Genomic DNA, 255,362 nt, shown 5'->3' with positions numbered 1-255,362 from the left:
CACTGGGCTGCCTGTCTTTGGTTTTACTTCCTTGTTGTTTTTTCTTAAAACAGGTACTGAGTATAAAACAATATGAGAGGGTCTGTCTCTTCCCTCAGGATTACAAGCATGAGCCACTGCACCCGGCCTGTTTGTTTGTTTGTTTTTAAGAGATGAGGTCTCACTATATTGCCCAGGCTGATCTCGAACTCTTGGGCTCAAAAGATCCTCCTGCCTCGGCTTCCCAAAGTGCTGGGATTATAGGTGTGAACCATCACACCTGGCTTTTTTTTTTTTTTTTTTGAGATGGAGTCTCGCTGTGTCGCCCAGGCTGGAGTGCAGTGGTGAGATCTCGGCTCACTGCAAGCTCCACTCCCAGGTTCATGCCATTCTCCTGCCTCAGCCTCCCAAGTAGCTGGGACTACAGGCGCCCGCCACCACACCTGGCTAATTTTTTGTATTTTTAGTAGAGATGGGGTTTCACCATGTTAACCAGGATGGTCTGGATCTCCTGACCTTGTGATCCACCCATCTCGGCCTCCCAAAGTGCTGGGATTACAGGAGTGAGCCACCGCGCCCAGCCATTTTTTTTTTTTTTTTTTTTAAGAGATGGGGTCTCACACTGTTCCCAGGCCGGAGTACAGTGGTATAATCATAGCTCTCTGTAACCCCAAACTCCTGGTCTCAAGCAATCCTCCGGGCTCATCCGGTCCAGTTGCTGGGATTATAGGCATGCACCACCAAACTCAGCTAATTTTTAAAAAAATTTTTGTAGCCGGGCGTGGTGGCTCACACCTGTAATCCCAGCACTTTGGGAGGCCAAGGTGGGTGGATCATGAGGTCAGGAGATCAAGACCATCCTGGCTAACATGATGAAAGCCCGTCTCTACTAAAAATACAAAAAAATGAAAATAAATACCTGGGCATGGTGGCAGGCGCCTATAGTCCCAGCTACTCGGGAGGCTGAGGCAGGAGAATGGCGTGAACCCAGGAGGCGGAGCTTGCAGTGAGGCGAGATCGCGCCCCTGCACTCCAGCCTGGGCGACACAGCAAGACTCTGTCTCAAAAAAAAAAAAAATTTTTTTTTGTAGAGATGGGGTCATGCTCTGTCACCCAGGCTGGAGTGCAGTGGTATGATCATGGCTTACTGTATCCTCAAACTCCTAAGCTCAAATGATCCTCCCATGTTAGCTTCCTGAGTAGCTAAGACTACAGGCATGTGCCACCAGGCCCAGCTACTATGATAAAGTTTAATTTATAAATTAGAAGCAGCAAGAGATTGACAACAATAACATAAAATAGAACAATTATAACAATACACGGTAATAAAAGTTATGTAAATGTGGTCTGTCTCTCTCCTCTGTCTGTCAAAATATCTTACTGCGTGTAATATTTTCAGGCCCCAGTTGACCTCAGGTAACTGAAACCACAGCAAATGAAACTGCAGATAAGACAGGACTACTGTATTTCTATTTCCCACATTGTTCCAAAATCGTTTTGAGATAGTCCAATAGAGTGCACCGTTTCATTACATTAAGACTTGTGATGTGACTTGGGGCTAATGAATTAGCTTAGGTCTTGCCCAGATGTCAAATTCCAGCCCTAGGCATTCTGTCCCCAGAGCAGCCCCTGTACTCTGAAATTCAAACTTTTTCAAAAGGCACCTGTTTTTCACCTGAAGGTCTTGAACACCATATCCAGGTAAAATTACCTTTGGATCAGATGGGATCTAGGAAAAGGCAGAAACCCCAAATACCAAATTCTTTCCGCAGAGGCTATCGTGCCCAGGGGATGCTGTGCCTACATTTCCTCAAGTTCATGTACAGACAGCATCAAATTTTTATTTTTATTTTTTATTTTTTATTGAGATGGAGTCTTGCTCTGTCACCCAGGCTGGAGTGCAGTGGTGCGATCTTGGCTCACTGCAACCTCTGCCACCAGGTTCAAGTGATTCTCATGCCTCAGCCTCCCAAGTAGCTGGGACTACAAGCATGCACCACCACACCAAGCTAATTTTTTTTGTATTTTTTTTTCTTTTTTTTTTTTTTTTAAGTATTTATTGATCATTCTTGGGTGTTTCTCGGAGAGGGGGATGTGGCAGGGTCATAGGATAATAGTGGAGAGAAGGTCAGTAGATAAACACATGAACAAAGGTCTCTGGTTTTCCTAGGCAGACGTCCCTGGGGCCTTCCGCAGTGTTTGTGTCCCTGGGTACTTGAGATTAGGGAGTGGTGATGAGTCTTAACGAGCATGCTGCCTTCAAGCATCTGTTTAACAAAGCACATCTTGCACCGCCCTTAATCCATTTAACCCTGAGTTGACACAGCACATGTTTCAGAGAGCACGGGGCTGGGGGCAAGGCCATAGATCAACAGCATCCCAAGGCAGGAGAATTTCTCCTCACAGACGGGGTGGCCGGGAAGAGACGCTCCTCACCTCCCAGACGGGGGCGGTCGGGCAGAGGCGCTCATTTCCTAGACGGGGCGGCTGGGCAGAGGCACTCCTCACCTCCCAGGCGAAGGGCGGCCGGGCAGAGGCGCTCCTCACATCCCAGACGGGGCAGCCGGGCAGAGGCGCTCCTCACTTCCCAGACAGGGCGGCCGGGCAGAGGCGCTCCTCACTTCCCAGATGGGGCGGCCGGGCAGAGGCGCTCCTCACTTCCCAGACGGGGCAGCCAAGTAGAGGCGCTCCTCACTTCCCAGACGGGGAAGCCGGGTAGAGGCGCTCCTCAATTCCTCCCAGACGGGGTGGCGGCCAGGCAGAGGCGCTCCTCACCTCCCAGATGGGGCGGCCGGGCAGAGGCACTCTTCACTTCCCAGATGATGGGCGGCCGGGCAGAGGCGCTCCTCACCTCCCAGACGGGGCGGCCGGGCAGAGGCGCTCCTCACTTCCCAGATGGGGCGGCCAGGTAGAGGCGCTCCTCACTTCCCAGACGGGGCAGCCGGGCAGAAGTGCTCCTCACTTCCTCCCAGACGGGGTGGCGGCTGGGCAGAGGTGCTCCTCACTTCCCAGACAGGGCGGCCGGGCAGAGGTGCTCCTCACTTCCCAGACGATGGGCGGCCGGGCAGAGGCGCTCCTCACATCCCAGATGGGGCGGCCGGGCAGAGGCGCTCCTCACTTCCCAGACGGGACGGCCTGGTAGAGGCGCTCCTCACATCCCAGACGGGGCGGCCGGGCAGAGGCGCTCCTCACCTCCCAGAAGATGGGTGGTGGGGCAGAGGCGCTCCTCATCTCCCAGACGGGGCGGACGGGCAGAGGCGCTCCTCACTTCCTCCCAGACGGGGTGGCGGCTGGGCAGAGGTGTTCCTCACCTCCCAGACAGGGCGGCCAGGCAGAGGCGCTCCTCACTTCCCAGATGGGGCGGCCGGGCAGAGGCGCTCCTCACTTCCCAGATGGGGCGGCCGGGCAGAGGCCCTCCTCAATTCCTCCCAGACGGGGTGGCGGCCGGGCAGAGGCGCTCCCCACCTCCCAGAAGATGGGTGGTGGGACAGAGGCGCTCCTCATCTCCCAGACGGGGCGGACGGGCAGAGGCGCTCCTCACTTCCTCCCAGACGGGGTGGCGGCTGGGCAGATGTGTTCCTCACCTCCCAGACAGGGCGGCCAGGCAGAGGCGCTCCTCACTTCCCAGATGGGGCGGCCGGGCAGAGGCCCTCCTCAATTCCTCCCAGACGGGGTGGCGGCCGGGCAGAGGTGCTCCTCACTTCCCAGAGGGGGCGGCTGGGCAGAGGCGCTCCTCACTTCCCAGACGGGGTGGCGGCCGGGCAGAGGCTGTAATCTTAGCACTTTGGGAGGCCAAGGCAGGCGGCTGAGAGGTGGAGGTTGTAGCGAGCCAAGAACACGCCACTGCACTCCAGCCTGAGCAACATTGAGCATTGAGTTAGCGAGACTCCGTCTGCAATCCCAGCACCTCGGGAGGCCGAGGCGGGCAGATCACTGGAGGCCAGGAGCTGGAGACCAGCCCGGTCAACACGGCGAAACCCCGTCTCCACCAAAAATACAAAAACCAGTCAGGCGTGGCGGCGCGTGCCTGCAATCCCAGGCACTCGGCAGGCCGAGGCAGGAGAGTCACAGGAGCCTGAGGCAGGGAGGTTGCAGCGAGCTGAGATCACGGCAGTACAGTCCAGCCTCGGCAACAGAGGGAGACCGAAGAAAGAAGTAGAGGGAGACCGAAGAAAGGGGAGAGGGAGAGGGAGAGGGAGAGGGCTTTTTTTTTGTATTTTTAGTAGAGACAGTGTTTTGCCATGTTGGCCAGGCTGGTCTCGAACTCCTGACCTCAAGTGATCCGCCTGCCTCAGCCTCCCAAAGTGCTGGGATTAGAGGCGTAAACCACTGTGCCCGGCCAATTAATTAATTTATTTGAGAGGGAGTCTGGCTCTATCGCCAGGTTGGAGTGCCGTGGCACGATCTTGGCTCACTGCAACCTCTGCCTCCTGGGTTCAAGTGATGCTCCTGCCTCAGCCTCCCAAGTAGTTGGGACTATAGGTGCGCGCTACCACGCCCAGCTAATTTGTGTTGTAGTTTTAGTAGAGACGAGGTTTCACCATGTTGGCCAGGATGGTCTCCATCTCTTGACCTCATGATCTGCCCACCTTGGCCTCCCAGAGTGCTGGCATTACAGGCGTGAGCCACCGCACCTGGCCCAATTTTTAATTTTTTTAGAGACAGGGTCTCCCTGTCATCCAGGCTAGAGTGCAGTGGTGTGATCATCGCTCACTGCAGCTTTAAACTCCTGGGCTCAAGTGATCCTCCTGCCTCAGCCTCCCAAAGTGCTGGGATTAGAGGGGCATGCCACCACCTGCTTTAAAGGAAGAAACAGACTGTTTTAAAAGAAGAAACATCCAAGAGTCCTTCCGTTGAATTACTGTTTCAGAATATTACTGAAATATGTATAGGAAAACAAAATGTAACTTTTTTTTTTTTTTGAGACAGTCTTGCTCTGTCTCAGTCTCGGCTCACTGCAACCCCCACCTCCCGGGTTCAAACGATTCTCCTGCCTCTGCCTCCCAAGTAGCTGGGATTACAGGCGCGTGCCACCACACCTAGCTAATTTTTTGTATTTTTAGTAAAGATGGGGTTTCACCGTATTAGCCAGGATGGTCTCAATCTCCTGACCTCGTGATCTGCCTGCTTCGGCCTCCCAAAGTGTTGGGATTATAAGCATGAGCCACTGTGCCCGGCCAACATATCTTTTTCTATGGGGGTCAAGGGATGACTTCTCTCATCACCTCCTTCCTATACTTGAGGATCTGCCCACTGTATTCATTTCCCAGGGCTGCTGTCACAAAGCACCCCGAACTGGGTGGCGTGAAGCAATAGAATTCGGCTCTCTCACAGTTCTGGAGGCTAAAAGTCTCAACTCCAGGTGTCAGCAGGGCCATGCGCTCGCTGAAGGCTGTAGGAAGGATCTGTCCCATGCTTCTCCCCGCTTCTGGTGGGTGCCAGCAATCCTCGTCATCCCTTGGCTGGGAGACATCACTCCAGTCTCTGCCTCTGTCATCACATGGCCTTCTCCCTGTGTATCTCTCTGTGTCTCTGTTTTCTCTTCTTATAAGGACATCAGTTATTGGATTAGGGCCTACCCTAATTCAGCATGACCTCATTTTAACTTAACTAATTACATCTGCAAAGGCCCTGCTTCCAAATAAGGTCACATTCTGAGGTTCTGGGCAGACATGAATTCCTGGAGGACACCATTCAGCCCCGTCCACCCACCCCATGAGTCTCACTGAACCAGGGAGGGATGCAGCCCACCCCCTTCTACAGAAAATGAAAACACCCAATACACACTTTCTCAGTCTCCCTGGCAGGTGCTGCACAGATGCATGACCTGGGCTTGGCCAATGGGGTACAGCCACATAGGATTTTGCATCTGGAGCCAGGGATGCAAAGCAGCAGGAGTAGGAGAGATTCTTTTTTCTTTTTTTTCTTCAAGATGGAGTCTTGCTCTGTCACCTATGCTGGAGTGCAGTGGAGTGATCTCAGCTTACTGCAACCTCCACCTCCCAGGTTCAAGCGATTCTCCTGCCTTGGCCTCCCATGTAGCTGGGATTACAGGCGTGCACCACCACACCTGGCTAATTTTTGTATTTATTTTTTATTTTTATTTTTGGAGACGGAGTCTCGCACTATCCCCTAGGCTGGAGTGCAGTGACGCGATCTTGGCACGCTGCAACCTCCATCTGGGTTCAAGTGATTCTCCTGCCCCAGTCTTCTGAGTAGTTGGGATTACAGGTGTGTGCCACCATGCCTGGCTAATTTTGGTATTTTTATAGAGATGGGGTTTCACCATGTTGGCCAGGCTGGTCTTGAACTCCTGGGCTCAAGTGATCCACCCGTCTTGGCCTCCCAAAGTGCTGGGATTACAGGCACGAGACACCACACCTGGCCTGGAGAGATTCTTAAAGCTGGTCACATGTATTTTTTGCATTTTCTGTCAGCTGTGTTGTGATAACAAACACCCCCAAATCTCAGGGGCTTCCAACAACAAGCATGCATTTCTCCCAGTTCTGGGCATCAGTTGTGGGTGGTCGGCTGATTGGTGGCTTCTGCTGGAATCTGATGGGCAGGGCTCCAGACTGTAGATTGGGTTCAGGTGTAGATTGGGTTCAGGTGTGATCCACGTGTCTTATTGCAGATCCCAGGCTGAAGGAGCAGCCAGCTACCTGGGGTATGCCCTTCTCATCCAAGACGGCAGGAGTGCAAGAGCAGGAGCAGGAACCCAGGATGTCTCCCGAGCTCTCTGCTCAGAACAGGTACAAGGTCACTTTGCCCATCCCCCATCAGTATGTGCAAGTCACACAGCCAACCCAAAGTCAGTGGGGGCAGGGCAATATACCCTGCCCACAGGAAACACAAAGTGGGGCGAGAGAAGGAATCCTTTCTGGAAAATAATAGAATCTACCACACCATGGCAGCAACAGCTAGATGGCAGTGGTGTCCTTACTGGTCTGGATCTGGGCTGTGGTTCCCGCCCAATTTATCTTATTTTTGTAGAAATAGGCGGTGCTGGGGCCGTGGGCGGCGGAGGGTGGCGGGGGGTGGGGGGTGGGGAGGTTCTTGTTATGTTGCCCAGGCTGGCCTTGAACTCCTAGCCTCAAGCAATCCTCCCATCTTGGCCTCCCATAGTGTTGGGATTACAGGCAAGAGCCAGTGTGCCCAGCCATCTAATTTCTGATCTGGTTTCTTTCCTTTTTCTTTTTTCTTTTTCTTTTCTTTCTTTTTTTTTTTTTTTGATACCTAGTCTTGCTCTGTCTGTCTCCCAGGCTACCAGGCTGGAGTGGAGTGGTGTGATCTCGGCTCACTGCAACCTCTACCTCCCAGGTTCAAGTGATTCTCCTGCCTCGGCCTCCCAAGTAGCTGGGACTACAGGCACGTGCCACCAGTCCAGGCTAATTTTTTATTTAATTCTATCTATTTATTTATTTATTTTAGATGGAGTCTGGCTCTGTCGCCCAGGCTGGAGTGCAGTGGCGTTATCTTAGCTCACTGCAACCTCTACCTCCTGGATTCAAGCAATTCTCCTGCCTCAGCATCCCGAGTAGCTGGGATTACAGGCACCTGCCACCACACCCAGCTAAATATATATATATACATATATTTTCAAGACAGAGTCTCACTCTGTTGCCCAGGCTGGAGTGCAGTGGCACGATCTCGGCTCACTGCAACGTCTACCCCCTGGGTTCAAGCAATTCTCCTGCCTCAGCCTCCTGAGTAGCTGGGATTACAGGCGACTGCCACCACACCCGGCTAATTTTTGTATTTTTAGTAGAGACAGGGTTTCACCATCTTGGCCAGGCTGTTCTTGAACTTCTGACCTCATGATCCACCCGCCTTGACCTCCCAAAGTGCTGGGATTACAGGTGTGAGCCACCATGCCTGGTCTTTTTTTTTTTTTTTTTTTTTGAGATGGAGTTTCGCTCTTGTTGCCCAGGCTGGAGTGCAATGGCTTGATCTCGGCTCACCACAACCTCCGCCTCCCGGGTTCAAGTGATTCTTCTGCCTCAGCCTCCGAAGTAGCTGGGATTACAGGCAAGGGCCACCATGCCCAGCTAATTTTGTATTTTTAGTAGAGATGGTGTTTCTCTGTGTTGGTCAGGCTGATCTTGAACTCCTGACCTCAAATGATCCGCCTGCCTCGGCCTCCCAAAGTGCTGGGATTACAGGCATGAACCACCATGCCCAGCATCCAGTCAATTTTTTATATTTTTGGTAGAGATGGGGTTTCATCATGTTGGCCAGGCTGGTCTCCAACTCCTGACCTCAAGTGATCTGCTCACCTTGGTCTCCCAAAGTGCTGGGAATGCAAGCATGAGCCACTACACCCAGCAATTTTTATATTTTTAGTAGAGATGTGGTTTCACCATGTTGGCCAGGCTGGTCTTGAGCTCCTGACCTCAGGTGATCCACCTGCCTCGGCCTCCCAAAGTGCTGGGATTACAGGCATGAGCCACTGCGCCCAGACTCTGATCTGGGTTCTTAAACTAGTTCTGTGAGATGCCCAGTAGCCTTTGGTACATTGCTTTTCAGCTTCAATCAGCCAGAATTGGAGTAGCCAGGTGGTCACTGACCTGCTGTCTGTCATCCCCAAGTCCATCTGTCCACTTGCTCTGGGGCTGGGACTCTGAAAACCGCATTCGAGACTACTTGGCCTGCTGGCTTTCTGGCGGGGTCAGCCCATCTAGAGAAAGAGACTAGCAGGAGGAAGAGAGAAGGGGCAGCCTCCCTGACACTCGCACCCCTGTCCTGGCTTTCTTAGCAACAGCAGAACCGGCCTCCAGATTCCCTTAGCACCTCACACCCTGCTCCATCACACACTACTCATGGTTTTCCTGACGGGGTCCTCCCCAGTCACTGTGCCAGACTGGGGCCTCCAGATTGAGCATATCATCCCAACTTGCAGGAGTGCAAGGGGCCTTCTCCTGTCCCCACCACTGGGTAGCCAGACATACCCTCGGGGCTCTCAGGGGTCCTGGAGTATTTCAAGCAATCGTCCACACTTTGGAGCCAGATGGGACAGGACAGTCTTGTGGCGTCGCTGGCTGTTACCCCAGCTAGGCAGTCTCTGGTGAGAACCTGACTCCATCCTGTATGCAGACCAACAGGTGCTGCTCCCAGGGTCTCCGGAAGCTGATGTGGCTCTCAACAGTGCCTCTCAAAGTCCCTCCCTCTTCCCTTCTTCCTCGCTTCACACAAAGGCCTGACTCTCTTTTCTTTCCTGGGAGATCCTGATGGCCCAATAAAACTGACCGCTAAGTCATTGCCCATTGGAAACTGGTTTCCCTTCCCCTGGGGCTGGAGGGACTAATTCTTCACATGCTACGGGAAAGGGAAGGGAACTATTTACACCAGTGTGTGATTGGGATGGGAGGCGTGTGGGGGAGTCCCTTCCCGATCAGGTTGAATCCTACACCAAGGCAGTGAAGAGAAGGAAGAAAAATAAAACTTAAACTTCCATATTTTAAAAGTTCATATTCTGGCCAGGTGCAATGACTCACACCTGTAATCCCAGCACTTTGGAAGGCTGAAGTAGGCGGATCACTTGAGCTCAGGAGTTCGAGACCAACCTGGCCAACATGGTGAAACACCATCTCTACTAAAAATACAAAAAGTTAGCCAGACGTGGTAGTGCGCACATGTAGCCCCAGCTACTTGGAAGACTGAGGCACCTGGGAGACAGATGTTGCAGTGAACTGAGATCACGTCACTGCACTCCAGCCTGGGCAACAGAGTGAGACTCTGTCTCAAAAAAAAAAAAAAAAAAGTTCCCATTCTGCCTCAGCTTTTTAAACTAGAATAAACTTAAAAATACAAACAAAAACTCATGAACTAAAGTTAACAACATTAAATCAACCTGATGGATGGATGATGTTTTACTGAAACGGAATCGAAGCGAATCACTAATGTGTGGTTTAATGGAAGAAAGATGTATTTTCAACTTGATTTTTCTCAGTTTTTTTTTTTTTTTTTTTGGTTAATGGATCATTATTTGAGTCACTGACATAATCACTATTTTTTTTTTCTGGATGTGAACAATAAACTCTTTTTCAACCACCTATCCGTTATTTTACTGAGCCAATCAATTTAATCATATACTCCCAAAATATAATACAGAAAATATTAAATGAAATTTCTTTACTGTTTATTTACTAACACACTGACTGCTAATGCAGATTGTAATTCAGATGGGAAGAAGGTGGAAGTTGCAAAATTCATCTCACAGGACCACACAACTCTCTTGCCATTTTTTTGCATTTGAACTCTGGTGAAATGTTTGCCTTTAGTGATACTGCACACTGACTCATCTGCCGCGAACAGGATTTTAGCCCAAATGGAAAAGCAGGTTTTAAAATCCTAAGCACTCATGGGAAGGATAAAATAAAATAAAATAAAATCCTGCAGGCTGGGTGCAGTGGCTCACGCCTGTAATCCCAGCACTTTGGGAGGCTGAGGCACTTTGGGAGGCTCGAACTTGAAGTGAGGAGTTCGAGACCAGCCTGGCTAACATGGTGAAACCCCGTCTCTACTAAAAATACCAAAATTAGCTGGGAGTGGTGGCGCGTGCCTGTAATCCCAGCTACTTAGGAGGCTGAGGCAGAAGAATTGCTTGAACCCAGGAGGCAAAGGTGGCAGTGAGCCAAGATCATGCCACTGCAATCCAGCCTGGGCAACAAAGGAAGAATAGGTCTCAAAAAAAAAAAAAAAAAACCAAAACCGTGCAAGGCACAAGAGTTCTGGGGTAGTAACCCAGATAACCCCAAAATGAAAACACAACATTCAAAACTTCTGGCAGAGCTTATAGATCCCCAGGAATATGGCTGCTGATCCCAGTTGGAAAAGCACCACCCTGAGTTACTTGGGGAGGGGTATTAGGATGAAAAGAGAGACTGCTCAGGGGCCATGTGCACGGGCCTTGGAAGTACCCACTGCTGAGCTGCAGAAGCAGCTTGGGAAGACCCTAGTTGATGAAAGAAATTGGGGGTGAGTTTCCAAGGATAAGTGTAGGCCCCTCATTTACATGTGAGGAAGTGGGCCTCCTCTAGGAAGCCTGGGGTAAACCTGGCCAGATGGGGCTCCTTCTGAAAGCAAACCCCATAAGATGTACAATTGCCTTTCTTTTTTAAAAAAGTTTTTATTTATTTTTGAGATGGATTCTTGCTCTGTTGCCTAGGCTGGTGCGCAGGGGCACAATCTTGGCTTACTGCAGCCTTGAACTCCTGGGCTCAAGTGTTCCTCCCATCTTAGTGTCCTGAGTAGCTGGAACTACAGGTGTGCACCACCACACCTGGCTCCTTTTTAAAAAAAATTTTTAAATTTATAATTTATTTATTTTATTATTATTTTTGAGAGGGAGTCTCACTCTGTCACCCAGGCTAGAGTGCAGTGGCACGATCTCAGCTCACTGCAACCTCCACCTCCTGGGTTCAAGTGATTCTCTTGCCTCAGCCTCCCAAGTAGCTGGGATTCCAGGCATGTGCCACCACACCTGGTTAATTGTATGTATTTAGGAAAGACAAGGTTCCACCATGTTGGTCAGACTGGTCTCGAATTCCCGACCTCAGGTGATCCACCTGCACCGGCCTCCCAAAGTCCTGGGACTACAGGCGTGCACCACCACACCCAGCATTCCTTTTTTTTTTTTTTTTTTTTTTTTTTAAAGTAAAGAGTGGATCCTGGTATGTTGCTCAGGCTGGTCTGGAACTCACGGGCTCAAACGATCCTCCGCCTCAGCCTCCCAAAGTGTTGGGATTACAGGAGTGAGCCACCGCACCCGGCCTGTATGATTGCCTTTCCACTGCTCCTTCTTGAAGCATGAGCTGCAGACTTCTTTAAAAAGGCTAAAATGAGGCCGGGCATGATGGCTCACACCTGTAATCCCAGCAAATTGTGCAGTAGCACAATCTCAACTCACTGCCACCTCTGCCTTCTGGGTTCAAGCGATTCTTCTGCCTCAGCCTCCCAAGTAGCTGGGACTAGAGGTGTGCGCCACCACGCCCAGCTAATTTTTGTATTTTTAGTAGAGATGGGGTTTCACCATGTTGGCCAGGATGGTCTTGACATTGTGATCTGCCTGCCTCGGCCTCCCAAAGTTCTGGGATTACAGGTGTGAGCCACTGCAAACGGCCTTCACTTTTTTTTTTTTCTAGAAAGCATAACTCAGTGGCACTCCACTTCTTTGTTGAGGTATAAATTTCCTTTCCTTGGCTAGGCACAGTGACTCATGCTTGTAATCCCAGCACTTTGGGAGGCCTAGGTGGGCGGATCACTTGAGGTCAGGAGTTCGAGACCAGCCTGGCCAACATGGTGAAACCCTGTCTCTACTAAAAATACAAATATTAGCCAGGCATGGTGGCACACACCTGTAGTCCCAGCTACTTGAGAGGCTGAGGCAGGAGAATCGCTTGAACCTGTGAAGCAGAGGTCGCAGTGAGCCACGATGGCACCATTGCACTCCAGCCTGGGTGACAAGAGCGAGACTCCATCTCAAAAAAAAAAAAAAGAAGAAGAAGAAGAAAAATAAAGAATCCCTTCATTTCAAAACTGGTGGAACTCTGAATTGTACACTGTTTATAATGGTCCCACGGGGTAGCACCACTCTAGCAGGTAAACAGAAATATACATCCTATCCCAAGTCAGCCACTAGGAACAGCAGCGTCCAGGTGTGCTGGGACTCAGGCAGGCTGGAGCTTCATTGAGTGGTCCTGGACATGCTCCAGCTAACAAGCGCATCATCAGTGCTGTAATCACTTATGCAGAAAGGTTAGCTGAGATAAAGTGCTGCGAGGAAGTGCTCCGATCCCTGTGAGAGCACTTGTAATTTATGTGTGAGCATTGTGCAAAATACTAGCAGTGATGCAGAGAGCAAAGTCTCAATGAAAGCATAACAATACTGCAATGGCTGTAGAATTTGTGTTCTGAGGATCATGCCCCCAACTTTAGAGTTATTCTTATGAGAAATTATTCCTGAGTTTTTGAGTTGTAAATGATAAAGTCTTCAGAAACCTGCCATTCTCATGAAATGTAATTGACTCTATCAGATTCTGATCCCTAGGAGATGACCTCGGCCGGAAAGGAAGTACTGCCCTCCCAGACTTTCCCATATAATCTGGGACTCCAGGATACAGGAGAAGAAACTAACAATTTTTTTTATGCTTACTCACCTTCTCAATTTTTTTTTTGAGACAGAGTCTTGCTCTGTTGCCCAGGCTGGAGTAGCGTGGCAAGATCTTGGCTCACTGCAACCTTTGCCTCCCGGGTTTAAGCGATTCTCCTGCTTCAGCCTCCTGAGTAGCTGGGATCACCAGCGTGCACCACCATGCCCCGCTAAGTTTTGTATTTTCAGTAGAGGCGGGGTTTCACCATGTTGGCCAGGCTGGTCTTGAACTCCTGACCTCAGGTGATCCGCCCACCTTGGCCTCCCAAAGTGCTGGGATTGCAGGCGTGAGCCACCACGCCCAGCCTCACCTTCTCCCATCTAACCCTTGGAGCACTACCTGATTCCATCATCTTCTCCACCTACCACTCATCCTTTGTCAAGTGTTTTTTTTTTTCTTCAACAGATGAGGAAACTGAAGCTCTGGTAGGTTAAGTTGCCCAAGACCACACAGCTGGCCATCAATACAACCGGGATTTGAACCTAGGTCATCTTGACACCAAAACACACCCTGTGTTGTCATTTCCACCATCAAAAACTTGGTAGGAGGCTCAAGCACTGTGGCTCATGCCTGTAATTCCAGCACTTTGAGAGGCTGGGGTGGGAAGATCACTCAAAGCCAGGAGTTGGAGACCAGTCTGGGCAACATAGCGAGACCCCATCTCTACAAGAAAAAAGGAGCTGGGAGTGGTGGTGCATGCCTGTAGTCCCAGCTACTTGGGAGGCTGAGATGGGAGGATCACTTGGGTCCAGGAGGTTGAGGTTGCAGTGAGGTGTGATTATACCACTACACTCCAGCCTGTGTAACAGAACAAGACCCTCTCTAAATCTAAAAAACAAAAACAAAAACAAAAAACCAACAGGAATAAACAGGTGTCTGCCTGTGATGAGGGTAAAGGGAAGGTATTTCTCAATAAGATATCATTATTCTTTCATAAATTATTCGAACATTATGAAGCACCCTTGAATGGGATGATTTTGAAGATTGTATAGGTGGAAACGGTCACACCTTCTCTCCAGACATAATGTCACTATCATGTGGTTAACATGGCAATGGTATGTATGTCAATCAGCAAACTCAATCAGTGATTCACTTGCAAGATTTTATTTTAGTGCGTCAGCAGACTTTTCATTTCATGGAGTCAAGGAGAGGTTGATGCAGGCAGGGCAGGAAATTGCAACACAGGGGCCAGGTGCGGTGGCTCACGCCTGTAATCCCACCACTTTGAAAGGCTGAGGCAGGCAGATCACTTGAGGACAGGAGTTCGAGACCAGCCTGGCCAACATGGCGAAACCCCGTCTCTACTAAAAATACAAAAATTACCCAGGCATGGTGGTGCACGCCTGTAATCCCAGCTATTTGGGAGGCTGAGACATGAGAATCACTTGAACCCAGGAGGCGGTTGTAGTGAGCCAACATTGCGCCACTGCACCCCAGCCTGGGCGACAGCATGAGACTCTGTCTCAGGGAAAAAAAAAAAGAAAACGAAAATTGCAACACAGGCTGCAAGGGCAAACTGTCAAATGCTTCCTGATTCTCTGGGAAACCGCAAGGTTATTTATCTATCCACTCGCCAAACACAAATGACGAAATAAAAGCATGAGACCCTGGATAATTTACCCATTGCCAGATTACAGGCCAGCACTACCTTATAAAACAGCGTCATTCTGAAAGTGAAGTGGCTGTGTTCTCGATTAAATTGAAAGTAGAAATCAATTGAATTACATAAGCATAATTCTAGGGGACTTACATAACACATTTTTCTTTTCGAAATCCTTTTACATTTGTTATCTTAATTTATCTCTGCACAACCTCCCTGCTTTGGACAAACTTTTATTATAGCACTTATCACCCTGTAGTTAATGATTAGTGTACATGTCTGTCTCTCCCATTGGTTTATAACCTTCTTCAGGGCAGAGACCCTGCCGTATTTATGCATCTATAAAGCCCTAGCACTTGCTAAGGTATGAGTTAGGACTTGTTTTGTTAGGAAACTGACAGAAACCCACTGGATGCAGTTTAAGCAACAAGCGAGCTTTGTTTCACGCAGCTCCAGGGCAGGGATGCAGCCAAGTCTAGGATGACCGGGTACCAGGCTCTCTCACATTTCCTCATCTCCCTGCCTGCCTCATTAACACCTCTGCAGAAATGTCTTTCATCGCTTCCTGGTCCACTGAAAACCTGGCTGCCAACATCTCCTGAGTTAACGTGCAACTTGCCCAGCCCTGCATTGACAGCCTCAATCACCCTCTGGGCCCCGACCTCCCTAGTCTCCTCAGGCCTAGGCTCTGATTGTCCCGCCTCGGTGAGGTGTTCACCTCTAGTCCAATCAACGGCCAGAGGGCTGTTCCTATGGTAACCATGTGCCCGGGCAGGAAGTAAGAAGGCACAGTTCCCAGAAAAAAAGGGAGAAGGGTCAGGGCAGCTCAAACAATAGGTGGCTACGTCCGTGTGTATATAGTTGGTGCTCTATAAATGCTCACTGTGATCTGCCTTGCTCTGAATGCTGCTGCAATGCCGGCCTTCTTTTAGTTCCGCAAACACACCGTGCTCTTTCTGGCCCCAAGGGTCCCCATGTGTGGTTTTCACTTCCCGATGGCCCTTCCCTGTCTGCACGCCTTGGCCTGGCTGACGCCTACTCTTCCTTTGGATCAGCATCTGGACTCGCCACCTCTTTAGAAGGCCTTTCCTGACCCGCGCCCAGAATACCCTGTACTCGATTTCTCTCTCTCTCTCTCCCTCCCTCCCGCCTTCCTTCCTTCCTTCTTTCTTTTTTGTTTTTCAGTCTCACTTTGGCTTACTGTGATCTGCCTTGCTGAGTGCAGTGGCACCATCTCAGCTCACTGCAACCTCCGTCTCCCGGGTTCAAGCGATTCTCCTGCCTCAGCTTCCCAAGTAGCTGGGACTACAGGCATGCACCACCACGCCAGGCTAATTTTTTATATTTTTTAGTAGTATCACGCCCGGTTAATTTTTGTATTTTTAGTAGAGACAGGGTTTTACCTTGTTGGCCAGGGCAGGTCTTGAACTTCTGACCTTAAATGATCTGCCACCCTTGGCCTCCCAAAGTGCTGGGATTACAGGCATGAGCCAATGCTTCTGGCCACCCTGTGCTATTTCTTCAAAACCCTCACCACCTTGCAGTTACTTGTTTAATTCCTGCCTGTCAGTTCCAGGGCTGCCAGCAGTCCCTGCAAAGGAATTAGCTGGCAACCTGCAGGGGTGAGGGTGGCGGGGAGTTAATGCCCCATGAAGCAAACCTTTGACTGATGGGAGATGGGGAAAGTGGATACATTCTGGCATTCTGGCCCTTTTCATCCTCAATGGACTTTCAAGAGGAGGAGCCTCATAGCCACTGTGGTTCCTTCTCTCCTGTCTCCCATGGTCTGTCCTCGGTGCTCTCTGCGATGGCCCTCACTTATAAAGTAGGAGCAAACAGGCCTTTACCTCAAGCTTTCTGGGAACCCAAGCCAAGTTACCAACTCTGGCTGGCATTAAGTAGAAACTTCCGTGTACGAAGCACAGTGCTGAAGCGATGCGTGAGGAGGCCCCTCTGCCCACCTCTAGGCTTTGCTTTCCTCCACATTACGCAGCCTCTCCCTCCAGGGAGGCAGTTTGCCACCAGCAGCTCCGGCTTGTTCCTAAGTGCAAAGAATGTTCCTTTCCCATAGTTTCAGCCTAAGTCCTGGGCTCTGCCTCGCAGACTCTGATTGGTCCATAGAAGGACATGTGTTCTCCTTGGACCCAATCGCTGTGGGGGGTGGACACCGACCTTGATCTCCAGGTGTGCATTTTTCAAGCGTCAGGAGCAGTGGCACCAGGAATAGGGAGCGGATGAGGCCCAGGAATTGCAAACAGGGTGTGGTATGGGAGAAAGGACCAACACAGAAGATAAGGATCCCTGGGGCCATCTTGGAGGCTGCCTCCCACAGCTCCCCGTTGAGTCCTCTGGGGATCAGCCCTATCTACATACTTCCGGCAAAACTTTTTCCATGTTGTATTATGGATGCTTTGCCTTATTTCCAGATTGCAAACTCTTTGAGGGCAGCGACTAAATCTTGTTCATCTTTCCCTTCGTTTTTAACCCCAAGAGTTTCTTTCTTTTTCTTTCTTTTTTTCTTTTTTTCTGTTTTTTAGATGGAGTCTCACTCTGGCTGGAGGGCAATGGCGCGATCTCGGCTCACCGCAACCTCCTCCTCCCGGGTTCAAGCGATTCTCCTGCCTCAGCCACCCGAGTAGCTGGGATTACAGGCATGCGCCACCACACCCGGATAATTTTTTATTTTTAGTAGAGACAGGATTTCTCCATGTTGGTCAGTCTGGTCTCGAACTCCTGACCTCAGGTGATCCGCCCACCTCGGTCTCCCAGAGTGCTGGAATTACAGGCGTAAGCCACCACGCCTGGGCCAAAATTTCTAATATAGAATATATATTTAATAAATGTCAAAATAGGCTGGGTGCAGTGGCTCACACCTGTAATCCCAGCACTTTGGGAGGCCGAGGTGGGAGGATCGCTTGAGTTGAGGAGTTTGAGACCAGCCTGGGCAACAAAGTGAGACCTTATCTCCACAAAAGATTAAAAAATTAGCAGAGCATACTAGTGTGTGTCTGTGGTCCCAGCTACACAGGAGGCTGAGGCAGGAGGATCACTTGAGCCCAGGAGGTTGAGATTGAGGCTGCCCTGAGCTATGCTCATGCCACTGCACTCCAGCCTGAGTGACAAAGTGAGACCCTGTCTCAAAAAAAAAAGTTTTAAAAAAATGTCACATTAAGTCTGAATGCATTCTTGAATGAATATAAATGAATGAATTAGTGACTACCTGGAAGGATTGTTCAAAAGACTAGAGGAGATACTGTGAAATATTATATTATTAATTTCCCCCATTTTCTGCAGGCCAGATCCCTAATGAGTTGGTTACTCAGATCTCACTTCTTTTTTCTCTGATTACTTTTTCCCACTTCCCCACCCCCACACCCTATGGTTATAGAACCCAAGGTCTTGGTCGCCATATTGGAATAACATCCAGCCCTCTAGTCACAGCTGGTTGGACACTTACACCAGGAGGCACCAATGGGCTCCTTCTTAGGGAGTTTGAAGTTGGGACTAAAAGAGGCCAAGCTTTGGTCTGGCTTCTTTTTTCTCAGGAGGGACATGAAAACCTGGGTAGTGTTAGCAATAGCAATTCTTTGTTCTATGGACTGGGGAGCAGAGAAAGTCAATCTGCCAGAACAGGAGACAGAATATGACTACAGAGGAATGTGAATAAAGAGAGAGAGAAGGATGGCCTAGAGCTACTGAAACACACCAGTTCCTGCTTCCAGTCCAATCCTGAGATCCCAGCGGCATCTCCAGTCTTGGTCCCTATGAGACCAAGATTCTTCGTTTTTGTTTTTTGGTTTTTTTTTCGAGATAGGGTCTCACTCTGTCACCTGGGCTAGAGTACAGTGGCATGATCATACCTCATTGCAATCTCCACCTCCTAGGCTCAAGTGATCCTCCCACCTCAGCCTCCTGAGTAGCTGGGACTACGGGCACATGCTGCCACACCTGGCTAATTTTTAAAAAAAATTTTGTAGAGACAGTGATTTCACTATGTTGCCCAGGCTGGTCTCGAACTCCTGGGCTCAGGCAATCCTTCCGCCTCGACCTCCCAAAGTTTTGGGATTACAGGTGTGAGCCACCATGCCTGGCTGAGACCAAGATTCTTACAGTCAATGGGACTGAAGTGGTGGTATGCTAGAGCCACTCACCATGCCCATGAGAGCCAATTGGGCATACTTATTCAGTGACATCACATTGGTAGCTTGAAATTGGCCATGGTGGGGACTGGGCACGGTGGCTCACACCTGTAATCCCAGCACTTCGGGAGGTGGGTGGATCACCTGAGGTCAGGAGTTAGAGACCAGCCTGGCCAACATGGCGAAACCCCGTCTCTACTAAAAATACAAAAATTAGCCAGGCATGGTGGTGTGCGCCTGTAATCCCAGCTACTCGGGAGGCTGAGGCAGGAGAATCACTTGAACTCAGAAGGCAGAGGTTGCAGTGAGCCGAGCTTGCACCACTGCACTTCAGCCTGGGTGACACAGCGAGACTCTGTCTCAATAGAAAAAAAGAAAAAAAAAAAGAAAGAAAGAAAGAAAGAAAGAAATTGGCCATGGGGGCAGTATTTACACCACAGAAATTGGTAATTACTACCAATCAGGTATCCCTCCCTAAGAGCTGGTTATTAAACATTTACAGGCATGCACTGGATTTAAGGCCATTCTGGGGAATTTCTGTAACTTACAGCTTAGAGTCTGTCTGATTAAAACATTTGCCGGGCAAATTCCTCTTCATGCTTTGAGATCCAGTAGATTGCCTGTGAGAAGCCTCCCCTGATGTTTGTAGGAAGCTTGTTCTTGGCTATTCATTGTGTCCCTTTGACATGATGAGACTTACCAGAACTCTGAGGGTTACATGACACAGGCCATGAGTAAAACCGAGACGAGACCCACCTAGGCAATAACTGTCTATTGCCCTAAGAGTGACGTCCGTGCTCCTCCGAGTGGTGGCCCTTGTCCTTCTTGTACGTCCAGACTCTTTCATGTTACCCCGTCCTCATGCCCTGGCCCCTTAGCCTTCTCAATCTCTGGCCCAGACTCTCTGCTTAATGAGCTGTCGATCGTTTGGAGAATCTGATAAAGATCATGGACTTTCTCCCGCAAGAAACACACAGACACAAAAACATATGCATGTTGTTTCAAGATATTCATGGACCAAATATCTTCTTTACTCAGAAGTCTTTCCTGCATCCTGTGTGTCCCACTCTACTCCAAGCATGCTTCTATCTCAGGATTTAGCATTTTCAAATTTATGTTGATTTTCAAGTCCTTTACTACACTGGAGCTTCTCAGGGGAAGCACCTATTATTGTGTTATTTATGAGTACAAGGATGACTGAGGTGTGACTGAGGTGTGTCCCAACATCTTATTTCTAATCATGAGCTCATGGTGGCCGGGCACAGTGGTTCACACCTGTAATCCCAGCACTTTCGGAGGCTGAGGCGGGCAGATCACTTGAGGTCAGGAGTTCGAGACCAGGCTGGCCAACACGGTGAAACCCCATCATCTCTACTAAAAATACAAAAATTAGCCGAGCATGGTGGTGCGCGCCTGTAATCCCAGCTACTCAGGAGGCTGAGGCAGGAGAATTGCTTGAACCCAGGAGGTGGAGGTTGCAGTGAGCCAAGATCACACCATTGCACTCCAGCCTGGGTGACACAGCGAGACTCCGTCTCAAAAAAAAAAAAAAAAAAAAAAAAAAGAGAGATCACAGTGTAGCTACAGCCACAGCCCAGCTGTCTAAGCACAAAGGTGCCACTGAGGATGGCATTGGCATTGGTAAGGGACGAAGATTCCAACCAAAGATAGGCCTGGCACACGCAGAAGTGGGGGAGGAGGAGTCACCATGGCCAGTATATTCCCAGCACCCGTGTGATGAGGGGGCTTAGGGTGTGGGGAAGTGCCTTGAGCAAAGGAAAAGGAGCACCTCAAATGTGGTACCAGGGGAAGAACCTGTACTTTGGGGTCTCAGAGATCTAGGCTCCCATTCTTGCTCCATCCCTTATGGCTTATAACTGTGAGCAAGTCACTTTGTCTTTCTGAGATTTAGTTTTCTCACCTGTCAAAACATACTTTATTGCCAGGCGTGGTGGAACGTGCCTGTAGTACCAGCTACTTGGGAGGCTGAGGTGGGAGGATCTCTTGAGCCCAGGAGTTTGAGGCTGCAGAGGAATTTGAGGACCATGTTTGCTCAGTCCCCTGTATGGACCCATCCTCTGCCCACACAGGTCTCTTCCTCCTGCCTGACTCCCCAGATAAGCTGGCCGAGTCCTCAGACATGACCAGGGGAAAGGGGAAGAGACCAGAGTTGCAAGTTAAAATAGTATCAATCTGGCCGGGCGCCATTCACGCCTATAATCCCAGCACTGTGGAAGGCCTAGGCAGAAGGATCGCTTGAGCCCAGGAATTTGAGACCAGCCTGGGCAACAAAGTGAGACCCATTTCTACAAAAAATAAAAAAATTAGCTGGGCCTGATAGCATGTACCTGTGGTCCCAGCTACTCAGGAGGCTGAGGTGGGAGGATCACTTGAGACTGGGAGGTCAAGGCTGCATGAGCCATAATCGCGCCACTGCACTCCAGTCTGGGTCACAGAGCGAGACGCTGTCTCAAAAAATTTTTAAATGAAATAGTCTCAACCCCTCTGCTCCCCCTGCCCATCAAATAGCCTCCTCCTTAAAATATGGCTTCCCATTTAGCCTGCTTATAGGTGCAACATGAACTGACCTCTTGGAGAAACACAGGGCCTCAGGGAAGATGGAATACTGAATTTGTGTCCTGCCTGTAGAAAGAAGGTAATGGAAGGGGCTGAACTGCCGTACACCTTCAAAGAAGGCTGAAGGTACGAAACCTGAAGCTTTTCCAACACCCCGAGGGTGGAGGTCCAACAGCTTCTAGGGTGCCTGATGCTAAGGTAGCTGCTCTTCAAGAGCATCCAACCAACCCCCTTCTTTTTGTTTTGTTTTGTTTGAGACAGAGTCTTGCTCTTGTCACCCAGGCTGGAGTGCAATGGCATGATCTCAGCTCACTGCAACCTCTGCCTCCTGGGTTCAAGTAATTCTCCTGCCTCAGCCTCCAGAGTAGCTGGGACTACAGGCACCCCCACCACACCTGGCTAATTTTTGTATTTTTAATAGAGACGGGGTTTCACCATGTTGGCCAGGCAGGTCTTGAACTCCTGACCTCAGGTGATCCACCCGCCTCGGCCTCCCAAAGTGTTGGGATTACAGGTTTGAGCCACCATGCCTGGCAACCCCCTTCTTTTAACTCTATCCTCAAGTACCACTGCAATGACTAAAGCAACATCTACCACCTTGTGTTAGCATGACTCGATGTGCCAGGCATTGTGTGAGAGGTTTTGTGTATATGATCTCTCTTTTTTTTTTTTTTTTTTTTGAGACAGGGTCTCACTCTGTCACCCAGGCTGGAGTGCAGTGGCATGATCATGGTTCATTGCAGCCTCAGCCACCCAGGCTCAAGTGATTCCCCCACCCCAGCCTCCCAAGTGGCTGGGACCACAGGTGTGTGCCACCACACCTGGTTAATTTTTGTATTTTTTTGTAGAGACGGAGTTTCACCATGTTACTCAGGCTAGTCTTGACTTCCTGGGCTCAAGTGATCCTCCCCCTTTAGCCCCTCTAGTAGTTGAGACCACAGGTGTGCACCACCATGCCTGGCTAATTTTGTTTATTTAACATAGAGACAAGGTCTCACTATGTTGCTCAGGCTGGAGTGCAATGGTGTAATCCCACAGCCTTGAACTCCTGGGTTCAAGGGACTCTCCTGCCTCAGCCTCCCCAGTAGCTGGGACTACAGGCACGTACCACCATGCCCAGCTAATTTTAATATTTTTAGAAGAGATAGGGTTTTGCCATGTTGTACAGGCTGGTCTCGAACTCCTGGGCTCAACCAATCCTCCTGCCTCTGCCTCCCAAATTGCTGGGATTCCAGGTGTAAGCCACTGTGCCCAGCCTGTTACCTCTTCTGAGTCCTCATAGCACTAGTAGGAGGAGGCACTATTATTGTCCCTGTTTTCTAGGTGAGGATACTGAGTCTAGAGAATTGGAGGAACCTGCCCGAGGTCACACGGCAAACATTAATTCGGGAATTCTCCAAGTCCAGCGCCACCGCCCTGTTCCCCACTGCGGTGCTGCTTTGACCTCCACCTGCCTGTCTGAGGCTGCCCGTGCTCTGGCTAGTTCTGGCTTTGTCCAGGAAATAAAGCCCCAGGTTCACAAATGATGTCAGTGCCAAGCTTTTTCAAAAGGTATTATTATGTAATATTTAACACATACAAGAGAAAATATGTCACACATATGTAATTCAAAAAACATAACAATAAAACAATTCCCCTGCCCTCAAACCTACCTCCCAACTTAAAAATATACTAGTAAGTTTTCAAAAAACCTTTCATCTTTTGTATTTTTAGAGATCTGTTGCGTTTTCAAAATGTGAAACCTTTCTCAATATAACCTTCTAACTGGAAACCTGAATGTCCCCTGTGGGTTAGCCAGCTGTCTCCCTCTACCATCTTTTCCTGGAGGGGCACGGGCTTGACTACAGTATTTTTTTTAACTTTAAAATTTAATTTTTTTTAAAGAGATGAGGGTCTTACTAAATTTAATTATTTTTTAAAGAGATGGGGGTCTTACTAAATTTATTTTTTAAAGAGATGGGGTCTTATTAAATTTAATTATTTTTTAAAGAGATGGGGGTCTTACTAAATTTAATTTTTTTTTAAAGAGATGGGGGTCTTACTAAATTTAATTTTTTTTTAAAGAGATGGGGGTCTTACTGTGTTGTCCAAGCTAGTCTCAAGGTCCTGGGCTCAGGCCATCCTCCTGCCTCAGTCTTTCAAGTATTTGGGACTATAGGCATGTGCCACCATGCATTTTTTTTTTTTTTAATCACACTTCTGTCAGCAAATTCTGTGGGTCTGACCTTGAAAATATATCACAAATCTAACCGTCTCTTCTGCCCTGATCTAAGTCACAATATGGCCGGACTCCTGCAGTAATCTCCCAGGCATTCTCCATCAGGCAGCTGTGGTGAAGTTTTTTTGTTTTGTTTTGTTTTGTTTTTTAAAAAAAAAAAAAAAAAAAAGGAAATTGGTCCAGGCTCAGTGGCTCACATCTGTAATCCCAGGACTTTGGGAGGCTGAGGTGGGTGGATCACCAGGTCAGGAGTTCAAGACCAGCCTGGCCAACATAGTGAAACCCTGTCTCTACTAAAAATATAAAAATTAGCCGCGTATGGTGGTGCACACCTGTAGTCCCAGCTACACAGGAGGCTGAGGCAGGAGAGTCACTTGAACCCGGGAGGCGGAGGTTGTGGTGAGCTGAGATTGCGCCACTGCACTCCAGCCTGAGCAACACAGCGAGACTGTCACAAAAAAGAAAAAAAAAAAAAAAGAAATGGGCCAGGCGCAGTGGCTCACACCTGTAATCCCAGCACTTTGGGAGGCCAAGGTGGGTGGATCACCCAAGGTCAGGAGTTCGAGACCAGCCTGGCCAACATGGTGAAACCCCGTCTCTACTAAAGATACAAAAAGGTATCCAGGCGTCATCCCAGCTCCTCCGGAGGCTGAGGCAGAAGAATCGCGTGAACCCAGGAGGTGGAGGTTGCGGTGAGCCCATGGCGCCATTGTACTCCAGCCTGGGCAAGAGCAAAACTCTGTCTCAAAAAATAAAAAAAAAACAAAAAAGGAAATCAAGGGCCGGGTGTGGTGGCTCACACCTGTAATTCCAGCACTTTGGGAGGCCAAGGTGGGAGGATTGCTTGAGCCTGGGAGTTTGAGACCTACTTGGGCAGCACAGCAAGACTTCATCTTTGCCAAAAAAATAAAATTAGCCAGGCATGGTGACAACTGCCTGTGGTTCCAGCTACTCAGGAGGCTGAGGTTGGAGAATTGCTTGAACCCAGGAGATCGAGGCTGCAGTGAGCTGTGATTGCGCCACGGCACTCCAGCCAGGGCGACAGAGAGACTCTGTTTCAAAAAAAAGGAAATCAGATGATGTTTCTCCCTGCTTGGTCCTGACCCTGGGACACACCTGTCCTGCTAGTTCAATCCTGAATCCTCAGCACTGACCAAGGAGATGGGAAGAGAGTTCCTGGTCTTGCCACAGTGGACAAGGCCTTATGGAGCTTCCCTCTTTCCCTGCAGGAGATGAGCTGACACTCACTGTTCCCTTTTTCTAGAAGCCTTTCCCAGACATGCTCATGGCTCATGCCTTCCTCCATTTGCCTCTGCTCATTGGCACATCTGCCCTGACCTCTGACCTGCTCGACCCCTTTCCACTCCCCTGGTTCTCAGCCCACCACTTGTGAGATCAAATACGCCCTTTTTATAACACATTGTAATGTGCCCTCCCTTTTACAAGCGTGAAATAAATTCACAGGCAATAAAACCTACCTAAGCATACACTTTAAAAAATCAATAGGATGTAGTGTAATTTATGGAAGAAAGAAAAGGAAATTAACTTTTTAAATTTTATTTATTTATTTATTTATTTGAGACAGAGTCTTGCTCTGTTGTACAGGCTGGAGTGCAGTGGCATGATCTCAGCTCACTGCAACTTCCGCCTGTCCGGTTCAAGCAATTCTCCTGTCTCAACCTCCCGAATAGCTGGGACTACAGACACGCGCCCCCACGCCCAGCTAATTTTTGTATTTTTAGTAGAGACAGGGTTTCACCATATTGGTCAGGCTGGTCTCCAACTCCTGACCTCAGGTGATCCACCTGCCTTGACCTCCCAAAATGCTGGGATTACAGGCATGAGCCACCAAGCCCAGTCAGGAAATTAACTTTTTTTTTTTTTTTTTTTTTGAGATGGAATCTCACTCTGTTGTCCAGGCTGGAGTGCAGTGGCACGATCTCAGCTCACTGCAACCTCTGCCTCCCAAGTTCAAGCAATTCTGCCTCAGCCTCCTGAGTAGCTGGAATTACAGGCATGCGCCACTACACCCGGCTAATTTTTGTATTTTTAGTAGAGACAGGGTTTTGCTATGTTGGCCAGGCTGTTCTCAAACTCCTGACCTCAGGCAATCTGCCCGCCTTGGCCTCCCGAAGTGCTGGGATTACAGACGTGAGCCACTGCGCCTGGCGGAAATTAACTTTTAACAATTGAATACATAACTTCAGTAAGTGAATGCCCTGGTGGCTATCTGCAAATACACGTAGACAGATGGAGGTTGTGAGATGTTGACTTGAAATCGGCAGAGACGTGATTTCCTAAAACAATAAAAAACTCTCGGTGGAGTCCCAAACAAAGCGAAGTACAACCTTCCCTCCATATACAAAGTTCTTGAATTCCTGGAAATTCACTGAGTGATAAATCTGTGTACAAAATACTTCGTGCTTGATTATAAGACCAAGTGAGGGGTAGGGCGCGGTGGCTCACGCCTGTAATCCCAGCACTTTGGGAGGCCGGGGCGGGTGGATCATGAGGTCAGGAGATCGAGACCATCCTGGCTAGCACGGTGAAACCCCGTCTCTACTAAAAACACAAAAAAGTAGCCGGGCGTGGTGGCGGGCGCCCAGCTACTCGGGAGGCTGAGGCAGGAGAATGGCGTGAACCAGGGAGGCGGAGCTTGCAGTGAGCCGAGATCGCGCCACTGCACTCCAGTCTGGGAGACAGCGAGACTCTGTCTCAAAACAAAAACAAAAACAAAACAAAACAAAACAAAAAACACCAAGTGAGGTTCTAGGCTCATATACTTACAAACAGAATTTTCACATGCATGGATGTCTGCTGCGACATTCTAAAGTCACGTGAGGAGATCAGTTTTCATCCCCTCACCTCTCCAACTATCTTGTGCATCGCAGCATGTCTGGCTCGTCTGACTCCAGCCAGCTGAGCGCCTGCTGTGCCCCCAGCCAGTGGGACAACTAGAAAAAAACCTATAGCAATTTCAAAAATGTACACTAGGCGGCGCTGCCACCCTGGGCGAGAACCATATCTAGGCTCTCGTTTTATTCTGTTTCTCCTCACCCACCATTGACCACGTGAGATTGCAGTCTGCATTTTTTGTTTGTGTATGGCTTCTTTCCACGACTAGAGTGTGGGCTGCAGGAGGGCAAGGCTTTGTTTCTTTCTGTTTAAAAATGATGTGTGTATGTGTGTTTGTATATATATATATACACATATACTTTTTTTTTTTTTTTCGGTGAGACGGAGTCTCGCTTGTTGCCCAGGCTGGAGTGCAGTGGCGCCATCTCGGCTCATTGCAACCTCTGACTCCCGGGTTCAAGCGACCCTTCTGCCTCAGCCTCCGGAGTAGCTGGGATTACAAGCATGTGTCACCACGCCAGGCTAATTTTTTTTGTATTTTTAGTGGACACGGGGTTTCACCATATTGGCCAGGTTGGTTTCGAACTCCTGACCTTGTGATCCGCCCGCCTCGGCCTCCCAAAGTGCTGGGATTATAGGCGTGAGCCACGGCGCCCAGCCTATATTTTTGTATTTTAAAAGCCAGATATATTTTTAAAAGATCACGCTTACAGTAAGTAAATTATGTAGTAAAGAAACATCAAAATAAAGTAGATGAATAAAAGGCACACTCGAAAAATCCGACAGCAGAAAAGACAGTTCTTTTTGTTTTATTTCTAATGTAGGCAGAAAGAAAAAGAGATATATTAAAATTATTTTTTTCAAGAGAAGGTTTCTATCAGTTGAAGTAATTAGCGTTGGCTTCTTTTCGCCTGTGTCTAAAGCATGATTTTCCTGCACTGGCTTCTGAGGAGGTTCAGCCTTCTGCCATGTACGCCTTGATAGGCAACGGCCACTGCTGACATGGCAGGGATTACCCAGTTGGTCCACCAACTGGAGCTAGAATCAACAGCAGTGATAAGAGTTTCCGAAGCTTTTTTAACTTTGGTCTGTCGTCTGGATGGGGCTCCTCAATGATATATGTTTTGGACAATTCCCCGGCATCTCAAAGATGCCTGACATCCTCAAAGTTCTCAGTAGCGTCACCTCCAGCTTGTTCCCTTAAGACTTCCTCCCCAACAGGATGCTCTTCCAGAAATTTGGTCAAATCGTACACTTGTGGTTCTAGCTGTCGTTGTGCTTCTGAATCTCCTCTAGGGTGTAGTACTTCACGGCCTCGTCCAACTGCTCGGCCATCTCGGTTGGCCGCGAGCCAGGCCCAGAACACACAGCCGTGTCGGGTGGAGTAGAGCTTGCGACTCCGCCAGTTCCACCCGGGACATTCCCCGCGCCAGGCACCGCACCAGGGGCTGGGCAGTCGGCTCAGGGGCGGGGCGCCAGGCTCAGGGGCGGGGCGCCGTAGAAGCACATATGTATATGTATATATTTTAGAAACAGGGTCTTACTATGTTCCCAGGTTGGTCTTGAACTCCCGGGCTCCAGTGACCCTCCTGCCTCGGCCTCCCAAAGTCCTGGGATTACAGGCGTGAGCCACTGTGCCTGGCCAAGGTTTTGTTTCTTCCGCTGGTGTACCCCCAAAGCCTACAACAGCGCCTGGCAATGACTGGGCTCGCCAAGGGGGAGTAGATAAATGAGTGGTATCCAAGCCCTCCCTAATTTCCATCCTTAGAACTCTACGTTAAAAAGAGTGTTTGGAATCATTTCTTTTTCTTTTTCTTTTTTCTTTTTTTTTTTTTTTTTTTTGAGACGGAGTCTTGCTCTGTCGCCCAGGCTGGAGTGCAGTGGCACGATCTGGGCTCACTGCAACCTCTGCCTCCTGGGTTCAAGTGATTCTCCTGCCTCAGCCTCCTGAGTAGCTGAGATTACTCAAAGTGACCTACCTTCAGTCGCTTTTAAATCCAACTCCCGATTTTGGACAACATAGAGATTTTTGAATCCCTTTCTTTGCTCACATTGTGTTTTTGTTTTGTTTTGTTTTGTTGAGATGGAGTCTCACTCTGTTGTCCCACCATGATCTTGGCTCACTGCAACCTCCACCTCCCAGGTTCAAGCAATTCTCCTTCCTCAGCCTCTCAAGTAGCTGGGATTACAGGTGTGCACCACCATGCCTGGCTAATTTTTGTATTTTTAGTAGAGACAGGGTGTTCACCATGTTGGCGAGGTTGGTCTCAAACTCCTGACCTCAAGTGATCTGCCCACCTCAGCCTCCCAAAGTGCTGAGAGTACAGGTGTGAGCCACCGTGCCTGGGCTCACATTGGTTTGATTTTACACTGACAATCGTTCCTGCCAGCCAGGCACTGCACCAGTACTGCATAAGCGTCCTCTCATTCGATCCTCCAGGAACTCCGTTTGGTTAAGCGCTGTCATTATCCTCACTTGACAAATAAGGAAACTGAGGCTCAATAGAGAGGCTGGACGACTTTATCAATGTCACACCCACTGAGCGCAAGGCCTGGGTTTTGAATATCAGGCCCTTGCTGTCCATGCGCAGAACCACCGGGCTATATACCCCTCTGGACGCACTTCGGGCAGATCAGTGTGTTACAGTCAAGAGAAGTCTAGTCTAGGAGCCAGAAGACCTGGGTTCAAGGTATTAAGTCGGCCACTGGCTGGCTGTGTGACTTTGGGCGTCCCCTTAACCTCAGCTTCCTAGCTTCCTCATCGACCAAGTGAGTAAGGAAGAACCAGCCAAGGCTGGGCGCGGTGGCTCACGCCTGTAATTCCAGCACTTTGGGAGGCTGAGGCGGGCGGATCACCTGAGGTTAGGAGTTTGAGACCAGCCTGGCCAACATGGTGAAACCCCATCTCTACTAAAAATACAAAAGTTACCGGGGTGTGACGGTGCGTGCCTGTAATCCCAGCTACTCGGGAGGCCGAGGTGGGAGGATGTCTTGAATCCAGGAGGCGAAGCTTGCAGTGAGCTGAGATCATGCCACTGCACTCTAGCCTGGGTGATAGAGCAAGACTCTGTCTCAAAAAAAAGAAAAAAAAAAGGAAGAACCAGCCAAAAAGACAAACTGGACCCAAGGCTGCATGGACTGCTGTCTACCACCTCAGGAGGGAATTCAGCTCTGCTCTGAGCCAGCCAGGGGGCCAGGCGTGCCCAGGATAGCCTGGAGAAGGCCCCGAGGACAACCTCCACATGGGGGAGGGGCTTCCACTGGAGGGACAGGGGGCTGTTCCAGCCTGGAGAGAGAGGACCAGTGGGTGGGTGGGTGAGAAGGACCTTCCGAGGGAGGAGAATTTGCCGGTTTTCCACATGTCCTGACATGAACGGGCACTCCTGAACAACAGCCAGAGACAGGGATGGAGGTCAATGTTCACACTCCTCAGGGCGGCCTCTGTCTTAGGTTAGGAGATAAAAAGATCTGATGCCACCCTGATGGAATCGAAGGCTAGGCACAAAGGGAGGAAGAACCTTCTGTAAGCCAGGGGTATGGATACAGAATGGGGGGTCATGGTGGAGGAGAGAGTGCTGGGGTGAGTAGAGGCATGTCGGGAAAGTTGTCCAGAAGCTTCAAGCCAGGCTTTCCAACATGAAGATGCTATTTGCATATAACCTATGCCCCTTCCACATATGCACACACAAAAGACCAAGATGCCTTTCCCTCCTCTTCCCACTAGACCTTAAAAATCCTTCGCGGGCTTTCCTAGGCACGACATGGAGGAAGCTGCTGTGATCTATTCCACCAACCCTGCTGGGGCCAGGCCTGCCTGGATATTTCTGGCTCTCTCAAAAGAAAACAAACCTTTACCCACTAATGTAAGCAGGCAAAATCTTTACCCAACAAAACAAACAAACCAGCTCCTGGAGGCCATGCCCAGCTTTCCTAATATGGCATCGGGTTGGTACCCTTGGCACCCAATCAACATGAATAGTCCCGCTCCCAGGAGAACAGAAGGAGAAACAGACTACAGGTGCAGATAAAAGTCACATTCACATTGAGGTGGCTTCAAATTTGGACAGTGCTCTTCATGGGTAATGTCGCCAGATAAAATACAGAAGGCCCAGTTAAACTGTAATCTCCCATAAAAAGTGACTATTTTTAAAAAATAGGCTAGGCATGGTGGTGCACACCTGTAATCCCAGTACTTTGGGAGGCTGAGGTGGGAGGAACGTTTGAGCCCAAGAGTTTGAGACCAGTCTGGGCAACAGGGCAAGACTTTGTCTCTACAAAAAATATAAAAAGTTAGCCGAGCATGGTAGCGCCTGCCTGTGGTCTCAGCCACTCAGGAGGCTGAGGTGGCAGAATCACTTGAGCCTGGATGGCTGGGGTGGCAGTTATGACCATACCACTGCACTCCAGCCTGAGTGACATTGCTAAAAAAAAATAATAAAAATAATAATTTAAAAAAGTATATCCCACAGCCCATTTGGGACATACTATAAAAATTATTCTTTGTTGGCTGGGCACGGTGGATCATACCTCTAATCCCAGCACTTTGGGAGACTGAGGCAGAGGGGATCTCTTGAGGTCAGGAGTTCCAGACTAGTCTGAGCAGCAAAATAAGACCCTGTCTCTACAAAAAAATACAAAAATTAGTCAGATGAGGCTGAGGTGAGCTATGATGGCATCACTGCCATCTCAAGTAGCTGAGACTTCAGGTATGAACCCACACACCTAGCTGCCGCTTTCCTCTCTGACTCTGCAGAGTGTGTAATTGGCCTTAACAGATGTTTGCTAAATAAATGCTTAATCTATGCTATAAACACATGGAATAACTTGGGGGAGGTGCTACCTCACTGTCTTCAGTTTGTCATTTTGATTTTCTTAGTTTGCCTTTTTCAGGCCTGGCCCAGACTCCAGGAAGGAAAACTAGCAGTGGCTACACGTGTGAGAAAACTAAGCCTCTAAGACCTCCTTCTGTTGTAAATGTCTTTATGGCTTCACACACCCGAATGCTCAATAGGTTTGCATCCATAGATTTGAATCCATCTACCGGTACAAGAAATCTTGGACAAGCTTAACCAGGCGTGGTGGTGCACGCCTGTAATTGTAATCCCAGCTACTCAGGAGACTGAGGCAGGAGAATCACTTGAACCCAGGAGGTGGAGGTTGCAGTGAGTTGAGATTGTGCCACTGCACTGCAGCCTGGACAACAGAGTGAGACTTTGTATCAAACAAAACAAAACAAAACTATAGTTTAAAAAAAAAAAAAGTCGGCCGGGTGCAGTGGCTCAAGCCTGTAATCCCAGCACTTTGGGAGGCCGAGGCGGGCGGATCACGAGGTCAGGAGTTCGAGACAATCCTGGCCAACCTGGTGAAAGCCCGTCTCTACTAAAAATACAAAAACATTAGCCAGGCTTGGTGGCGGGTGCCTGTAGTCCCAGCTACTCGGGAGGCTGAGGCTGGAGAATGGCGTGAACCCGGGAGGCGGAGCTTGCAGTGAGCCGAGATTGCGCCACTGCACTCCAGCCTGGGGGACAGAGCTAGACTCCTTCTCATAAAAAAAAAAAAAAAAAAGTCTTAGCGAAGCAATCAATTGGTTTATGTTAACCAACCCTATAAAAGCAACTACATACATGTTCAAATTTAGCAGAGCGTTGGGGTAAGAAGAATAATCATTTGAGTGTAAAAAAAAGAAAAGCGGAGAATTTATAAACAGTGAAACCATTTCGAGCAGGGTTCAGCAAACCTTTTCTGGCAAGGGCCAGATATAAGTATTTTAGGCTTTACAGGCTGTATGGTCTCTGTCGCAACTATTCAGCTCTGCCTTTGCTGCAGGAAAGGAGCCACGGGCAAGATTTAAAGGAATGGGTGTGGCTGTGTTCCAACACAACTTGATTCATGGATGTTGAAATCTGAATTTCCTATCATTTTTACTTGTCATGAACTATTATCTTCTTTCGGGACATTGTCTTGCTCTGTCCCCTGGGCTGGAGTGCAGTGGCACGATCTTGGCTCACTGCAACCTCTGCCTCCCAGGTTCAAGCGATTCTCCTGCCTTAGCTTCCTGAGTAGCTGGGATTACAGGTGCACGCCACCACGCACAGCTAATTTTTGTATTTTATTTTATTTTATTTTTTTGAGACAGAGTCTCACTCTGTGGCCCAGGCTGGAGTGCAGTGGCGCGATCTCAGCTCACTGCAAGCTCCGTCCGCCGGGTTCAAGCGATTCTCCTGCCTCAGCCTCCTGGGTAGCTGAGATTACAGGTGCCTGCCACCGCGCCTGGCTAATTTTTGTAGTTTTAGTAGAGACGGGGTTTCACCATCTTGGCCAGGCTTGTCCTGAACTCCTAACATCATGATCTACGCACGCCGGCCTCCCAAAGTGCAGGGATTACAGGCGTGAGCCACTGCGCCTGGCCTAATTTTTGAATTTTCAGTAGAGATGAGGTTTTGCCATGTTGGCCAGGCCCCTGAGCTCAAGTGATCCACCTGCCTCGAACTCCCGAAGTGCTGGGATTATAGGTGTGAGCCACAGCGCCAGGCCCTTTTGATTTTTTTTCCCCTAACTACTTAAAGATATTAAAACCATTCTTAGCTCAAGGGCTGTGTAAAAATGGGTGGTTGCTTCTCTCTCCTCTTCCCCACCCAAGCCCCCGTATCAAAAAAACAAACAAAGACACACCAAAAAAACAAAAGCGTGATGAGTAGGGTTTGGTCTGACTGTAGGTTGCTGAACCCATGGGCTGTGGTTTCAGCTGGCCCTGCGTTCAGCTCTGGCCTCAACATTCACTGACTGTGACCTTGGAAGAGTGCCTTACCCTCTCAGCCCTTCAGTTTTCTCAGCTGGGAAGTGGTAGGAAATAACTGGCAGACAGATGGCGCTGTTATGAGGACTGTATGTGATGCTGTCTGCACCATGTCGAAACCTTATAAGTGCACGCACGGTAGCTATTATTATTATTATTATTTTGAGACAGGTCTTGCTATGTTGCTCAGACTGGTCTTGAGCTTGGCCTCAAGTGATCCTCCTGCCTAGGCCTCTCAAAGTTCAATATTCTTCACAGTTAAAAAAAATAATAGCTACCTGGCCGGGCGCGGTGGCTCATGCCTGTAATCCCAGCACTTTGGGAGGCCGAGGCAGGCAGATCACCTGAGGTCAGGAGTTCAAGACCAGCCTGGCCAACATGGTGAAACCCCGCCTCTACAAAAATACAAACATTAGCCTGGTGAGATGGTGCATGCCTGTAATCCCAGCTACTCAGGAGGCTGAGGCAGGAGAATTGCTTGAACCGGGGAGGCAGAGGTTGTAGTGAGTCGAGATCACACCACTGCATTCCAGCCTGGGCGGCAGAGACTCCATCTCAAAATAAATAAGTAAATAAATAATAGCTACCTGTAATCTCAACTACTTGGGAAGCTGAGGCAGGAGGATCACTAGAGGCCAGGAGTTCAAGGAGTTGCCCTAACCAACCTGGGCAACATAGTGAGATCCTGTCTCTACAAAAATATTAAAAAATTAGCCGTGTGGTGGTACACACCTGTAGTCCCAGCTACTTAGGAGGCTGAGTCGGGAGGATGGCTTGAGCCCAGGAGTTGAAAGCTGCAGTGAGCTATGATTGTGCCACTGCACTCTAGCCTTGACAATAGAGAGACATTGTCTCAAAACAAAACAAAACAAAAAAACAGACCGGGAGTGGTGGCTCATACCTGTAATCTCAGTGCTGTGGGAGGCCGAGATGGAAGGATTGCTTGAGCCCAGGAGTTTGAGATCAGCCTGGGCAACATGGTAAGACCCCATCTCTACAAAAAATAAAAAAAAAACAGCTGGGCGAGGTGGCTCATGCCTGTAATCCCAGCAATTTGGGAAGCTGAGGTGGGTGGGCCACCTGAGGTCAGGAGTTCAAGACTAGCCTGATCAACATGGTGAAACCATGTCTCTACTAAAAATACAAACAAAAAATTAGCTGGGCGTGGTGGCAAGTGCCTGTAATCCCAGCTACTCTGGAGGCTGAGGCAGGAGAATTGCTTGAACCCGGGAGGCGGAGGTTGCAGTGAGTCGAGATTGTGTCATTGTTCTCCAGCATGGGTGACAGAGCAAGACTCCATCTCAAAAAAAAAAAAAATTAGGCAGGCATGGTGGTGCAAACTTGTGGTCTCAGCTACTCCAGAAGCTGAGGTGGGAGGTGGGAGGCTCATGTAAGTCTGGGAGGTTGAGGCTGCAGTGATTGCACCACTGCACTTTAGCCTGGGCAACAGAAAAAGACTCTGTCCCAGAAAAAAAAAAAAAAAAAAAAAAAAAAAAATATATATATATATATATATGGCTGGGTGCCAAGGCTTACACCTGTAATCCCAGCACTTTGGGAGGCTGAGGCAGGCGGATCACTTGAGGTCAGGAGTTTGAGACCAGCCCGACCAACATGGTGAAACCCCATCTCTACTAAAAATACAAAAATTAGTCAGGTGTGTTGGCAGGCGCCTGTAATCTCAGCTGCTTGGGTAGCTGAGGCAGGAGAATTGCTTGAATCCAGGCCACAGGGCAAGACTCTGTCTCAAAAAAAAGAAAAAACATATATATATAGAGAGAGAGAGAGAGAGAGAGAGAGAAAGAGAAAGAGAGAGAGAGAGAATATTGAGAACCTGATTATAAATGATGATGAAAATTTTATGCTTTATTTCTCCCATATTTTGGTGTAGTGCAATAGTTCTCAATCTCCATGGGCACCTAAACACTTCGGGGCAGACTTGTCTTTTGCATTTCCTAATGCTAATCTTGGATGCAGAGGGTTTGCGTCATTTCACTGCATATCATTATCACTGGCACATGTGAGGTGCAGCTCATGTTTATTTTGGGGGTCCAACTTTCCCTCCAAGCCCCTTCTTCCCTAATAATTCCTTTTTTTTTTTCTTTTTTTGAGACCAAGTCTCGCTCTGTCACCCAGGCTGGAATGCAGTGGTACAATCTCAGCTCACTGCAACCTCTGCCTCTAGGGCTCAAGCAATTCTCCTGTTTCAGCCTCCTGCGTAGCTGGGACTACACTACCACGCCCAGCTAATTTTTGTATTTTTAGCAGAGACAGGGTTTCACCATATTGGTCAGGCTGGTCTCGAACTCCTGACCTCAGGCAATTCGCACCTCAGCCTCCCAAAGTCTTGGGATTACAGGCGTGAGCCCCTGTGCCCGGCCCTCCCCCAATAATTCTGATTCAGTTGGTCTGAGGTGGGATCCAGACAGGGGTGTCTGTTTTTAAAGCTCCTCAGTGATTCTAATACGCAGCCAGGGAACTCTGGAACTTGTGTTTTGTTCTCATTTTTAGTATCTTCTGCTCAGAGTGACCAGTGAACCCAAGGCATCAGCATCACCTGCTAGACATGCAGAGTCTCAGGCCCCGCCCCAGACCCACTGAATCAGAATATGCATGTTAACAAGATTCCCTGGCCGGGTACCGTGGCTCACACCTGTAATCTCAGCACTTTGGGAGGCAGAGGCAGGAGGATTGCTTGAGCCCACAAGTTCAAGGCCAGCCTGAGCAACATAGTGGACCCCATCTGTACAAAAAAATAATGAAAAAAAAATAGCCGGGTATGGTCCTAGCTGCTTGGGAGGCTGAGGCAGGAGGATCACTTGAAGCCGGGAGGTTGGGGCTGCAGTGAACCATGATCATGCCACTGCACTCCAGCCTGGGTGACAGAGCAAGACCTTATCTCAAAAATAAATAAATAAATAAATAAATAAAATTCCCAGGCGATTCTCGTGTTCACTGAAGTTGGAGAAGTGCAATTCTTGGTGGTGGGTGTGATGCTTCCCTTTCTACAATTGACAGGAGTTTGAAAGCAGTGTTTAAGACACAGGACTGTAGATGGAATCCTGTTTTAGACCCAGGAGGGGGCTGGTGAAGCATTGACTGCTGAGACACGTGTGCTGTGAACTTTTGGTGTGTGTGTGTGGTTTTTTTTTTTTAATCTAGGGTTCTTGTAAAATGAGGTGCCATTGCAGTAGTCTGTCTAGCAGAGCCCAGAGGGTGGGACTGTGCCAGGAAAAGCAATTTAGGACCCTAGAGGCCACCAGGGGCCTCCTTCCCCATGACCCTGGAGGGTGGACGTCACTGGGGCTTGTGGGGCTGGCCAAGGATGGGCTGTAGATGGCATTTCTTAATATAGTTACTCAATAGCTATGTTTTCTAAGTGCCACAGAGGACTAAAGGAATGTCGCTAAATGTTTGGCGTGGAAGGAGCTAATGGCTTTGAGAGGAACATTTCCCAGGCTTTGGTAGGAGAACAGCTGTCATAGAAGGGGAGTGTCATGGAGACAAACCCCACACTTGGGCCTGGCCACTGCTTTTTCACCACTTTGGTTTTGGGCATGAAACAATGGTGTGAGCAGAGAGCCAGCATTGCCCAAGGAGGCTGTGATCTTGGGGCTTGGCCTTGCCCAGGCAGCAGGCAGGGCTGGCTGCTGCTGGCTTTCTCTGTCTGACTCCATTTATCAGTCTGTACAAAGGGCATGTTGCTACAGCCAGCAAGATTTCAAAACTCCAGGGTACTGCCTTGCTCTCTGAGTATTTCCTTCCTTCTTTCCTCTGGAGGTCTTGAGAAGACTCCTCTCCTTGACCTCACAGTAAGAAGGATGGTGGGGAAAGCCCAATATGAGGGGGAAAGCCCCGCCCTGCCATTGCTCTGTGACTTCCAGGGGGCACTTCACCCATCAGGACCCTCATTCCAGCAGATGGGGAGAGCATGCCCCTCTCTGCAGGGTGGCTATAGAAAGCCATGAAGCCAGGTATTTAAGAGTTCTTTAGAAACCAGATTCAGGGTAGCTGTGTATACACTAAATGAGCACCTCTTGAATAGAATCACTTCCCTCCCACCAGACCTGCAAAGTCAGTTTAAATCTCTCCTATCCCACTTTTTCAGGAATAACAGCTGACTTTAGTGTCTGGTCAGTTTTGTCACCTCCAAGGAAATCATGATTTATTTATTTATTTATTTATTATTATTTTTGAGATGGAGTCTCTCTTTGTCGCCAGGCTGGGCTGCAGTGGCGCGATCTCGGCTCACTGCAACCTCTGGACTACAGGCGTGTGCCACCATGCCCAGCTAATTTTTGTACTTTTAGTAGAGATGGGGTTTCAGCATGTTGGCCAGGCTGGCCTCGATCTCTTGACCTCGTGATCCGCCTGCCTCAGCCTGCCAAAGTGATGGGATTACAGGCGTGAGCCACCGCACCCGGCCGGAAATCATGGATTTAGTTAAGAGTATCAATTGGCGTTAAAACCATTAGGAGGTCTATCAGCAAGGGAACGAACAATAAAACCGTGGCAGATTCATTCAAAGAAATCAGTCAATAATGGGGGCTAAATGTGATACACACAACAATGTGAATGTATCTCATAGATAATGCTGACTGAAAGAGTTCATATTATAAGATTCTGTGTGTATGAATTACGGAAACAGGCAAAACTCATCTGTGTGATAAAAGTCAGAATAGAAGTGACGTAGTTTGGATATTTGTCTCCGCCCAAATCTCATGTTGAAATGTAATCCCCAGTGTTGGAGGTGGGGGCCGGTGGAAGGTGTCTGGATCATGGGGACGGATCCCTCATGAATGGCTGGGGCTATCCACTTTTAAAGGACCAGATAAGTGAGTTCTCATTTCGATTTCATGAGAGATCTGGTCCTTTAAAAGTGCATGGCGGCCGAGTGCGGTGGCTCAAGCCTGTAATCCCAGCACTCTGGGAGGCCGAGGCAGGTGGATCACTTGAAGTCAGGAGTTCGAGACCAGCCTGGCCAACATGGTGAAACTCCGTCTTTGCTAAAAATACAAAAATTAGCTGGGCATGGTGGCACATGCCTGTAGTCCCAGCTACTCGGGAGGCTGAGGCAGGAGAATTGCTTGAACCTGGGAGGTGGAGGTTGCAGTGAGCCGAGATTGCACCACTGCACTCCAGTATGCGTAATAGGGTAAGACTGTGTCTCAAAAAAAAAAAAAAGAAGAAGTGCATGGCACCTCCACTCTACTCTCTACCTCTCTTGCTCCTGCTTTTGCCACGTGATGCCCAAGTTCCTGCTTTGCCTTTTGCCATGAGTATGAGCTCTCTGAGGCCTCCCCAGAAGGCCAGTGATGCCAGCACTATGCTTACTGTGGAGCCTGAATAACACTGAGCCAATTAAACCTTTTTTTTTTTTTTTTGAGACGGAGTCTTGCTCTGTCACCCAGGCTAGAGTGCGGTGGTGCCGACTCGGCTCACCACAACCTCCGACTCCCGGGTTCAAGAAACTCTCCTGCCTCAGCCTCCAGAGTAGTTGAGATTACAGGCTCCTGCCACCAAGCCCAGCTAAGTTTTGTATTTTTAGTAGAGACTGGGTTTCACCATGTTGGCCAGGCTGGTCTCTAACTCCTGACTTCAGGTAATTTGCCCGCCTTGGCCCCCCAAAGTGCTGGGATTACAAGCCTGAGCCATTGCGCCTGGCCCTCTTTTCTTTATAAATTACTCAGGGCCAGCTGGGCGCAGTGACTCACGCCTGTAATCCCAGCACTTTGGGAGGCCGAGGTGGGTGGATCATCTGAGATTGGGAGTTCAAGACCAGCCTGATCAACATGGAGAAACCCTGTCTCTACTAAAAAATACAAAATTAGCCAAGTGTGGTGGCACATAACTATAATCCCAGCTACTCGGGAGGCTGAGGCAGGAGAATCGCTTGAACCCGGGAGGCGGAGGTTGCGGTGAGCTGACATCATGCCATTGCACTCCAGCCTGGGAAACAAGAGCAAAACTCCATCTAAACAAACAAACAAACAAACAAAAACAGTCCCTGGTATTTCTCTTTTCTTTCTTTCTTTTCTTTTCTTTTTTTTGACATAGTCTCGTTCTGTCACCCAAGTTGGAGTTCAGTGTCATGATCTCTGCTTACCACAACCTCCGCCTCCTGGGTTCAAGCAATTCTCCTGCCTCAGCCTCCCAAGTAGCTGGGACTACAGGCATCCGCCACCGCACCTGGCTAATTTTTGTATTTTTAGTTGAGACAGGGTTTCACTATGTTGGCCAGGCTGGTCTTGAACTCCTGACCTCGTGATCCACCTGCGTCAGACTCCCAAAGTGCTGGGATTACAGGCATGAGCCGCCGCACCTGGCCTTCTGGTATTTCTTTATAGCAATGCAAGAACTGCCTAATATAAGAAGTTTGTTTTGTATGCCCCCACGCAAGGGAGATGACAAATCAAAGGACACATACAGAGGAAACGTCTTGTATTAGGCAATTCTTGCATTGCTATAGTCATTGCATTGCATTGATATTATCAAGGAGAGGGCACCAGAGGTAGCTGGGGAGCTAGGAATGTTCTCTATATTGATTTGGGCTTTGGTTCCACGGGTGCGGACATATGTAAAAATCTTAGAAGAACCAGACCTTCTGTATTTTCTGACATACATAACACCATCTATAACGTATTTCAGCCCAAAGCTTTTAACTTGACTCTAATCAAGACTTTAGATCTAATTTCTAGGCCAGGTGCAGTGGCTCACACCTGTTATCCTAGCACTTTGGGAGGCTGAGGCAGGTGGATCACTTGAGGTCAGGTGTTTGAGACCAGCCTAGCTGATATGGTGAAACCTCATCTCTACTAAAAATACAAAAATTAGCCAGTCGTGGTGGCACATTCCTATAATCTCAGCTACTTGGGAGGCTGAGGCAGGAGAATCGCTTGAATCCAGGAGGCCGAGGTTGTGGTGAGTCGAGATCACACCATTGCACTCCAGCCTGGGCAACAAGAGCAAAACTCTGTCCCAAACAAAACAAAACAAACGTTATTTTTAAAAGATGAATGGTTTCTTGTGCATCTTTTCAGATTGAGACGTTCTCCATTCACACAAACGCATCTATGTGCGCGTGGTCCCTTACTTTCTTTACTTAGCAGCAGCCTACCATACACATTGTATTATACTTGGGGCTTTTTTTTTTGTTTTTTTTTTGTTTTTGAGACAGAGTTTTGCTCTTGTTGCCCAGGCTGGAATGTAATGGTGCGATCTTGGCTCACCGCAACCTCCGCCTCAGGGGTTCAAGCAATTCTTCTGCCTCCACCTCCCGAGTAACTGAGATTACAGACATGCACCACCATGCCTGGCTAATTTTTAGTAGAGATGGGGTTTCTCCATGTTGGTCAGGCTGGTCTCAAACTCCCGCCCTCAGATGATCTGCCTGCCTCAGCCTCCCAAAGTGCTGGGTGTGAGCCACCAAGCCCAGTCCCCTACACTTGGGTTAAAAACCCAAGTGATATGGTTTGGTGGTGTCCCCACCCAAATCTCAACTTGAATTGTATCTCCCAGAATTCCCACGTGTTGTGGGAGGGACCCAGGCGGAGATAATCGAATCACGGGGGCAATTCTTTCCTGTGATATTCTCGTGAGAGTGAATAAGTCTCACAACATTTGATGGGTTTATCGCGGTTTCCACTTTTGCTTCTTCCTCATTTTTCTCTTGCTGCCACCACGTAAGAAGTGCCTTTGCCCTCCTGCCATGATTCTGAGGACTCCCCAGCCATGTGGAACTGTAAGTCCAATTAAACCTCTTTTTGTTCCCAGTTTTGGTTATGTCTTTATCAGCAGTGTGAAAATGAACTAATATAGCAAGTTAAAAACACACCGCATATACACACTGCATTATACTACGCAGTTACCAGTTACCATACACACCACATTACATCACCTGGCCAGGCATGATGGTGTATACTTGTGGTCCCAGCTACTTGGGACACTGAGGTGAAAGGATTGCTTGAGCCCAGGAGTTTTAGACCAGCCTGGGCAAAATAGCAGACCCCATCTCTAATAATAATAATAATAATAATAGTAATAATAATACTAAATAAATAAAAATAAAAATGTAGGCTGGGTGTGGTGGTTCATGCCTATAATCCGAGCATTTTCGAAAGCTGAGGTGGGAGAGTCACTTGAGCCCAGAGGTTCAAGACCAACCTGGGCAACATGATGAGACCTATCTGTATTACTTAAAGTAAAATTAATTTTAAAAAAATTACAATGTGGCCAGGCGCAGCGGCTCACGCCTGTAATCCCAGCACTTTGGGAGGCTGAGGCGGCAGATCACCTGAGGTCAGGGATTCGAGATCAGCCTGATCAACATGGAGAAACCCTGTCTCTACTAAAAATACAACAATTAGCCAGGCGTGGTGGTGAGCACCTGTAATCCCAGCTACTTGGGGGGCTGAGGAAGGGGAATCACTTGAATCTGGGAGGTGGAGGTTGCAGTGAGCCAAGATCATGCCACTGCACTCCAGTCTGGGCAGCAGAGTGCAACTCAGTTTCAAATAAAAATAAAAATAAAAATAATAATAAAATAGTCTGGGCATGGTGGCTCATGCCTGTAATCCCAGCACTTTGGGAGGTTGAGGAAGATGGATCACCTGAGGTCAGGAGTTCGAGACCAGCCTGGGCAACCCCATCTCTACTAAAATATGAAAATTAGCTGGGCATGATGGCGTGCACCTGTAATCCCAGCTACTCCAGAGTCTGAGGCAGGAGAATCGCTTGAGCCTGGGAGGTGGAAGTTGCAGTGAGCTGAGATTGTGCCACTGCACTCCAGCATGGGTGACAGAGCGAGACTCTGTCTCCAAAATAAATAAACAAATAAATAAATAATAAAAATAAAATAAAAATGTATATATAAAAAAAAGATGCAGGGCCAGGCATGGTGGCTTATATCTGTAATCTCAGCACTTTGGGCATCTGAGACAGGAGGATCACTTGAAGTCACAAGTTTGAGACCAAACTGGGCAACAAAGTAAGGCCTTGTCAGCCGGGCATGGTGGCTCATGCCTGTAATCCCAGCACTTTAAGAGGCTGAAGTGGATGGATCTCTTGAGGTCAGGAGTTCAAGACCAGCCTGGCCCACATGGTGAAACCCTGTCTCTACTAAACACACAAAATTAGCTGGGCATGGTGGCGCACGCCTGTAATTCCAGTTACACAGGAGGCTGATGTAGGTTCCCTCCCCACGTCCCTCTCCCTTTCTCTCTCTCTTTCTTTCTTGACAGGGTTTCACTCTGTTGCCTAGCCTGGTCTTGAACTCCTGGCCTCAAGCAATCCTTCCGCCTCAGACTCTCAAATTGTTGGGATTACAGGTGTGAATCACTGCACCCAGCCTTTTCTTTTTAAACATTTTATTAAAATTTGTTTTTCATTTAAACTTTTTAACAATCTTATGAACTAGGTCTGATGATCACTGCTATTTAATGAATGATAAGACTAAGGTTTGGACAGATTTACTAGCCTGCCACAGTCACACAGTTAATCAATCACAGATAATACATGGTCATGGCCAGGTGCAGTGGCTCATGCCTATAATCCCAGCATTTTGGGAGGCCGAGGCCTCCTGACCTCAGGTGATCTGCCCTCCTCCGCCTTCCAAAGTGCTGGGATTACAAGTGAGCCACCGTGCCCAGCCAAGTTTTTGTATTATTAGTAGAGACAGTTTTCGCCATGTTGGCCCGGCTGGTCTTGAACTCCTGGCCTCAATTGATCTGCCCACGTTGGCCTCCCAAAGTGCTGGGATTACAGGCATGAGCCACCACGCCCAGCCACTGTGTCTTGCACTACCAAATTTAACTTCCATGTCAATCATTGTCCCTCTCCCCTGAGAGGTCTGAGACCACCTAGAGAAACTTACCTGGCCTGCATTCACTTGATATTTCCTGAGCATCCTTGCATGCAGAGGGCTCTTAGAGGCAGCTTGGCTTCATTTAGAATCCAGAGAGAACCCAGATTCTTAGCATCATCTAGTTTATTTTTATTTTTATTTTTATTTTTTTTAAGACAGGGCCTTGCTCTGTAACCCAGGCTTGGAGTGCAGTATTGCGATCATGGCTCACTGCAGCCTCAACCCCCTGGGCTCAAGTGATCCTCTCACCTCTGCCTACTGAGTTGCAGGGGCTACAGTCATGTGCTACCACACCTGGCTAATTAAAAAAAAAAATTGGCAGGGCGCGGTGGCTCATGCCTGTAATCCCCCAGAACTTTGGGAGGCAGAGGTAGGCGGATCACTTGAGGCCAGGAGTTCCAGACCAGCCTAGCCAACATGGCGAAAACTCGGGTGGGTAGCGCACACCTATAGTCCCATGCAACTTGGAAGGCTGAGGCAGGAGAATTGCTTGAACCCGGGAGGCAGAGGTTGCAGTGAGCCAAGTTTGCACCACTGCACTCCAGCCTGGGTGACAGAATGAGACTTCATCTTAAATAAATAAATAAATAAATTTTAATAGAAATGGGTCTTGCTATACTGCCAGTGCTGGTCTTGAGTTCCTGGGCTCAAGTGATCCTCCCACCTCAGCCTCTCAAAGTGCTGAGATTACAGGTGTGAGCCTACTTGTATGCTATGGGATACAGGGCTGAGCAGAAAATTACTCAGTCCCTGCCCTCAAGGGGCTTACAGTCTAGTGGTAGGGACAAATATTAATCAAGCACTCAAGCAGTGTGAAAAGCCAAATGTAATCATCACCACCCCTGGAGTTACAGAGAGCTAGATGGCTGAAACAGCAGGGAAGGGACCCCTGAGCTGAGAACTGGTGAATGGGCTAACAAGCAAAGAGAGGGAAGAACATTCCAGAAAAAGGAATCACATGTCTAAAGGCCCTAGGGAGCACAGGGACTAAAAGAGGCCAGCACAGCAGGCAGAGAGGGATGGGAATAGAGAGGGAGATGAAGCTAGGAGGCCTTGTCCTTGTCAAGGAGTTTTGGCTTTATTCCAAGTACAGTGGGAAGCCATTTAAGCTGGGAGCCTAGAGGGAGAGGGTTAACTATAGACTGATCAGATCCAATTTAGATAGTTCTGGCTCAGAACAGTCAAGTGGGGAAGAGTTGATGGGTTTCCTGGAAATGAAAGAAACTGACAAGTAGTGAATCAGATAAATACTTGGCTCAAGGTCATGTCCATTCCTGGAATCAGCCCATATCCAAACACTGTTTGATTGGGCAGGGGTGGGATAGGCAAAAAGGCCCACTCCCTTAGTCAAGGCTGGATGTCTCTGAATGATGATCCCAGTCCTTGAGTGCCCTGTGGGATGACCAAGACCTTAAAACAAAGATAAACATGTAGAATGATCGGCCCAGGATTTCAGAGAAAAGTGGGGAGGACCCTGGTTCCACTTGAGCAGCAGGAAGATCCTGTTCCACCCAAGGCAGGGGTCCCAGTCCTAGAACCCGCCCCTTCCTTCCTCCTCCTGATCCCCAGAAGAACGGTGAGGTGTGTGTGTGTGTGTGTGTGTGTGTGTGTGATCCCCAGAAGAACGGTGAGGTGTGTGTGTGTGTGTGTGTGTGTGTGTGTGTGTGTGTGTACACCTTTGGCTCTAGGATCCTGGTTCTTACTTTCTCACCTACTTGCTCTGTGACTTTGAATAAATCCCCTTCTCTCTCTGGGCCCGTTTCTTTATTGGAAAAGGAAGTTGAAGTAATCAGTGACTCAACTTTTGGGGTGGTTCACAGACCTTTTGAGAGTTTGTTGAAAGCTATGACCATTATGCACATCATTTCTGGCAGTTGCAGGGGTTCCTGTAGCCCTGGGGTGGGTAGTAGCCTTTACCTGGGGCTCAAGTGAAAAATCCTTGGATGAGACATTAACAGGCACCTTTTCTGATGGCCTGCTAAGAACCAAGTCTCATACTGTGTTCTGGTCCTCACCTCAATCCTTTAACTTTTTTTTTTTTTTTTTTTTTTTTTTTGAGATGAAGTCTCGCTCTTGTCCGCCAGGCTGGGGTGCAATGGCACAACCTTGACTCACTGCAACCTCCGCCTCCCAGGTTCAAGCAATTCTCCTGCCTCAGCCTCCTGAGTAGCTGGGAGTACAGATGCCTGCCACCACACCTGGCTAATTTTTGTAGTTTTGGTAGAGACGGGGTTTCACCATGTTGGCCAGGCTGGTCTCGAACTCCTGATCTCAGGTGATCCGCCTGCCTTGGCCTCCCAAAGTGCTGGGATTATAGGTGTGAGCCACTGCGCCCGGCCACCACAGTCCTTTAAGCTTTAGTTTTCCCACTTGGAGCTCGGAGACAGCACTTAAGTGACTTGCCCAAGCTGAGAAGAGCTGAAGTAGGACCCCCAAGCCAGGTCTTTGTGAAGCTAAAGACTGTTCTCCCCGTTCCAAAGGGAGACATCACTACTCTTACCCTTTCCCCATTCCGCCACTGCCCCCATAATACCACGCATTTTAGACCTCATAGCCCCCTCTTTTTTGTATTTTTTTAACCCCAAAGAAGGCAAACGAGGGTTGCAGGTTTATTTATTTATTTATTTATTTGAGATGTAGTCTCATAGTATTGCCCAGGATGGCCTGAAACTCCCGGGCTCAAGAAATCCTCCTGTTGCAGCCTCCTGAGTAGCTGGGACTACAGGTGTGCCGCCATTCCCAGTCTTTTAAATTTTTATTTATTAGACATGAGGTCTCGCTATGTTGCCCAGGCTGGAGTGTGGAGGCTATTCATAGGTATGATAATTGTGCACTACAGCCTCGAACTCCTGGGCTCAAGCGATCGTCCCATCTCAGCCTCCCAAGTAGTTGGTATTACAGGTGTGCACCACCTCATCTGGCTGTATTTTCAACTCCTTTCATGGAGCAAGGTTTACCTTATGAGGTAGGATAGAGGATCTGAGGACTCGATAGGCTAAGTGGCCTACAACGTCACATAGCAAATGAGTGGTCGAGTTGAGAACTAGAGACAGAGGACATTTGTGGTCACCTTGGAAGTCCCAGTGAGGACGAGCCTTACCTAGCTCCAACTCAGAAGGCCAGAAGGAAGAAGGGTTTGGGGGAGGCTGTAATCAGGGGAAGGATGCAGGGCCCTGGGGTGGGCCTTAAATAAGGGGCTTCCTGTGAGCCTGAGGAAGGCCATGCCCTTGTATATACTTTGTCCTCCAGGCAAGTTCTCTGCTGGCCCTTTAAATCTTCTCAACAGCTCTGGGTGGGGCATTTATCCCCACTTTACAGATGAAGATACCAAAAGAACTTCATCCAGACCAGGCATGGTGGCTCGCGCCTGTAATCCCAGCAATTTGGGAGGTCAAGGCAGGCAGATCACTCGAGGTGAGGAGTTTGAGACCAGCCTGGCTAACACGGTGAAACCCCGTCTCTACTAAAAATACAAAAAATTAGCTGGGCATGGTGGCGGGTGCCTGTAGTCCCAGCTACTCAGGAGGCTGAGGCAGGAGAATGGCATGAACCCGGGAGGTGGAGCTTGCAGTGAGCTGAGATTGCGCCACTGCACTCCAGCCTGGGCAACAGAGCAAGACTCCATCTCAAAAAACAAAAAACAAGACAAAAAAAAACCCACAAAAATTAGCCGGGTGTGGTGACACGTGCCTATAGTCCCAGCTACTACTCCGGAGGTCAAGGCAGGAGAATCGCTTGAACCTGGGAGGCGCACTGGACTCCAGCCTGGATGACACAGCCAGACTCCATCTCAAAAAATAAAATAAAATAAAATAAAATAAAATGAAAAAATAAAATAAGATAAAATAAAATAATATTAAGAAAAAAAAAAAGAACTTCATCCACCTCCTGTTCGGAAGTGACCACACACACACTGTCTTCAGTGTCCCTCCCAAGTTCCCCTGGTCCATTGCTCAGGCCTCATCTTCCTGCCCATCTCCATCTTACCGTGCCCTTATTTACGGTGTTCTTGCCTTTTCACCCTCTGAAACTTCGCACCTGTTTTCCCCTTTGCCTGGAATGTTGCCTCCTTCCCCCACTGAACTCCTTCCTACTCATCCTTCAAGATCCAATGCCACAGTGTACCCAATGCAGCAAAATGGGACAGATTGCCATCTTCCTTCCCATTTCCCTCTCAGCTCTCACCCCGCGTTTCTGTTTTTCTTTCTTTTTTTGTTTTTGAGATGGAGTTTTGCCCTTGCTGCCCAGGCTGGAGTGCAATGGTGCCACCTCAGCTGACTGCAACCTCTGCCTCCCTGGTTCAAGCGATTCTCCTGTCTCAGCCTCCCAAGTAGCTGGGATTACAGGCATGCGCCACCATGCCCACCTAGTTTTGTATTTTTAGTAGAGACGGGGTTTCTTCATGTTGGTCAGGCTGGCCTCGAACTCCCGATCTCAGGTGATCCGCCTGCCTCGGCCTCCCAGCGACCAGCCTCACCCCGCGTTTCTAATCAATGGCTTGTGTCCATTTTCCTCTGCCACACACCGGGCTCTCATGTGTTTGCCAAAGGAGTGAGGGAATTCCAGGAACCCTCGTGAACCACCCAGCCTCAACTGGTCTTTCAGTTCCTAAGAACAGCAGGACTTTTAAAGTCGATGCCTGTAATCCCTACTGCTGACTTCAAGTATCAAGTTTATTGTTGCTGCCCCCATCCCCTTTGTTTTTACTCCCTTAGCCGCCGCCTTCTTTTTTTTTTTTTTTTTTTTTTGAGACGGAGTCTTGCTCTGTTGCCCAGGCTAGAGTGCAGCGGCGCAATCTTGGTTCACTGCCAGCACTGCCTCCCGGGTTCACGCCATTCTCCTGCCTCAACCTCCCGAGTAGCTGGGACTACAGGCGCCCGCCACCACGCCCGGCTATTTTTTTGTATTTTTAGTAGAGACGGGGTTTCATCTTGTTAGCCAGGATGATCTCAATCTCCTGACCTCGTGATCCGCCCGCCTCCGCCTCCCAAAGTGCTGGGATTACAGGCATGAGCCACCGTGCGCAGCCTCCCTTAGCCTTCTTTTATCCGTCTTGTGCCTTGGCCTTGGGGTCCTTGCCATGATCTTCCCTTTATCCAGCTTTCCGTGTCCCCCCAGGAGCCAGGCATTCTAAGCCACAGAGCTGACCCTGGAACCTGTCACCACTTACCTTCTAGGCTCCCATGGCCTAAGAAAATCGCAGTACCCTTGCCTAAGGCATGCAGTGCCCATCCCTAGCTGGCTCCCTGGAGGAGTCCTGTTTCCCACCCATCGCCTTTTCCACTCTCCACCCATCCTTTTTCTCTACCTTGTTAAAGAAAAAAATTAACCAGATTCTCGTTAAAGATGGCAAGGGAGCCAGGCGGGGTGGCTCACGCCTGCAATCCCAGTACTTTGGGAGGCCCAGGTGGGAGGACAGCTTGAGCCCAGGAGTTCGAGACCTGCCTGGGCAACACAGTGTAGTCCCAGCTGCTCAGGAGGCTGAGGTGGGAGGATCAGTTTAGCAGGGGAGTTCGAGGCTGCAGTGAGCTATGACTGCACCATTACACTCCAGCCTGGGCAGCATAGAGAGATCCTTGTCTCTTTTTTTTTTTTTTTGAGATGGAGTTTCTTAATGTAGGCCGGCCAGGGTGATCACATACCAAGCGTGGAGATATTCTTGACAGCAGGATTCTGGCTAAAACTGGACTAAGAAGGCCAAGGACAGAGCCCAGGGTCGGGGCCTGGTCAGAAAGAGGTCTCGGAGGAGCCTGACTCAAGTGTGGTCAAGGGGAGTCTTTGTCACCTGCTGGCAACTTGGCCAGCTTCAATTCAAGCTCTTCCCCCTTCCCTGCTCCATCAAAATCTCCTTGATTTCCAAGGCCAGCTTCAGTGTCTCCTCTCAAACTTTCCTGAGCCTTCCCTCCACGGGAATCCATTTTTCCTGCCTGGGCCTGGGGAGAGAAGTCCGTTTCTCCTTCCCAAACCCAGAGACCATTGAGGCAGGAAAGCTCCTTGGCTGCCCCATAGGGCAGGGCAGGGTAGGCGGGGTTTAGTGACTCCCCGGCGCCGACGCTGACCCGCACCCCTGAGGAAGGGGTCTCCGGGGACGGCCGCTGTTGTCGCTGTCGCCTCCAGTCCCCGCCCCTTCCCCCCTCCGTGAAGGGGACCTAGAGTGAGAGCTGGTGGTCACGTCCTACGCCTAGGAGGGCCCCTGGGTGTTCACCCCCCCCCCGGGGGCCCCATCCTGGGCCGGGGTCCGCTTCCTCGAGGGAAGGGGCGAATTCCTGGAAGGTCTCCGTCCGGGCGCAGTTGCAATGGATTGCCTTGGGGGTGCTGAACCCTGCTGGGGGTACAGAGACGTTTCCGAAACTCAGCGGCTCGGTCGCCCCCAAAGGGCAGGCGGAACACGCCCACACCGCAGCTCCCTTCCCGAAGTAAGACCGCCGGGCCACGGCCGCCCCCAGGCAGCCCCGTGCCCCGCGCCCCGCACCCCGCACCCGGGGACACAAACAGGCGCCCGGTAGCCGCTAGGGCCGGCGCGGCTCCTTTAAGAGGCTGCGGGCGGCGCTGCCCCCTGGCGGCCGCCCCGCCGCTTCCTCGCCGCCGCGGGCTCAAGCGGTGCGGCCGGGCCAGCGCAGGGCGGCGGCGGGCAGGGGCGGCGAGTGCGCGGGCGCTCGCCGCCGCCCTTCTCGGCGGGCAGCGCGCGGGGACCAGGCCGAGGAGGAAGTGGTGGCGGAGGGGGCGGCTGGTGAGGACCTCGGGCCGGGTCGGGTGGCCGCGTGCGCCCCGCCGGGATCCGAGCGCGCCCGGGGGTTACGGCCCGGCTCGGAACATCAGAGGGCGAGGACCCGGGCGGGAGGAGGAGGGAGGAAGGGCTCGGAGGCCGCGCTTCTGCCGCCGCCTGAGGGCGTGTGGCTCGGGCCCGCGCGGCGGGAGGGCGGGCAGGGCGGGGGCGGTGTCTGCGGAGGCCCGGCTTCCCCTCCTGCGGGCCCTGGCCCCAGCTCCGACTCAGACTCAGGCTCAGCCGTGCACCAACCCCGGCCGGCAGGCCGGGCGGCGCGGCGCTCGCGAGCCGGTGGGCGGGCGGGCGAGCCCGCGGGCGGCGGGGGCGTGGGCGGTGGCAGCTTGGCCCAGCCAGTGGCCTTCCGCGCTGAGCGCCGCTCCCTCCTCCCGGCCGCCCGCCGCGCCCCGCCCCGCCCCGCGCGGCAGGACTGCGCGCCCCAGCTCCGATCCCCGTTCCGCGTCCCCGCCGCCGGGAGGAGGTGCCCACTCGCTCGCGGCGCGCGCCGGCCGCCAGACTCGGCCTGTGGGCGATTTCCTCCGGACCCAGGCTCCCCGCCCGAGGAGGAAGATGCAGACCTTTCTGAAAGGGAAGAGAGTTGGCTACTGGCTGAGCGAGAAGAAAATCAAGAAGCTGAATTTCCAGGCCTTCGCCGAGCTGTGCAGGTAAGGAGGGACGCGGCGCCGGCGCCCGGGGACCCCCGGCCCGAGCCCAGTGAACCCCGGCCCGAGCCCGGTGCAGCCTCATTGGTTGTTTTGGGAGATCCGAGCCAAATGGGAAGAAGCGGCGCGCGGGGAGACTGAGTCCGAGCAGCCAGGTGGCGGTGGCGGCCGCCGGCCGCGTTCCAGGGAAGCGGTGGCCAGTGCGGACGAGGTGGCACGGACCGGGGCGTTCAGGTGCACTGTGACCCGGCTGGGGAGGCCCCCAGGAGCCCAGGGCGCGGTGGGAGTGCTGCTGAAGGTTGCGGAGGGACCTGGGAAATCGGGGCATCCACGCTGTGGGGTAAGGACTTGAGGGTACTTTTGGACCGGAGTGTTTTTCTTCCTTCGTCCCCTTCCCTTTCGTGAAGAAAGGGCACCCACGTTTGTGGACCGTCTACTATGTGCCCCGCGTGTGCTCGGCTCTTGAGGCTGTCATTGCATATCATGAGGTTAAGCCCAGTTGAAGCGAGTAGCAATTCTTGGCATGTATGTGGTGATTTGCTGTCTCATTAGAGCCCCGCAGCAGCCCTGCAAATTGGCCAGGGTGGTCATTCTGGGCCACCTGTCTGAGAAGGGGGACCGATCGGCAGAGGAGCGGGGTACCTCACTTGGGGTCCCGCAGCTAGGGAGTGGCTGATGCGTAGAAAGTGCTGGGTAAATGCCCGTGGTGTGGAGTGGCCTTCTGCCATCTGGGCTGTGTGCCCCTGCTCCCACCATGCTGGTGCTCCTTGGCGGAGTCTCCGGTGTTTAACAGATCACGTTCTTAATAAATTACAGAACTACTGAGTCTTGGGTCAGGTAGGCCTTCCCTTGCTCCACAACTGTAGCTTTGCCTCTAAGAAGCAGTTAAGCCCTTTTCTCAATGCAAGCGTAAGAGAATCTAGCTCTGAAAGCCTTTTGCAAACTCCAGGTGGAAACCTTTTGTGATGCAGCTTGTTAGATTGATTTTTGAAAATGGGCTCTACTTGCATTTTTGTCCCTGTGGGGGCCCCACACATCTTGGAGAATTGAACAGTTGGGTTTCCGTATCCCCTGGTGCTCCTGGGGGCCCGTGGCTGGTCTGAGCTGGCATGCGCAGGTGAGCCTGGCAGCACCTCTGTGTGCCTGATGCCTGTCCCAAGGGCCTGCTGCTCCTTTGCCCCGTGCAAGCCCCTCAGGCGCTCTTCCTGCAGCCAGAGGGGCACAGCTTGTACAGGATAGTGCCTGGTTCTTTATCCCTTGGTCTGGGGATGGGGTTGCCTTCCTTCTCCCAGGCCGGTTTCCCTAGAAGACAGGCTCTTCATGATCATTAGGGCATGCAGAGTGGCCCCAGCAATTCATGAAGAAATCAGGAGGAGCTCGAAGCCAGAGCTTTGAAAATGAGTCTTAGAACCCTTGGAACATTACAAAACGGTACTTGAACATTGTACCGCGGATACACTCACTTGTGGGAAGGGCATTCTAAGACACTGAAGAAATTTGGAGCAGCCCCTTTGGCATGTTCTCGAAGTCCAGTTCTGATGTAAGGCACCGGAGCTCCCCCTGCAGTCATATAAGACTTGGGAAATCCCAGCGAATACCTCGCACCCTTTGTACTGCTGTCTGTATTTATGTCATCTTGTGTCTGCAACTCAAGCTTGAGGCTTGTCATTGGGTTGGCTTGTTTTGCTTGGTAATTAGGAGGCTCTAGCAAAATATTCTTCGCCAAGACTCACAACTAGGTCCTCGTGCTGGACCTGCAGATTGGCTTGACCTTGTAGACATTCTTCCTTTAAAGGGGTGGGAGGTTCAGGGCAAGCTATGCTATCAACGTTCTGGGGAGTAGAGCATTAATTTCTCTGAAAGGGTTGTTGTCTTCAAAGTCTAGTTGCCTTCCTTTGGCCAAAATATTGGCTTCAAAGAAGGCAGAAGGCATCAGGGCCATTCTAGAACCCGAGGAAGCCCACTTTGTGTTTTCACTAGGGAAGCTTTAGATATTTTATCGCTTAAGCCTAAGAAGGAAAAGAAAACACCAAAAAGAGTTTTTCCGTTTCTTCTTTATTACTTTCAGGGCAGTGCCCCCTGGTGGCCACATTTCTATACTGGCTGCAAAATGCTGCAACTGTTGAGCCAGTGACCAGGGAGCCCCGTGAGGTTGTTTTGGTTGGTGTGAGGGCCAATGAGACTTCAGTGGCTGAGAGACAGTGCAAAGGACATTATCATGTTTTCCACATTCAGAATCTGGGGGTGCAGGGCTTCTGTATTGACGACGGGTGATGAATTGTCTATGAATTCCCTAATGACAAAGTCTAAAGGTATTTGAAAATGGCCCTGCTCTGGGCTGGGTGCCGTGTCTCCTGTCTGTAATCCCAGCACTTTGGGAGTCCAAGGTGGGTGGGTCACGAGGTCAGGAGATCGAGACCATCCTGGCTAAAATGGTGAAACCCCATCTCTACTAAAAATACAAAAATTAGCCGGGCATGATGGCAGGCGCCTGTAGTCCCAGCTACTCAGGAGGCTGAGGCGGGAGAATCACTTGAACCCGGGAGGCGGAGGTTGCAGTAAGTTGAGATCGTGCCACTGCACTCTAGCCTGGGTGACAGAGCGAGACTCCATCTCAAAAAAAAAAAAAAAAAAAAAATGGCCCTGCTCTTAATGTTTGGGCAAAGAATGACCCGAATGGTCCGACCCGAGGTGGGTTGTTTAGCTGACTGTCCGGCCTTGTAAAAATCTGATCTCAGAGCAGGAAGAGATGTTGGCCATCATCTCATCTAGCCCCTTTGTCTTACAGATGGGGAAACCCATCAAGAGAGGGGGCAGGTTCCGGACTCTTGGTCTTTTCCTTTAACTTCTAGAATGGGTCCAACCTGGCTACCTTGAGACTTGCCTTTCTGATTGGGCATCTCCGACAATAAGGCAGTCCCCCTCATTATCTTTTCAGAGGTCTGGTGGCTGCTATTTAGCCCCCAGGACACATTCCTTGCAAAGCTGAGCCCCTCTGCAAGTGTAACCTTTGTCTTGGGGGGAGGGTTTGGGGGGTAGTGCACGTTGGTGGCAACAGTGGGTGGTGGTTAGAGCCACTTCATGGGAAGTGCCCCACCTGCCGTAGGTAGGGACAGGCGCCAGCCTTTTCAGGTGTGCACTCTGATAGGATGGGGCTCTGCTAGCCAGCAGATGGGCCTTTGAATCCGCTTGTTTGTCAGTGGTACTGTTTGTTCCTGTTGCCATCCTGCTTCTTCCCCTTTCTCTGGGGACACGGCTCTGGTTGTGTTCTCTTGTACCCCTCCCACCTGCCTTCCTTAGCCCAGGAGCAACCTTGTAAGTCTCCCACACCACCCCCTCTTTGTGGCTTTTTTTTTTTTTTTTTGAGGTGGAGTCTCGCTTTGTCGCCCAGCCTGGAGTGCAGTGGCGCAATCTCGGCTCACTGCAACCTCCGCCTCCTAGGTTTAAGCTATTCTCCTGCCTCAGCCTCCTGAGGAGCTGGGATTACAGGCATGCGCCGCCACGCCTGGCTAATTTTTGTATTTTTAGTGGAGATGGAGTTTTACCATGTTGTCCAGGCTGGTCTCGAACTCCTGACCTCAGGTGATCCGCCTGCCTTGCCCTCCCAGAGTGCTGGGATTACAGCCTTTGTGGCTTTTTCTAGATGCTCAGAAGGGGCTTCAGAGGGGGAGTGAAGAAATTAAAGCTGTTAGTTGGAAATACTGGGTGATATTAATTTAATTTTTAATTTTGTAGTTCTGTACAGTGCCTCACTGGGGAATGCTGGCTGGCCCCAGTTTCCTCAGCTCATGTTTTCTGTGCCTCCTCCTCTCCTCCAGCTTCTCCTCTCTGTTCCATTCTTTCTGTGGCTGAACCTACGTTGCAGGAGGTGGGGGCGGAAGAGGCACATGACTTGGTGAAGCTTTCCATATAAAATTTGGGTGAACCTCATCTGTCTTTACTGTAATAATTGCTGACTTTTAATGAAGTGCTTCCAGGGACCTCATCTCATTTAATCCTTCCAGCAGCCCAGGGATGGAGGGATGAGGGATGGAGGGATGAGGGATGGAGGGATGAGGGATGGAGGGATGAGGGATGGAGGGATGAGGAATGAGGGATGAGGACATCCCTCGTTGGGATGGAGGGATGAGGAAACAGAGGCTCTGGGAGTCTACAGGACCTGCACAGCCAGTTAGAGGGCTTTCTTGAGTCCACTCCTGAGGCCTTTGCGCTGAGAATGTGGCTTCCCTTGTTTATTTGCCCAGGTTAGGCTGGGGCTTCCAGGAGGCTACAGAAGCACAAGAATGTCCATGAGTTTCTCATCCTCCAGAGACTTGGAGGCCAGCTGGGCTGACTCGGCTTGCAAGAAACGTGTTTCTGGAGCAATCTCAGACCTTGGTATCCCACCAGGGACCCTTTTGTCCCAATACCTTAGAAGGGACTGAGGAGTTCATTAATGTTCACGTTTATGAGCACCCTTGGTAGGTAGCCCAGGCCTGCGTCTGCTCTCACGGGTCTGGGAGTTTGGTGTCAACAATAAACTGGCTTGGGAGGCGTGCCAGTGAGAGTGTAGCATGCCACCGGGCCTGTCCCTTCCCCTTGGGCCCTACATTTGTTCCTTTAAAATAGGGCCATCTCCAAGGTCCTTTTCTGCAGGGATGGCTTAGCATTCTGGTCTGGAATTCTTTCGGGAGATACTCTGGGGGGAGGAAGGAGGATCTTTTCCAGGATTAAGTGATGCTGGTCTGTGGGTGGGTATTTTTTATTTGTTTTAATGTCTGGATTTGCCACCATTTCGGGGGTGCAGAGGTGGGAGGAGGTGCTGACTTAGGTTTCCTTTGCAGCAGTGCACAGGGAGTATTCATAACCCAGCCTTGCAAATGAACACTTTCTACCAGCCTCCTGGGGAGCAAACAGAACTTCACATGGGAGGAAGCGTCCGTGTGCACATGGATTGTCTATTGAAGGGATTGCCTTGGTTTCAGGCCTGGCTCCACGACTGACTGCCCATGTGCCTTGTGACCCTCGACACATTCTCTACCCCTCTGTGCCTCACTTTCCTCATCTGTGAGGGTAATAATTTAGCTTAGGGTTGCGAGCATCAAATGAGGGAATTTGCTAAAGGGTCCAGGATAGTGCCTGGAGTTCTGTCAGTGGCGGCGGCCGCTGCTGTCGTCGTCCCTGTGGAGTGAGTGTGTGGGTCTCTGCCCACGGATGCCTCTCTATTCAGGGACCTTTGGCCTTTGTAGATTTAGTGTTCTTGGTTCTGGCAGTTTGCAAGTCACCCTGAAGGCCATGATGGCTGAACTGATCATCTTGCAGGGATGTGGGTTTGCGGATTTGAAACCGTTCAGTGGGCATAGCTAAGGAGGGGGCCCAGGCTTGCCTGGTGGCCTTTCAGCACACAGTGGGGTTCTGTTCTCCTTCAGCACATGGCCCATCTGAATATTACAGTCCTCCAGGAGGCGGAGGTGCTGTCCCCACCTATTTTATGGATGGGGAAGCTGAGAAATTTATGTTAAGATGCTACTTGTATTTTTTTAAGTTTGGAGATTGAGAAGAGTTTGTTCTGGATTTCCTGAAAATGCCAAGTCTCCACTAGTAATCTTGTTACTATTACTAGCTAACATTTATTGTTTTCTGTATCTTTTTGAATATTTAAGACATGCACATATTAAAAAAAATTCAGAGGACTTAAAGTATACAATGAAACATCAGCCCCGTTCGCTTCTCATTGCTGAGTTCCAGTTCCCTGGGGCAGTCTGTCTCTATAGGTGTTTATGCACACACAGGGGCGCGTGCACGTGTGTGTCTCTCCATATGTGTTACTGTTGTGCTCTTGCACATTGCATGGGACTGTGTGTCTTGGAGAAACTCCACATCGCTGCTTCATTTGGAGAAAGTTTTGTATCATTGCCTCTTTTTTTTTAAAACAGCTGTGTGGTCCAGTTCTTAAAAGGATGGAACATGTTTCTTCCCCTGGTGTTGGTTTCTGCTGGTATGGGCAGCATGACAATACCCCGTCTCCTTGCCTGGGTATACCTTGCTAGATGAGGAGGGCTGGGTCAGAGGGCACAGGCATTTTACTTTTTCATACTTTTTGTGTGTATGTGTGAGACAGAGTGTCCCTCTGTCGCCCAGACTGGAGTGCAGTGGCACGATCTTGGCTCACTGCAACCTCTGCCTCCTGGGTTCAAGTGATTCTCCTGTCTTAGCCTCCCGAGTAGCTGGAACTACAGTCGTGCACCACCACGCCCGGCTAATTTTTGTATTTTTAGTAGAGACTGGGTTTCGCCATCTTGGCCAGGTTGGTTTCGAACTCCTGGCCTCAATTGATCTGCCCACCTCGGCCTCCCAAAGTGCTGGGATTACAGGTGTGAGCCACTATGCCCAGCTTTTTCATACATGTTCTGAAACTGCTCACAAAGAAATTTCACTATGTCAGTCCCGATGACAGTGAATGGGAGAGCCTGTGCTGCACACCCTTCTGTGCTCAGGGCCGGGACAAATCTGTGGGTGAGATGGTCCTCTGGATTCGTATTTTGCTTAGTGAGATAGTGAGATTGAGGAGTTTAGGTTGTTGGGGGCTGACTGCAGGCGCCCAGAAGAGCTGGGTGCACCTGCATGGCAGGGTGGGCGCCAATGTTTCTAACCACCGGGCCATCCTGCCTTTACCGGTTATTTCTCCCATATGGTTTAGCAGGTTTGGGACATTCAGTAAATACCTAGTCAAGTGCCCCATGAGCACAGTTCCTCAACAGTTGGATGTAAATAGGGTTTCAGTTCCCACTCATTTTGAATTCAGCTGGAAAGCTACATTTGAGAGAATACCATGGCACTTCCCTTTTAAAAAGTAACATTCATTTTAGGAAGCAAAGCATTCAGGAGCTGTGCACCTCCTTCTTTCCCTCGCAAAGTCACTGTCTGAAACACCTTCCCCATCCTGCATGAATTGGGCCCAGCCCAGCCTCTCCCATTCTGGTGGCCCTTGGGGAGCCAGTCCAGGTGTGTGTGGCCTTGCTCTGGAGAGGGTGTGGGACTCCCGAGAGCTGGCCCATGGTCACACAGTGGAAATATGGGAGGGGAACTTGCCTCACTCCAAGCCGAGTGCTCCCCGCTCACCACTGGCCAAAGCCTCCTTGTGAACAGGCCCTTCCTCCCAGCTGCGGCCCATGGTGTGTATTAGAGTGGCCAGGCCATACCTGTGGGGGCCGTTTGAGTCTTTCTGGGGCTTCGTCTTGCTGCTCCAAGCCTGCTCAGAAAGCAGCTGCCCTTGTGGCCTGCATCTCCCCAGCAGAGCCTCATGGGCTGGTTTCTGTAGGCCCATCCTCCGGATGGCCCCTGGGAGTGCTCCCACAAACATTTTTAGGGTTCGGTGGGGTGGATCTGAGAGTCATGTCAGAGATCCTGTGGAGCCGTGGAGCGTCGAGAATCACTCTCACAAGGGAGTCCTGGACTCCGGACCCCCCTCCGCATACCCCCACCTCTCCAGGCCCTTGAGTGCTGAGTACCCCACCCTGTTAATTGCTCATAGTGTTCCAGGGCACACCTGTGGCAGAGGCCACCTGCAGACTCAGCTGCCCCAGAGGGTGAATCGGGACCCACAGGCCAAAGGCCCTCCCAGACAGCTTCAGGGAGATGTCTTCGTTCCGAACCTCTCATGCCATCAGAATCTTCACTGATACTTAGGCCCCCACCACTGGGCCTGTTCTTTCTCTCTGACTTGCTCATTGTCCTGCTTATTTTAAGTCTGTCTTGTTTTTAAGTAGTTGGTTCCATGAAGGTAGAGATTTTGGCAGCTTTATATACTGCTGAAACCCCATTGCCTATTCCAGTGCACATAGGAGCTCAAAAAAGAATCTGTTAGTGGCTGGGTGTGATGGCTTACACCTGTAATCCCAGCACTTTGGGAGGCCGAGGCGGGCAGATTGCTTGAGGTCAGGAGTTCAAGACCAGTCTGGGCAACATGGTGAATACCCATCTCTACTAAAAATACAAAAATTAGCAGGGCATGGTGGCAGGTGCTTGTTATCCCAGCTACTTGGGAGGCTGAGGCAGGTGAATTGCTTAAGCTCAGGAGGTGGAGATTGCAGTGAGCTGAGATTGTACCATTGCACTCCAGCCTGGGTGACAGAGCTGGACTCTGTGTCAAAAAAAAAAAAAAAAAGTATGTTAGTGGATCAATAACTGCCTGGTGGTTTTTGGAAGCCTTTTTCATGTCCCTATGGCTCAGCCAAAGCCACTTGTGACTCTGGAATGCTCTGGGCCAGGAAGGAAACCCCAGGGGTGGGGGAGATGGGGAGGGAGTTAGGTGGTAAGTCCCAGGTTCTGGAGGGGCTTGTGGGCAAGTCCTGAGCACCTGCCCTGGCCAGGCCTGTGCTGGGTGCTGGTCCTTGCCGGCATATACACCTGCGGGAGGTGAAGGCAAACCAGCTCTCAGATGCACTGGAAATGCTGCAAAGTGTGACTAGAACCAGGAAACCTGCAAACAGGAGAGAACTATGGCGCAGTGGCTGCAGCCACTTTAGCACTCTGTGGTCAGAGAAGGCCTCTCTGAGGAGGCGACATTCAGCAAGAGGGGCCTAGAGCTCTCTCCAGGAGCTAAAGGACCCACAGGGTGGACGATGTCCACTGTGTAGAGGCCACACACCCTGGCCTCTACCATAAGCCTTATAAGCCTCTGCCATAAGCCCTGGGTTCCATGTGGATTGGAGGGCAGGCAGCTCTGGGCAGAACTGAGGCCGGTTTCCACCTTAGACAGAGTGGTTCAAGGAGGCGTCGGGGTGTCCTTCTAGAGCCTTGTTTCCTGACAGTGTGACCTTCCTCCCATCCAAGGGAGGCTGCAATTATGCCCTCGGATCCAGGGATAGGAAGACAAAATGCTCCTCACAGGTCTGGTTCAGTTCAGCCTTTGTGTTCAGGAAATGAGCTGCTCTGGGCTGTGGGGTGGTGGTGGATGGGGTGGTGGTGGGTGGGGTGGTAGTGGGTGGGTCAGCTGACCTTTCTCAAGGATCAAGTTAGGCCTCAGGTGCCCAAGGGAGCAGAGGGAAGCCGCGCCTGACCTGTGTGCTCTTTGGCAGTCATTGATCTTCCTCCAAGTTACTTGTTTGCCAAACTTGCCCAACAAAAGAGGCACCAGGGGATGGGCGCAGTGGCTCACGCCTATAATCCCAGCACTTTGGGAGGCTGAGGCGGGCGGATCACCTGAGGTCAGGAGTTCAAGACCAGCTTGGCCAACGTGGCGAAACCCAGTCTCTACTAAAAATACACAAAATCAGCTGGGTGTGGTGACTGGCATCTGTAATCCCAGCTGCTCGGGAGGCTGAGGCAGGAGAAACACTTGAACCCGGGAGGTGGATGTTGCAGTGAGCCGAGATTTCGTCACTGCACTCCAGCCTGGTGAGAGAGCAAGACTCCCTCTCCAAAAAAAAAAAAAAAAAAAAAAAGCTCCAGGGGCACTGGCAAGAAGAGAGAAGTACACATCCTGAAGTCTCCCTTCCTTGTAAGATGAAGATTCTCCTGGGAAAGGGGCTGGGGAGCTCCTTGTGAAGTACCCTGATGATTTTTATGGGAAACTACTCACTGTCATTTCATGAAGTGTCTCACAAGACCTTACCCCAAAATTGTCTGGTGTGGGGAAGCACCGTGTTAGCCAAGGCTGAAGCAGTGTGTTTCAGACTTCTCCGGGGCAGGGCCCCTCCAGGAGGTGTGCTGGAGCCGGAGGTTCCCAGGCTGGCTCCTGGGTCTCTGTACCCTGAGCTCACTGTGGGAATCTCCAGTCTAGCACCGTTCACCTGAGGCCTCACTGGAGCCCCCTCATGCAGGAGGGAGACATGGCAGGGGCACCAGGTCGTCAGCCCAGCCCAGTTCTACCTGCTGTTGCTACCTTTTGTGAAATTCCTTCTCAAAAGAAGCCTTTTCAGATTTCTTGCCTCTAGCTGCTGGTTTGCCCAGAGTGTATAGAAAGGAGCTAGTTTTGCACAAGAGACTCATTCCTGGGACCGACCTGGCCAGATAGACACTTGTGGCGTTTTCCTCAGCAGTTTACGCTGCAAACCCATGGACTCCTCAGCAACCATTCTTATTGGCCCAGGGTCACTCTGGGCGCTCTTGGAGCCCAAGCCAGAAACTGGGACTCTGGGCTTGTTCATGTGGCCTGCTGTGCTTTGGCAGGGCTGTGTTGCTTCCTCTCTGCCCCCTTGTACATTCATGGCTCATGCCAGATCTCAGAGGATCCTGAGAACCTACCATGCGGGTCAGGCACTATTGCAGATGGGATAACTACCCTCCAGGATGGGTGAGGGGTCTCCATTTGCTAGATGATAACCCTGAGACTCAGGGAGAGGCCAGGTGCTGTGAGCGGCACAGCTTGGATTCACCCTCAGGGATGGGTGACTCCTGAAACCATGCTGTTTCCACTCCGCCAGGTTCCCTTTGTCTTCAACACAGCATCCAGCTGCCGTTGATTGGTGTGGTATCCAGTGTCAGGAAAATCAAGGAGTTCTGTTCTTTTTTTTTTTTTTGAGATGGAGTTTCGCTATTGTCACCCAGGCCGGAGTGCAAGGTGTGATCTTAGTTCACTGCAGCCTCCACCTTAGCCTCCCCAGTAGCTAGGATTACAGGCACCCGCCATCACACCCAGCGAATTTTTGTAGTTTTAGTGGAGACGGGGTTTCACCGTGTTGGCCAGGCTAGTCTTGAACTCCTTACCTCAGGTGATCTGCTCAACTTGGCCTCACAAAATGCTGGGATTACAAGTGTGAGCCACCGCGCCCAGCCTCAAGGGTTTCTTTTCTGAGCATCCTTTGTGTGCAGTTGTTGGGCCCAGGAGGATAGTGCATGGTGGAGATGGCAGTGAAATTGGAGCATGAGACTTGTCCTGAGCCTCCGCCCTCCCAACTGTAAGGTGGGTGTAGTGCTCCCGCCCTAGGGCCAAATGATAGGATTCCCCCTCCACCCAAGAGGCCACCTCACGTGCCCTCCTACCCGCCCAAGGCAGGGCCTGGGGCCTCTGACACATCTCTGCTGGGAGCTGCCACCCATCTTTTTCTGGGGGATCCTCCAGTGGTCAGCTTGCTGCTTCCTGGGCAGGGCGGGGCATAGTAGATGGGTGCAGAGAGAACACTCCTGTGGCAGTTTCACTTTCATTTCTGCCTCACACCGTGTTTCCATCCAACAGTCAAGGGCTGGGCTGCGGAGGTGAGGAAACATCCGGTCTCCACCCTGGGGTACTTGTCCTAGTGCAGGTTCCCAGGCCTCCCCCTGCCCTGGAATGAATCTGGGGTGGGCCGTGTCATCTTCTTTTTAAAAAACATCCCATTCATTCCTTTATGCACTTACATGCCACATACTTACTGAGTGCCTGCTGCATGCTGGGCACTCCTGGGTTCTGGGGATTGAACCCAGTGAGCAGTGAGCACCACAGTCTCCTGGAGCCCCAGGGTCAGTCTTAGAGAGAGCTTCAGGGCAGTTGTCTCGCCACTGAGAGCTCTTGCCCACAGTGTGCTGAGTCACGTACCTCTCAGAGTTCTGGGCTCGTGAGTTTCTTCTTCTTATTATTTTTTTTGGGACGGAGACGGAGTCTTGCTCTGTTGCCCAGGCTGGAGTGCAGTGGCGTGATCTCACTGCAACCTCCACCTCCCGGGTTCAAGCAATTCTCCTGCCTCAGCCTCCTGAGTAGCTGGGATTACAAGCTTGCGCCACCACGCCCGGCTAATTTTTGTATTTTTAGTAGAGACAGGGTTTCACTATGTTGGTCAGGCTGGTCTTGAACTCGTGATCTGCCCGCCTCAGCCTCCCAAAGTGCTGGGATTACAGGCGTGAGCCACCATGCCCGGCCCTATTTTTCTTTTTTCTTTTTTTTAAGAGACAGGGTCTTACTATATTGCCCAGGCTGGTCTCCAACTCCTGTGTTCAAGCGATCCTCTCCGCCTTGGCCTCTTGAGTAGCTGGGACTACAAGTGTGCTACTGCACGCAGCTCATGGGTTTCTTTCTCTGTGAGGAATAGAGTGATGTGGAACTGTTGGCTTCTGTCTGGGTGAAATTTCCTCTTCACTCTGCACCCCCACCCGTCTTACAGATATGGAAATGAAGGCTCAGAAAGAACATGCAGGTCAGGCGCGGTGGCTCATGCCTGTAATCCGAGCACTTTGGGAGGCCGAGGCAGGTGGATCACCTGAGGTCAGGAGTTCAAGATCAGCTTGGCCAACATGGTGAAACTCTATTTTTACTAAAAATACAAAAAATTAGCTGGGCATGGTGGCACACACCTGTAATCCCAGCTACCCAGGAGGCTGAGGCAGGAGAATTGCTTGAACCCAGGAGGCGGAGATTGCAGTGAGCTGAGATCACACCACTGCACTCCAGCCTGGGTGACAGAACAAGAGTCTGTCTCAAAAAAAAAAAAAAAAAAAAACAAAACAAAGAACATGCAGAGTTAGCCCCAAGTAGTTATAGAGCTAGCAGGTGGGGCAGCTTAGATTGGAACCTGGCCTGTCTGATACTAAAGCTTTTTTTTTCTGTCTTTTTTTGTTGTTGAGACAGAGTCTTTCTCTGTTGCCAGGCTGGAGTACAGTGGCATGATTTTGGCTCACTGCAACCTCTACTTCCCAGGTTCAAGCGATTCTTCTGCCTCAGCCTCCCGAGTAGCTGGGACTACAGGCGTGTGCCACCACACCCAGCTAATTTTTGTATTTTTAGTAGAGATGGGGTTTCACCATATTGGCCAGGATGGTCTCGATCTCTTGACCTTATGATCCGCCCTCCTCGGCCTCCCAAAGTGCTGGGATGACAGGCGTGAGCCACCACTCCCGGACTTCTTTCTGTCTTTTTTGCCGTTGTTGTAGAGACAGGGTTTCACAGTGTTGGCCAGGCTGGTCTGTAACTCCTGAGCTTGATCGATCGCCCGTCTCAGCCTCCCAAAGTGTTGGGATTATAGGCTTGAGCCACTGTGCCTAGCCAGCCTATTTTCTTTTTCTTTTTTGTTAGTCTCGCTCTGTCATCCAGGTTGGAGTGCAGTGGTGTGATCTTGGCTCACTGCAACCTCCACCTCCCAGGTTTAAGTGATTCTCGGACCTCAGCCTCCCAAGTAGCTCGGATTACAGGTGTGTGCCAACACGCCCGGCTAATTTTTGTAGTTTTAGCAGAGACAGGGTTTCGCCATGTTGGCCAGGCTGTTTTTGAACTCCTGACCTCAGGTGATCCATCCACCTCAGCCTCCCGAAGAGTTGGGATTACAGGTATGAGCCACTGTGCCCAGCCCAGCCTATTTTCTTTAAGATTTTAAAGTCCTAACATTCGTCATGGGATCCTTGAAAAGAAAAGGAATTATGGCCTTGCCACCAGAGGCCTTTGCCGCCTCCCTGCAGGAAGGTGTGTCCAGTGGCATTGGGATCGTGTAGGAAGGTGTGTCCAGTGGCATTGGGATCGTGTAGGAAGGTGTGTCCAGTGGCATTGGGATCGTGTAGGAAGGTGTGTCCAGTGGCATTGGGATCGTGTAGGAAGGTGTGTCCAGTGGCATTGGGATCGTGTTGGAGAAAGGTTTTGCTTCCTGCACAGTCAGCTCCCAAGCACCCTTTTTATCACCTTGACCTGGGCGCAGCCAAGCTGTGGCCTTTGCTTGCGGAGATTCGGGTGCCCCATCTTCTCGCTGCTCTGGGGATACCTGAAGCTGTGGAGAGGCCAGTCCAGGCCCCAGCTTCTGACCTTTGTCTACATATCAGGAGGAGCCCTCCTGGTGAGGAATGTGCCTCGTTCTTTTGGGGGAGCTGACAGAGGTGCCTGTAGTGTGGAGGGTTGGGGGCAGGGGAATCTTCCTCCGGAAATGCACGTAAGCCTGCAGAGTCACCCTGCCCTGCATTGTTAAGTGGTATAAGGACAGTTAGCTCCAGAAACAGCAGTGGCTCCTGTCTCTGGAGCTCTAGCTTCATGCCTGACATGGTGCTGAGCGCTAACATGTGGCTCTTTGAAGCTGTCAGTCCATATGTGGAGACCGAGGCTCAGAGAGGGTAAGTGACCTTCCCAGGATTTCATAGCTGATCACCCTGGGGGTGGGGTTTAAACATCAGTTTGCGCAGTGGCGTGATCTCAGGTCACTGCAACTTCCGCCTCCTGGATTCAAGCGATTCTCCTGCCTCAGCCTTCCAAGTAGCTGGAGTCACAAGCGCACGCCTCCACACACAGCTAATTTTTTGTATTTTTAGTAGAGATGGGGTTTCGCCACATTGGCCAGGCTGGTCTTGAACTCCTGACCTCAAATGATCCACCTGGCTTGGCTTCCCAAAGTGCTGGCATTACAGGCATGAACCACCGTGCCCGGCCTCGGCTTCTTACTTAGGTGGATGACTGTGGGTGTGTTTCAGCTCCTCTCTGGGCCTTAATCTCCTTGTCAGTAAGAGGTGACTTTGTGCTCATGCATAGGAGGGCGTCAGCACATGCAAACTTCCCTTCTGTGCAGGGCAGACGCCATCTCTGGAAGGCAGAAGGGGGAAAGTGGCCCCTTACTCATCTGTGTCAGAGTAAACCTCCACAGAATCCAGAGGTACAGAGATTCACGATCTTAGAGGAGTAACTTTTGAAAACCTTTGAGCCAGAAGAGGCCTTTGCATATAAGGGTTTGCAGCTCAGAGTGGCTGGCTTTGCAGGGTCACACATGTAGAGCTTTGGGCTGACAGCTTCGCAGCCCAGAAGTACACCTGTGGCCTCCAGGGAACCTCTAGGAGTGTGAAGAGGCGAGGGTGTGTTCTGTTCTGGGCCATCATTGGTCGACCCCATCCTTGGCCAGGATGAGTTATTTTTGTTGTTAGGCCCTGTGGTCTCTCCTAACCTTTCTGGGAATGTGACAGGAACCAATTCTTTGGATTTGGGATGCTCTCCTGGGAAGGATGGGAGAGTGAGTGGGTGCCCCTTCCCTGACGCAGCCATCTGGGACGTGGGCAGTTCTGTGAGTGCTTCTGCATGTGCTTCAGGCTGGGACCCCCTGGACAGTGAGACCTGTGCAGTGGGCCACATGGCTGCAAATCTGTTTCCATGGCTGTGTGCTCCAGTCCTCTCACTCTCAATTAACCAACAGATGTGGCGAGTCATTGGGGTCTCGTCAGCTAATGATCTGAGCAGTAAGTCGATTGTATGGCTGATTCCTAGAGTCACAGGGGTGGGTGGGTTCTGACAGGAGCCTCAGTGCTGAGCGGGTTCGGTAACAAAGGGGATATATTGGTTCCTGAGTCAAATCCTTGGGGCATTCTGGCATTCAGGTGTAGGTAGACTCAGGCGACAGTCCAATAGGGCCTGGTCTGTCTGTCTGTCTGTCTCTCTCTCTCTTTGTCTCTCTCCCTCTCTCTCCCTCCTTTTTCCCCCCGGCCCCCTCCCTGCTTCCCTGGTCTCTTTTACGTTGGCTTCATTCTCAGGCCCATGTGGTGCAAGGCGAGTCCTCACCCTCAATCCTTATTCTCAGCCAGGCACTGTGGCGTTCCTTAGGTGTGTGATCTCATTCGATCTGCATTACAGCCCTGGGAGGATGGTGGTTTTAGCATTCCTGTTTCTCACAGAAGGGCTAAGTAACTTGCCTGGGGTCACACAGCTGGTAGGGGCAGAGCTGAGATTCAGAGCTGGTTGGGTTGGCTCCAGGGTCCCCCATCCCTCACGCTCCAGGTCCACAGGGACGGGGATTCCTTCTGGTGTCCTCTGATTTGTCAGCCTGGGCCACACGCCTGTCTCTGAACCAGTCTCTGGGGCTGGGGAATGCAGCGCCTCATTCCCTTCTACAAGGCCTGAGTGTGGGCAGGGTGGATCCCCAAAAGGATGCTGCGGGGGGACTGTTCCCCAGAGGCAGGGGAGGGATGTTTGGCAGCTGAGGTGGGGGTGGATGTGCTCCCTGGGTCTGGGCTTCAGTGGCTGGCCAGAGTGAGGCTGGGGGCTGCTCTCCCTCAGCTTCCAGCTCTGGACCCGGCTTGCAAAGACCTGGATGGGGCCTGAGGGTTCCCACACGGAGTCCTGGCCTAGGACGTTGTTCCCAAGAAGGGAGTGGAGAGTACCTACCCCCACAAGGTAGGCCCCAGGCTGGCCTACCCCCTGCTGGGCACCTCTGCTTGGGGTTCCAGAATTCTCGGAGGCGGCTGGGTGGGAGTGCTGATGGGAAGCTCCGGAAGGGAGGCTGCTTGGGGCCTCCCTGTGGCTGTGGCTCAATGGGCAGCCCCGAAGCGGCTTCCTGGATCCCACCGTGTGCCTCAGTTAAACCTGAATCTGGCTTATGCCCACGGCCAGCCCGACACGGGCAGATTCTGAGAGTCCTGGCTGCGCCCAGCAGCCAGCTGGGTGGGTGGACATACTGGAGGGCTGATGTCCTGTTTGTGGGCTGGGGTTTTTCGGGGCCTTGGGAAATGCTGCCTGAGTTCCTGGAGAAGGACATCTTCCCTGCTCCACTGTCGCTGTTGCTGTGCAGAACCTTGGTGTTTTGACACTGAAGTAAGTTTTCTGGAGCTAAACAATCTTGTGTTATGTAAACACAATTAGCCTGTTGCTGTTTGACCCTGTCCTGCTTGGGGAGGGTTGAGAAGGTGTCTTTCTGCTGGATCCTGGGAATTCTGAGAGCCTGGAGCAGCTGTGAACTAGTGGCTGGGGGTTGTCGGAGCTGGAGGGGAGTGTTGGTCTGGGGAGGGCCACTCCTGTCCAGGACACTCCGCTCCGAATGTACTAAGCCAGACCCTGGCCCCCCCACAGCTGAGCAGGCCTGGTGGAACTGCGGGGAGGACATGCTGGACTATTTCCACCCGGAAGGGGAGAGGAAATGAACGGTGAGTGGCTGGTGGCCACAAACCCAGGATGTTCCATACATCAGGGCCCCAGTTCTGACGGCCCCGGGCAAAGGGGCTGGGCTGGAGGTTGGGAGAAGTGCAGGGTGACAGGCCCTGGTTAGAGTATGCGTCGCTTATGGTTCCTTTCTGAAACAAATGGGGCAGGTGAGGGCAAGGCCTGCTCAGAGCCCCTTGCCCCGGGCCTGCTTACCTGCTGTGGGCGCTTCTGCTTGGTGTTCCAGAATTCTCAGAGGCGGCTGCATGGGAGTGCTGGAGGGAAGCTCGGGAAGGGAAGCCGCTCTGCCCTGCCTTGGTTGTGGCCGTGTGGACAGCCCTGAAGTAGCTTCATGGGCCTTTCAGTGCTGCACAAGGTTGCAGAAGCTGGGACCAGCGCTCAGACCCCTGCTCTGCCGCTGAGCTGTGCGGCCCTGCACCATGGTCTCTATTTGAGGGCCCTCAGCTCAAAGGCTCTAGAAATGAGTCTGGGACCCATTGCTTCTGGTTTAGCTGGTGGGGCTGGTGGACCTGTCAGGTTGGACAATGAAAACCTCAGGGAAGCACTTCAGTTAGGTCTGTTAGGTTACACTGTGAGGAGGGGTCGCTGCCGTTTATTCGCTGGTGGAAACAGAAACCAAGTTCAAGAAGTTGATGAGTTGACCCATGAAATGCCATGCAGTCTCTTGGGGAAGGTCATAACTGACTTGTGAATAGCACTAAAAAAAATTTTGTTTAAAAGTACTACTGGCTGGGTATGGTGGCTCACGCCTGTAATCCCAAAATTTGCGGAGGCCAAGGCAATAAGATCGCTTGCGCCCAGGAATTCAAGACCAGTGTGGGCAACATGGTGAGATGCAGGTCTCTTTTTCTTTTTTTTTTTGTTTTGAGATCTAGATCTCTTAAAAAAAAAAAAATTAGTAGGGTATGGTGATGCGTGCCTCTGGTCCCAGCTACATGGGAGGCTGAGGTAGGAGGATCAGTGGGAGGCTGCAGTGAGCAGTGATTGTGCCACTGTAATCCAGCCTGGACAGCAGAGTGAGGCCCTATTCCCCCCCCCCAAAAAAAGTACTACTGTACATGATCAAAAATCATATTAAGTGTGGCATGCCTGTAGTCTCAGCTGCTTGGAAGGCTGAGACGGGAGGATTGCTTGAGCTCAGGAGTTTGAGGCCAGCCTAGGCAACATGGCGAAACCCTATGTTTAAAACAAAAAAAATCCCCAAAACCAAATTATATCAAGGGCATATAGTGCAAAGTGAGTCTCCATCACACTGAACTCCTAGTCCCCAGAGGCAGCCGTGTTGCCACCTTCTTGTGTGTTTTCTCGGACATGTGCTGTTTACAAGCAGACAGGTATGAAGACAGATGTGTGCAGGCACACACATGACGGCCCCCCCCCCACACTTCACTTATTTTCATTTAATAAAGTTTGTAGATGATTCTATACCTACATTGACTTTGAACCGTCAGTGTTCGGAAAATAATATGTGCATATAACTTGACTTTTCTGTTCTAGTACAACCCGTGGCTCGAAAAAGAGCCCTTGTCAGTCATTTCTTGGAGTTCTTGGCCTGCCCAGGGCTTGTGCTTTCTTTCTCCTTCTCTGGGTCAGCTTGGGCTGCTGTAACAAATATCACACACTGCAGACATTTATTTCTCACAGGTCCGGAGCCTGGAAGTCCAAGATCAACGTGCCAGTAGATTTGGCTTCTGGTGAGGGCTCTCTACTTGGCTTGCAAACAGCTGCCCTCTCACTGTGCTCACATAACGGGAGGAGAGACAGCATGCTCTGATCTCTTCCTAGGAGAGCACTAAATGCACCTTGGGTACCCCACCCTTGTGACTTACCTAACCCTAATTACCTCCCAGAGGCCCCAACTCCTAGTATCATCACACTGGGGATTAGGGTTTCAACCTCTGAATATTGTGAGGACACAAACGTTTAGTCCATGGCATCCCTCCTGGCAGTGCAGAGGTTGTGTGGCACAAGTCACTGTCCCCCCAGGGCTAGGCTGGGAGGGGCTTCATTCAGCATGTGCTGGTCCCCTACCTCCTGCCCCCCGGGCATGTGGCCCCAGGATGGTTGCTGTCCAGGAAGGAGGCCATCAGGCATGCTGGCCTGAGTCATCTTCCAGGCTTCTGAGCCCAGCCTGGCACCCAGGGCAGGTGGCTGAGCTTGGGCAGGTGGGGACCTCCCTTTCCTCAGCTGAAAATGGGGGTATCTGTGCCCAGTTTTGGGGTGGGTTGGGGGATCAGAAGGGATGCAGACTGAATTGATAGAGGTGGTTTCTAGCAGATAATGGCTAGTCTGATTACAATTTATGCTCTTTTCAAAACTTTTTTTTTTTTTTTTCTGGCTAAAGATGCATTTTAGAGGTGGTCCTCATCTCTTATTTCAAAACTGGTCTAAGAGAGGGGCTGCTGGTGTGGACTCTTATGCTAGGGAGGACTGATCTTGGTTGATACCCTCTCACCTGGTACTCTTCCCTGCCTTGAGGCCAGCTGGGGCAGGGAACTGGGGCCTGCTGCGGGCTGGTGAGGGTCCTCTCCACAGCCCAGTCAAGTCTGGATTTCCTTAGCTACCTCCTGTGGCTTCTAGCAAAATCTACCCTCCCCAAGTCCCACATGCTTTTGGGAGGGGACCCCCACCAGCCAGCCCTTGACTCACGTTGAGCCCCAGCTGAAGGAAATGAAAGGGTGTCATCCTTTTCCCGAATTTTTGTTCTCTTTTTTTTTTTTTGAGATGGACTTTCGCTCTGTCACCCAGGCTGGAGTGCAGTGGTGTGATCTCGGCTCACTGCAACCTCTGCCTTCTGGGTTCAAGCAATTCTCCTGCCTCAGCCTCCTGAGTAGCTGGGAGTACAGGTGCATGCCACCACGCCTGGCTAATTTTTGTATTTTTATTAGAGACAGGGTTTTACCATATTGGCCAGGCTGGTCTTGAACTCCTGACCTTGTGATCCGCCCTCCTAGGCGTCCCTAAGTTCTGGGATTACAGGTGTGAGCCACCGCGCCCAGCCTGGTCCTCTCTTAAGACAATTTAACATCATGAAATAAAAATTTCAAGAGACAAATCATCCCTCTACCCTCCATCCATTTCCTTTTTGTATATTCTCTTCCCTTTTTGTATCTAACACTCACAGAGTTGAAATCCTTGTATATGGAGCATTTTGATTTCTTTCTGCACCCATTGTAGTGTAAACAAATTCCATGTTTATACAGTCTTTAGACTTCCTTTTTCAATTTAATGCTTTATTATGAAAATAATACATATACATAAACATGCTTATAATAAAATAAGCATCTCCCTCCCCCTTAATACCAAGTGTTAACCATTATTAACTTATGGCTGCTCTTGTTTTATTTATTTCCCTATTATTATTATTATTATTATTTGAGACAGGGTCTTGCTCTGTCATCCAGGCTGGAGTGCAGTGGTGCAGTCATGGCTTACTCCTGGGCTTACCTCCTGGGCTTACTCCAGCCTCAGCCTCTTGGGCTTTTGATTGATCCTCCCACCTTAGCCTCCTGAGTAGCTGGGACTACAGGTGCACACCATGAGGCTGGCTAATTTTTATATTTTTTGTAAAGATGAGGTCTCACTATGTTATCTAGGCTGGTCTGGAACTCCTGGGCTCAAGTGATCCTCCCACTTCAGCCTCCCAAAATGCTGGGATTATAGGGATGAGCCACCTTGCCAGGCCTGCCCCATTTTATTACTATTGTTTTTCAAGACAGGGTCTCACTCTGTTGCCCAAGCTGGAGTGCAGTGGAGTGATCATGGCTAACTGCAGCCTCGATCTTCTGGACTCAGACGATCCTCCTGCCTCAGCATCCCAAATAGCTGGGACTACAGGCACGCGCTACCATGCCCAGCTAATATTTGTAGATTTTATAGAGACTGGGTTTTGCCGTGTTGCCCAGGCTGGTCTTGAACTCCTGGGCTCAAGCTGTCTGCCCGCCTTGGCCTCCCAAAGTGCTGGGATTAACAATTAAGCATGAGCCACCATGTCTGGACCCCATATTGTTTTAAAGCAAGTCTCAAACAAATCTCAAACATATAATTTCATATAAAACAACTTTAGTGTGGGGGGCCAGGCATGGTGACTCACGCCTTTAATCCCAGCACTTTGGGAGGCTGAGGTGGGTAGATCACCCGAGGTCAGGAGTTCAAGACCAGCCTGGCCAATATGGTGAAACCCTGTCTCTACTAAAAATACAAAAATTGGCTGGGCACGGTGGTGCGCAACTGTAATCCCAGCTATTTGGGAGGCTGAGGCACGAGACTCGGTTAAACGCGGGAGGCAGAGGTTGCAGTGGGCTAAGATCACGCCATTGCACTCCAGCTTAGGCGACAGAGCAAAACTCTGTCTCAAAAAAAAAAAAAAAAAAAAAGAAATAACTTTATGTGATCTTTAAAAGCTAAGGACTTAAAAAAAAAGTACAATAGACAGTGATCATTTTAAATTACTACAGAATAGATCTACTGAATGTCTGTGCTTGTGATTTATTGCGCTGTAATCTTTTTTTTTTTTTTTGAGACACGGTCTTGCTCTGTTACCCAGGCAGGAGTGCAGTGGTGCAGTCATAGCTTACTGCCCCCTTGAACTCCTGGGCTCAAGCAAGCCTCCTGTTTCAGCCTCCTGAGTAACTGGGACCTTAGGCATGTGCTACCACACTTGGCTAATTTTTTTTTTTTTTTTTTTGAGACGGAGTCTTGCTCTGTCTCCCAGGCTGGAGTACAGTGGCGTAATCTTGGCTCACTGCAACCTCCGCCTGCTGGGTTCAAGCAATTCTCCTGCCTCAGCCTCCTGAGTAGCTGGAACTACGGGCATGTGCCACCATGCCCGGCTAAATTTTTGTATTTTTAGTAGGGACCGGGTTTCACCATATTGGCCAGGTTGGTCTTGAGCCCGACCTTGTGATCTGCCTGCCTCGGCCTCCCAAAGTGCTGGGATTACAAGCGTGAGCCACTGCACCTGGCCTTTTTTTTTTTTTTTTTTGAGATAGAATCTCGCTCTGTCATCCATGCTGGAGTGCAGTGGCGTGATCTCAGCTCACTGCAACCACTGCCTCCTGAGAATTGGGTTCAAGCAATTCTCATGCCTTAGCCTCTCAGGTAGCTGGGGTTACAGGCGCCCACCACCACGCCCAGCTAATTTTCGTGTGTTTTTTTTTTGAGACGGAATCTCGCTCTGTCTCCCAGGTTGGAGTGCGGCAGCGTGATCTCGGCTCACTGCAAGCTCCGCCTCCCGGGTTCACGCCATTTTCCTGCCTCAACCTTCCTTAGCTGGGACTACAGGCACCCGCCACCACACCTGGCTACTTTTTTTGTAGTTTTAGTAGAGACGGGGTTTCATTGTGTTAGGCAGGATGGTCTCGATCTCTTGACCTTGTGATCTGCATATCTCGGCCTCCCAAAGTGCTGGGATTACAGGCGTGAGCCACCGCACTCGGCCATTAATTTTTGCATTTTTAGTAGAGACGGGGTTTCACCATGTTGGCCAGGCTGGTCTCAAACTCCTGACCTCAAGTGATCTGCCTGCCTTGGCCTCTCAAAGTGGTGGGATTATATGCATGAGCCACCTGGCCCAGCCCACACTTGGCTAATTTTCTTTTTTTGAGATGGAGTTTTGCTCTTGTCACCCAGGCTGGAGTGCATTGGCGGCAATCTTGGCTCACTGCAACCTCTGCCTCCCAGGTTCAAGTGATTCTCCTGCCTCAGCCTCCTGAGTAGTTGGGATTACAGGCACATGCCACCATGCCCGGCTAATTTTTGTACTTTTAGTAGAGACAGGGTTTCACCATGTTGGCCAGGCTGTTCTCTAACCTCTGACCCAAGTGATCCCCCACCTTGGCCTTCCAAAATGCTGGGATTACAGGCGTGAGTCACCGCGCCTGGCCGTTTTTTCCCATTTTCTTGCTGTTGTAGGTACAGCTGCATTGGACATCTTTGTGAATATAAATGTCTTCCTTTCCTTTCTGATTCCATTACGTGTAGGTAAAAGTTTTTATCAGTTATTGTTGCATAACAACCCATCCTAAAAACTACCGGCTTTAAGCAATAAGCATTTTTTCATCCCACAGTTCTGTGGCCTTTGCTGCGTAGCTCTGGTCTTGCCGGGAATCCCTTGCGTGTGTGCAGTCAGCTTGCAGTCTGGTAAGGGGTCTCTGCCCTGGGGCTTGGCCTTTGGCTAACCGAAGGCGCTGGGCATGACCTGGCCTCCTTCTTGGCTTTCCTCAGGCTGCTGGGCTTGTTCCTGACACTAACAGTGGATGTTTCCAAGGCCTCTGGAGGCCGGTTTGTGTCTCTATAGTTTGTTGGCCAAAACAAGACCCAAGGCCAGCTAACATTCAAGGGGTAAGAAAATCAACTTTACCCCTTGGCGGAGGTGGCAAAGTGATTGCAAAGGGCCTGGATACAGGGAGGGTCAAGCCCTGGGAACATGTCTGCACACAGAGTGTGTGATGCGGGCCTGCGCACTGGCCAGCAGCCCATAGACCTTTCCTGAATTAGTACCTGGCAGGTGCCCAGCTGGTGCTGGGCTGGGCATGGGGAGGGGTGGAGAAGTCGGGTTCATAAGAAACAACTGCCGTCACTCAGAAAGCTTTTCTAAGTGTCCGCTGTGTGCCCAGCTCTACTGACCCAGGTATTGTCAGTCCTGGTTCTCCAGGAACTCGGCCTTTGCTTACAGAGAGAAGGCTCTGTGGGTAACTGACCAAGGGACTCTGTGGCGTCAGTGTCCTGTGTGGTGGTGGGAAGTTTTGTTCCTGGATTGGGGCCTGGTGTTATCTGTGTGGCAATCCCCCACCTCCATGATGAAGTTCATTTTTCTCAGCTGGAAGAGGAGGAGGTTAGAACATTGGAGCCCCTACATTCTAGAACATTCGAGCCCCTACATTCTTGAACATTCCAACTGGGAGAGCCCTTGGGATTCTCAGTGGGGAAACCAGTGGTGAATCTGCAGCCAGGACTAGCTCCTGCGCTCTCTCCTCCTCCTTGTGCTGCTGGGTGCCTGTGTCATTTCCAGATTGCATCCAGACCCAGGATTTCCTGTTGTTGTTGTTCTTGTGTGTTTCTTCACTAGAACAACTCCTGCATCCCCCGCAGAGCTGTTTACAGACATCTGTTGGCCTCCCTCCGTGCCAGGCCTCGTGGTGCATATGGCCGAGTGATGGCCAAGATGGACAGGGTCTCGTCATTTGGAGCTTTAGTCTGTGAGGGCTATGGGGAGGGTACAGACATGTCAACCAGTGAGTTACAGGGATGATTTTATCTGGGATCAGAAAATGAAGTGATAACAGTGATATGAAGGGGTCTGGGGACTGTCCTCACATAGTCAGAGAAGGCCTTTCCCAAGGAGAGAGCTGTGGCTGCTGCTGACAGGTCAGAAAGGAGTCAGCTGCAGAAAGCTGGGGCTGCGGCATCTCAGGCAGGGGAAGCAGGAATAGCAAGTGCACAGCCCCAGGGGCTCAAGAGGGAGCCAGAGCTTGGTGTGTTGGTGAGCTGTGGCTGGAGGACGTGGCCGGGGCAAGGCCTGAGGGCCGTGAAGAAGCAGGCAGGGCCAGGTTTCTCAGCGCTTTCCAGGCCCCGGCATGCAGTTTGAGATTATTTTACAGGAGGTGGAAGGCAAAGGCTCTCATCAAATTACCCTACAACATAGTCCGTGAAATACTACTCAGCCATGAAAAAGAACACAACCACTTCCTTTGCAGCAACATGGATGCAGCTGGAGGCCATTATCCTAAGCAAATTAATGCAGGAACAGAAAACCAAATGTTGCATGTTCTTACTTATAGATGGGAACTGAACCTTGGGTATATATGGACACAAAGATGGGAACAGTAAACACTGGGGACTACTAGAGGGGGAAATGGGAGAGGGGGGCAAGGGCTGAAAAACTACCCATTGGGTACTATGCTCAGTACCTGGGTGATGAGATCATTCATACTCCAAACCTCAGTGTCACACATTATACTTGTAACAAACCTACACATGTATCCCTGAATCTAAGATAAAAATTGAATTTATTAAAAAAAAAAACAAAAAAAACCTAGTCCGTGACACTAGGTGACCCTTTTAAAAGCTTTGGGTGGTGCTGATAAGGCGCCCAGGCCTATCTGTGCCTGTTATCCTTTGATAATATTAAATGAACAGCATTGCTCCCAGTGTCCCTGGGGCCGTGCTCAGCCTTGCGGATGCGTGTGACTGTGTCCTGGAGCGGCTTCAGTACTTCCCATCCCTCCAGCTGCCTGCCACAGGGCCCAGAAGCTGGCTTTGGAATCGGAGGGAGCGGGTCAAACTTGCTTCTGCTCCTGTCTAGCAAGTTAGCAAGCTTCTCTGAGCCTGTTTGTAGGATAAACAAAGCACTTCTTAACTTCTGTGGTTGGTGTGTCAGTTGAAATAATTATTAACGGTATAAAGTTCCATAGTTCATTCCCTGCTAGATTTATTTACAAATACTACAAATAACCCATCGCAGGCCCCAATCAGCGGTAGATGGTATTACTGTGGAGGTGGTGGTATGTAGGTGGTGCTGTGGTCTCGGTTTCAGACACCATGCGGGGTGCTGGAGCACTGAGTTCCTCCCGCACCCCAGGAGCCCAGCTGGTGGGGAGACAGAGACAGGAGGTGAAGGGTTGGATGAACCCCGCTCGAGGAACAGAGCAAGTTTCTCTATCTGGGAAGATGGAAGAAAGCTTTCCACAGGTGGTGACCCTTGAGAGGTATGTTTGAGGGTGCAGGGAGCTCGTTCGCAGGCAGGTATGGATGGAAGGTAGTGGAGAAAGCGGGCAAGCCTGTGCCAAGGCATGACGCTGTGGAGCCAGGAGTCCTCCAAACGTGGACTCTGGGCATGTAGGGCCGGTGCAGGTGGGTGGCTGTGGGGAGCCCCTGGAAGCCTGGGCTGAGAGCCTCTAGGAATCAGTGGGCTGGCTGTGGGAGGACTACCCCCTGCCTCTCCCTGTGCCTGCAGTGGGTCCTGTACCCACACTCTGACTGGCAGGTGTGGATACACACTCGTCAAGTGGTGAAGAACGTGGAACAGGTGGGCTCACCGGCTCGGGTCCTGGCTGCCTCACTGGGAAGCTTGGTGGCCCTGGGAGGTCATTGAGTGTCCCTAAGCTTCCGCCAGGGAGATGATCGTAGGGCTGGTGTGAGGGGAGATGAGGAGTCTGTGTCTAGCACCCAGCACAGGGCATGCACTGATAACAGGATGGCTTCACCTGGCTCCCAGGGGCCATGTCCAGCTGACAGCCCCTTGGTGACTTAGCTGTATGGGTGGCGTGCGGCCTGGCACTGCTTGCTGGTCTGGGGGAGATGTCCTAGGCTGGCCTGGGGAGGACGTTCCCTCTCAGACTCCTCTGAGCCATGGGCATAGGTGAGTTTTTGGAGAAGCCCATACCGACAGTGATTCAGCTCTGCTTCTTGCTTCCTTCTGTCTTATTCTTAAGTCACCCACAGGGCAGCCACCTGCCAGTGTCTGTCCTCCAATCCCCTGCCCCAAGGGACTGCTCTAGGCAGGGAAGAGAGAGGAGGAGGAGGCCCCGCATATCCTCGGGTAGAACGGAGGAGGAAACTGAGGCTCCTCACAGAGGTTAACTAACCTCTGCTGGACCACCCAGGTGTAAGAGCTGGGATGCCCCCAGACCCTCCCTTCTCCCGGGAGGGGTGGAGCCAAGGCGGTGGGGGCCTGGCTGGAGCCCCCCAGGAGCTGAGAGAAGTTTAGTGCACCTGGAGCTTGGCAATCGGGGTGAGGATCCTTTTGAGGCCGGGTTGCACAGGATCCTATAAGCCATCATTGTACATGCTTGGGCTTTGCCCTGAAGGCTGGGGGAGCCATAGCAGTTGTGTGAGGTTGGCTGCTGGGTGGAGGCCGGGGGCTTGTGGGATTAGAGGGGGAGGCTGCTGTGATTGTCCAGGCAGTGGTGGTCTAGCTAGTGCAGTGGTGGTGGATATCAACTCTTCAGAGTCCATCCAGGTCTGAGGACTCATTAGCAACCTCGGCTATTCCTTGACTACTCAGGATGTTGTCTGTTTGGGGCCTGGCCTCAGCACTCCTGGTTCCTCAGCATCGCCACACATCCTGTATCCATGGACTCAGAATCTGTGTTTTAACAAGACCCCCAAGAGGTGCCAGTACACACGGCACATTCATGTTTGCAAACACTGGTTTATGGAACCTGTTGACCTGAGCGCAGGGCTGAGAGGGGGAAGAAAGGACTGAGGTCAAGGCCTGACTTCATGAGGAAGGGGAGGTTGGGGAGCAGGGGAAGAGGAGATGATGTCGGAGCACTCAGACTTCTGACTGGGAGGAGGGCTACATCACCCCACTCCAGGGGCGGCTTGAGGACTAGCGCAGTTATAACACAAAGGGCCAAAACAGCCTGGCCGCCGGGGCAGGGCAGAGAGCTGGGCTCCACAGGGCAGCCCGCACACCCCAGCTCTGCCCTTGGAGGCCCTAGAACCCTGTGGACCCTGTCCTTTGTCCTTTCTGCCGTGTCCATGTAGGTGTGGGTTGTGTCTGCCCCACAGGTTGGGTATTTGCCGTTGTGCTGTCAGCAGATGGGTGCTGAGCCCGTGCAGGACTGGACGTGGTCACAGAACGGCATCCTGCTTGTTGAGCAGCCATCCTGGTCATGAGGGGTCATGTGGCAATGAGTGTATGGAGAGCTGGGGGCGTCATTTGTGAAGACCAAGCGAAGCGGCAGTCGGATCTGGGACAGAGGTTCCTCTAGGGAAGGACCATTATGGTCTGGGGCACCCTGGAGGCACGCGCCCTGGCTGGAGGGTGGGTGAGTCTGTGGCTAGTGGGTTCGGCTGAGGGAGGGGAGTGCGCTCTTCAGCCCAGCCCCTGGCCTGGGCCCTGCCATGCTGGAGTCTCCTGGTGCCTGTAGGCTGAGTCGAATGCAGTGGGGCTGGGCAGAGGGTGCCCTGGCTGTCGTGGGGTGGAAGCTTGGCTGACCCAGTGGGCATCAGCCAGGACCACATTAGGCCCAGCTTTGGCTGGGTTCCCCACAGCTGTGCCCAACGGCATCCCTGGCCTCCACCCGCTGGATGCCAGTACTACTCTCGTCTTCCAAGAATGTCTGCAGGTACTTCCAGATGTCCTCTGGGTGGGAGGTAAAATTGCTCTGTTGAGGACCAGTGCTGGCTGAGGGTTCTTCATCATTCCCTTCTGGTGCCAGCCTGGCTGCACTGCCACCTGGTGAGCTCTGTTTCCAGGCAGTGGGTCAGGCCTGCTTTGGGGGCTGGCATGCTGTCCTCCCTCACCCATGTCAAGGCCTATGTGGCCGTGTGCTGACACGTGCTTGATGTGACCTGGGAGTCAGAGCGCCTGGGTTCCTGCTCCAGGCTTCTGTGGTGCCGTAAGGACCTCAGGTCTGGGGGTCAGGAGGCCTGGATGGAAAATCCTGGCACTCTGGTCCTTGTAGGGGACCCTGAGCCTCGATTTTGCATCTTTGGAATGGGGCTGTGGTAGCCTTTCCATGGGTGCTGGTGGAGGCTGGGAATGCCAGTGTGCAGTGTGCCTACCCTCCCCATGCTGGGCTTAGCGTGGGTGCCTGGTGACAGTGTGTTAATTTCCCCCTGACTTCTCTGTGACCTCAGATAAGTCCCTCTCAGTTCTGGGCCTTGCTTATAAAAGGGTTCTTGTGCTCTCTTCTGTGTAAAAAGCAGGGACCCTGTGAGGTGGAGAGTCTGGGAGACAGGGGAGTCATGGGGTTGGACACCGTGCCAGAGCCTGTGGTGCTTTAAAATCAAGGCTCAAACCCAGGGTCCTGAAGAGGGCCGAGCAGCAGCTGAGGTCCGAGTGCATCCAGCCTGCCAGTGCTGCCCAGGAGTGGCGCCTCCTGTCATCCCTCAAGCCCAGCAAGGACCCAGTGTGACAAGAGCATGGAGTCTGGACCTGGCAGAGCTGGGTTTGCCTCCTTGCTCTTCTATGTAGCTGCATGGCTCCTGGAGCCTTTCTGAGCTTCAGCAGCCACATCTGAAGACTGAGGTTAAATGGGAGGCGGGGAGGAGCTGGTGACACTGACTGGATGCCACTATGTGCCAGCCTCATTCATTCCACCCTCCGGCAGTGTCCTGAGTTACACGCCCGGCCACTGCACTATTTTCCAGGCCAGAAAACCGAGGTGTAGAGCCCAGCACTCGGTGTAGGAGGCACACAGCAAGTGAAGCCATCCTTGTTGACATGAGCTGGTTGCTCTTGGCATTTGAGTCTGAACATCAAAGGCCCTGAAGATTAAAAAGAGAGAATGAAGAATAATGTGCCTGGTGCCTTCTTGGGAAGAGCCCGAGGCCAGCTGTGGAGGGGAGCAAGACTGGTTCTGGGCTGGGCTTCCTGGCCTGGTGCTTTCCTGGGCAGCTGGAAGTGCTTCTCTGGGAGCTGTCTGGCCCTGGCGCCGTTGCTGGCTTCGTTATTTTTTGCCTGCAGGGGCCTGAGCATTCGGTACTGACGGGAAAACATTTGTTGGGCTGACGTTGTAATCACACCGCAAGGGACACTTGAAATTATATGTGTATTTGGGAAGCTAATTTTAAAGAACTTTTTCTCTTCATCATTATATGCAATCAGCCAGCTAGTGTTATTGGGGATTCTCTTTTTCCCTCCTCAGCTGAGAGGCCATCTGCCTTCCTCTTCCTGTCTTTCCTTCCAGCACACGGCGAGCCATCTCCCTGGGAGAGGGACCACTGGCCCTTGGCTGCCTGCAAGCCCCAGGGAAACCTTTCCATGGTGATTGCGGAGGAAGGGATGAGGAAGAAAAGCAGGGGAGGATGATGGGGGCCTCTGGCTTGGCTACAGGATGGGTCCATTTTCAAGATTTGGAGGCGCAGGTTGGTGATGGAAATGATGGAATGTAACGTTTCGATTTGGACATTGAAGCAGCCAGGGCTCTTGTGAATGCAAGTGGCAGAAAATCCAGTTCAGATGAGTTTAAGCAAAAAGAAAAAAAAAATGCCTTTCTTGGCCCAGGTAACCAAACTGGCACAGGAATAGTCTTATCCCTCAGGTCCCCGGACATTCCTCCTGTCCCTGGAGTTTTATTCCTCATCAGGAGGAATTTAGTTCCAGAAAATGCTGGCCAAAAAAAGAAAAGCCCCCGTTGCCCACCCCCTGCAAATGGGGCTCATTCCTCTCTATCTTGAGCTCTGCTCCTGACAAGTAGGGTTTCTCCAGGATGGCTGCTAGCACACCAGTCAGGGATACGGGCTGGACGTTTAGGGTTGGCACAAAGTGGACTCTGTGGATTGTCCTTCACCGGGGAGGCATTCAGGTCGGGAGGATACACCATGTGCTGGCCCTTCAGGTCTCGGTCTGACCACCCTTTCCAACACCCTGGGTTCCTCTGTGTCCTTCCTCTTGGACCACCCTCTGAGAGGATGGTGCGAGGAAGAGGCTTCCGATGTTGTGTATCGTAGGCAGGGATGGGGGCATTCCAGGGGCGGACAGCATGGGCAGACGGTCAGAAGTGTGAAAGAACCGACCTATGGGGCAGGGCAGGAATCCCAGTGTGCTAGGAACAGATGGGGCGAGACTTGCTGGGCGAGGAGGTGTGCACCTGCTGCAGAGGCCCAAGTGGTGGGGGTGAGGGAAGCCCAGGGGGTGAGTCTGGGCAGGGGCTAGGAGGTGATGAGCCGTGTTTCAGATGCAGAAGGTGCAGAGTGTGTGTGCAGGGACAGCAGGGAGGCCTCCCGGTGGCCTGCACTGCAGAGCTGTGTGTCTCAGGGAGTGGGAAGCTGCCTGTGCTGGCCTCAGTTCTTCTGCTCTTCTGGAATTCTGCATCCTTCTTTTGATATTTCTCTCTAATGCCCAGGGTCCTGGCTCTTGGCTTTGGCTTGGTGGCAGCTGTGACCCCCTGCATGGGGCTCTGAGGGATTATTCCAGCTGTTTGGGGACTGTAGCCATGGCTCCCAGCAGCGGAGCCTGACAGGCCTGGAGGCCGGCAGGAAGAAGATGGGGGGTGTGCCCACCTGTCGAGAGCTGGCTCTGAGGCTGACTCTTGGCACTGGGGTCCTCTGAGGCCCCAGGCTCATTCTCACCTACTCCAGAGGCCCAGCTGACCTACCATTCTCATGAGCTGCAGTCCTGTGACCCAGCTGATTTCTGTCTCATTGGTAGAACCCTTTAGAGGTGGGGTAGGGCTCCTAAAACATTAGCCCTACTGCCTTCCCCACAGATTGGCCTCTCTTCCCTGCCTGTGGGCATCTGGCATCTGCTTGAATCCTTCTTATCACAGGGTGCTCATCACCTCTCGACTGCCTTCCTTTGGAAGCCAGCAACCTCTTCCTATGGTTGAGCTGAAATCTACTTCATAGGAAGGATTCCTTCTGCCTAGAAGGTTTGATATTGGACAGAAGGACTGTCAACCCTGTGGAGAGGGGAGGAACAGGTTGCTGGCTCCCCCGGCTTCTGGGCTGGATTGACCCAGGGTGTGTCTGTTCCACAGCGTCCTGACATGCCAGAGGTGGACCTTAGGAAGTGCCTTCCGGGCCCTTCACTGCAGGCCTGCTCAGGGGCTGCTCCTCAGGTCTTGGGGCCCCTGGGGTAATGACACCCATCCTTTTGGCCTCCTGGGGTTAAGGTTCTGAGGGAGGATTGGGGCAGCAGGTGGTTGGGTGGAGAGGCAGCTCTGTCCAGAACAACCCTTTTCCAGAAATCCCAGAAGCCTCATCCCCGACAGACCCTGTGGGCCCCCCACCATCACACAGGTCCCCTTTCTCCCCAGGAAGTCACACAGTGCTGTGGGATGAGGAGAGTTTCCTGACAGATTTGGGGAGAGCGGGCCTGGGTGGGGAGTGAGGGAGCCTGGGAATTACCGGTATTTGGATGGGTTTAAATTGTGGTTCAGCTTCTTACCTGCTGTGAATCTTTGGTCAGGATACTGAACTGCTCTGAATTTCCCCACTTGAAAAGAGGTGACAGGCCAGGTGCAGTGGCTCACATCTGTAATCCCAGCACTCTGGGAGGCCAAGGCGGGAGGATTGCTTGAGCCTGGGAGTTTGAGACCAGCAACCTACTGGGCAACATAGTGAGACCCTGTCTCTACAAAAAATAAAAAAAGAGGCCTGGTGCAGAGGCTCATGCCTGTAATCCTAGCACTTTGGGGGGGCCAAGGCAGGCAGATCACTTGATGTCAGGAGTTCGAGACCAGCCTGGTCACCATGGCAAAACCCCGTCTCTCCTAAAAACACAAAAATTAACCGAGTATGGTGGCGCACACCTGTAGTCCCAGCTACTTGGGTGGCCGAGGTGGGAAAATTGCTTGAACGCGGGAGGTCGAGGCTGCAATGAGCCGAAATCGTGCCACTGCACTCTAGCCTGGGTGACAGAGGGATACCCTGTCTCAAAAACAAAAAACAAAAAACAAAAAAGAAAAGATGCAACCGTTGTACCCACCCAGTGGCTGCTGAGATCTAGTGTGAGGGGGACGAAGTGCCTGGCACTTACAAGTCCTGCCCCGCCACCGCCTCATCCGTCCCTGTTTCTGCCTGGGACAGGGAGAGCAGGCCTGTGTGGGGAACGAGAGAGCCCGGGGATTACTGGTGTTAGCCTCTCGTTTATTTGGGTTGTGCTCAGGCCCCTGGAATCCTCTCTGAAACTGGAGGGTCTCGGGTAGCCAATGAAGCGCTGCCTGTTTTAGGGTCAGGTGCCCAGGTATTTCTGATGGACCTCAGGATGAGCCCAAGTGTCAGTAGTTATCACCCAGCTCCCCAGTTTGCAGCCAAGGCTTCCAGGCCTGGAGCCTTTGGTCTCCAGCACCCAGTTCCCCCACGTCCCTTCCCTGGGCTTCTTTCCCGCCATTCCCATCAGGGACCCCTGTGGCCATGCTGGGCTGTACCCAGTGCCCCTTGGGAATCTGCGGGCACCATGCGAAGCTGTGCTGTGCTCCTCCCCATCAACTCCTCATTGACTGTTGAAGGCCCCTACGAACTTCTGACAGGTCCTTATTCATTCCTGCCTGACACGTGAATGCTTCCAGGCGGTGTCTGAGAATCCTGGGATGGCAGAGCTGTGGGAGCCTTGGGGTTGTGGTGGGCAAAGTAAGGCCCTTGCCACTCGCCACCAAAGACAGCAGGTTCTAATCCTCAGAGCCTGTGAATGTGCTACCTTACATGGTAAAAGGGTATGACATGACTACAGATGGGATTTTTAAATTTTTATTTTTTAGAGATGGGGGTCTCACTGTGTCGCCCAGGCTGGAGTGCAGTGGCTATTCACAGGTGTGATCATAACACACTGCAGCATCAAACTCACAGCCTCAAGTGATCCTCTCGCCTTAGCCTCCCAAGTAGCTGGGATTATAGGCATGTGCCACTGCTCTCTGCTTACAGATGTGAAGGAGTGAGGCATCTTGAGACAGAAAATGTTCCTGCATTACCTGGGTGGGCCTGGTGTAATCACAAGGAGGCAGGAGGGTCAGAGGAGATGTGACAATGGAAGCAGGGGTTGGGGTGTTGCAGCCACAAGCCAAGGAATGTGGACAGCCTGTAGAACTAGAGAAAGCGGAGGAATCGATTTCTTCCTGGAGCCTCCAAAAGGAAGCCTGCCTCTGACCTCAGAACCCTAAGAGAATAATACATTTGTGTTGTTTTTAGCCACTACTCTTGTGATTTGTTACAGCAGCAATGGGAAGTGAATACAGTTTTCTCCTACCCTGCTCTTCTCAGGGCTTGCGGGTGAATCTGTGACTGAGAAGGGAGGGACTGGGTCAGGGTCAAGGTTAAGGCCAGAGCCCATGTGACCCGACATCTTGGGACTTTCCTTTGACCTGCCATCCTGAAAATATCTGAGGGGCCAGGGAGATATTCGAGTAAGGTGCCTTGTGGTTTAAGTTTTCTGAGATGGGGTCAGGGCTGACTCATGCTTGTGGCCAGGGGGGCCCAGGAAACCCCAGTGCCCATGACCTGGTCTTTGCCTTTGCTTCTCCTGGTGCTTAGCAGGCCTTCTCCAGCGTGCCCTGGCAGCGTCCCTCTCCCTCCCCTCCAGGGCCTGGCTCACACAGCAGCTCTACTGAAACTTCCCTGTGCCTCCTGCTATCCCCCAGGTGTTTGTCCTATTTAAGGGCCTGTGGCAAACCCGCCAGAGGGCATGGCATGTAGCCCACTGGTCTGCCATGTGGCAGCTAGCATCTCAGGGCAGGGTTTGCGGTTTGGGGTCCCCCTCTGGTCACAGGCCAGTCCAGTGCATGACAGAGAAGCCCAGCAAATGTTTGACCAAAATCAGACCAGGAAACTCTCCCTGCCTGTGGTTGGAGGTGCAGCAGCAGGGCAAAGACAACTAAACCTTAAGGGCTTGGGATCCAGGGACCAGGAGCTGCCCCCAGCCGTCAGGCCAGGGAGGAGTGTTGGCAGCAGAATTTGGGTGAAGTCTTTCAGTCTCCTCTGGAACACAGCCTTACAAAGGGTGTCAGCATCCAGAACACAGGCTGGGGACACACACACTTACGCTGCTATTTTAGGAGTGTGGGGTACCTTGAGGATAGGTGCTAGAACAATTCAGGCTTTCCTGAGCAGGCTTCTCCCTCCCCCAGTGAGTCCAAGGGAGGGAAATGTCACGGGAATTTCTGCCTCCCTTCCTGCAGTAGCCTACCTTGCTCATTAGGCTGATACTAAATGACTTTGCATTCTTGGGATTAAGAAGCTGCTGTGAAGAGAACCAACTGAATCATTAGCCCTGAGGCTGGCTGACTGATGAGGGAGGGGGAGTAGGGGTGGCGGGGAGGGGAGGAGGTGCTAGAACCCAGCCTGCCAGCACCCCCCACCACCTCCCTCTCCCAGCAGCCCACTCCCCTGCTTCCCACAATTTAGGTCCCATCCCTAATTAGGGGAAAGAAATTACTGCACCTGCAAGGGGATAGTAAAAGACTCAAAAACAATTTCAAGTCAAGAATTTCCACACTAAAAAGCGGGGATGTCGAGAGCCATTAAGGGAATAGACTTAACGTTTGTGATCAGCCAGAAGTCAGGATGATTCCTGATCTGAAGTGGTGGCTCCTTGGATGTGGCAGAACACTGCCTTGCGTGATCTCCTGCCCTCGCCTCACTTCCTCCTTCCTGAAAATTGATTTGAGGAGGGGAGTCTCAAAGGCACCTCAGTCCCTGTGCTGCTTTCAGCCCCTGCAGCTCTGATGACCTTTCCAGGAGGTACCAAAGGTGGGTCACCCACTCTGTCTCTCTCTCGTGTCCTGTTCACTGGGAAAAGCTGCTTCCAGGCACCCCTGGAAGCTATTCTGGGTCTGAGGGAGTGCACTGACTCAGGCTGCTGTGCCTGCACTGAGGGGCTCCTGGACTTTGGGGCTGGCCTGCCTCCCCCGGGTGGGGCACCCAGTCGGGGGGAGTGTCTTCAGGTAAAGTGGTTGGTGACTTCCCAGTCAAAGGAAAGATGCCCCCACTCAATAAAAAAGACACATGGCAGCTTCCAGTTTATCTGGTTCTTCCCTAGAGCTGTCCAGACAATTCAAATGTTTGTACTGGCTTTAAAATTCTGTTCATATGTTGTCTTTATATCGGGCCCTTTCAGTTTCTGGCACTGTTAATAGGAGGAAAATCCAAATTACCAAACAATCAGCAAGTGAACCAAGATGCCGTGGGGCAGGTGGGCAGGGGCGACACGGGGCTGGAGCCTGGCCCAGGAACCCGGCAGCACTCGGGGAGTGTTTGCAGAGAGCCTGCCAGGCCCAGGGTCTGCAGGGGGCACAGGGATGCTGAAATAAAGAGCCATCTTTGGCCTCGAGGGGCTCATTGTCTGATGCTGAGCATGGAGCAGACTTCAATGGAAGCCATGATTCCTGCTTCTTGATGAGGAGGGCGTTTGAGCTGCTCTTGGTGTGTGGGCAGGAGTTTGCCAGCTGAGGAAGGACGCCTGGCAGGGGGATCAGTTTGTGCAAAGGCAGACTTAGGTCAAGCCTTGGTGTTTGGAGATTGGGGTCCCTCCTGGGGAGGTTTGAGAGGCTGCTGCTGCCTCCCCCTAGTATATTCCGAGCTGCACCTCCAAATGCCCACGTGGCGGGTGTTTTGCTAAGAATTTGGGGCTGTAGACACAGGGCACAAGCTGTGTCCCTGAAAGAGTGCTTGTTAGTCAGGATAGGCCAGGTTAGGCTGCAGTGGCAAATAGTGTCGAGAGGCCGGCAGAAACAGGTTTACTCACTACTCGTTCAGCACGCACTCTGGATCCAGAGACTCTCGGGGGCTGTGATCTGCCCTGCAGTGGCTCAGTGTGTATCCCACTTCTTAAGTTCAGCACTGTGGACCTTTTGTGCAGGATAATTCTTTGTTTTAGGGGGCTGTCCTGTGCATTACAGGGGCCCTTTCCTCACTGGATTCTAGTAGCACTTTCCTCAGTGTGACAATCAAAAAGCTCTTCAGGTGTTGCTAAATCTCCTTGTGGGGGACACACAGTTGCCCATAGTTGGGAGCCAGCGCTGGCTGGAGGTCCTCTTCATCAGTTGTTTCTTTCTGGTTCCCAGCCTGGCTTCGTCGCCACTCAGCCTGCGTTGTTTCCAGGTGGCAGGTCTGGCTGGCTCTGCTGGTGGGTGGCAGCCTCATGTGCTTTCTTGTTTCTGAGGTCAGGGAGGCCTCGGTGCTGGCAGTGGAATGCTTCTTCCAGGAGGGGACATGGTCACCTCTGTTCACATCTCATTGCCCAAGGCAAGTCATGTGGCCTTGCCTAACTGGGGGCAGGGACAACACAGTGGCACTGAGTGTCCAGGAGGGAAATTGTCAGCTTTGGTGGCCACCATCGATGTTCACCACCGAGCATTAGCCTGGTGGGGTGAGTGCAATGGAGTCCAGCAGCCTTTCTCTCTGCCCAGTGCTGGGTGTGGGCAGCTTGGGGTGGTGGGGCCTGAGGAGGGTGGGAGCCAAGGCAGGTTTCTCCAGAGGATCTGACCTGGGAGGTCAGGTGGTGATGTGGGGATGGCATTTGAGGAAGGGAACAGTGTGGCCATCAACACACATGGGTGACGGGGCCCAGTCATCTGTTTAGGAGCCCCAAGTCCTGGGGAGACATCCTGGGCTTCTGTGGGGTACGGTGTGGGCCCTGCCCTCTGCAGGCAGGGAAAGGGGGACCATAACTCGGGGCTTTTTCCCCAGCGCCTGGTACCTGGAGGTGCCAAAGGGTCTTGTTATTTGGAGTGCCTGAAATCAGTAGTTACTGAACTGTGCCACATGTTGCTTGGGTGAGGATGTGCCTGGCTTCCCACTTCTCCGAGTGGTTCTCCGTAGAACCCTCCTCCTTTGCTTCTTCACCATTTCATATACTTCACTTGCTGCAGCCCTCAGGTCCCCGTGCCTGCCCTGGGGAGGGCCTCTTGGCTGGGAAAGGTCATATCCTTTTAACAGACATGAAAGCTGAGACCCTGGGCGGCTCAGCGGCACATCCCATGCCTGCTGCTGGTCATGGTCCCTGAGCCTTTTGTGCCCTGCTGTGCTGTGTGGCAGGCCTGCTGCTGGATGGAGTCTGTCATCCTAGAGTGTCTTCTGTTAACCTCTGACGCCACACCTGGTACTGTGCTGCAGTGGCCTGGTGGTGGCGTGGATGCCGTGGACGTGTCTCTGCTCCGCATCACTCTTTTCTACTTCTGCCCTGATCTTCTTTATTGTTTTCCCTTATCATCCCCTCTCCCTCAGTGCTGGGTCATCCAGAGTAATTTTCATCATCTTCAGAAGTGGTAACCACTGTCACTCACAGGGCCCCTGCTGCTCAGCGGCCAGTGACAGAAAGCTTTAGCTGGCTCGAGCAGAAATCTGCAGCTGAAGGTCCAGAGAGGACGAGCCCCACTGCGGCCGGGTCTGGCCAGGGAATTTGCCCTCCTAGAGCCCTCTTGGCCCTTTCTCCTGGTTGGCCTCTGGCTTATTTGGATTCTCGCCACATAGAAGCAACGGTGTCCTCCAGCATTTCCAGGCAGCGCCATTTGTACTGTAGACAGTCCCCCAGGACCCGTCCGGTAAAGGACCAGGACCGGCCTGGCTTGGGTCCTGCTCCCATGCTGCTGCTAAGTGAGGTGACAGGTCATGTTCCCACCCCTAGAGTGGGTGTGCCACCCCCAGTCATGTGGACTGGAGGAGGCGCAGTTCTGGAAGGGCAGGAAGGCAGGATGGCAGGGCAGAGCGCAGGTCACAAGACCCCCATCCCTGGCATGAGCCAGGTCCTGTGCCAGGCCTGGACTCTGTTTCCCTTAAAGCCCGTGTAGGATGAGTTCTAGGATTCTCCCATTTTACAGATAAGAAAACAGAGGCACAAGGTACAGGGGGCTCTGGTTCCATGTTCTGCTCTCAGGGGCTCACCTACCTCTTCCGCTCCCACCTACCCCCCCAATTGTGTTCGTCTAAGCCTCTGAATGCTGTGAAGCTCAGTCCTGGGCTTCTAACCACTTCCTGGCACCACCACGGTTGAAAAGTGGACTGCTGCTGCCTTCTTGCGATGTTCTCTCCTCTCCTGGGCCTGGCGCAGGGCCTCGGTCTGCTCCTTCCAGACTGTGAGCGTCACAACTATTTTTGGTCCTTAGGTTTCCTTTACCCTTTTCCCAAGACCTGCAAGGGCTGTCCGCCACCCCACCCCTGCTATGTCCTCCCCTAGCAAATCAGATCCTGCTTCCACTGGTCACAGAGAAGCACGTGGAGTCGCTCTTGTGGACAAGCAGCTGTCCCCATATCCAGCTGCTCCTGAGCAGCACCTGGAGTGCGATGAACCCTGAATCCTTCCCAGGCCCTGCCCCAGGCCTCCTGGATCAGAGGCCTCAGGGTGGGCCTCGAATGAGGATTTTTGACACGCTTCAGTGGTGGTTCTCAGGTTATCTGCCCTGGCATTTGGGACCCACTGGCCCATGGGTAAAGGCTGGGCCACAAGGTGACATCCTGGGCCTCTGAGGCGTGCACTGCCTTTATCCTCTGTCCTGCATCTCAGCCCCCGCCCCCTGAGAGGGCTTTATGCTTCCAGAGCCCCAGACACCCTCTGGGGAGGGCGCAGGACTCACCTTACTCTCCTGTATAAGTACTCTTCCCAGCACCTGTCTGTAGTTACCCTTCAGTTGCTCTGCCAGATGGCAAATGCTGCCTCCTCCTTGAAGCCTCCTTTATTGCCAGCCCCCTCCTCTGAAAGGATCAAATCATTTTGTGAGTATTTTAACTTCCTTAAGGGTTCATGCTCCTTGGACTTCTGGGGAGAGGCTTCCTTATGCAAAGCAGATCCTCCCTTTGTTAATAATCCAGCTTTTAGAAAAGCATGTTTATACTTAGCTATTCCTATTTTATTAATATTCATATTAATATACTGTATTTATATATTAGTGTAATATTTATCAATAAAATGACAGTTTAGAGCCTATAAAATTATTCCCAGGTGCAGGTTTTGTGTTTTTTTGAGATGGAATCTCACTCTGTTGCCCAGGCTGGAGTGCAGTGGCACGATCTTGGCTCACTGCAACTCCCGCCTCCTGGGTTAAAGCAATTCTCCTGCCTCAGCCTCCCAAGTAGCTGGGATTACAGGTACCCGCTGTTATGCCCAGCTAATTTTTATATTCTTGTAGAGATGAGGAGGTGATTTGGGAGGCCTACCTCGGCCTCCCAAAGTTCTGGGATTACAGGCGTGAGCCACCATGCCCGGCTGCAGGTTTTTAATGAAACTTAAAAATTATTAAATTGTAGGCCGGGTACAGTGGCCCACGCCTATAATCCCAGCAATTTGGGAGGCCGAGCTGGGTGGATCACTTGAGGTCAGGAGTTCGAGACCAGCCTGGCCAACGTGGTGAAACCCTGTCTCTACTAAAAATACAAAAATTGGCCGGCATCGTGGCGAATGCCTGCAGTCCCAGCTACTCCGGAGGCTGAAGCAGGAGAATTGCTTTAACCCAGGAGGCGGAGGTTGCAGTGAGCTGAGATCATGCCACTGCACTCCAGCCTGGGCGATAGAGCCGGACTCTGTCTCAAAAAAAAAAAAATTGTAACTTTTATTGTTACTTGCCCTATAGTTTTGAGGGTAGTGTATATGTTCATTGTAGAAAATCTCAAAAACACAGGGAAGTATGAAGGAAAAACCACAGCCCTGTGGCCACAGTTAACACTGCAGCACACGCCCCTTAGTCTGTTTTCCAGGTACCAGAATGTTTCCACGGGCTTAGAACCCGTAGCGAGTGCTGCAGCCTGGTGGTCCCCATTGCAGGCCTCATTTCAGCTCCTCTTTGGACAGCACTTGGAAGCTTTTCATGATACGTCCTGAGCTCTGCTGTCTTGTGTCCTCCATTGATCGATTGCTTCGTGCTTTTATCAAGCATCTATTTAAGAAACAATTAAAAAATATATTTTCCAGTTTTTGATAACATGTTATAGGCACATGGCACAACACTAAAGCGATGTATGAGGGGACACAGTGAAAAGGAAGTCCCTCAGCCACCCCAGCTGTCCTTACCCTTGACCAGGGGCCCTGCCGTGATTGTTTTCCTATAGCACCCTCAGGTTCACTCTGTGTGTACACAAGCACACATGCTTGTCCCGGATGTTGTTCGTAACACAGATAATTATCTACAGCACACAGGGTTTTGCATCTTACCTGTTTCACACAGCAACATCTTGGAGATAATTCCTTGTGGGTGCAAGGAGACCTTCTGCGTTCTTTTTTACTGCTGCGTACTATCCCTTTGACTGTGTATGGTTTGTTAATGTCCCCTCTTGGGGGAATTTAGTTTGCTGCTAGTGTTTTGCTATCGCATACAGTTTGGTAATTAACAGGGCAGAGCCGGAAACATATTGCATACTTGAGCCTGTCTGTGGGGTGATGAGGTGGGATCGTGGAGCCAGGGTTTTCAGGAGGAACAGTCACTTGACAACCAGTGCTCTGGTTTCTCTTCCCTCCGCCTGTCTCCCATGTCCCTTCCTTCTCCCTCTTCCCCTTTGGCTTCATCATTCAATTTCTGAACTTTCTGGTTATGGCGGGACTTCAGGAACGTGCTTCTTGGGGAATCGAGGTTGTTGGTGCCTTTGTTCTGCAGGAGTTTCCCAATGAAAAATGAGCCCCGACAGGTTGTTTTATTTTCCCGAGAGGCTGTGGTGGTGCATGTGGGATTCCACCACCAGAGGGGATGCAGTTTTCCGCTGCCACTTCCTGGCCCTTCCATTGCACTGAGGCCCTGGAGGCTGGAGACCAGACCTCCCTGCTTGGTGCCACCCTTGCCCACGGTGGTGCACCTGGTGGTGAACACCTGGGTGTGGGGAGAGCCCTGCTCCGGGCCAGCTCCTGCACTTCCCGAGTCTCCCAGGCCTCGCCTGCTCTGCAGGTAATGGGGTAACCACTGTCCCACCCTCATGAGGCTGCAGAAGGTATTGGTGAGTGGTGAGCTTCAAGGGGTGTGTAGCATACGTGGGTGGCCCCCTCTTTTCTGCCACTGTTGCAGTTTATCCTTTTTTTGGAGCTCTGAGCGACAGAGGAACTGCTGTGGCTCCTGGGAGATCAACCCCACTTAAGATTGCAGCCGATCTTTTCTCTAGATTACTTTTTTGTTGCTTTCTTATTTTATGTATTCCATCTGTTTTTAGTGAGAGACTGTTTTTTTAGGACTAAGGGAGGGAGAGCTGCCTGGGATGATGTAAAACGTGGACTGATTGGAATTGACCTCAGTAAAGAGACGAGAGTCACATGCTGGGATAACCCGGATGCCAGCAGGGTTGACTCAGAGGGAAACCGAGGCCCTGGCCCAGAGCCCAGTGGAAGTCTGCGCTCCTCTGTCCCCGGCCTTTCCCATTGTGCGGTTCACACTCTCGGTGATTTGGGGCTTGAGTTTTCTGTCCTGGAGCAGGTCGCTGGAGTTTGGGCTGGCTCCTTGAGGTCCTCTGCTGTGTGTCCTGGGGCAGGTTCCCGTCAGTGACGCTTCCTGCAGCTTTCTCGTCCTTCCAGGGGGGGCCAGGATGATTGGGAATGAGGCAGGGGCTGAGGTGTCTACAGGTGCTCAGAAACAGTGCAGGTTGTGAGCCGGTGGTTGGGTGTAGCACAGGTTCCTCATGATGCTATCTGTCACTGTGCTGTGGGCTGTGGTGGCCCAGGGCTATGCGGTTGTGTGTCTCCCCTGTCCCTCATGAAATCGTGGAAGCAAATGGATATTGGCCACCATTCCTACAGGAACTGCAGAGAAGCTAAGAGACACTGAGGGTCCCTGAATGCCTCAACCAGGGTGGTTCTCAAACTGGATTCCTTGGGGCCCAGGTTTCTGTTGAGGTGTCGGGGGTTTGAGGGAAGGTGGGCTGGGTGCTTCCCACAGTGGGACCTGGTCAACTCTCCTTGGCCTCTGTGTTCCTGTCTCATGGAGTGGCTCCTTTGTGAGGTTCCGCTCAGTGCCTTGGTATCAGAAGGTGTTAAGGAAGCCCTCGCTGAGTGAGCTGACGAACAGATGTAGGAATTAGTGGGCAGCGCCTCAACTGTGCCATGAAACAAGGGAGCAGGGGTGCTCAAAGTTTCCTGTGGGGCTTGTGCCCGTCTCCTCCCTAAGACCTTGAGCCTCTCAAGGGCCGAGACTGTGGAGGTTGCATTTGTTGTACCCTCCGAGTGCTGGGCCCAGGAGCTGAGCTAAATTGTTACGCATTTACACCTTCATCTGCCAGCAGCCGTTGAGGAGTGTCTGTGTGCCAGGTGGGCATCATAACTGGGCATGGGCACACATAGCTTTAAAGTTTGCCATAGTCCCTGCTCCAGGGAGCTTGGGTGAGTAAGCCACACATTCCTGACCTTGCCTGGCTGCAGCCATCTCTGAGCATCTGCTGGAGGCCTTTCTTCCCAGCACAATGTGCACAGTATGCTGTCTTGGGTGCCTCGGTCCCTGCAGGTCCTGGTGGCTTTACACCAGTGCTCGTCCCTGGCTCATAGCAATCAATACCCCAGAACAAAGGGCCGAGACAGTGGTAGCCTTAAGTTCTTCCAGGTTGGGAGGCGTCCTGGAGAGGCTATGCTGAGCGGAATCCTCAAGGCTGCAGTGGGAGGTGGGCACCACGGCCGGGGAGGAGAAAGCCCTGTGTGCCAGAGCTGCACAGGTGGGCACTTCCTGGGCCCACAGTAAGAAATGTGGGGTGGGGGAGGCTGGACGTGGTGGCTCACGCCTGTAATCCCAACACTTTGGGAGGCTGAGGCAGGCAGATCACCTGAGGTCAGGAGTTTGAGACCAGCCTGGCCAAAATGGTGAAACCCCATCTCTACTAAAAATACAAAAATTAGCTGGGCGTGGTGGTGGGTGCCTGTAGTCCCAGCTACTCGGGAGGCTGAGGCAGGAGAATCGCTTGAACCCGGGAGGCGGAGGTTGTAGTGAGCTGAGATTGCACCACTCCACTCCAGCCTGGGCAACAGAGTGAGACTCTGTCTCAAAAAAAAAAGAAATGGGTCAGGGAGAGAAGGGCAGGAGTCAACAGAAAGCCTTTGTGTGTTCTGGGCAAACCCCAACCCAGGCCATGAGGCTTTTAAAATTGGGTGGCAAGAGTCAGGTTACGTGGTGGCCGTGGGATTGCACGTGAGCGGGGAGGATGTGGAGGACATGAGTGCAGCTTGGAGGCTGTTGGCGAGGCTGGGGCAGGCATCAGTGGGGCGTTGGGAAGGCAGCAGGCAGGACTGTGTGGGCCTCCCGTGTGTGGCAGTGGATGGGTTGGGGCCTGACTGGCTGTGGCGGGTCCTAGGGCGAGACCTGATGGGGAGGACATGGGGAGCTATAGGGGTTGAGCTCGGCAGGGACAGCAGGTGGTGGGGATGGTGGTGAATTGGGTGGCAGGGGCCTTGGGATGACCCAGGCTGGAGCTTAGCCGACAGAGGCCCGGCCCAGGATTGGAGGGAGGTGGCTGGCGTGGGGCCTCCAGAGGACTCCAGCAAGTCCCTCTGCGGAGCCAGCCCTCTCAGTGGGAAGGTGGTTTGAGGAGTGGCTGGGAGTGGAAGGCATGGCCGTTCTGGGACAGTGGCAGGAGAGGCGCAGTTGCCGGCTCCCTCCTGAAACCCCCTCACGGTCCTGCCCTTAGCCGGCTGTCGGGAACCTTCGGGAAGGACGTGTCCAGCCTGCTGGAGTAACGCTTGTTTTCTTTGTTTTTCTCCACAGGAAGCGAGGGATGGAAGTTGTGCAGGTGAGTACAGACCACATCCCCGTGGTTCTTTGGGTAGTGGGGCCCTTGGTGCCCACCTCTCTGTCTCTCTCCTCTCCTCCAGTGTCGGGCATGGCTTTCTCTCTTCTTCACGTGCAGCTCGTTTTTAGCTCCCCTGTGGATTTGATGTGGTTTCTGCCCCAGCCTGGGCAGACTCCGATAGGGGCTTCTCGGGTTTGGAGGGTTGCTGTGGCTTTGTCAGTGGGGAGAGGGTTGGTTTGGGAGTCCTGAGGGGGGTGTGCATGGCCGTGGTCAGGTTAGGGTGGGTGTGGGAAGGGTGAGGGGGCAGTAGGCACCCAGCTGGATGTCCAGTTGTCTTGTGCTTTGTGTAGCCTCACCCTGGGTGGACTTGGTTCAGGTGCTCATTAACTAGAAAAAGAAGGATGGATGGAAGAAGAAGGAAGAATGGATGGAGGGGGAGGGAAGGATCTTGGAGGGAGGGGAAAGGTGGAAAGATGGAGGGAGAAGGAAGGATGGAGAGAGAAGGAAGGTTGGATGGAGGGGGAGGAAGGATAGAAGGATGGATGGAGAGAAGAGGGAAGGATGAATGGAGGGGGAGGAAGGAAACATCAAAATACTCTCAGACTCTATGTGAGGGGCAGGCTGTGTTATTTGCACTAAAGGCTGTACCTGGCACCTAATGGGTACTTGGTAAACCTGATGGTGGCCTGGCCATGTCCTCTGTTCCCCTCGCTGTCCCCATTGAGGGTGACTCTGTGGTCTGTGCAGCTGGGCTGGCATCCCATCTCCTTGCCTTACGGGCCTCATCTGCCTGTAGCTGCAGAGAGGGGAACCCAAGCTGGGGACTAGATCAGGGCAGAGGAGGTGCTGGCCCCTGCTAGAATATCTAAGGGGCCTTCAAAAAGCCTGCTGGGGAGCTCTTCCAGCCCACCCCTGTTAACTTCAGCTCCAGGCCTTCCCTCAGCGGCCGTAGGAGAGCAGCGTCCCCATTCCTGCAGGTTCAGCATCGCAGGCCCCAGGTTTCCCCTGCTCCTGGGACCAGACTGGGGCTGGTTGATGGGTGGGGCTGGTAAAGGATCCTCCTGACCTCCCTCCTGGTAGTTAGTGGGTTGAACTTGTCACTGGAAGGCTGAGATTTGTTTTGGGGTAAGGAGGTAGTTTCTGGAAGCCTCTCAGCAGCTCTAGGTTTTTGTCTAGGCTCTTCTTGGCTCTGCAGAATTGTATGATCTGCACTAGATTTTTCTTTTTTCTTTTCTTTTCTTTCTTTTTTTTTTTTTGAGAAGGAGTCTCGCTCTGGAGTGGAGGCTGGAGTGCAGTGGAGCTATCTCAGCTCACTGCAACCTCTGCCTCCTGGGTTCAAGTGATTCTCGTGCCTCAGCCTCCTGAGTAGCTGGGATTACAGGTGCATGCCACCACATCCAGCTAGTTTTTGTATTTTTAGTAGAGATGGGGTTTCACCATGTTCCTCAGGCTGATGAACTCCCGACCTCAGGTGATCCACTTACCTCGGCCTTCCAAAAGTGCTAGGATTACAGGTGTGAGCCACCGCGCCCAACCTGCACTGAATTTTTCTGTGGGCTTTAATTTCTCCATCATTAAGTGGGGGATATTGGAATTCAGGAATGGCTGAGGAGTGTGTGTTCAGGGACCATTTCTGATTGATTGGTTTTGGCAGCCTGGAGGATCCTAAATCTGTGAGTGGGTGGGAACAGGGGTTGATCTGTAGTGCCTGCCAGGGGTACAGGCGTGGAAAGAGGAGGTGTGGTTATTCATCTCATCACGGGGTTAGATGGTCTCTAACCATCGCAGCTCTAGGATGCAGTGGCTTCTGTTTCCCTTTTAGCCCTCTATGATGGTTCACTGGGAAATCCACAGATCCTTTACAGATGCTGCTTTACCCACAGTAAGCCTGAGACTGACAGCTGGGGCTCACTGTGCTCAGGAAGGCCCCGGGTTGCCCTGTGGTTCCACCCAGCCACTTGGGAAGGTCCATGAGGGAACTGCTGTGGGAGCCATTTTCAGAGGAAGTGAGTTCAGGCGCTCCCCAGCAAACACACTGCCTGAGAGGGCAAGACAGCCTTCCCCCATGCCTGATCCTGTCCACACGTGACCTCAAACTGTCACACAGTGGGTGTCACCCCCACCGCTCGAGGAGAGGATGAGAGATGGACAGGGGTTGGCGGGTTTCATTTATGTGGCATTCTGGGAAGATTTAGACTAAAATCTTTAATCCACTCGGTCTGTGGGAGGAACAGGAGACTGCAGCCATTGTGTCAGAATGTCCGGGGCAGAAGAAGCATTGCGAAATCTTTCTAGACATGTATGCTGTTCATTTAGGTGGTGGCTTGTGGGAGGAAGTGGTGGCTGGGGACCAGAGCGAAGCCAAACTGGACACTTTACACTCCAGCATCTAAAAATAAAACCTACCACGATACCTCTCTGTTTACCTCCTCCTGGCATCCCTGCGTTTGGAGAACTTTTAGATTTTAAGACATTGAGAAAGACTCTGCAAAAATGGGAAGCCAAGCCACTTGGCTGGCTTTTCAAAATCAGCTGGGCTTCTGTGCACAGGATCTCCAGGCTGCTGGGCCCTGGGAGCTGGGGGTGTTTGCCATCCTCTGGGTTCAGGTGCTGGTGACTGAAGAGGACATGCGTCCCTTTGCTGCCAGCCATCTTCCTGTGTTTCCTGTGTCTGGTCCCTGAGGGGCGTTTCCCGTTCTGTACAGCCACCCAGAGATGGTGTGGTGTTAAGTACCCTTTAGAGGTGGGGAAACTGAGGCTCAGAATGCTGTGCTTTCTCTTGGGGATTTCAGCTGGCAGTGGTGGAGTTGGGATTTGAGTGCAGGTCTGTCTGTCTCAAAAGCCTGTGGCCCGTGGTTTTCTGCTGAATGGTCTCCTCTGCGTGTTCATAGGTTCTCCATTTACTAAATGCTTCCGTTCCTCTTATTACCTGAACTTTGGCTGCTATCTAAAAAAAAGGATGTTGGGGCCAAGGGTCAGGACTCAAGACTGCAAAACGCTGGTGACCGGAGGTCGGTTGGTCATGGGAGTTGTTTCTCTTCCTGTTATTTAATGGCAACAGTAACAGTCCTTTTATTGAGGACTCCAGTGTACCAGGCATCGTGGGTTTACTTTAAGGAAGCATTTGTGTGTAACCTTCCCGAGGTGGGTGTGGGAGCATATTTAAGAAAGTGGATTTTGCAGATCTCAGTGTCCTCATGTGCCTGTGCCAGAGGCTGAGGAGCTCGGGAGCCCTTCTTTCTCCCTGCTACCCCTGTACCTCTTCACCTTGTTCCTCCTCCCACCTCTGCAGAGGATTGTGCATGCTGTGAGGTGCAGGGCCGCCTGGGGTCAGGTTCCTGTCTGTGTGACCTTGGGCCAGTTGCCTAACGACGCTGTGTCTTTCTGCTCGTCTGTAAAATGGGGATAATCATGGTGCTGGTCCCCTGGCACCATTGTGAGGACTGAGTTACTTTGGGTGAAGTAATTGGCACTGGGCCTGGCACACTGGAAGCTGGTTGTCTGCAGGAGAACTGTACACTCTATCCACAGGCAGACCTGACCGAGTGTGAGACCTCAGGGCATAAAACCCTCCTGATGGTAAAAGTACAGTGGCCAGTCATTGTCATCCCGGGGCCAGGGAGGTATTTCCAGTTCCTTGCTTGCAGCAAAATTCAAAGAGTACCTGATGGTGTCGTCAGCTGATAGCACATTAAGAGTGACCTTTGTTTTGGGTGGCTGAGGTGGGTGGATTGCTTGAGCTCATGAGTTTGAGACCTGCCTGGGCAACATGGCAAAACCTCGTCTGAGGGTTCCCCCCCAACCACAAATACAAAAAATTAGTCGGGTGTGGTGGTGTATGACTGTCATCCCAGCCACTTGGGGGCTGAGGTGGGAGGATCACTTGAACCCAGGAGGTCGAGGCTGCAGTGAGCTGAGATCGTGCCACTGCACTTCAGCCTGGGTGACAAAGTAAGACACTGTCTCGAAAAAAAAAAAAAAAAAAAAAAAGAATGATTTTTGATAACAGATTACTAGATTACTGTAATTCTTGGCAAATAATTATAAAGGAATCCAAAGAATTTGCTATGGTAAATCTCTTTCCGTTCCATTTTTTAAATTTGAATAAGTGGTTTCTGCTCTCACATCTGTAAAAATTAAAAAACGGAGATGAAATTGATAAACCCTGTCTTATTCTAGCAATAGGCAATATTCATCTGAGGATTCATGAAATAATTTTTCAAAAAATTCCCATTCATTGTATGGATGTATTTTTAATAAGATTTATGTATTAAATTTTATTTATTTATTACATTTTTTTTTTTTTTTGAGATGGAGTCTTGCTCTTGTCGCCCAGGCTGGAGTGCAGGGGCATGATCTTGGCCCACTGCAACCTCCGCCTCCCAGGTTCAAGCGATTCTCCTGCCTCAGCCTCCCAAGTAGCTGAGGTTACAGGCGCCTGCCACCATGCCCAGCTAATTTTTTTTTTTTTTTTTTTAAAGTAGAGATGGGGTTTCACCATGTTGACCAGGCTGGTTTTGAACTGCTGACCTCAGGTGATCTGCCCACCTCGGCCTCCCAAAGTGCTGGGATTATAGGCGTGAACCACTGTGCCTGGCCTAATTAGGTTTATTTTTAAAGGTTATTTCTTATACAATTTTGCAGTATATTTCTGTCTTATTGATCAGTTGTATACTTATAGTAATTGTTATAATTCAGTCCGGGAGAAAAATTTTGACAGAGCTTTATGATTACAGGAAATTAAAAAAAATTAACACATTGATTTTTGTATTTTTTGGCCCTGTAGTATAATAGGATAATCAGTATAAGGCTTTCAAGCATAAAATACACTGTGATAGTATAAACATCTCTGAGGGAGATCAGAGTTTGTGGAGGAAAAAGGAACACTGTTAAATTTCCAACAGTTAAAGAAGAGCTTGATTATGTAATTTAAAAATGGATGATGGTGAATCTCAAATCACCATGGTATTTAGATACCATTGGATCCATTTAAAAGAGAAACGTTAACAGTTTTATTTTTAAATGTTAATATTTACAGTATGTTGGAAATTACATCCTCTACAAGTATTTAGACTTATGATGAGAAATTTTTCATATCAACTTAAAAATGTGCAAATAGATATGTAGTTTTAAACATTTATTTTGTGGGGGTTTGGTTTGAAGTCCACTGCTTCAGAACATCACCCTGTTTACTTCTCAGAACCAGGCCTGAGGCAAGTCCTTCCTCAGAGAGGGACAGCACGAGGCCTTGCTCTCAGGCCGTCCAGAGGCCCTAATGAGGCTGGGCTGGACTGGGCTGAATCTGGGGCCCAGAACCGCGCGCGGAGACTTGCTTGGCAGTGGACTTGTCTGCAGACCTGGTCTGTTAGGCCACGTGATGATGGTCATGAAAGACACAGCACTGTCTGCTCAGGGCTGCTCAGGCAGGAAAGGAAGTCGCAGGGGAGCCAGGACCCAGGCAGCTCAGAAGAAGAGGATGTCCTGCTTTGTGTTTAGAGCAGGGAGTTGGGCTGCAGGACAAGGGAAGAGTGCAGTAAGGGTCGTGGGACCAGATGCTCTCTACCTCCTGTCTTGAGAGGCTACTTGTCATGACGGTGATGGTGGCAAGTGCCTGTTTCCTCAGCCCCGTGCTCTGTAGTATGGTAATGGGAATGCTGGACGCACGGGCCACCCTGACTCCACCATTTCAGTGTTGAGTTGGTCTCACTGAGTGCTGAGCTGAGGGCCCCTCATAGCCAGGCCATGCGGATGGGACGCAGTAACATGCAGCAGTTTCCCCGACACCTGCTATGGATAGGCCCCAGGTGCTGGGGGCTCACACAGGCCCAAGCCAGGCCCCTTCAACTCTCTGTGATGTCTGCGGACAGTGGCCAAGGTAGGCGGGGACACCAGACAGGCACAGGGGAGGGCCCTCACGCAGCCTGGTAAATCGGGAAGGCTCACTGGAAGAGGAGTCTGGTTAGTGGCAATGAGCCCATCTACCCAACAGATCCTATCTGAGAGGCAAGGCCTGACAGGGCTCGACTCACTTCCTAGGTCCTTGTGCTTCCTTCTAAAACACCTAGTTGCTAAAATGACCAAGTGCCAAGCACGGCACTATGATTACTTCCCCTGTACACAGTGAGCCTGTGTGGGAGAAAATATCCCCTTGGTCGTCTGTGATCTGGGGAGTGGGGCTGGGGCTCTCCTGTGGGCCGGGCAGAAGGCCTGCATCAGCCTTGCTAGGTGCTGTCACCTTGGGGCATCTTCCACTCCGATCCAATCTGTGGGGAAGGCTCAGGAGGAGCGGTCTCCCCATCCAGGGACTCACTGCCTCTTTCTGGAATAGTCCTGAATTTGGTGGAGGAAGACCCTGAAAGAAAGACCCACCTGCTGCCGGGCCCCCTCCAGCCTGGGCGTCCTTAGGAAAGTATGTTTTGCAGCCTGACCTCTGCCCTGGCCTGTTCTCCAGGCTGCCTTTCCCCAGTTATTGTAAAAGATCAGGGGAGAAGGTGACTGTTGGCATGAGAGGGCTCAGGGTTTGACTTTAAAATGCGAATGAGCAAGCTGTAAGTGTGAGAAGTGCAGTAGCCGGTTATAGATTCACTGTCCTCCATCCAAATTCCTTGAGAATTCAGACACTATGAAACCCAGTCTCTGGTGCAGCAGCTGTTTCTCAAGCAGGCAAGGAAGTAAGTAAGTTCTCCCAGCTTGCAAATGAGTGAATGGTGGGCATACATCTTTCTGTCCATGTTTTCTCCAGAGCTGGTGCTGGCTGGCATGCTGGTGACCTTTGTGCCTGTGTTTTTACCCCTTCCTGCACCAGACTTTCAGGGAAGGAGGTTGGGTGGGTGACCGTCAAACTACCAAGAAAAGGCAAGTCTGAGAAAGAGACACTAAGACCCCAAGGGAAGGTCCATGTGCCTGGGGCTGAGGCAGAACTGGGTGCTGGGCCTCTGGAGGCGAAGGAACTGTGAGGATGCCCACTGGCAGGGAAACCGTGGGGATGCCCAAGCCCAGGGGCAGGGCAGGCCTGTCTGAGCTGTGGGGGAGTGGTGAGGACGCAAGGCTGGGCATGTAAGGAGGAGTGGGCCATCAGGGGATGGAGGCCATACCTCCTGACATGGAATAAACCGGGCGTAGGGGCTGGCAGGAGGCGAGGTGTTAGAATGGCCTTACAGACAAGGAGCATGGCCAGGGCCACACACAGCAGCTGGGGAAGGGGGTCTTTTGGCTGCCAGTGGCTTGGAAAGGCTACAGTCCCCGGCTCAAGGGGGCTGGTGAGACCAGGCTGGAGACAGTAGCGGTGCCAGCTGAGTTGTTCATGGGGTGCTGTGTCGGGGGCATGGAGGGGCTTCTGCAGGCGAAAGCTGGGTGCTCCAACCTGAGGCTATGGGGGAAGAGCTGTGGGGAGGGTCCATGGAGGGTGATTAGACAGGGCTGCACTGGAAAGCAGACAGCAGGGTTTTCTGAGAGGGGCTGTGGCTGCAGCCTAGTGAGGGGTGATGTGCTCTCCAGGGGCTCCTGCAGTGACAGAGGGCAGCAGGAGACAGATGGCAGGGTGTGGTACCTGGGTAGATGTGGGAGGTGAGATGGGGAGAATCAGTCCCCAGACTCCTCACTTGTTTCTGGCCGGAGTGCCTGGGCACGGGGGTGCAGGAGGAGCAGCTACCAGGGAGGGAAAGCCCATGCCAGCACTGGCGCTTTCCGATAGGTGTGCTGAATGCAGGCAGCGGAGGCCTGTGTTGGTAGCTGCTCTCCGAATTCAGAGCCAGAGGGGACTCGTGGTTGCGTAGTGTGCATCTCTGGAAGGATTATAGGTGCTAAATTCTCCATCTCAGCATTAAAAATGTACTTGTTTTTTAGGTTATATTTTTACGTGGTACCAACATTTTTTTAAAAGGTATGCTGAACACAGTGTCAAATGATCAATCCACAGCGGGGTTCCCTCTGCCACCCATACTCTCCAGCGCACCCCAGCTGGCTGGCCCCGGCGCTCCTGATGGATTTTATTTCCAGGTCACTGGGGCATAGGTAGGGGTGGACACCTGTGAACATCCTTCCTTCTGTCGGTTTTCTCTGCCGTGTGCTGTGGAGCCAAGTGTAAAGGGCTTTGGGAATAACGATCGCTGTGGGGTTCTGACGTCTTTGGAGCTGGGACAGACCATGGCAGACATGCGGTCCACTCATATCCTGGGCAGTGGCTTTCTGAAGTTCACGTGAGCCTGACTCTGACCTCTCCCCAGACCCCATCACCTCCAAGGAGGACCGCCACGGGCTTGGGGGGCTGGCTCTGCACACAGTGTTTCCATGTGGTCATTTGAGGCCAGTAATGGACACAGATTGCTCTTGGCTGTTCCTCACCTCCCTGTGGGGTCCAGAGACCTGGGTTTGAGTTTCTGAGTCTGTTTCCTAGCTGTGGATCTTTTCCTTCCTCTTTAAAGGGATGACAGCGCACAGGATTGAAGACACCTAAGAGATGCTGAAGGAATATTAATTGATTTTTACTCATCTGTTGTTATGAATAATGGTGGCATTTGAGTGGGGAAAATACAGCTACAGATGAAACTGGGCTGTTGAGAAAGATACATTGTTTCAGTGTGGAGAATATAGTTGTTTTTTGTTTTTTTTTTTTGCCTCCCCTCTGCATCACTTTTGGGTTTCTAACTATTGTGGATTCCAGCTTACTCATTCCTTTTTTAAAAGATAGATTTTATGGTTTTTTTAAAAAATTGAAATGCAGGTATTTTTCTTTATTTCCCCTAAACATTGAAAATTATTTTCATTGTCCATCATTTACTATTTGCTTAGGCTATGTAGATAACAAATAAGACAAAGTTATGTGAAAGCATGATCCCCATAGTGTTTTTTAATAATGATGATACATGAGGTGCTGGGAAGGGTTATATAAATCAGGGTCTGCTCATAGCAGTTCTCCAATGTGGCCATTAAAAAAAAAATCACATTTTGGAAGACAGTGTGGGGAAATGCTCGTGAGTTGCTTTGAGTACTGTCGTCATACTCTGAGTGGTTACATTTCTATCCGTTTTATTTTGGTTCCTGAGCTTTTTAGGTTTGCTGTTAGAAATAGAAGCTGTCACCGTGTTGCAGTCTTGTGCAGCTTCCGAAGGCTGTGGCGCTCAGTTCTAGGGTGGTTCTTTCTCCAGCCTTTGATGCACTGAGTCAACTTGAGCAAATCCTTTAAAAAAAAAGTTCCCACATCCCATGTCAAGACAACAGAGCTCTGCCAGGGCAGGTGGGGCTCCCTGTGCTCCAGGGTGCCTGGGTGCCTTCTTGCAGGCAGGCTTCCAGAACCCCAGGCCCTCCTCACCACACCATGCAGGGTTGGGACTGCATCTCCCTGGCACCTGCCACCCTTGCTTGGCTGTCAAATGTCAAGAATTCCGTGGCCTCAGTGGAGCGTGCCAGGTAAGCATTTTACGTAAAAGCAAAGAAAAGAGATGGAATGAAGAACACAGGGGAAATAGGAAGGGATGGAATGGGGTTTAGAAAGGGCCAGAAGCAAGATTCTGCTCTTAAAGTAGCTGACTGTCCTGGCATTCTGGGGTGAAGGTATCCATAGCATTGCTACTCAGAGTGTGATTCTAGGGAATCTGGGTGCAGATGGAGAAACTCGGATGCGAACACTGGATTCCTCCGCAGCTGGTTCCCGTTTGGCCTGGTGCAAGGCTGAGACTCTTAGGAGGAGGAGGAGGCATCTTGACCTGAGGGCCCTGGACTGTGCTCCTTGTCCAGCTGGGCGCAGCACCGTCGTAGTCAAAGCCAGGAATGGAGATGCATTGCCTCAGGTCAGTTCCAAAGACCAGGAAGCGTCCCTGAGTATTTCAGTTGAGTAAGGACTTGGCATCTCCGTCTTCAGCCCCTTCCCTGCTCTCATATTTTTATTCATGCTTTTAGAACTGCTAAATAAATGTCAGCCGGGTGCGGTGACTCATGCCTGTAATCCCAGCACTTTGGGAGGCCGAGGCGGGTGGATCATGAGGTCAGGAGATCAAGACCATCCTGGCTAACACGGTGAAACCCTGTCTCTACTAAAAATACAAAAAATTAGCTGGGCGTGGTGGCAGGCGCCTATAGTCCCAGCTACTCGGGAGGCTGAGGCAGGAGAATGGCGTGAACCCGGGAGGCGGAGCTTGCAGTGAGCCCAGATCGCGCCACTGAACTCTAGCCTGTGACAGAGCAAGACTCCGTCTCAAAAAAAAAAAAAAAAAAAAAGAATTGCTAAATGTCACCTTGGCAGTGACACCTCCCCTGCTTTCCCAGCAGACGCCTCTGCCCCCTCTACACACACACACACACACACGCGCACACACGCACAAACACCAAGCTGAGCTGCCTGTTGATGTGTCCTCCTGAGGCTGGGACTTGCTGGTCTCTGAGGAATGCATGGTCTGGCCCTGATGTGTGCTGTGTCTACTGGGTGAGTGAATTAAGGACTGAGCTGTTGTGCTACACAGGATGTGGCAGGCCTTGGGGGTCTGTGTTTGCTAAAAATAACTCTAGATTATTCTTTTGCTCATTAAGTAATATGTACTCATGGAAATCTTGGGAAGTCAAGATAGGCTTACAAATGAAAACCCAGAGATAATTATTGAAGCAATTTTTACATAAAATATGCTCTTTTTTCTATACGGTGTGCATTCAGGTTGGGCTTTTCTGTGTCCCTAGTTTTGCCACTTGCATTCAGGGGAATGGTTGAGCGTTTGCCTGCGCAATTTAAACACCCTGGAAATTGCTGTTAGAGTGGCTCCACCAGCTTCCCACCATCCCTATGTCCCAGCATCTAGAACCATTTCTCTGCTCCAGAGTCTCAAGTTCTAGGTTATTTCTGGTTTGCTGTTACTAACAGTGCTGCCTTGGGTGTCTCTGGACCTAAATCTTTGGGGACCTAAGTTACATCTCAGTCTGTTTCATTGGGTTGAGGTCTAGAAGTGACTTCATGGAGTTTAGGGCATTGAGATCTTACAGTGTGGTGGTGCCAAATGGCTTGCAGCCTGTTTGCATCTCTTTGCACTCCCACTGGCAGTGCATACAAAGATATATCTCAGGCCAATGATTTGGTTGTTTACCATAGTATCTCCCATGCCCGGCTCTGTGCAAGAAGCAGGAGGCTGGGGGACCCAGGGCTTCACAAGGCAGCATCAGACTGCAGCCAGTACTTCTATAAGGACGGAGGTGTGGCCACCAGTCCCCTACACTGCCTTGTGATAGAAAAGGCCAACCTCGATTGAGCACACACTTTGTGCCAGCCTTGGTTGTATTTACGTATATTAATTTGTGTGTTCCTTATAATGTCTTGTTAGGCATTTACTATTGTCATCACCTATTATGAACAAGGAAACTAAAACAAAGAAAGATGAAGTAGATTTCCCAAAGTCACACACTTAGTAAGTGGAGGAGCTGGGATAGGAACCCAGGCAGTTGGGTTCTAGAGGGCTTATTATTTTAAAAACTTTCTGTTATGGAAAAAGCCACACAGTATACCAGAGTAGAGCGCATGGTCTGATGAGTCCCTGTGTGCCCCTCCCTTAGCCAGTGTGTGTCAGCAGGACCCCCTTTCTCTGTTGTGCCATTCTGGCCTTGAAACTTGAGACCAGCTCCTTGCTAATGATGGCTGCTGGGGCTTCAGCCATGGTGTGTGTTTCCATTCCAGGTAGCAGGAAGGCAGGAAGGGTGTAGGGCACCCCTACCTCGCCTCTGAGTGGGTTCTCACCAGGTGGCCTCCCCAGAAGCTGCATGTCTCACTGCTGCCTATGTTGCCTTGGTCACAGTTGCACCACACCTGGCAGCCAGCAGGCTGAGTGGTCTTTTCGTAGGGCACGCTGTCACCTTGAACAAACTCGGAATTTTGTTGCTAAAGAAGAAAGGGAGAATGGGGGATAGGTTGGGCTGCAGCTAGTCAGCTGTGTCCAGCACACTCGGGCCCTGGACTTAGAACTGGACAGGTTACTTTTCCCCTCTAAGCTTCAGTTTTCTCTTCTGTAAAATGGAAATAATAATGGACCCAGTCTCATAGAGTTCCAGGAGTGAGGTCATGCAGATAAGGAACAGCACAGAACCTGTTTACCTAGTTTGTCCTCAGAAGGAGCTGTTTGTGATTATTTACTGGTGCCACCTCCACCACCATCATTGGCATCCTCAGTGGCCCAGGGAAGCGTGAGTCTGAATGAGGTGTGTTGTGTAGTTAAATGATGCGATGGGTAGATGAGCCAAAATGAAAGGATCTCTTCTGTTTGATTTATTTTCATGAGTAAAAAAGTCAGAAATGTCTGTAGCATAAGTTATGTCTGTTTGGTTTGGCTAAAGCAGGGCTGACCAGGGATGAGTCTCCTGCTGTGAGTGAGTGAGGTCTCAGCTTGTCCTCTGGGGTTAGAGCAGATTTTGCTCTGGCTGGGGTGCATTTGGGGGCATGGGCTGATTTACGTTTTCCTTCTTTCTGAATCTCCCCGGGTCTAGCCATGATGGGGTGAAGGCATCACCCCCAGGGAGTGCTGACCCCTGACCCTAGCCCCATGACTCCCTCCCGTGCTCGCTCACTATTGGCAGGGGAGGTCCCAGGGCTTCCCCGCACACCCATCGTGACTTTTCCAAAAGCTGTGTAAACCCAGAGTTGTAACTTGGCTCTGTCTTTCTCCTTCCCCTTGATCCACCCCCAGCTCAAGAACTTCCCTGGGAAGCACAGTGGCTCCCGTCTTTGCCTCAAGTTCTCTGATGTTCTGCACAAATGGTGGGCAGAGACAGCCCTTTCAGGGACCTGATTGCCCTGGTGTCTAGTTCTCCTTTCACAGGACTGTTTTCCAGCTCGACTGTCAATCTGAGTCTTTCTCTTTTTGAGCTTTATGCAATGACCTTAGAGTATACCCTATAAGGAGATCCCGGCTTGCTGGTGCCCGGCCCTGCAGCTGTGTCCCAGAAACTTGGCGGTGGTGCGTGGGGCTCACTCAGCACTTCTACAGAAGCCGCTTGGGGTGGCTCCCAGGGTTCCGACGGGAATGGAGTACAGAGGCCTGAGAGGGGGCTTTGATCAGGTGTCCTGGGGGAACATTTAGAGCTCCTGGATTCTCTGCAGGAAGGCCACCAGCAGCCAGGCATGATGGCCTGTGTCTGTAATCCCAACACTTTGAGAGGCCAAGGCAGGAGAATTGCTTGAAGCCTGGAGTTCAAGACCAGCCTGGGCAACATAGTGAGACCCCATCTCTACAAAAATTTTAATTTTTATTTTTTGAGATGGAGTCTCACTCTGTCACCCAGGCTGGAGTGCAGTGGCGTGATCTTGGCTCACTGCAAGCTCTGCCTCCTGGATTCACGCCATTCTTCTGCCTCAGCCTCCCGAGTAGCTGGGACTACAGGTGCCTGCCACCACGCCCGGCTAATTTTTTGTATTTTTGGTAGAGACAGGGTTTCACCATGTTAGCCAGAATGGTCTCAATCTCCTGACCTCGTGATCCACCCACCTCGGCCTCCCAAAGTGCTGGGATTACGGTGTGAGCCACCGTGCCTGGCCAGTTTTTTTTTTAAAGGTCACCAGCCCTGGTGTCTAGGCAGTAAGCACCTAGTAGGATTGCTTCAGAGCTCTAGAATGCGCATGTAAAAATTCCAAAGTGCGTCTGGTGTCTGGGCTGGGCTTCTATGAGCAGTCCAGGCAGCAGCAGTGAGAACTCCTGTGTGTGCCTCGTCTACTGAGTGCCAGGGTTAGTGCCCCACTTGCCAGGTGAGAGGACTGAGGCTCACACAGGTGGGCTTGTCACTGCCTAGCATGTGAGCTGTGGAGCTGGGATTGGATTCTAGAGGTGTGATGGCATAGCCAGTGCCTCTTCTGCTCCGAAGACTGCCTGCCTGGTGAGAGTCCAGTGACTCCTTCCTAGTTCCAGCTCCAACTCTCCATAGCTGTGCAGCCCTGGGTAGTGGCACAACCTCTCTGAGGCCCATCTACCAGACGGTGATGAGACGGATGATTGGGATGAGGGGAGGGCAGATGAGAAGGCCTTCTAAAACTCAGGCCCTCCTAGGGGAAGCGTGGGTAGCCTGAGGTCAGGGACAGGGCTTAGTGTGCTGTGTGGGGCTGTGGGGAGTGGGAAGCTTACTGGTTTTCTTGCTCCTGAGATGACTCGAGGGGTCTTGTGAAGCTCACACCCCTGTCTCACTGGGCAGGAGTTTGGCCTCCACTGTGTGTCTCTGCCATCTCAGGTGGGTGGGGAACCAGGGGTCCCTGGGCAGGAGGGTGTGGGTTTCCTGGCTTGGAGGCAGACCTTGGCTCACTCCCTTCCTTGCCCAGGCAGTATTTTTGCCGCAGGCCCTGCCAAGTAGAAATAAGTTATTTACAGTGTTTTGACAGGATCATCGGCAGCCGGGATGGGCAAGGATGCCTTTGGGACTGAGCTAATGGCCAAGGAGTGGGGCTTGGAGAAGGGTCTGGCATGGGAGAGAGATGGGAGATGGGGGTGGGGTGGGGGCGCACATTTACTGAACTTGTTAAGTCTTGACAAATGCCAGGCCTGGCCCTCCCTTAAGCCAGGGCTTTGGGGCCTAGTGAGGGCAGGACTTGATGAGTTTGCCTGTTGACCGAATATTCCGCCGGATCGCTCAGGACCCTTGGTTATTTTGCTGTCTGAGCCCTCAGTGCCTTCCTTTGTCCAGCAGGGACGAGGACCCCTGCCCACCCAGTATATCTTCTTGGGGAGAAGATGAAATTCCTTGGTGTATGATAGGCCAGGCCCTGGCCTTGACTGTGAGCCAGGCAGCCCCTCACACTGGGCCACCACTGACCTGTCTTACAACTTCAAATAGCATAGACTTGCCGTGGGACCAGGGCCTCCTGCTAGTGCCTAACCTCTGTCCTGCACGATGTTCTGACCCTCCAGAAGCAGGTTTGAAAGTGCCTTTCAGGAAGGTCTGGAGAGTCTCCTGTGTAGCTTGTGGGAACAAAATGTGTTACCCCCTAGCCCAAGGATACCCAGCACACTAAAATGTGAATAAAATGTGACTTTATTCGTGTCCTTTGAACATAAAAATGGCATACACATTGATGCATTAAAAACACTTTTTTTTTTATTAAACTTTTTTTAGAGATGGGGTTTTACTTTGTCACTCAGGCCGGAGTGTAGTGGTGCAGTCATAGCTTGCTGCAGCTTTGAACTCCTGGGCTCGAGCAGTCCTCCCACCTCAGCCTTCTGAGTAGCTGGGACCACAGTGTGCACCAACATCTTTGATGCAATTTTTTTTTTTTTGAGATGGAGTCTCGCTCTGTCACCCAGGCTGGAGTACAATGGCTCGATCTTGGCTCACTGCAACCTCCGCCTCCCAGGTTCAAGTGATTTTCCTGTCTCAGACTCCAGAGTAACTGGGATTACAGGCACACGCCACCATGCCTGGCTAATTTTTGTATTTTTAGTAGTGATGGGGTTTCACCGTGTTGGCCAGGGTGGTCTTGAACTCCTGACCTCAAATGATCTGCCCACCTCGGCTTCTAAAAGTGTTGGGATTACAGGCGTGAGCCACCAGCCTTGACATAGTTGTAAACAAAGTTGTGGTTCTGTTGTAATCTGTCCCCACAAACACACTTAGCATTCTCTTAGTGCTTCCCCCTTTGTTAAATGTCTACTTAGGCTTGCTTTTTAAATGACTGCATAATATTATCTGATTGTAACTGAAGTTCTTTGATTCCCTTGGTTGATGCTGGCCATGGTTCTGGTCTGTCACCTTTATAAATAGTATTGTGATAAACATCCACTTTTGGTACTGTTTGGGCAAGCCTGTGATGATTATTTCTTTGGGTTACATGAGTAAGTTGTATATATTGTTTTTGTAGTCTGTAGGAGGAATATATACTTGGTGAAATAAACAAACCCATACATTTTGGGGAATTACAGAAAGGGAAGGTCTTGTGGGAGTTTGTGCTTCCAGACCTGAATGCTGTGTTATCACCTGTGCACCAGGCATGCATACAGCACTTGCTTCTCTCTCATGTACCCTCCCTCCCCTCCTTCCTCACTCCTGCCCCAGACCCGCTCTGTCTGCCCATGAGGCTGGGGGCTGTGGCCTACGTGGACTTTTCCCCTTGCGATTGTTTCTCACCCAGGGAGAGGGGCAAGGAGTGGTGGGCTCTGGAGGAGATGGGTGGTCCCCGGGTGGCCTCTGGTCTTGCTTCTTCCCAGCACTGAGGGTGCTTCAGCCTCCTTGCCTGGAAAAAGGGGTTGTCGTAACACCAACCTCTAAGGTTAAGAAGCGTAATTGAGATACAGTGTCAAAGTACTTATCACACAGCCTGGCCCCAGATCTGTGCTGAGGAATCTGCAGCTAGTGGTGGAGGGTTAGGAGTCATTTGGGGAATTGCACTCTGGAAGGTTAATTTCTGAAGAGTATCAAACACCAGCGTGCATGTTAAGTTGTCTTTTGGAATGAACCCTCCAGTGATTCCCTAGTGGTATGGAGCCAGTCCAGATTTGGAGTGGAACTTTTGTTGTGGGTATGGGTTACTGTTCCAGGGAACCCCAGCTGCCTGACCTTGAACGAAAATCCTTGTCATTGTGGAGCCTTTGTCCCCCTCTACCTTGGACTTTTTTACTTTTATCTTCCTAGTTCTCCGAATAGCTCTGTGAGATGGGATCTATTTATTATTCTCCCCATTTTGCACATGAGGAAACTGAGGTTCAGATCTGTCACTTGCTTCTGTGATATTTCTACAGTCACAGAGCTCCAAGCACCAATCACTGTGGGTCTTTGAACTCAGATCTGCTGTTGCCTATGGCCTAGGCTGTTTCTACGCTGACCCTTCCATCCCCTGCCCCTGCCCTAGTGCTAACCATACCTCTCTGGTTCCTCAGAGAAACCTCCCGTGGCCTTCCTGAATTTTCCAAGGCTACCGCACAATCAGCCCCCCAATACCTTGCAAGCATGGGCCTTTTGCAGCAGAGCAGGGTCCCCTCCATTCCTGAGCTTGTTTCACTGTCCCCATGCTGACACTCGCCTGTTCCAGACTGTGTACCCTCAGCCTGGCCTCTCTCCTGGTCAGGGTCCATGCCCGGCCCATGCAGCCTGGTGGTTCTGTGCTCGTCTCTGTGGCAAGTTTGCTCCCCGTCTTCTGACCCTATATGTGTGTGACCCAGAACGTGTTCCTCCCCGTCTTCTGGCCCTATATGTGTGGTGACCCAGAACGTGTTCCTCCCCGTCTTCTGACCCTATATGTGTGGTGACCCAGAACGTGTTCCTCTTCATATCAGCCAGGGAGCTTGCAGGAAGCAGAGCTCACCCTCAGTGGTTCAAAGAGAGCTTTGAAAGCAGGGGCTGTTTGTTGAGCTGTGGGCAGGGTTAAGGGAGCAGCGGGGGCTGGTGAGGCACCTAGAGCCTGGCAGCAGAGAGGAGCTGTTCCTGCTCCTTGGGCCGCAGGTAAGGTGAAGAAAGTGTCACAGAAGCTCTGTGATAGCAGTCATAACAAGCCACAGCCACTGCCCAGGCATGTCACTGAAGCAGGGAGAGAGAGGGGACTAAATACCCCGCCCCCCTCCTCCTGCCCTGTGGTCTCCTGCCAGTGACCCCTCTTGGCCAAGTGCAACTGGAAGCCCTAGATCTTGAATGCTGCGTTCTACGGCAGTCAGCCTCCCAGGCTCAGAACCAGGCAGCGTGGAGGGGGTGAGCAGGGAGTAACCAGCACCCCCCCCCCACCTCATGACCTGCACCCCCTCCACCCCTGCCTTGTGACTCGCACCCCCTCCACTCCTGCCTCGGGACCCTCACCCCCCTCCACCCCTGCCTCGGGACCCCCACCCCCTCCACCCCTGCCTCGGGACCCCCACCCCCTCCACCCCTGCCTCGTGACCAGCACACTCTCCACCCCTGCCTCGTGACCCGCACCCCCTCCACCCATGCCTTGTGACCCGCACCCCCTCCACCCCTGCCTCATGACCAGCACCCTCCCCACCCCTGCCTTGTGACCAGCACCCCCTCCACTCCTGCCTTGTGACCTGCACCCCCTCCACCCCTGCCTCATGACCAGCACCCTCCCCACCCCTGCCTTGTGACCAGCACCTGCCCCCGCCTCGAGACCCGCACCCCCTCCACCCCTGCCTTGTGACCTGCACTCCCTCCGTCCCTGCCTTGGGATCAGCACCCACCCCGCCTTGAGACCCATACTACCTTCACCCCTGCCTCGTGACCCACACCCCCCTCCACCCCTGCCTTGTGACCCACACCCCCTTCCCCTTGCCTCAAGACCCACACCCCCTCCACCCCTGCTTCGTCACCCGTACTCCCTCCACCCCTGCCTCATGACCAGCACCCATCCCCGCCTGGAGACCCACACACCCTCAACCCCTGCCTCGAGACCCACACCCCCCTCCACCCCTGCCTCATGATCCGCACCCCCTCACCCCTGCCTTGTGACCCTCTCCACCCCTGCCTTGTGACCTGCACCCCCTCCACCCCTGCCTCACGACCTGCACCCCGTCCACCCAGCCTCGTGACCAGCACCCGCCCCCGCCTCGAGACCCGCACCCCCTGCACACCGCCTCGTGACCCGCACCCCCTCCACCCCTGCCTCGTGACCCGCACCCCCTCCACCCCTGCCTCGTGACCCGCACCCCCTCCACCCCTGCCTCGTGACCCGCACCCCCTCCACCCCTGCCTCGTGACCCGCACCCCCTCCACCCCTGCCTCACGACCTGTACCCCCTCCACCCCTGTCTCGTGACTCGCACCCCCTCCACCCCTGCCTCATGACCTGTACCCCCTCCACCCCTGTCTCGTGACTCGCACCCCCTCCACCCCGCCTCGTGACCAGTACCCGCCCCTGCCTTGTAACCCGCACTCCCTCCACCCCACCTCGTAACCCGCACCCCCTCCACCCCGCCTTGGGACCAGCACCCGCCCCTGCCTCATAACCCGCACCCCCTCCACCCCACCTCGTAACCTGCACCCCCTCCACCCCGCCTTGGGACCAGCACCCATCCCTGCCTCGTGACCCGCACCCCCTCCACCCCGCCTCATGACCTGCACCCCCTCCACCCCTGCCTCGTGACCCGCACCCCCTCCACCCCGCCTCATGACCTGCACCCCCTCCGCCCCTGTGTTGCGACCCACACCCCCTCCACCCCTGCCTTATGACCCTGTGGACCTCAAGGCAGAGCAGCAATGTGTCCCGTGGCCTCTGTGAGAGGGGACCCAGTTCTTCTGCCCCCACCCAGAGTCCAGCATGGCCACTCTGGCTTCGACCTTCCAGACTGGCCCTCCCAGCTGCCCCTGTGGCCATCATCCCATGGGCTCATTTCTGTCATCCATTTATGATTGATCCTTTGAGGGAGCTGATGGGCTTGCAGGCCCAGGTCCCTAACAGGGGCTCAGCCCTTCGTTCCTTCTGTTGCTGGGTGCTCACCCAAGCCCCAGTGGCAGGTCCCCTGCTGCCCTCTAGGGACTCTAAGATGACCAAGTCTTTGACCTCTTCTGCGTCAGTAGCTCAGGGAGACAGACAACCATGGGGCCGCCTGGGAAGATCAGGGACAGGGAGCTGGGGAGGGCTCTCGCCGAGCTGATGGGTTTCTCCCGCCTGTCAGTAGGTAGCCCCTTGAGAGACAGCATGTGGTGATGCCAGAATCATGGGTCATGATCCTTTTTCTCTCCATCAAGGTGCCTGGCGCCACCAAGCATGGTGAGAATGACCAGGAGGGCGCCTGGTGGGTGGACCCTGAGTCGTGTGGCCCCCATGGGAGAGCATGAAGCCACGGCTGCCTGTGCTGCAGGCCGGGGCCGCAGAAGACTGGGGTCCCTGCTGGTTTTGCCTCTCATCCCTGCCTCTGCCTGTCCTCCCTGCATGGCCTCGGCCGGGCTCTGCTCCTTTCTTTGTCTGACAGCTGATAGGATCTCATGGGTCCCGTTTGATTCTCACCTTCTGTAAATCCCTGATTCTTCAGAAAACGGGGCTAGAAAATCTCCCAGGTGTACTCGCACGTCTGTTTCCTTTCTTAGCCTTTCATCTTGAAGTCAGCTTGGTGAGGTTGCCCTGTTCATACTGCAGAATCCAGGGATCTGAGGCCTCTCGCCCCCTGGGCAGCAAGTGAGTCGGAGTGAGCAAGTGTGTGTGAGTGAATGTGTGAGTGAGCGTGCGTGTGGGAGAATTTGTCGATCTGCTTGAAGCAGGCTCTTTGGGTGCTGTTTCAGCAGGACAGATTTTGAGAGAACACAGCCAGCTCTCCACGTCGGACCTTGCCTGGGTGCAGTGTTTCTGTGTATAGCAAATGCACACATGGCTGCCTGTGTATGCGCGGTGGATTTGGAGTCTGGGTGATGGGTTTGCACGCTGCCTCTGACCTTGACCAGCCTTGTGACCTTGGGGAGTCACTGTGCTCTGGGCAAGTCGCCTGTGAGGCTCATAATCCTGACAACATTACTCATCCTCGGCCTATGGTCTCCTGGGTGGCATTTGGGAGCACCCAGAGGGTGAGCCAGGCGCTTTCTAAGCTGTAAAAGTGCCCTGTGATGTGAGCAGATACATGATGTGCTCTCCCAGCAGCACCCAGTTTTGGAGGCTCAGGAAGCATTCCCAGCAGGGCCTGTTTTTAGCCTTGAAACATCATGCTTGAAAAATGCTTGCATGCAGTTTATTTAACTTTAAGTGGGGCAAATTCTGAAATGGGTTGTTTATTGTCCAAGTTGAATTTTTAATTTCTCATAAATTCCCCACAAATTGCTATAGTACATCTTTATTTGTTGAATCTGTCAGAGTTGTTTATGGCACTGAAGCCTGGGCTCCCCCTGTTTGTGGGCCGTTGCCATGGCAACACCAGGCTCTGGAGGAGGGGCACTGCTCCGAGGTGGTATGGAAGGTTCTGGAATGGGCTGGCGGTGTGAAGTAGAGCTGTGGCTGCTGCACTGAGACGTGGCCGTGGATGGGCTGAGCTGCTTAAGACCCTGGTTCTTCTTCAACATCACCGCACCCCTCTTGGTCCCCCTTCTCTTGGGGGTGCACTGCTGAGGTCTCCTAATTCTGCTTCCCTAAGCCCCTACTGCTCCCAGTGTGATCTGGGAACCAGTGGCAGCTACACTGATGGGGCGCCCATGAAAAATGCAGACTCCCGGGCCCCCAGACCTGCTGAGTCAGTCTGCAGTTCACCAAGCTTGCAGGCGCCTTCTCAGCATGGGTAAGCTGCGGAAGCCCTCACGTGCCACACTGCCCTTGGGTGACCCCAGAGGCCTTGGCCTGGCGGTTCTTGGTGTTTGCCACCATCCTCCCCTGTGATCTTTCTGACTCCTTCCCCGACAGTTCCCACTGCTTGGCCAGGAGTGGGCTTTGCCCCTCAACCCTGCTGCACCCAGGCCACTCTCCTGCTTCGCACACACCAGTCTCTACTCACACCGTCACCCCAGCCTTCTCTATCTGGGGAAATCTGGGCATCTTGGAAGAGGCAACTCTTGAGACACCTCCTCTGTGAAGCCCACCCTCCTTTCCCCAGACCAGGTGAGGTTCAGCTTCACTGGAGATCTCCTGTGGCCTAAACACCTCACTTGCCCCAGCCTCATCAGGCTGCCTGATTCACCTCCCTAGCTGTGACCTCATTGGGTGCCCCGGCTGCTCCTCCCGTCTGCTGGGTGCTCAGACCCCAGCCAGTGCTCAGGAAGGTCTGTGGAGTCATTGCCACTCCAGTCAGCCGGCTTCACAAGGCTGAGACTTGAGTCTGGACTTCTCCCAAGAGCCTGTACTCTCTGCCCGGGGAATGGTAGGGACCGCTGGGCACCTTCAGTTTCTACCTGAGGCCTGACTGGCAGTTGGGGCTAGGACTGGATGAGGATGGGTCCTTGGACTTTGGAAAGGCGCTGTGGGAGGGAGGCATGGGAGGGGACAGCTGAGAGGAGTCCCGAACTCATGCGCAGGTGAGTGCAGAAGTTCAGGTGGCATTTGTATGTCCCTTGAGTATCTGCTCTGGGCCAGGCAGTGCTGAGGCTCAGGAGAGTCCCAGTAAACAAACCCCAAATCCCTCTGCCTTCATGGAGCACTTGTGTCCAGGTTGAGAGACTGAAAACAGAAAGCAGTGTGGGTGGCGAGTGAGGTGGGGGAGGGGGACTGGGAGAAAATGAAGCAGAGTAAGGGACTGAGGGCTGGTGTGGGATTTGGGAACATGGCTTGGTTAAAGCTGAGGAGATGCTGACCCTTCGTCCCTGCAAATCCTCCGCGGCATGTACCCAAGAGAAAGGAGGGCTGTGTCCACCGAAAGACAGGTGTAGAATGAATGTTCCCAGCAGCAGCATTCCTGATGGCCTCAAAGAGGAGACAGCACGCATGCCCATTGGCTGTAGAATGGGTACGTACATGACCTGTGTTATCATCTGACCATGGAGTTGTATTGAATACAGCAGTGAGAATGAACCATGGATGAGTCCCGTAGGCATGAAACATGGCCAAAGATGCCAGGTGCAGAGGCGTATTCAGTGTCTGATTCCATTTATGTGAAGATCTTGACCAGGCCAAGCTACTCTCTGGGGACAGGAGGCAGGCTGGCGGTCACCTTTGGGGACAGGGTGCCGGGTGGGAATGTGAGGAGCCTGCTGGTGTCTTGCAACTGTCCTCTCCTCAGTCTTCCTCTTGGGTGCCAGTTTGTGAATATTCAAGCTGTTCACTTATGGCATGTCCTTCCTTTCTTGTGTTATACTTCAGTGAAAGGCTTATGAAAGAAAGAAACAGAAGGGGAAAAAAGCCATGAGAGGCAGAGAGAGTGCTGTTTTCTGTAATATATGCCCTTAGATTCTCTAGAACATTGGTTCTCAAGCTACCGTGCATATCAGGACATGCGCGCCGCCCCTCCTGAAGCTCCCCTTGCCAGGAGTGATGCAGCCTCTGAGGATGAGCCACCTGGTGAGAAACCAGGAGCCCCAGCGGCATCTTTCTTGCTCTTCACTGGACTGGAGCCTCTCTGTAATCAAGGGAGTACATGTTCTGTACCCCCAGCCCTGGCCGTGTCTAGTTAGAATAGACAGTGAGCATTTACAGATTGAACGGTTTTTTGTTTTTTGTTTTTTTTCCCAGTGGTTTTAGCTTGTCTTTGGGAATATAGGGTCTGTTTCTGGGCATGGAGATACAGGGTTCCCTCCTGTGCTTTAAGTCTAACCTCCAAGCCAGAGAGGTGGTACTGGCAGGAGATAAGACCACCTGTTGTCTGGATGCTGTTTTCCATGCAGTAGATATGGGCTCCAGTTTCTGTCAATCAGTTTATTAAAACCTGCGTTTATTACTTGTTTGCCCTGTGCCAGGCACTGGGCTGTGTCTTAGTTCAGCCCCACAGTACCCTGTTTACAGATGACGTCAAAGCAGCTACACATGGGTGACTGGCTTGGTTCACTCGCTAGAATTGGGGACCCTGCCTCCAAGTGGGGTGAATCCCAGGCCAGCACTTGACCCACTGACAGGGTGGAGGGGATGTGGGAAAGAAGATGTTCAGTCAGGGCTGGATGCGTGAAGTGCTGGGTGGGCTGCAAGGAAGTGCTTCTAAGCCTTTGCTCTTCGCTTTCTTCCCCCACCCCATCTCTCCCTACTTCAGTCTGACTTCCCTCCATCTAGAATCTTTCCGGATGACTCCACAACCGGGTAGTTTTACCTGCTGTTTCTGAAGCCTGGCTGTTCGTCTACCTCCCAAGCATCAGCCCAGGCTCCAGAGACCACTGGAATCACAGTCACTGGGAGACTGATTTTTAATAGACTCTATTTTAGAGCAGTTTTGGGTTCACAGCAAAATTGAGAGGAAGGTGCAGAGATTTCCCGTATCTGCCCTACCCTGACACACATGCAGCCCCCCCTAACTGTCAACATCCCACACTAGCCTGGAACATTTGCTACAATCAGTGACCCTCCCTGGATGCATCAGGATCACCTGAAGTCCCCAGTGTGCATAGGGCTCGCTGTTGGTGTTGCACATTCTGTGGATTTGGACACATGCGTAGTGACCTGCATCTACCATTACCATACCATACAGAGCAGCTTCACTACCATGAAAGTCCTCTGCACCGCCTGTTCTTTTTAAAGCACTTCTAAAAAGAAGTGCTGATGGGGTGGCATCAATTACATCCAGATCTCTGGGGCAGCTCTTGAGCATTGGCTGTCATGAGTCCCCCAAGACAACAGGCAGCCTGGAGAGGGGCGGGTGGGGAACCACTGGATTGAAGTAATGGTTCTCAAACTTGAGTGTGCACTAGAACCCCCAGGGAGCATATCTTCAAACAGGTGGCTGGCCCCATTCCCAGGGTCTGTGAACCAGTAGGTCTGAGGGGGCTGAGAATCCACATCTGTAACAGGTATCCAGGTGATGTTGACCCTGCTGGTGAGCTCCTCTGTCTGAGAACCACTGGTTTTTTTTTTTATTATTATTGTTTATTTTATTTTTATTTTTATTTTTTATTTATTTGTTATTATACTTTAAGTTTTAGGGTACATGTGCACAACGTGCAGGTTTGTTACATATGTATACATGTGCCATGTTGGTGTGCTGCACCCGTTAACTCGTCATTTAACATTAGGTATATCTCCTAATGCTATCCCTCCCCCTTCCCCCAACCCCACAATAGGCCCCGGTGTGTGATGTTCCCCTTCCTGTGTCCATGTGGAGAACCACTGGTTTTAAACAGTGGTGACGAAAGGTGTGGTTGGGCCAGATGTACCTGCTCAGAAAGCCACCAGAGTGCTTTCCAAGTCTTTGGGGCATCTGGGAGATTGTGCCCGGCCCCTTTCCCAGTTCTGAGTGAGGGACTGAACCCTGGGATGGGAGATGTGGGGCTGTTTCCTGTACCACCAGCCCCTTGGGGACCTGGGTTTGGAGGGAGGGTGGTGGTGCAGGCAGGTATTATATTGAATATAGAGTGAGCCAGAAGGCCGGTGAGGCTTGGGGGCGAACTTCCAGCCCACTGAGTCACTCTCAGGCAGTCTCTGGCCCCACTGAAGGATCTCCCCTCCCCCTACCCCACTGGGCGTTCCTTTGGCCCTCACAGCAGGACAAATAAGGCCCCAGGGTAAGAACAACCCAGACCAGGCCTCCCTGGGTCAGAGTGTCAGCCAGGGCCTGGTGTTGAGACTTAGACCTTGTAGAGCCTGGGATTATGGGAGAATCAGGCTGTTCTTCAGACAACAGGCCGCCCTAGATGCCTGGTGTCTGTTGTAATAAAAGACCTTTAGTAGAAACTAAGTCTGTTGCCTTTGGCCTCCTAGGAGCCCAGCAATAAAATCAGTGTAAATAGAGCTAACATTTGGGAGTGGTTTATAAAGCACTTGAAAAAAATCCCTCATATAAACCCAAAGACAGTCCTACAAGCTGCAGGGACGATTAATTATCCTACCTTTTGGATATGGAAACTGAAGTTGAGAAAGGTTAAATAACTTGCCCATGGTCACAGATCTTTTAAATGGCAGAGCTGGGATTTGGCCTGGGGACTCTGCCACCCAAATCTCTGTGCTTTCTGCTGTCTTATTCCCCTTCTGCCACGTGGCCCCTCCAGGCAGAGATGAAGGCTCTGCCCTGGTGCAAGTTCCAGCTACAAAAGGGTAAAGATGCTGGTGCTGTCAGAGTGGAATGTGCTGGAATTTCTCACAACAGAGTTGTTCTTGAAATAGGTAGTTATTCTTGGCATTTCTTAGCCAAAAACTGCAGAGGTGAGTACCCCATAGCCATAACAGTGGCAGGGATTAGGGAGTGAGTTAGCTTTCCAGTGGAAGGGCTTCCGCCCAATCTGCTGTCTTCCATTTCCCACGCTGAGACATTTGGAGACACAGGGTGGTTTCCGGTCTCATTGAATTAGCTTGCAAGCTTGGCTATGAGGCACCCCTAGGGGTTCCTTGAAGGGGTACCTGCTTTTCAAGGGGGGTGAGTTGCTCACCACTCCCTTCACCTGAGCAGCTCTTTCTTTTTTTTTTTCTTCTGAGACAGAGTTTTACTCTGTCACCCAGGCTGGAGTACAGTGGCATGATCTGGACTCACTGCAATCTCCACCTCCCGGGCTCAAGCGAGTCCCTTGCCTCAGCCACCTGAATAGCTGGGATTACAGGCATGCGCCACCAAGCCTGGCTGATTTTTGTATTTTTAGGAGAGACAGGGTTTCACTATGTTGCCCAGGCTGGTCTCAAACTCCTGAGTTCAAGCGATCCGCCTGCCTTGGCCTTCCAAAGTGCAGGGATTACAGGTGTGAGCCACCTTCCCCAGCCACTCTCTCTTGATCTGTGATCTGGGGTCTGCATGTTAGATTTCATTTCAGGAAAGACATTTGAGGTCAGAGAGAGTTTGAAAACCATGGTGTCTGGGGCAGAATCCTGGGACATTCATCTCCCCCGTGCCTGGGAAGTTGAGGCATGTGTATGTGCAGAGAGCTGTGGGCCTGCCAGGTGCGTGGTGATTGTTGGCTATCAGGTCCTGGGGGTGGAGTGTGGCCATCACCGTTTGATTGGTTCCTTGTCCGTCAGGTGTCCTTCTGAATGCCCATGCAGGCCGGGCCCCGTGCTGAGCACTGGGCATATAGCTGAGAGCAAAACTGCCACGTCCCGGTCCTTAAGGAGCTTCCAGTTGAGTGGGAAGACAGAATCTGCCTTGGATGGACTTTGAGTCTCTTCCGGCACCGCAAGCCATGTTTATTAAAGAGCTCGGGCATTGGACTTGCCTGCACAGGTACCTCTGCCAGCTCTGCTTGTTGATGGGCCAGTGACACTCACTTCCTCCCCCAAACGTGTGGGCCTACCCGATGCTGGCAACTGGAGGTCTCGGTAGGTCGGCCATGGGGTCACTGAGGTCCTGTGACTCGGCTCCCTGGGTCTCTAACCATTCCTCACCTGACCCCATCTCTCCAGAATTACTCTTGTGAAACCTGCTCACATCCAGGGCTTGGATTTGTCACCTTTCTGGGTAGAGGGAATAAAGGGAGGAAACATGACCTGAGTTGGGGTGCAGGAGCCAAGGCAGGTCCTCAAAGTGTGCATCGATGCCTTCAAAAGCCAGCTGCAGTATTCGGCCACCTGCGACCCCTGGGTGCCTGCCATCAGCCCTTGCTCCTCTCTCTTGCCTTGGATAGGACAGAAGTTGCCACTTGGGGGCTCTTGGAGAACCATTTGGAGCACATGGTACTCAAGAGCGAATCACTTATTTTTTGCTGTGTGGCAGCAGGGCCTCCCTAGACAGGACATATTCGGGGGCTTGCAGCCAGGTAGGGGAGTGGAAGTACCTCCTCCCACCCCACACACGGCAATTGGAGATGAGGCAGCCGATCCTGCCTGCTTGAGTCTCAGCTGTGACTTTCCAGGCTGGCAGCACCAGCGGGAGAACCTGTGTGTCCGCCGGGCTTTCTTTAAAATGCACGGAGTGCAACCCGGTCCTCCTTGTGTAAACTTTCTCCAACTGGCCAGATGGTTTGCTTCTATTTAAGGCAGTGAGAGTATTTCCTCCGGCCTGCTGCCCCCTGGCCTTTGTTTTGCCCCGAGAAGGCCATTCCTCGAAAGGGAAGCTGAGCAGGAGTTGCACTTCCCAGCAGCAGGGATTGTCGGCGCCCACCCCCATGGCAGGCCTAGAACCTTTGCCAAGCGCCTCTCTGCCTGGAGGGACCGTGTTTGTAACTTGACTCCCTCTGTCCCCTCCAAACCTGCTTGTGCTGTGTTTTCTTAGATGGCCATGAAGGTCTCCCCCCATCTCCCATCTGAGCTGCCAGCCTGGTGCCTCTGTCCCTCCACATCCACATCTTTTCCGTTTCCAGGTTCTGTTGATTTTTCCCTCTGGATATTTCATTACCCACCCCCCACCCCCGTCCTTCTGTTCTGTGACCCCGGTCAGTCTCCCAGTCCCCCTTACCCATTATTGCCAAGCTTCTGGCTGGCATCCCCAGCTCTGGGCTCTCACACCCTCAGTCCAGCCCCCACCTGGCAGAATGATCTTTCATCGAGAATATCTGAGTCATTCCACTGATCTAACCTTTCCTGGCCTTTCATTGTCTTTAGATTAAAGTCTAAGCCCTGGATAATGGTTTACGAGGCCCTTCCCAGTTTGGTCCTGCCAGCCAGGCAGCCTCACCCCCTGCCACTCCCAACTCAGACACCAGCAACACCTGCACACTCTCTCCCTGCCTCTGCATGTGCTGGTCCGAACTACTCCAGCCAGATGTCACTTGCTGGCAGAAGCATTCCTGGCTTCCCCTCTGTCCCCTCACCTCCTCCGAGCTGACTGTGTTTACCTGTGGGCTCCTCACGGGCACTCACCTTCGTACCTAGCACAGAGCCCTGCATGCAGGAGGCCTTCCACACACGATTCTTGTGTATTGCTGACTTTCCCCCCAGGGTCTACCTAGAAGCCACAGAAGGGGTTTTGTAGGGCTTTTAAAGGGCAAATCGAATCTGTTATGCTTTAGTATCATTAATATCTGCAAAGTTTCCTTCTCAGCAGATCTTCACTTCTCATTGTCTACACTCTCCCTTTTCCTCTGGGTGGCAGTGATGATTGGCCTGAGCCTGTTATGAGATGCTTCATTCCCAGCCTCCCTTGCAGTGGGGGTGCCCATGTTATGTGCAGTTCTAACCAGTGAGACATGACTGGAGAGAGTGTTTCTTTTTTTTGAGACAGAGTCTTGCCCTGTCGCCCAGGCTGGAGTGCAGTGGTGTGATCTCGGCTCACTGCAACCTCTGCCTCCTGGGTTCAAGCAGTTCTTGTGCCTCAGCCTCCTGAGTAGCTGGGATTACAGATGTGTGCCACCATATCTGGGTAACTTTTGTATTTTTAGTAGAGATGGGGTTTCATGGCGTTGGCCAGGCTGGTCTCGAACTCCTGAGCTTAAGCAATCTGTCCACCTTGGCCTCCCAAAGTGCTGGGATTACAGGCGTGAGCCACCGCGCCCAGCTGGGAAAGAGTGTTTCTTCTCTTTCAAAGTGTTGGCTATTTCGCCCTGACCCCTTCTTCCCCCCTTCCAGATATTTTGTGGGAGTATCAGGAGCTTTGGCAGCTGCCTTGTGAGCGTGAGGCGACAGGCACGCGGACAAAGGTCTACCATGGCGAGCATGACAGAATAGAAACTTGAAAGGACTGTGGGTTCTTGCTGATGTCAAGCTGTTGAAACACCCTAGAGACTCCACTGCCTCCTAACGTTCCGTCCTTATGATTAAAGCCATTTTTATTCAGCACTTAAAACCAGACACATCTTCACTCATGATTCTGAGCTTGTCGGAATTGTGTTTTGTTATATGAAAACCAAATGCACCCTTGACGTAAAGACTGGCCATCATTGAAACAAAGCGTTGAAGGCCAAAGGCGCTTGCCAAAGAGAAGGATGCCAGTGCTTTGAGTGTTACTACCATCGATGTCAGAAATGTAGGTGCCCAAGAGGATGACCATCGGGCACTCTGTTCATTTGGACATGTTATGTCAGAAAACAAATCACACCATCTTATGAGAAAATGTAAAGCCTCTTCAGGTTGTAAGTAGCAGCTGTCAATATGAAAGAAAAATCTTAAGGAAATGTCAATAAATAGAATTTATTGGCCCGAATGTCTCAGAAGGTCCAGAGATAGGTCTGGCAGGTTTCAGGCCATTAAGAACTCACATGTATTGTCATCAGAAATATTTCTTCACTTTTCATGCTCCTTGTGAAAGTCATTTTGGGTGGGCTTGTGCCAAGTCATGTGTAACTGGTTGCCTGCAGCTTCATCCCCTTGGCTTAACAGCCCCGAGGAAGCAGATGTCGGGCTGGCTGGTCCTGGCTGGCTCTGGTTGGCCTGGCTTGGGTCACATACATATCATATTTGCCTGCTAGGAATGCCATAACAGGTCACTGCAAACTGTGTGGCTTAAGAGAACAGAAATTCATTCTCAGTTCTGGAGGCTAGGAGTTGGACTCAGGGTGTCAGCAGGGCACTGCTCCCTCTGAAGCCCTGAAGGGAGGAGCCTTCCTTGCCTCTGCCAGCTTCTCATAGTCCCAGGTGCGCCTTGACTTGTGGGAGCATTGCTGCAGTCTCTGCCTCCATCCCCACTTGGCTGTCCTGCCTGGGTGTCTGTGTCTTCACCTGGCTTTCTCCTTTTCCTATAAGGACACTAGTCATATTGAATTAGGGCCAACCCTGATGACCTCATCTTAGTTTGATTATATCTGCAAAGACCCTGTTTTCAAGTAAGATCATGTTCATAGGTACCAGAGGTTAGGACTTCAGCTTATCTTGTTGGGGGACAAAGTTCAACCCATAACACCCATCCTTGAGCCAGTCTTGGGCTGGATGACATGATACTCTAGCTGGCCAGTACTGTATCACATGCCCACCCCAAAGTGAGTGTGGGTCAACCCCCTGGAGTTACATGGCTTAAACGTTGGGGAGGAAGGTTCTCCAAGGGAACTAAGTTGAGGGCAGACCACAGATGGAAACTTGGCAAAGTCAGTGGTGGTAATGGTTCACCAGCTGCCCGGCTTGGCCTAAGGGCCCCAGCTTTCCAGTCCAGAGTGGTCCATTGGTCTGATTCTTCTCTCCCAGTTCAGTCCCCTCTTTCCCGACTTCCATTCTTTGACTCTGCAGGAGGGGGCGCTTAGTTTAGTTAGAGGTGGATGGAGAGGGAAAGGAGACCCAAAGCAGGGAGGCCCTTGTGATTTCCCTACCAGCCGCTTGCTCTGGGCTGGAGCATGGGCCTCAGATAGCCTAGGTGCTGGGCTGCGCGTGTGGCCTTGTGGGGGTTCCACCGAGCAAAGCTTCTGATGGGGCTTCGCAGTCTGGGCGGGCTAGCTAGTGACCGAGCTTTGATGATAATGAACCATCGTTTGCTGCTTTTATTCATTCACTAGTTTTTCATCTGCTGTGGGAGAAGGCTGTGGGAGTGTGCAGTCCGCAAGAAATGGAAAAACACCAGTCTCCTGTTTCTGCCCTGTGCTTTCCAGTTGACCACTCACTGGGAGATGTTTCTGTTTGCTTGTGTTTTTTTTTTTTTTTTTTTTTTTTTCCCCCAGGCTGCTGGGCCATCCCTGCTTACCTAGCCTTTTTCTGAAGGTCCCAAAGCCCAGAGCACTTAGGAAAGTCTGAGCACTAAATTGCATCTTGCCCAATCACCATATCCTGTGTGTATGTCTTATCTCCTTTATGACAGGGACATGGTTCATAGTTGCCTTTATCTGGAGCATATGGGGCCATGTGGGAAAGGAAGCTTGAGCCAGGCCAACCCTGTGCAGACCCTGCTGTCCCCACCGTGAGGCCCCGGGGCTAGCGCTGTTTCTCTGAGCCTCAGTTTCCACCTCCTCAGAATAGAAAATGGGAGTAGCGCTAATGGTTGAGATTTCTCTCAGCCAAGCGTCTGTGAGTGGGTTTGTGCATGCCTGGGACCTGAGCAATGGCCACAAGAAAGTCCTATTTGGAGCTTGTGGTCAGCCTGGGCAATGAGGTCAAGTTGCCCTGAGAGTCAGGATGGAGGGATGCGGCTTGACTGCCCCAGACCACACTGGGAGGTTTGCAGAAGAAAAGAGCGTGGGGTGGGGATGGAGTCAAAGAGGACTCTGTGTGTGCCTGGTGAGGGCTCGAGGCCCGGCTCACAGACCACGGGTGGACCCGTCCCGCCAGAGCAGTGAGCCGCTTGGGAGGCAGTGAGCTGTGAGTGTGGAAAGGAAGTCGGAGGCAACATGGGTCCTTATTTGGGGGCATTGGGGAGCGATTGAAGGTTTTTAGGTAGTTGCAGAGGACAGTTTCAGGGAAGGTGTTCTGGCAGTTCTGGCCCAGGGTGGATTGGGTTGTGTCCAGGCTAGAAACTGGATCCTGAAATTAGTTCTGAAACAATAAAAAAAGTCTGAATTAGAGAGTATAGCTTAATTTTAATTACTGGTCCTTGTTAATTAGTTCTCTGATTGCATGTAAGCCAAGGTCTCTAATTGGATTTTCTTAGATAGGGTTTCGCTGTGTTGCCCAGGCTGGAGTACAGTGGCTATTTCACAGATGCAATCATAGCGCACTTCAGCCTTGAACTCCTGGGCTCCAGTGATCCTCCTCTCACCTCCTCCTCCTAAGTAGCTGGGACTACAGGCACGCGCCATCACGCCCAGCCTCTAATTGGTTTTTAAGTGCTGTCGTACGTTTCAGGGAGACTCTCCACCCACTTTGCGCTAATCTTCCCCCATCCTGGTGATTTGCTGCAGAGCCTTTGTTATGGGGCAGGGGCGGCATAGCCTACTTCCAGCCTCTCAGTCTGCGGCAGTGCTCTTCAGGGTCACCAGGGGAGTTGAATTAAAAGGCCACTCTGACCTGGCCTCTGTGGTTTCCTGGCTGGCTGCATGGACCAGCCCTCAGGCGCTGTGGGAGGCAGAGCTGCTGACTGGCAGGGACAGGGGCCTGAGGGCTTGCCCAGAGGGGTAACTGGCCTCTGCTTATTTCTGAGAGGTGAGGCTTGGAGGTTTGGTTTGATCTTGATGCCCTGTGCCTGCAAGGGCAAGGAACCAGTGCCTGGTGACTTGGAACTAAGGCACAGACTTCCATTTCAGGCTCAAAGGCAGCATGGCACTGGGCTGCAAAGTCAGGGATCTGGTTCTTTAAGGTAGATCTTACAGGAGGGAGACCTTAAATGCCCCTTTCTTCCTGATCTGACAGATCCTAGAGCCCTGGGGCCTGCCCTGGCCAGGATTCCTGGTGCTAAACCCTGTCAGGTTGGTGGGGAAAGGGCATTTAAGGCCCTTACCCTGTTAAGATGTATCCTAAAGAACCACAACCCTGACTTGCGGCCCATGCTAGTCCGTCACGGTGTCGGGTTTTTCTTGCTTCTTCCTCTTCCTCCTTTGCTAGCCTTGGTGCTTGCAGTGGCCCTTCTGGCCAGGCCATAGACAGAGGCCACACCCTTCTTCCCTCTCTGCTGTGTTGCTGTTCTCTGGGCCACTGTCCCACCTCCTCTGAGATCTACAGCCCCACGGGGTTGGGTGATGGTTGTCGCCACATTGGTCAGTTCTGCATCTGGGTCAGTCCCAGGGGCTTGCATGGCCGGCTCTCAGTCCTTTACCTGGGGGGCCCTGTGGCTCATCCATGGCCCTCGAGTTCCAGAGTTTCCATCTGCTGCCAGGCCGAGTGCAGCATCCTCACCAGCTTCACAGCCAAGCAGAGGGATGCCAGTGTTCGGCCTAGGCTTTGGTTTAATTTTTATGCTGGACTTTCTCAGTAATCGCCAGCACAAACTTGTTCATGGCCCCTTCCTTGTGTCTGGATTTCAGCTTTCCTATCTCTGCGGAGGGGGTTGGACCAGATTACACATGGGTGACTCAGATATACCTGGGCCTGCATGCAATCTGTTTGGCCCACACAGTAATTTTACATTCTTTCCTTTGAATTTGTTGCCAGTGTTTAAGCTGGTTGCCCTTAGGCCCCACCATTCTCTGTTGTCCCACACCACCAGCCTCATGGTTTACATTTGCCCCATGGGCGCTTCAGTTTGTGACCCTCCATTTGCTCCTAGGACCCCCTCCTCACCTCCCCCCCAACCCCTCCCACCTGAATTCCTCAGTACCCTCTGGCTCTGTCTTCCCAGGGTGATGGGACAGAAGAGGAGGGAGGCTAGAGCCTAGCCATCCACAAGCTGGGTTCCAGAATGGTTGGATTTGAGGAATCTGGTGAAGGGGAAAAGATTTTTCATTTGCCCAGAACTCAGGGTAGTGGACTTGGGGCAGTAAAGGTCTCAGGAACAGAGTTGAAGCCAGAACTGTAGGAAGATGTGTATTGGGGCCTTCAGGGGGGCGGTGGGAGAGGAAGGGTGGGGCTGTGGTCTGGGAAGGGCCTCCTGCAGGATGCCAGCCTGCCACCGATGAGGGCAAGGAGAACAGTGGCCTGGGCATGACGTGCACCTGGAACAGGTTCCTGGTGACAACACCCCCGGCCTTGGGGCTTAAAGATTGTGGTGTAATCCAAGCTTGTTTTAATCAAGCCACAGATAAGAATGAGCCTCCTGGCTACAGCCTGAGTGCACATTCCTGCCTGGTGCACTTTGTTCTTCATGTAGGTGGGGCTGGGCGGGGCAGGGAGGCTGCCCTGCTGCCTTGGACCCAGGATGGCATTTCCCCTGCTTGACAGGGACACTTGGAATTTCCTGTTGGAAGTAGCCCCAAAGGAAAGAGTGCCTGATGGGTTGAGCCTTGAATGTGTTCAATGCTTTCTGCAGTGACTCCACAGAGCACTGGGCTTTTGCAGTCTGTACTGTGCTGTCTTCGGCTTTCCCACTGGTATTTCCTGCCCTCAGAAATCCACCTGCCCCACATCTCTTTTCTCCGCTTCTGTCTGTGCACATAAATTGGGGTGGATTTCAATCTGATCTCCTTAGCTGTGTGATCTTGGGCAAGTTATTTTGCTTCTCAGAGCTCCAGCTTCTGGTTCTGTGTGTGCTGTGAAACCACCTGTGGGCCACGTGGCCAATCCTGGGTCAATATTTTTTTTACCAATGACAAGAAGTTTCTAAGGGTTTTCCCCAAAGTGTGGGCCTCGGTGGGGAGCTGGCAGTAGCTGGATGAGAAAGAGTTTGGACTTCAAGTCAATTTGTAGAGTTAAGATTGAAACTTTTTTTTTTTTTTTTGAGACAGTCTCGCTCTGTCACCCAGGCTGGGGTGCAGTGGTGCAATCTTGGCTCACTACAACCTCTGCCTCCTGGGTTCAAGCGATTCTCTTGCCTCAGCCTCCCAAGTAGCTGCGATTGCAGGTGCACACCACCATGCCTGGGTAATTCTTGAATTTTTAATAGAGACGGGGTTGTTTCACCATGTTGCTCAGGTTGGTCTTGAACTCCTGACCTCAAGTGATCTGCCCACCTTGGCCTCCCAAAGTGCTGTGATTACAGGTGTGAGCCACCGCAGCCGGCCATGATTGAAACTTTAATTTCCTTGTCCTTGTCCGAGGCACTTCTCCCTGTCCAAGGCACTTCTCCCTGTCTGAGGCACTTCTCCCTTTCTTTGCCCACCAGTTCCTCCCTCTGAGCGCTGCAGCCACCCCACAAGCCCCAGTGCCCTGTCAGGCCCATCAGGACATGCAGGTGGGGCACTGGCCTGAGTTTTGGATCTTTGCTTCAAAGCCGTGTTAAGTCCAGCTCTACCTTGTCCCAGTTCCCGGCCCTGTCCCTGTTAGGGGTATCTGATCAGCACCCTCAAAACTAGAGAGATCGCAGCCTCAAACAAATCCTTTTGGCAAATGGCCACATGTTAGGAGGGTTTTGGTGACCCAAACATGTGCCAGGCATGTTCCAAAACCCCCAGCATCAAGGCCCACTCGGGGATTAGGGTCAAAGTTGCTTGGCTGGGGAGCGAGGGACTGTTTTTGTTCTTAGCCACTTTCTGTTCACATATGGCTATCATTCACTGAGTGAACATTTACTAGAACAGCAGGGTGGTGGAATAGAGAAAACGTGTTTCCAGTTTGCTGTACCTGTGTCGGAATCTTGGATTTGTTGCTGTGAGATTCAGGGCACTTGAGTCATTTGTTCTCTAGAAGGTTAATTTCCTTAACTTATAAAATAACTTGATTTGTACCTCCTGCAGTGGGTGTTGTGAGGACCGGGTGAGAGGAAGTCTGTGAGGACCCAGCATGACACCTGCACATGGCAGCTGTGTGGTAGGCGGTCACTGCTGTTGTCATTTAGTAGGTGGCCCTTAGGATTAGACACCGCGGGGGACGCAGGCTGAGTGAGATAGGGTCCTTGCTACCAGGAGCATATGGTTAACAGGGGGCTGCAGGATAGATTTGCTGTGTTTTGGGAGTTCCTAGCATCTGAACCTCCTCTCAGTTTACATCTGAGGATTCTCTTCCATATGTATCTTGGAGGCCAGACAGGAAAGGCCAGGAACTCTTGTCACCTGTAGTGCTGGGTGCGGGCACAGGACTGGGGCCTGCCAGCTAGACCCGCCCCCTGGTGCTGGGATTCAGGAAGCAGGACAGGGAGCATTCGTCATGGTGGCTCAGTGGCAGAGGCAGGTGCCAGATGGGATGCTGAGTCCTGTGTGCCCGGGTGTGGGCTGGGCAGGGGTCCTTGCCTGCCTACCTGCCGCAGGGCCTACTTTCACTGTGCTTCTCTGGGTGAACAGCCTCCCTGGCAGGGGCCTGGTTTCTGAGCGTGGCTCTCCCAGCTTCCTGTATTTTCTGACCTGCACAGTGGCCTTTTAGTGAGGTCTCTTGCTGCTCAGGTCAGCCCCGGGAAGGTTCTGGTACTCACATCCCAGAACCTGCTGGTCTCTGGGCCTCAGAGTAACTCATACTGAGAGGAGGGAAGGATGCCCAGGCAATACTGTGCAGAGACAGGGTTGCCACTTCTGGCCGCAGGGAGGAGTCAGAGAAGACTTCTTGGAGGAGGGGGCATTTGAAAGGTACTTTGTGGGACAGAGGGCCTGGAGGGAGGTTCAGAGCCTGGCCGAGCAGAAGACGCCTGGCCCTTGCCTTATAGCCTCTTTGAAATGTAAGTGATGCTAGTGCCTGTGGGATAGGGCCTTTGTGAGGAGTAAATGTTTGAGGACAGTGCCTGGCTAATCGCTGATCAAAATAGCCCCCTCCTGCCAGGGGATTAGGTTCATGGCAGTTGTATATACGAGACCAACCATCTCCCCCCAGACTCTGTATTGATGGGGAGTGGTAGAGTTACACTGGGGGGCTTCTGCTCTGAGCTCAGTGCATAGACATCCTATCTTGTTGAATGTGCGTGACACCTCGAGACGTAGGCAGGATCCTTCCTTTTTTACAGGGGAGAAGACGGGGCCTTGGTGAGGTGAAGTAGTTCCCAGGGCCTTCCATCCAGGTGATGGGGCCAAGACCTTGCTTCTAGTTCTCTTGCCTCCCAAGCTTGGCTGTTTCCTACGGCTGCATACGGCCCCACCCAGAGGGAGGCAGTCACCAGAGAAAGACAATGGCAGTGACCCAGAGGGGGCACAGAGCTACTTCCTGCTCAGGGAGTGCTGGGCAGCCTCCTGTGGGGCGGAGAGGGGGGCATTGAATGGCCCCTTCAGAGAAGGCTGGGAGCTCACCAGGTCCTGAGGAAGAGGAGGGACTGCGTGCAGGAAGCCTCAAGGCACGAGCCAGCTTAGCATTTGGGGGAACTCCAAGTATTTGGTGTATACAGTGTCTGCGGGGTGCCTGGGCAGGGGTGTCGGGCCGAGCGGTGTGGCAGGGGACCATGTGTGCTCTGGCCAGGGGCCTGGACCTCATTCTGTTGGTGGTGAGGGCCCCTGCAGGGGGGGAGTGGCAAAGTGGACCAAGACCGCCTCTCCTCCACTCTCCCCTCCCTACCCCTGCTCTGTCCTTGTACCCCAGGCCACAATGAAGGACATTGGGCCGAGGCCCTGCTTTCATAGGAGGAAGCAAAGCCCTGCTTCATATAGCTGAAGCCCAGGCTCCCCATTGTCCACTCTGACATAGACGCTCTGAGTCCTCAGTTTTCTGGTCTGTAAGTGGCTATGAAGTCTGTCTTGCTTCTCCTCCCAGAGAAATCATGAGCATAAAGAGCCTGCCAGACGTGTGGATATGCGGTTTTAAAGATTAAGGCAGTTTAACCAAAAAGAACAAAACATTGGCTGAATTAATAGAAGTGGCACTGGGCGTTCTTCCCGTCAGCCTGAGTTGGAGGTGGGGTGCCTCCCAGCAGGGGCTGGCAGGAGCACCCGCGTGCGCTCTGACCTCATCCAGAGGGTTTCTGGGTGCCCTGCACAGCGGGACACCCTCTGGAGGAGGCCCTGTGGGGAGGGCAGAGGGCCAGTAAGAACACTCAGTGGCCTTGGAGAAGCAAAGGTGTCATTTGTCCCCTCCCAACCACTCTGTACTTCCTGTACTGAAACTGACAGCAAGGGAGACTTGGCAGGGAGAACTCCCAGTTTAGCTCCTCAAGTGTTTTTGAGGCTGAATACCAGCCTGACAGCTTGCTGGCCTGCTGCGGGGTGTGGGGCTGAGACGGCCTCAGCGACGTATCACAGCGACCCTGTGAGGCGTAGGTGCGTCCTGGTCCCCCATTCAGTGGTCACAGAAGCACAGTGGGGTTTAAGTGACCAGCCAGGTCTGCGAGCAGCGGATTCAAGATTCCAGAGTCTGGGGGTCTGACACCAAGCATCTTTGGTTTGTAAAGATACAAAGTCTCCAGAAGGCACAGGGTGGAAGAGGAGGTTTCTGTTTTTAATTTTTTTTTTGTAGACAAGGAGTCTTGCTGTGTTGCCCAGGCTGGTCTTGAACTCTTAGGCTCAAGTGATCCTCCTGCCTTGGCCTCCCAAAGTGCTGAGATTACAGGTGTGAGTCACCACGCCCAGCAAAAAAAGAGGAGGTGTCTTGTTGACATGGATTGGGAGAAGGTTGAGTAGCTGAGAAGGAGAGAGAACAGCCTCTGTAGAACAAGGAGGTGGGGGGTGTTTCTGGGTATCGTGAGCGTGGAGCAAATGGGAGAGGGAGCCCAAAGCATGCTGGGGCCAGAGCCTGCCCAAAAGGCCTGTGCCCAGAACTCTGGGCATCATTTAGTAGGAAAGGGGAAGTCAGTGGTGGGCTCTTGAGTTTGGCAGCACCCCCGTGAGAGCTGGGCATATGCAGGCGGACGCTGTAGCCATGGCAGCAAGGTTGGCGGTGGTGGCAAAGGGAACTTAACTCCCAACTTGGGACATCTTTTGGGGCTCAGTTCAGAGAAAAACTGAGCAAGAAATAGGTCATAGGTTTTAGGAACAGTATTAGAGTATCTTATTTTCTGGCATGTCCAGAAAATGCCATTTTCCACTGGATGCATTTTTTAGATAGTTGCTTGGTGCTTATGTCTTTGTCTTCAGAAGAATGGTTTTCCGGTTTTAAACACATATCTGGCTGGGTGCGGTGGCTCACACCTGTAATCCCAGCACTTTGGGAGGCTGAAATGGGTGGATCACTTGCGGTCAGGAGTTCCAGACCAGCCTGCCCAACATGGTGAAACCCATCTCTACTAAAAATACAAAAATTAGCCAGGTGTGGTGGCGCATGCCTGTAATCCCAGCTACATGGGAGGCTGAGGCAGGAGAATCGCTTGAACCCAGGAGGTGGAGGTTGCAGTGAGCCGAGATTGCACCATTGCACTCCAGCCTGGGCGACAAAGCGAGACTCTGTCTCAAAAAACAAACAAACAAACAAACAAAAAACCCCACATATATCCCACTTTTCTTTCCCTTCCAAAAGAGAGTATATGGATATAATTTCATCATTTTTCATGTGTTATTTATAATTGTACAATTAGAAACAACCAAACATTAAAAGGTAGGGAATTGATTAAATAAATTATGCTTGATTTACCTTTTAATGATAATGCTTTAGAAGAATATGCAATGTTGGCTGGACGCGGTGGCTCACACCTGTAATCCCAGTACTTTGGGAGGCTGAGGTGGGCAGATCACTTGAGGTCAGGAGTTTGAGACCAGCCTGGCCAACATGGCAAAACCACGTCTCTATGAAAAATACAAAAATTAGCTGGGTGTGGTGGTGCACACCTGTAGTCCCAGCTACTTGGGAGGCTGAACCTGGGAGGCAGAGGTTGCAGTGAGCTGAGACTGTGCCATTGCGCTCCAGCCTGGGCAACAGAGTAAGGCTCCATCTCAAAAAAAAAAAAAAAATGTCATGTCACAGGAATATGTTCCTTATAGTTTGTTAATTAAAAAGTAGGATCCAGATGTTTGTGTAGTATAATTTCAGTTTTAGCAAAGATAAATATTAAAAACTTGGAGGAGTATGTTATGTAATACAAATGTTACAGGCTATCTCTGAGATTAAGTTAAAATTTTTCGATCCCTGAGTAAATAACTAGAGATATAAACATTTCTTACAACGGACATTAATTTGATCAGAGAAAAAAAGACAGTTTTTTGAATAGCTGTATTACTTTATAGACACAGCTGGTATCTTTATTCTGCCTGAGTCTTACCATCTCCACTGCAGGAGGCAGCTGGGTGACGTTAAGGGTTCCTAGGGCCCCAAGTGGCACTCTTCTGTCTTCCTTGTCTTTAGCATCTGGACCACACCTTGTCGGGAAGCTGTGTTTGAATCTCAGCCTCGGGCTCGCCAGTAAGAGTTCTTGAGTCCTGGGCCTGGCCTTGGACTCCTGTTGTGAAGTGGGAGCCAGCCTTGCAGGTGGCTGCTCAGGTGAGCATGTAAGATGCGTCCAGGCGGCTCGGGCCTGGGGCTGCATCCTGAAGCTTACCTGGGCCTTCAGCCAGTGGCTGCTGTTTATTCCAGCAGTGAAACCCAGCCGTCACATTCCTTGAAATACCTTTAATAACTCTTACCAAATTTTGAATTTTCAGTGAGTTTGACCTTGACCGTCTGTTTGAAAGAAAGGCAGACACACACCCACACAAACCCATGGTGAAATGCAGGCAGGATCTGACGTCTTAGGTTGAGAAGTGCTGGTCTCCTCTTTTCCTATCAACACTGCCCCGTTGACCATGCAAAGGGCATGGAGATGCCATTGTCCCAGGGTCAGAGGGTTGGCAGGGAGGCTTGCTGTGGCTCAGGGGCTTCCTGTGTAGGCCCCAGGGATTGGGACTGGCCTGGCTCAGAGCAGGAGCCACCCAGGGAGCAGGGGAACAGCCTTCAAGGGCCTCCCTGGTCCAGCTGCCTGGCCCTGCGGGCTCTTCCGAGGACAGAGCCCTGACAAGTGAGGGTCAGTGCCCAAGAAAAAAGGAGCATTGTTAGGGGGTGGGGGCCGGGGGAACAGCCAGGGCATTGTCGCCCAGCCGGGAGGCTCTGTGTGTTCCGTGGCTTTCCCAGCTCTCTGACAGTCACAAGCACTGAGATTTGGGGCTTCCACCCCTTGACAGCAGGTAGGTCCCTTTTTGGCAGCTGTCAGCATCTCTCAGCCCTTTCCTGCTCTGCTCTGGGGGGATTTTTCTTGGCATTTCCAAGTTCTGGGGGCTGCATCCTCCCCCACCCTCCCCTGCGGTATTGAGATGAGTGGGAGAGAATGCGGTGCGGGTTCTTGGTAACGATCCCAGAGCCCAGAGAATAGGGGCAGTGTTCCTGGGGGAGAGCCCTCGCCCGGCCCCTGGGGTGCTGAGCCTGGTGAGTCATGAGGGGTGCGGGCCTCAGAACACGGGGGAGAGTGGCTGGAGGTTAGGGGGTGTGGAGAGGCTGCCACCAGCAAACAGCAAGAGCCGCGGGGGTCAAATGGGGCACGTGCTCCCACCAGCCTCTCGGAGGAGGTCACGTGTTTGTCATTGTTGGCTGTGTCTGAAGTGCGGGAAAGCAGCCGTGAATACTGAGGAGCCTGTCACGTTTGTTCTCTCAGCATCTTTGGTTTATCTTAAACCTCAGTGAGATGTTTGCAGTTCTTCTCACGCTGTCACAGAGCATGACCTTGTGGCCTCAACAGCATGCCCTTTAGACATTGCAGTCCACTGCACCATGTGGACCTCCTGGGGCAGGGCTGGTTGCTACAGGAGCGGCCCCTCCCAGCAGGACGGGGACAATGTCCCTCCGGTTGTGGCCTCTGCTCCCTGCAGCTCTTGAAGTTACTGACCTTGGGCTCCTGGGGTGGGGCAGGTCTCACTGATGCCACCATTGCTTTTGTAGCCCTTTCTTGGAAAGTTGGCCTTGGGCTTGGTGAGTACTCCTCCCACCTGTTTCCAAACTCTGAGGATGCTCCTCGGGAATGAGAAAAATTCAAATTAGTCATCAAGTGCTGGAGTCAGGCTGGGAAGAGGCAGCCACTTGGCACCACATACATCCACCTGGGCCTGCCACCCTTAGCCCAGGCCTTGGACCTCTCTGGGCTCCTGGCTAGGCCCTGGGCCCAGCTGGTTTCTGGTGGGAGGTGACAGGCCCAGTAACTGAAGCAGGAGGCTCTGGTCCAGACTGACCTGGGTGGGTTGAAACCTGCCTCTGCCATCTCCTGGTACCCAGGAGGGTGAGGCAGCTGTTCACGGTGCTGTCGGGCACCAGGCCCTGGGCAGCCATGGTTGTTCCCATTCTGGGCCTTGTGCAGTGCCTGGTAGACCACTGCCTCCCACTCACCAGTGTCACAGCAGCCAGACAGGTTTCTGCGGCCTGAGCCCCCTCCCTCCCTCCCTCCCGTCCTGTTTCCTAGGCAATGTGGCCTCTTTGACCATTTGTTGACCTCCCATTCCCCTTGGCTTCTCAGTGCAGAATTTCCATAGCACATCAGTCTGCACTGGTGATTTGGGGCTCTCTGGTGTACATGTGCAGATATACACACCCATGGGAGGTGAGGGAGGCATTCCACTGTCCTTCAAGGCTCAGCTTACCTGCCATCTCCTTTGAGTCAGCTTTTGGCTGCCCAGCGTGAATACCTGTGCCTGCCTTTGTGTGCTCACTACACTCTTTTGGGTCATTCTGGAAAAGCTTCCATTTTATTTTGCCTCACTGGCCCAAGTGTCAACCATGTCTGCCCTTGAGGCCATCCCTGCTGCCCTGGTGCAGCATTAAGTCCACAGCGAGTGCCTGGTCTCTGTTGAATGAATGTCTGCAACGTAATGTGACTAAGGTCCCACAGATCAGCATCCTAGTGAGCTGAGAGCTCAGGTGAGCTCATCTGTGTGTTTCAGAGGGGGTGGTGGGCAGAGGACAGCAGGCTGTTGTCCTGAAGCCTCTAGAACCTAGCGGAGAAGAGGCAGGACCCAAAAGAAGGAGGTGTGTTCACCCTGTAGGACTTGCTTTATAGGTGCAGGTGCCCAGAGGCCAGGCCCGTCAGTGCTACCTGGGGTGGGGCTAGAGAAGGGAAGGCCTGCCAGGCCCCATAGGTGATGGGAGGGCCAGGACCTCAGGTTGGCGGGAACCACCGAATCCTCGGCCCTGTGGTGCAAGCCCACATGGGGCATAGCCCCTGGGCACTGGCACTGCCCACTGCCTGTGTGTGCTGGGGCCATGCTAGCCTTCTCCGCTGCTAACCTGGCTTCTTTACCCTCCCTCAGTGGGCGCAGCTGCCGCTTCTATCTCAGTGTCTGCTTCTCCCTTGCTTGGTGGGTCATTATGTGCCCACTTAGCCATAGGCTTTCACTGAGTCCCCACCTTCACGCAGGATGTGGGAGGTCCCAGGGGCCCCCAGGCAGCTCAGGCTGGCCTGCCCTCTAGTGGGGAGCAGAGCAGACAGATCTCCCAGCCCAGGGGGGCCAGCTGTGGTGGAGCCCACCTCCCCATTCTATTCTTGGAGAGGAAAAGCACAGAAATACAGGAGTGAAGGCACAGACTGGGCAGAGGGGCTGGAGTCGCCCTCTGAGGAGGCCTGTAGGGCCCCCAGAAGAGTGTTTTGGGTCAGAATCAAGAGACTCGGGAGCCTTTTTGCATTCTGTGCGCCTGGTCACTTTGCCTCTGGTCAGGGTAGGTTTTCCAGAGCATCTTCCTGCTCGGACAGGGGGTGGGGGAGTTGGGGGGTGGTTTCCCATGGGAACCCCCGGCTGCTGCAGGTGCTGTGTGGCTGAAGCCACCTCCCAATTCAGTGTGCTGGGGGCAGGATGTGGGGGAGGGCACCTGGGAGGAAGGTGTCGGGGCAGGGCTTACCACGGACCCATGGGGGAGTATTAGATGGCTTTTGGGGCCACACTTTGGATCGGGAGCTGGGGGCTCCCAGCATCAGAGCCCACTCTTTCTCCCCCATGCCTGAGTTTGGAGAAAGGCTGCCAGCTGGTGCCTCACCCCTGCCCCTCACCAGAAGAGGTCCTGTGCCTGCCCCCTGCCCCATCCTCAGTCCCCAGTCCCACAGCTGCTGTGCAGTCCTGCTTCTCTTTCTGCCTCATCCCCTGCATCATTCCTGCCCTAGCTCTAGACCTCTCCACCTAGCTACCCCTGTGCTGCCCGAGAGCCCTCCTGTGCCCCACACACACCTACACGTGCACAGGCACGCACATTCACACATGCTGTTCTCTTCCAGGACAAACCCTCCCTGGTTCCTGAGGCCCTGGGAACCAGTGGGTGTGTGTCTGTCTCTCTCTAGCGCCTCTTTCTCCTCTCTGCCTTTCCTTAGACACATACCTCTTACCTCCTGTCTGGCCTGGCTTCCTCCATGAAGTGCTGTTTGGTTTTCTCAGCAAGAGCCTCCCAGCCCCAAGGCTCCCACTGTTCCCCTACCAGTCCTGTCCTGGGGCCCTCACTCCTGGGTGGTCACTGTTGACTGATTACTCATCAGTGTTCCCTCTCTAGACCCTGGTTCTGATGTCTGTGCCCAGCAGGGCTGGCCCAGAGGAGGTGGTGGGGAATGTTGGGGGGCATCGGCTGCTGTGGAGCTTTGAGGAAGCCTCCTTCCTTCTCTGGTTAGGAAGTTATTGCAGCAGATCCAGCTTTTCTTATTCTCCTTTTCACAAGGCTCTCAGGTCACATGGCTGCTGCCTCAGAGTCACTGACGCACTGCTGTGCCAATGCACCGTTGGTTTATCTTAACATTACCCACCCCAGGAAACCTCCCTTGACCCCGTCCCTAGGCCTGGATTGCAGGAATAACAAATGACACTTAATCATAGGCCTCTGAGCAAAAACTGGGACCCAACAAATTTGAGTGTGCTGATTTCATTTGTAGACCCTGGGAAAACCGATGCTTGTACCTTTCCCAAGCCCTGGCAGGGCACTGGCACAGATCTGCTTTCACCCTGAGTCTCTCTAGGTGTCTCTGTGTCCATACCGTCTCAGCAGCTCACAACTGCTGCCCAGAGAGATGAAGCCCACCAGCTCCTTTGCCAAAGGGCTCACCCTCTAGAGAAAAGGGCTGGCTTTGCAGGGTGCACGATCCGATCCGTGCTGGCCTTTGTCACCCGCTTCCCTGAGCAGCTGCTCAGAGCTGTGGAGTACGCTGCAGTCTGCAGAGTGCGATGGCCCCTTCATGAGTCCCAGCGACTCACCAGGGTCACAGCGAGAGCTGGGTGGACATGTGCCTTCTAGATGAGGCTAATCGGAAGATATTCAAGGGCATCAAGCTGCCCCGCCCAGCATGGTGTGTACATGGTCCCTGGGGGACTTCCTCCCATCGAGGGTGGGGCAGGTCAGATGTGGTTCAGTAAATTTCTGTGACCTGGCAGCATTCTCTGGAATTCTCCCAAGTGAGTGTGCATGGGTTTCAGCGTCAGCTTCTTCCTGTCTGCAAATCTCTGTGCAAGTGAACATATTAAAGTATCTGAGAAGTCCTGCAGGAAAGCTGCTGCTGCTGCTTAGCTTGACGCAACCGAGTCTTTGCAAATGATTTTGAGTACTGAACTTCCCCTTTTCATGCGATGTTTAAAAGAATGTTACTGCTTTATTATTATTATTATTATTATTATTTGAGATGGAGTCTTGCTCTGTCGCCCAGCCTGGAGTGCAGTGGCGTAATCTCGGCTCACTGCAACCTCCGCCTCCTGGGTTCAAGTGATTCTCCTGCCTCAGCCTTCCAAGTAGCTGGGATTGCAGGCATGCACCACCACGCCCAGCTAATTTTTGCATTTTTAGTAGAGATGGGGTTTCACTGTGTTGCCCAGGCTGGTTGGAAACTCCTGACCTCAAGTGACCCGCCCGCCCCAGCCTCCCAAAGTCCTGGGATGACAGGCGTGAGCCACTGCACCTGGCTGCTTTATTACTATTATATCAAATACCAGTTTGGAAAACTGCCTCAAGGAATGCTCTCTTCGGATTGGAAAGCAATGAATATAGAAAGAGTACAGCTTCAGGGCTTAAATAATAATCTATGCAGGCTTTGTAGGAGTTTGAGTCAGAGTTTCCCCTCCTTATTGTTAAAAAGGATGCATAGAAAATATTTTTGGCTTGGAGAATTCTTTGCCACTTGTGGCCGGGGCTGCCAGTTGCCATTCTAGGGGGAACATGGAGATAAAGCAAACATTGAAATATGTTTTTTATTGTCAGTAAAAATAAACATCCCAGGCTGGAAGCCAGGGCATGGAAGGGAGAAGTTTGGGGACATGAAGTTGGAATCCCTCTTGGGGATGGGCACTTATTCTCATACCACCACCTCTTGGAGCCAGACCAGGAGGCCTTAGGGGGGGTCTGTGGCCCTCATTAAAGCCCAGGCCCCCAGCTTCCAGACAATGGAAATGATGGCTCGAGGTCCCACAGCAAGTCAGTGCCAGGCTCCTGACCCCTGGCCCGCTGCTGTCTTCGAAGCATCATGGTTTCTGAAAATCTTACCTAAGTCCCTTTTTCCATGAAGCCGTAAAAATGGCAACTGCCATGTATGAAGCGCTTACAGCCTGTACCAGGCAAGGTGCTGACGCCTCACCTGTGTTAACTTCCACAGTGGTCTCTCCAAAGGGATTGAGGCATCTAACTCCCTCACTCATGGCCTTTTGCCAGCTTCCCCTACTCTGAGGACACTGACTCCAATCGTGCCCCCACCTCTTTGTCCCCTGTCCCCTGCACCCATGCTGGCCTCCTCTGCTCGGGACCCCTGCACTTGCCTTCTTCTTAGTTCAGAACATTCTTCCCCAGGTCTCTCCTGGGCCTTCTTCTTGCCCAGGCCTTCCTCAGAGAGGCCTTGCATTCATTAGCCAGTGCTGCTGTCACAAAGGGCCACAAACTGGGCAGCTTAAATAGGAGAAATGCACCCCTCCCAGTTCTGGAGGTGAGAAGTCTGAGATCCCAAGCGGGGCTTCTTCCGAGATGGCGGGGCCTGATCCAGCCATCTCTCCCTGCTGGGGGTGGATTGCCAGCCATCTTTGGCGTTCCCAGGAATGTAGAAGTATCGCCCTCATCTCTGCCTTCATCTCCTCACGATGTTCCTCCTTTGTGCGGGTCTGTGTCTAAATTTCCCTTTTTTATAGGAGCACCAGTCATCATGGACTAGGGACCTACCTGCTCTGGAATGACCTCATCTTAACAAAGGTCATCTGCAAAGACCCCGTTTCCTAACAAGGTCACGTTCTGAGGTACTAGGGGTTAGGACTTCAACATACCGTTTTTGGGGACACAGTTTAGCCTGTACCAGGCCTTCTCTGATGAGTGCCCCCTTTCCTGTCATGCCCTCTGCACTTCATTGATGTTGCAGCTCTCGGTGGTGCCTGCAGTCACTTCATTTACTTGTTTCTTGTCTGTCTCCCACACTAGGGTGTGAGTATGAGCACTGAGGACAGGGACCTGGTGGTCATCTTCACGTCGTGTCTTCAGAGCTTGAGCAATGCTAGGCACAAAATTACTCTGTTCACTTAATTACTCAATGAATGAGTGCATGAATGAATGAATGAATGAATGAATGAATGAATGAAAGAAAACAAGTCCTGTTGTCTTTCCCATGCATCACTCACACAAACTGAGGCTTTGAGAAAACCGGAGGAGAGTAAAGAACAGGCTTTTGTGTGTGATTCATGAAGCAGTAACGGTTTCTCTTTTATTTACATCTTGGATAAAGGGCAGAAGCAGGAAGGGTGGCTGTGACTGCATTCTTGATGTTTTCAGCATTTGTCAAGTGGGACGTGTCACCTCATTTTATTTTTGCACATTCCCCAGTCAGCTCTACTGAGTGTAAATGCGGGGTGCCGCTCTCACACCCTCAGTTCCCATGTTGGCAGTTGGAAGGGAGTGCAGCCTGCATTGCGTGCTAACTTCGTGCTTACCATCTGGGAGGGAAGTTGGGATCCAGGTGGTTCAGTCCTGGATCTGAAATCCTCTGTGGGAAGTGCAGAGTGACAGGGTAGCTGGGTGTCTGGAAGGGGGTAGCAGCCTTTGAATTCATCTGGCTGAGAGCTCAGATAGAAATCCATCCCTCGCCACAGCTTTGGGACAGTCAGATATGGTGCACCGAAGACAATCTGCTGGGGACTGTCAGTGGCTTCCTTTGTTACCCTTGCCTTGTCCACTCTCTTGGGCCTGGGAGAGTCAGTGTCTGTGACTGTTTGATCCTTACTATGCTTGGCTGTAGAGGAGGGGGCCTGCAAGATGCTCATGGCCTGCTTGGGAGGACAAGAGTCATGCCCAGGAAGCCGTGCCAGTGATCAAGGGTGGTGGCTCATCTCCTGCCTTGTGTGTGCTTGTTGTCAGAGCCGTGGCATCTTCAGCCCTCAAAGATTGTGGCCTGCCAGCTTGGCTAAAAGCACAGCTGCCTGGAGCCTCTGTGCCTTTTGGGCTTCCTGGGGCCCATGTCTCCTCTCTGCAAGGTGCACCCTGGGGCTGAAGTTCGGCTGGCTCGGGTGTCCTTGCCTGCTCTGTTGCCCAGAGACGGCTTGATTTTTCTTACCCTGCTAGGCCCAGGGCATGTGTGGCTTATTCCTGGGGCTGCTTGGGACATCATGGAATTCTTTAACTGGACGATTCTCACCTCCCCCACCATACCCTCCAGAGTCCAACACAGCCACAACTAAACTCAGGGTCCCCAAGGGTCCAGGCCCCAAGTGGAGGTGAGGGGCGGGCAGTGTGAGGTGTTGGCTGTAGGGAAGGGAGTGGTAAGAAAACATGGGCCTGCTGCTTACTCTCAGTGACCTTCCATGAGTTCCTTCATCTCATCGTGTCCTCTTTTTTCGGTGCAAAGCAGGGATAACGTGTATGGAAATGCCCAATACATACTGTATGGATAGGTGAATGGCATGAATCTCTCCAGCTTTGGGAAATCAATTCAGTCCATGTTTGCTGGTTTCTAGAACAACTGGGCATGGTGCCAGGCCACACAGGGGCCACGGGGAGGAATAGGACATAGTCCTTGTCCTCAGGGAGGGGGCACAGGCTAAGGAGAACTCTCTGCAACTCATCAACTGTGTAAGCTCAGTCAGCTTGAGCCTCTCTGTTCTCCCTGAGTAGGCACCACTGTGAGGAGGCAGTGAAGTGTTCTCAATGGGAGGGAGGAGCCACAGCCCCACCATCGTGCCTGGGACGCTGGGGCTTAGAAATGCCGAAGCTGAACCTGAAGGCAGTTACTGTTTGGCGTTGGAGGTGGGAGATCCAATGGAAACTGTGATTGATGAGGTTCCGGAGGGTCTGAGAGCTGACACCTGCTTGGGGAGGTGCCTGCAGGGGGCCTGCTCTGGGCCAGGCTTGGTGCTAAGGCTTCACCAACACTGTCTTGTGGAATGCTGGTGGTAGCTGTCATCGGCTGTATTGTACCAGTGAGGAAACAGTGTTTCAAGGGGGTTGAAGATCACTGACTGAAGGCCCAGGTCTGCCCACAGCTGCCTCCGCCCCTCCATTGCTTCCAGTATCTGGGACTTGAGTTCCAAAGCCATCCTTGGCATAGGCACACAGTGAGCAGTGCCCGGGGAGAGATTGTCCTGGCTGGAGAGCTCGTCAACAGGCTGAGCGAAGGTGTTAGAACAGGCTGCCCTGTACCTCTGGGGGTTGGTTTCCTGCTCATGTCACAGTCCAGTGGAGACCGGCGGCCTCTCCAAGCAGTGACTCAAGCATCTGTGTTCACTCCATCAGGTTATTCTGTCATCCAAGTCTTTTTTGTCAGCCACGTGAATGGGGTCTAGGGAAGGCACGCCGTTCATCATACACTTGAACTAGCTTGGCCTGGAAGCACTCACTATGTCTGCTCCCATTCTGTTGGCCAGGACGCGTCCTGTGGCTCCTGTGCACGTGCAAGGGAACCAGGGCATGTTGAGCGTGTGGCTGCGGGAGAGCAGCCTCCGGGTTTCTGGCTGGAGCCAGCAGGTGCATGGACCCACAGCGCCAGTTTCCCACTGAGGTCCTCTCAGTGCAGAAAGCCAAGGACCAGCCCCTTTTTTTCCCACTGCTCTCTAGGTGACTTGGAAAGTACTGAAGCCTCAGGCCAGAGGTTGGAGAGAGGAGAGCCAGGATTCCTTGGGCACTGAGAGCAGGGAGGGGTTTTCAGTGAGCCCCTTGTTCTCAGCCAAAGCAGCTGGGTCAGGTGGCCCTGGGTCAAACTGAGGTTGTCACGTGTGCCATTTGGTGGGAATGGGGGCACCAGTTGGACAGCAGCGGAAATCATTTCTGTTTTCTGTTGATGACTCTCTTGCTTACTCAGTGACTAGTGCACGGGCTCTGAGATCTGCAGAGGAGTCCTGAGGCACATGTACACGGTTGTCCACGTGCGTGCACATGTTGTAGACGTGTCCCTGTGTTGGAACATTTGGAGTGTGGTTCTCCAGTTGTCTAGCCCAGAGTCTGCCTCCCTGGCCCCCTCCCAACTCCTTCATCATTAGCTGTGTGGATGAAGGCGAGTTGCCTTGGTGTCCCCATCTGTACAATGCGAATAATAATCGGCTCTGCCTCATGGGGTCATTGAGATGATTATGTGAGATAGTTCATGTGAAGTGCATAGAGTTGGGCTGGGTGCACAGAGGTGCTCGATGGCTGTTAGTTATTGGCTGGATTTGAATCTAAGCCTGTCTGACTCTCAGACTCCAAACGTGTGTTCTTCCTAGAGACTGCTCAGTTGGTAATTTACAAACTTTCAGTAAGTAAATAAGACATTTCACTGGTTTTAAATTTCTGGGAGCACACAATGAGAAGTCTCCCTTTCACCGTGATCCCACAAGCCCCCTGGTCCTCTCCCCCGTGGTGGCTGCCACTCTGACCAGTTTCTTGTGCACATCCCAAGATACTCTGTGCATATCCAGTAAGATCTCACTTAACGTCTTCGATAGGTTCTTGAGGACTGTGACTTTAAATGAAATATATAATGAAACCAATTTTTTTCTCACTGTTATAAAAAAGTGACATTGAAGGAATTGATGTTATTTAAGGACCTGCTATACAATTCAGTTGATACCGCACTTTCCAAGAACCTATCCCCAATGTTCAGAGAAGACTTACTGTACAAGCAAATGTTGATTTTGTGTAACCCTTTTTTTCCCTTCCCATACATATTCTAGCATGCTATACTCAGTGATCGGCCCCTTCTTGGAGATCTTTCCATGTCACTACAGAAAGCACTCCCCGTTCTCTTCTGTGGCAGCGTGGTCTTCCACCATATGATCTTCATAAGTGATTCAGTCCCTTCTTGTTGGACTTTTATTTAGTTACTAATTTTTGGCGATTACAAACAGTGCAGCAATGTGTGTGAGTGCATATGTGGGTGAGTTCAGCCTGTGAGATCAGCTCCTGGAAGTGAGACTGCTGGACAAGAAAGGTTATGCATTTAAATTGTGACAGATATTACCAATTGCTGCCGTTGAGACGGTTGAATTTGCATCCCCCCAGCCCTGGCCGATACAGTGTGTTATCCGTCTCTCTGACTTTCACCAATCTGGTACATAAAAAATGGTTATCGTACTGTAGTTGTAATTTGCATTTGTTGTATGAATGAGGTTGAGTATTTTCTAATATTTATATGTTGGGAGCCTTTTGTAGTTAATTTTCTGTACTTACATTCAAACATATCTTTTGTTCATGTTTTCTATTGTGTTAGGTTGTCTTTTTAAAAAAATCAGTTTGTAGGATCTTAATATATTTGAGAGAGATTAGCCATTTGTGATATAAGCTGCAAATATAATATGTGGTGTTCCTGGCTAAGAGGATTCATGATCAAACCATGGGTTTTCCTTAAATTGATACATAAATATAACTAATTCTCCGTCCAAGTCCTATTCTTTTTTTCTTTTTTTTAAGACAGGGCCTCACTCTGTCACCCAGGCTGCAGTGCAGTGGTGCAATCTGTGCTTAAACCACCGTCCTGCCTCAACCTCCTGAGTAGCTGGGATGACAGGCGTGGGCGTGGTGTGCACCACCAGCCCGGCTAATTTTTGTATTTTTTTAGAGATGGGGTCTCACTCTGTCATCCAGGCTGGTCTCAAACTCCTGGACTCAGGCGATCCACCTGCCTCAACCTTCCAACAATCCCATGCTGGGATTACAGGCATGAGCCACCACACCCAGCTCCAAGTCCTGTTCTTAAGGATGTGTAGGAAAAATAAATGAGCATGACTGGTCAGGAAAATTGTGAAAGAGGGAGGACTTAGCTCTTATTGGTATTAAACTATATCATGAAGCTATTGTAATTAAAACAATGTGGAAAAAAAGAAAACCAAACCAAATCATTGTGATATTGGTGAAAGACAAATTAATGGAGAGTCCAAAAAATGTGAGAATTATGAAAATATTGGCATTTGAAAACAGTGGGTAAAAGATGGGTAAGTAAATGTTGTTGAGACACTTGAGTACCCATCCGGAGGAAAATGTACACAGATGCACACCTCAGTCTTCCACTGAAACAACTCCCGGTGGATTTAAGATTTAATGATAAAAACTTAAAATGTAAAAATAGCTGAGAAAACCGTGGGCTGATTTAAAAAACAGTCTAGGGAGCAAAGATCAAAAGATGAAAATATTTATACATTTGAATTACAGAAAAGTCAAGATTTTCTGCCTGGCAAAACCACAACTAAAGTAGAAAGACAGCAACGTGGGCGGTGCTAGGCAGGCCTTACCACTGCCTGCTTGCCCCCACAGCCTCCATTCCTGCTCTTGATTTCCCGGTTGGGGTGCCAGTGCCAGGCCCTTCAGCTTGGAGAACTCTGCAAAGCTGGCAGTGGTGTGCTGTGTCGGTGGCCGGCAGGATGAAAAGACCCTGATTTCAGCCCTGGACAGGCTCTCGCTTCGTGGCCCAGGTGGCTCTCAGGAGATGGCGTTGTGGTTGAAAACTTGAGCCTGCCAGCTAGGATTTCAGAATTGTCCTGTTCTCCTGGAACTGGGGCAAGTCTGGGTTGTTGACGCCGTGCTTGTGGGTGCTTCGCTGCCTCTGGCCCCCTCAGATTGTATCTCGGACCACATGATAGCTCCCCCCAGCCTCAATCCCTGCACGTCAGGAAAGGACGTCTAGCCAGCTGTGTTGTCGGCCCACTCCCCTTCCTGATGAAGGCAGAAGGCTCAGGAGCCTGTGTCCTGGAGCCACAGGGACCTGGGGGTGTTGGGGGAGATTTGCTGGTTATACAGCCTCAGTTTGGTTGTTTTGCCTCTTGACTTCCTTGCTTCATGTGTAAAATAGCGACAGTGGCCTCTGCCTCCTAAGGACATGGAGATTATGTGCGAAGGAGATTAGGTCTGTCATTTGCTCAGTGCAGCACCTGGAATATGATAAGGGTCCCAGTAGTTCTGGTGGAGGTGATTATCAGAATCATGCTGGTGGAAAGCCAAAGAAGGCCAGAAAGGCCTCCGCTGAGGCCAGAGAACATCCAGCCTCATGTGAGGAAGAAAGTCCTATTTGCTGACACCTGTGCAGCATGGTCAGCTCTAGTCACAGAGGGAGGTAATCGATGGCTGGCCCTAGCTGTGTGCTCATCGCGACTATAGGAAGGATATTTCTTTACCCTCACTCCACAGGCGAGGAAGCAGGCTTGGGGAGGGGAGGGATGTGCCCTTCCCCAGGCTGTGCAGCTGGAGGCTCAGCCCCTGCCCTCTGACCCCTGGGCATCCTTCCGCCTGGGGAGGGAGCACCTCTGTGCTTGAGGTGGCTTGGGAAGAAGAGCATTGGCCAGCCATGGAAGAGTGCTTTGGGCAAGAGGATTCTGCGCGTTCCTTCCTCCAGGCTTGGCAACAGGAGGTTTATGTGTGGGATCCTCTCCACGATCCCCGCAACACACACACAGTGCAGTCAGGCTTTGTTATGTGGCCTCTGACTCCCCACCTTGTGGGTCGAGACCTGCCAGCCCTTTTATGCCCCCTTTTTTTCTTTTTCTGCCAGCCTGTGATTCGTACTTTCCCCCCAGGACAGGACTAGACTGGTGCCTGGCAACAGAGGGGAGGGGTTAGCTCCTATCAGCTCTGACTCTGGCCTCTCAGGTGCCACTGTGAACAGTAACACAGATGAAGCAGCCCCTTGGCCAAGACGCATGGGATCGAGGGACTCATCTGGCAGATTGAGAGGACTGCTAGGGGTGAGCTTTCCTAGGATGCTGGGGAATAGCCATGTCTGTGATGTGGCTCTATCAAGGCTCCTGCCTTCTGCTCCTAAGGGCTCTGACAAGTTATCTTCCCCTTACAGGATAAATCCCCATTCCTCTCTCATCCAAATACTAAACTACAATGTGAAAAAAATCATAACTAAATCCTGTTCTCAACCTTGCAGTTACCTGTCGGGGCCTGTTTGCCTTAATCTGCTTTTCTCCCCTTCCCTTTTCCTTCCCTTCCATCCTTCCTTTGTTTCAACAAATGAAAAAGAAAAGCTTGGGGTAGGGGGACCGGCTATTTTATGAGGACAGATTTGGTTGTGCTGTATTAACCAACAGCCTCAGAATCTTAGCTGAAAACCGTGGGTTATCCTGCACTCATGCCACATGTCCACAGGGCCAGCTGGGGGCTCTGTCCATCTTATTCACTCAGAGATCTACAACTGAGCAGCCCCATCTGGAAGGTCACTGGTCCTGCACCAGAGGGGAGAGAGGGCTCTGGAGACCTCACTCCTGCAGTTACATGCTCTGCCGAGGAAACGGCATGTTCTATTTTCACTCACAGCTCATTGGCCAGAACGAGTCACATGATCACCCATTTACCAGGGAATCAGGAAGTACAGTCCTGCCTTGTGTCCAGAAAAGGGCTGATAGGTCGGGTGCGGTGGCTCACACCTGTAATCCCAGCATTTTGGGAAGCCAAGGCGGGCAGATCACGTGAGATCAGGAGTTCGAGAATAGCCTGGCCAAGCATGGTGAAACCCAGCACATCTCTACAAAACAAACAAACAAACAAGCAAAAACAGAAAAGGGGCTGCTATACCCACAGTCCTTTTATTTTCATATTCTGGGTTTTCTTATCAGCCTTTTCCAAAGTAAATGTTGGTTCATGTGGTTGTAATTCAAGCACCTACCCTTATCTCTATCAATACCTCTTCATTGTCATCTCAGTGACTGCTTTTTTGTTTGTTTTTGTTTTTTGTTGTTGTTGTTGTTTTTTAAGAGATATGGCCAGGCACAGTGGCTCACGCCTGTAATCCCAGCACTTTGGGAGGCTGAGGCGGGTGAATCACTTGAGTTTAGGAGTTCAAGACCAGCCTGGCCAACATCTGGTAGAGATGAGTAGTGAAACCCATCTCTACTAAAAATACAAAAATTAGCTGGGTGTGGTGGTGCACGCTTGTAATCCCAGCTACTTGGGAAGCTAGGCAGGAGAATCACTTGGACCTGGGAGGCAGAGGTTGCACTGAGTGGAGAGCATGCCACTGTACTCCAGCCTCAATGGTAGACCGAGACTGTCTCAAAAAAAAAAAAAAAAAAAAAAGATGTGGTCTTGCCATGTTGGCCAGGGTGGATTCAAACTCCTGGGCTCAAATGATCCTGCCACCTCAGCTTCATGAGTAGCTGGGATTACAAGTGTGCTCCACTGTGCCCAGCCACACCGTCTCAGTGGCTCTTGACTAGCCCGTTGTGGTAGCATGCCCAGCATTAGCCAGCACCCCGTTTTCTCACGTGTACTCTGTGTCTTTTCTCTTGTCAATATGTTGTCAGTGACTCTCCCTAGGCCAGAAGTGGCCTTCACCTGTTGATCATTTCCTTAGGCCAGCATCCTGGGAGTGGGTGTGCCTATCCTTCGCCTGCTCTTGGACCTGGCCCTCCAACACCCAATGTTGAGAACGCAGAACAGGACTGGCCCATCCTGAGAACTCAGGGTCAGTCCTATTCTTAAGGAGCTGTGCTTGCTGAATGGGTGTAACTTTTCTGGGTCTAACGTCAGCTCGTAAATTCCCAGAACTTTGGCTCTGCAAGGTAGCACCATCCTCAGGCCATTTAGTTGTCTTGACCCTTTATCTTCTAGGGAGAAAATTTACCCACTCTTATGCCTTCACTAGTTTGCTGTTTCTTCCCATTATCCGAGTAATTGGAAACCAGTTACTCAGAAATCAGGGAATTGGGTCAGAGAGCATTTTCAACAGCTTCCCTCCCAAGCCTGGGGCAGAGGCTGCTAGGGTGACCAGTACCGTCCTTGTCCCAGCCTGCTGGTCTTGGTGGCAGCCCCAAATGACCTCTAGCTCTTGACATCTCTGGAGCTCCTTTGAGAGTGAGAGTTGTTCTTGCCAGGGAAAAGCTTCCATCTCTTCTTCTCCAGTCTTCCTTTGGAATCAAACCCATTGAAAACACACCACTGGCATGGAGTCCTCTGAGGCCAAGCTTGTTTCTTTTTCTTTTTCTCTTTTTTTTTTTTTTTTTTTTGAGACAGGGTCTCATTCTGTTGCCCAAGCTGGAGTGCAGCGGCGTCATCTTGGCTCACTGCAACCTCCGCCTCCCGGGTTCAAGCAATTCTCCCACCTCCCAAGTAGCTGGGACTACAGGTGCACGCCACCACACCTGGCTAATTTTTGTATTGTTTGGTAGAGACAGGGTTTCACCATGTTGGCCAGGCTGGTCTCAAACTCCTGACCTCAAGTTATCGGCCCACCTGGCCTCCCAAAGTGCTGGGATTACAGGCACGAGCCACTATGTCCGGCCCCAACATCCTTTTTGAAGTCTGTCCATGAGGTTCCCAGATCTGACTTTCCCTTCTGGAGAGACCTGCTTCTGCTTGGCGAGGCCTTTGAACTTTGGCAATGGCATTTCTGTCCCAGATTCTCAGATCCATGGAGAGGGCAGAGGAATAAGTCAGACTTCAGCCCTCTCACCCTTTATGGGGGCCATTTTGTCTCAAGCTTGGTTGGGACAAAACTTTTGGGAAGTTTCCACTGGTCAGTGATAATAAGAATAGTAAGTATAGGGAAATACAATAGCTGACATTTATTGAGTGTCACTGGCTAGGTACTGCTAAGAGTGGGTGTGAAGTTGTGAGACTGTGACATGTTATTTAACCACCCTGTGCCTCTCATGAGTCCCCATCTCAGACCATTGTGAGAATTGAGCAACTCAGTGCATGTGAAGTGCTTGGAGTAGAGCCTGGCACCGAGCAAGTGTGCAAGAGATGGGTGCTAGTGCTGGGATCGCGAGGCTTCTTGCTTTAAAGACAAGGAAACTGAGGTTCCTAGAGGGTGGTGGCCACACAGCCCTCCCCGTTACCTGAGTAATTGGAAACCAGTTACTGAGAAATTGAGGAATTGGGTCAGAAAGATTATATGATACCATGGAGGAAGAGCAGCCCCCAGCGCAGGAGCAGGAGACAGTGGATTAAAGAATCAGCATCATAACTGGGGTTATGGTGCAATCCTGGAGCGACGTGCAAAGGGTTCTGGGGCTGTGGGCAACACAAGGGAGGCACTAATTCTTCCTGTTTGGGCTGAGGTGAGTTGAGAAACGTGAAAGAGGATTGAACTTTTGCTCTGGGACTCATAACAATCCTGTGAGGTGCAGGGAAGGGTGAGTAGCATCCTCATTTTATGACTGGGGAAACTGAGGTACCGCACAGCTCAGTGACCTGCTCTTGTTCAGAAGCAGTGGATTGGAGATGGGTTTCTAGGCCTGTCTGCCTGGGCCACCCCTCCCCAGTTCCAGATCCTGGGAGAGACAGGGATAGTGTCAGGGCCTAGCTCAGCTTGGTTACCAGGCTGGGTACGATTGGGTTAATCATTTTGGAAGTCAAAGAGGACTCTGGGGCCACTGGGGTTTGCAGGCCTTTGTCCCGTCTCCCAGCCCTGCCCCCACCTCTAGTAAGTCTCTGCCTTCGTCCCTGAGGGAAACAGTGGCCCCTTGTTTTCTCTGAGTTCTGAACTCCAAGCGCCGCACAGAGCAGGATCCAGCATGGGCCCTGAGAGATGGCGTGACTTGGAAATGGAGTGCCCACAGACCTCAGGCCCCGGCGGGCAGCCTTTCATTGAGACACCCTTGCTCCTGCTGGGAGGGACAAACCAGACCCCGTCCTTTGAGGAGAACAAGAAGTCCCTGGGAATGTTCTCTTTTCTGGGGGCAGAGTGTGGTCAGAAAAGCAGAATGACAACCTTGAAATGAGTTCCTGTCCCCATGGCATCTGGGAGACCCGCCTCTGTGGTGTCCTTCCCCCTTGGGCATCCCCCTGCACAGTGTCCTTTTCTCCGTGGCCTCCCCAGTCTCAGAAGCTGGGCCCTTTCTCCTGTGGGGGCCGCACCCAAGGACCCATCTCTTTTCTAGCTAGTGGAGGGAGACCGCAGCCTGCTTGCAGTGTGTTCAGGGGACAGACCCCTTCAGGGCGGTTGTGGCATGTCAGGCACCTGAGGAAGAGCCACTAGAGCTGCCAGCAGCCCTGCTGGTACCCAGCACAGATGCCACAGTGAGAGGCGGCCACACCCGAGAGCAGCCCAGGCCTGATGTGTGTCCCAAGCTGCTGTTCTCACAAGAGGGTTTTACTGGCATGAAAATGCTTGGAAAATACACAAAGGAGTGTGGCCCGTTTCCAGAGCTCAGCTGTTTACCTTCAGTGGAGCGCCGGGGATGCGGAGAGCTTATTTTCCAAACAGCTGCGGTTGTCAGGTCTACGGGCCTCAGGCTGATGCCAGGCGAGGACGCCAGGGGCGTCCCTTCTGCTCACCTCCTTCTCCAGCGCCAAGGGAACCCCACAGTTTCTCCCAGGCAGGGAAACCTGGAGGGCTGTCTGGAGATGTGGGTGCTGGTGGGCATGGGGGTTCTGTGGGCCCGGATGCATCGCTCCTGTGGCCCGGCTCCCCCTACGCTCGTAGCTGTCTTGGCCTCTCATTTGTGGTGCCTGTTCCACTGAAGCCACAGGCTGTAGTGGAAATGGGTTGGTGTTTGGCTCTGTCTGAGAGCCCAGTGTTCTCTGCCCATGGCCTCTCTACCTTCCTTCAGAGTCTGCTTTTTCTGGGAAGAGGTGTTAGGTGGAGTGTAATTTGGAATTTGTGAAGAGAGCCAGCAAAGCTCTTGCAGTTTCTTGTTTCTATCAAAGGGGAAACTGAGGCCCTAGGGGATGGCGAGCCCAGGTCAGCGGGCTGCTCGTGGAGACTGACACATGGGCATTGCTGCATAGCCTCCATCCTGGCCGCTCCACCTGCGTGGCCTTGCTTGGTCATTTTCCTTCCTGGGCCGTTGGTGTCCTGGTCTTTGCAGCAGGGAGCGTCTTCCCTGGCCCCTGGCCTTGCCATGAGGATGAGCCGGCGCCGAGTCTCAGGAGATACTGGGAAGTGTCTTTCCCTTCCCCTTCTTCACCCAAGAGCCCCAGAGATGGGCAGCTTCTCAGCTGGCCTGGTTTTGGTTTTATTTTGTGTTGTTTTGTACACAGGCCTGTCACCATGGGGAGGGAACAGCATTCCTTAGTAGTTTCTTATTGTGAAGTCTAAAGGATATTTTTTTTTTCTATATAGGGGAAATCCCCTAACATCTTTCTTGGCAAACAGTAAGAAAGAGGAGTTAAAGACACCAGCAGATGAGAGCTGCTGTGTTCCAGGGGTGCAACGGAGAAGAGTTTAGTAAGGGGACCATCACAGGGTGTGGGCAGGCCCGAGAGCCAGCACAGGACAAAGTTCCCCCGTGCTAACAAGCCCTGAGAGCTGTCACCACCCCTAGGCCTGAGGGGACTAGGGGACCAAAAATGTACCTGGAGCCATAGGGGAGGTGGTGGTGTTGAGAGAGGGGCTGTGCTGCTCCATGGGGGCTGTGACTGCTGCCAGAAATATGGCAGGGGGTGGGGGCGTGAGGATGCCGCAAATACATTCCCTCCCTTTCTCCTTCTTGCCCATCTTCTGCTGTGCCTCCAGTTGGCCCGACTTGGCCAGAGGACAACGCAGCCAGGTGATTGTGGCCTGAGAGGACAGCTGCCTAGGGTACAGAGCAGGCATGGGGAGCGGGGTTGCGGGGTCAGGCAGCGGGGAATGGAGTGAGAAGCGCAGCCTTCGATCTGAGTTTGTGCCCCCGCTTCACCGCCTTCCTGCTGTGAGACCCTAGGCAGGTTTTCAAAGTCTCTGTCCTCCACTTTACTCGTTCGTAAAATCACTTCTCATACTGGTTGTTAAATGCAATGAAAGAAATGCACGCAAGCTTTGAGCGTGGTGCCCACTGCCAGTGACCATTTGTAGTTATCATTATGATGTCTTTAGTAACATTTTTAAAACAGTCAGCCTTGAATCCTGGAGGGAAACCCACTTGGGGGTGGGGATGACAGCAGGGGTGGGGCTTGTGGCCTTCTCTGGCCTCTGCTAAGGCCAAACTGGGGGTCAGCCAGGTGCCGGGCTGGCGCCGCTGCCTCTGAGGCACTGGCCTTGCAGGTGGTGGTGGCTGCGTGCCGGGAGGGAGACATGTGGCGGGTCAGGAAGTGGGTGTCAGGCTGCCCCGGCTTTTGGCAGGTGCTCCTGTCTTGGGGTCAGGTGACACTGTCTGTTGGCCAGAGGCTCTGGCTCCCTTGGGGCCTGATCTTCCCAACCTCAGGCACTTGCAAAAATAAACACCTTCCCTGGCATAGCAGGGGAGCAGTATGGAACAGATTGCAGGCAGCCCTGTGCGCCTTCGCTTTTCCTGCTGAGCCCAGATTTCAGTGTGAAGTGCAAGGGGCTGGTCGCTCAAAGCAGCAGTTTCTAGATTCCTGAGGACCACAGCTTTGCTAAGACTTTTTATAGGTTAGCAGAAGCAGTATCCACTTAGAGCTAAGTTCTGATCTGGCTGTGTGATGTTAGTCATTTACATAACCCCTTGGAGCCCTAGTTTTCCTAGGTGGTTGGGCGGATGGGATGTGTTCAGAAAAGCATTTCTCTGTAAAGCCATTTCTCAGCATCACTTGCCTGGCCTGTTGATAGTGTCGCCTTGACAGTATCAAGGGAGGCTCGAGGGTCCTCTGGTGATATGCCCCAGGGTGGACAAGAGGATGGGGGCAGTGGACTCAGGTGCTGAAGTTGTTGCTTTTGTCTGTGTTCCCTGCCTCGCAGCTGAACCTTAGCCGGCCGATCGAGGAGCAGGGCCCCCTGGACGTCATCATCCACAAGCTGACCGACGTCATCCTTGAAGCCGACCAGAATGATAGCCAGTCCCTGGAGCTGGTGCACAGGTTCCAGGTGAGTGAGGACCATGCAGCCCTTGGCTGTGGCATTTTCAGGAGAAGGAGGGGAGGCCCTGGAATGGCTGTGTGTGTGTTTAGGGCGGTAGCAGCTCTCTGGAGGTATAGTCTGGAGAAATGGCTCTGCCACTGGCAAGACATGGGCTCGTGGGCAGGTACTTCTGTGTGGCCTCAGTGTCCTCGGGTATAGCATGGGGACTGAACCAGGGCATGGTTGAGCCATCTCCACCCCCTGGCTGTGTAGACACGGTTTACTGATGAGGCATTGCTGAGTCCCAGTGTGGCCTCCACGTCCTCAGCACAGGCATGCGCAGCCCTTTCCCCTGGCTCAGGTAGGCACAAGGGATGGAACCCTTTTGCTGCACTTGGTAAAGGGGACCCCCAAGGGCCTTTGAACTGAGTCCTGCCTTGGTGGAGAACCCTGCCTCTGCCCATTACTTTGACCTGGGTGCTCACCTTTGAGCACAGCCTGAGGTATCTTGCCAAGTCCCTTGGCTGCTTCCCTCTCCCCACACCACTTCCCCAGCGGCCTCCCAGGTCCTGATCGCACAGTGACCTGCCCACCGCCTTGGGGTTCTCATGCTGGCCACTGACTTGTCCTGTGTTCTTTCTGTTGTGGACAAGAACATGATTCTGTCCTCTAGAAAGCAGCTCAGAGGTCATGAAAAACAAAGTTGTATTGTCAGTGAAAATGCAGTCAAGATGGTAGCTGTTTTCAGGCGTGCCTGGTAGGATGGGGATGCCTGAGTTGGGGTTTCTAGTGTGACAGGCGCAGATTTGGTGCCCTGCTTTTCTTCATCAGGACAAAGGGAATCTCACCCGCCTCCTAGTCACCCGGTGCTGCCGTCCTGCCGACACTGTTCTCTCCCTGTGTGTTCGGGGTCAGCCGCCTTGGCCCCCCTTGCTTCCCTGGGGCTCTCACCCCGTTCCTTGGCCAGCTCCCTGCTGCACATTCCTGCTTCCCACCAGGAAGTGGTCTCAGACACAGATGCAGCCTGCTCCTGGCCTCCCCTGCTCGGGGGCAGGGCATGTCCCACGTTGTGCCCTCCAGGGTGTCTGCCCCGCCAGTGGCCCCAAGTCCATTCCACTTGCTGAACATGGTCTCCTTCATCGGACTGGAGACTGTGGGAAAAACATGGTCGGGCTCCTCTGTGACCTCATGGAGCCTCAGTTTCCTTATTTGTAAAATGGGTGCTAGGAATAAGAAAAGCTCAGACCATGTTGGGAGGAGTGTGCTGGGGTTCGAGGGGAACAAGACAGAGGAGACGTGTGCCCTGGTGATGTGCTGCTTCCTGAGCCCCTGCCCTGTGCCAGGGCTGGGCTGATCAGCGCTCACCCATGTGTTACATTTGATCCCCACAGCCCTCAGTGCAGACTCACCAGCCTTGCTGATAAGCAGGAAGTGGAGGCGTGGAAGCACGTGCAGCTTGTCCACAGGGACCCAGCAGAGCCGGGGGTCAGTCTTGACTTTCTCAGGTGAGCCACTGCTCATCCTGAGGGCTTGCTCTTCTGTTCCTCTCTGCCTCCAGCCTACACAACTGTCCTGGGGTGTGGTCCCAGCTGATCCCAAGTCATACAGCGACTTTCCTCTCCCCTGAGCCATTTGCTCCTGCCTCACCCCCGTCTCCTTCGGAAGGCCCCCGAGTGCCCAGTTCATGTGCCTGTGGTGCCCTTGGGGCTCATTCTCTGGAGGAGCACAGCCATGCCTGGGCTGCCACGCAGACCTTTGGGGCAGGGATGGCGCATCTCTTGCTGAGTCCATCTGGGGTACGGTGGCCTTCCAGATGCCTGATTACCGTTACCTCAGAAAGCACTGCAGAGCAGTTACCGCTTACCAGGCCCTGCTCGAAAGCGCTTCATGGCGGTTGACCCACTTGCTCCCATGAGCTGTAAGGTTCGATGATTCCCGTCCTGTGGATGAGGAAGCAGGTGCAGGACAACTAGAAAGTGGTCCAGGTGGGATTTGAGCCTGCGCTAGCTTGCTCTCTTCACCTGCCGTGTGGCCTCTCCAGAGATGGATGAGGTGGAGGACATGGGAGTCAAACTGTCTTCAAGGCAGATCCTTGCTCCAAAACTTAGGAGCCGCATGCCTCCCCACAGCCTCAGTTCCTTCCTCCTTGGGTGGGCAGGTTGCTGGGAGGAGTAAACGCTTGTGAGTGTAAAGTGCCCATTGTAGCTGAGTGCCACTTCATCACACCCACACGGTTGCTCTTCCTAGAGAGAGGGCCACAGCTCCCGGCTAGCCTGGGCCCGGAGTTCTGGAACATCTGCTCCCAAGCTCTTATCCCTCTTGCCCACTCCCCAGACACACACAGAGCCCACAGCCCAGGCAGGTGATGTCCAAACAGTGAATGAGAGTGCCCCCTGTGTTCCTTTTCTGGGCAGAAAAGAATATTAACAGGGAGCATGTGTGGAGGGCAGCGTGGGGCCTTGTGGCTTAAGGCTGTCAGGTAGCCACAGGTGCGTTTCCCAGGCAGGGTCTTGGCTGGGTCTTGGCTGGGTCTTGGGGGATGGTTGCTGTGACCTCACCATAACCTCCCAGCACCGGTATTTCTGGGATAAATTTTCATCACCGTCTGTGCTTCAGTAAGAGGCCGGATATCTGATAAGGTGGGAAGTTTCCTCTTTTGTGAGGAGAACAATCCTTTGGGGAAAAAGGTGCGGGGCTGCACTTTCCAGAGGCCCCAGGAGAGAGGAGGCAGGCGGGGTTGGCACAGAGAATGACTGAGAGGCACTGGGATGGGGGCTGGGGAAGAGGCTTCCTTCTACCACCGGTCACCGGGCTGTCAGCGTTGATCGTCCCCCTCCCTCTGCCATAAGATGCAAGTTCAGAGCCAGACCGCATAGACCCAGGGAGGCGGACACTTGACCTCAGTCGTGCCCTTTGTTTTCAGATTTTTGTTTTAAATTTTATTCTCTAGACATTAACAAGGAGGCATGAGTGTGGTTTGAGGACTGGGAGGGATAGGGATGCTATAGGCAGAGGCAGGGAAGCAGCACCCAGAGCTGGGGTCCTCCCATTTTGTTGTGAGCAGGGAAACTGAGGCAAGATGCTTTGCCCCAGCAGGGGCTCAGCTTGAAGGGCCTTCTCCACAGGCCATACTCAGGTCCTTGGAGGGAGGAGGAAGTGGTTTGGGGCTGTGTGGGTGGAGAAGAATGAATTTCTGAGATGTTCCTCAGGGCCCCAGAGCACTGCACTGGGCTGCCTTTGTGAAAGCTCTGGTCCCCAGGGAGGGAAGAAATTCCCAGAGCCAGGAGGCCGTGCCTGCTTCCGGCTGCCCTGGTGGGCGGGTGGAGGGTGTGGGCCAGAGGCTTACTGCAGAACATTAAAGCTGCTTGTCACAGAACCTTCATCACTGCCCCAGGGTTTTGGATATTTTGTTTTTGTTTGTTTGTTTTTTTGTGTGTTTTTGATTGGCTTCTAAATGGCTTGGCTTGGAGACTCAATTGGGATGATTCAGTTGTTTTTCTGCTCCAAGGTTCATATGGAACCAGCAGCCTGATGCCTCCGAGGCTCTGCCTGAGGTTTGGTTCTCAGTGTGCAGACCCAGGCAGGGGCCCCCAGGGCCTGCCCACGTGGGCAAGTGGGGCCATCGTGCCGAGAGGGTCCCTGCCCCAGGCTCGGGGACACTAGGGGCCTCCTGGCCTGGTGAGTGGCTTTCCCAGGGGGGCAACACGAGCCTTCTCCTCGCTGTGGCGCCCAGAGCCACCTGACAGGTGTGGGCGCGGGGTGGGAAGGGAGGGGCCCACCGTCCTCTTCTGCTGCCCCTTCTAGCCCTGGAGTTGCCCCTGAAGGGGTGCTGCGATTGTGATCCATGGGCCATGTGGGGCTGCCTCAGGGGACCTTCCTGGGGTTCTCCCTGAATAAGCTTAGAACTAAGAAGGAAGTTTCAGTCTCAACTGCTGCCCTTTCCCTGTCTTTATCAGCTGGAAGGACGGTAATTGTCCCTCAGATGTCCCCTGAATTCCCAGTCTGCACACAGACTGCAAGGAGAGTGTCCTCTGCGGCAGCACTGCCGCGAGCCCCGCCCACGAGCTCCTGGCCAGGAGGGGAGGCCAGCGGGCAGACCCAGAACTGACCTCACGGCCCCTAAAGTGATGAGTTAGGAAAAACACAGGTCTGATCACAGCACAGCTTGGCTTAAAACATCCCATGCTTTCTTATTGCTGTGACACTGAAGGCCATGATTGCCAGCTTGACCCATGGGGCCTCGGTGATCTGCCCCACCCGCTCCTTCCCTGGCCCCCCTCAGCAGCTGCTCAGGCTCTGATGTGTGTCCATCTCAGCACCTTTGCACAAGCTGTTCCGTCACATCTCTCGTCCCAGGCCCTGCCAACTTTGCACTTTTCCTTCATGCCCTTCAGAAGTTCGTAATTCTTTATCAGTGGCTATTGTCTGCCCCTTCACTGGGGCAGGGTTGTGTCTGCTCCCAGCAGCTGGTGTTCCCATTGCCGCCTGCAGTGCCTAAGTGTTTGGGTGGCAGCGCATGCCCAGTGCTGGTCATGTGCTGGGGCAGCCTTTCATGGGGTGCCCTGATGGCCTTGCAGAGGGAGGACGTGGCTCTGCTGGGCTGCTTGGAGCAGGGAGGGAGGAGGCCAGGAGGGTTAATGAGGCAGATGGCGCTGCCTGATGGGCATGTGCGGTGATGTCTCCAGGTGTCAGCGAGGTTGGAGAGGGAGCAGCAAGGCTGGAGCTTCAGGGCTTTTTCATGCCAGGCTGTGCAGCTTGGACTCTATCCTGCAGGGAGGGTGGGGCGGGGATGGCGGCGATATGATCAGATATAATTGGCAAGAGAGAGGCCCTGTTTCGAAGGGGAGATTGCCAGTGCAAGATGAACTCTGAGCAGCTGAGGACACTGTTTACTCCTTGGAGCCCAGGTGGTTCCAAGGTGAAGAAGGAGCTCATGGCCCCAGGCTCAGTGTTGTGCCCATCCTCAGCCCCAGGTGCCCCTGCATGTGGTCCTGAGTGTCTCCTCCCTCCGCTGCCATGAAGGCTGGCCTCTGAGCAGCTTGAGCCTTGCCCAGCCTACACAGGACAAAGTTGCACTCACCTCCTGGCTCCTCTCAGTGTGTAATCATCTAAAGTGGATCTGGGAAGGAAGCTCCTGCCCCGAAGGATGCCCGAAGAGAATGCACACTTGGCCACACTGGTTCTTCTTGTGTTGTCCCTGGAAGGAAACTATGTTTAGCCTTCAATAGTGCCTCCCCGACCCCACCACCCTCCTGAGGGGACAGGAAGTGAGTGGGGCTGGGAGCTGGTGGGAAGGGGTGACGTTTGGGGCCCTCCCTGCTAGTCCGCCAAGCGAGGCCAGGCTTCGCCGCAGGGATAGACAGCTCCCCTCACCCAGCACAGGCTTAGCTTGGCTTGTACCACGTGGTCACGGAGGGTTAGCTACAGCTTTGCAGCCTGAAATGACAGCCATCACGGCAGTGAGGCTTATGCTGGCTCTCAGTGTCTGCCCTGTGGTGACACGGACTCATCCGTCTCACTGGACCTCCCTACAGGCAAGGGAACCCAATACTGCATAGTCCCTTTTTCTTCTTAAAAACAATTAAAATACCTTGTAGGGTTATTGTTTAATTAAAACCTGCGATTCCCGTAGTGCCTGGCATGGTGTGAGTGCTGCACGTGTGTGTAAGGGTCAGTCAGCCACGCTTACTGTGAGTGCCTGGGGTGTGATGACGCGTACGAGCCACTCAGTACAGGCCTGGCGCCTAGTGAACCGTCAGTCACTGTGGCTTATGTCAATATTATTATTACAGTGACAGTAGGACTACTCTGTCAGCCTTATCTGTGGCCCCAGCTGACTTGAGAGTGCTCAGTCCTAATTGGAGTCAGTGAGGCAGTGATTGTGAAAGTGTCCCCAAATGGGAGATGCATTCTGTGCTAGGGCAGAGGAAATGCCTAAAAGGCAGGGCCAGGTGGGGGTCAGAGGGACTCAAGTGCTGTTCCTGGCCCCACCCTTCACCTGCTGGCCCACCTGGGCCTCGGTCCCCTTTCTTACCGCATAGGGAAGGTGCAGGATGGCACAGAAGACCTTCAGAGCTGTCGCGTCTGCCTCCAAAGGACTACCCAAGGCCGTGGCTCACGTTTGCCCCAAATGTGATTTCACAGCTGCATTGAATCAAACCCTGTCAGCCCCTGATGTTTATTGAGCAGTCGCCAGCACAGGGATGGAGAGGAAGTAGAAGAAACAAAGGTTTTTGTCGTTCTAGGTGTTCAAATCCGACTTGGAAGATAACATCTAAGCCTATCAGAGGATAAATAACACCGTAGAATCTAAGTGGGCTTGTGTCGGCTTTGCCTTTGTGCCTGCTGACCGGTGGGGTCAGAGTAAGAACCATGGGCCCCGGGAAGGGGTTTGTGTTGTCACCAGGGAGCCATGGGAGGGCTCCCTATTTGCCAAGTATGTACCACGTGGCCCATTCTGCCACGGGCCGTTCTCATCTCTTATGTCTTTGGTCCTCATCTCAGTCCCTGAGATAATGGAATTATTTCCCCATTTTTCAGGGGGAGACAACTGCGGCCCAGGGAAGTTAAGTCATTTGCCCAGGGTCAGGTGGAAGGTGGCAAGGTCAGGATCATAGCTCGGAGGGGCTTTGGTGACAGCTGATGGCACTGTGGGTGGTGTGAGTGTTGGTGATTTCAGGGCCACCTTGGCAGGAGGTCATCGTCTGGGATTGCCTCTGACACAGCTGGTGCTGTGTGACGATGAGACTGCTGGCCAGCAGATGCCACGGGAGGCAGAGTTGGACGCATCTGGTGGCCCTGGTCCCAGAGAAACAGATCATGTCCTGTTCTGGGGTGGCTGTGAGGTCAGCCTCTTGATGACTGCTGCCCTGGGTCATAGGCGACTCCTCCCGTGGTGGAGACAGTCCCACAATCTGTCCATTGTGCACCAATGCCAGGCCAGGAATCGCCCTTTCTGCTTCGGGGAGGGTGGGACCATTCTGTGCCGTTAGCCCGTTGCAGTTGCTTCCCCTTGTGGAAAGCAAGCCTGGTCCCCAGGAAGACATGTGACCCTCTTACCAACCAGGAACAGAGCTAGACTTTGTGCAGCCCAGTTGGGACAGGGGCAGGAGAGGCCACCCCAAAGCCTGTGCTCTGAGCCAGCATGTGGGCTGCAGCCCCTCTGCTTGTGTGTGGACGGTCAGGGTTTTTCAGCTCAGGGTCTGGGGGCATGTTGAGTTTTAGAAATATCAATGTTTATCAATAATATATTTTCCCCAAAGTTTTAGAAAGAACTTTTATGCACACTACTTCTGGGTTTCTTAACCTCAATATGATTGACATCTTGGGCTGGATAATTCTGCACTGCTAGGGGCTATCCCAGGCAATACAGGGTGCTTAGTTGCTTTCCCAGCTGCTCATTACCAGATGCCAACAGCACTCCCCACCCTGCCCCTCGTGACAACCAAAAATGTCCCCAGATGTTCCCTGGTGGAGGGAGCCCATGCCATCCCTGGTTGAACATCACTACATTTTGTAAGAGATGGGTCCAGCAGCTCTGAGAGCTCAGGCGGGCCAGTCAAGTTGTTTCTGATTTTTGTGTGGACACTGAGGCCTCATTGGGTACAGTTTCTGGATTTTAGTGTTTGGAATCACACACCAAGAGGACTAACATCTTGTGGCTTCTTTTCTTCAGTAATATTAGTACCTGCGGCAGAAAGGACACCCTGTTTTCTGTTTCCTCCTGGTTTGTGTGGGTGGCATTACTTCCCAATGTGTTTCTGTGCTGCCTGTGCAGGCTGTGTGCCCGTGATAAAGCCCACTGTGTCTGCCTTTGTCTTCATGTAATAAATCCCATTGCCACCTCACCAGCCAAGAGCACAGCCGGCCAGGTAAACCACGCGCTGGGCCTCTGCTGACCTCGGCCCTCTGGGATGGACAGAGTGAGGCATGAGGATATCCTCTGAGCCCCTCCCTGTAGGTCCCTGCCCCAGGCCCCCCACGCCTCCTGGCAGCCAGCCCTGGATCTGGCCCTGGCCCCTACCCGTTTGTCTCTCCACTGATCTGTGAGGTCATTCATCAATAACTATTATGTTCATTCAGCAAATCTTAGTTGAGAACTTACTGTCTGCCAGAGTTCCTAAAAGACATTACAGATGCAACAATGAATAAGACCTGGTGGATGCAGCCCCTGCCCTGCTGGAGCTGTATCTGAGTGTGAGTGCATCGGATGATGACAATAAAACATAGGTAAATAGAGGACAAGGTAACACAGCCCCAGTGATGGCGAGTACTAGGAAGAAACACCGAGGCCTGGGAGAACAGGGAGGTCCTTGTTACTGATCCTCTGAAGAGTTGACATTGAGCTGAGGCCTGAAGGGCAGGACAGTCAGGAGGGGAGCAGGCAAGGGGGCAGCACCCGGCCAGGCCCTTCAGTGAGACAGGACGGAGGCGCAAGGACCCGCAGTAGCTGGGTGCAGCCGGAGCACGGTGGCTAGGGCTGTCTGCAGTGGGCTGGCAGGAGCCAGGCTGAGCCTGGGCCTGGTGGCCTCCTGGGAGCGCTGGGTGGCTCTTTGAGGACACAAAATATCGTGCCAGCTCCCCTCTTTGATGGCCCCAAGTTGAGCCACAGACAACGTGCCATTTTCTAGTTCCCAAGCTCTCTGAGGAGGAAGGGGCCCTGCCCATTGCAGCAGTCAGAGGTCAGGGAGGAGCTCCCGGGGCAGCAGGATGACTCCCACTTCTGAGCATGCCCGCAGCCACTGAAGAGGATGGCTGACATGTGGAACAGAGGCCAGTGTCATCCACGGGGTAGACGTCATAGCCAGGTCACCCCTGGCAGCAGGCGCTGTCTGTCTTATTGTGCACCTAGAGCCTGTACCAGAAACTAGAAGACTCGGGTGGCTGGATGCAGAGGTGAGGAGCCCAGGGGTCCTCTGGCCTCAGTGACCCAGTTGGCCTAGGTCAGCAGCACCACTGCAAACTGTGCCCTGATTCTGGATGACTGTTCTCTCTCTGCAGACACTAGTTTGTAAGCCCTGCTGGCTGTGACTCATGTTTGCAAACCCAGCAGTGCATCACATGGACAAGGCAGGGGAGCCCATGGGCTACCAGGAGGCATTGGCTTATTCTGGGAACTGAAAGTCAGACTCGGCCGGGCGACTGTGGACCAGGGTGGGGTGGGTGGGGCTCCAGCAGGCATGTCATCTTTGGCCTTGATGTAGGGAAGCTGCTCTCCTGGGTATTATTGTACACAGGGGAGGGGCAGCTGCACAGGCCCACCTGAGCAGGTGTGTGAGAATGCGTGTAGAGGTTCAGACAGGTGCTTAGGGGGTGCGGGGCTGCTGCTGAGGTGGGTGGAACCCAGCTCCGTGTGACCTTGGGCAGGCAGCCCCCTTCTTGTCCTCCTCTTGTTCAGCTGGTAGCTGTGACAGTGGGCCAGATGACCGACCCCTTCCAGCTCCATCTGCATGGAAATTCCAGCTGTCCCTTCATCCTGCGGGATCTTTCCCTGGTCACCTAGAGGACCTGACTAGTGCAATGGTGCTGTGACACAGCATGTGACATTTGTCAGGGGAATAGCTCTGGCTGGGCACCTTGCCTACCTCCCGCTGACAGAAGGTGGAGAAAGCTCATAAAAGTTTGGTGTGAAATCTGGGGACAGAGGGGAGGTATTGTTTTCAGTGGCGGGCCTGGAAAAAGGGGGAGTTTGCTGTCTCCAAATAATGGTGTCCTGTTTCCTTCCAGCCCTCTCCTCTGTAGCGGTCAGGGTTATTTTTTGGCCTGAACACCATTGTTTTGCGTGGGTCTTTCTGCTGGCTCTTGAACAACAGTTTCTCCCCCAGAGAGCCTGCGGTTTCTCCCAGCCGTGGCTCACACCACATGCCAGGCAGCTAAGTGAGGAGCATGACACTGTAATGCCTCAGTAGCCCCCGTGGGAGGATGACCTGAAGTGACCATTGTGGGTGGCACCCACCTTCAGGATGGGGGTGCCTGTGACCTGCAGGCCACAGGAGACACAGTGGGGTCTGCATGCAGAATCACATTCAGGGTGCCCCGTTTGTGTGCTCGGGCCCCTGCCCTGCTCCACCCCACACAGCCCCTTTTAATGCCTTCCCCCAATCTGGAATGGAGAATCATGTACAGTTCATTCACCCTGGAGGCTGGAGCCTGGTTGCTTTGAATCCCTTGTTCTATATTCATTCTGTTCACCAGGGAGGCGATGGGTTGTTGTTGGCGTCTGCTCCAGGGAAGCTTCCCCAGCCCGTCCCAGGGCTCCAGCGTTTCCCCTATCCCTTGTTGGGCCTGGGACACCGAGTTTGACCAGCTTGCACATGGACTGTGAGTTTGATGGATCCTAAGTGTGGCTTGCCCTGCGCACCACTGCTGGGCTCTCAGCAGTCCTGAACGAGCTGGCACGTGCATTTGGAACAAGTTTGTGAACAGAGTCCCTCTGCTGCCCAGCCAGCTGCTTCCCATCTTGGGGGGCAGCCATCAGTTCCAGTGGCCTGGAGCCTTTCCAGGGGGTTCTGTGGGACTGAACACAGACAGTCTTCCTCGCTACACAGCCCCTGTACAATGGGGCTGTACGGTATGCCCTGGAAGTGATCTCATCTTAGTCTTTTGCAGGCAGCCTCATTCTAACAGCTGCATGTTAAACGGCCTCCCTGTCCTTTTTACCAAGCCAGCTCTCTACTGGTGTACACCTAGGGCATTTCTGATCATGTTTTAGAAACATGCTGTAGTGAATAGCCTAGTACATGTATTTTTGGGTACACAGGTGAGGAATTCTGTAGGATAAACACCTAGGAATCGGGATGCTGAGTTTGCGCATTCTGCATTTTGGCTGTTGTCCGGTTTCTCTCTGCAGAAGCAGTGCCAGTTACACTGCCACCAACCAAGGACTGGTCCCTTTCCACCACCTTAGGAAGTGTCTCTAATCAGTTTACCTTGGCATGGAGTCATAGAGTGTTGGAGGGTGCCAGGATCCTGGCAGTGTCCTCCTCTTGCCTGTTGGTTTTGCCGCTGGGAGCTCCAGGCCCTGGGAAGGGTGGTGTCATGCTGCCTCACTTGGCTTGCCCGGACCCTGAATCTGGGCCATCTTGCCCCTGTCTGGTGCTGTGTTCTCACACTTCACTTTTCTCTTCCGCACTCCATGTCTGACCACCCCAGCCTGAGCTCATGGGTTTAAATATTGGCTCTCAGGAGCTAATAGACCTAGAGGCAGATTGCATCAGAGTTTTCTTTTTGCCAGCTCTACCAAATCACAGAGATCACTGTATAAAAGATGAAGGCAGCCCATCAGTTCTTCCTGAACAGTGAAGTCCAGCACACATACCCCTAAGGCCAGCACCACATCTGACACACCACCAAGACCGCATCCATCCCCAGCTCCATCCTGTGGCCTTGCAGGCTGCTGGACTGGTCACTCCATAACCCATAGCTGTCCTTGTCACTTCCCAGCTCAGGACCCTGTTGCTTTAGGGTCAAGTCCAAACTCCTCAGCTGGTCCGTCTCCTGCTGTCTACCTTGTCCTCACTTTTCATGTTGAGACTGCCGTCCGCCCCAGCCCTGCCAGGCCCCCAGCAGGCCCGTGAATGTACTGGGCTCCCTCCCCCCAGACCTCTGCTTTTGGTGTCCCCTCTGCTTGGAGTGCCCTTTCTCCCCTAGCCCATGCCTGTGGCCCTTTGTGGTTGACATCACCAACCTCAGCAGGCTCCTCCCCAGCCCCCAACCCTGTGCCCCCCGCACCCACACTTCCCTGCTCCTTTATTGCTGGTCAGCCCCACGCCTCTCCTTTGCTCAGCCACATGGCTGCCACTTAGGAGCCTCTGGGAGGGTGGGGAGAATGTGGCTGCTCTATAGCTGAATAGGTGACATCCGTCACCACACAAGCACGCACACACACACACACACACACTCATATGCTCTCACACTCATTCTCACACACGCACTCACTCACAAGCTCTCACATACACGTGCTTCTCAGAGGCTGCCACTCTTTCTGCTCTCGTACTGTCTGGGAGGCCTCAGGCTGAGTGCTCAGACGTGAGAGATTTCTCTGGAATACAAATGAGGGTTGCTTAAGACCCAAGTGTCTGCTGATGGGGGAGCTCAACTCTCCCAAGGAGCCATTTTAGAAAAGTTAGGAAAGAAGGAGTGAGGAAATGCCCTCAACACACTAGGACTGAATCCAGGCAAAACAGAGACCACAGGGAACTGCAGCCTCAGAGGACAGCTTTGCTTGGACTGGTGGTCGGTGCCTGTTGCCAACGCACAGCTGTCCACTGCCCATCAGGGTGTGCCTCCTGCTGGCCTCCCTCCCTCACCTGTGGTGGGCATGGATCTCGCTGGCTTGCAGGCGACTGGGATGTGTGTAGTGACCATGCCGTGGGTGTGCTCTGAGGACAGCAGGCCCTGGCTCCTGCGTTTGAATGTCTCTGGGCCTGGGAGGCATCTGGCTCTGTTCAGGGGCCTAACAGCTCTGTTTTTGGTTTGTTCATCACATCACAGAATCAAATAATCTAGAACTTAAGAGGCAGAAAGGATGTTATAAATGAGTTATTCTAGCCCACACGTCTTACAGATGGGAAACTGAGATACAGATAACTTAAGTGACTTTCAGAAACACGCATAAAGTGAATGGCAATTCTAGGACTTGTAACCCAAGTTTCTTGACTCTGCATTTGTTTCAACTTGCACAGTGCCCCAGGACCCATGCGTTGGGGTTAAGTTAGCCAGGTGTAGCTGGGCTGCAAAAGATTATCTGACAGTGATGGGCAGGTAGAAGGCTTGGCTGACTGTCAGGGACTGTTACATAGGTTGCATGCTGCCCAGCCCAGTGGTAGGCTTTGTGAATGGCACCTTGGGTAGCTAGGCTTGGTGGTCCTGTCCCAGCGTACAGTGGATGCTGCTGCAACCTTCTTTTGGCTCTTGAGAGCCCATCTCCAAGGTTTACCTGCATGCATCTCCAACTCCAACCCTATGCCAGCCTGGCTGCCTGGCACATTCTGTTGCACCCAGGCCTAGTGTGGATTTCCCAGGACTGTCTGTGGCATGTGGTTTTCTGTAAGCTGTAATCAACAGGCAGGTGTTCTGGGAGGTGCCAGGAAGGCTTTGTCTGGGGGATGTTCGGCTGGCCTTGGTTGATGACAAGTTAATCAACAGGGGTTGGTTTCACGGTTGCAGTGGTCTGCCAAGAGAGTTCATTACTTGTCCTTCCCAGAAAGCGTTGCTTGGCCTGGCCCCACCCCCATCCCCATGTGACCTGACCTCCCAGGAAGAGGCTTTGCTTTCTGCAGAACCACATTTTCTGCCTTCGAAAGTACAACTGCTCTTGACACTGTCGTGTCTGTTAGTCCTCCCCCTGCAGGGGCCACTCCTTCATTCAGCAGCTGCCCTGGGAGCCCTCCTGTGCATAAGTGCACTGCTGGCCCTGACATGCTCTTCCCCCTGCGCCATGCGGACCCTCCTCACAGAGGCCCTGTGGACTGTGGCCTTCAGTTATGTCATGTATTTACTGTCCTAAGGGGTGTGTGTCTTCCATTTGCTTTCATCTGTCTTGCTCCAGGGCTGGGAAGAGATGCAGAGCCTCTGGTCCAGCTGTGGCTTTGAGGGAACAAAGAACCAGTGAGGAACAGTGGAAATGGAGCTGCAGTCTCAGCTCTGCCACTCTCCCTTGCGACCCTGGCCTCGCTACCACTGCCTTTCCCCTTTCCAAAAAGTTGGGGGCTGGATGAAGGGTCCATCTGGGTTTTGCTAGTTCTGACCATCTGTGCCTTTCCCTCTGGGAAAGGAAATTGCAAACTGGATCTACTATTTTTTTTCTTGGATGCTCTACCTCGTGCTGACCCCAAATGGAACACACCCGGCCTCCCTGGACTGCCAGGCTGGTGGCCTCGCCTTGGGGTAGTGAACATGAGAAAGGCTTCCCTTTTTCCTGAAATGCCGCAGAGCAACCCTGGCCCTAGTTACAGTTGAGATGCTTTTCATTTCGCCAGGCCTTCCATGCCTTGGGTCTTTGACTGGAGGGCTCTGGAGCCAGAGGCCCTGGGTTCAGACCCCATCTTGGCCACTGCTGGCAGGGAGAGCCCTGGCCACGTACTAGGTGCTTTGAGCCCTACTTTGTTTTCTTTTTTCTTTTTATTTTATTTTGAGACAGGGTCTCACTGTAATGCCCCGGCTGAGTACAATGTCGTGATTACGGCTCACTGGAGCCCCAACCTTCCTGGCTCAAGTGATTCTTCCACCTCAGCCTCCTGAGTAGGTGCGCACCACCATGCCTGGCTAATTTTTAATTTTTTGTAGAGACAGGGTCTCGCTACGTTGCCCAGGCTGGTCTTGAACTCTCAGACTCAAGCAATCCACTTGCCTTGGCCTCACAGAATGCTGGAATTACAGACGTGAGTCACCACACCTGGCCAGGCCTAGTTTCTTTGATTATCAAATGAGGCTGCTAACGGGATCTACATAGGGTTGTTTTGAGGGGGAAACATGTCCATTCCTGCAAGGTGTATAGGTCTGTGACCTGTGCGTGGTGAGCATGTTTGTAACTCACCCTGGAATCTTGGTAGGACCCCCGTCAAGAGGCCAAGGCTTCAGGAACCAGAGACTTCCAGGGTTTCACCCGGTGCTGAGTGCAGAGGAGCTGGTGGAAAGGCCAGGCCTTGTGGCCCTCAGCTGGGCCTGGCTGTGCTCTCAGGAGGAGCCAGGGGAGTGAAATTGTGCTGAGTGAGCCCAGGGTCACTTCCTTTCCCATGAAAGCCCCTGTGAGTACTTTTAACAGCCATAAGGAAGTAATTTCAGTTCTTCTGTCAAGGGTAGAATCACTGGTGTTAATGGGGTAGCCAAGTGTTAACACACAGGCCCTGATGCAGTGGATCCTAGAGTCAGCTGGGAAGTTTCCTCTGGGCGTGGCATGCTGGATTCGCCTTGGTGCCAACATCTATCTCCTTCTTGAGCCAGGTGGTGGTCAGGATTCTAGAATCCTGTTGGGTTCAGTACAGGAGGCTGTTGTCATCCCCAGCCGATGCTGCTGTGGCCATGGGGGAGGTGACGGAATTGTGCCCCCTCTGATGCTTGATCTATTTCACGTGGAAAGCTGGAGTCCTGAGAAGCAAACTCCAGGCAGGCCCACGCTGGCTTTCAGGCCTGTGCTTGCCGTTTTTTTTTTTTTTCCTGAGACGGATTCTTGCTCTGTCACCCAGGCTGGAGTGCAGTGGCACGATCTCAGCTCACGCAACCTCTGCCTCTCGGGTACAAGCGATTCTCCTGCCTCAGCCTCCTGAGTAGCTGGGATTACAGGCGCCTACCACCATGCCCGGCTAATTTTTGTGTTTTTAATAGAGACGGGGTTTCACCATGTTGGCTAGGCTGGTCTCTAACTGGCTGGTTTTGAACTCCTGACCTTGTGATACTCCCGCTTCAGCCTCCCAAAGTGGTGGGATTACAGGCGTGAGCCACCGTGCCCAGCATTTTTTTTTTTAGTTGGAGTCTCACTTTATCGCTCAGGCTGGAGTGGAGTGGTGCGATCTTGGCTCACTGCAACCTCTGCCTCCCATGTTCAAGCGATTCTCCTGCCTCAGCCTCCTGAGTAGCTGGAATTACAGGCATGCACCACCACGCCCGGTATGCACCACCACGCCCGGCAATTTTTGTGTTTTTATGGGGGGTTTTGCTATGTTGGCCAGTCTGGTTTCAAACTCCTGACCTCAGGTGATCCACCTGCCTCAGCCTCCCAAAGTGCTGGGATTACAGGCACAAGCCACCGCGAGCCACTGTGATATGTCGAGTTCACTAGCATTTAGCTTTCAGGTGCTCCCTAGCCTTTCTGGGGATGCACAGCAGTTCAGTCACAGAGCCTGTTTCTGTAGGTGACCAGGTGCACTGCAGTGGCCTGGGATTTGACACTGGAATGGCTGATTTTGAATCCTGGCAAAGCCCCCCAGCTGGTTGTGTTTGACCTTGAGTCAGTCACATTGCCTCTCAGAAACTTGGTTTCTTTATTTATAAAATGGGAATAAAAACAGAGACGTTTGCTCTGTAAACCATGGGGCTGCTCTGAGAATCAAATGCAATATTTTGTGTCACTGCCCTTGTTGAACCAGAAAAGTGCTCTACTTGTATACTGTGGTGGATCATTATGACTATGATTTAAAACATCCATGCCTGAGGAGCCAAATCTTGGGGTCTTTTGTATTTTCATTTCAATTTATACACCCAAGAAAAGTGAAAACGCATGTTACACAAAAATTTATACACGTATGTTCACAGCGGCATTGTTCCTAACAGCCAAAAAGTGGAAACAACCCAAATTCCATCCAATGATGAATGGATAAACAAAATACACTACACCATGCCGTGAAGTACCATTTGGTCTTAAGAACGAAGAACTGCCTCACGCTGCGACATGGATGCATTTTAAAACACGATGTGAGCAAAAGGAGCCTGTCATGAAGGACCACACATCACATGGCTTCGCTTGAAGGAAATGCCCAGAATAGGCAGATCTACCCAGACAGAAAGTAGATGTGTGGTTGCCAGAGGCTGGGACTTGGGGCTGAGAGTGAAAGGGAATGGGATTTCCTTCTGATGGGATGAAAACGTTCTAAAATTGAGCTGATCATTGCACAACCCTGTTAATATTCCAAAAGCCCTTGCTTTGGGGTAAATTGCATCGTATGTGAATGATACCTCAATCAGGCTGTTTTTAATAAAAATCCTATGAGGTAGGAACAAGTACAATCTCCATTTACAGGTGAGGGCTGGGCTTACAATGAGGAAGGCCCAGTTAACTGGGCCTGGCGGCCTCCATCTCCCTGGCATGCAGCCCCTTCATGCCATCAGCCCTCACTCTACAGAGAAGGGAGCTGAGGCCCAGCAAGGAGGAGGGGTTTCCAGGCTCTGGGTGGGGTGTTTTCCTCCCTTCCAGCTTCCCCACCCACTGGAGGAGAGATTTCCTAAGCAGCATGTGGAGCAGGACCTTCCCAGCCCTGCCATGGTACCCGCTTGGTGCTCAGGCCGTGCAGCCCAGTGGGCAGAATTTCAGCCCCTGTGTCCTGAGTGAAGGAAGGAGCAAGCTGTTAGGATGGGCAGGGCTGGAGCCCGGGACTTTGTCTCTGACCAAAACCTCTCAGAGTCTCAGTGTCCTGAGAAAAATGGGGAGAAACCCTGCTACCCTCACTGTGCTGTGGGGGACCCACAAATATAGGAAGGTTCTGCGAGACCTGCCAGGACTTGCCTTGCGCGCAGCCGTCCCTGCTGGCTTAGGGGTCAGTCCGGGCCTCTGGGCCTCTGCCAGGTGGGTCACGCACAGGCTCTCCTCAGAGCACAGGCCTAGGGCAGATAGGGGCTGGAACTCACAGAGGTTTCCAGTTTCCATGATGTCCACTTCATCTGTTTCTTTTTCTGTCTTGTGCTTTTGGGGTCACATTTAAGAAATTGTTGTTTAATCCAAGGTCACGAAGATTTATGACCGTGTTTTCTTCTAAAAGTTTTATAGTTTGGGCTTTTACCCGATATCGTTTTTATATTGAAAGAAGCAGTGTTTGAAAACCCTTTTGTCCAGCAGTGTGCATATAGCAAGTCCCAGGTAAGTGGCCACTGCCTTTATTTTTAAATGATTACTGATTATGATCATTTTTATTTATTATTATTATCCTTAATATAATTAATCTCTCGTTGTCTTTCCCATCTGGGTAGCTGGCTCTTATTTCTTCTTGAAAGATAGTGTTGGTGTTTGAATCCATTTCTGGCACACCTAGGGGTGCAGGGTAGAAGGGGAAGATCTGGTTACCTGCCTCCCATTTCACCCCAAACTTTGTGTTATGGGAAATTAAAAATATTTGAGAAGAGAGAATGCCACAACGTGCTCCCAGGTACCACCTCCCAGCCTCATGCATCAGCAGCTGCAGCCACTCTCAATTCATCCGTCCCTCACCTACTTCTGTCCCTGCCCCCAACCCGGATTGTTTTGAAACACATCCCAGATTCCTATTTAATCTGTAAGTCCTTTTTGAGTTGCATCTCTGAAAAATGAATCCCCTGGAAGGTCGCTGCCTGGAGCCTCGGCTGCCAGTGGGGTTGGGAGGTTGTGTTGCACCCCAGCCATCAGCAGGAGGGTGGGCATGGGCCAGAACCACAGCCCCCTTCCATGGGCACAGCTGGCTCCTCTGGGGTCGGCTGCACAGGGCAAGGCAGGGTGAGCCCAGAGACCTTGCATCAGGTTTGGCCATAGGAGCCCAGGTGTTGCAGGGTAATGAGAAGCCTTTCATTTTTGTGTCTACAAACTCCTTTCGCATCCATGATCTCCGTGATGCCCACAGCAGCTGTCTCGGGTAGGCTTTATTCAGAATGGACCTTACCCAGGACGAGTCTCAGAGGGTTAACTCCAGATACAGAATCAACGTCAGAGGCAGAATCTTAACTCAGGACTCTGACAGCATTTTCCATTAGAAGGAGCAAATCCCTGTGTCTCACTCCCTGCTCATTTCCTGCCTGTGAGGATCGAGGAGGAGAGTATCTCTGATGTTCATCTCATTCTGCTCAGATTCTCAGTGGCAGCTTAGCAAAGGGCCACTTGTCTCTGTTGGCATCATTCCATGGGCTTGGGGCCTCTGAAAACCCTGAGAGAGCTTGTGCTATAGGCAGGCACCGTGACGCTCTGCCCCAGGTGTGTTCCAGCCCTCATCCTGGCAGGGGCTGAATGTTTCTGCCTAGAGCCAGGCTGCCCTTGTTAGCTCCAGGACCCCACTCTTGGTGTCCTTTAGCTGGCAGGCCCTGCGAGGGAACATGTGCTTACCATTTGCCATGGAGACGGCGGTGCCTTTCTTCCTTTGAGCAATGATAAAATGGTACGGGGTGCTAACCCGCCCAGCAGATTGGTAATTCTAAGAGACTTGTGAAAAATGCACGAGGCCCTCAGTATAATAGATAAGCTGGAAAGCTTGGCACAAAGTCCACTTGTGGATAGTGAGGTGACTGGAAAAATTCTTTGCCCTCTCTGTTCCCATCCCAGAAGAGATTGTGTTTAGGAAGAATTTTGTTAATGCTGATGCTTTCATCCCTAGTCAAAAGCTTGTTGGCGCCTGCTTGTCAGATGTTTTCCCCTTTGGTTTCATGTAGCCTCTTTCCCTCATGAGTCTAGCTTAACTTCATGTCTTAATGAATCTGAGTTCTCTCTTTAAAGGTCACTGTCCTAACGCATAAACATGGAATCAGAATCGCCCTCATTTATTCAGAGCTGAGCGGAGACTCTTCTTGGGACTTCGAGGGGAGGAAGGAGCATGTCTGTGTTCTAAGCGGCCTCAGTTGCTGAGGGAGAATTGGGTCGTCCCATCCACGTGCTCGGCTGTTGGCCCCCTTTTGGAAGGAAGGCAGCAAATGCGTGGGTGGCCCTCCCATTGCCTGGAATGCCTCTAGCTGGTGGTCCATCCCGTTCTAGAACAGCTCCCCTGTGCAGCCTTCAAGCTTACCTTTACAAATACACTCTCCATTTTCTCAGTCTGTTTATACCCTTGGAACTAGAGGGCAGCTTTACAGAGACCCTAAGGGCATCTGTAGTATTCTTCATGTCACAGATGAGGAGACTGAGACCCTGAGAAGCCAAGTGACTTGCCCAAAGGTGACTCTGAGAGGTGACGACACCAGGCGCCTGGGTTTCTTGACTCTAGGTCACATAGCCTTCCCACTACACCAGGCTGCTTCCTGGTGTGTTTAGGGGAAGGGAGTGAGGACAGCCAAGTGCCTTTAGCTCATAACCGAGGACATGAACTTGCTGGCCAGGACTATAGATCTGGCGGGGTGAAGCGGAGAAGGCTTTTGATCATCCGAGTATCTGCTGCACCCCACATAATGCCCTGAGCACTGTCAGTGATGTGAAGTCTCTTGAGTGGATGACCTTTTTTTTTTTTTTAAGTTCCATGGTACATGTGCACAATGTGCAGGTTTGTTACATATGTATACATGTGCCGTGTTGGTGTGCTGCACCTGTTAACTCGTCATTTACTTTAGGTATATCTCTTAATGCTATCCCTTCCCGCCTCCCCCCACCCCACAACAGGCCCCAGTGTGTGATGGTCCCCTTCCTGTGTCCAAGTGTTCTCATTGTTCAATTCCCACCTATGAGTGAGAACATGTGGTGTTTGGTTTTCTGTCCTTGCGATAGTTTGCTCAGAATGATGGTTTCTAGCTGAGTGGATGACCTTTTAATGTTGACATTTATTTTTCTTCCTTTATTTTTTTTGGAGACAGGGTCTCACTCTATTGCGGAGGCTGGAGTGCAGTGGCACCATTGTGCATTGCTGCAGCCTCAATCTCCTGGGCCTGAGTGATCCTCCCACCTCAGCCTCCCAAGTAGCTGGGCCTAGGGGCTTGTGCCACTGCACCCAGCTATTAATGTTGGGCTGTGAATATGATTTCATACATATGTGTGAGTCTCGGCGGGGAGGGCCTCATGAATGACCTGCTCTCGTGGAAGCATGGACTGCATTTAAAAGAACAAGCTCTGATGACAGAATGGCGCCGAGAGGGGTAGTTGCCCATGGAGAGCCCCCAAATGAGACGAGGGATCAGGTGTAGGCGCTTGGGTGAGGCTGAGACTGTCAGGAGAGAGGCACTGGGCATGGCCGCTTGGCCCCAGGGCAGCTCTAGATAAAACCTTCCTTAAGGAGACTCCTCGGCTAGTCCCCACGCTCCATGTGGGCAGCAGACGTGGGCTCTTCTGCATCAGTGCCTGGTTCACTGTCTACAGGCAGTAGGTTGGTGGCCAAATGGCTTGCTGACGGCCGGAGGGTTCTGCCCTGCATCTAGGTCCTCGCACTTGTGTGCAGGGAGAGGATGGCTAAGGGGTGAGGAGAGTCACAGGCGTGAGGACTGGAATGCGAGGCCTCCCCTAGGTTACGCCGGCCACCGAGGCCAGAGGAAGTCTTTAAACATTCAGACAGAAAGACAGAAAGGAGCCCAGGGCCAGACACTCTGCCGCGAAATCCAAGGAGAGACCGATTTCAGAGAAGAAGTGGGAATATGAGTCTCTGGTTTTTGTGTTAAAAGTGGCTTTTGGCTTACCAAGTGGTCGCTAGGACCAAAATAAGTTCACTGAAGAAAAATAATTCCAAATGGCTCTTTCTTTTTGTCCATAAGGTTCACTAGGAAGGCAGCACTGGGATGCGTTTCCCCGGGCTGTGCGGGCCTCACTGACAGGCTGTGGAGTGGGTGAGCGGAGGGCAGAGGGGCTGGCTGGGCGGAGGAATCACGCTGGCATATCTGCTTCCTCCGGCTGTCATAACCAAGTATCACAAACGGGGAGGCTTTTAACACTGCAGGAATCTCCCAGCCCTGGGAGCCAACAGCTCCAGTCAGGGCGTCAGCAGTGGCTCCCTCTGGAGGCCCTGAGGGCAAAGCTTCCCTGCCCTCTCCCGGCTCCCGGTGGTGGTGGGCACCTTCCGCCCTGCTTGGCTTGTAGGCGCGTCACTGCAGTTGTCTCTCCACACAGCCTTCTCCCTGCGCCTGTGTTCAGATTTCTCTCCTAAGAAATCCAGCCAGGGGATTCGGGCCCACCCATATGGTGTAGTCCACCCATATGGAGTCCTAACTCCATTCCATCCACTAAGACCCTGTTTCCTTATAAATAAGGCCATATTCACAAGTGCTGAAGGATTAGGACTTGAGAGGACACAATTCAACCCACAGCAGCTGGTTGAGGCCTTCTTCAGGCCAGCTTTTTCCCTGAGACCCCCCTCTCATCACACCAGCATTCCAGTTTTGTCCTTAGAATCATGGAGGTTGAGAGCAAGGGTGGGCTCCTTTGCTATGTCAGCTCAGGTTGGTCTGGCCCACCTGGGTGGCATGGGGTTCTGCCCGTTACTTTATTGAGTTCTGTTCTGGACAGCAGTGTCTTCCCCCATGTAAGTTAGGGTTATTCCCCTAAGAATATAGTAAGTTCCTTAGAGACTGGTTTTTGTCAGTTTCTCTTGCATTTCCTTCGTGCCTACCCCAAAGCTAGTAGGTACGGAAGTGAAATACTTGAGGAGTGTTGGGTGGCTGGTGCCCACCCTGTGGCCTGTTTCTCTCCGCCACACCTTCCCGCAGACCCTCTGATGACTCCTGGCCTCATCCCACTCTCCCGGGAGTCCTTATCAGTGCGGGACATGGGGCCGCCACTCCCAGAGGAGCCAGCGCCTGGAGTGGATCTGCTTCCCGGTGAGGTTTTGTCCGGAGTCAGGCGGCCTGCCTTGAGCCTGGTTGCAGTTTCCTCGCTGTCTTCCGCGTGGTGCTCTATTTCTGAGTTTGGCCTAGTCAGGCCTCTCTCTCAGATCTCCAGGTGACTGCTCGCAATGCCCCGGTGCTGGAATGAGCCATCCTCCACCAAAGCCAGGGCTGGAGGGTAGGACGGGAATGGATGGACGTGCAGAGGGCGCGAGGGGTGAGTTGCTACCTGGCCCTACCCCCGCTCTAACCAGAGCAGCATGCTTCCCTTTCAGGAGTACATCGATGCCCACCCTGAGACCATCGTCCTGGACCCGCTCCCTGCCATCAGAACCTTGCTTGACCGTTCCAAGTCCTACGAGCTCATCCGGAAGATTGAGGCCTACATGGAAGGTAGGGACACGTGTGGCACCGCATCCGTGACAGGCAGCCACCTTTGTGGTCATAGAGTGGCCACGGCCTGAGGTGTAGAGACAGAGGGGTCTTGTCTTTTTAAGCACTTTGGGGCAGGAAGCATTTGAATTCCATGGGGCAGTCGTTCTGGGGAGGTCCTTTCATTGTCCTGTGACCAGCAGTGAGGAAACAAAAGCCTCAGGGTGCTCTTGCGGAAGGGGGCTCTGAGGGTTTTGTTTTGCTATGTTGAAGCCATGGGTGACATTGAAGTGTCCCGGTAACACAGTGGCTGCAGAGCAGGAGTGTGTGTAGACAGCTCAGTGACAGGCAGGCAAGTGGAGTTACGTAACTGGGCGGAGGACCCAAAGAGAAACTGAAGGCCTTTAATCAAACACGTGGAGATGTAATGTGGCTGCTGGACCTCACGGGTCTCCTCTGTTCTGGAAGGCAGGGGCCTCCCTCTTCACCGCGGCGCCTCCCCTGCCAGCTGCAGGCGCCTGTCCCTGAGGGCTCACCCCGACCCCTCCCCACCCCTTGGGCAGGCACAGCCAGAGAACTCAAGGCGGCATTCTCAAGGTGTTTATGTGAGAAAGACTTTGTGGATTCATGTTAACAGTAACCTCCTAGTTCACTGCTTGGTCCAGGTGTGCCCTGCTGAGAGCTCTTGTTTAATTTTAAGGAAAAGTGCTTGGCCTGGGCCCTAAGGCTTTGTGAGGATTTATCCTGGGGTCAAGGAGGCAGTCCCTGCTCCCTGCCCTGCAGACCATGATTGAGGCCTAACCTGGGTGCCTTGAACTCTGACCTGGATGGTGACTTGGCCTCGGGCATAATTTCCTGTGATGGTGACCGGTGGGACCAGTGGGTACCATTTGGCTCACAGCTCCAGAGGCAGACCATCTGCATGGGAGTCTGACACCACCATTTATTGGATATGTGTTGTGTTCCTGCCTTTGGGTTAGGCCTTGTCCTTGTGTTCTCCCTTTTGGTACTCTTAGAAGTGGGCATGATAAGCCTTCCCATTTTACAGATGAATCCCAGAGGCTCTGAGAGGTTAGCAGACGTGCCACATCACGCAGCATTCAGGTGGCTCTCTGACTCAGCCAGGTCTCTCTGACTCAGGCTCCCCGGCCCCTACTCCTGAGCTTGACTTTCATGTCCATGGCCACAGGGCCCTGGATCTAGAAGAACCTGAAATGGGTACCACTGAGGACCCTGGCCTGGAGAGTAGGTGAGTCCTTGGTTCCCTCTCTAAGGAATGTGCCCTGCAGAAGAGCTGGCTGCTGGATTTGGCTGTCCTGGAAGGGCTCCCGAGGCCTCTTTCCCTGAATGCCTGACACACTGGTGGGTGCAGAGAATGAGGGTGTCATCCTGGTGCCCAATGTAGACAGGCTTTCTTAGCACACACCAGCAGCCTTTATTTGCTAGGCCTGGAGTGATTGGCCTCTGCTGTGCACTTCACCTCCCTTTGCACTGTCTTCCTGGATCCATCTAGAATCCCAGATGGGAAGAAAGAGCTGTACATTCCCTCCTGGGGTAACCTTCATCTCAGTCTGCCATGGGTGAAGGTTTGGTCAAATTTGGGAAAGGGAGTCAACCTCTTTCCAGAAGGTGTGCTTGTTGGACACTGCCTGTGTGAAGAGCAGGAGGCTGTATTAGAACATGAGAAGGCCCAGTAAGTGGAAGAAGGTGGCAGACCAGCAGCCACATCTCATGTCCCGGATAAATCCATTTGAAGAGTGATGGGTTTGGGTGGGATTCGAGAAGGTACCGCTGAAGGGCCTTTTGGAGCCAAAAGCACAGGCTCTGGCATGTGGGTCCCTGTCTGGGCTCTTGTTAGCCATGTGGTCTCGGACACATCAATTATATGAGTTCTGCTGCTGTTCTGGAAGATGTGAGTGATACCTGGTTCAGCCATGGGGTCAGGGGTCGGGATACCTGGGATGATGTCTGCAGAGCACTTAGCATGGGACCAGCCCACTGGGTCACCCAGGAACAGCAGCTGCTCCAGCTGTTCCCACCACGATGGCAGGACCCCAGCATCCTAATTGAGTCTTCACATCCATCTTAGATTTTTAGGAGTAGAAGACCAGGGCTGGGGATCAAGGGTGAGCCTGGGCTCAGGGTGTGAGTGTGCACGGTGTGTTCAGGGAGCAGGAACCTGGTGATGAGGTGGACCGTAGGAAGTCACATGCTGAGAGGCAGGCCCACGAGGTACCTCTGTTGCCCGCTTGCCTGGCTTGGAATTGGGCCTCTCCTGGAGGCAGTTAGGAATCAGGTTAGGAATTTTAAGCAGGGTGTGTTCTAGTTCATTGGGAGATTAGAAAGTTCAGGAGCTGCCCATAAGGGGAGAGCTGTGGGTGCTGCAGGAGAGGGCCCAGTCCTCAACAGGTCCAGAGAGAGCGCTGTTGACCAAACCCTAACGCATGCTTGGTTCTAGATCAGCAGGAAGTGTAGGGTGGGTGGGCCATGAATGTTGCACGCTGGGTTTTCCTTATCGTGCACGCCGATCCTGGGCTTGTATTCTTCCAGGAGAGCGGTCAGAGGCTGGGACTTCCTGGAGCCCTTTCCTGACCCCCAGTGGCTGTCCATTCACCAGCACCGCTGGGTGGGTCCCTGCTACATGCCCCCACCAGCTGCAGAGGCAGAGATCCTTCCTGGGAAGCACACCCTGGGCCCCCCTCCTCCACTGCCTGCTGTTCCTGGAGGCACTCAGCCCTTTCAGGCGTACTGTAAATGGCCATAATTACCCTTGAAGTTCCCTCAGATAATCACAGCAATCCAGTGACACGCTTTTGTTTTGGGAGAAGGGGCTTGGCGAGACTTCCTCCGGTTGTCACCCCCCCTGCCCCGGCAGTAAGGCTGCTCTGTTTTCAGAGAATCTGGACAGCTGCAGGGAAAACAGAGCTGGTGGGGGACGGGTGGGTGCTTTGGGACTGCTAGGATCCTCATTGATGAGCAGGGGGAGGGAGATGACCAGAGCCCCTGCTTTGCGGTGGGGGTGGGCATCTGGGCCATGGCACAAGGGGAGGCTCTCCCAGGAATAGCAGGCAGAGCCCTTGGATAAGGGTCTGTGCTCAGGTGGGCCGTCTGTCTCCCTGCAGAGCATCAGCCGTGGAGGGTCTCTCCCACCCCAGCTCTGCATCCAGGAGACAGATGAGGCCTGCTGCTGGGAGCTCCCAGCGTCGCTGTCTCCGGGCAGCCTGTGTGAGGTCACTGCCTTCTCAGTTCCACATTCCCAGAGCTCATCCTTGTCTCATTCAGAGCCTGGAGGGGAAGCAGGGTCATTTCTCTGCTTCAGCTCTGGCAGCTTCAAACCCACCCACTTCGTATCAGTTAGCATTCAAGTTGCTTTAACAGCAGACCTAAAATAATGGTGGCTTAAATGCGACAGAACTTCCTTTCTCTCTGATGTAAAAGCCCGGAGGAAGGCCATCCAGCATGGGCACGGGGGCTGGGACCCTGACTCCTTCTAGCTCCTTATTCTTCTGTGGTCTGCCCATCTGGTCCTGGGTGATGGCTGTATTTCCAGCCCTCACATCCAAGATCTAGACACTAGGATGGAGAGGAAGACTAAGAAAAAGGAAGCAAATGAGAAGGCCTAGTTCTCTTTTAAGGAGGGGTTCTGGAAGCAATCCAGTGACACGCTTTTGTGCTGGGTGAAGGGGCTTTGGCCAGAATTAGTCACATCCTAAGCTGCAAGGGAGTCGGGAAATTGAGTCCTTGTTCTGAGCAGCCACATGCCCAGCTACAATTTGGGTTTTATCACCATGGAAGAAGGGCTAGAATGAGTTTTAGGGGAGCATTAGCAGTCTTCCAAGACATGGGTCCCTGCCTGAGGACCCACCTTTCCCATGGCTGAACAACCTTGGAATTTCTCCTCTGGCCTCAGCCTGTGACCTCAGCAGCAGTCCCCTCTTTGTAGCAACCAGCATCCTGGAGGCTTGCAGAATGACCCACCCCGGCATGCCAGGGCCCCACCTTTCCCTCATAGATGACTGCTTCTGGGAGGCAGCCATGCCTATACCCATACCCATGTCCCTCCCCACACCTGCACCCCCTAGGCAGAGGCACAGGCAGCATTGAGCCTGGATTCAATTCAAACCAAGCACTTAATTCTTCCTAGAAATTAAGCATTCCCTGGTGCAGGCCTAGGGGAGGGAGGGAGGAGGCTGCAGTGACAAACATTGAATTTGCAGGCTCTTTCTCCCATCAGCAGCCCACTCTGCCACCCAGGGCCAGGGTCCAGAGATGGAAGCCTCAAAGCCAAGGCGTGGCTGTGCCACCCCAGGGTGAGCGATTCTGGGCAAGGCTCTAGCTGGCTCCCAAACTGGCTGAGAAGGCACCATGTGTGAGAAGGCACCTGGGCCGTAATTGCACGGCGTGGGTTTGTGTCCCTGTCTTCAGGGACAGCAGGTCTCAGACCATTGGGCAACAGGATGGAGAGATCCTTGAAAGCCCTGACTGCTTTGGGGTGATGGGTGGATCTCCTGTTCTTCTTCTGTTAGAAGTTCTCACATGTCTGCTCTGGGGGTGACAGATGGCCTGTTTGGGATCCCAGGCCTCCCTGGGGATGGGGGTTGCATACCACAGATTGAATGCTTCTGCCTGTGGTTTTACGGGAATTTAATCGGGGCTCATCTTAGAGCCCATTTGAAAGTGGGGTTGAAATTGAGTAGTCTGGATACCAAGCAAAGAGAAAGTAACATTCCTTAGAGCCTGGAGACATAATTCCCCAAAAAGCTTCTGCCTTGGAGGTGGGCGTTTGTGATTGGTGGGGAGCAGCTCCCAGAGGCAGGAACTGGCTCTCAACCCTCGGGGAGCTGCAGAGGAGTGGGGGCTTGGAGTCAAGGCCTCAGACCCTGCCCATTGCCACCACCACCCACTACCCCTCCCCCAATTGTGTGGCCTCTCTGAGCTGTGCGTCTGTCAGTGCTTAGGCAGGTGCTTAGCGTGCCAGGCACTGGGTTAAATACTTTACAGATAGTAGCTAATTTAATCCACTTAATGACCCTATGAGGAAGGTTTTGATTTCACCTCCGATTTAGAGGTGAGGATACTGAGGGGCTTTGAGCTTAAGTTACTTGAGGTTACAGAGCTACTGGGCAGATTTGGGATCAGAATCCACACAGTGTGGATCTGCTCTTAGCCAGTGGTTCCCAAGCCCAGTCCTTCACCCCTGTGTGTACCCCTTCCACGTCCCCAGTTCCCCTGTGGCTGATGGAGAGGGACCGAGGCAAAGATAGGTAGGGTTGGGGCTCTGCGCCTGCAGGCGAGTCCTGCCCAGGCTCTCCTGGTGCTGGTGGCATGGCCGTCGTCCATGGGGGTGCCCTCTGGGGTCCAGGAAATGATACTTGAGGGCAGCCACACATCATGGCAGGAAAGAAGGACCTTGTCGCTGACAAGGCTTCCAATCTTAGCCCCTCGAGGGGCTGGGCCAGTCACTCTCTCCTGAGTTGTTCGCTCATCTGGGAAGTGGGTCGCCAGTGCCTCGGACGTGCTGAGTGGGCGTCTCAGCTGGTGGCCCCACCCCAGATCGGGCAGAGCGACCCCTTGGTGTGCACCTGCCCATGCCTCCCCCAGTGTCAGCCTGCCCAGACCACAGGGCTGAGGTGAGGGGACAGCGTGCCTCATCGAAGGGTCTGGAATGAGGGAGGACAGGGTGCCAGGGAGGTAGGGTCCTCTCAGGGGAGGTGCTTGGCTTGTGGTTCCCTTTCCTGGACTTCAGGGATGTGTGGGAGCACCACTGTTTTTGTTTTCACATCGGCTGTTGTCTGCCACCCAGGCTGAGACCCACCCTTTCAGTGCAGGGGAGGCTCTGCAGAGCAGGATTGTGCTTTTGGCTCCCCTGCCCTGGGGCAGCTGAGCGCCAGCTGCAGACCAGGCCGGGTCGTTGCCTTGTCAGCATGAGGCGGCAGCTGGGACCAAGGCCAGTCCTGGTCTGAGTCTGCATGAGCCTCCTTCCTGGCACCTGCTGTGTGGAAGCCAGTGCCCTCCCCCAGTCCGGGAGTCATGGGGTGAGGAAGAAATGGTGCCCCAGAGCATGTGGGACCAGGTCTGGCCTGCGAGGGTGGCTCCTCCTGTCCTTGAAGCTGCTCTTTCCCTCAGCTGCAGGGTTCCCCCTTTTCAGATGGGGGGTGTGGAACCTTAGAGAGGTTATGGTAACTTAATTGAGGTTTCAGAGCTGGTGCATCTTCAAGCTGAGCTCCATGTTGATGCCAAAGCTCACCCTGTTCCCTTACAACAAACATCTATTTTACGGCTGATTCTCAGAGTCCCTCCCATCTCCCTGCCCTCGGCTGACCCTTCCGTGGGTTCTGCTCCTGTCCTCTGGAGCCAGGGGCCACCTGTGCAGCCATCCAGGCATTCACATTCTAAGACAAGGCCCTGTCAGCCCCCAGGACCTGGGAATCTTGGAAGCATCAGTCCTGCTGGCCGGGCTCTCAGTTGAGGCAGCAGAGGCCAGGGATGTTCAGGGCAGGACAGGGCCTCAGGGAGCACACCCCCAGGTTCACACTGCCCCATCCCCTTTCCTGCACCCCCACAGCGAAAGCCAGCTCCACATCAGGCCCGCAGGCCTACTTGCAGCCCTTTCTGTGCCGTCTCCTCTTCCCTGGCCTAGCTGCAGCAGGGGTCCCTGGAGAGTAAAGAGAGCTTCCCCACTCTCCCTCCGGCAGCCTCACCCCTTTGTCCCACCAGAGCTGGGATTTGTGCCTAGAGGACAGTGGCCTCGGAGCCTGGATCAGCTTTTCCTGGAGAGGTTGTCAGGTCCAGGCCTCCTAAGGGCACTGGCAGAGATGAAACAGATGCTGGATTCTCTGCCGAGCTCCTCATTTCCACTGCTGTGGGCACTGTGGACAGGGCAGCAGCCCCTGGCACCCTGATGGTAGGCTTGCAGTGACCCGCATGAGACCAGACCCTGCCAGGCATTTGCTCCCCTCTGTCCATCCTGCCCAGGGCACTGGTCTGGAGGCTCCCAGGAGAGACTCAAAGGAGTGAACTGAGTTCTCATGGCGACGGGCTGGCACCCTGCAGGAGAGATGCATCTTCATCTAGGGAAGAATGTTCCTGTCTGTTCACTCAGAGCTTAACCTTGCTGGGCCTTTAAGACCATGGCAGGGACCCGCTCCCCAGCAAAACAAGAAGGCCCCTCCACCCGCAGCCCACCAACCCCTCCAGCGCCATCCAGCTCAGTGGCTTCCAGACGAGGTATCCCACTTGGTCCAGGTGGGCCTGCCCCAGGCCTTCCTGCAGAGCTTTCTGAAAACCTCTGTCCCCTCTCGACCCACAGGCACCCCTTCTCTAGGAGGTACTCCCCTAATGACATCAGCTGGCTCCGATCACTCTACTAGGGCACTGCTGCTGATCCTAGGCCAGTTGGTGAACAGACTATTTGTCTTTGGGACTCTGGCTCTCACCCAAAATTCCTTTCCCCTGGCTGTGTTGACTAACTCCCTCCAGACTCCACTCCCAGGAACCTTCTTCCCCCTCCTCACACTGAGTCTCCTGGCTCCCCTGGGATATAAGCAGGGTACATGGGTACTCAGATTGGTCAGAAAGTATCCAACAGCTGCCATTTACACTTTAGTGTGAATTTATGGCTCACTTAGTGTTTTTCCAGCTGAAAGAGATCTTGAGTTCTGGAAGCCCTACAAAAACTGCTCTTCTCCACATCCTAACAATGAGAATAGAGGCCCAGAGTGGTTGCATGGCTGACCCAGGACCACTCAGCACCTTTCCGACTCTCAGTCCAGTGCTCTCTCCATGGGACCCACATCTCTGCAGGAGTCTTTTCAGAAGCGGCACCATAGTGAATCTAAAGTCAGACTGCCTGGGTTCAGATCCTCTCCTGAACACCCAGCTGTGTGCATTTAGGCAGGTTATGTAACTGCATCGAGCCCCAGCTTTCCTGTCTGTAAAATGGGGAGGGAGGTAATGTTGGTGGCACCTTCCTCATAGGTTGTTGTAAGGATTCCTCAATAGATGGGAGCTCTTCTGGTGGACAGTGCATTGTGAGTTTCAGACCACACCCTGTGTGCTGTGACCCTGTGAGTCCTGTGTTTCTCAACTTGCATTTAGTGCTAAAGGCAGCAGCCCCTGGCGCCCTGATGGTAGGCTTGCAGTGACCCCCATGAGACCAGACCCTGCCAGGCATTTGCTCCCCTCTGTCCATTCTGCCCAAACGCCCAGCCCCGTGTTTGCAAATGTGTAGCCTGGGTTTATTTCCCCAAACAAGAGTGTCTTTAGGGTGACCCATCATGTAACACAAGTGGGCTTTTAAAAATCTCTTTATTGGCTACTAGATGATGTATTGTAGATTTATTATAATAAAGTTCACATTGCACAGGTTTGTTTAGTGTAATTTTTATTTTTAAGAAATTTTAACAGAGTTGCAAAGATAGTACACAAAGTTCCCATATACCCTTTGCACAGCTTCTTCCAGTGTTCACATCCTATCTGACCATACTTATCTAAACCAGGAAGTTCACATTGATAACTATTCAATAATTGAAAGGCCTAAATGAATTCGAATTTCCCCAGTTGTCCCAGTAATACCCATTTTTTAGTCCAGGATCCAATCTGGTTGTCGCTGTCTGTGGTCTCCTGCCATCTGGGATGGAGCCTCAGGTTTTGACCTTGACACTGTGGAAGAACCTCGACTGTTTATTTTGTGGAGTGTTTCTCAATTCGGATTTATCTGGTGTTTTCGTGACTAGGTCAAGGTCATACATTTTCAGCAGGAACACCACCCAGCAGTGCCAGTCCCTCCCTAGTGCATCATATCAGGAGGTGCATGAGGACAACGATGTCTTCTGTCTGCTCAGCCGCAGTTATTTGGTTAAAGTCCACCAGGCTTTTCCACTCTAAATTTCTATTTTTTCCTTTGTAGTTGGCAAGAACCTTCTAAGAGGATTCTTTGCAGACCGTCTCTCATACGTTTGCCCTTCTCTTGTAGCATCCGTGGATGGGTCTTGCCATTGTTACTGTGGTATTTACCGAACAGTCATCATACAGAATTGTAAGAACTGTGTCCCAACCACCCCAGTTGCCCTAGAAAGTGACAGGATCCCCTTGCAGCTTTGCAGACATCCACAGGGCACCAGGTGGCACCTTGTGGAGTGTCAGCATAATCTCATGTGTGAACAAAGGGAAAGGCAAAATAAGGAAAAGAGAAAAGTGTCAGATATGTTGGAGAATCAGGATTACATGTTTCTTTGCTGCAGGACTTCTCAGAGCCTTAGTAATGTGTTAATATGAATCTTTAGTCTGGGGGCAGTGTATTGAATTTCATCACCGATTGTAAGATGCACTGATACTTCATATTCTATAAAAACGAAAAAATCCTAAGTAAGTTGTGAGATCGATTATGAGACACATCTCAATTTCAGAGATGGAAAATATGAAAAACATGCCATAGAATCAGTGAAGTTCTGCAGAGTTTAGCCTTTTCCATCCAATTAACTATGGAGTCCCCTCCTCTCTTTGGAGCTTCTCTTGAGAGACTGTTGCACTCAACACACTCAGGAATTCCCTGACTGGGTGCCTTCTGGCTGCCCTCACTTCCGGCCCTGCTCAGGTCTGTTCTTGAGCTCCCTGTATTAGTGTGTGGGGCCCTTATTGCTGGTGCTTTTCGAATCTGTTTAACTCCAGCCTCACTTCCCTGAGGCAGCCACTGTTCATAGTTTGGAACTTATCTTTCTAGACCCTTCTTATTCATACATGTAGAGATATATGTGCACTTTTAATTTTATTTTTTCATTACAGTAGTCTCTGGTGCAATGTGTACATTTTAGAAACAGGGTCATTTTACACATGTCCTGATACAGCTCTTTGTCCCCACTGAACATGTGTCTTGCTTCGCTTCTTTCCATGTCAGCCCATGAAGATGAGGGGGATCAGGTCTGCCCCTTTTGCTGGCAGCATAATATTTCCACACATGAATGAATGAATCCTAATTTGTGTTGGGCCCATAAGGTCATTCCAGTCTTGTTTGGGTTTTTTTTTTTTAAACAAACTGGGCTGCAGTAAACAGCTCCCTGCATATTTCTGCATAATTAATCCCTAGAAGTGGGATTTCTCAGCCAAAGATTATAAACATTCCTCACTTTGGCAGATCTCACTGGATTGCCCTTCAAAAAGTTTGAGCAAATTTCACTCCTGATGGTGCCAGTCTGCCTGGGGAAACCGTACCCAGCTCGATTGATGTGTGTTTGTCGTTATTGGCACAATTGAGTATCCCATCATGGATTCACTGGCTCTATTTGCATGTCTTCTATGAATGAATCTTTGCCTGTTGTTTGCCTATTTTTTAGTTGAGTTGTTGGTCTTGTTGATTAATTAGATCCCTTTTTGTATGAAGAAAATTGTCCCATTGTTAAAAATTGTGGATGGGTTCATGAATGTAAGCATCATCTTTGCTCTGGAGCCAAGCTTATATGTTTTGCTTTTAGAATAGGTACTACCAGAAAGAGCCCTCCAAACATTTTTAAAATGTCTTGAAAGTAAAAAGGCTGCCATGTTTTGGGAGCAGGAGCTGGAACTGAGCAGGGACAGTGAGCGTCTGCCTGGGTCCAGAAGGGGCTGTAAATCAGTGGGAGCAGCTGCCACAGAGTCTACCCACATTTCCAGCTACTGCCGCCAGACTCAGACATCGGGTGCAGAAATGTCTGTCTCTGTCTGAGCCAGTGTCTGGCTCCTCTTCTCCTGGGCTTTGGACATTCTGGTTGCAAACAGCTCTCTGGTCACATAAGATGAAATGAGTCACTAGCTAAGTCAGGTGGGAGGAAACCTGCTCTTCCCCTGCCTGTGGCTTGCTGTATTGGACTGTAACTTTGCACCTGTGGCATTTGTTGTCTTCTCTTCTCGTCCTCCAGTGTTTTCTCTCCACAGCTCTCCTGTCACCAGGTAGCTAAGTGAGGATCTAGCTGCTAGCAGGGAGGTTGCACCTGTGGCAAGGCCATAGGGTCTCTTCGATGCCTTCAAGGAACAGGGTAGGGGGCTGTGGCCACTGGCGAAATGCCCCCTCCTTCCCCTCAGTGACTCCAAATATCACAATTGCGTTTCCCCCTTGAAAGCTCATAGTAGCTGGATGTGTTAATTTCCTATTGCTGCATGACAGATGACAGCAGACTGAGTGGCTTCTGACAGTACCCATTTATTGTCTCACGGGTGGGTGGGTCAGAAGCCCGCATGGTGTGGTTGGGCTCTTGGCCCAGGGTGTCACAGGCTGAAATCAAGGTGTCCGCAGGGGCAGGTGATCTTCTGGAGGCCCTGAGGAAAAATCCACCTCCAAGCTAACTCTCATTGGCAGAATCCAGTTCCTGGTGGCTGTAGGACTGAGGTGCCCGCCCTTGCTGGCCAGCAGCTCCTACAGGTCCTGTGTTTCTTCTCACAGTGCCCCTCTACTTGCAAGGTGGCCACAGCTGGCCAGTCTCTTTGTGCTTTGAATCTCCAGCTTCCTCTTCAGAGAAGAAGCTCTGTGTGTGATGTCCTAAGAATCACCCAGACCATCTCCCTGTTTTGAGGGCAGCAATGTAACATAACCAAGTCACAGAGGAGAACCCTTCCATCATGCACGCAGTTCTGGCGATCATGCAGGGTGTCGCCTGGTCACAGGGATCTTGGGGTCGCCTTAGATTCTGCCTGCCACACTGAGTAAATACAATGGTTTTTCCTTGCATACTTATAAGTTCAATGGAATTTAATTGCTATCATTGCGTCTCTCCAGGCCCTGTCACCTGTGCTGGGTGTCTTGGGGCATGTCGCCCCTGCCCACTCCCTCTCCTGGGCGGCGTCTCTTGCCATACTGCCCCTGCACGCCACACTGCAGCCAAGCCGAACCCCAGGGGCACCCCTTTTGACCCTTGGCCTTTGTCCATGGTGTTCTGCCTGTCTGGAATACTCTTGGTCCCCACAACTAACTCCAACTTTGGGGTTTGGCTCAGGCCACTTCCTCCCAGAAGCCCTCTGTGCTGCACACTCCCTTCCCTGCGTGGGCCTCAGTGCCTTCCTCCCTACTCACAGACCCTTTGCTGCCCTCATCGCACATTCATTCCACTGTTTTGTCATTGTCTGCTGGCCGCTGTCTTCCCCACCTGACCGTGACAGCCTTGAGGACAGGGGCAAGTGTGTCTTTGGGGACCATGAATCCCCAGGTCAGGGCCTGGAACGTAGTACCTGCTCAATAAGTATGCAAAGGAGGGAAGAATGTTTTCAAGAATCAGATACTTAAGAAGCAGATGCACTGGGGGAGGCTCTGAGCAGAAATCCCACTCCATGGGAGATAGGCCTGGGGCAGGTGGGGTCATGGGCTTGGGGCCACAGGAAGGAGTGGTCCTGATTGTCTGTGGGGTTCTCGCGGAGGTGGTATTTGGAGCGGCTCTGAAATACTGGGCTCGATTAGAGGAAGGTGGGAACCATTCCAGGGAGAGGGAGCAGGATGTTCAGGAGAAATGGAGGCTATTGGTGCTGTGGGAGAGAGCCCCACACCGAGGCCCAGAGGGCCTCCAGGGCCAGTTTCTGCTTAGCTTGTGCAGGGAGACAGGGAGGCCATTGGGAGGCTGCTGTGGCTTCAGGAAAAGATGCTGAGGGTGCGATGAGGGTGGTGACTCTGGTCAGGAAGAAATGGGGTGGAGGCCAGAAATTGAGGGGGAACAATGGCAGGCATCAGGGCAGGCATTATTATCTGGGATGAGTTAAGGAGAAGGAAACACAGGACAAGCCATAACCACAATCTGTGTGCCAGCTCCACAGGGCAGGACAGTGCTGGGGGGCTCCAAGGGTGGGCCAGGTGTCTCCATGGCGGCCAAGAAAAACTACAGGAGTGGCCGGGTGCGGTGGCTCATGCCTATAATCCCAGCATTTTGGGAGGCCAAGGTGGGTGGATCACCTGAGGTCAAGAGCTCAAGACCAGCCTGACCAATATGGTGAAACCTTGTCTCTACTAAAAATACAAAGATTAGCTGGGCGTGGTGGCACATGCCTGTAGTCCCAGCTACTTGGGAGGCTGAGGCAGGAGAATGGCTTGAACTTGGGAAGCGGAGGCAAGAGAATTGCTTGAACCTGGGAGGCGGAGGTTACAGTGAACCAAGATTGCACCACTGCACTCTAGCCTGGGCAACAGAGTGAGACTCCGTCTCAAAACAAACAAATAAACAAACTATGAGAGAGGGACCCCTTGTAGGCCCCCAGTAGTAATAAGTCCCCAGCCTGGGCCAAATCCCAGGGCTTTAGTGATAAAGATTCCATTTGAACAGGCAGAGATGAGAAGGGAGGGCGTTCCGGTGGCAGGTACAGCACAGACAAAGGCCAGGCTGGTAAGAAAGGCCATGTTATCACCAGGAGTAGAGATGGTCCCTCTTGGTGAGAGCCTTTCTTGTTTTGGGGCATGGGGTGGTACAGGCCCCCTCCACCTGGCTTGGAGTAGACTTGTTGGCCTTGTCATGGGCCAGAGCCCTCCACCTTTCTCCCCTCCCCTCAAGCCTTCAGAGAGGTTTCTGTCATGGAGTTCACTTGGCTGCCTCAGGGGCTCTGGCTCAGCCAAGAACACTGTCAGGGCTGGGTGGTGTTCCCTTTGTGTTTTCTCTGGACTTGTTCTGGCAACTGACAGCCCCAGATCCAGCTTTGTATTTTAAACATGAGGATCCTGCATCGAAGCTGTGTGTTCTGCCCAAAGATGATCCAGGCCTCAGTGCTCCTCTGGGGCTGGTGTATAGTCTGTTCTCACACTGCTATAAAGAACTACCTGAGGCCTGTCATGGTGGCTAACACCTGTAAACCCAGCACTTCGAGAGGCCCAGGCAGGTGGATCGTTTGAGGTCAGGAGTTCCAGACCAGCCTGGCCAACATGGGAAAACCCCGTCTCTACTAAAAATACAAAAATTAGCCAGGCGTGGTGATGTGCGCCTGTAATCCCAGCTACTTAGGAGGCTGAGGCATGAGAATCGCTTGAACCAGAGAGGCGGAGGCTGCAGTGAGCTGAGATCGCACACTGCATACCAGCCTGAGTGACAGAGTAAGACTCTGTCTCCAAAAAAAAGGATAAAAAAAACCTACCTGAGAGTGGGTAATTTATGAAGAGGTTTAATTGACTCACAGTTCTGCAGGCTGTACAAAAAATATGGCCAGGGAGGCCTCAGGAAACTTACAATCATGGTGGAAGGTGAAGGGGAGGTAGGCATGTCTTTATGTGGCAACAGGAGAGAGAAACAGAGCAAAAGGGGAAGTGCTACATGCTAGATTTCATGAGAACTTACTATCACACAAACAGCTAGAGGGAAATCTGCTTCCATGATCCAATCACCTCCCACCAGGTCCCTCCCCCAAATTGGGAATTACAATTTGACATGAGATTTGGGTGGGGACACAGAGCCAAACCATATCATTCCACCCTAGCGCCTCCCAAACCTCATGTCCTTCTCACATTTCAAAACACAATCATGCCTTCCCAACAGCCCCCCAAAGTCTTCACTCATTCCAGCATTAACTCAAAAGTCCAAGTCCAAAGTCTCATCTGAGACAAGGCAAGTCCCTTCTGCCTTATAAACCTGTAAAATAAAAAACAAGTTAGTTACTTCCAAGATACAATGAGGGTACAGGCATTGGTTAAATAGACCCAATTCCAAGAGGGAGAAATTAGCCCAAACAAGAACTACAGGGACTGCAGTCCCCGTGCAAGTCCAAAACCCTGCAGGGCAGTCATTAAATCTTAAAGCTCCAAAATAATCTCCTTTGACTCCATGTCTCACATCCAGGCCACACTGATGCAAGGGGTGGGCTCCCAAGACTTGGGCAACTCCACCCCTGTGGCTCTGCAGGGTACAGCCCTCACAGCTGCTTTCGTGGGCTGACACTGAGTACCTACAGCTTTTCCAGGGACACAGTACAAGCTCTTGGTGGATCTGTCATTCTGGGATCTGGAGGATGGTGGCTGTCTTCTCACAGCTCCCCTAGGCAGTGCCCCTGTCTTTAACATCACATTTACTCTCTGCACTGCCCTAGCAGAGGTTTTCCATGAGGGCTCCACCCTTGTGGCAGACTTCTGCCTGGACATCCAGGTGTTTCCATACATCCTCTGAAATCTAAGCAGAGGCTAAACTCTTGCCTTCAGCACACCTGCAGGCCCAACACCATGTGGAAGCCGCCAAGGCTTGGGGATTGCACCCACTGAAGCAATAGGTTGAGCTGTACCTTGGCCCCTTTTAGCCACTGCTGGAGCTGGAGCAGCTGGGATGCAGGATGCCATGTCCCGAGGCTGCACAGAGCAGCAGGGCCCTGAGCCCAGCCCACAAAACAATTTTTCCCTTCTAGACCTCCAGGTCTGTGATGGGAGGGACTGCTGTGAAGGTCTCTGAAATGCCTTGGAGGCATTTTCCCCTATTGTCTTGGCTATTAGTCTTCGGGGCTTCTTTACTTATGCAAATTTCTGCAGCTTTGAGTTCCTCCTCAGAAAATGGGTTTTTCTTTTCTAGCACGTTGTCAGCCTGCACATTTTCCAAACTTTTATGCTCTGCTTCCCTTTTAAATATAAGTTCTAGTTTCTGGTCATTTCTTTGTTTTTGCAGATGAGCATAGGCTTTTAGAAGCAGCCAGCCCACATTTTGAATGCTACTTAGAAATTTCTTCCACTACATACCCTAAACCATCTCTCTCAAGTTCAAAGTTCCACAGATCTCTACAGCGGGACACAATGTGCCAGTCTCTTTGCTAAAGCATAACAAGAGTGATATTTACTCCAGTTTCCAGTAAGTTACTCATCTCCATCTGAGACCTTCTCAGCCTGGACTTCACTGTTCATAGCACTATCAGCATTTTGTTCACAACCATTCTACAAGTCTCTGGGAAGTTCCAAACTTTCCCTCACCTTCCTGTCTTCTTCCGAGCCCTCCAAACTGTTCCAAACTCTGCCTGTTTTCTAGTTCCAAAGTTGCTTCCACATTTTCAGGTATCCTTATAGCAGTGTCCCACTTCTCTGATACCATTTTTCTGTATTAGTTTGTTCTTATATTGCTATAAAGAACTACCTGTGACTGGGTAATTTATGAAGAAAAGAGGTTTAATTGACTACCAGTTCCACAGGCTGTACAGAAGCCATGGCTGGTGAGGCCTCAGGAAACTTACAATGATAATGGAAGGTGAAAGAGAAGCAGGCACACCTTCACATGGTGACAGGAGAGAGAGAAAGAAGGGTGAAGTGCTACACCCTTTTAAGCAACCAGATCTCGAGAGAACTCACTCATGTCATGAGAACAGCAAGGGGGAAATCCACCCCCATGATCCAGTCACCTTTCAGCAGGTCCTCCCCCAATACTGGGAATTACAACTCAACGTGAGATTCGGGTGTGGACAGAGAGCCAAACCATGTCGGCTGGCTTAGAAGTTTGTTGCTGGTCTGAGTTCGAGTTCTGTCATGGTAGATAGATGGACAAGAAGGCTCCACCTTCCTTAATGCCTGAGGGTCAAGAGTTCCATCTTTGGGCAGGAGGAAGCAAGCATGTCACTCCTCTGGTATTCTCTACTCTTCTTTCTCCCCTGCCTCCCCCAGGGCCATGTCAGGCTGCAGAGCAGTGATAGGCTCTGTAAGGCGATCTTGGATGGTTTTAAATGGCAGACCTTCAAACAGTAATACCAGTGATGATGATGATGACGATGATGATGGACAGGATTCTGGGATCTGACACTTGGTGTCTTCTGCATGCTGGTTTCAGTTTTAAGTGCTTTGTGTGTTAACCTGTTTAATCCTTACAGCAATCCTATGAGCAGGACTGCTCTTATTGCCATTTTACAGATCAGGAAATGAAGGCACCAAAAGGTGAAGTAACCGTCTCAAGTTCCCACAGTATGGAGCGTTCAGCCAGGCAGCTCCCGGGACTGGCTACAGTGTTTGGGAAGCACAGCTGGCCCAGTGCCTCTGTTTCCTGGTCCCTGAAGTGGGAAAGGAGCCTTCCTTAATTCTTTCCAGACCCGGTGTTCTTAAGTGGCAGTGATGAGACTGGAGACCAGTGACAAAGGCTATCATGCAGTGGTTTGCCCAGCGGTCAAGGGTATCCTTGCCCGCCACATGCTGGCTTTGATCTTGAATGCGCAACCACTCAGGGCCTCTGCTTCTCACATGCAAAATGGAGTGGTGACAGTGATCTATGCTATGGCATTGCTGTAAAGATGACACGAGTTGATGCCTGCAAGTGCTTGTTGATGGCGCAGAGCACACTGCATTGCTTGTCTGGTTATTGTTGACATTAAGCCCTGCGTGTGCTGTGTTAAGTGCCCAACACATGTCATTTCCATGAGCCTTCATTTTGGTTGTCTGTTAGATGGAAATCCAAAATGATAATGGTGTTTCTTTTGCTCATGAATCTGCAGCTTGGCTGGGCTCAGCTGGGTGGTTCTCCCATGCAGTCTTGCATGGCAGTTTAGCATGATGGTGACAGAGTAGCCAGACTACTGACTTCGCAGCTCAGGGACCCAGGGGTGTGTCCTGAGAAAGAGAGCCTCCTCTGGCCTTGCTTCCAGAGTCCATATTCTATTTATCTGTGAGGCTCTAGGGCCAGTTCACATTCAAGGGGACAGCATTTAGGGTCTACTTCATAATGGAAAGAAGCATGTAAGAAATAGAGACTGAGAAGTCTCACAATCCGCTATCTGCTAACTGGAGACTTGAGACCTAGGAGAGCTGGTGGTGTAAGTTATAGTCTGTATTAGTTCGTTCTCACACTGCTATAAGGACATACCCAAGACTGTGTCATTTATAAAGGAAAGAGGTTTAATTGACTCACAGTTTTCAGGGCCAGGGAGGCCTTAGGAAACTTACAATCATGGTGGAAGGGGAAGCAAACATGCCCTTCTTCACATGGCAGCAGGATGGGATGCCTGGAGCCCTCCAGCCGGGCCACGTGGACAGGACCTTGTGCTCTGGTGGTGAGGGTGCACCCAGCCCCTCTCGTCTGGCTCTAAGTCCCTTCAGATCAGGACCACTTCTGTCTCTCTTTCGCTCTCATCCCAGGGCCTCTCACCTGGGCCCTTCCTGGCATCCCCCTCCTGGCTCAGGCCTGTGCCGCCCTCCCACCCGCGTGCCTGTGAGTTGACTGTGGGTGTTACTGGGTGGCTGCCATCGTCATCACTGGCCAAAAAGCCATTTGGGTTGTTTTCAGAGCTGCTGTCAGGCTGGAACTTGGTTCACCCAGATGCACAGAACATCTTCCCTGTCTAGAATTCAAGAGCATGTGGCTCCCGCCCCCTAACTGCATAACCACAGAGGGAAGGTGACTTTGGATGATGAGTCCAGGGCCTGAATGAGTCTGGAGCACTTGAACTTACAGAAGGGCCGGCCAGGCTCTTTCCAGTACTGCCACAGCCATCTTCAAGGCTGTTCCAGACCCACAGCACCACAGGGTGGCCAGGCGGGATATTGCAGGCCCCTCCTCCTTCCTTCGCAGGCTGTGCCAACACTGGGCTTCCCTCCTCCTTTTGTTTCCAGCGCTTACGGCTCACTTATCCCATCCATCAACTTATCTTCACACGTGTACACGTGCCAGAGAGATGGTTCTTACTGAAGCCTGCCTTCTCCTGTCCCCAAGGAACATACTGCCTAGTTACTGAAGCAGAACCCATATGTGAAAATTTAATAGGGTACAAGAGGTAAACAACAAAACTCGGTAGCAGTCCCAGAAAAGGTACTAGAAAGATGTGACTGTGGGTAGGAGTTGCAGGGTGAATGCCACTCGAGGCAGCAGCATGGGACAGCGTGTTCTTGGGGGCTCTGGAGAAGAGCTGGGATTCTGTGATGCTTGGAAGAGCAGGTGTTGCCAAGTGAGGCACGGAATGGGGGCCATCCCAGAGATATAGTGGGGACAGTATATCCACCTGGCGCAAGGGTTTGGCTGGGAACGATCTTGGGTTGTGCAGTCAGAGAAGAGTTGGGCGCGGTAGCTCATGCCTGTAATCCCAACACTTTGGGAGGCCGAGGCAGGCAGATCACTTGAGGTCTGGAGTTCAAGACCAGCCTGGCCAACATGGCAAAACCCTGTCTCTACTAAAGACAAAAAAATTAGCCAGGCATGGTGGTGTGTTCCTGTAATCCCAGCTACTTGGGAGGCTGAGGCAGGAGAATTGCTTGAACCGGGAGGGAGAGGTTGCAGTAAGCTGAGATCACGATGCCTCTGCACTCTAGCCTGGGTGACAGAGTGAGACTCTGTCTCAGAAAAACAAATAAACAAACAAACAAAAGAGTTAGGAAGTATATTCATTTGCTTGGGCTGCATGACAGTGCTGCATTTAAACAACAGCAATGTACTGCCTCCCAGTTCTGGAGGCAGAAGTTTCAGATCTGAGTGTTGGCAGAGTTAGCTTCTTCTGAGGCCTCCCTCTTTGGCCTGCGGATGGCCATCATCTCCCCACGTCTGCACATGGTCTTCCTCTGTGTGTGTCTGTGTCCTAATCTCCTTATAAGGACATCAGTCCTATTGGATTAGGACCCACTCTACTGACTTCATTTTACCTCTTTAAAGACCCTATCTCCCAGTACAGTCCCGTTCTCAGGCATGGGGATTGGGGCTTCAATATGAACTTGGAAACAGCGCTCAGCCCATCACAGGAAGGTACAGAGTCAGGCTGCGGAGGCCTGGAAAGGCTGTGGGCTTCACTCGCGGGCGTGGACACCTTGCTGGGAGCTGTCTCAGTACAGGTGAGAGCTGTAGGACGGTGGTTTGTGGGCAGAGGAGCGTGTGTGCGGAGATGATGATTATGGAGTGAGGGGACCAACAAGGGACTTCCTGGATTAACAGACTTCAGAAACATCGATTCCAGTAGCTGGGAAGAGGTGGCGGTGCTGGGCCACGGCCCTTGTTCCATCAGTGTCTCAGGAGGGCAGGCCAGAGCAGGCTGGGGGCGCTGTGCTGGTGGGTACCAGGCACCCTGAGGAGGGTGGGCATCCATGGAAACAGGGCTGGACAATATGATTCTCAGTCATTCTGAATGCCTCTCATGGGCGTGGCCTCACTGCGTCCCTGCAACCACCCCGGGAGGTGGGCAGCATCACTGGCCTAGTTTACAGATATCAGATCAGAGCATTGGCAGTCCCAGCCATAGCAACTGGGCTGGCCCTCCTTTTGCTTCCTGGGCTTTCCCTGCCATGACAGCTTCCTCCCTGCAGTGTCCCTGGTTTCCCTGGCCCTGGGCATTGTGGCATCAGTGCTGGGTGCCCCTGTTCCTTGGCGTGTTACTGACATTTGACCTACTTCCTGGACCCTCCCCAGCAGACCTTGCGTATGACGGTCCAGGTGATGACAACAATAGTACAGCGAGTTTTTCATGCACACCTGCTAGTGCCAGGGTTTAAACATGAGGCCCATCCTCAGCATCTGCTGGATGCTGGCCACATCTGAGTGAGGGCAGTGGGACCACGATGAGTGGGGGGAGGGGTAACAGCCCTCTGAACCAGATGCTGTTCTAGTCCTCATTTTACAGTGAGGAAACTGAGGCACAGTGAGGTAACTGAGACACAACAAGGCAAAGTTTCTTGGCCAGGGTCATACGGCTGATATGAGATGGAGCCAGGATTCAAACCCAGCAGCCCAGGTCCTCTGTGGATCCTGCAGGGTGCCCAGTTGGGTGGGGGAGGTGGCTGCATCATTAGTTGGCCAAGATGAGCAGCGTGGGGCCCTTGGGCGGCACAGCAAGGGGGCTGCTCCCAGATGAGCAGGAAGAGGGTGCTGACCCATGTTGGAGGATAAGCAGGAGTCTCCCAGGCTATGGGTTGATGCCGGGAGGGGAAAGAAAGGGCGTGTGGGGCTGAGATAGCTGCCCGTGCAGGGGCTCCAGGGCCTGAGAAGTCCGGGGGTGGGTTTCACTCCAACCCCCACTTTCAAAAGATGCTGTAAGGCTGGCCCGGTGGCTCATGTCTGTAATCCCAGCACTTTGGGAGGCCGAGGCAGGCGGATCATAAGGTCAGGGGATCGAGACCATCCTGGCTAACACAGTGAAACCCCATCTCTACTAAAAAAATATGAAAAAATTAGCCAGACATGGTGGCAGGTGCCTGTAGTCCCAGCTACTCAGGAGGCTGAGGCAGGAGAATGTCGTGAACCCAGGAGGTAGAGCTTGCAGTGAATGGAGATCACACCACTGCTCTCCAGCCTGGGCGACAGAGCGAGACGCCATCTCAAAAAAAAAAAAAAAGATGCTGCGAGAACTTAGATCCTGCTGACCCTGTCCCCAGTGCCCTGCTCTATCAGCAACACAATGGGGCCCCTCTTGCCCCAGTTTCCTGCCATACAATATGGGCCTCTAGGAACCGGGAGTGGCCCAGGAAGCAGGACTGAGCCCAGCTCTAAGAGCCAGTGTCAGAGGCACACATAGCTGGGGTCTCCCACATGCAGGGGCGCCCTGGGATGTGGACCAGTAGCCGCTGTTTGACACCTGCCTGCTCCCCTGAGGGCATCCCCCTCTGGGTGCCTGTCATGTGCCAGGCCTCCCAGCAGCTCTCTAGGGAAGCAACACTTCCATTTTATAGAGAGGAAAGCAAGGCTCAGCAGAGTTAAGTCGTGTGCCCAAGGTTTCAGCTAGTGGAAGTTTGCTCCAGGTCCGGTGTCTGGCCGGCTGGCTTCAAAGCTGCCCCTTCATGTGCTCATTTCCTCCTCCCTCCACCCCTGTTGTCCTCTTGGGTCCACCTGTTTGTCACTGAACTTTTGTTTTCTTGTAAGTTCTGTAACTGCTACCAGTCGGATGAGGGAAAGGTCACCTGGTGGAGTGGATGGGTAATAAGGTGTGACACGGGAGGCCAGCCTTTTCCTGGCTCTGCTGGTAACTTGTGTGGCCTTGAACTATTTCCCTCCCCTTTCTGGACTTGTGGAAGCCTGTGGCTGGGACTTGCCCATCTCCACGTGCCCTCCCGCTTCATGGTGTCTGATTTGGAGAGGCAGAGAGGGAAGACGGGAGCATTTCTGTTTCCCAGGGGCTGATATTCGCTCTCAAAAGAACACAACCCACCATCCAACCAAAGAAAGCCTCATTCCACCTCCCATCCAAAAATAAGGATGGTAGAGAAATAAGCAACAGTTGCCTTTTTCAGGGAACCAGAAATAGCCTCCTGGGCTCCCCGCTCTGACTTCCCGAGTCTTCATTCTGTCTCTATTCTGGGAGAAGAGCTGCTGGCGCCGCCACTGTGAGCTTCTCGTGATCGAGAGGGAGGAACCCCTGCTGTCACTGTCCCTCAGGCAGGCAGAAGGGGCTTGTCTGCTGGTACTGAGATGGTGGGGGTGCACCTGGGCGCCACCTGCCAGTGAAGACAGCCAGGCCTGGTTCCTTGCCAGCCTCCTGCTCAGCCGGAGCGTTCTCAGGTTGGGTCCAGTTCATACACCCTAAGAGCAGCAGGTTGGGCCTTTGCACTGGCTGTTCCCTGTGCCTGGTTGGCGCCTCCCCAAGATGTGCAGCCCCCCTCGCCTCCCCACCCCCCCGGTCTTTGGAAGGTGCCCCTCACCATGTCGTTCAAATCACATACCCCACCTCTTCCAGTACCCCCATTTTGTGGTTAATGTTTCCCTGCCAGCTCCGGCCAGCTATACATTTCACTTATCTCTCTGGATTATTGTCTGGGTCCCTTCCACTAGAATGTAAGCTCCTCGAGGACAGGGATGCCTCTGTTTTATTTATTAGTATATTGTTAGCTCCTGGAATCTAGTAGAGGCTCAACATGTTTTTCTGTTGGTGAATGGTTATTGGAACGGTAGTACTCTACATTTCTTATTTACTCCCACTTCATGGGTGTGTTGGGTTGCTTTTGGCTACCAGAAACTGACTCAAGCGGTGCAGACATTGCAGCCTGTCATGCCCAGCAACCTGAGCGGGGGCAGCTCGGGATGCAAAACAGTCTGTGGCCACTGAGAGATGGGGTCCTTCCCAGCATGTGCTCTGTGGGCTCAAGACTGCCTTCAGTGAAGGCTGGTGCCCGAGCTTGAAATACGAGCTCATCCTAGCAGTGTGGTTGGGCGAGTCTCAGTTGAGTCCCCACCCCACGCCAGAGCAGGAGTGGTCCAGGCAGCCGGCGTGTCTGCCGCTCAGAGTGTGGTCAGCAAGCTCCAGCCTGGGACGAATGAACAAGAATGACCATGCAGACCTCCCTGCTTTCCTGGCCACCCAATTCCTGCTCCCACCTAGGCTGCTGTCTTAACAGAGCCTGGAATTTCAGAAGGATGGGGGTGTCTGGCCTGATGCTGGATGTGGCCCATTCTTTGGAAATGTCTTGTTCTTGCATTTCATCTGGACTCCAGACATCTCTGGAGGAAGATGGGCTCCCCTTGTTCCTTCTCTGACTTCACCTTGGCCCCAGTGGGGATGGGGAACAAGACTCAATGTGTGTGTAGGGAGGACTGGAGGAGACCGTGGTTGTGAAGCATTTACTTAGCCCAGTGTCCTGCAGAGGGCAAGCACTCTGGATGACAGCTACTGCTACTAGGTTTTTTTTCCCCTTAATGTATTGATATAATTTATGTATCATACATTTACCTTTCTTTTTTTTTTTGAGACGGAGTCTCGCTCTGTTACCAGGCTGTAGTGCAGTGACGCAATCTTGGCTCACTGCAACCTCCGCCTCCCGAGTTCAAAGGATTCTCCTTCCTGAGCCTCCCCAAGTCGCTGGGATTACAGACATGTGCCACCACACCCAGCTAATTCTTGTATTTTTAGTAGAGACAGGGTTTCACCATGTTGGCCAGGCTGGTCTCAAACTCCTGACTTCAGGTGATCGGCCCACCTCGGCCTCCCGAAGTGCTGGTATTATAGGTGTGAGCCACCGTGCCCAGCCAAATTTACCTTTTTTAAGTGTACATCTAGTTCTGTAGTTTTGATTATATTCGCAAAATTGTGCAGTCATCACTACTAATTCTAGAACATTTTCATCAGCCCCAAAGGAATGTACCCATTTGCAGTCACTCCCAGTTCCTTCCTTCCCCAGCTCCTGTCAACCATTAATCTCTTTTTTTGTTTCCATGGATGTGCCTGTTCTGGACATTTCAGATAAATGGAATCTTACAGTATGTGGTCTTCTGTGTCTGGCTTCTTCCACTTAGCCCAGTGTTTTCATGGTTCTTCCATGTTGTAGCATGTCTCAATACATTGTTCCTTTTCATGGCTGAATAATATTCCATTGTATGGGTGGACCACGTTTTGTTTATTCCTTCTGCAGTTGATGGGCTTCTGGATTGTTGCCCCATTTGGACTATGATGAGTAATGCTGCTGTGAACCATTTTTAGGATTTTATGCGGACATATGTTTCTATTCTCTTGGGTATAAAAAGTGGAATTGCTGCATCATATGGTCACTCTGTTTAATTGTTTGAAAAACTGCCAGACTGTTCCCCAAGCAGCTGTACCATGTCTCTGTTCCCACCAGCAATGTATGAGGGTTGGAATTTTTTCCATACCCTCAGCAACACTTGTTATTGTTGGTCTTTTTTATTATAGTCATCCTGGTAGGTGTAAAGTGGTGTCTCATTGTGGTTTTGATTTGCATTTCCCCGATGGCTAATAATGTGCTTATTGGACATTTATATGTCTTATTTTGAGAACTTTCTATTCAAATCCTTTGCCCAGTTTTAAATAGAGATATCTTTTTAATTGTTCAGTTGTTGATAGTGTTTTATATATTTCGGATACTAGACCCTTCTCATGATTTGCAAATATTTCCCCCCACTCTGTGGGTTGTCTTTACGTTTTCTTTGTAGTGCTCTTTGAAGCAAAACATTTTAAATTTTGATGACACCCAATTCTATTTTTCCTTGGGTTGCTTTTGCTTTTAGTGTCCTATCTAAGAAGCCATTGCCTAATGCACGGTCATGAAGGTTCACATCTATGTTTTCTTTTAAAGTTTTGTAGTTTTAGCTGTTATAATGAGATCATGATCAGTTTTGAATTAATTTTGTATACGATGTGAAGTAGGGTTCCATCTTCATTCTTTTGCATGTGAATATCCAGTTGTCCGAGCACCATTTGTTGAAACGAATATTCTTTCCGCCCCTTGAATTGTCTTGGCACCCTTGTAGAAAATCAGTTGAGCATAGATGCACAAGTTTATTTCCAGATTCTCTGTTCTATTCCATTGATCTTTATGTCTGTCCTTAGGCTGGTACCACATTGCCTCAATTACTGTAGCTTTGTAGTAAGTTTCATAATGAGGAAGTGTGAGTCCTCCAACTTTGTTTTTCTTTTTCCAGATATTTTAGTGGTCCTGAGTCTCTTGCATTTTCATAGGAATTTTAGGATCAGCTTGTCATTTCCTGCAAAGAAAAAGCTGTAGTTTTGATGGCTATCATATTGAGTCTATAGATCAATTTGGGAGTATTGCCCACTTAACAATATTAAATCTCCTATTAATGAGCCTTGTGTGTCTTTCCATTTATTGAAGTCTTCTTTAATTTCTTTCAATGGTATTTTGCAGTTTTCAGTGTTTAAGTCTTACACTTATTTTTTAAATTTATTTCTTTTTGATGCTTTTATAAATGGAATTGTTTTCTTAATTTCATGTTTGGATTGTTCATTGCTGGGGTATAGAAATACAGTTGAGGCCAGGCATGGTAGCTCACACCTGTAATCCTAGCACTTTGGGAGGCTGAGGCAGGAGATCACTTGAGCCAAGGAGTTTGAGACAAGTCTGGGCAACATAGTGAGACCCCATCTCTACCAATTAGTTGGGTATGGTAGTGCAGTTACTCAGAAGGATGAGCGGGGAAGATCCCTTGAGCCTGGGAATTTGAGGCTACGGTGAGCTGTGATCGTGCCACTGCACTCTAGCTTAGGCAACTGAGTGAGACCCTGTCTAAAATACATATGTATAATTTTCGCTTTTTTTGAGATGGAGTTTCACTCTTGTTGCCCAGGCTGGAGTGCAGTGGCGCGATCTCGGTTCACATCAACCTCCACCTCCCACGTTCAAGCGATTCTCCTGCCTCGGCCTCCCAAGTAGCTGGGATTACAGGCGTGCACCACCATGCCTGGCTAATTTTGTATTTTTAGTAGAGACGGGTTTTCTCCATGTTGAATCAGGCTGGTCTTGAACTCCCGACCTCAGGTGATCCACCCGCCTTGGCCTCCCAAAGTGCTGGGATTACAGGCGTGAGCCACCATGCCAGACCCATAAATATAATTTTTAAAAATTAAAAAAGTACAGTTGCTTTTCATATATTGATCTTGTATCCTGCAACCTTGCTAAACTCATTTATTAGCTCTAATAGTTTTGGAGGTTTTTTAAATATGTGCATTCCTTGGGATTTTCTATGTACAAGATCCTATTATCTGCAAGTAGAGATGGTTTCACTTCTTCCCTTCCACTCTGTATGCTGTTTCATTTTTCTTGCCTAATGGCTGCGGCTGGAAACTCCAGTACAGTGTTAAATAGAAGTGACAAGAGCAGACCTCCTTATCTTGTTCCTGGTCTTAGTGGGGAGGTGTCTAGTCTTTCACTGGGGAGTCTGGGTTTTTCTAGAAGGTTGAAGAAGCTCCCGTATTTTCCTAGTTTGTGGAGTGTTCTTGCCATGAAAGGGTGTTAGATTTTTTCAAATGCTTTTTCTGCCTCCATTGAGATGATCGTGTGGTTTTTGTCCTTTATTAATATGGTGTATTGCCTTGGTTGATTCTGTGTGTTGACACTGCTATTGTTATGAGGTTTGCCACAGAGCAGAGTAGCACGCTGTCAGGAACCCCTTGGGCCAGGGAGCTCCATGGGCACTTTTTCTGCAAGGGAGGCTGTAGTCAACAGCAGGGGCCTGGGAGTCAGATGGTCTGGGTATGACCTCCTGGCTGTACCACTGGCTTACTGTGGAACTCTATGCAGGGAAATGCCACCTCTATGCCCTAGTTTCCTCATCTATGAAATTCTCAGGGGACAGGAGTGCTTCCTTGTGGGGTTCTTATGAGGGTAAATGAGTTACTGTTTAACTACGTGGAACACACGCAGTGTTTTGAGACATTGGCTACTGGCCACTAGTGACATTATGTAAAAGCTTGGATGGCCCAGGGTGGGGAGGGACAGTTGAGGAGGGCATTGAAATCTGAAAGCCAAGCTGATTCACCTGCTCTAAAAACTCCGGGGGCCACAGGGAGTCTGGAAGCCCTTACAGGAGGTGGCCTGTTTGACCCCAGCAGCCTCCAAATCTTCCTGTGGGAGGAGGGGCCAAGGGTGGAGCCCAGGCTGGTGAGTGCCCGTCTGAAGCCTGCCTACGGCCGCACCCTCCAGTTTATTCAGGCCTGAGCACCATATCCTTTGGGGCTGGGTTGCAGGGGCTGTGTGTGTGCAGCGAGGAGGCTTTTGCACAGACTGCTTCCTCCCTTGACAGCCGTGGAGGGCCTGCCAGCCCTCACAGCGTGTCCACCCTGCCTGGGGCCTTGTTTGGAAAATGGCTTTCAGCTGAGCACCAGTTCCCCTCCCTCCCCACCCTGACCTTCCTGACTTCCCCTCTCCTGTGCTGCCAGGTAAGCCTGGCTCCTTGTCCTGGCTCTGCCGTTGACCACTGTATGACCTTGGGGCCTGTTTCTGGACACTGTCAGGGACCACTGGGGATTGAACAGGCCTCTCTGTGCAGAGGGCCTGCAACACTGTCTGCTGGGGGCTCAGGAAACACTGGCTCCAGACCACCCTCCCAGTGCCCCAGAGAAACTGCAACCCCCCAAATCTTTCTGTTTGGAGTTTAGACTGTGAGGGTAGGAGTGGGGGAACAGGGGAATGAGGATGAGGAGGGAGATAAAAGCACTTTTATATGCCCTGTGTAATTCTTGGCATTTGTTTTTATGAGATAAATGAGGCTGGATCTACCTTGATTTAATGTCCTGACTTCCTAGCCAGCCAAGTAGCTAGCAGCTCGAGACAGTCCGCTTTGCTCTGTTTACTTTTGGTTTGGTTTCCAAGCCTGTGGGCGGCAGACTGCCCCCGCCCTGCTGACTCTCAGCCTTTCCTGAAATACAGGGTGGTCCCACCTCTGTGGTCTTATCAGGGAAGGGGGACAATGACAAGAAACAATAATGACAAACCAGTAATTTCATCATCAGCAGAGAGATTCCAAATACATTTTGTTATCCCACAAAAAATCAGTTTACCCCTGCTCGGTGCCGGGCACGAGTCAGGATGAACAGAACAGGTCAGCTTTTGAGGGTTTTAGAAAGTTGGGCTCACCCTTAGAATCCACTGGGTGGGCCTGGAGAGGGGCCCAGGAATGCCAAGCTGTGAAGGGCGAGGAGGCATTGGCAGGGGGACCAGGCACGGCCTGGGCTGGAGCATGCAACAGAGATGCAGTGAGCGTGCTTGGGAGGCCACCTCTGGAGCTCCACGCAGTGCCCTCAATTATGTTAAGTAGTCGGCAGGTGAGGGGTCAGGCAGTGTCCATGTGGTAACAGTTGTGTCACCACCAGCTAGTTCTTTAATCTCTCTGACCCCAGTTTCCTCCTCATGGGATTATTTTGCATAACTGTAGAGGTGATGCCGGCAAAGCCCTCGGTACAGCGCTAGACACATGCTAAGAGCTGTATTGTCACTGCGATTATTATTAAGCCAGTGTATCACACGGTGGGAAAGTCTTTATTGAACCAGAAAAAATGGTCATGGCTTATTAAGTTAGGATTCAGGTTACAAAACAGTATCCTGTTTGTACAGCTCTCTGTGTGTAAATGTACGCGTGGCTTAAAAGGCCGCAGTGGTGGGGTAGTGGCTGTAATGTCTGTGAATATGTACATTTTTTACTTTTCTGTACTCTTCCAATTGTACACAGTGATCATACACGAGTTTTGTAATTACAGAAATGTTATTAGACAACGTAACGGCAGGGCTGTGGTTATTGTTCACACACACGAGCACATGGGACTGCAGAGTTTGGGGACGGTCAGATCCAGGAGCGTGGGGGCACTGAAGGCCCCTGGAGTGGGGGCGGGCTGTCGCAGGATGTGTGCCTGGGGCGGCTGCCCAGGAGCTGTGCTGACCAGGCCTCCCTTCTGCCCTAGACGACAGGATCTGCTCGCCACCCTTCATGGAGCTCACGAGCCTGTGCGGGGATGACGCCATGCAGCTGCTGGAGAAGAACGGCTTGGCTTTCCCATTCAGTGCGTACCATCCCAGCTCCACCTGAGGGCAGCTGCTGTAGACCGCAGACCAGCATGGGGGAGGGGCTGGGTTTATAGTCCCCTCTGGATTTAAGCTCACCTGAGGATGGACGAGCACCTGGCCCTGGGTCCCACCTCCACCCACACCATAGAAATGGGTCCTGATATGGGGCACAGGGCAACATGCTCTCCTGCCTTGCCTGGGGGTGTCTACCCACACATCACCCTCAGTGCAGACACCAGGTGTCCAGAGTCTGTCTCAGCTAGAGTTCCTTTCTAGAGGTGCCAAGTACCCCTGCCTTGTGGGTGAATGGCCTCACTAATTTCTCTCTGCTTTTCTCTCCCCAACCCATAGTTTGCAAAACCAGAGTGGCTCATGGCACCAACTCTCACGAGGTGAGTGGAAGAAGGTCTGACTGTCTGTTGTCCCTGACCCCCATCCTTTCAGCTCGTCGTGTCTCACTGCTACCCTGCCGGATTCCTCACTGCCACTGCTCCTGCCCTGCTGTTAGTCCTGGCTCCTTGGTAGATAGCCTCCTTCCCTTCCCTGGACTCCAGAGGAATCGAGTAGGAGTGCTGTGGCTTCATACACTGTCTGCATCCTCACCCCAATGCCTGTCCTGTCCCTAAGGCAGGAGGATGTGCTGGGGACCCACCCGTCCTCCGTGGAGCCTGTCTCAGCTCTGGCAGCCATAACAAACCCCAGGCACTGGGTGGCTTCACCACATTGATTTTCTCACAGCCCTGGGGGCTGAAAGTCCCAGGGCAGAGTGCCAGCAGGGTCAGTTTCTGGTGAGGGCTCTCTTCCTACCTTGCAAATGGCCACCTTCTCGCTGTGTCCTCACACGGCCTCTTGTGTGTGTGAATGGGGAGGGGCAGAAAGCAAGAGCAAGCTCTCTGATTTCTTCTGATAAGGGCACTAATCCCATCTTGAGGGCCTCACCCTCAAGACCTCCCAAAGGCCCCACCTCCAGAAACCACCACAGTGGGGCGCAGGCTTCAGCGTAGGAATTCTGGGGCGCACGTTCAGTCCACAGGGGAGCTTGTGCGAGTCATGCCCCAGTCCGGCCCGCCCTGCAGGGCTGTCTGTCCTTTGGGCCCTCAGTGTCATCTCCTCGAGGGCCTGTTTTGTGGCAGGCACTGGGCTGGGCCCACATGAGGGCTGTTAGCTCTGACAAGGCTCTGTCACTGCCACAGGGGTCTGCCATGCTGCTGAATTGAGACGGGCCAGGGAGAAAAAGGGGGCCACTTAGAATCAACCCCGTGGAATGCTTTGAATCACAAATCACCCACTTGCCCATTTGTTCTTTTATTCACTCTATGATGTTCCCGGCCACCTTGAGGACCACGGGGACCAGGGGACAGATGCATAGGATGTGAGTCCTGTCCCTAGAGAGAACCAAGGAACCTGTGAGGACTCCGGGGGCTTCGCTGGGGCCAGGGCCCACACCACCCTCAGGAGCCACACCTGGGGCCTTGTCTTTGCCCTGGACACAGCCCTGCCTGGGGTCTCCTCACTGGGCACATGTGGGGGTGTGCTGGGCAACAGGCATCTGACCGGAGTGGGCTCTCTGGGGAAGGCCTATCCTTGGAAAGCCCCACCAACAGAAATGCTCCCCAGAGCTCACGACTAAAAGGGGAAGATTCAGCAGCATGGGCCTTTCCTGGGTTATGTACTGCTCTTTATCCCTGGCCGGCACTTCTGGGGAAGTGTCAGCACACAGTGTTGGTGTAGCGCAGCGCATGCTGTGATGGGAAGGAGTGTGGGGACAGCCCGCCGTCCCGTTGTCAGTTGTCTGAAATCGGGAGCCCTCATGTAGTCTTCCTGTGGGTGCTGGCCCTCCTGCCGCAGCCTACCTGGGCTCTGTGCCTGGTGCTGGCAGCACCCTCCAGGATGTGCCAGGCCGGGGAGGGAGCAGGAAGGCTTGAGAGCAGTAGCATTGGTCCCCAGGCCCCCCTCAGCCCCAGTACCTGCCTGCCCGCCTTCCACCAGCCCCTTTAACCACCCAGTTCCTCTGTGTGTGAGTTGCTTGGGTGTTCCCAGACGGAAGCACGAGCGCAGTCATTAGTGTGATTAGATTGGCCTAACTCAGAACCGGGCAGCCCAGGAGGAGGGAGCCACTTCTGCGAGTCACTCGAGGCCTGAGGGCCGGGGCTGTGGAATCCCACAGACCTGGGACCAATTCTGGTGCTGTGTGTTGCCATTTGTGCGACTTTGGCAAATTACCCAGCCACCCAGAGTATCACATTTGTGACTGGAGACATTAGCAGCTTCTGTGAAGGATGAGGGGTCACTGCCAGGGTTGCCTGGGTGGACTGTTGGATGAGCTGTCGGAACCGGCTGCCCTGGAGCCTGCGGGGTACTTGCTGAAGGGGGTGGGGGTTCTGGATCCAGGTGTACCCCTCTCAGGATGCCCCGATGGGCCTCGGGACTCTCAGCCCTCAAGTATGGGGTCAGCACGCTCAGGGGAAGCTATAAGTCACCCCTCATTCTAGCCGTCTGGCTCCAGGATGTTCGTACGGGTGCCCCTCCCTCTACTCCCTAGCAGGCTGTCTGGGTCCACTGCCGGCAAGGTGTGCCACCACATCCCATGTACTCAGAGACCCCAGCGGACTCTTGTGTGCAGACGGGGCGTGTTAGCATTACAGGGACGTGCCCTCTGGGGTGGACACTGTCCACCAGATAGGCAGAGGTTGGGGGACAAGCTTCTCACAGATTCCAGGGGTACCCAGGGAAGCCAAGTACAGCAGGGGCAGAAAATAGCACTGTGCATGGCTGGCTTTAGATAGGGCAGCAGGTGCTTCTGATCGGGAGTCCTCGTCTGCATCCCAGCCCGCACACTCCCTGCCTCTGAATCTCCCAGCCCCAGACTCAACCAAGACCAGGACCGTTTCTGCTAAACCACTCTGTCTTCATTTTATGTTCACAGAACTATTTTATTTGGGTTTTTGTTTTGTTTTTGAGCCAGTGTGAGGGTACTCATTTGCTCCACAGTGGAATCTGTCTTTTTTTTTTTTTTTTTTTTAAGCTATAACTTAGCCAAAAGCTCAAAGCATCCCTGAAGCCACCCATGATTTTGCAGAGGAAGACAGTGGCGCTTAAGCAGGGTGGGGGCCCAGCCTGGGCTCACACAGCAAGTGCTGAGCAGGCACTCCAGCCCCTGCCTGACTCCAGAGCTGCTCGTGTTTTTCCCGTCCTTTATTCTTGTCAAAAGGCTGAGGAGATGTTCGCTGCCCCCAACGCTCCCAGCACAGACACACACTTTTTGTTTTTCCCATGTGGCCTGGATTTCCACGTCTGTCCTGCCCAGCTGAGCTCCAGGCACGTAGGGCCGGCGCTCCGTGACAGCTGACACAGGGGGTGGCAGCTGGGGAGGCAGCCAGCTGTCCAGGGCCCATTATCCCTGCTCAGCAGCCCCAGCCGTCTGGTGGCTCCTTCCTGGGGCCCTGCGGGCTGAGGGATTAGCCGTGACCCTGGCACCAGCAGCTGGATCGACTAGGCCTAGGGCCCACCCCTCTGTCCTTAGAGCAGACCCTGCGCAGAGCCCGTGCTGGCCAGGGCTGAGAGGGTTTTGGCAGCTGCCCCCCTGCACTCCCTACCCCAGCCCCTACCAGATCCTCCTGTCAGGGACCTTTTTCCCCAGAGGAGTCGGGGACCAGGAGCACAAAGCCCTGTTGTTTGCGGAGTGTCACGTGGCTCCATGTGTAGGGGTGCGGCTGGGTGCTGTGCAGACCCAGTTCCATCCCGGACTCGCTCACTGTCCGGCAGTCACTGAACCTCTCAGCGCCTCATCGTCCTCATCTGTGAAAGGTTGTATGCTCACCTCAGATGTGCATTGTGAGGGAGACACTAGGTAACTGGTGTACGCGCTCAGAACAGGGCCCGGCTTGTCACAACTGCTTGACAAGAGGCAGCCGTTGTCATCAGACAGGCTTTGACTCAAGGCCTCCTGACTCCTGCGCCCGAGTCATCTGCTTCCTTCCTCCTCCTCCCGGGTCTTTGTGGAGGATCCTTTAGGATGTCAGAGGGTTGAGCAGCATACAACCTCAGCAGTCCCCTTCCCTGGACCATGGTGCGACGAGTGGCGTCACACTCTCAGAAGTTGTGCAGTGCACAGCCAGCTCGATCTCACATGGCAGGCCCGGTGGAGGGAGGATCACCAACCCCGCAGCAGAAGGGATGCATCCCCAGGTGTTCTTCACAAGTCCCACTCCACTCACCCTGGCTCAAGGCTCCTCTCGGGGAGTCCTCATGCCACGGGACCAGGGATGGGCCTTGGTGGAGGTGCTCTGGACAGGTGACACACCTGTATGTTGGAGGCTGAGAGGGTGGTGGATTCTGACAGAGCTTTTGACCCCTCGTTTTCCCAGATGGCTATCGTGTTCAACCAGGAGGGCCTGAACGCCATCCAGCCACCCTGCGTGGTCCAGAATTTCATCAACCACAATGCCGTCCTGTACAAGGTGTTCGTGGTTGGCGAGTCCTACACCGTGGTCCAGAGGCCCTCGCTCAAGAACTTCTCCGCAGGCACATCAGGTAACCACTCCTCTCGCCATCTCGGGCTGAGCGAGACTCAGGGGCCCGGCTGGGATGTGGCAGCAGCTGTCTGTCCTTCAGCACTGCCCCTGCCACCCTGTGTTCTTGGTGAGATGGAGAGGTGCTCTAAAGGTGGAAAGAGTTGTGTATGGTGGATAAAGAGGTCTTGGGGAACTAGTAAAATGTCCCTATTCCCTGGGTCATTGTAGGGGGCCCCACCCACCTGAACCACCGTAGACTCCAGGACACATCCAGAAGTCTTCTGTCCCCAGGATGCTTCCTGGGGACCCACACAATAATGATATTCACGGAGGAACACTCTGGGACAGGGGTGGCCAGCATGGCGTGGATTGGTCTTCCAGGGAAGCGAGGGCAGGTGCTGCCTGCTGTCTCCTGCTGAGCTATCTTTACCTTGGGTCTCATTTTCCCCTGGGGAGCCTGAGACAGAGTTGCCTGCTGCTACCTGCGTAGCTGCCAGGGTGAATCAGGCTCTGTGAGAAGCAGCAGCTGCCGGGTTACAGATCTTCTTAGGTGCAGGACTCCTACCATGTCAGTGAGCGGGTTTTGAGTCAGTGGACGGTGGTCTAGGGGTCCCGCGGGTGTCACATAGGGCGTTCTCTGCATGGTGCTGTTGTCGCTGGGCCTGAGAAGCAGCCTCCCAGGGAGCAGCCTGTGGACCCCACTGCACTGAGGGGCCTTCCTTCCGCCAGCTGCTCACCGCCCTCTCCAGCCTCAGCCATTTTAAAAACAGACACTGAGTTAAAGATTTGCTGGCAGTGGAGCTGCTCGAAAGGATGTTCTAGTGGCTTCTGAAGGCATCTCTAAGGCATGTTCTGGAAACCTTTGGAATAGTGGCAGTGTCTTGGGATAAGCAGCTTTCCAGGAGGACCCTTTGGTGAACACTCACTGCCCTGCTGTGGCTTGTTCAAATCAGCTGCACATTTCTTTGAGCAAGGGGAACCCACATCATAAGTGTTCAGACGCCGGCTGTTTTACCTCCACCTGAGCAAACAGATGTGTCCTCTAGGCGTCCCTCCTCCGGGGACTGCCTGTGGCCATCCACACCTGCTGGCTGGTGTGCCGCCCGGCATGGAGGGGCTGCAGTGCTGCGGTCGCCCTCTCAGCCCTTCTTCCCCTAGATGCCTCTTCTGTTTCCATGGACACATACAGAGCGTGGATACTTTGGAAACATGCAGGTGTTCATTTTCCTCCTGAGGGCAGGCGGCCTTCCTAGCTGGGCATGTAGCTCCCGGACTCAAGGCTGTATTTTCAGGGTTTGGGACATCCTGGTCCCAAACTGGGTGGGAGCCAAATGCTGGAAGCATATTTTTGTATGTGGCTATATACCACCAAGTGATATTGCTCAAAGTTATGGGTTGGAAGAGGCTGACATTTTTTAAAATGCTGTTTATTCCCTGATTTAAGAAAATAATAATGCTTTAAGTCTATGGAAAAGATATTAAATTAAGAGGAGTTATATTTTATATCAACTCCTTTCTGTTTTTACCCAAGTCACTCCATCTCTAAAAGAAATTTACTGTCAGATCTCCTGTCTTATCCACACAGAAGTGTGGTTGGGTGGTTGGGTTTTTCTGTTTTTTTGTTTTCTCCTTTTTCCTCCTGGTTGCAAAATGCTGGACCAGTTTCCGTCTCGACGCTGGGAACCATTAGCAGCAGAGTGTGGGCTCCTGTCTTGTATCTGTGAGGACGAGGACTCCTTGCCTGTGCGTCTTCTCGTGTGGCTATTTCTAGGTTGCCAGTTTGCCATAAAATGCAGACCAGGAGACTAGACGCGGTGGCTCATGCCTATAGTCCCAGTTCTTTGAAGAGACCAAGGTGGGAAGATTGCTTGAGGCCAGGAATTTGAGACCAGCCTGGGCAACATAGTGAAACTCCATCCCTACAAAAAAAAAAAAAAAAAATTAAAAAATTACCTGGGCATGGTGGTGTGCACCTGCAGTCCCAGCTACTAAGGAGGCTGAGGCAGGAGGATCACTTGGACCCAGGAGTTTAAGGTTGCAGTGAGCTGTGGTTGTGCCACTGCACTCCAGCCTGGGTGACAGTAAGACCTTGCCTCTTTAAAAAAAAAAAAAAAAAGCAGACTAAGCCCAAATAGTAGAGAAACACACAGAGCTAAAAAGGAGAAATGTTTATTCTGTTCATGTGAACTAAATAACTGTTAGTGTGTCTCTCCATCCCCAAAGCTGATTCTGTGTCCCCATCTCTAGGGCACTGTGCCAGGGAGCAAACGTCAGTCCTCTGGTTTCTACGTGTATGTTCTCTTTCTGGATAAGAAGCGTAATGCAACAGCAGCCCTTTAAGCTGGACCAGTTGGAAAGGGGGTTTGGGACTCTGGCCTCTTTCCGGCCCCCAACCCCAGCTTTCCAATTTCCTTTGCCCAATGACGGGTCCCCCAGCTTCCCATGGCCACGCAGGGATGGGGGCTCCTTGAGTGGGATTTTTCTGGACCTGGGATAGAGACAAGGACATGAGTCTTCACTCGACAACTGCCAGTCTCCTTTGCCTGTCAGCTGCACTTTTGTTTTTTACGTGTTGACATCTCAAATCAAGTGTGCCTTATAGCCAGTGGCATCTGTGCAGAGGCTGTGGCTGGAGCTGAAGTCAGGTTGTGGCTTGTGCCATTCACCAGGAACATTTTGTGTTCTCTGCCCGTGGTTCGCATTCACAGAGAGATTGTTTCCCTCCCTCCACCCTGTGCCAGGGTAGAGATGAGCGGGTTCCTTTGCTCTCCCTTTCTATAGAGTGGGTTTATTTCTTGCTCATCTTTATCCTGAGGATGTGGCGCAGGCTCCCAGCTTTATGCAGGTTCCCTCCATTATTCTCTCCAGCTTGAGCCTTGTTTCTCTTAGGCATGTATGAGGGGTACCTCTCACCATGTAGAGCGAGAGGCAGCAAACTTTTTTTTGCAAAAGGCCAAATTATAAACATTTCCAGCTCCATCCCAATTATTTAATGCTGCCGTTGTAGTGCAAAAGCAGCTGTAGATATGTAAATGAGTGGCACGGCTGTGTTCCAATGAAACTTTATTTACAAGTGCAGGTGGCCGGGCTTACAATCTATAGTCTGCTGAGCTCCACTCCAGAGCCTCTTAATAGTCAGTGATATAGCATTTATCAAACCTACCATGTGCCCAGCCTTGCGTGAGCTGCTGGAGATCCAGTCAGGGACTAGACAGGCACCCAGCTTCCTGCCCTCATGAGCTTGTATTCTGGTGGGAGAAACTGAACACAAGGAGGGAAATAATAAAAGGGTCAACTGTGGCTTGAGATGAGGGGTTCTGAGGGGAAGAGAATGTGTCCTGGGATACCACTGGGTGAGGGGAGCCACTTGGAAAGGGCAGCTCAGGTGGTCCCTCTGCAGAGATGATACTCATGGCAACTGGAAGATGACTTGGATCACCATCTGTAGCATTAGGACACATTCTCCCCATCCCCTTCGCCTCCCGAGAGAGAGAGAGGAGATGAAGCAAATAAGGCTAAAAGCAGTGTGGCCCAGCTCATGGCTGTACTGCTGAGTTGCTGGGATGTTTGGGGGCTAATCTTATCATTTATTCTTCTTTTAAACTTAATTTTTAAATCCATAAGTTGAGAAGAAAACACACACATTCTTCCTTTCATTGCTCTCCCTCCCTGTAGAACGTTGGTGGTAGTTCTGCACCGTGCTGTTGGGCTAGTCCAGGAATAGACTGCACAGGGCACCCAAAATCCAGGGTGCTCTCGTGAGTGAGGGCTTGTGGCTACATGCTGGGAGCAACGCCCTGGTCTGGTGTGTTAGAGGAACCGACAGTCTTGGAGCTGGCCACCAGGTCTCTCTCCCTGATGCCTTCTCACTTGCCTCAGCTTTCCATCGTCTCTTGGGCGACTGGCAGCCTTGGGAGGCTGCTCCCACTCCTTCCGACCCCTGCTCAGACCGCACGTAGAGAGGAACTGAGCCCAGACCATCTCTCACTGCCCTGCCAAATGGTCTTCTGGCCAGAGCTCTCAGGTCAGAATTAGCCAGAAGGGCCAGGTGCAGTGGCTCATGCCTATATCCCCAGCACTTTGGGAGGCTGAGGCGGGCAGATCACCTGACGTCAGGAGTTCAAGACCAGCCTGACCAACATGGCAAAACCCCGTCTCTACTGAAAATACAAAAAAAATTAGCCAGTCGTGGTGGCGGGTGCCTGTAATCCCAGCTACTCAGGAGGCTGAGGCAGGATAATCGCTTGAACATAGGAGGCGGAGGTTGCAGTGAACCAAGATTGGGCCACAGCACTCCAGCCTGGGCGACAGAGTGAGACTCTGTCTCAAAAAAATAAAAAGAAAAACAGAATTAGCCAGGAGGAGAAAAGAGCCCGTTTTGAAATGTTCTGGACTCCAGCCCTTCCTACCAGGAGAAGCTGTTGGGTTGCGTGATCTGTCCAGGTGAGCAGACACTGGCCGGCCCCTCTGAGAACCCAGCTGTGGCCCTTCCTGGCACCCACTCAGCACCCACGTGTTCTCCTTGCAGCTCCTGCAGACTTCCCAGCCTCCCTGATCTTTGCTGTGTCTACCTGCGCTTGCTGGCCCTTCCTCTCCCTGGGCCTTCTCCGCCACGCGGCAAGTGCTATTCAGGATCTACAGGGAAATAGGTGGGACGGTGCCCTGAGCTCAGGGGGCTGAGCCAGGCTGGGCTACAGGATGAGAAGGTGGGCAGCATTCCCCTCCCAGCTGCTCGAGCTGCTCCAGCCGCAAGCCCATGGGGCTTATGCCATCCCCACAGACTCCCTCTTCTTGGCTGTCGGTGCCTTGGGAGTAGAGATCCTGGGGGCCACATGACACATGTCCTGCGGGGTGTTTATTTTCCCCAGCTCCTCCCCAGGACCATTTTTCGTGTCCCCCATCTGGACTGGCTCTGGTCAGAGCGGCAGGAGGACGGTCGGGCACACCAGGGCGGCCAGAGGCCTCTGTGCTCCGCTAGCGGGAAGGACGCCAGGTACATCTCAGCGCCTGCCTGCTTGGCTTCCACCCGAATCACTCCCTCATGCGTGATTGTTGCGGCGCTGTAGAGTCCTGGAGCTGATGGGGTCGTTGGCAGCCAGAGCAGGTGCCCCATTGGCATGGCCCCTGGCACGCAGCGGCCCTCAGCCAGTGCCCTCCTGTCCTCGCACATAGGTGCCTGGGTGCCAGGGGTGTGCATTGCATCCTGGGGGTGGGAGCCACAATGCCTCACCCTGCAAGGACTCAAGGAGGGGCTGCTAGGAGTGGCGGCCCAGGACGGTCCCGTGCCAGCCTTGGGGGAAGTCGTGGGATGGTGACAGACAGCCTTTTCCAGAACTTGGCCTGAGGCTCATGGTTCTGCAATTCTTGCATTCGTGTGCCAATGCTTCCCCAGAGCCTACGAGCGTGTTTCTGACCAACTGACCTGACATTTCCCCCAAGTGACTTTGGCTTTCTCCCCAAAGACATTTCTACTGTGGGATCTACTTGCGCTTTCAGTATTCTTTGGATTGGTCTGCCTCTGCGGGTCCCCACTGGGCCTGTACGGGCCGGGTGTTGTGGGAGGCAGGCGGGAGCCAGACATGTGGGGTGAGGGTATTTCAGACTCTGTGCCAGCTTCCAGTGCCAAAGAGAGATTGTGCTGTATGCTTTCTTGGATGGATCCTGTGGAAGCCTACGTTCTCTGATTTCCTATTTTTTTTCCCTAAGTCGCTAAGAACCACCAGAACCCTTTGTATTTTAAGTGCTCACGTGCCGGTGCCAGCCTGTCCCTACGTCTCTAGCATGTTCCCCAAAAGAGAGTCCCGTGGGCTGGGGAGTGGGCTGGGAGCACTGGCCTAAATAACACCAAGAGACTGCTTTACCGTGGGCCCTCTCTGACCGTGATATTCAGGTGTTTAGCTGTCCCACCCAGCCCTTTTCCCCCAGTTCCCTGTATAGTGACAGGGCACTTTGGGAACAGGGCCTCAGGGAAAACCAGATGTGATGCTGTGGGACGGTAGCAGAGGTCGGCTCATTACATCAGTCACTTTTATGTGGGAGGAGAAGGTGAACCGGAGGCCCTGATGGGGCACACGTCCGTGTCCAGGGCTGGTGCCCAGCTCGCTGGAGCCTAAGGCTGCGCAGAGCCCGGGGCCGCGTGTTGTGTGCCTGGGGTGGTGCTGCCCCCTGGTGTCGGGTGGCGGCAGTGTGGCCCCTGCATTGAGGTTCTAACGCCGGCTCCCTCCTGTTGCTTTTTCAGACCGTGAGTCCATCTTCTTCAACAGCCACAACGTGTCAAAGCCGGAGTCGTCATCGGTCCTGACGGAGGTAGGTCCCTCCGCTGGGGTGGTCTGGCCTGAAACTGCCCTCTCCTGGGCCTAGGTGTGGGCTGCTGTGGCCATGGGGTCCTTGGCCGAGCTCTCCAGCAGGGTAGGGTGGGAAGGACCTTTGCCTCCGTGCCAGGGGTCCCGGGAGGTTCCAGAGACCCCTGTTCCTCTGCTTGCTTCGAGCCTTCATGCTAGCAGCCATTGCAGCCCGGCCCAGCACAGGGAGAGGTGAAGGGCACACTGGGCTTGCAGGGACAGACCACTCACTGCAAGCTGCCCACACAGAAGGTGCGCTGACCCTTCTCCCAGCGTGAGGAATTGAAAGAACTGCTCCCTCATCTGCCTTGTTCCTGATTTTTAAAAAGGCTGTGAAGGCAGCACCATCTCAGTCCTTTGTCCTGCAGTGGTCCTGAGGCTGACAGGAGTGTCACCCCTGCCCCCAGCACTATGGGTAACAGGCATCCTGGCCGTTCAGTGAGTGTCGCTGTGGCCTGCAGTGCAGGTCGCAGTCAGGTTTCATGGCATCAGAGAGGCTCAGTGACCTTTTCACGTTCACAAGGCTGTTCACACGGTGCAAGGCTGGGGTTTGACCCCAGATCTGTCTGACTCCAAAGTTGGATCTTCCAGGAATTTAGGACTTCTGACCTCACCAGTGATTCCTGAGCACCTGACCCCAAAGAATTTAGGAAAGGCTACCCTCTGCTGTTTCCCCGAAGTCCAGAGAGCCAGTGGCCACTTCCCTAAACTCAGAGCCCTCTGCCAGGGAGCCCGCTGTTCTGAGGATGCGTGTGTCCTGCTCTTTTGGGGGGCTTTGCTGGTGTCCTCCTCCTTGTCCTGGGCTGGCCTCTCCCACGAGCCAGCCTCCACTCCAATGGAAGTGCTCGCGTCCCTTGGGGGGCTGCCCCAGAACCCAGATGGCCTGTCTGTCTGTCTTTTGTGTCAGGGTCCTCTGAGTAGCCAGCAGTGTGCCGAGGATTAGACAGAGCACAGGCGTGGGCAGGACCTGGAGGGAACATCACCATCCCTCAGGATGTTGACACATGTCCCCTGGGAACATGTCAGGCTTTGGGAACAGATTTAAACAGAGCCTCAGTGCCTGGCTGAGAATATTATAAGATGTTCTGTGCAAGAGATGGCTTTCTTCTAAGCTTCAGAATCCCGGGGCTTCTTCCCTGCATGGCTTTGCTCTGGGGGCCTCGGCAGCCCATGTGATGGAGGGGAGTTGGAATTTGCAGACTGAGTGTCCTCTCAGGGGCAGGGCCAGCAGCCATGATGGCAGAGGGACCCATCCAGAAGTCACTGTCTTGGATTCTGACTTGTTGACCTCAGCCTCAATCTCCTCATCTGTAAAACGGGAAGGGGTTGGCCTAGAGACACTGCAGGGCCCTTCCCTTCACCTCTGAGGTCTGCAGTCACCTCCTCCTTCCCTCAGTGCATGGCTGCTAGTCAGGAATCTGCCAGGACTGACGACTTCCAAAAATAGAAAAGGGAAATGCGGTCAGCACCACCTTTTCCACTGGGACATCAGCCCCTCCTGGACGCCCGCAGGCTGGCCTGACAGCCAGCTCTGTTCCCAGGTGCGGAAACAAGCTCGCTGCTCATCCACCTGCCCCTGCCCACATGGGGCTCCTCCAGTCCTGCCTTGGCCTCCCTGGGAGTCTGGTGCAGGAAGCCCTCCTCTGGCCTTAAAGCACCCCCTCTCTTCCTGGTGGGATGCCCCTGAGGATGGGCCTAGCCCCACCTAACTTGCAGGGCCCCACACACCTTTTGCTTTTCGAAATTCAGTCTAGAGTATTAGTTAAGAGCACAGACTCTGACGGGACTGCCTGGGGTCCAGCCCAAGCTAAGGCGAGTCGCGTTGCCTCTCTGAGCCCACTAGGCTTAGCCTCTGGCCCCCACTTGCAAGAGTGACCCAGGAGGCTCAGAAAAGCTAAGTGGCTGGGCGCGGTGGCTCATGCCTTTAATCTCAACACTTTGGGAGGCCAAGGCGGGCAGATCGCTTGAGCCCAGGAGTTTGAGACCAGCCTAGGAAACGTGGTAAGACCTTTAATCCCCACCAAAACAAAATACAAAAATTAGCCGGGCGTAGTGTTGCTTGCCTGTAGTTTCAGCTACTCGGGAGGCTGAGGTGGGAGGATCATTTGAGCCTGGAAGGTCGAGGCTGCAGTGAGTTGTGATCTTGCTATTGCACTGTAGCCTGGGCAACAGAGCAAGGCCCTGTCTCAAAAGAAAAAAAAAAAAAGAAAAGTGCTAAGGGAAGAGTGTCTCTTACAGCCAGGCCACTCCTGCCTCCTAGAAAGTATTTCTTCCAGATAAGACACCAAGGCCTTGAGGTTGTGAGCAGGGGGGCCCTGCGTGTCTGGCAAAGCCGGGGTGGGAGATGCACTGGTGTAGGCCTCAGAGCGTGGGTGACACCAGGGCGTGGGTCCCTCAGAGCGTGGGCGGCGCCCGGGCGTGGGTCCCTCAGAGCGTGGGCGGCGCCCGGGCGTGGGTCCCTCGGAGCGTGGGCGGCGCCCACCTCATGTTACTGGCAGCCACTGAGCTGGTTGCTGTCTCTGTAGCGTTACCTGTCCTGGATATTCCATAGAAATGGAATCACACAATATATGAGCCTTTGTGTCTGGGTTCCTGCACTCGGCATGATGCGTTCAGGGTTCCTCCGCATTGTGGCATATGTCAGAAGTTCATTCCTTTTTATGGCTGTACAGTATTCCGTCGTATAGATAGACCAGTTTTTGTAGCCGTTCATCTGTGGATGCACGCTGGGGTATGAATAACACCACGGTGAGCGTGGGTGGACAGCATCCGTTTGAGTACACGTTCTCAGCTCTGGGGTGTGTGCCCCGGAGCAGAACTGCCAGATCAGATGGTTATTCCATGTCCAGCTTTTGAACCCAGCTTCACTTTTGTCTTTCATGGATCAGCCACTCCCTTCCCCTTTGGCCCCTAGCCCACAACCCCCAAAACTTCAGTATTTATTGAGCACCTAGTGTGAGCCCTCCCTTGGCTGATTTAGAGGAGACGGGATGCAGTTCCTGCCCTAGAATTCAGATGAATCTCCTCCCAGCCGGGCACATACTGTCCCCACCTTATCAACATAAGTCTGAGATGGAGGCCTGTTGCCTCCTTTTACAGAAGAGCAAACCTGAGACAGAGAGGCCAAGTACTGTTTCCTAAGTCCACAGAGCTAGGAGTTCACTGTCAGGTTTGGAACCCACGTCTCTCTGACGCCAGAATCCTTCCCAGTGCAGTGCCCCACTTCCTTGGAGGCCCTGGCTGGGGGCAGGCTGAGCCCATGACAGTGTGTGCCTGTCCCAGGCCAGCTGCGACAGGCACAGGACGTGAGTGGCAGAGGGGAGTGCTGGGCTGGGAGGGAGAACAGAGCAGGGTGGCCTGACCAGCACATGGAAGCTTTGAGGAAAGCTGAGCTTGGACCCCAGGAGGCAGGCAGGAGCAGCAGAGCAGCCTCTCTGGGGAGCCCGCATTGTTTGGGGTGTGAGTTCATTTGGAAACAGCATTTCTTGGGAAGGAGGACTGGCCTGCTGGGCCCCAGGGCCCTGGGAAGGAGGACTGGCCTGCTGGGCCTCAGGACCCTTGCCTTCACCTCCTTGGGGGTCTCTGTGATGGCGGGCAAGTGGGGGTCTGATCAGAACTCCTCACTTCTGCCCAGCTCTGCGCCCCAGCTGCTCCTAGCCATGTCCTGCAGCTGCTGGCCTCTGCACCTTTGCCTCCCCTGTGTCCTCCCTGGGGCCTCTCTCGTTCTCCCACCCCTCCCAGGGGCCCACATCCTCCTGCCTTCAAGTTCTGGCTTCGGTGCTCTGCACCATAATGTCTTCTCGGGTCCCTGACACACTCTCCATCTCCTTCTTCCCTGTTAAAAGGCTTTGGTTTTAGAGGCTAAAAAATATGGGCCCAAATTGTGCCCTGTGCTTTTGAGCTGTGTGACTTTGGACCAGCCCCGACCCTCTCTGAGCTCCGGTTTCCCTGTGTGTAATGTGCAGTGCTGGCACTGGCCTTCCAGGCTGTGATGAACCCACAGGAGGTAATGAGCCTCACACACCTGGTGCCTGGCGGCCCTCAGAGGGCAGGACCTGGCCAGCGGCCGCCCCGTGCTCACCACTGTAGGTCTGTCTGGCTTCCTGGCCCGAAGCATGCCAGGGCCTCGTGGCAGCTGCTGTGGGGGTCTCTCTGCGTGGTGCGGCATCGCAGCTCCTCGGCCCATGGCCTGACTTCCTCGTGTATGTCGGCAGCTGGACAAGATCGAGGGCGTGTTCGAGCGGCCGAGCGACGAGGTCATCCGGGAGCTCTCCCGGGCCCTACGGCAGGCACTGGGCGTGTCACTCTTCGGCATCGACATCATCATCAACAACCAGACAGGGCAGCACGCCGTCATTGACATCAATGCCTTCCCAGGTGAGTGGCGGCCAGGCCTCCAGAGACTGTCCTCCAGAGACTGTCCTCAGGTGACCAGGCAGGCGAGGCGGGGTGACCGAGGCCGGAAAGCCAGCTTTCTCCCTCACCACGGGGTCCGGGGAGGTGCAGCCCCAAGAAGCCTCAGCCTCACCCGCGTGATGGGCTTACGGGGTGTGCGAGGAGGGAGGGAGAGCTGCATGTCCACCTGGGGAACGCCAGGCACAGTGGCCTCAGCACACATGTCCCTCACCTCCTCTCTCCACCTGCGTCATTGGTGGATCAGCCCCTCCCCCAGGCCCTCCTCGATTTAAGGAGCAGGAAGGACCTTGAAGGGATTACAGCCCCCTGCAGTTTACATGTTGGGAAACTGAGGCCCTAGAGAGGAGGAAGCTGTTCAGGCCCCACAGCACATTGGTGGCAGGCCAGAGACTCCCAGGCTCACATTGCCTCCACCACCCTGAACTGCAGCACCGGGCACAGGCCTGGGGAGGAGCCCTGGGCTATGGGGTCTGTTCCCTGCTGCCAGCTGGGCCCTAGGAACCCACTGGCATTGAGCCAGGCTCTGCCATGTGCCCCTCAGCTCTCAGTGAGGGGCCCTATGGGGACCGCAGGAGCAGAGCCCCAGCACAGGGCATGAGGAACGATGGTGTGACATCACAGCACGCAGTCACCAGGCTGCGTGCCTCGCCCCGGGGACACCGGGGCTCAGTGGCTTGTTCACCTCCCGCAGCAGCTCAGAGACAGAGCCGCGCTTGATGCCTTGGTGCCCGCCATTCCCCAGATGGGGGTCCCCCGTTCCTTTCTCCATCCTGACCCTTGTAAAGCACCTGCTGTGGAGGTGAAGCCAGCTTTGCTAGCTGCTGAGGTGCAAAAACATTCAGGAAATGCTTTCTGCCTTCAGAGACTGTGCCTGGCAGGTGGGGACTCGGGGGTGTTTATTGTGGGGGTGAGGCAGGACCTTGGCCCCACGCACTGGCTGGGCACTTTCTGTGTGTGTCACCTCCGCTCGTCTGAGAGCATGTGCAGGCAGTCAGCAGCACAGGCCACAGCAAGGAAGCCGAGGCTCAGAGGAGTGTGCTGGCTCCTGTCATTCAGTGGGTGTTTACCCAGGGCTGCTGTCGCCCAGGGCTGCTGTGTGTCCCAGCTAGTCCAGATGCTGATGCAGCGTGAGCTCCACTGCCACGCCCTGCCTGGGGAGAGCTCACCCCTGCCTGGAGGAGGCGGAGGACAGAGTGGGCGGTCGGGGGGCTCCTCTGTGAGGTGGTGACACTGGAGCACAGGGGCAGGTCCCAGGAGAGGCACTGTGGAGCCCTGTGGCTACAGCAGGTGCAGCTGTGGGGCAGGAAGGGTGGAGGACAGAGTCAGGGGAGCCACGTGTGGTGAGCTGAGGACGTTGGAGCTCACCCTGGGAGTCGGGGAGCAGCCACCATAAGATCTGTGCTTGTGAACTGAAGGGCAGACCCGTGGGACGATCATGTTTTTCTCCATTGAGTCTGGGTGCAGTGGGGAGGAAACCACGGGTTTAGCTGGAGCTGGGGTTTCATGGGGTTTTGCTGTGCAGGTGTGAGGGAACCAGGGCGCAAGGGACATTCAGGATAATGCAAGGGACATTCAGGATAATGCAAGGGACATTCAGGATAAGGAAGCGTGGGATCTAAACCATGGAGCATGTTTTGAGTGGCAGAATGAAAAGGGGACAACGTCAGTGGCTGTAGGGCCAGGGGGGCACAGGGAGGCCTTTTAGAAGTTCTAGAAGGAGGGAGGAGACAGGAGAGGGTGGGAAGCTTTGCACCTGAGCAAGGCCAGTGCCTCCCAACACAAAATGTGTGGATGGTCTTGATCTGTGGGTGCAGACAAGGGATGGCCCTGTGAGCCATTGTGGGACACTGTGAGCCAGTGTGGACAGGGAGGGTTCTTCCAGAGAAGCCAAGAGAAGGGCCACCCAGATGGGGTGGGACTATGGTGGAGACTGGTGAGGGAGCCTGGTACTGAGGAGAGGCCCAGGGCTCTGGCAGGGCAGAGCTGGTTCCCCGGGAGATAGCTCAGTATGCCCACCTTACCATAGAGCACCCTTTTGGGGCCAAGCAGAGTGGCAGGCCTGTTCTCCTGCACCCCACAGGAGGCACCTTGGGCCATGGGTGTCCAGCAGCACGTGGGTGGGAGAGGCCTAGAGGGGCCAGCACACTGGCTCTGGAGCAATAACCACAACAGCCGCATGTGCTGATGACACTGTGAGCCAGGCCTGCCCCGATGCCTCACTTCATCCTCAAGAGGCGACGTGCAGAGGGCCACTGGGATCTCTATGTTGCTGATAAGAATGTGAGGCTGGGGGTTGAGTGGCTTGTCCAAAGTCACGAGGTGGAGCTGGATGGGGCTCAGACCGTCAGCCCCAGCCTTTCCACCTCTCAGCGCCAGCCATGGGTTCGAATCTTGCCTCTGCCTTTACAGTCTGTGATGGCACAAGCCACCTAACATTTCAGTCTCAATGTTCACTGCAGTGGGAACCAGTTTCCCACCCTGTAGACAGAGGAGATGGCTTTTGCACAGTGCTGGTGTGGAGCTGGCACCGTGCCCTGTGGGTTCATGCCTCAGTCCGCTCCCCGAGCTCCTGTTTATCCTCAGGCCTCCACGGAGGCAGCCGTCTCTGCACCACCACAGAAAGCGGCCTCCCTGCCTGGGCCGCTGGGCCTTGTCTGGGGATGACGGAGGAGGTTGCTGGGGAACGGCTCCCTGTTCCCTGGTGCTGACCTGATGGTGGAGCTCCTCCGCCGCATCTCTCCCTAGGCACCCAACAGCCATGCCCATGCCCGGGACACCTACCCTGCCCTCCAGCCCTAGCCCAGGGCTGACGGACACCCCGGGTCCTATTGCGGGGGACCTGGCACCATGTGGTATTCAAGGCACACACAGGACCAAGGGCGTCCTTCAGATCCCACTCTGCCTCTTAGGAGCCGCCCTGAACCTGTGTCCTCACCTGTAAAACGGGCTGCAGGGATGCAGTGAGCTGAGGACCGTGGCGCCCACAGCCCAGTGGCTGCCACTTCCCGAGTGCTGTGAATGCCATGGACGTCATCACTGCCCTCCCCGTGGTGGTGAATGGTCCCGCCTCCTCATCTATAAAATGGGGACAGCATTATGAAGATCAGGCAAGAGGATGTTGCGGGATGCTCGCACAGTGCCAGCTCAGGAGGTGCTGCTTGCCAGCCAGAATAGCCATCTTTATTTCTACCACGGGCACCCCTGCATCCCCTCTCAGACTTGGGCTTCCTCAAACCACAGCAGTTGTTTGCTGAATAAATAAGAGCATGGGCAGATTCAGCAGTCTCATCTTCTAGGCCTCTGGGTACTGTAAGAGGTGGCACAGGGTGCCCCCGTCTGAACCTTCATTCCCACCCCGGTGGGGCTGATGGTTGGAAATGTTGTCCCAGAGGACAGCCCAGGGTTTTTGAAAACTCCCACCCCTCCAAGTCGGCTCAGGCAGGGGGGGCGCTTGCCCTGTGTGAGTCTCTTTTGGAGCAGTTTGCTGGGAGCCAGCAGAATCCTCCCTTGAGATCCGAAACCTGCTTGGTGGCTCCCGAGGGCTCTGCCGATGTTCGCAACTGTGTTAGGAAGCACTTGCCCCAGGCAGGTACCTCGGTTTCTGTTCTATTCCCCTCTGTTAAGGGGAGCATGTGATGCTGCGCCGTGGAGCTTATCTCAGGCCTGGGTGTTGCTAGTGATGCCCAGCGTTTCTGTCCCTTGGCTGTGATCCTCGGAGAATGGGACACAGGGGGCCTCCCTGCAGGTATTTTGTGGTGAGAAGGAAGCAGACTCAGTTGGGGCGGCAGCTGCTTTGTGAAGCAGACACCACTCACATCCCAGCCTCTCTCAGTAGTGCCACAGCAGCCTCCACCTGGGCGGTAGGCGTTCTCTTCTCAGTTTGCAGACAGGGAAGCTGAGGCTCAGGGTGGAAGCTGTCTCCAGGACTCAGCCTGAGGCCAGACTCAGTTGGGCCTCACAGAGAGGAGGGGTATTTATTACTGCAAGTGTGTGGAGCTGGCTTTGGTGCTGCTACCTCCAGCCACGCCAACATCCCCTGCACATGTACTGGCTGTTACCATGCAAGTGGGTGGGTGGGTGAGACAGTGGAGCTGTGCCTGAGAGGAACAGGGACAAGCAAATTTCATCCTCAGCTCAGGTTCTGCAGCTTCTCACACCCTGGCAACAGCTGAAGGTCGAAGAGCATGCACCTCGTTGGGCGTCCAAGCTTTTTGACTCCCCTCAGCCCCCCTTATCTGCTGAGCCTCACGTTTTCTCTGTAAATGGGACGCTGACAGCACGCCTTGCCTCATCCCGGGAGCCCATCAGTTCTGCCTCCTCTTCCTCCTCCTCCTCCTCCTCTCCTCCCTGCATGATGCGTACCCCTGGTTCACGCCCTTTGTGCTGTCTCTCTCTCCCACCCCCAGGCTACGAGGGTGTGAGCGAGTTCTTCACAGACCTCCTGAACCACATCGCCACTGTCCTGCAGGGCCAGAGCACAGCCACGGCAGCCACAGGGGACGTGGCCCCGCTGAGGCACAGCAAGCTTCTGGCCGAGCCGGCGGGTGGCCTGGCGGGCGAGCGGACATGCAGCGCCAGCCCCGGCTGCTGCGGCAGTATGATGGGCCAGGACGCGCCCTGGAAGGCTGAGGCCGACGCGGGTGGCACCGCCAAGCTGCCGCACCAGAGACTCGGCTGCAACGCCGGCGTGTCGCCCAGCTTCCAGCAGCACTGCGTGGCCTCCCTGGCCACCAAGGCCTCCTCCCAGTAGCCACGGAGCCGGGACCCAGAGGGGCGGCGCGGGGCGCAGAGCACACCCGCTGGGCCAGCAGCTCCCAACGGCGATGCTACTACTAAGAATCCCCAGTGATCTGATTCTTCTGTTTTTTAATTTTTAACCTGATTTTCTGATGTCATGATCTAAATGAGGGGTGGGGGGGGGATGGAAGAGAGTACCAGGTGGTCCAGCGTTGGGGAGCAGGGTCGTCCGCCTGCTCTCTACTGTGCAGACCTCCTCACTGAGTTTACACACGCTTGTGTTTGCAACACTAGGTCTGGATGGGAGGCGGGGGGTGTGCATATGGCTGCCGTGCCAGTGTCTGTGCACATCCCTGTCTGTTGGTCTCCATGGCCGCTGTGGACCGGGACCCTGGGGGGAAGCCTGCCAATGTCAGGCTGTGGGTGGCTGATCAGGGCTGTGGGAGGCTGATCAGTGCGTGTGAGAGTGGCTTCCCTTCTCCCTGACTCCCCACTCCCTGACCTGCCCCTTCCTTGTTTTCCCTCCTACTGGTCTCCACCAAGGCTTTGTAAGCCCCCACCCTGCCTGGTGTGCAGCTAACCCCTCCCTCCCCACAGCCAGAGGAGGCCACAGACCCCTCAGGGGAGTTCCACGCTGGGGTCTGGGCTGTGCTCCCTCACTAAAGGGAAGGAAAGGAAGCTGGGAGTCCTCCAGGTCCCCCAACACACGTCCCACTTAGCCCTGCACAGCGGTCTCCTTCCCCCAAGCCAGCACTGCCGCTCCCTGGAGCCTGGGAAGGAGGCTGTCTGGCTGGAGCCCTGAGCTGATGGTGCCTGTGCTGAGGATTTGTGCTGTGATTTGGGCAAATCATTCCAGGTCTTTGGGCCTCCACCCCCTCGTTTCTAGTGGACATTTGAGACCAGAGAGCACCATAGGGCTGGTTTTGTGCCCTAACCCCTGGGATGCAGCCCGCCTTTCCGTAAAGTCACCTAATTAAGGACAGGCGCGGGAGCCTCGGCATGACACCATGGAGATTGGGGCCCTCTTCCCAGTGGGTTCACTCCTTTTCACACCTGCTGGGTCCCTCCTCACCCAGCAGGCCCGGTCCACCTCTCATTGCAAGCCCCAAGCACTGAGCCAGCAGGTGCCAGGGAGCCACCCGCCCCCCGTCGATTCTGCACACCTCAGACTCACCCCATCACCTTGGCAGCAAAGCACTGGCTCTCCCGTCTGACCCCTGATCCAGGCAGCCCCCTCCGCAGAGAAAAGTGTTGGGGAGAAGCCTCCGCAGTCCCTGGAAGATGTGGAGCGCTGGGTGAGAGGCATCAGCCCCCACAAGTATGTTTTTGTGTCTTAAGATACCAGTTTACTTTGAAAAAGTGAAAAAGGCTTCTGGGCTGTCCTATGCCCAGTGAGACGGAGGACACTAGAGAAAGTGCTGAGTGTCCCGAGAGAGGCCCCCGAGCCGGTGCATGGAGGTCCTTTGGCCTGGCTCAGCTGGGCTGCGGGGTGCCCCCTTTGAGGAGGGAGGCACAGGGCTTGGGCGAGGGGTAGAAGACATCAGAACTGCCCGGCTTTTTTGGAAACTGAGGACCCAACAACTAACCACGTTTACACGACTTGAGTGTTGAACCCCGATTAATGTCTGTACGTCACCTTTCCTAGTTCTGACCTGAGCCCCGGGGAAGCAGGAAAGCGTGGCCGGCCTCTTGCACTGCTTTGTCTCCAAAATAAACTACTGAAATCAAACCGCATTTCACACGTGTTTACACATGTTGCTCAAGTTTGTTATGTCATACTCCCAGTCCTTAAAAGACGTTTAATAAAATGGCTTTACCTTTTAAAAATAAAATTTCAATCCCAGTCTGCCTCAGGTACGGGTGGGGGTGTGCAGCGTGACTCCTGGCTGTGTTCCTGTACCGTTTGTGGCCTCCGGGGTCTTGCGCGTCCAGGGCCCAGATACCGGGTAACTGCCGTGTGGTGTCGTGGCGGCGTCCATAGGCCTCCATGGCGGGGCGGGGGTGGGGCTGTGGGTGTGCAGGGCAGCTGCATTTTCCAAGAGTGGAAATGGGGGATGGAGATTTGCTTCGTAAAGGCCTGGGAGCTACATGGGAGGTAGGGAGGGGCCAGCCGCACCCAGGGCTGGGGGGCCGGTGGACTCTGCCCAGTGAAGCCAGGGGAGTGTTGGCAAGGAGGGGCCCGGACAGCGACGCGGGACCCGCACCTGGGAGCGGCGGAGATGGAGCCCAGTTCGCTAAACGTTGCCTAGGTGCACGCTGACCGTCTTTGATCCCCGGACAGTGTCCATAGAGTTGTCTCTCCTTCGGTCGCATTGTCCCTGGCCTTGGAGTTTCTGCCTCAGGGAAAGACCCACTAAAACCATCTGGGCCCTGGCGGCCTCCTCTTCTCCAGAGCATGGCGGCGCTGCCTCCTGAGCAGAGTCACTGAGAGTGTCTGGGTCCAAGGGACCCGCTTAGCAAAAGTGGTTGTGTGGTGCTTTGCAGGCACGGCGCCTGGAGTTGGCCCCGCCAGCATCGGGGTGGCTTGGGTCTCTGGTTCCTAAGCTGCTTCTGAGTGGGTCAGCATGTTGGCTCTGCAGCCCTGCAGCGCCTGTCTTGATGGTGGTCCATGGATGTGCTGAAGGGCTCCAAGGAGCAAGGGGCCAGACCACACTTTGGCTGAGTCCTTGGGTAGTTTCAGAGGGTCACCTGCACAGTCTGCATTGAGCACCCTGGGGCTGAGGCCTTGGGTCAAGTTCTGCCTAACAGTGCTTTGATTATATGGTGATGTGATTCTGCAAACATAACCCCCCAACTGAGTGCCAGCTGCTGGGTGTCCCCACCCCAAGAGCCAAGGGGAGGCCACCCTGGAACTGGTGCTTTGCCCTTGGTGTCATGGAGGTGTCTGGGTCCACACGTGGTGGGTGGGCTGGGCCTGCAGTCACCCAGCATGGCCGGCGGGATTGGACCCAGCTGCAACCTGGCAGGTTCCATGGGGCTTCCTGTGCCTGGGCCTGCCTATGTCTCATGCCTGTCAATAAAGGAGAAAGCAACCTGGGAAAAACATTCCTCTCTGTACCCAGGAGACTGCCAAGTGTGCTTTATAGAAGGCTGGAAGACCAACCCAAGTAGGAAGCTGTCACATGTTTGAGCCAACTGAGCAAAGCAGCTGTTGCCTGCCAGCCAGCCACCCCAAGACCAAGGGAGCCAGCCTGTCATTTGTCCTTCTAGCCTGGAAGACCAGTTCTTGGCTCTTGGGCACTCACATTGGCCACTGGCCACAACCACTGAATGGCTTCACTGATGTCCCTGGGGTCTGTATCTGCCCTCTCCTATTCCCTAGAAACTCTGGCCGGGCATGGCGGCTCATGCCTGTCATCCCAGCACTTAGGGAGGCCGAGGCAGGTGGATCACAAGGTCAAGAGATCGACACCATCCTGGCCAATATGGTGAAACCCCATCTCTACTAAAAATACAAAAATTAGCTGGACATGGTGGTGGGCGCCTGTAGTCCCAGCTACTTGGGAGGCTGAGGCAGGAGAATTGCTTGAACTCAGGAGGCGTAGGTTGCAGTGAGCCGAGATCGCGTCACTGCACTCCAGCCTGGCAACAGAGCAAGACTCCTCAAAAAAAAACACACACACACAAAACTGATCATTCACCCAGTGGGATCCCCGGCAGCTCCTTCTCCTTCCTGAGCTGTGGCTCATGGGCCATTGGATTCAGAGACCTTGAGCTGGGGTGCTGGCTGCCCTAAAGGAGCACGACCCCTCCAGCCTGGTGACCGGGAGGCAGAGAAGTGCAGCCATCCTTGACAAAGGCCCAGCCTCTGCTGCCTCAGGCCAGCCTGGCCACACCCCGATGCCATAATCATCTGCCCCGCCCAGGCATAAGCCTGACTCAGGTGACACAGGTGAGGCTTCTCCCATGGGCCCTCCTCTTGTGAGAAAGGGTCTGTGCTGTGTCCCTTCTCTCTGCACAGCCATTGTCAGTGTGGTTTGGAGTGAGTGAGCCTCCCACACTGCTCAGGGGAGAGCTGGTGAGCATGACCCCGTGGCCTCCTGCTGGTTGGGGTCTTCTTCCTTCTGATTCTCACCAGCAGGAGCACCCAGACCCCCCCTTTTCAGAAATGATTGCATTTTCCCTTCAAGAGTCATCCGTGACCTGGCGGTGTGGAGGGACTGTCCCCTCCCACAGCCTGGCTGACCCCCTTCCTACAGGGCTGTGTGGAATCACCTCTTGGAAGCTCACTCTGAAAAGCCACTCACAGGGATTTCACCAGGATGTTGCTGTTCGTGCCGACACCTGGGCTTTGTGACAAATGCTGTTTGCTTCAAGCTGTTCACAAGCAACTTCACCAGAATCCCAAGCTGGTTCGTACTTAATTTGTGTACATACGTATGCATAATATACATGACCATGTATGAGATACAGACACCATGGCTTCTGTCCATTGGCTCATTCACCTGGTCGCATGTTCACTCCATGAGGTTATGACACTGCGGGTGGCTTTGGGATGGGTGGTTTCAGGGACAAGTTGTCCCTGTGATTTCTGTATTTGCTAACTAGTCTTGTTTTGATTTCTAACGGTCTAGTGGAGTACAGTTAATGTTGTGTTTATTTCTGTAACTGTAGGGGTAGAGTGTAAACCTAACTTTTGGAAATGTGAAGAAATAAACAATAGCTCCAGCCGTTCGGAGGGTGTCCTTCTGTGCTTTGCAGGGAGCAGGGGGTGCGCATCAGCCGCCATGAGCAGCCCGTCCTCATCAGAGAAACCTAGACTTGCCGAGACCCCTCAAACGACTCAACACCATCGCAGTGGTTTTCTGGACCATGCTGTGTGGGCTCCCGATCCTCACCGTAATCTGGTAAGGAGATAGTAAGTATTGTCTCCATTTTATAGATGAGGAAACTGAGGCCCTGAGAGGGCCAGGAGCGCCTGCCCAAAGACTCCTGCTCGTTAATAGCTGGGCTGGGGAGTTCAACTCCAGTCTTAGGTCCAAATCTGAGTTCCCACCATGGAACCTTGCCTGCTCAGACTCACCAGGCAGAGCCTCAGGGACTTGGTTCCCAAATCCCAACTGGCCTCTGGACTTGGCTCTGCCTGCGACCCTGGAGGGTGGCAGCGATGCCTCTGAGCCTCACCCACCCACAATGCCCATGCCTTTCCCGTTCCTACCTGGAAGACACCATGTGGGCAGCCTGCGAAGGCTGAGGCCCCTCCCTGCACCCTCTCCACCACTGCCTGGGATCATCACCCTCCCCGGCTTGCTCGTGTTTGAACTGCAAAGGCCAAGGACGTTAGCCCCAGAACTGCCACCTGGACAGGTGAAGTGACTGGCCAAGGCTAACCAGCCAGTCCAGCAGAACCTGGCTCAACCCCAACCTCCTCCTCCTCCTGGCCTGCAAGGGGCGCCCTCCAGCGTGGGCATGTGCTCCTCCTGCTGAGCGTACTTTTGTCCCGGTGGGTTGCTTTGGCTGTTGAAGGGTGCAGCTGCCCTGCTGGGCAGTGACCTTCTTAAAGCCAGGGCTTGTCTCAGCCATGCTCAGGCCTACCAGGCCCATAGCAGCCATGCACAAATATTTGACGAGTGACTGAATGATGGGCCCTGATATTCAGCCAGTACACACGGGTCCTGACTGTGTAGTCCTCACAGTCCCCATGCTTCAGGGTTCTGAGCATCATCCCTGCCTGTGACTTGGGTGAGTCATTTCACTTTCTCTGCCTCAGTTTCCTCATTCACAAAACTGGGACTAAGAGCAGCCCGTGCTCTAGTGAAGCGTTACATACACGAGATCTTCAGATGCCCCACATTCCTATGCCTTCTTCCTAGGCCAGAAGTCATAGCAGGGCCTAATAAGTGGTTATGCCAAGGGGGCCCTGCCGCTCAGAGGCTCAAGTCTGATGCCTGTGTCCTGCGACAGGCACTAGACTGGGGCTGTCAGGGCCTCCACCCAGCACCACAGGTGACTGGACAGCCGGACCATCAGGCAGGGGCGACCTGGGCTCAGGAAGCAGAGCGCGTGTCCCCACCTGGCGCTGCTTCTGCATGGCCCAGCTCAGGTGTGGCTGGGGACGGGGAGAGGAAGGAACCTGGAGGCCCTCAGCGAGTGTGCTTTAATCCCTACACACACTCTTTGAGGCAGGTCAGCATTCCCGTTTCACAGATGAGGACACTGAGGCTCAGAGCTAACAAATTCACTTGCTCAAGAATCCACAGTCAGGAAGTGGCCCAGAAAGGAGGTCCCCAGGAGGACTGAACCTCCCTTTGTCCCTTCGCCCAAATCCAGTGCATCCCACTCCACTCTAAGTTGAGAGGGGAAAAAATTCAGAGGAAAGAGCCCAGAACAGATTTATTTTTCTTTAGATAAATCTCATACAGAATATGTTACAGTCAGGAGTTCTCAGCTTTCACCAAAAGGTCAGGAGTTATTGCAGTTGTGCCCAGTGGGTAGGATGGAGGAAGGGAAACTTCTAGAAAGCTGCCTGTGTTCAGAGAAGGAATCGTCAATGTTTAAAGTTGTGGGGCTGCCCTGCAGAGGACGTTCCAGGGCAGGTAGGAGTCAGGAGTAAGAGACAAGGCGCGCGGGGGGCGACAGGGTGGCCTGGGCTTGGGCAGGCTGGAGGCTGCCTCCCTACCGGAAGCAGCATCCGGGCTGTCTGGCCAGGACCTGCCAAGGGGACAGCAGAGCCAGGACCACAGGGTGCCCTGGGGCCAGCCCTGCCAGGCGGTGTCTCAGCCCCGCCGCAGCGCCTGCAGCTGGTGGGCTACTTTCTCCAGCTCCGCCTCGATGGCCGACAGGCTCTCCAGCTCCTGGTCCTAGGAGAGACATTGGGGGTCACTCTGGCCAGCCTGGCCAGTGGCATGGAAGGCACGGTAAGCCAGAAAGGCGCTGGGTTAGCTGTGTGGCCTCGGACAGGTGACTTTGCCTCTCTGAGACTCAGGGGCCTCATCCCTCATGGAGACAGTGATAATGAGCCTACTGTACTGCTCTCGGGATCATTATGCACAAGAAGGTGGCTGATGCCGGGGGCCCTGTCCCCACACTGCTCTTGGTGGCCTCTTATCCAGGCCCCACTTCCTCTCAAATGGTTCCAGACAGGTGGGAGTCTGTTCTTTCAGGGCATGTGGAAAACAAAGCTTACAGTGCCCTGAAGAGCCCCCTTCCCTTGGCCTAGCCCATGGTTGCCAGGACCCAGGGTGAGGACAGCCTGGGGCTTCCGGGTCTGTCTTCTGCAGCCTTTCCACCTGAGGGGAATGTGGGGCCTGAGGCAGGGCTACATGCTGGGGGAGCTGCCCCACATCGGCCTGCCTAGGGCTGGGCTTTGATCCCTGGTCCTGATTGTGAGAGGATCCCAAGCTCTGGCTGCCCAAGTTTAGGAAAGCAGGGAGCCCTCCTCTGAGCCCTGTTCTATGCCCCAGTCTCCAGAAGCTTCCAGGCCTCAGAACTTGGACACCCACAAGAGCATACCCTCAAGACTCAGAGCAGGAGCGCAGGGAAGGCTGCCTCCTTTGACCTGGGAGGGGTCATTTTCCCGGGGTCACTGCCAGATTTGAGGCTGCCGAGGGCATCCTGGCTCAGGGACCCCGACATTGCAGGCTGTGGAAATAGACTCTACAGCCCCTTAGTCTTGGAGGAGGCCCTGGGGCAGGTGTTCTGTGAGGCTGGGGTTTCTAAGAAGACCCTTGGGCTGTGTTGAGGAGGCCCCCACCCCATCCTCTCCATATGCCTCAGGGGTTTCTCTGCCCTGCGGTGCAGAGCTCCCTCTGCTTGTGGAGAAAGGAAGCTGGTGGCACCTCTGGGTCCCCATTCTCTCCAGCTTTGTCCTCAGCCCCTCGCCCTGGGCTCCCAGGCACATGGGCAGATGCCCTCTCCCGCTACAGCTGCCAACATGGAGCCTTCTTTCTCTCAGACTGCCAGGCCCAGAGAGGGGGTCGGGGGCCCAATGAAGGGGCCACACCCTCTTCTAGGTGGGCAGAGAAGAGCCTTGGGGTCAGGGCTGCGGACAGGTGTCATCCTTCCCACAGAGCCTGAGTTCCCACCTGGACACTAGGCTTGAACCAGGTATCCCAGCCGCCTACCTGCCAGGGACCCCAACTCCCACCCTGCTCCTGTGGGCTGTGTCCCCATGCCCCATTCATCTTCCCCAGGGGCCCTGGTTTTCAAAGCCCTTGTGTGTTCCAATCATGGTAATGACGTGGGCAGAGGAGACTCCTTACCCCTACTTCATAAATGGGGGAACTGAAGAGGCTCAGAGGAGGGGAGTGACCCGCCCAAGTCCACGCAGCCAGGAGGAGGCAGAGCCCAGGTCTTCTGGCTCACATCCGTGTGGCTCCCACCCGCTCCCCACAGGCAAGAGGTCCCTTGGCCCTGCTCCTGCCCTGCCCCGTTACCCTCATGGGCCAGATGCAGGGCCTGAGCCTGGGAGGAGGCTGTGCCTGGGCTGCCTGGGGGCCAGGAGGGGACATGGTCAGACCCACCGCATGGTTTTTCCAGGGCATGACCTGCAAGGCTCCCTACTGCCTTCGGGACAACGTCCCCACTCAGCGCCTCCCCCACTGCCACAGGCTGACCTGAGCTCCTCCCGTCTCCCAGCCAGCTTTGCTGGGTGCCCCCTGTGAGCTGGGGCGTTCTCCCGCCCTGAGAGCCCCCGGTTTGAGCATCTCTCCATCCCCAGACTCCGGCGGGGGGCCCTGTCCCCTCAGTGGGGCAGGGGCAGTGTGTCTGGGTGCGGCTGCCCCTGCTGGGCCCACTCTCGGCGGCCCGGCACAGAGCTGGCTCCTGCCCCATACCAACCTCTGGTCTGCGGTTGGCGCTGCCCTCCTCCTCTTTCTTCTCCTCCGGGTAGCCTCGGACCTGGAGGGGCAGGCCCGCCTCAAGGCTGTCCTCCCGGGAGGATGGCCTCCAGCCTCGTCGCAGCTGCAGCCCAGGGCCCCTGAAGCTGTAGGCCCGGGCCCGGAAGGGGAGCTTCATGGAACTGTCGGGGTTCTCCTCCTCCTCCTCCTGCCCCTCCAGCCGCTTCTCAGCCGTCAGCTCCTTGGCCAGCTGGTCCATCTTGCTCCAGCGTTTGGAGTCCTCCCACTCCTTGGAGAGCCGCTCCTCCTCCTGCTCCTGCTCCAGCTCCCCGCTCTTCCCACCCCGGAAGAGGCCTTGTGGGGCCACCGCCATCTCTTCCTCCTCCTCTTTCTGCCGGGAGTGCTCCTGCTCTCCCTTCCCTTCGGGGGCCTGAGCCTCCTCAGCCCCAGGCTTCCCAGCTCCATCCACAGCCAGAGCCTCCGACCGACCTGGAGCAGGTGGTGGGCAAGAGCAGGAGAATGGGTGGGGGACCACCATTTTCCCAGCCTCTGCCACTCCCCGGGGGCCTCTGCTGCGGCCACAGACCTCGGCTCTCAGGGCCCAGCCCAGCCTCTCCACAGTGATGACACTTAGCAGGAAAAACCTTCTTGATGCCCGGCTTTGCAAGACCCTCTCAGCTCAGAGCGGTGGGTTAGCTGGAGCCTCCCTCTTCCCCTCATCCTCACCCCAGAAGCCCAGCAGCTGGAGAGTGAGGAAAGACCCTGACAGGCCCGCAGCAGGAGCCAGGGCCTCTCCTAAACCCTAGTTGAAGCTGACACTGTTCCCAGATCAGCCTGTGCCCTCCTGCCATGGTCTCTGTTCCCAAAGCCAGCCCACCCACCACCCACCCCTAGCTTCCAGGGTTGGTGGGGGCAGGCTATGTGGAATAATGGGAACTGCATGGTTTTGGAGTCAGATAAATCTGGAGTAGAACCTCAGCTTTTACTACAAATTAGCTGTGTGACCTTGGGCAAATTACTTAACCTCTCTGAGCCTCATTTGTCCATCTGGGAAATGGAGCTAATACCTACTTTTCAGGGTTGTTATGAAGGTGGAATGAGGTTATGGAGAAGGCTCTCCTCCCACCCGTCCCCCTCTCCCAGATGCATTGGTTGAGGTCTCTGCCATCATACGTACTCTCGCCTTTCCGGATCTCCTTGTAGCCAAGGCTCGGGTGGGGCTTCAGCGCTACAGTGGGGCCTTCTTCCTCGGGAACAGCCTCCTCTCCAGCCTCGGCCTCCTCCTCCTCCTCCTCCTCCTCTTCTCTCTTTGCCTGCCACCCTGGCTCTGCACTCAGGCCCTTCTCTCTGTCCACCAGACCCTGAGAGAGGCCCTCACTGTCCCCCTCGGCCTGTGGGCCTGGGTATTTCTGGCTGGGGAGGCTGGCTGGAGGGTGGGTGTTGGTGGCCTCCTCCTCCTCTTCCTCCCCGGGGGCCTGATTGTTCCCCTCAGTCTTGGACTCCTGCCTGGGCTCCGGGAGGGCCTGGGGCCTGGCTCCGTCTGTGGCTTCACCACTTTTCTCTGCCTCCTTGGAATCCTCTCTTTTCTCCATAGCATCCTTGGAGGATGGCTCTTCCACCGCCTCTGCAGACACAGCACAGCCAAGTCAGGCCCTGAGGACCGGGCCACGTGTGGGGCCTCCCCATAGGCTAATTTCAGACCTTACTCATTATGTTTCTTGGCTTCCAGCGAGCCTAGCCCAAGACAACGATTAGGGTTACCCCTCTGTCCATGTCCAGGCTTGATCTGAGCACAGCTGGATTTGTTTCTTTTTAATCCTGACTTTTAAAACAGGTTATTATTCAAAGAACAAAAAACAAAAAACCAGACCTTAAGAATTAATCCAGGAGATAAAGCCTGAACTGAAAATTAATGTCAGCTGTGTGATCTTGGGCAAGTTGCTTAACCTCTCTGTGTAAGAGGCACCATGACTGCAACTTCATTCTCCCCTCCATATGGGGCTTCTCTGTCTTCAGCATCCTGTGAAAGGGCTCAATTCTGTAATATTTTAGGGTTTCATTAAAAGGTATTTTATTGTGGCTGCCTTAAAGACAGCCTTTGAACAAGTAAAAATTCCTCCCGTCATTAGAATGATCACCACTGAACAAAGTGCTCCCAAGTACATTCCACCATCCGAGCTTCACCAGGATTCTGGTGAAAGGTGCTCCCATGCCTATTTCACAGAAACCCAAAATGATCTGCAGAAAGGTAAGATGAGCTGTCCATCTCACGCAGTTTGCGGGCCGCAGAGCTGAGCCTGGAACCCGCCTCCAAATGCCAAGTTCGGGATCTCTTTGCACTGACACGTGGCTGCCTGCCTCATTAAAGCTTCAACCAAAGTGAGGGCACCTGGGCTTCACTTGAGGGCTTTTCTCTCAGCCCCAGACGGGAGACACTGGGATCCAGCTCCTGGACACCGGCCTTACCGGCCCATCTTCTACATGAAGAGCAGAAGCGTCACGGGGCCAGTTTGTGGCTCTCCCCAGGAAGGGAGGGTGGCTCAGAGTGTCACACTGACCTAAGGCATGACCTCTTAGACTCCAAGAAGCTCTTTGGTTTCAAGAAAGATGATCTGGGTTCATTTCACGTTTCACCACCTACTCTGTCTGTGGTCCTCCTGCATCCTGGCTATTCTGAGGCCCCAGCATCCCAGGAGGACAGGCACTGGGGGCGGGGGCTCTGCTACAGTGGCCACTGGGTAGACCCAGAGTTGAAGCTGTCCACCTGCCATGCCAGAGACCTCCTGCCCTAGAGTGTCAGCCCCTCTTCTGAGCAGACAGGACCGAGCAAGGGCTTTGGTGTGAGGCAGGACCAGATCGAAACCCCTGGTCATGCCACTCACCTTGGCAAGGGACCTAGTCTCTCTGGGCAGCAGTTTCCCCATTTGTAGAGAGAGGGAAATAAGGGATTATGGGTGGGGCTCCCGACTCATTGGAACCCTGGGTCCATCTAGCCACTGTTCCCATTGCTACCCTCCCTTCCCCACCTCCGGCCAGACTGGCTGGGACAGACCTTTCAGCTCAGTCTGGCTGCTCTGGTTCTCAAGAACCTCCGAGAGTTCATCTTCAAAACCGCTGTGTTTCTTCTGCTGATGTGCCCTCTCCTTGGCACCTGGTATGAGAAAAGGAGGGAAAAGTCCCATTGGGTCCAGCCCTGGCATATTTGTCTATAAGAGTGAAGACCTCCATTTCCCCATCTGTAAGCTGGGCACATCATGTTCAGGGCCTGCCCAATGAGATACTGATGGGATGTGAGCTTGGGGAGCGGTGAAGGGTTGGCATCCCTCACCTCTCTCAGCTGGGCCCTCAGGCAGCTACACTGCCTCGCCAGATTCAGCTTCTCCCCCGGAGGCCAAAGCAAGCGTGCTGTGGCCTCACACAGCAAGAAAGCCTCAAATGGAGCAAGGATCCCAGGGGCAGGAGTTGGGGGTGGGGAACCCCTCAGGACCTGGCTGGGCAGGAGTTGGGGGAGGGGAACGCCTCAGGACCTGGCTGGGCAGGAGTTGGGGGTGGGGAACCCCTCAGGACCCGGCTGGTAGCTCCAGGAACCCTGCAGCAGGTGGTAATGGTGACAGCTCTTGATTCAGGCAAGCTCTGCTACCCTTGGACACTGAGTCCAGGCCCGGGGAGAAGGCCAAACCCTGTGCCTATATCTGAGCCCAGGGTTGGCGCCTGCAGCCATGACCCAGAGACCCCTCTCCCTCCGCCGCTGCTGCCTCCTCTGACTGTCCCCACACCTGTGCCTTATTCCTGATGTTGGCCCCTCAGCTAGCCCAGCCCATTTCTTCCCCAACAATGGGCTTTCCGGGGCAGCTGTGGGCCAGGGAGCATGCCCAGCCCTGGCCTCAGGCAACATGGGTTCCAGTCCCCTTCTGGCTATTTCCTAGCTCCTTGGGCAACTTGGGCTCTCCAAGAGTTGGGTGCTTGTCTAGAAAACAGGGTTGCTGTGTGGTAAATGCTAAGACAGAGGCACACAGAAGATGTTATGGGAGCCCAAGAGGGAGTGGACGTATAGATGGATGGACAGAAATACATCCAGGAATCTGTTAATGGAACACAGTCACATATACGTATATTGGATACTGCTTATACGGGATACACACGTGCATGTGAATACAGATGTTTGAGGACACATTCTCCTATAATAGTCTCTGTTGACAGTCTATTTAATTATTTAAATGTAATCAGTTAGTCATTCAATATTTAATTTTAAAGTTATCATATTGTAATAAAATATTTAATGCTTAGTTAAAAAAAAAAAAAACACTAGTCCAAGGTCACTGATGATGACATAACTATCCAGGTAATAATAGTCCCAGCTGTGCCCAGCACTCCCTGCCCCCTCCAACAACAGTAGGAGGTGGGTGCTTGCTGCCCAAGCTGGCTCATGAGTGGGAGGAAGAACAGTGTGTTAGCTTGGAAAGGGCCATAGGAATCCTACTGATGTGGCTGTGTTTACATGCCTCCTCCCCAAAGCCCTCTCTGTTCTCACACATGGCCTGGTTTGCCCCAAAGGCCTCAGAGTGGGGCCCATCCTGGAGCCAGAGCAGCCTTCATACCCCCACCCTACCCCAGACACAAGCCCAGCCCTGAAAAACACTCTCGCTTCGTTGGGAAGCAGATGCTGGATTCATGCTATAATGCCCTGTTCTCATGGAGAGACACAACACCACCAGTGGTCCCGCCCTGGTGGAAACAGCCACTTCCCACAGGGAGTCAGCCGGGGCAGGTGCAGGGCCAAACTCAGGTTTCCTGATTTGCAAGGCTAGGGCCATGCTTTGCATCAAGCCTGGAAGGAGCTGGGGGGCTGGGCATAGAGGCTAACTGTGAGATGATGGCAGCTTAACCCTCCACTCCAGTAACCTGTCCAGGCTTGGTTTGAATATCATCAGTGACGAGTGGCTCGCTACTTCATAAAGTTATTTCCTAAAATGACTGAACTGCAGAGGCCGTGGGTTTTAGGGAAGCTGCACCTGGCGTGTCTCTATTCACTATGTGACCTTGGACAAGTCACTCAACCTCTCTGGGCCTTGATTTCTTTAACAATATCAGTAACAGATTGAGCCGGGTGTCACAGCGGATCCTGCTTTTCCGCTTTTTAATTAAAAGGAAATGACAGTCCCAGAGAGGAACTTGCTGAACCTTCCACCAGATTTTCTGACTCTCAGTTACTGGAATTTACCCAGAGTCATGTGCAGTGGCTGGAAAATACCTTGAAGAGCGAGGTCTTGGAGCTCCTTCAGTAAATTCTGATGTCTCAGAATGGAAAGGATCCGTTCATCTGCAATGAAGAAGAGTCATCATGGGTGGTTTCCAGAGAACAGCCGAGAAAGAGATTACCATCAATATTTTCAGCTGAGCACAAGGAATTTACTCTGGAAACTCAAAACCAGGGTGGTGGCAGCAAGATTGGGTCTTCAGATAACACGTTTGAAATTACCTCCTTTCCAAGGTGTGTGTCAGTTTCCTACTACATCAGAGAAGTCAGCCACTACCCCAGCACCCAGACCTCAGCCAAAGGGTGGCAACCCCTGAGGATGAGTGGGGTCTCTTTAAATACAACAGGTTCCCATCTCCATGCCTGCACTCACACTGTCTACCACACCTGGACAACCCTGTCTTCATTTTTCCACCCATTGGTTTCCAATGTTTCTTTTAAAGCCCAACTGAAATGCTGCTGGCTCTATCCAGCAGTTTGTAAAAACTTGACTGGTTGCCTGGAAAATTTCATCCTTCTCCTGTCCACCCATAACATTCCTTTATTCATCACACATGTAGAGGATGTCTGCAGAGGCCAGAGGCTGTTCTAGGCACTGGGATACAGCACACAAAATCTTTGTCCATAGGGAGCTCACAGTCTGGGGGCTTGCTGTTCCAGCCCTAGTTTTATTTTGCCCAGAGTTCTAGTTAACTGTGTTCATATGCATCCCCTCTGCCAGTCTGTAAGTACCTGGGCTACAACCCCTTCAACTGTCTATACACCTTGGACCCTAGTGCAGTACCTGGACATGACGGGCACTCAGTCAGTGACTGTTGAGTTAAATCATTAATTCCACCAAAAGCCACACACCCATGTCCTAGCCTCCCAGCCCAGCAGGCAGCAGCCCTCACCCCTAGCCTCCAGCTCATACCTCCTCGGAGTGTCTCAAAACATTCCTGGCTGACAGGCATGGGGCTGGGCTTGGAAAGTGTGTCGGAGATGACCTCAACGATGCATTTCATCACCTGGGAACACAGTGCAGGGGCAGGTTGGAGCTGGTTTGAGCATGGGGCTCATTCCCTGGAGGCTCTAGGGTGAATTTCTAGTGAGGACAAAGGGTATTTCCTTTTGTCTTTGGGAGTCCATGATCCCTGGCTCAGGGACACAGCTCTGCTTTCTTGGCCAGACAGTGATAGCAATGATAATAGAAAACCCTTACACAGTGCGTACCATGTGTCAACCACTCCAACCACATGGCTAGCAGGTTCCCCTCCAAGGTGGATCATGGTGAGAATGGGGTGTAGGGAATGGTACCTGGTACCTTCTCATCCCCAAGTGCTATTTCTCTAAACATGAGAAAACTGCTTCTGGGCACTAAAATGATGTCTTACAAAAGTGCTCTGATTGTGAAGATGCCCAAAGGTCAGCTTCTCCAGGAAGTCCTTCTGGACTGCCCAGAGGAGACAAAGATGTTCCCTGGCTCTACCCTGTTTGGAAATAGGTTGTAGGTTACTGTCTCCCAACACCCATGGTGTTCTCGCATGCAAGGAGTCACAGCTTCATATTCTTACTCCATGTTCACCATGGGATGGATGAATCCCTGGGCAGCATGTGAGCACACAGTGACTACACCTGGGAGCATATCCCAGGTCAACCACAGCCACGCCTCTGAAAGTCTTATCCTGTGCTCACAAAGGTGCTGTAGATAATTAGGCATCTGATAAATGAGTGATCTTTGATGATGGTGCCCACTGTAATGTGGCATCCTAGCTATGTGATCTTGGAGAAGTGACTTAACCTCTCTGAGCCTCAGTGTCCTCATTTGTAAAATGGGAGTGAGAATACCTTCCCAACTGCTCTCCCAGGGTAATAAGGTACAGATGGAAAAACACTCTCTCAAGCATGGAGTGTCAGCACGCCCAGGGAGGGGTTCACAACTCCAGCCCTGCTTCCACAGCCTAGAGCTGAGTAGAGAGCAGGAGGTGTCAGACAGGCATCAGGCAACACCGGCAGGGAGTGAGGGAGTGGGAGGCTGTGTCTACGGGATGCCAAGGCAACCGGTCCAAGGATCCAAGATGGCAAACTGGCAAGTGCTCTATAATGCATGTAGTCACAACAACCTCATATAGAATCTTCAGGTCTTAACCAGCTGCTCTGGTGCCCCTGACCACAGGCTGCTGGGTATAATATGGTGACCACGGTGTCTCCCATAAGGGATCTAGCAAGGAGAGCCCAGCAGCCTGTACCATGTATCTCCCTGCAACCCCGGACCTTGCATGGGAATATCAGATAACCACCTGTTTGTGAGGGCATTTTCTGGGAGGCAGGAATTGGGTAGAGGGTCTGGAGAGGGAGGGGGAGATCAAGAAGGCAGCTCTAGGAATAACAGTGCCCATTTACTGAGGACCTATTATGTGCTAGGCAATTCACATCCATGATTCCTACTCTTTACACCTCCCCTCAAGGAAAAGGAGAAAAAGGCAGAGCTCAGAGAAATTAAGGAATTTTCCCAAGGTCACACAGCTAGAATGAGTGGTAGAGGTTTAAATTCTGTCCTATCTGCAACTAAAACATGGGAAATATAATTGAGCAAACTGAGGTTGGAATCTCTTGGACAGTTTGGATTTTAACTGTGGTGTCTAGTGGAAGAAAATAGTTTCTGGGAAGATGGGGAGTAGAAATTTCTCTGACCCTCAAGTCAGAGATTTGGATGAGCACTAGAGCCTGGAAAAAACAGCCCCAGCTCAGCCATGAATGAATTCCAAGTACACACCCAGTGTGGCGTGTCTCTTGCTGCCAGAGAAACCCCTACCAGTGTCTCCTAAGGCCCTTTCCTGGGTGACCTCCACGACTAGCCCCTATTGGTGGGACCGTGGGTGCAGGAGCCATGATCAAGATGTTTTCCTTTGGGACAGCCAGGGCTGGAGAGCCTGCTGGGTGTGGGTTGTTGCTGGCAGAGCCTTTCAGGGAGAAAGAAAGAGCAAAGGGGGGAGGCCAGAGCCAGGCAGGCAAAGGCCATTTTTACAGGTCTGTAGACAACCACAACTACAGAGAAGCCACCCCCACCAGCCCCTGGGGGGCCTACTGGATTCAGAGTGTTCAAGACAGCCTGAGGCCAGGCACCTCGGCCCAGCAGGTAAGATGCAGGCCTCTTCCGCTGCACGTGCAGCTCAGAGGAAGCTGGGGAAGTCCCCACAGCAGGACAGCCGGGAAAGCAAGCAATCTTTGATATCTTCTTTTGCAAGCTGTCCCCAGGCTCAGCAGCCGCAGTGCTGGCTCTTGGCTTTATGCCGAACTTACTCTTGCAGCTGCCCAAGAACTGGCTGTGAAGTGTCCACTGGAGCCTCCTACCCCTCATCCCCAGCACCCCTTCTTACCTCGGTATCCCCTTTATTCATAGGGCTGTTCACAGGGAGCGCAGTGACTGGGAAGAAGAAGAGAGTGCTGGGGTCACTGCTCTGCTCCAAGTGGAGGCCAGTCCTCCCTGACCGGGCTCACTGGGGCCCGTTAACCCAATGCCACCCCTCAAAACTGCCCCCACCAAAAAGAGAGGCTAGGGCTGATTTTGTTTCCCTTCCCCGGTTGCTGCCCACAGCGGGGTGGTCCCCAGAGTCTGCACTGAGAGGTCCTCCCCCTCCCCCTTGGGAAACTCTTGCTCTGGAGCGGGTGTGCTTTGGAGCGGGGAGCGCCATCAAAACAAGGCCAAGGGCTGCACAGTGGGACAGGGGTGGGAGACAGATGAAGGGGAGAGACAGACCCCAGAGGCGAGGGGGAAGAGATGGAGGAGGGGGATTGTGAAGGATGATATGGAGAAGTAGAAGTCAAGGGCAGAAAGGTGGGGAGAGTGAGATGAAAGGGGAAGAGGGGTGGAGGGGTGCGAGCAGCCAAGCTCCCACCTCCCCGCAGTGACCTTGGCCGCGCAACCGGCACTGGCCCTGATGCAACCGAGGCGCCAAGCCCAGACAAGGGGTGGGCACAAGGGGGACTTGCCCCGCGGGGTTGGGAGTCAGGCCCAAGTGTCTTGTGGGTCCCAGGCGGAGGCCACACTGCAGGGTCAGGCGGGAGGCGGAGGCGCTGTCCGCGGTGCTGAAAACTCGCCGCGCCCGAAGGGAGGTGTAGAGGGGTGCGGGGCGCCGCGCGGTGCCCGGACCTCAAGGTGGGCAGGGGCGCCCGGAACCCTCTCCCGCGAGCTCCCCGCGCTCGCTCACCTTGCCCGGCGCAGAGCAGAAGCGCCAGGACAGCGGCGGAGCGCATGGCGGACCCGGGCGCCGAGCAGCTGGCGGTGTGGGGCCGGGCACCTAGGCACCCGGAGAGGGGCGGCTGGACCGGCGGCCGGGGTCGGGCTGCGGTGGCACCGGCGCGGGGCTGGGGGCGCAGTGCCTCGGCGTGCGTCCGTCTGTCGGTCGATCCTCCCGCAAGCTCCCCTGCACGGGGCTCGAGCACTGCAGTGGAAGGAACGGCGGCAGCAGCAGCGCCCTCGCGCCCCGCTTATATACCCCGACCCCGGAAATGACGTCAGCGGTGCCGCCCCCTCCCCCTTTCCCCACTCCCCAGGGGTCCAGCCCCCGCTCGCCCCCACCTCTAACCTCACCCCTCGCTACCTCTGGCCTCCGCCCCTCGGAGCTGGTGGGTCTTGGCCGCGAAGCGGGTATCTGGTTTCCAAGAGGTGGCATGGGAGGCGGGGGGCTGTGGCTGATCCTCCACCCCTCGACGATTCCACCGATTTGCCGTGTGTCCCTGGGCAAGTCACTCCGATCTCCGGACCTTGCCTTCTTCCATGTGTACTGAGGTCCCTGGCAGCCCTAGCATCCCGTGCTATTTTCCCGAAGTGCCCCCTGCCTGGGGTGTGCTCTCCCGGTCTCACAGGTTGGAGGCATGCCCATCACTTATGGCTCTCTCCAGTATCTAGGAGGCTCTAGAGGGGCCTCCGATCCCCTGTCTGAGTGAGGCTTCTCTCTGGCAAGCTAGTTTTGTGCCTTCACACTTTGTTGTTGAACGTGTATTTATTTGAATAATGTTTAGTCATCATTACTTTCACAGTGCTGAGCGCCACACAATCTGCCACAGAGGAAACGCACTTGACAGGTAACTGTTGAATGTATCCATTGAAGGTTCAAGCCATGGGTGAGTGAATCCTGGGCGCTGCATACACACGGGAACCAGGGGCTCACTTTCACCAGGAAGCTTAAGCCACGGTTGGACACCTCTTGTTAGGTAGAGGGAGGAGTGGGGGCCAGTTCTTATTACATCCGCCAAAATAGGAGTCCTTGCAACACCTACCAATTAGCCCTAGTGCAACCCCTTAGCATCACCTTCTTGCCACTGGCAGCCCATCTGAATTTGAGAACAGCTCTCACCTCTTCCTGAGCATTCTCAAAACCTGGATATTTTGTGTAAAAGGTCAGCTTCCTGGTTGGCTTCCCTTATTTCTGGGGCCCCTGATGCTCCAGCCACGTTGCTACTCTCACCCTGAGGGCCATGTTGGAAGCTCTTTGCCACCTGACCCCACTGTCACAGGGAACCTCGGATCTGGCTGGCATCGTCCAGAGCCCCTCCCTCCTGCCCACCCCTCTCCATCTGCTGCTGCTGTTTTCTGCTAATACTTCCTTCCGCACACCTGTGCTCACGCCTGTCCCTAAATGAGAACCTGGTGGGAGCTCAAAGGAGACTGAAATGACCACATTCATGCATTTACATATTTGCTTTGTTAAGCACCTACTATGTGCTTAGAACATCCTAGAACAGTACACAGTTGAGGGTACAGCATTAAACAGAACAGAAAGAAGCCCTACATTCTAGATGGTGAAGACAGACAATGAAGAAGAAGTAACATCCACAATTTGTCAGCAGGGAAGGGGACAGCTGTGCTGAGAGAGGGTGGGGCTATACTTAAATACGGTGGGTCAGCTGGGCGCAGTGGTTTACGCCTGTAATCCCAGCAGTTTGGGAGGCTGAGGCGGGCAGATCACCTGAGGTCAGGAGTTCGAGACCAGCCTGACCAATATGGTGAAACCCCATCTCTACTAAAAATACAAAATTAGCTGGGCATGGTGGCACATGCCTGTAATCCCAGCTACTCGGAACGCTGAGGCAGGAGAATTGCTTGAATCCAAGAGGTGGAGGCCAAGTGCAGTGAGCCGAGATCACACCACTGCACTCCAGCCTGGGCAACAAGAGTGAAACTCTGTCTCAAACAAACAAACAAACAACAACCACAGAAATGGGAAATAGGATGCTGGTTGCCAGGGGCTGAGCGGGAGGAGGAAACAGAGAGTTAGTGTTTCATGGGTACAGAGTTTGGGAAGATGAAAAAGTTCTGGAGATGGATAGTGATGATGGCTGCACAGCAACATGACTGGATGTAATACCACTGAATTGTGCCCCTAAAAATGGCTAAGATGGTAAATGTTATGTTAGGGATATTTTATCACAATAAAAAAAAATCACTCTCAATATCTTGTGGGGATGTTGACTGCAGGAAAGTGGCTGGTTCTAGCCTGGAGGATGGAGAGCAGGGGGCAGAGCTGGTGTCCTGGCCTCCCTGGAGGACAGAAGCTGTCCAGCCAGCATCTCTGGGAGCACCACAGGCACTGGACCTAGTGAACAGAAGGGGAGGGGCACCAGAGCCCCTGCCAGGGCTTGGTCTACCGGGATCCAGGGAGGATTCTCACAGATGTTCTCCTCTCCAGAATGCTGATTTCGAGAGAGGCCCCAAAAGTAGCCCTCTCTCTCCCCCATGGAAAGATGTAGGCTCAGAGCTGGCCAGGACCTCTTGCTGCTCCCCACAAGCCAGGCGTAAGTCTAACTCTAACAGTGCAGTCAGAGCCCTGCCCATGTCTCTTAGTGATTTGAGGGCCCTGACGAACCTCCCACTGCTGGGATCTACGCTTCTGTGCCCACAGGCTCAATTTTTTTTTTTTTTTTGAGACGGAGTCTCGCTCTGTCATCCAGGCTGGAGTCCAGTGGCGCGATCTCGGCTCACTGCAACCTAGAAACCCAGAAGGCTGCAGAAAGCTGCAAGTTCAGGGAGTTACCCCCAGGAGCAGCTCTCAGCCAGTGATATCAGGCTTTTACTTGTAAATACCCCTGGGTGGGATAATTCAGAGGAGGATTTTTTGGTACCATTTCCCAGCAGTGATGTCTGGCTTAATAGTGCACACTTTATTGACAGCACACACTTTATTTAGACAGCCCACACTTTATTGACAGCGCACACTTTACGACAGCACACACTTTATGACAGCGCACACTTCATTCAGACAGCCCACACTTTATTGACAGTGCACACTTTATTGACAGCGCACACTTTATGACAGCACACACTATTGACATCACACACTTTATTGACAGCACACACTATTGACAGTGCACACTTTATCGACAGCGCGCACTTTATTGACAGTGCACACTTTATTGACAGCACACACTTTGACAGCGCACACTTCACTGACAGAGCACACTTTATTGACAGCGCGCACTTTATTGACAGCGCTCACTTTATTGACAGCTCGCATTTTATTGACAGCACACACTTTATTGACAGTGCACACTTTATCGACACACACTTTATTGATAGCACACACTTTATTGACAGCACACACTTTACTGATAGTGCACACTTTATTGACAGCACACACCTTATTGATAGCGCACACTTTATTGACAGCGCACACTTTATTGACAGCGCACACTTTATTGATAGCGCACACTTCATTGGCTTCCTTTCCCTTCCCGACCCATTCACCCTCCAGCCGTATTTTCCCTTCCTGGTCTTCTACCAGGGATTCCTTGTCAGCCACGTGCACTCAAATCCTTGTGTCAGGGAACCCAAGCTAAGACGCTGACCAGCATCGGCTCTGTGTCTGAGGTGTGGGTGGTCTGTTTTCCCATTCCTCCAATGGTCCTTGGTACTGTGGCCACATGGAACTCAGTGCCCTTCAAGCCTCGTCCCTTCTCGGGCCCTGGCAGGTTTCTCCTCTGTCCCTGGCTGTGGGGCTTGGTTGGTGTTAGTGTAGAGGGTGGCTCTTTAAACACCTATCCTACCCAGGAGGTGTCTTGTCAGCTCCAGGTCATTGCAATGCCTCCGACCAAGGTTGTGGCCCAAATGGTGAGGGTGGGCCAAGGCCAGAATGCACTTGGTTGGGAAATTGAACAGGGCCTTCCATGAGCCAAGGTGCAGTGACAGAATGAAGGGGTGGGGAGAGCCCGGGGCTCTAGGGTCAGCCTGACACACAGCCTACCCTGGGGTTTCCGTCAACTCCCTGAGCGGCCAATGCCAGCCACTTTCCCATGACTTCCCATGAGGAGGAGGATGATAGAATTGTTCACAAGTGTGTGAAGAGTGAAGCAGTCCATGCAGGTGAAAGGCTCACATGCTTGTGATGCAGTCACTATCATCATCCTCACCTGTAGATTAGGAGGTAGAGGGTCAGAGAGGTTGCCTAAATTGCCTAATAGCACACAGCTAGCAAGTAGTAGAGGAAGGATTTAACCTCGGGCTGTGGGTCCCCAGCACAGTAACGTGGATGTTTATTGGTTTTAGATAAATTTGGAAGTTTATTGCCTTTAGGTAGATGCTAATTTTGTCGGACAAAAGGGGGAACTGAGTCTCAGAGACAGATAGTGTCTTGTCCCAAGTCACACAGCAAATCCAAATCAATAGCAGGGCTGGGTTGAGAGCTAAGCTCCCCTGGGTCCCAGCCTTGGGTTTTCCTTCCTGGAAAAGGTTGCTTTCCCCTGAATGTCCCATGTGATGGTGCTGTGGGGGAATGGGCTTCCCCCAGGTATTGCCCAGGGTTGCTCAGCTGCCTTGGAGATGAGCAGTCCAGGCCCTGCCACACTCCGGCCTCTCTGGACTCAGCTTCTTTTTCACCAGTTCTACCAAAGCTGTTTGGGGTCTGGGAGGGGGAGACATTCAACTAACATGTCTTGAGCACCTGCTGTGTTCCTGTCTCTGTTCTGGATTCTTGAAATATGCTGCTCAAGAGAAGAGGCAAGGCCCCTGCCTTGTTGGAGCCTATGTCCTAGGCTGAGACAGACACCAACAGCAAACTATAATAAATACGTGCAGTCTAGAGTGGGGTAGAAGGTGGTGATGGCTGTGTGTAAAATAGCAGGGTGGGAGGGTGTGGGCCTCACTAAATAAGTGGCCAAGGTAGGCCTCATTAGAACAGTAACTTGAGTGAGGACTTGAAGGGGTCCAGGGAGCAAACCACATAGGTGTATGGAGGAAGAACTTTCCAGGCAGAGTGAACAGCCAGTGCAAAGGCCCTGGGGCGGGGGCATGCCTGGCAGGCTTGGGAAAGAGCAAAAAGGCCGAGGTGGCTGGGAGAGAGCGAGGCCAGGGTTGTAGGAGATGCCGTGGTGTGGGCTCGCATCAGGCAGGGCTTCATGGGCTTTGGCAGGGTCTTTGATTTTTACTCTGAGAAGGGCAGGAGTCACTGGGAGAAGATGGGTGGGGAGGGTGAGAGGCATTGGGGTCTACAATACATCCTATGGATGGGCCCTCCAATCTAGCAAGCTCCCAGCAGCCCCAGCACCCAACTCCATCCCAGGAGGCCTGAACCAGAGTCCAGGGGAGGAAAAGAGAAAGCCATTGCCACCACCAGCCTCTGGTAGCCAGAAGTGTCCCCTTTGGTGAGCACCAGATCCCAGGGGGTGAGTGGCTGCTCCCCTGGCTGAGGCTCAGGACTTCTCCATGTGAGTGGTTCCTGCCAGGGGTCCTGCCTGTGCCCCAGGGAAAGTGGCAGCTGCTTATCTGATGTTGGGGCCCACGCCATGGAACAGCAGAGTCAATACACCCTCGTCCCAGTTACAAAATCATATTTTCCAAACACACAGCTCCCCCAAGCCCCTTATCAGGCCTCCAGGTGGAAAAGCCCTGTTGCCTGGCAATGTTGCCTTATCTGCGAGGTCTGCATGGAGGCCAGAGCGAGGTGATTTCATTATATCCTCTCCCATCTGTCTCTGCAAACATCCCCGGGGGCTTCCAATTAAGGTTTTGCTTTCCTTCTTCAGCAGATGTTTGCTTTAATCTAATAAAACAGTTTGCAGGCCTCCTCAATGGGTGTAGGAGGGCTTCGGTAGGCTTCCGCCAAGGAGGGTGTTGGAAAAGGTCGGGGGAGGGTGCCAGGCACACCAAGCCCTGCACACCAAGGCTGGCTGGGGCACGAGGCACAGCAGGCTGGAAGGAGTGGGCCTGGCCCACACTGAGAGGTGAGAGACATCTGCCCTGTGCCCCACCTCCTCTCCTTCCCAGGGCTATATTCCCCGGGGTCCAGCGGCATGCTGATCCCTCTTGAACATGATGTCTTCTAGGGTGACACCGCTGGTCAGAGCTTCTGCTTCCAAGAGGAGATCACCTGAGAGATGGGACTGCAGAGGCTCCATAAAGAAGGCGCTACGGGGGAATTGCTTAGTGATGTGCAAACTTCAAACTCACACCCGGCAAACCAGAACATAGGAAGCTGCAGGTTAGGTCCACGGTGGAAGATAGTGGGAGGAACTGGCATGGCTGCTTCGATAAGTCATTGTGGTGGAGAGGGAGGTCAAAGCAGAGGTGTTTCTAAGATGGGCCCAGTAGCGAAGTCTCTGAACCAGAGAGGACCCCCTGCCCAGGCTCCAACCCCTCAACTTTGTGGGTTCCGAAATGGTTGACCTATAGGGCCTCCTAGGGAGGAAACTTCCAGTGACTTAAGGGTGGTTTTTGTCCCTAGATGTCTTTCCTGGGTGGCAGAAGCATCTAAGAATGGTGGGGACAGCTGTACTTTGGAGCCAGAGAGACCTGGATTAAACCCTGACTCTTCCTATACTCATTGTGTGGCCTTGCAAACATTAAGTCACTTTTCTGAGCCTCTGCTTCCTCTTTTACAAAATGACCCAAATAATCCCTTGTGTGATTTCTGTGAATTTCACTAAGAGGGTTCAGTCTCACCAACATTTATCAGTGGCTACTATGTTGGGGCCGGCTCAGTGGTGTTGGCAACGGGAGGGGAAGTCCCAGCACAGTTCCTGGCCCTTGAGGGTACTCAGCACCTGTGACTGTCCCCAGGTGGATGTCATAGCTCTTCCCTTCCCTCTCTCCCCCAGGCTCTGTCCTCGGCTGCAGCCCTGGGTTCACCTGGCTCCATTTGCAGCTGACTGACTTAGTCAGCCATGCCCTGCAAGTCTCAGCATCAGCAGCACTTGGCAGCTCAGCTTCTGAGACAGCCTCTGTTTTCTCATCAGGAAAATAGGGCTGTTGATATCAGTACCCACCTCCTAGAGCTCTTGTGAGGCCTCATGGGGTTAATGTGCATCAGGTGTGTCACACAGGGCTTGGCTTGGATGAATGTGGACTAAGCGCCTGCCTGTACTTCTTGTAGATTTGGGATGTGGTTTTTCAGGTGGCCGAGGATCTCTGATGTTCAGGATGGTTGAGCTACCCATGGCTGTGTCTAGTGCCCCCTGAAGGAGAGCCCAGAAATGAGATGGGGGTCCCTGGTGAACTGAGGGGTGCTGCTCCTGCTCTCCACTGAGGAGCAGAGGGTGAGCTCATGACCCCAGCCTTCAGACCCTGCCTCTCCAGAGTCAGCCCAGTTGGGGGTCACAGGCACAGACAGAAAGGTCTTTGGGGAGCTCTGGCCTGGAAAGAGGATGCACAGTGCACTCCCTAATGGTGGGGCCTGCAAGGCGGAGCTGAGGCCCCTTGTCTTCTGCCAAATGATGTTTCAGAGTCAGTTAGCTGAGCAGCTTCCCCACTAAAGGACAGGCTGTTCCTCCACCCTGCCCTCATCCCCACAGCTTAGAGACTGAGCAGTCTGGTTACCCATTTCTCCTCATGCCTCCCCAACCTGCAAAGGGCCAGCAGAGAAGCCAGGACCAGATGGGCCTTAATCATGGACCCTTCTCCTTACCTGGACCCAGTTCAGTCCAGGCACTGACCTGGTGTCTTCATCTTCATCCACCTGCCCAAGAAGGCTTCTCTTCCTTCTGTGTCTGAATTCCATGATGAGGACTTCATCCCTGTGGTCAAAGCTCAGCAGCCCCACCCCAACTCACTCCCAACAGGAGATGCCACATGTCAAGCATTCTCGGTCATTTTCTCTGCTGTATGGGGGGATCCATGCAGGTGGGGCAATGGTACCAAACCACTTTCCAGAAAAACTAGAAATTTACACCCTCAGAATGATCCTGTCATATTTCTTTGGCTTTCTCTCTTGTCATCCCACTCTCATCCCTTCATCAGCAATGCGGCCTCAGCTGCACCAGTCTAGGGAAGTCCCAACTCCCCTGTGGCATATGCACGTGCCATGCATGTTTCTGCTTCCGTCCCTTTCCACATGTGCCCTGGCCAGCAATGCCTTCTCCTCTTGCTTATTCATCTTCCCCAAACATTAAGGCTCAGCTCAATTCCACTCCATGCCTTCCACCTCAGAAGATCACTGTCTGCTGAGATCTTTTAGCACTTACCATCCTCAACACCACTACTTGGCTCCTGCCAAATACTGTTTTGCTCTTTGTGTAGATTACTTTGTATGCAAATCTTTCTTTCTTTTTTTTTTTTGAGACAGTCTGGCTCTGTCACCCAGGCTGGAGTGCAGTGGCATGATCTCGGCCCACTGCAACCTCTGCTTTCTGGGCTCAAGCAATCCTCCCACATCAGCCTCTGGAGTAGCTGGGACTACAGGTGTGCACCACCACACCCGGCTTATTTTTGTATTTTTTCGTAGAGGCAGGGTTTCATCATGTTGCCCAGCCTGGTCACAAATTCCTAGGCTCAAGTAATCTGCCTGTCTTGGCCTCCCAAATTGTTGGGATTACAGGCATGAGCCACTGCGCCTGGTTCTTATGCAGATCTTTTATCTGCCCAACTAGATTTCAAGCCTTTTTAGGGGAAGAACATTGCTTCAAACCATCCCAGACCCTACATCTTTGGGAATATGACCTATTTTTTTTTTTCATGGAGGTGAAAAATAGCTTAACCCAAATACGAGGACAATGGGATTTTTCACAAGGTAGGAGACTGGTTAGGAGGTGTTTGATGGGGATGACGGGGGGTCCTTTCTGGATCCCCTGCCTGTGTGTCACTCTGTGAATAGTACTCACACTGGCTCTTCATGTAAAGATGAGTAGGTCAAGCGATGCTCTGTGGGTTTGCTCCAGTGTGGGCGGAATGCAGCGCTCAAGGTTTGCAGGCTGCTGTCCGTGGTCCTGAACTACCAACTTCTGCGGAGGAAACCTGGGTACTGATTTTGGTGACTCTTATCTAACACCTCCCAGGGGTTATAGTTTTAACGTCTTACTTTTTTTTCTAGCTGTTTAAACTTTTGAAAATTTCAGATAATTAATTAGAATCATGGCTTTGTTTCTCAAAATTCTCAAAAATTCATGGAGCTTCATCAGATTTCCAATAGTCAGACATTTTTTACCTCTGAGAAACTGGAGGTGAAGTCATGTGTCTCCTCCATCATGTCCCTCACATATTTTTATGATTTTAAGACCCACCTTGCTCCATGAAGTAGTGCATTCCCACATTTTTACATCATTTTGTAGACATCATATTAGCTTTACCTCTTACTGACTGGGTGAATTTGGACAGGCCAATTCACCTATATTGGCCTCAATTTTCTCTTTTTAAAATTATGGCAGTAACTAGGCACAGTGACTCATGCCTGTAATTCCAGCACTTTAGGAGGCCAACGCAGAGGATCCCTTTAGCCCAGGAGCTCAAGACTAGCCTGGGCAACATAGTGAGATTCCCGTCTCTACAAAAAATTGAAAAAAATAGCTAGGCATGATGGCACATGCCTATAGCCCTAGCTACTCAGGAGGCTTAAGGAGGAAGATCAATTAATCCCAAGAAGTAGAGGCTGCAGGGAGCTGTGATCTCACCACTGCACTCTAGCCTGAGTGACAGAACGAGACTCTGTCTCAAAATAATAATAATAATAATAACAATAATAATAAAGTAAAATGGTGGGAGTGATGGTGCAGAAGATTTGGACTTGATTATCTCAGAGATCCCTTTCTTTGCTGAAATGGTGGCTCCTGATTCAATGCCCCTGTCTCCCACATCTCTGTGAGCCTTTCCTCCCAAGCTCTTTAAAATAAACAAGAAAATCTAGGTCATTCCCTGCAGCAAGCTCAAAGGCAGTTTCTCACGAATGGCCTTACTTCAATTGCTAGTAATAAGGGGAGGGCTTCTGCTGTGAGACCCACTCCCATCGCAGAAGGACATCCAAAAACACCCGTTCCTCTTCTCTCATGTAGCGGTGACCTTACCCATATCCCAGCTTTCCTGGTGGAAGTCACATGGTAAAAAGCACTTGGTCCCAAATGTAAGCAGTAGGGAGGTGTCTACACATTCTGGAGTAGGTCTGTGCCTGAACAGGAGGTTTTGAGGACAGCAAAAGCTACTGAATTGGCCTCAGAACCAGGGAGCCTTCCCAGCGTGGAGGATCTCAGAGGCCTCCAGCTGCTGTCATATTCCTGATGAAGGGGCTCAGAAGAATCCACAGCCTCCCTCTCCCATCAGCCCCCTTGGCTCCCAGCTCCAGGACAAGTGGTTCAGGGCCAGTGGGTAGATAAAGCCCTAGCTTAAGCCTGGACCTCCCTAGGTGTTGCAA

The 255,362-nt window shown here is 52.7% G+C and overlaps 2 protein-coding genes and 1 pseudogene across 6 annotated transcripts; 1 reads left to right on the top strand and 2 right to left on the bottom strand.

The window, feature by feature from the left end:
* Positions 1-27,313: 27,313 nt before the first annotated feature.
* LOC100452644 (cytochrome b5-like) lies at positions 27,314-27,880 on the bottom strand (annotated as a pseudogene).
* A 21,417-nt stretch (positions 27,881-49,297) lies between these two features.
* On the top strand, positions 49,298-228,572 carry ITPK1 (inositol-tetrakisphosphate 1-kinase). Of its 5 annotated transcripts, none has more exons than XM_063715715.1 (11): positions 49,307-49,594; positions 50,370-50,606; positions 94,431-94,455; positions 154,982-155,107; positions 177,538-177,655; positions 206,630-206,728; positions 207,084-207,124; positions 211,100-211,265; positions 217,485-217,552; positions 221,802-221,964; positions 226,410-228,572. In XM_063715715.1, the coding sequence occupies exons 2-11, from the start codon at positions 50,512-50,514 to the stop codon at positions 226,751-226,753; spliced, it is 1,245 nt and encodes a 414-aa protein (XP_063571785.1). In that variant the 5' UTR covers positions 49,307-49,594; positions 50,370-50,511; the 3' UTR covers positions 226,754-228,572. The 5 variants fall into 5 exon arrangements, with proteins under 5 accessions (XP_063571783.1, XP_063571785.1, XP_024087243.1 ...); XM_024231475.3 differs by lacking the exon at positions 49,307-49,594 and adding an exon at positions 49,758-49,908; XM_024231476.3 differs by lacking the exon at positions 49,307-49,594 and adding an exon at positions 49,893-49,908 and having other exon boundaries at positions 50,458-50,606.
* A 4,457-nt stretch (positions 228,573-233,029) lies between these two features.
* Positions 233,030-245,235, bottom strand: CHGA (chromogranin A). Its single transcript, XM_002825045.4, has 8 exons — positions 244,965-245,235; positions 244,134-244,180; positions 241,688-241,781; positions 240,769-240,837; positions 238,570-238,668; positions 236,695-237,141; positions 235,519-236,006; positions 233,030-233,540 (listed from the first exon to the last, which is right to left on the bottom strand). The coding sequence occupies exons 1-8, from the start codon at positions 245,008-245,010 to the stop codon at positions 233,457-233,459; spliced, it is 1,374 nt and encodes a 457-aa protein (XP_002825091.2). The 5' UTR covers positions 245,011-245,235; the 3' UTR covers positions 233,030-233,456.
* Positions 245,236-255,362: the final 10,127 nt, after the last annotated feature.

Source organism: Pongo abelii, chromosome 15, assembly GCF_028885655.2.
Source record: "Pongo abelii isolate AG06213 chromosome 15, NHGRI_mPonAbe1-v2.0_pri, whole genome shotgun sequence".
Classification (NCBI taxonomy): domain Eukaryota; kingdom Metazoa; phylum Chordata; class Mammalia; order Primates; family Hominidae; genus Pongo; species Pongo abelii.
The sequence above is the reverse complement of the archived record's forward strand: the minus strand, read 5'-3'. Positions and strand labels throughout refer to the sequence as shown.

Coding starts and splice junctions, on each gene's coding strand:
- ITPK1 (XM_063715713.1), top strand. CDS start 49,475: ATGGATTGCCTTGGGGGTGCTGAACCCTGCTGGGGGTACAGAGACGTT. Junction 50,607..154,981: donor GCCTTCGCCGAGCTGTGCAG/GTAAGGAGGGAC, acceptor CCTGCCTCGCAG/CTGAACCTTAGCCGGCCGAT. Junction 206,729..207,083: donor CGGCTTGGCTTTCCCATTCA/GTGCGTACCATC, acceptor CCCAACCCATAG/TTTGCAAAACCAGAGTGGCT.
- CHGA (XM_002825045.4), bottom strand. CDS start 245,010: ATGCGCTCCGCCGCTGTCCTGGCGCTTCTGCTCTGCGCCGGGCAAG. Junction 238,669..240,768: donor CCAAGACCTCGCTCTTCAAG/GTATTTTCCAGC, acceptor TTCTCATACCAG/GTGCCAAGGAGAGGGCACAT. Junction 236,007..236,694: donor GGAGATCCGGAAAGGCGAGA/GTACGTATGATG, acceptor CACCTGCTCCAG/GTCGGTCGGAGGCTCTGGCT.